We start from the raw sequence: 288358 nt of genomic DNA on the forward strand, positions 1-288358 counted from the left end.
CAATAAATTGAAAATGGACCTTTAGTATGTTGGTGGACTTAGGGTAATAGACCATTATAATAAATTGAAAATGGACATTTAGTATGTTGGTGTACTTAGGGTAATAGACCATTACAATAAATTGAAAATGGACATTTAGTATGTTGGTGGACACAATTGACCAATACAATAAATTGAAAATGGACATTTAGTATGTTGGTGGACACATGGGTAATAGACTAATACAATAAATTGGAAATGGACCTTTAGTATGTTGGTGGACTTAGGGTAATAGACCATTATAATAAATTGAAAATGGACATTTAGTATGTTGGTGTACTTAGGGTAATAGACCATTATAATAAATTGAAAATTTACATTTAGTATGTTGGTGGACACAATTGACCAATACAATACATTGAAAATGGACCTTTAGTATGTTGGAGACACATGGCTAATAGACCAATATAATAAATTGGAAATGGACCTTTAGTATGTTGATGGACTTAAAGTGAATACATCAATACAATAAATTGGAAATGGACATTTAATATGTTGGTGGACACAGGGGTAATAGACCAATACAGTAAATTGGAAATGGACATTTAGTATGTTGGTGGACTTAGGGTAATAGACCATTATAATAAATTGAAAATGGACATTTAGTATGTTGGTGGACACAGGGGTAATAGACCAATATAATACATGGGAAATGGACCTTTAGTATGTTGGTGGATTTAGGGTAATAGACCATTATACTAAATTGAAAATGGACATTTAGTATGTTGGTGGACACAATAGACCAATACAATACATTTGAAATGGACATTTAGTATGTTGGTTGACTTAGGGTAATAGACCATTATAATAAATTGAAAATGGACCTTTAGTATGTTGGTGGACACAGAGGTAATAGACCAATACAATATATAGGAAATGGACATTTAGCATGTTGGTGGATTTAGGGTAATAGACCATTATACTAAATTGAAAATGGACATTTAGTATGTTGGTGGACACAATAGACCAATACAAAAAATTGATTATGGACCTTTAGTATGTTTGTGGAATTAGGGTAATAGACCATTATAATAAATTGAAAATGGACCTTTAGTATGTTGGTGGACTAAGAGTGAATTCACCAATACAATAAATTGGAAATGGACATTTAGCATGTTGGTGGATTTAGGGTAATAGACCATTATAATAAATTGAAAATGGACATTTAGTATGTTGGTGGACACAACTGACCAATACAATAAATTGAAAATGGACCTTTAGTATGTTGGTGGACTTAGGGTAATAGACCATTATAATAAATTGAAAATGGACATTTAGTATGTTGGTGTACTTAGGGTAATAGACCATTACAATAAATTGAAAATGGACATTTAGTATGTTGGTGGACACAATTGACCAATACAATAAATTGAAAATGGACATTTAGTATGTTGGTGGACACATGGGTAATAGACTAATACAATAAATTGGAAATGGACCTTTAGTATGTTGGTGGACTTAGGGTAATAGACCATTATAATAAATTGAAAATGGACATTTAGTATGTTGGTGTACTTAGGGTAATAGACCATTATAATAAATTGAAAATTTACATTTAGTATGTTGGTGGACACAATTGACCAATACAATACATTGAAAATGGACCTTTAGTATGTTGGAGACACATGGCTAATAGACCAATATAATAAATTGGAAATGGACCTTTAGTATGTTGATGGACTTAAAGTGAATACATCAATACAATAAATTGGAAATGGACATTTAATATGTTGGTGGACACAGGGGTAATAGACCAATACAGTAAATTGGAAATGGACATTTAGTATGTTGGTGGACTTAGGGTAATAGACCATTATAATAAATTGAAAATGGACATTTAGTATGTTGGTGGACACAATAGACCAATACAATACATTGAAAATGGACCTTTAGTATGTTGGTGGTAACATGGCTAATAGACCAATATAATAAATTGGAAATGGACCTTTAGTATGTTGATGGACTTAGAATGAATACACCAATATAATATATTGGAAATGGACATGTAATCTGTTGGTGGACACAGAGGTAATAGACCAATACAATAAATTGGAAATGGACATTTAATATGTTGGTGGACACAATAGACCAATACAATACATTGAAAACGGACCTTTAGTATGTTGGTGGACACATGGGAAATGGACCTTTAGTATGTTGATGGACTTAGAGTGAATACACCAATATAATATATTGGAAATGGACATTTAGTATGTTGGTGGACACAGGGGTAATAGACAAATACAATAAATTGGAAATGGACATTTAGTATGTTGGTGGTGACAGCGTGTCAGAGTATCAACTCCTCTCTTTAGGCCGTTTCGTAATTGTCATTGATTAGATCTATCACCGTCGCATCACAAGTGAATTAAATTGCTACTGCACCCACTTGCAAGTCATACATATTTTAACATGGTGAAAGGGGACAAATAATTTGTCCTTGGACAGACCCACTGCCTCCCGGATACACACAAAGGGTCCTCAGACAACAGTGAGAAAGTGGTTCAATTTATTGGGTAAATGGACAAATAGTTGTTTTGTGGTCAGCCCCATCCCCTACTGGATACACTCCAGGGGCCTGTGGTCCCCCAGGGACAAAGTCTTGTAATATAGTGGGAAGGTGGACAAAAAGTGTGTTCTTGGTCAGACCCGCCCCCTCCCGGACACGCCCCAGCTGTCGGCCAATCAAAGGCTCGCTTCCGTGGGCTTTTCCCCAAAATAGCTGGTAAGGGGCCATTTAGTGGCTACGTGGGTCGTGGGGGCGGTCCTTGGCACCCCAAGGAGGAAGTGATGCAATATATTGGGCATTTGGCATTATAGGGTTTTCGTGGTCAGCCCCCACCTTCCCCCCCCAAAAAAGCCCACCTGTGGTTTATGTGAATGGAGAGGGAGCCCACTGCAATAAGCCTGCGGTGGGACGTGGTGGCGCCAGAACTGCACGTAAATACTTTCAGTATTTGAACGCTCGCAGCGCGGCCACCGTGGGGCGCAGCCGCTCGGGACACCTCTGGTTGTCTTCGGGGGACCCACCGGTCGATGCGGAATAGCGCTGCGCATCTGCAAATATCATCTAGGGGGTGTCGCGCAGCGTCCACGAACCAGCGTCCACGGAGCTACCGAATAAGTGCTCCAAGGACCTCCCGGCCTTACTACTTCCATACTGTAGCTCCTCCAAGGTTATCTCAGAATCTTTTTAAAAGAGAATTTTTTTGCACAGTCATCAGTTTAGGGAGATCTAATGGTTCCAGAAAGTTTCTAATATCTTCATCAGTAGATGAAGACGTGGAACTATAGAGATCAAGATAGAATTCTTTAAAAGCATTATTAATATCAATGGCCGAGGTAAATATTTCACCACCAGCAGATTTCACTGAGGGAATGATAGAAAAAGACTCTCTCTGCTTTATATATCTAGCCAAAAATTTTCCTTGTCTTGCCCTGAATAACCAAAACTCTGTGACAAAATAATATTATATTTATATTTCAATCGGGTCAATTCTCTGAGGCCATCAGATGACATTCTGCGCTTCAGCTCTGCCTCTGCACTTTTAATATTAACTTCCAACTCCACAAGTTCTTGTGCTTTGGATTTTTAAATGAATGAGGCATACTGTATGATTCGACCCCTAAGAACCGCCTTAAGTGCCTCCCAAGCCACGCCCACAGATGATACTGAGGACCAGTTGGTCTCCATATAAACACTGATTTCAGTCTTTAACATTTGTTGGAAATTAGGAATTTGCAAAAGGGACACATTAAGGCACCAACTATATGATTTCTTTTTCTCTATATGTGGCAACACCTTTAAACTCACCAGAGCATGATCTGAGACTAAGATATTTCCAATTGAGCAATCAACAACAGATGAAATGAGGGATTTGGATATCAAAAAAAAAAAATCTATTCTAGAATAAATCTTATGGACTGATGAAAAAAAATGTATAGTCCCCACCAGATGGGTTAAAAAGTCTCCAAATATCTGTAAGACCAAGATTTTTACACATCCTGTGAAGCGTCAGTGTTGCTCTAGGGGGTTTACACGCTTTTGCTTCACTGTGATCAAGGACTGAGTCCATCAAAAGATTAAAGTCTCCTCCCAATATTATATCATGAGGGGTGCCAGCAGCTTGCAGCATCCCTTCAAGATCTATAAAAAAGCCCTGATCATCAGCGTTAGGTGCGTAAATATTAGCCAAAATCAACCTTTGCTCTTGAATTTCAGCTAACACAATAATGACTCTTCCTAATTTATCTTTAATCTGTTTGAGACATTTGAATTGTAGATGTTTATTTACCAATATAATGACTCCCTTGCTCTTACTTGAGCCAGCACTAAAGAAAGCATGTCCACCCCATATCTTCCCAAATTTTTCAGCTTCCTGTGGAGAAAGATGTGTTTCTTGAAGAAACATTATATCATATTTCTTACGTTTAAGAAAAGTAATAACCTTCCTTCTTTTTATGGGGTGCCCCAACCCATTTACATTCCATGCGGAGAGAGATAGTACACTCATATTAACAACTGACATATTGATATGATAAAAAAAAAAAAAACTGTGTGTCAAAAACAAAATTATACAGACCACAATCCCCATTAGTGAAACAATCAACCCCTGAACATCCCCCCGAACAAAACAAACAGAAAAAAGAAAAACGTGCGCATTAACCCTGCGCACGAAAGCGCCAACCGGCGACAATCCCTCTAAACTCAAAAGGTCCATGAACGCCCACGAGAGCCTACGACAACTTTGCCATCGGATTGCTCAGTTTTGCCTCACAAACCTGTGAGGCAAAACCACACAACAGAAAACACTTTGTGAAATAAACCCAGTCAATAGGTAGAATGAACACAAAGAATGTACAGATTCATTCACAGAGCTGTCTCAAAGGTGTGATCTTCCACAAAATAAAATCCAGCTGATATAAAATCGTTCAGATTTCTCGGACAGACAGACGAATGATCCGTGAGCCGGCTGTTATGAGTTCAATGGATGATGTAATCATTCCAATGTCCTGTAAAAAATACTCAACAAAACAAACTACAGCCAGCAGGAGGAATAAGCACGAAGAACTAACAGATTAATCCACAGCTGTTCCAAAGGAGTGTTATTCAATAGAACAAGCTCCAGCCGCTAGGCGGAACCAATACAAAAAGAAACAAAACCGGCATCCCGGTTCCCCGGATGGTCGAGTCAATTCACTCGGAGGCCGCATAAAAGTATATACCATGACTTACACCATCCATCAGCTTTATAAAAGACATCCTTTGTGTGAGCATGTAGATATTTTGCAGTCATCCATAGAGTCCACACTCAATTTGTCCGGGAACTTCAATGCAAAAGTAATCTTTCGTCAATACAAAAGTTTCTTTAAGGAAAAGTGTTATTCACAAAACAAGCTCCAGCCGCAGTGCAGAGCCAATGCAAAAAAACTAAAATGTCGCCCAGCTTCCTCAAGAGTAAGTACAGCAAGTCAGGCCCACTCACATGAGAAACATCCAGTGGTTTACTCAGACATTGATTCTATAAAATACATTGCCAGATTTGGACATGTGAATACTTTGTGACCGACCTTCGTTTCTATTCTCAGTTTGGCAGGAAACATTAGAGCAAACGAGATTTTTCTGATGTAAGAGTTTCTTACATTCCTTGAACCGATCGCGTTTCTCTCTTGTCGAGTTCGCAAGTCCGGGAACAAGTCGAGTCCGGGAACAAGAAAATATTATGGTTCTTCCAAGAAAGCTTCCCTTTGCTCCTCGCCTGGCGCAACACAAGATCTTTATCAGATGATCTCAGAAATCTGGCCAGAATCGATCTGGACCTATCTCCCTCAGCAGATCTGTGAGCTGGAACTCTGTGAGCTCGCTCGATTTCCAGCTTATGGCCTGTTATGTCGAGCAGACTCGGGAAAAGCTCGTCTAGGAATTTCACCATATCTCTGCCCTCCTCATGCTCAGGAATTCCAACAATTCGAACGTTATTCCTGCGGTTTCTATTGTCAAGATCTTCAAGCTTTTCAAGGAGATGTTCCAAATCAACTTTGGTCACAGGCGGATTAGCGGTTAATTCCCTCTTCGAAGATTCCAGAAAATCGATTTGTCTCTCAACATCAGTCACTCTTGTAGCTAACTCAGAGAATTTTATTTCCATCGCCGTAATCGATCGACGTATTACAGCGAGATCCTCCAAGTCAGCAAGAATCTTCGTTAACATCACCGACATGTTGGACAACTGACGTTGGATTCCTTCTCCCGCCACGCCACCCAAATCGAGTCCCCGGTCTGTAGGTCTGTCGGGGCTTTCATCCTGAACACGTACGTGTCTTTTAATGTCTCCAGAGTCCGAGGATTTTGACTTCTTTGCCATGCTTTGCAACAAAGGGCAAATGTGTAACTGGGTGTGTCAAATTTTACCAGATTATAACATGAGAATAATTGAAAATTCAGCAAAGTACGCAGAGCTCGTCGCTCATACGTCTGCTCCTTGCATGGCATCACGTGACCCCCCCCAGTAATGAAAATACTTTTTGAATGTAAATGTATTCTAAGTACCAGTGATTTAAATTGTAACTGTAGTGGAATACAGTTACTTATATTTTGTATTTTAAAATATGTATTCCCGTTACATGTATTCCATTACTCCCCAACCCTATATATATATATATATATATATATATATATATATATATATATATATATATATATATATATTCTTGTTGCATTCTAATCTGTCTTGGATACATCCTGGTTACGTTGTGTCGATGTAGTGACACTAGGGGTCACTCTTGGGAGCCTCAAACTCCTCTGATTTTGAAAAAAGGCCAATGGGAATTGGCGAGTGGAATTTGCATGCCACTCCCCCGGACATACGAGTATAAAAGGAGCTGGCTCGCAACCACTCATTCAGGTTTTGTGCTGAGGAGCTGAGACAAAGTCCCGGCCATTTCAGCGGGTAGTTCAGTATTGTGGCAAGAGGGACACAACGTCTCATTCCCTCCATCAGGGATGGAGGTTACGAAAGTAACCAGGATGTTCCCTGTCTGTCACTCACTTGATGTTGTGTCAATGTAGTGACACTAGGGGTCCCTATACAAAACGGTACAATAAGCTGAACTGTGTTACGTGGACTTCTTGTGCAAGATGGGCAGATCACTGTGTGCCTCGTAGCCAGTGCACCAGTCCTTTTGGGGACAAGTCAACTGCCTAAAAAATAGGGACAGGCTAGCCCAGCTGTGGCCTCTTTTCCTCTCTTTTCTCCCCCCAAAAAGTGGAATTTGTTTACTGACTGGGGGCCATAAGTGTCTATGTTGGGGGGGTGTCACTCCCAAGGGGAAGACACCGCAGAAGGGGGGGGGGGGGTATTTTGATTGGAAATACGTCACATGGTCTTACCGAGTCTTGTCAGAAGTATGTCATGTGGAGAAGTCCCATGGTAGGTCCTACCCGAGAGGGGAGGAGCTCTACAAACACGGTGACTGGGGGCAGAGGAACCTCTGCCCAAGGAAGACGCAGGGAAAAAATTTAGTGTAAGATATATCACATGGGTTCACCTATGGGGAACCAGCGCATGTGGAGCACCTACCCAAGTACAGGGCTTAGTTAGCACATGTACTGGGCCAGCAGCAAGTTTCTCCGCAAACTTGTCTGCCACAAGGCTGAGGAGGAAATCATCCAGGGATCACAACTCTGTGAACATGACTGGGAGTCAAAGCGCACGTCTTCACCTCAGGGGAGGGGAAAGGCGCTATGCGCAAGCGGTACATCCAGACAGCTGTCCCGGACCTTACCTGCTCGTACCTGACAATACATGGGACGAGACTGGCTCAACCTGGAGATTGTAGAACCTTGCAAAGGTGTTGGGTGTTGCCCAGCCTGCTGCTCTGCAGATGTCTCCTAAAGAGGCACCATAGGTCAGGGCATCAATGACCCAGTGGGCGATCCTCTGTTTGGAGATAGCGCTCCCTTTCCGCTGACCGCCAAAGCAGACAAAGAGCTGCTCGGAGCTTCTAAAGCTCTGCATGTGATCCAAATAGATGCGTAACACCGGACACAGCAATGCCAAGGCTGGGTCTGCCTCCTCCTGGGGCAGCGCTTGCAGGTTCACCACCTGATCCCTAAACGGGGTCGTAGGAACCTTGTGTACATAGCCCGGTCAGGGTCTCAGGATCATGTGAGAGTAGCCCGGACCGAACTCCAGGCACGTCACCTTCAGCTGACAGAGAACACCTGAAGGTCCCCTACCCTCTTGATGGAAGTGAGCACAGTCAGGAAGGCAGTCTTCAAAGAGAGTGCCTTTAGCTCAACTGACTCCAGGGCCTCAAAGGGAGATCCCCGTAAACCCCGAAGGACTACCAAGAGGTCCCACGAGGGGATGAGGCGTGGTCTGGGGGGATTCAACCTCCTAGCACCTCTCAGGAACCTGATGATCAAGTCGTGCTTCCCAAAATACCAAAATGGCAGCTACATACACCTTCAAGGTGGAGGGGAACAGCCGCTCCTCCAGCATCTCCTGCAGGAAGGAAAGCACCGATCCGACTGCGCATCTCTGGGGGTCTTCGCATCGGGAAGAACACCACTTAGTGAACAGACGCCACTTCAAGGCATACAGATGCCTCGTAGAGGGAGCCCTAGCCTGAGTGATCGTGTCTACCATCGCGGGTGGTAGGCCACTTAGGTCTTCTAAGTGGACCTAATCCGAGGGCCAGACATGGAGATTCCAGAGGTCTGATCGTGGGTGCCAGACGGTGCCCTGTCCCTGAGAAAGAAGGTCCTTCCTCAGGGGAATTCGCCGGGGGGGCTGTCGTGAGGAGCGTGAGGCCCGAGAACCACGTCTGGGTGGCCCAGTAGGGTGCTACTAGGACAACCTGCTCCTCATCCTCCCTGATCTCCCTCTGTGCAAGTAGGCTCACTGGGGGAAATGCATATTTGCATAGTCCTGGGGGCCAGCTGTGTGCTAGCGCATCTATACCAAGGGGTGCCTCGGTCAGGGTGTACCATAGCGGGCAGTGGAATAGCCGGTGGCTGCATGCCCATTGCATACAGCGCCCCAGCCCATCTTGGAAGCATCCATTGTAACCACATAACCTGCTCTAAGGGAACCCTTGCCCGTAGAAATGCTAGGTCATCCAAGGGTTGAAAAAGCGGTGACAGATCGGCAACAGAAAATGTCAGTGTGACCGCTGTTTTCAAGATACTGTCAACTTGAACTCCTTCAGACAGTTCAGCACCGACTGTATGCGCTCGTTCATGAGGCGCACCGTCATTGAGACTGAGTCCAACTCCAAACCGAGAAAAGAGATGCTCTGAACCGGGGAGAGCTTGCTCTTTTCCCAGTTGACTTGAAGCCCCAGCCGGCTGAGGTGCATGAGCACCAGGTCCCTATTTGCACACAACACATCCCGAGAGTGAGCTAGGATAACCAGTCTTCGAGATAGTTGAGGATGCGGATGCCCACTTCCCTTAGCGGGGCAAGGGCTGCCTCTGCAACCTTCGTGAAGACACAAGGGGACAAGGACAGGCCGAAGGGGAGGACCTTGTACTGTTACGCCCGGCCCTCAAAAGCAAACTGCAGGAAGGGTCTGTGTCAAAGTAAAACCAAGACGTGGAAGTACGTGTCCTTCACGTCTATCGCCGCGAACCAATCTTGATGCCGGACGCTCGCTAGAATGCGTTTTTGTGTCAGCATCTTGAACGGGAGTTTGTGCAAATCCCTGTTCAGTACTCGCAGGTCCAAGATTGGCCGCAACCCACCGCCTTTCTTCGGTACAAAGTAGGGGCTGTAAAACCCTTTCTTCATCTCGGCCGGAGGGACAGGCTCTATCGCACCCTTCCGCAGAAGGGTAGCGATCTCTGCACGCAGGGTAGCAGCGTTCTCGCCCTTCACCGAAGCGGATGCTGTTGAACCTGGGCAGGCACCTGGCGAACTGAATCACATAGCCGAGTCGGACGGTCCTGATCAACCACTGCGACGGATTGTGGAGCGCAAGCCACGCCCCCAAGCTCCAAGCGAGGGGGACCAAGGGGACAATCGCGTCGGACGTACCAGCGGGTGGGGCCTCGCGACAGGGCGGAGCCTGAGGTGCCATGTCGAGGGGGCAAGAGCCCTGACTTCGTGGCCTTGCTGAGTCTGGGAACATCGAAGCACTTACCCGGCTCCGGATACCCACCATAGGGCTGGTCAGGGAGGGGGGAGGAGGAAAGTCGTCCCCGCAGTCCGTCAGAACCGGCCTGGTGTGGCCGTGTTTGTGCCACAGCTAGGCACGCAGGGGCGGGGGGGGCCGCCCCTGGAGCACCATTCCTGCCATAAAGGAATGGTGGCTGATGGTCGTGATAACGACGGCCGTGAGCACCGGATATGTGACCCAGGAAATGAGGAAAACGCTCCTTTTCTGAACGTGTAGGTGTCGCAGCCCTTCGGGCATGTGGTGAATCAAAGAAAAGGCAAAGGATTCTCCTCCTGGCCCTCCACCGGGGGATGGAGTGGTCTGATTACCATTTCTAGGCCTGCAGCATGTCTCCACGTGCCTGGGTCACCCGTCTCAGGGGCGCTTCGAAGCCTTCCTAGGGTTTTTGGCAGCCGGCCGTGAGACGGGTGGCGTCTGCTTCCTGCGGGTGGCTCAACGCCGGAGCCGGGCCACAGGGGCGGGCTGCAGCGGAGCCGGTGTTGTTGCGGCAGGAGGACGCCCTTGGCGACGAGTAGACGAGGTGTGAGGTTTTGAACCGCGCCGATGTAGGATGTGCTGAATAGCCTCCGTCTGCTGTTTCACCATCAAGAACTGCTGGGTGAAGTCCTCTGTGTCGGCAAACAGGCTGACCTGGGAGATGGGGGCATCAAGGAACCATACCTTGTCAGGGTCAGAACTACCCTCGTGCAGTTCTCTTAGCGCCTTGGCATGGTGCTCTTGCAGGAGAGCCATGGTGTGCAGGGCAGAGGTGGCCTGTCCAGCGGCACCACAGGCCTTAGTCGCCAGAGACGACATAACCCTACAGGCGCTGGACGGGGGTCTCAGGCGGCCCCACCAGATGGCGGCATTTTGCGGGCACAGGTGCACCGCAACCGCCTTATCCACCTGAGGAATCCCCGAGTACCCCCTGGCAGCCCCACCATCGAGGGTAGTGAGAGCGGAGGAGCTCAGAGACCAGGTCCGGGCAGTGAAAAGGTGCCCGCCACGACCTTGTGAGCACCTCATGCACCTCCGGGAAGAAAAGGACCGGGGCACGGCCGTGAGCGCCGCTCTGGGCCCAGGAACCAATCGTCAGGCTGCGAGGGTTCAGGGGGGATGGAGGGTTCCACTCTAGCCCGACACACGCAGCCGCCCAGGCAAGCATGGCTGCCAGCTGCACATCAGGCTGCAACTGGGCGACCGCACCCGAAGGTGGGAGCCCAGTCGAGTACTCAGCTTCAGACTGGACAGCCCGCTCGCCGATGCTGCAATCGAGAGCTCATCCACTTCGCAAGTGCCGAAACGAGATCACGAACTCGCCCTGAGACGAGCCGGCGGTCTCATCCCAGTGGGGCAAACCAGCGTACTGCGGAATGGGAGGTCCGTGGGGAGTTACCCGGAGGTCCCCAAATCGCCCCCAGTGCTAACCGACGTGGCCTCAAACCCGTAGGTAGAAGGACCGAGGAAGGGAGCCACTGGGGTGGTCTTTCCCTCTAACAAAGGAAAAACCACGACCACAACATTGCCATGGTCACGCTTTCGCAGTAAGAAAATGACCCGTCCACGAACGCTGTCTTCACCTGGGCAGCGCCCAAGCACGTAAGACCGTGATCGTGGCCATCGGAAGTGGAGAGGTAATGACCGCAACCGGGAAATACACACAAACAGAGAGGCATCTTTAAAAAGACGCTCTCCGTTAATGCCACTCTTTTAGAAGGGATAATATGCTCTTTCAGTAAGAAGAATATACTCTTTTAGCTGCTGAAGTGCCCAGGGGCGTTCTCTGCACTTCACCACTGCTAGAGGGGGAGAAGCCGCTGTAATGCACCATAAATCCGACAGCTTTTCGAGGTGAATGGATTGGCAGAGTAATTCATCTCGCTGAACACAACCGCTCGGCTCCAAAGAGAAAATCTGAATTAGTGGTTGCGAGCCAGCTCCTTTTATACCCGTATGTCCGGGGGAGTGGCATGCAAATTCCACTTGCCAATTCCCATTGGTTTTTTTTCAAATTCAGAGGTGTTTGGGGCTCCCAAGAGTGACCCCTAGTGTCACTACATCGACACAACGTCGAGTGAGTGACAGATAGGGAACTATTATTCTGATGCAATCGAAACTTTGTAATGCAGCACTTTTCTTACTACTGTCCTTAAGATAAATCGCTTATGATGTATTATTCCTCTTTTTTAAGTTGCTTTTTTTTCACATAAAAGTGTCTGCCAAATGAATAAATGTAAATTTAGTTGTTTAAAATCTACTGATTTCATAGCACAGTAATGTAAATTTGTTAAATGTGTAACCATCTCTCTATTATAACTTTATTGCTAAAGAAATGATTAATTCAACTTTTATTGAAATTGTTATATTGCATATTTATGCATATTATTTTCATGATCAATTAAGTATATTTCATCCCCATCATTATTGAATCCTCGTTTTATGTTTTTATTTAACAGTTTTAATCTATTATCACACAGTACGTAAACAAAATTAAATTAACACCTGTAAAATAGCAGCTAAATGTGCACTTACACGGTAAGATTCTCGATCGTGTTGAAAAACAGAATGACCCCTGCATGCCCTCCCTGGGCAAGGTGCACAAAAAGGTGAGAGTCGTGCAGCCACATTCCTAAAAAGTACAAATAGTTGTAAACAATTGTTAGCTTATTTTGTCCAAAGTGACATCCCAGCTAGCCAAACTACGTGATGTTTCGTAACTATAACGTAATATGATGACCAATCTTTCATCGTGGCCATATAACTGGTTACGTTGTAACAACTGGAAAAGTGAAATTCCTGGATTTGTCGCCACAACATAACTTTGTGATTGTGCCAGTTCGTCATCGCAGCGTTGTGGGAATGTTGTAGATCAATAGGTCAATTTGGTAACCAATTTGGTAACTTATGATGATTATTTTATGGGCGGACATGCAGTACTCTAACCTCATTTCTTTCCTCATTTCCTCAGCACTAATTTAAAGGCTATTTTTAGAACTTTGCATGTGAATGACGAATACAGACTAAAAATGTATTTACTTTATTTATTTTGACAGAGAACTAAGTAAAATATGCAACAAATATAAAAGAAAAAAACAACTGGCCACAGAACTGCAACAAAATTACTAGCCTAAATGATATTTGAGCTCACAATTGATATTAACTTGCAAACAGTACTTATACAAGCTTGGCACATAATGCCTTGAGATACATTTGTGCATTTAATTCAAAGCAATTTTATAGATGTATAACAATGGTAAATGACTTAATTACAATATAATCTTTTTATAAGATCTGCATAAACCATTTCAATAAATAATTATATTAAATTATAACAGAAAAAATAATAATAACAATAATAATTATAATTATAATTTTATATATATATATATATAAGGCACAGATCTGGGGATGCTTACAAAAAACATTCTGCTGCACTGAAGGTTCCCAAGAGCCTTCATAATTCTTAAATGGAAGAACTTTGGAACAATCAGGACTCTTCCTAGAGCTGGCCGCCCAGCCAAACTGAGCAATCGGGGGAGAAGGGCATCAGTAAGAGAGGTGACCAAGAACCCGATGGTCACTCTGGTTGAGCTCCTGAGATCATGTGTGGAGATGGGAGAAACTTGCAGAAGGACAACCATCACTGCAACACAACAATGATCTAGGCTTTATGGCAGAGTGGCCAGACGGAAGCTTCTCCTCCTACCAAGACACATGAAAGCCCGCTTGGACTCTCAGACTGTGAGAAACAAGATTCTCTGTTCTGATGAAATGAAGATTGAACTGTTTGGCCTCAATTCCAAGCATCATGTCTGGAAAACCAGACACCGCTCATCACCTGCACAATACAATCCTAACGATGTAGCATCAACTCTGTGAATGTCCTTGAGTGGCCCAGCTAGAGCCTGGACTTGAACCCAATCGATCATCTCTGGAGAGACCTAAAAATGGCTGCCCACCAATGGTACCCATCAAACCTTACAGAGCTTGAGAGGATCTGCAGAAAATGGCAGAAAATCCCCAAATCCAGGTATGCAAAGCTTGTCGCATCATATCCAAAAAAGATGCTGTAAACACTGCCAAAGGTGCTTCAACCAAGTACTGAGTTAGGGGTCTGAAAACTTTCTGAATGCACTGTATGTATGTGTGTGTGTGTGTTTATATATATATATATATATATAAAACATTTATTATATTTTATATACATTTATATTAACAAATAGCATCAAACGTATTTACATACACCCACTGAACATCATGTCAGTCTGAGATTACAGAAGAAGACAGAAGCAATTGAGACAGCCTAAATAGATAGAAGAACTGTGGCGAATTCTCCAAGAAGCTTTGAACATCCTATCTGCCAACAACCAAGAAAAACTGTGTCCATGTGTACCTAGGAGAATTGGTGCTGTTTTAAAGGCAAAGGTGGTCACACCGAATATTGATTTAGCTTTATGTTTACTGGATGTTGTGTGACATTAAGTGATAAACGAAAACTATTTATGTCATTATTTTTGAAGACATCCTCATTATGCAACATTTTTCACAAGTGCCTAAAACTTTTGCACAGTACTGAATATAATGCTAAAAAAAGGTTTTATCTGTCATTCCAAAGCTCAAGGAAACATTACACGTTATTTCAGTACATTTGTTTTATAAAAGTAGTTTATATGTTGTGAAGTAACAAGTGTCTCACCTCAGAGAAATGAACTCTCCTCAGATGCAGTAAAAAGCGCCTCATAAATATGCGTTGTCCTGTTTATCTGCTGTCAGACGAGATTATGTCAGGCTATATGTAAATAATCTAATGTTATTTTCATAACTTAAGACAGTTATATATTCTATTGTGAAATAAAAGTAACGCCTCAGAAAAACAAACTCTTCCACCAACTCTCTCCACGTCCACTGAGTACACACTGTTCTGAGTTCAGCTGGAGACGCATGCGATTGTATTGTGTATTTCCCATCCATCGCTATGTTAAAAGATCATTCTTTATGCATATTATGTTAAATATATTTTAACATTGTGTTGTCTTTATCCAGAGGACCTGCACGTTGCAAAGTTGTTGTGGTTTCATTGTGTAATTGTGTAAATATGGAGGCCCTTGATTAATGCACATTTTGTGGATGTCTCCCTCTAACCATAGGTGAATTACGGATTGGGCCAATGGGGCCAGTGCCCAGGGGCCCTTGACTACCAGGGGCCCGGGGGGCCCTGGGTTGCAAGGTCTCGCATCCCATCAACTTTGAAAACAAATGTTTATATACGCTTAAATATGTGGCCCCCAGAGCTTATATAAGGCTCCCTCGTACAGACTCGTAGCTCATTTTTACATTCTGTCAATGTAACATAGTCTAGGGAATTTTTGTACACTTTGAAAAGGCTTAAATGATGCCTTTGCAGGGCTTTACGATGGAATAACAATAATGGTAGCCAAGCTGTAGGGTCATTCCAAACAGAATGTCCCAAAAAATGACCAAATGACCACTATTTTTGAGCCCCACACCTTTCAGCTCTTTGAAGCTCTCTCAATGTAGGATAAAGTCTTTGAAGAAAACAGTGTGTAGGGATGATCACTTCTGAATAGAATGCACCCCATCATTCAGATGAGTTGAAAAGATAGCTGTTTCTCACCCACAACTATTATACCACTTATCTCTTCTTATATGACTTCTGAAGATATGAATTTAACCACTGGAGTCTTATGGATTACTTTTATGTTTCCTTTATGTGATTTTTGGAGCTTCATAGTTCTGATCACCATTCACTTGCATTGTATTGACCTACAGAGCTGAGATATTTTTCTAAAAATCTTTGTATTCTGCTGAAGAAAGTCATTCACATCTTGGATGGCATGAGGATGTGTAAATAATAAGGTAATTTTCATTTTTGGGTGAACTATCCCTTTAAGTGTTAAGTGTTTGAACCCTAACCCTAAAAGAAAATTGGCACTGGGGCCCTTGCTAGTCATAATACGCCCCTGCCTCTTAACAGATATAATTAAAATAATAAGCGTAATAATTTTTTTTTGCACTTGAATTTAACATCTCAGGCTCTCAGAAATTTAATGTGCAAATAATTAATCATATGAGACTGTAAAGCAAACGGATACAAAAGCAAATGATGCATGAAATACTAAGTAGCAAGTAAATATTTTGTTCCCTATCTGTCACTCACTCAACGTTGTGTCCATGTAGTGACACTAGGGGTCACTCTTGGGAGCCCGAAACACCTCTGGTCTTTGATAAAAGGCCAATGAAAATTAGCGAGTGGTATTTGCATGCCACTCCCCCGGAGCTTCTTTGCAGCTTCTCCCTCCTCTGCACTGGTGCACTGCAGAGAACGCCCCTGGGCGCTTCGGCAGAAAAAAGAGAGTATATTTTCTGAAAGAGTATATTTCTCTAAAAGAGCGGCACACACAGAACGTCTTTTTAAAGACGCGTCTTTTTAAAGATGCCTTTCCGATTGTGTGTTATTCCTGGTTGTGGTCGTTACCTCTCAACTTCAGACGGTCATGATCGCTGTCTTTTGTGTCTGGGCGCGACCCACACGGAGGCAGCGTTCGTGGATGGTTCATGTTCTCACTGCGAGAACATGACCATGGCAATGTTGCGGTCGCGGCTTGCTTTCATAAGAAAGCAAGCCACCCCAGAGGCTCCTCGCCTCGGTCCTTCTACCTATGGGTTTGAGTCCAGCGCGGCTAGCACTGGGGGCGATTTGGGGACTCCAATGGGATCGCCTCTGCCGGGTGTCCCCCCGCAGACCTCCTATTCCCCAGCATGCTCGTCTACCCTGATCGGGCTTCCGGATGAGTCCGCCGGCTCATCTCACGGCGAGTTCGACCTCTTGTTCGGAGCCTGCGAAGCTGATGAGCTCTCGAGTGCAACATCGGAGAGCGGGCATGTCCAGTCGGACGCAGAAGCCTCAGCTGGGCTCCCCCCTTCAGGGTTGATTGCCCAGTCACAGGCTGATGCAGAGATGATGGACATGCTTTCCTGGGCGGCCACGAGCGTCGGGCTAGAATGGAACCCTCCGCTCTCACCTGAACCCTCGCAGCTCGATGATTGGTTCCTCGGCTTGCAGCGCCACTCAAAGCAGCCACGCCCTGCTCCAGTGCCTTTCTTCCCGGAAGTGCACGAGGAGCTGACATAATCGTGGGAGGCATCTTTTACTGCCCGGTCCCAATTCCTCAGTTCCCCCACCCTCACTAACCTCGATGGCGGGGCGGCCAGGGGCTATATGATGATTCACCCAGTGGATAAGGTGCTCGTGGTGCACCAATGCCCGTAGAGCGCCGCCACCTGGTGCGGACGCCCAAAGATCCCATCCAAGCCCTGTAGATTCATGTCGTCCCTGACGGCCAGAACCTACAGTGCTGCTGGACAAGCTACCTCTGCCCTCCATGCCATGGTGCTAAAAGAACTGCACGAGGATAGTTCCTCCCCAGATCTGATGCAGGAACGGCGCTCGGCGACCGACTCGCTCTCCGAACGACGAAGATCACGGCGCAGTCTCTCGGGTGGACGATGTCCACATTAGTGGTCCAGGAGCGCCACCTTTGGCTCAACCTGGTTGAGATGGGTGAGGCCGACAAAACACGGTTCCTTGCTGCCCCCATCTCCCAGGCTGGCCTATTCGGAAAACTTTGCCCAGCAGTTCTCGACGGTGAAGCAGCAGACAGAAGCTATCCAGCATATCCTGCCCCGGCGCAGCTCAAGACCTCGCACCCCATCTGCTCGTTGCTGCAGGAAGCAGAGACCACCCGTCTCATGGTCGGACGTTAAGAACCCACGAAGGTCGTCAAAGCGCCCCTGAGACGGGCGACCCAGGGTCGACGAAACCCACTGCATTGGAGCTGGTAGTAAGACCACTCCATCCGCCGGTGGAGGGCCAGATGGAGTATCTTTTGTTGCCTTTTTATTTGATTTCGCATGTCCAAGTGGCTGCGGTACCCAACAGTTCAGCAAAAGAGCGGTTTCCTCCTTCCCTGGGTCACATACCCAGTGTGCACGGTTGTCATCACGACCACCATCCACGGGTTTTTCCTTGCAGGATTGGTGCGCCAGCGGTGGTCTCCCCGCCCCTGCGTGCCCAGCTGTGGCACACATCCACCCCCAATGTGACAATCTCCACAGGTTGCGAGGACAGGCCTCTTCCTCCCTCATCCCAGGCTGTTCCGGGGGTGGTCACAAGGAGCCAGGTAAGTGCTTCGATGTCCCTAGACTCAGCATGGCCACGACATGCAAGGCCCCACCTGTTGGTACATCCAATGACGTTGTCCCTTTGGTCCCCCTTGTGCGGAACTTGGAAGCGTGGCTTGTGCTTTCCAATCCATCGCGATGGCTGGTCCGGACCGTCCGACTCGGCTACACGATTCAGTTCACCAGGTGTCCGCCCAGGCTCAGCGGTATCCACTTCACCTTGGTATAGGATGAAAATGCTGCTACCTTGCACGCGGAGATCGCTACCCTCCTACGGAAGGGTGCTATAGAACCTGTCCCTCCGGCCGAGATGAAGAAGGGGTTTTACAGCACCTACTTCATCATACCGAAAAAAGGCAGTGGGTTGCGGCTAATCTTGGACCTGCGAGTACGGAACCGGGCTTTATACAGACTCCCGTTCAAGATGCTGACGCAAAAACGCATTCTGGCGAGCATCCGGCATCAAGATTGGTTCGCGGCGGTAGACCTGAATGACGCGTACTTTCACGTCTCAATTCTACTTCGACACAGACCCTTTCTGCAGTTTGCATTCGAGGGTCAGGCGTATCAGTACAAGGTCCTCCCTTTTGGCCTGTCCTTGTCCCCTTGCGTCTTCACGAAAGTCGCAGAGGCAGCCCTTGCCCGTTAAGGGAAGTGGGCATTCGCATTCTCAACTATCTCGATGATTGGTTAATCCTAGCTCACTCTCAGGACATGTTGTGCGCACACAGGGACTTAGTGCTCTCGCACCTCAGCCGACTAGGGCTTCGGGTCAACTGGGAAAAGAGCAAGCTCCTCCCGGTTCAGAGCATCTCTTTTCTCGGTTTGTAGTTGGACTCAGTCTCTTTGACAGCGCGCCTCACGAACGTGCGTGCACAGTCTGTGCTGGCCTGTTTGAAGGCGTTCAAACAGAAAACAGCGGTTCCACTGAACTCTTTCAGAGGCTCCTGGGGCATATGGCATCCTCAGTGGTGGCCACCCTGCTCGGGTTGATGCATATGAGACCGCTTCAGCACTGGCTTCAGACTCAAGTCCCGAGATGGGCATGGCGCCATGGGACACACTGCGTGGTCATCACGCCGGTCTGTCACCATCTTTTCAGACCTTGGACTGACCTCTCGTTTCTACGGGCAGGTGTTCCCCTATAGCAGGTCTCCAGGCGCATCGTGGTCATGACAGATGCCTCCAAAACGGGCTGGGGAGCTGTTTGCAATGGGCACGCAGCCGCCGGCTTATGGACGGGCCTGCGACTGCATTGGCACATCAACTGCCTCGAGTTGTTGGCAATATTGCTCGCCCTGCGGAGGTTCCGGCCTTTTATCCAGGGCAAGCACATGTTAGTTCGGACAGACAACACAGCTAGGGTAGCATATGTCAACCACCAAGGCAGTCTGTGCTCTCGTTGTATGTCATAAATTGCCCGCCATCTCCTCCTCTGGAGTCAGCAGCACTTCAAGTCGCTGCAAGCCACTCACATCCCGGGCGACCTCAACACTACAGTGGACGCACTGTCATGGCAGGTTACCCTCAGGGGAGAGTGGAGACTCCACCCTCAGGTGGTCTAGCTGATTGGAGTCGATTCGGACAGGCACGACGAATCCTCCCACTGCCCGCTCTGGTACGCCCTGACTGAAGCACCCCTAGGCATAGATGCGCTGGCACACAGCTGGCCTCCTGGCCTATGCAAATATGCGTTTCCCCCAGTGAGCCTACTTGCACAGACTCTGTGCAAGGTCAGGGAGGACGAGGAGCAGGTCATCCTGGCAGCACCCCAATGGCCCACCCAGACGTGGTTCTCGGACCTCACGCTCCTCGCAACAGACCAGACCTCTGGAATCTCCATGTCTGGCCCCTGGATGGGACGTGGAAGACCTAAGCGGTCTACCACCCGCAGTGGAAGACACAATCACTCAGGCTAGGGCCCCCTCTACGTGGCGTCTGTATGCCTTTAAGTGGTGTCTGTTCGTTAAGTGGTGTTCTTCCCAACGGGAAGACCCCAGAGATGCGCAGTCAGATAGGTGCTTTCCTTCCTGCAGGAGAGGTTGGAAGGGCGGCTGTCCCCTTCCACCTTGAAGGTTTACGTTGCTGCTATAGCAGCACACCTCAACACAGTGGACGGTAAGTTCTTAGGGAAGCACGACCTGATCATCAGGTTCCTGAGAGGCACCAGGAGTCTGAACCCCTCCAGACCGCACCTCGTTCCCTCATGGGACCTCTCTATAGTTCTTCAGGATCTACAGAGAGCCCCCTTTGAGCCTTTACAGTCAGCTGAGCTTAAGGCGCTCTCCTTGAAGACTGCCCTCCTGACTGCGCTCACTTCCATCAAGACGGAAGGAGACCTGCAAGCGTTCTCTGTCAGCGAAACGTGCCTGGAGTTCGGTCCGGGCTACTCTCACGTGATCTTGAGACCCCGACCGTGCTATGTGCCCAAGGTTCCCACGACCCCTTTTAGGGACCAAGTGGTGAACCTGCAAGTGCTGCCCCAGGAGGAGGCAGACCCAGCCCTGTCGTTGCTGTGTCCGGTGCACGCTTTACCCATCTATTTGGATCGCACACAGAGCTTTAGGATCTCTGAGCAGCTCTTTGTCTGCTTTGGTGCACAGCGGAAAGGAAGCGCTGTCTCCAAGCAGAGGATCGCCCACTGGCTCATTGACGCCATATCTATGGCATATCATGCCCAGAACGTACCGCCCCCGGTAGGGCTACGAGCCCATTCTACCAGGGGTGTTGCGGCCTCCTGGGCCCTGGCCAGGGGTGCCTCTCTAACAGACATTTGCAGAGCAGCGGGCTGGGCAACACCCAACACCTTTGCAAGGTTCTACAACCTCCGGGTGGAACCGGTTTCGTCCCAGGTAGTGGCACGCAATACAAGCGGATAAGCCCGGGATAGCCGGCCAGGTGTATTGCTTGCACGTAGCGCCTTTCACCTCCTCTGAGCTGAAGACATGTGCCATTAATTCCCAGTAGTGTTCACAAACTATATTCCCTGGTTGATTTCCTCCGAGCCCTGTGGCAGCCGAGTTTTCGGAGAGACTCGCTGCCAGCCCAGTACATGTGCTAACTAAGAGCCCTGTTCTGGGGTAGGTGCTCCGCATGTGGTGGTTCCCTGTAAGGTAACCCCATGCGATGTATATCTTCCGCTAATTCGTTTCCCTGTTGGCAAACTGCGTCTTCCTTGGGCAGAGCCCCCTCTGCCACAGTCTTCATGTTTGTAGTAACTCCTCCCCCGTTGGGTAGGATCTACCATGAGACTCTCCACATGGTCAGCAAGGTGTGGTCTCCGCAGTGTCCTCCCCTTGGGAGGGACACCCCCCGACTAGACCTGGCGGCCCAGTCGGATAATCCCCCTTCTTTTTTAGGGAGTGGAAAAAAGAAGGGGAAAAGAGGCCACGACTGGGTTAGCCTGCCTCTATCTTATGGGTAGTCGACTTGTCCCCAAAGGGCCGTTCAACACTCATAACTATGTTGGGGGAGGTTACGTGTCGGCCTGGTGCACTGGCTACGAGGCACAGAGTGGTCTGTCTGTCACACACCGCCAGTTCACGTAACACAGTTCAGCCAGTTGCAGCCTTTCGTATAGGGACCCCTAGTGTAACTACATCGACACAACGTCGAGTGAGTGACAGATAGGGAAAGTCCTGGTTACTTGCGTAACCTCCGTTCCCTGATGGAGGGAACGAGACATTGTGTCCCTCCTGCCACAACGCTGAACTACCCGCTGAAATGGCCGGACCTTATATTGGCTCCTCAGCATAAAACCTGAATGAGTGGTTGCATACCAGCCCCTTTTATACCCATATGTCCGGGGGAGTGGCATGCAAATACCACTCGCCAATTTTCATTGGCTTTTTATCAAAGACCAGAGGTGTTTGGGGCTCCCAAGAGTGACCCCTAGTGTCACTACATCTCGTTCCCTCCATCAGGGAATGGAGGTTACGCAAGTAACCAGGATGTTTTATATTGACACATTTAGTAAGATTGAATACCTATCCTCTTAGTCTTCCAAATACAGGTATACAAAACTTGAATGAACTCAATTATGAAACTGCTAAACAAAAAATCTTTGATAGAAATCAAATTTTCCTGTGTTATGAAAGACATTTGCTGGTTATCGGCTCACATTTGGAGAATGTAAGAAGAAGAATAGGTGAAGTGGTAATGAAATTACAGGCCCATGACATCACAGTTACATTGCCAATATTACGAATACATTGTGTAACTGGACCATTCTGGGTGAGCTTAGGACATAAAGAAGACATTGTAAATTGGTAATTTAATGGTAATGAAATTACGAGCCTATGACGTTGCAGTTTCGTTATCAGTAAGTCATGAAATTATCTAAATATTACGAATATATTAGTAACTGGATCATTCTGGGTTAGCTTGGGACATAAGGAGGATGTAACAATGACTTTGCAAATTGGTCATATAATGGTAATTAAATTACAGGCCTGTGACTTTGCAGTTACATTGCCAATTAGTAAGTCATAAAATTACCAAAAAGGTTGAATAAGTTACTTAACTGGTACGTCGTGTGTTAGCAGGGATACCAGTACATGTATAACTGATGAGCAATTAATCAGTATGGACACACGCTGTATATGTCTGTTGATGGAGCATCGATCAGACATATTTATAGCAGATTCCAAACAGTTACACCTGGGGTCCGTTCTTCATACCTCGCTTATTACATCCGAGATCAAATGACACATCCAAGATGACATCTTCGTGCTAATCATGATCTGGCTAATTAGGTTCTTCGAACACACCTGTTGTTTATGATTAGTATCGCTGGATTGAGTTGTCTGGGATAATTGCGTGTTCATGTGTTGGTTTAAAAGGGGATATGTATCGATAGTAGAAACCTTGATCAGCAACGCTGCTATTGACTGCTCACCATGGCCAAAGAGCGTGCCCAGTTTTTCTCCGCAACAGAGCAAGTGCTATTGCTTGAAGGTTATGCGTAATTTGAAGGTTTAATTAAAACGCCAGGGAACACCTCAAAGTCTGCAAAAGCCAGGAGAGAGGACTGGCAAAAAGTAGCAGACAAATTAAATGCGTAAGTGGTGACCATGTTAGATGTTTTTATCACTTATTACAGTATATATTTTTGTATTTTAATAATTTAATAATTACTTTGTTTATCATCTTTAATGTCAGAGCCACCATGGGACCCACTAGAACATGGGAACAAGCAAAAGTGAAATACAAGAATATTCTACAAAATGGTAATCTTTACTACTTATACTTTTCTTAGTCTCTTTTAAAAAGGCACTGTTAAATGATGTGTTTGTCTGTTTATAACAGCAACCAAAAAAAAAAAAAACAGGTGGTGGTCCTGCACCCCCACGTTATACCCCGGCAGAAGAGCAGGCCCTTGGGTTGAATGTGAACCGACCCATTGTGGAGGGCATCCCTGGGGGCAGCACTTCCTTAGACCCACATCCAGGGACCAGTAGCAGAAACACCTTCATTACTGGTAAATGAGCTTTCAATTTTCTTAGTACACTGTAAAATAATTTGTTGCTGCATTAAATTAAGTATAATCCAAATGGCTGTTACAGTCATTTCAACTATGTTAAATCTTGATTAGTGATGAATTGCTTTAACTTAAAGTGAACTATTAACTCTAACTTATTTAGAGTTAATGTAAAAATATGTTGCCATGAGTTATTGATCAAATTTTTTTACAGTGGTTCATTGTAATGACATTGTGTTTACCCCTTTTGTGCAGTTTTACATAATACACCACCACTTTTACCTGTTCCCAAGCAAGTGCTGGCTGAAGCATGTGCAGTAAGTGGACTTTTTACATCAAAAGTGAAGCACAACACTTTGTAATGCCCATTTGTTTCTATTGCACAGGACAGTGAAGAAACCCTCTCAGATGACTGTCCTTTGGAGGAAGTACCTGTAAGTGCATAAATAACTTGACTTAATTTATATATACTCCTGTACCTATTATTTCTGACTGCAATATGAGTTACAGGAGTCCACATCCACAGAAAGGCCCACAGAAGAGTCTGCACAGAGAAGTGATACAGAGGTGGGAGATGTTGTACTTTTCCTTTTTATTTTTGTTGCATGAGGCATGTATTGTTCATTGTTTTGTCCACAAATGGCACAGGGTGACATCCGTTCCCTATATAAATGGAGTCTTCAACACAAAATAAAGAATTTTTCCCTGAAAAAACAAAAATTAAGGGGAGAAATAGAACTTAACCACTTAAAGAAGAAGAAACTGGCATTAGAGATAGAGTTGCTTCAAAAGGAACTTCAGAGTAAGTGCTAATACACCATTTCACACAGAGTACTATTGTTGACCTTACATAACAATATGTCTTATTGCAGGCAAAAGATGACTGATTACTGATTACTTTTCTTTACAAAGAATAATTGAAATAAAACTCTCAAGGGACTGAGTATATTTGTCTTGTCTTTTATTAAACTTATCAAAAATGGTGTTCCACAATTCTGTCTCATGCAGCTCTGCCACTAGGTTGGTCCAAGTGCACTGGCTGGAGGTGATCATCAGGCTCACCTCCACCACAGGGGTCCTCTCCTTTCTGATGGTGGCAATGTTGTGTAATACGGCACATGCAACAATGTCGCAGGCCCTGTCAGGTGCAACTTTTCAGACACTGAAACGGCCATTGAACGGCCCTTTGGGGACATCTTCCCTTTAGTTGCCCAAATGTCATTTCAATGCATGTCCTTGTCCTGGCTAGAGCTGCATTGTAACGGGGTTTGTGGTCCGGGGTTTGGGTCAGGGAATGGCGTCATAAAATATTGCCTGCAGGCATAGCCCCTGTCTCCAAACAGGATCCTGTCATAATCACCTGTATAATGGAAAAATGCAGTTCTGTTAGGCCCAGCATAAGTGTATGTAATACAGTGACCTTGACATCTATATTTTCCCTTACCATGTTCAAATAATGTGCATAAATGTAACTCTCACATTTGTGATATGGCGCACAGAGTCACACACCATCTAAGAGATTTTAGTCAGTCAACTGTATATTTTTGTAACATTCCTTTTTTTATTTGATATATTACTAATCTGGAATATTAAGAATCCTAATAGTAACTTACCTGCACATTTACACTGTGAACCCCCTTTCGGTTCACAAAATCCCCTTCATTGGGGCCTGGTGGGGCCTTGATGGGGATGTGTGTGCAGTCTATGGCACCAGTCACACTAGGGAAGCCTGCGGGACACAAGTCATACTTATCGGCATGGTCATGATTGCATGATCTTCATTAACAATTTTGAATGAACCTGCAATGGCAAAAAAAAATCTGTTTTACAACCTGGGGCATTAAGTAGCTTGGAAATACCACAAAAACCCCTAAAAACTGCTTGAGTGCCAGGTAAACTTTGCGAATGGCACGACAGACAGCACTTTTCACCAATTTCTCCGCATCTCCAATAGTGTAAAGGTAAGTGCAACTCAAAAAGAATCTCAGGGCAATGCACACAATTTGTGCTGTGGTTAAAGCCTGACTCCGTGTCGAACATTTAATATGTGGTTCCAAAAAATTAATGATGTAAATGACACCCTCACGAGAAAACCGATATCTCTCAAAAAGTATAGGATCGCGCTGCGCTAAAGGATCCTGTCTATCCCGCAATATGCGATTAATTTGAAAAGCTCTGCAAATTATCCTTGCACCTTCCACAACAGGTTGCTGTTGTAAAAACGGACATAACATGGATGTTACAGACTTCCCATATCACCTCAGCTTATAAAGCCGCAATCTAATCTTGTTTACATGAAATAAGCCTGCTCCCGATCAGGTTTAAGCTTACGGACCTGTTGCTATTACAGCAAGTCCAGGATGAGCGTCGAAGAACCTAACAATCCAAGATCATGACAAATCGTCAATAATCAAATCCAGCTAACTGAGTTAGCGACGTATGAAGAACGGACCCCTGAGCAGATTTTTCCGAACCCAAGCTTCGTTGATGAGGCAGCATTTTACAGTAAACACAGGTCATATGCTAGTCAAAACTAACATTTGCATACTCGTTTTGTACGACATTTAGATTTCACTCAAAATATTACAAACTGGTTGATTTCAGTCTGAGTATAGATCTGTAAGTAAGAATAAATGACTTACTCAGAAATTATATCCTCTGCTGGATCAAGTCGCTCTTCAAAATGCAACTGTTCATCATCAGAGTTGCACTCTTCTGAGGAAAATGTGAATTCTTCCTCACTTTCCAGGATCATCTGGAGAGCTTCCTCACGTGAGTAATGGTGCCATCTTCCAAAAGCAATGGGAAATCAGTTAATCTGATGAAGCTTGATGCCACTTTTATAGCATTAATGGGGGCATTTACCATATTTGTAAGGCTCATCCCAGGTCATTATCATATGAATAGCGTGCTCTGCTAATGGGTGTGCCTAGAACAGCACTAATGAGATGAGACAGAAAACTGTACCTCTCGTTAGTTTCAAACGCATCACATAATTTGAAAATATTTGTTATGGATTTGAATTGGTTCATTTTAAAGTAGACATTTCAAGGTTTCTATAGACATATTTACATGTCTGTGCGGCAATTATACGCTGAGTTTCATTTAAGTTTTGTGTCGTGCTCCAGACAAAAGTTAACAGAGATGGAGACAGCAGAAAGTGCATCCTTTTTGTTTTCTGTATTTTACAAAAGCACAGCGTTTTGTTTTTATTGTGAGTGGACACAAATAAAAGCAGATCCTTTACAGTTTTGAATGATGTCTTCCTCTTATCTGTATGACCATAAATGACTGAATATTTTATGTCATTGCCGTTGTTATAAGAAAAAAACAGTGACCGCTCCTATGCCTCCATCAGCTACAGAGGGATAAAGGTATAGTTCACCCAAAAATGAAAATTCTCTCATCATTTACTCAGCCTCATGCCATTACAGATGTGTTTGACTTTCTTTCTTGTAGCTCTAAAATTCACTTAAAGGAAACACAAAAGTAATCTATATGATCTGTTAGCATTTTGTTAGCTTTTAACTTGTTGGCAAAGCTTTTTGGGCAATCTCTTTAGAGATGGGATGCTTCTCAACATAGATTATGTTGCGTGCCATTTGTGCATTCTTGAAAATTGTGCCCAATTTCTTTGCACTTCCCACATACACTTTCTTGGCATTCTTCAGCTAATTGCCCAATTTTCCCACACTTTCTACAAAGTTTCGGCATCCCTTAGTAATGGATGTAGCCTCTGTTTTCTCCCAACACTATCATTGATGGCAGATGTTTCAGGCCCTTTTGGGAAAAACTGGAGGATTTGGACAATTGTAGCTGGCGAAATAATGTCCGAATTGTTAGAATTCCTGAGCATGAAAAAGGCAGAGATATGGTGAAATTCCTAGACAACTCTTCCCAAGTCTGCTTGACATAACAGGCCACAAGCTGGAAATCAAGCAAGCTCACAGAGTCCCAGCTTGGAGATCGGCTGAGGGAGACCGGCCCCGATCAATTCTGGCCAAATTTCTGAGATCATCCGATAAAGATGTCATGTTGCGTGAGGCGAGGAGCAAAGGAAAGCTTTCTTGGAAGAGTCACAGCATTTTCTTGTTCCCAGATTTTGCGAATTCGACAAGAGAGAAACGTGATCAATTCAAGGATTGCAAGAAACTCTTACATCAATGGAAGATCGCTTTTGCTCTGATGTTTCCGGACAAATTGAGAATAGATACTAAGGATGGCCGCACAATATTTACATGCCCACAACAAGCATTGTCTTTCATAGAGCCAATGAGGTGAGTAAACCATTTGGTGACTTTCATATGGCCCCCAAGTGAGCTGTCTCGCTGTACATACACTTGACTGTCTGAGGAAGCTGGGCACCATTTTTGTTTCTTTTTGTGTTGGTTCCACCTAGCAGCTGGAGTTTGTTCTGTGTAGTAACACTCCTTCAAGAAACTTTTGCATCAATGAAGGGTCACTTTTACACTGAAGTTCCCAGCCAAATTGAGAATAGATACAAAGGATGGTGGCAAAATATTTACATGCTCACAACAAGCGATGTCTTTCAAAAAATCTATGGACTGAGGAAGTCATGGTGTGTTTTTCATGTGGCCCCCAAGTGAACTTGACTCACTCAATATACTCTTTACTGTCTGAGGAAGCTGGGTGCCTTTTTTGTTTCTTTTTGTGCTGGTTCCGCCTAGCAGCTGGAGTTTGTTTTGTGGAATAACACTCCTTCGATACAGTTTTGAGAATGAATCTACACGTTCTTTGTGTTTATTCTGCCTATTGGTTGGAGTTTGTTTTATATTATTTTCTGTTAAATAATTCTGTCTAACAAAATTTGTATAGAAGCACCGGACATGAGCAATCCAAAGGCAAAGTTGTTGCGGGGACTCTCGTAGGCGTACATGGACTGTTTGAGTTTAGAGGGATGGACGCCGGTTGGCATTGTCGTAGGTGGGGTTAATGCGCACACTTTTCTTTTTTCTGTTTGTTTGGTTCTGGGGGACGTTTGGGGTTTGATTGTTGCACTAATGTTGGAATGTGGTCTTTATAATTTTACTGTTGACACACAACCTATTTTTTCTAATATGTCAATGTCAAATGTTAATATGAGTGGACTGTCTCTCTCCACGTGGAATGTGAATGGGTTTGGACACTCCATAAAAAGAAGGAAGGTTATTTCTTTTCTTAAACATAAGAAATATGATATAGTGTTTCTTCAAGAAACACATCTTTCCCCGCAGGAAGCTGAACATTTTTAGAAGATTTGGGGTGGACATGTTTTCTTTAGTGTTAGCTCAAGTAAGAGTATGGGAGTCATTACATTGATAAATAAGCATCTACAATTCAAATGTCTCAAACAAATTAAAGATAAATTAGGAAGAGTCATTATATCAGGAACACTAGCAGATTTGAGTAAAGATTTAGATTACATTTATTTGATGAATATAAAACAGGAATGTAATGTCTCTCTTTGGCGTAAGCTCCGTCTTGCGGTCCGAAGTTGTTGTACTGGGAACCATCAGATTCTGCCGGAGATAGGAGGCAGGGGCGAGGAACCTACCCCCGTGCAGGATGGGACACAACTGGTGGTGGTGGACGTTGCCGTGTTAGCACACTGAAACAGCAATGTGATAGATTGTGAGCAGACTTATAAAGCAATGGCTTACATGTGATTGGCTAGGAGTTACCTAGCTAATGGTGCAATGATGTGAAGCTGCTAGTCTTTCCACTAGAACTATGCTGCACTTACATTTCTATCAGGAAGACTCGCAGATTTGAGTAAAGTTCTAGATTACATTCATTTGATGAACATAAAACAGGAATGTAATGTCTCTCTTTGGCATAAGCCCTGTCTGGTGGTCCGAAGTTGTTTTACTCGGAACCATCAGATCCTGCCAGAGATAGAATGCAGGGGTGAGGAGCCTACCCCAAAAGAGAGAGATAAAATACTACCCCCAAAAGAGAAGATTCAGTCAGGTTACGAACCAGGTCTTGTGTTTGGCGTTCAATCTATAGAAAAGAAAAGGAGATGTGAAGATATAGAATTGACACTTGCATGAAATATTCCGTATCCCTGGCATGGTTGTGCAATACCTTTGCAGTAGGAAAAGCCGTGCTTGCGTTTACTGATGGCTTTTATGATAGAGGGTATGATAGATATTTTTGTTGGGGATTTTTTTTGTCCTCGAGTGTAATTTGTCCTTGAGTGTAATTTTTTGTCCTTGTCCTTGAGTACAGTTTTGGGCCCTCCATCAAGGAGCCCCATTGTTGTGCAGACTCTTTGCAAAAGATGAACAACGTGGTATGAGGCTCTATGTTAGGCTAGCATTGTTGTGCAGTATCTTTGTTGAAATATAAACAACATTTGATTATGAACCCTCCGACGAGGGCAGCGTTGTTTGGAATATCTTTGCCGAAAGATGAACAGCATACCGTAAAGCCATACAATAATGGCGACATTGCGTGCAACACCCTTCATTGAAAGAAAACAACATTTGACTATGAACCCTCTGACGAGGGTGGGCGTTGTTTGGAGTATCTTTGCCGAAAGAAGAACAACGTAGCGTAAAGCCATACGATAATGGTGACATTGCGTGCAATACCTTTCGTTGAAAGTTATCCCGTGTAGGTTATAAGCCTTCCGTCGAGGGCGAGCTAGGCTTGAGCAGTACCTATGCAAAGGAAAACCATGCTGGGATTGTGGAAGCCTTAGTGAGTGGATGTGGTTATGTGGTGTCCTTGCAGGACAATAGATGGCTTGAATTTGATAAGCATGGGAAAGATGTGGATGGGCAGTGAGGCCCCCGACCACCACCAGATAGGTATGAAAACTTATGGCTGAGGAGGCTTGAGCATGTGTAATGATTGAGGGTTGAGTCAAGTATATTTCTGGAGGATGAGGAAGACCAGCACCCGAGCATCTCATTGTGGTCTCTGGTAGTCCTTGATGAGCAGCCGTAGTGGTTGCACCAATTCTAAAAGAGTGCCTCGAGACTAGGGGAGGGGTTGCATTATTTGAGGGATCAGATGCGAATTGTGAACTAGTATTCCGAATATGCAGGGGGTATTGGGCAGGAAGAGCTGGAGGTTATAGATAATGTTATGCTACAACTGCATCCCATGTGGTCTGTTTTGGAGCATTAGAGAAAAGAGGTGAAAAGAGCGTGGGCTGGGCGAGTCCTTTCTGCATGAGTTTTAGCAGAACCTAAGGGGAGGTGTGAGGGGTTTAGACCAGCAGAAGGTTCAAAAGGTGGGCATGAGATTATGCTGGCGATGAGAATGCTGGCGAATGGAGATGTCGATGGAACTCCTGAACGAGATAGAGAGTAGCGATTGAATTGAAAACCTGGGAATGTGCTCGCCTGAGAGAATGGGTTACAGTTGGTGCTCTGCAGAGCATGTGAGCAAAGCGGAGCAGTGTGACACTCCGCTCAATAACCCGCTCCATGCATGTGTGCTCCGCTCAGCCATTCACGGCCCAAGCTCACGCTCACCATTAAAAAAGCGTTCGCTCAAATCCCACTCCGACATTAAATTTCTCTGTAGTATACTTGGTTCCAAGCACGTACACAGGGGGTAGCTACAGCGGCCCAAGCAACTGCCCCTTTGCCCACATGGGCTGAGGTGCCCCTCTGGGTGAAATATAGACTATATGCTGACAATTATTAAATAATCAAATGATTAGTAATGTATACATCTGAAATTATGTGATTGTACTGTTGTGTTTTTGTATATAAAATCTTGTTGTTTATTTTGGACTGGTTTACAACTGCTGTAAGATAACTGGGTCTACCAGACCTTCATTATCATTTGTAATCAGTCAAATATTTCTCGTTAACACATATGTCATCAACATCTTCAAATAATACCTTAAAAAATTTCAGTTCTAAATTACCATTATTTACTTTGAACAAGTCATCAAACATGATTCTACAAGTGATAAAACATATGTGCATTGGCGTGGAAACTCGCATACGTGCAAATTTGCGCTTTTCAGTTTAAACTGGACCCGAGTGATACAACTGACCCAGAAAACCACAATCTTTTCAACTTTAAAGTTTGTTCGAGTCATTTATGGCAATAATGAAAACATGGACTGGTACCAGGAAAAATATTGCAGGTAAAAGTGAAATTCATAATTGTTCTTCAGTTGTCTCCACGGAATGATTATAGATTTGATACATTAATATGTTTCTGATTTAATGCTATCAGGCTTTGGGTCTGTAAATTAAAATGAGCAATTTCTCATCCTAATTTTGTGTTCAGTTTTAAAGGGTGTATTAACTTATCCAGAAAAGAGCAGTGAATGTTTTTCTCTTTTTCAGTGTTGTTGCTTTATTAATATTCCCTACAATTTTATATGTACGAATCATATGCAATCTAAAGGACTGTGGTTATTTATATAATAATTATTATATTAGTAGATAGCATGTGCCTCTTTGTTTTTTCTTGATATTTTTAAAGCATTATAAAGTGAATCTGGACTTTATATGCGTCAAAAGATCATGCGTTGTGCATGCGCTCTTTATATGTACAGCAGGTTTTAACCATGGACTTAACAAATAAAAAATATTTGTCCTGCATAAAGTGAGATTTTGTCCAATATATATATTCTTCGTTTAAAAAACGTTTTTTTTTTCTAATGTACAATCATTTATAGGTTTTTTCCTCTGCGCATGAATGCAGCAAGCGATGTATTAAGGTGTGGATTTGGCTTTGGGAAACTGACCAGCAGTTATGTGCCACTTTTCCCCAAGCAGAAATCGAAAGCAACAGGCGGTCGATTAGGCTAAGTGAGATAATTCCGCTATAAAATTCTCTATGCGAGAGCGGAAATCTTTACCAATCAAATGCTCAACTGTACAATTAGAGGCAAGAAAAGCAGAATGCTCTGCCTGCAAATTAGGACACTGATCTGCAAGATCATACATGTTTATTGGTTTTGATGCAGGGATTTTTTGTGTGTGTTCGCCAGGATTCAAGGAAAAATGCTTTGCCAGTATACAGTATTATTAATCTTACATATTCAATTGAGGGGGCTCTAACGTTCGCAACCCTGCAGAACCGGGCCTGTATCTAGCTGACAGCTGCACTGACATGATGGCAAAACAACAAGATACCTTACTTATCTATTAATTTATTATCGAATAGTAGTGTAGTCTGCTAGCTCACCTTTTGCTGTGCTACCATGTTCATGTAGCACATCCTTGTGCTCTCTGGCAATGTGACATGTACGACTCCAAAAGGAATATTTGCTAATTCTCACAGTCTCTCCTCTGTCCACACTCCCTTTCGATTTCCTCATTCTTAGCTTTGATTTATACTTTGCATTTATTTAGGTTATAAGGTTTGCAACTTCACTAAAACAATGTTAGAGCTCCATAACATCAGGCATATAGCATATTTTGCAGATTCCCAAACCAGCAAATCACGTAGCGCATTCTGGATTGAGCGAGCGGCACTGAGCGGCCTGAGCGAGCAGAGCGGAATCTTCAAAAAGGCGCTCTCCGCTCAGGTGAAATTATCAATGCTCTGCTCCACTCACATGCTCTGCTCAGGACCTTTGTAGGGCGTGCATGCATGAAAAGGGAGGTTTCAGGGTTTCTGAGGTCTGATCAGTGGCGGTCATCAATAGATACATTGTCAGAGTGTTATCGACGAAATGGTAGCGTGAGGCGAGAGATTGAGCGGCCTTGATGAATGGTGTGCATATGAAATGAGTTTGCCCAAGGGGGTGGGAGATTGAATGTGAAACTGGAGCTTGGGAAGGAGGAAATATGAACTAATGATAGAGAGGTGGGGAAGCTTGCATCTGTGGGAAATAGAGCATAATGGCAAAAAAAATTGAGGATGTAGAAGTTTTTATTTTTATTTTTTATTAGTCCGTAAAACCAGCAGACCATGCATGGTCCATGACATGCAGCTCCAGTGGACTGAATTTAGGGATGTGTTTCAAGAACTCCAATCCAGCACTGTGATGTCCAGAGGAACGAATCCTACTGCCTGCTGCTAGATGAGAGCTGCCCTGAATGCAACATATTTTTTTATTATTTAAAAATATATATACACACATTGAATAGAGCGAAACGAAAACATTGATAACTTTAAAATCAATAAAGCATTTGGCAACATAGTTGAAGAAATAACATAAAAGCATTAGGAGGGAGCTATGACTTACCAGCAGGAACAGAAATTAACAGTAGCAAGATGAAAATAATGAGCACTGGTTCAGCACAGGTTTTATCCAATGATTGCCAAACCTAACTTACCTGCTACTAAATGTAACATCCTCAACCACAGCACATTAAAAGTGAACAGCATCATACTGAAATGTGTTGATACTTAAATTAAAAATGTAGTTAGGCTGACATGACTGTTAAACTCATAATGAGCTTTGAAATTTGAAACATTGATAAAGCCCCAATGCTTTGAAAATCCCCATAGATTGAAACATGGTCCAAACAAAGAGTTTTATGAAGACACATATGATTCAAATTTCTGCACTTTAATGATGCCTGAACGAGTAATAAAATGTAAATATGCCATGAAATAGGAATCAACCCTGGTATGATCTGATCATATAAGGCGCAGAATGCATTACACTGGTAATGAAATTATCTGATGAAAAAGGGAATGCAGTGTGGGGCCTACCACTAGATGTCAGAGGCACACCACAGCAGTGGTGCTTCCGATGAGAACATTGAAGTAGACTTATAGAGTAAGAAAACCCTGCATTTTCCAAAGCGGCATTAATTAGTGATGGGAAGATCGGATAATTTTACTGACTTGGATCTTTGAGTCTCGTTCAGCAAAATGAACAAATCTTTATTCAAGTCATTTCATTCATTTGAGCAGAATTAAATTAAAATTTTAAATTTTCAGTAGCCAAATCCCCCCAACACGTCTACTTATGCAAACTTTGATTATAGTCCCAATAAGGAAAAAATGATAATGCAGCCAAGGACAAATTATGAGAAGCAGAAATGATCAGTTCACCTTTGGAATCCTCCCGTCGGAATCGTTCGCTCCCCCGTCAAACAACTCTGACTGATGACTCGAGAGGTGAACTAATAATTTCTGCTTCCTGTGTGTGTGCATAGCATATACGGCTGCCATGTTACAAAAGAATGAACGACCCGGTCAAGAAGACTCGAGAGGTGAACTAATCATTTCTGTTTCCTGTACAGCGCCTAAGCAGTTTTCACATAACAAACAAACAGAGGTTGCACAATGCGCATGCGTGGCCAACACAAAATGAACGAATCACTCTCTGAGACTACTGGTTCTTCTGAGTCACATAAAATATTCGTTCAAAATGAAATGGAGTTAATTAACAGAGGTTCGGGAGGAGCATGTTAATTTTAATCCGACAAATCACAGCCCATGAGCAGGAGTATATAAGCTACTGCTTACCTGCTTCCTGTGACAACTCTCCTGACATGAGAGTCTTTCCGGCATTCGGCCCCACCCATTTCCCATGAATAGACCCAGGCAGACAGATCATCGGATACAACTTCCCTGCAAAGCATTCGGCTCCACCAGAACAGGCCTTCCATCCAAACAGTCTCGTTATTCAACAGAAGCTGCCACAGCAGCTCTTTGTTTTTTAGCAGTATTGACGGCTACCACGTTTAGTGTTTTATATATTATTACTTATTTTATTATTATTTTTTTTTTTACCCTGTCTGTCTTTCTATGCTCCATTCGACGAAGCAGTTAATAGTGCGAAGTTGCTGCCGCAAACTGGCTGCTCCTGCACTTTCAAAATGTGAAACAGCTCTCTGCGACTGCTCATGTGTTCTATTATCTAAACTTTCCACCCGGAAAGCAGTACAAACTGCCTCCGCAAACAGGCGTCCTTCCGGCTTCATGCCATTAGAATTCAATTTTATTTGAAAGCGAAAGAAACAAAGATTAACTATTCAATCCAACCACCATTTCAACCCCCCAGCATTTTTAATCAGGTTCTGCTGCACAGGTGATGCCCATCAGCCTCATTACCACGCCACAGCTTGTTTAGAGGGCGTGCTCTATCTAGCGATTGTTCGTCATCTTCTAACATGAATATCACGATTGTTTCTCCCTCCAAAGTGCCCTTCGGAGCGTGATTTATTTCATTCTGAACACAGGGGCATCATGCAACACAGAACTCCCTTCAATCGACCGATAATCTAATGACAATTCTTTTCAAACCAACGCAGACATCTTAATGCAACTTTGCTGCCGCGCAGCACTCGATCTGACCATTCCACAGCCACTGCAGTTATACACAGCCTCTATCCGAACAGACACGAGCCGAATTCGGCTCCACAAGAAGCGGATCATGTGCCGCATTCCAACTCATTCATAATCATTCTGCAACGTGTCTCGCTTCCTCTCAGCATTATTGACATATATTGACGTATATTGTACAGCAGGGGGCACTCATACTCCTAATGAGCGAATGACCACAAGTGTATCCTTCAGTAATGATTGCAAGTCCATTTCTCCTGCATATCTGCATGCAGTACAGAGCCAAAGCTCTTATTTCTCTGATTTTTTATGCTGTTTTTTTTCACATTGTTTACTAAGATGTACTGTATTTCCCAGCACATATCTCCTGCATTTCTGTATGCAGTGCAGAGCTGCAACTCAATGCATTCCTAGATAATTCACACCTATTGCTATGCGATGCATTTCCTATGCAAGAAGTATATTGTACTACAGGTGACAGTTATACTCCTGAAGAGCAAATGGCCTAAAGTGAATCCTTCAATGATGATTGCAAGTCCATGCATATCTGTATGCAGTACAGAGCCAAAGCTCTTATTTCTCAGACCATTTAATGCTATTTTTTAACATTACATCTTCATAAACACTGTATTCCCTAGCACATGTTTTCTAAAGTTTCACCTAAATATGATTATTTTGTCTTTTCTACAGCAACACCTGAAATTGCGCCCTCCGCAGGGTCTCACCAATATTACTTCCAGCAGGTCTCTGCGAGAGCCCATTTAAATTCCTGTCACTGGATTGTACACAGGTTTACCTCTTACTTCCTCTATCTGTCTTTCCAAGACTTCACCATTACTTACCGAGGAGCCAAAGATGGCAACCATTTTAGTTAAGAAAGCACAGCTGCGGTGCTTCTGCCTTCGGCTCAAAAAACACACATCCCTAAGCAGCAGAAATGTGCTGTCAACTGTGGCGTCTTTTGGGTCGTGCAACAAACCCCCACGACACCACAAAGCAGCGCAAACCTGCTCTACAGGTGCCGCAGCTGCGGTGTCCTTCGAACATGTGACAAATTCCCACCACACCGCAAAGCAGTGCAAATGTGCTGTACAGGTGCCGCAACTGTGGTGTCAGATAATGTGCTGCAGCACCCGCCCATGCTCGATACTGCCGAAGCATTGCCCACATACTCTCAATTATGCCACAGCATCACCCCTTTTGCATTTTGATACTTCCGCAGCAGTGCCCTGCCATGACAAACGTAATAAAGTTGTATTCTTAACTAAACTTTCACTTCCCTCAAAGCTGCATATAAACGTAACTGAAACGTTTTCCATAACTAACCTTCTGCTTCCCTTACAGATGTATATAAAGGTACATATTCCTAACTAATATTTGCTCCCCCTACAGGTAAGTACAAACTAACCTTTGCTTCCCTTACATACATAATTAAGTCTTTTGTGCCCTACTTAATACCGCAGCAACAGTGCCCTGCCATGACAAATGTAATAAAGTTGTATTCTTAACTAAACTTTTGCTTTCCTCAAAACTGCATATGAACATAATTGACACATTTACCATAACTAAACTTTTGCTTCTCTTACAGATGTATATAAAGGTAATAAATTTATGTATTCCTAACTAACCATTTGCTCCACTACAGGTAAGTACAAACTAACCTTTGCTTCCATTACAGGTGTTAATAAATCTAATGAAGTCTTTTGTGCCCTACTCGATACCACAGCAACAGTGCCCCACCCATACCAATTGTGTGTACACAGTTGTTAATATTTTCTCCACAGGCACCTTCAATGTCTAAGTTCCATACTTTCATAGAAGTGCATCTACAGCAATGGAAACACAGCATTTTTCCCTATCTATGGGTAGTCTATTGAGTGAGGCTACCCCTGCAAACAAGCCCTGTTCTCATTTTCCCCGTTCGATTGCTTGCTGGGCTTACCCATTCGAATGCTGTGAGCGCTCTCTCTCTATGGAACAGTCTCCCATTTGAATCGCAGTGTGAGCCCTCCCTTTCGAACGCAACACGACCACCTAGTGCTCACTTTCCCTGTTCGACTGCTTTCTGGGCTTACCCTTTCGAATGCCATGAGTGCTCTCTCTTTATAGAGCAGTCTCCCGTCCGAATCACAATGTGTGCCCTCCCTTTCGAACACAGCGCGAGCCTTCTCCCCGTTTGACTGCTTGCTGGGCTTACCTGTTTGAATGCCGTGAGCGCTCTCTCTTTAAAGAGCAGTCTCCCATTTGAATTGCAGTGTGAGCCCTCCCTTTCGAATGCAGCATGAGCCAACTCTCAATTTCACCTTCCCTTTTCACATATCGTGAGCCCACCCACTTCTACGACGAGTGGTGGTCTCTCGTTCAAATCACAGCGTAGCCCTCTCGACCAGCAATTGTACAAGAACGGACCTTCAAACAAATGCTTAAAGCACTCCCTCTGTAAAAATTGTTTTGGGGGAAAAACAATTCAGAAGCATCCGCCAAGCCAATTTGCCAAATAGAATTGTTGCTGGCTTGCTGTCCTAAATACTTCCTGCCATAGTCATGGTACAGTTCTTTCATCTTAACGCCTTTTTGGGGGTAATCAGGACTCAAGTCGAGTCTCTAGCTCCGAGCCCTCCAGCATACGGACAGCAAGCCAAATTCGTTTACTGCTTCAACACAAGATTACATTAACATACGAACTACTGAAATAATCGTTCATGAACGACCCATCACTAGCATTAATGCGCCCTTGAAGGAGCTCGGGAAGGGAACACCGCTTGAAATGTAGCACCGAACAAAAGAAGTATTTCACGAAGGACCCTTTCACAAGACTTTAGAGAAGGCTACATTTAAACTGTGATGCCATGCTCCCTTCAGATTGCCCACATCATTAGCTCTGCCTTTCGTAGTGAGTAGGGTATGGGGATGATACCTTGTATTGAAATTCGCCCGCTATGTGATTTAGAGTGAAGAGCAACCAACAAAACAGGGATATCTTACTGAATGGAGTGATGAGACCCGCTTAATGAGCACTGTACATCATGTCATGCCTGAATAATTATCTTAATTCGCCGATGGAGAACACTCGGCATGCAACACGGTGAACAACTTGTGAGTGAACCTTGACCGAGTTACCCTCATGTGATCACGCTGTGAACGCGTGACTGCCTGCCGTTACTATGAGAGCAAATGCGGTGTTGACATGAAATATTGGCTTTTGATTTTGATATTGATGCAGATGTGTTATGATGAACAGACAGCATAGGCAACAGAAGGCCTAGACCCATAACTATAATCTGAATGCATTGATGGACATGATTGAGAACTTAGCTTATTTCTGATGAAAATCAGCTGTTGCCTGAGCCAATGATTTTGACGGACTTGGCGAGTCTGGTGAAACTCCACGCCGGGTCATGCATTCCGATTGAGGTGGATGCGGTGGCTCGATTGAGGGAGATCTCCTAAGTGAATGAGACATGGATGAAGATTCAGGTTTGCTGATTGTTTACTCCCCATGAGTTTGATGCAGGCAGAAGTTGAGATGAAGTGACGGCGTCATTGGGAAGGGAAGGCGGGCTTCCACAGATGTTCTGTGCACTGGTTTGCATATGGCCTGGAGAGATAGAAACATGTCTATTATCATTCCAAGAGGGCGCGATCCCACTGAGAATCTGGAAATTTGCAGACATGTGTTGCAGCGAGGAGCTGCTGATTCTGGATTAAGGTAAGGAGCAGTGAATAAGTCTGTGTCCATAGCTGGATGTTAGCTAGTTGGGAAGCGAATTGGACTCGACGTCAGACAGTGCTAAAGAATTATGTTGCCGTGTTAGCACACTGAAACAGCAATGTGATAGATTGTGAGCTTATAAAGCAATGGCTTACATGTGATTGGCTAGGAGTTACCTAGCTAATGGTGCAATGATGTGCAGCTGCTAGTCTTCCCGCTAGAACTACGCTGTGCTTACATTTATTGTTATAGCAGAAATTCAGGGGCAAAGGTTGATTTTGGCTAATATTTATGCACCTAACGCTGATGATCAGGGTTTTTTATAGATCTTGAAGGGATGTTGCAAGCTGCTGGCACCCCTTATGATATAATATTGGGAGGAGACTTTAATCTTTTGATGGACTCAGTCCTTGATCATAGTGAGGCAAAAGTGTGAAAGCCCCCTAGAGCAACATTGACACTTAACAGGATGTGTAAAAATGTTGGTCTTACAGAGATTTGGAGACTTTTGAACCAATCTGTTAGGGACTATACAATTTTTTTCATCAGTCCATAAGATTTATTCTAGAACAGATTTTTTTATATATATATCTAAGTCCCTCATTTCTTCTGTTGTTGATTGCTCAATTGGAAACATCTTAGTTTCAGATCATGCCCTGGTGAGTTTAGAGGTGTTGCCACATATGGAGAAAAAGGAAATCATATAGTTGGCACTTTAATGCATCCCTTTTGAAAAATCCTGATCTCCAACAAATGTTAAAGGCTGAAATCAGTGTTTATATGGAGACCAACTGGTCCTCAGTATCCTCTGCGTGCGTGGCTTGGGAGGCACTTAAGGCGGTTCTTAGGGGTCGGATCATACAGTATGCCTCATTCATCAAAAAATCCAAAGCACGAGAACGTGGAGTTGGAAGAGAATATTAAAAGTACTGAGACAGAACTGAAGCGCCGAATGTCGTCTGATAGCCTCAGAGAATTGACCCGATTGAAATATAGATAGAATACTTTTTTGTCACGGAAGGTGGAGTTTTGGTAATTTAGGGCAAGACAGTCATATTTTGAGTCAGGGGACAAATCAGGGAAGCTTGTGGCTAGATATATATAGCAGAGAGAGTCTTTTTCTACCATTCCCTCTGTGAAATCGGCTGGTGGTGAAATTTTTAATTCAGACATTGATATTAATAATGCTTTTAAAGAATTCTATCTTGATCTTTATAGTTCCACATCTTCATCTACTGATGAAGATATTAGAAACTTTGTGGAACCATTAGATCTCCCTAAACTGATGACGGGGCAAAAAAATTCTCTTGATTCTGAGATAAACTTGGAGGAATGCAAGGCAAGGCTCCGGGGCCAGATGGCTTTGCCGCTGAATTGTTTAGATCTTATGCTACAGAACTGGCTCCACTTTTGTTAGAAGTTTATACGGAATCACTAAAGAATGGAAAGCTTCCACCAACCATGACACAAGCCTGGATCAGTCTGATTCTTAAAAAGGACAAAGATCCAAGCGAGTGTAAGAGTTACCGTCCAATTTCCCTGATCCAGCTAGACGTTAAAATTTTGTCAAATTTTGGATAACCGATTATGTAAAGTTATGACATCTCTTATACATGCAGATCAGGTGGGGTTCATTCGGGGCTGCAGCTCTTCTGATAACATTAGGCGTTTCATCAGTACCATGTGGTCAGTAGTGAATGACCAGACTCCGGTCGCGGCCATCTCACTTGACGCCGAAAAGGCGTTTGATATGGTAGAATGGGATTATCTTTTTAATATTTTGGAAATATACGGGTTAGGGAATACTTTTATCGGATGGATTAAGTTACTTTATAGACACCCTGTAGCGGCGGTACAAACAAATGGATTAATTTCAGATTATTTTACTCTGGATAGGGGCACCTGTCAGGGTTGCCCTCTTTCCCCATTATTGTTCTGCCTTGCCCTGGAACCATTAGCAGCCGCGATAAGAAGGGAAGATGATTTTCCAGGGGTGGTGGCAGGAGGTGTGGCGCATAAGCTTTTGCTTTACGCAGATGATATTTTATTATTAGTCTCTGACCCTACTAGATCTATGCCTTGCCTCCACAGAATTATTAATTCCTTTTCTAAGTTCTCAGGATACAAAGTTAATTGGTCTAAATCCGAAGCTTTGGCTCTGACAGTGTTGGGCCTCATGTATTCAGATAGAAGACAAAGGCAGGCCTAACACAGTCGTAAAGCCTAACTCAGGCCCACGTACCAAGTCATAAATCTTACTTATAAAATCCGCGCCAGATTCAAACAAAGGGAGTCCAAAACAGACTACAAATCCCATGAAGCCTTGCTCACAAAAGGATCGAACTCTCAACTGCTATTGGATGAGGCACACGACAGAACGCACCTCAACAATGACATCATCAGGAATAGAAATACCTCTGAAATGCTTCCGGGATTTGCTTCCAACAACTTTGCTTGCCGTGCATAGATGCAGCTCATCGCTGCTTTCAGGTGTAGCCTCGTGGCACAAGGAAGTAACGTCCGACTTGAAACTGTGGCCATACAATCTCCATCTCGCTGGACGAGTTGAGATTACTCTGTTCCACCGAACACTCTAACGGATCCGAAGGAGACCGCCGAGCAATCAGCATCTTCATCCGTTTGCCTGCAGAAGTGAAGAGAGAAAAGATTTATCTTTCATCTTCAATCAAGTTGACGTCGCTGATTTCTCCGCCAGCCCGCCGAGAATCAGCAGCCGTACCAGCCACCGACAGAGTGAGGAAACGGCCTCCCATCATCACACGAGCCTCGAAGAACCGAGTCGGAGTTTAAAGGACGGATGAATACATATTCTGCATCCTCATGCGATTCAAGTAAGAGGTTTATGTCTGGGCAGAGATAGAACATTATGGTGTGTTATTCTTGTGTATCAAGGTTTTTGCTTGTACAGTTTACAGACCACTGAGTCTGCTTATAGCGGCTAATACTTAAGGTTTTAATTATCATGAATGAGATTTGCTGTGTTGTAGTCCAACCACATTGGACTGTTGTGCATTTCCGCCATCGTGGGTGAGACCGGCAAACTGAGTTTATCCATTAAAGAATCAAAGACTGCGGGATGGTTTACGAGCTGTCCACCGCGTCTCTGAGTGATAAACTAACAGCTGCTTTCTCACCCACGATCGCGAAATCGGCTTTGGGGCTGTCACTTTATTCTCTCTCTCTCTCGTACTAACCACACACATGCGACCCCTCACAAACATTCTCGCACACATTTTTGGCTAGTAGATAGCTTCATGATAAAGTTCAGCTTTGTTCCTAAGCTATCGTACAAGCAGATACACGTGGTAAACTGGTAGACGCCATTGACTGGTTTCTCTCCGCCCACATTCGCGGCCATATCCTCTTGCCGGAAGTCTCGTGTAACATACTCTCCACGAGATTCACGTCCGCCATTTTGTGCACGTTCCTCCTTACACACACACACCCTCATGTGTTCTAGGATTATTTTGGTTTCCATATCTAATCATATAACTGTTTAGTTTGTAGTTGTAAGTCAGAAGACTGCATTGTATTAATTTATTAATTGATATTACTGCATAAATAAACTTTGTTATATTTCAAAGAGAAGTGTTTTGGTTTGTTTTGCATACACCTGTGTCACATGCTGACGGGATGTCAGTGCTCGGATTCAAGCCTTCATTCATTGTTTTGTTTTTTCGAAAATCGATATTCTTCGGATGTCGATTTTCCTAAGAAAACAATCTAATATTGAGACTGTTATACTATCTAGTTATTAGTCCCTGATTCCAGAGTGGTGCCCCATCAATATTAATCCTTATTAATATTCTATTGATTTTTGATAATTGATAATTATCTTTGATGATTGTTGAATTTGAAGGATCAATAAGCTTGTGTTCATTTTAATTAATGTTTCATCGATGTTAATGATTGGTGATTATCTTTGATAATTGTTGATTTAAAGCATTAAAAAAAGCTAACATTGATTCTCATCAATTTTCTATTGATTTTAATAATTAATAATTGTCTTTGATAATTATTAATTATTGCTAATAACCAAACCCGCTCCTAAATGTAGCGCACTACATTTACTGGAGCCCCATATGAGATTTTAATGAGTTAGATTCAATTAATTAATTTAAATATTAATTAATAACTAAATAAATAATTACCAATTATTTCTGATAGTAACACTGATCTAAACAACCAGTAAAGCCCTACAACAGCATACTGCCCAGTAACGGATTTCCAGCCAGGCGCCTTTCAGTGGCCAAAACAGGGTATTAAGTATTTGGGCATTTTATTCCTAGCAAATTTGTCTGATTTAGTTAGAGATAATTTTGATCCCCTAATAAAAAGTTTTTCGAGTGATGTGGGCAGGTGGGCTTCATTACATTTATCTATGACTGGGAAGGTTAATGTTAATAAAATGAATTGTATTCCAAAATTCAGCTACCTGCCACAGTCTCTCCCTGTAGATGTCCCCCTCTCTTATTTCAAGCAATTTGATAGCATAGCGAAGTCCTTCATTTGGAATTAAATTTCAATAAGTTACATAGGCCGATTGACAAAGGTGGGCTAGGCCTATCCAAGATTTTGTTTTATTATTATGCATTCGGTCTCAGACATTTGGCTCATTGGTCACTTCCACCTGAGAGAGCTCCCCCCTGGTTTGGTATTGAACAGGAAGTTCTTGCCCCTATTTCGCCATTGCAAAGCCTCTCTATCAAACTAATCTGAGCAGTAAAGTTATACCCCATTATTTCACATTTGCACTTGGTATGGACAAAAGTGTCCAGAGTTTTTAACTCAGACATTTATTTAAATGTTGCCTCGAGCATATGGCAGAACCCCAAATTATGTATTAATAAGTCCCCTTTCTGCTGGTTAGAGTGGATTGTGAGGGGGGTTAATACACTCGGTGACCTATATGAGAATGGGGTGTTGAGATCTTTTGAAAATTTGGTTCAACATTTTGGGATCCCTAGAGCTCAGTTTTATAGGTATTTACAACCGTGCCACCTATTCTGTACTATTTTTGGGAGAAGCATACACCCCCCTAAAGTGGCAGATACTCTGGGAGTGGTGATTACTACTTTTGGAAAAGGTCATGAGACATCAGTGTATTACTCCCTGCTAATTCAGAGTCTGGGGAAGGAGCTTTAACTTCTATCAAGAGATTATTGGAGAAAGATTTAAACTTGGTATTGGAGGAGGGAGTGTGGGCTAGGATTCTTAAAAACATCAAGTCTGCATCTAGAGATGCAAGGGTGTGTCTTATGCAATTCAAGATTTTGCATAGATTTTATTGGACCCCCTCTAGATTGTATAGGCTTGGTCTTAAAGACACACCCACCTGCTGGTGATGGCAATCGGAGGATGGAGACATGGCCCATGTTTTTTGGTGGTGTACTGAGATCCAGAAATTCTGGATGAAGGTTCAGAATTTTGTGTGTGACGTGATGGGCACTCGGGTTTGATTTTGCCCCAGACTTTGTGTTTTGGGCGATGGGGCGGTCATCGATGTGGGGAATAGTCATATAGTGCATTGGGTTCTGACCTGTGTGATGATCACCAGGCAGATTATTTTGAGGGGTTGGAGGTCAGTTGGTGTGCCCCCCATTTCCGGAGTAGTGCACGGAGATGAGGAAGGTGGCGGCTTTTGAAGAGGTGTCATTGGGAAGATGGTAACAGATTTGTTTGTCGGGAAATGGGGCAATTACTTGGAGTTTTTAAGGGCTCTCGTGGTGGGGCATGGAGAGAGTAGTGTAGTTTTGGTTAAGTATGTTTATTTTAAATTATATATATATATATATATATATTTGTGTTTGTTTGCTCTTTTTTCTGTATATCTACTCATGTGACCACGGGGATGTTTTTTGGGGGGCGGGGTTGGGGATTGGTTGGGGGAGGGATGGTTGTGGGGTTTAAATGTTGTTTGTAAATATATGTCTTTGCTTTTCTTTATTATTGTAAGATTTAATACAAAAAAATTAATTACAAAAATGCTTGGAGAGAAAATGGAATCCATTGCCAGCATGTACTCTAATGTGTAACAAAGTGTAAAGTGTCAGCATGGTCAACACATCCACATCTAACGCTGACTTTTTTTATTTTAGTAGTTATCCCTCCCTTTGTTAAAGTTGGATTTCAATCTCAGTCCCCAGTTACACTATTAGATGTGCATATTAAATGTATTTCACACTTAGTGTGTTTTTGTTTTTTTTTGTCGTTTGTTTTTTACTGTTAACATCATTCAAGATAGCCAAGTAATATTCATTCAGATTGTTGTGATTTTTTTTTTTTTTTTAATAAACACATTTATAGGGATTTTAATGTTTTAAATGTTTATGGTTTTACAGAAAAAAAAAAATGTCAGGTGTAAAGGTTTTCCTTCCTGAATGCATCCTGGACAGCAGTGAAGCACCACTCCTCACCTGTCAAACAACCCCTGCACTAAAACGAGTTTAAATTATGCCATTTTACGGGTGACTTTATAAGGAAGTAACCATTTGATCTGAAAATGTGAAAATGCAGAAACATACACAAGCATAAAAACTTCACAGATCTTCCTCAGTGTGTCTGGTATCAACATGCAGAGACAGATGACAAACACACACATCTGAAGCTCAGGTTAATTCATAAAAAGAATGGATAATTCTGCTTAAAATGTTGTGTTAATTTTCAGATGCATCCAGGAGAAACAGCTCACCATTTTATCATGCTTTCTTTGTCTTTTTTTTTTTTTTTTTAATTTGTTGCGCTTTAATATCATGAAGTAACACAGTAACATTTGATTATTTATTTAAACAATTTTTTTTCCTTTTTCTCCCAATTTGGAATGCCCAATTCCCAATGTGCTTTTAAGTCCTCGTGGCCATGTAGTGATTCACCTCAGTCCAGGTGGTGGAGGATGAATCCCAGTTGCCTCTGCGTCTGAGATTGTCAACCCTTCTCTTATCATGTGGCTTGTTGAGCACATTGCCACAGAGATAGAGTGCATGTGGAGGCTTCACGCCATCCACCGCGGCAACCACGCTCAACTCACCACGAGGAGGTTACCCCATGTGACTCTACCCTCCCTAGCAACCGGGCCAATTTGGTTGCTTAGGAGACCTGGCTGGAGTCACTCAGCACATCCTGGGATTCAAACTAGTGAACTAGCGAACTCCAGGGGTGGTAGCCAGCATCTCTACCACTGAGCTACCCAGGCCCCCTAACATTTGATTATTGATGCATGTCGTCATGAAACAAGAGATCCTCGCCTCTAAATTCAAACAGAAGTGGAGACGCAGGAACGCATTTATTGTCCAAGTATAAACAGCAATGTTTTCCGATTCATTTAGACCCGCTGTTTTATTTTGGCTCAGTATTTTTAAATTAGTGGGGCTTAACTTTTTTCTCAAAAACATCAGTAAGCTTGGAGAGAAAAAATAATCCATTGCCAGCACGTTCAAAATTACCTGCATTTATGTATAAATTTGTCTTAAAATCTTGTTTGATTTTCATCTAAGTTAAAATAATGGACAAACACAATCTGTTTTAACTAATAACACAAATTATTGTATTGTTCTTGTACATATTGAATACATAATTCAAACATTCACAGTGTAGTTTGGAAAAAGTATGTGAACCCCAAGGCTAATGACATCAACAATAGTGATGGGCATTCCGGCTCTTTTCAGTGAGCTGGCTCGTTCGGCTCAGCTCACCAAAAAGAGCCACCTCTTTTGGCTCCCAAACGGCTCTTTAAAAAAAAAAATGTATTGTATTTTTTCCAAGTCAAACAGTTTGCGATAGTTTGACTATGATTGGTGTTATAACAATTCTAATTAAATTATTAAATGAAAACATACTCTACCTTAACCACAATGTATTTAAAAATGCATTAGTTTGCATTTGCATTTAAATTATAACTTTTTAATGTATATAAACAAAGTGCATATAAATGCTGCACAACATAATAAGTTGGCTCCGTCCTCCCTCACGCATCTTTGGTTCATTGGTTGACATTGCGTGTCTGATTGACAGGAACAACAGGTGAGGCCGTTAGTCTGAGCAGACAGTCAGAACAAATGTGTGCGCGCTTGAGCATTTAGGCCTATATTATTTTATTTATTTATTCGTTCTTTGAATTCGTTAATTCTATTCATTTAAATATTTTGATTATTCATATCTTAATTTTTTTTTATTTTTTATATATAAATAGATTCGGCTCTTCTGATATGTGAGCCGGCTCTCCCATCACTAATCAACAAAAGCTAATTAGAGTCAGGAGTTGGCAAACCTGGCATCCAATTGATGAAACAAGATGTGTAGGTTAAAGCTACTTTGACTTATAAAAAGCACTCAAACATTTTGAATTTGATATTCACAAGAAGCATCTGCTGATGTGGACCATGCCTTGCAAAAAAGAGATCTCAGAAGACCTACAATCAAGGATTGTTGCTTTGTAACACTTTCCAGCTCCATGCAAAGTTATCTTGAAGAACTTAGATATTCATCTGTCCACAGTTAAATAAATTGTCTATAAATGGAGATGATTTAGTACAGTTGCTACTCTGCCTAGAAGTGGTTGCCCAGCCAAGATGACTTATAAAACATTTATAAAAGGTATAAAACATTTTTTTTTTACTTGACTGACAGCTAAAGACTTGAAGGAATCATAGGAACTGCTTAACATCTTTGTTCATGAGTCTACTATATGGAAAACATTAAACAGGCATGTTGTCCATATCAGGATACCACAAAGGAAGCCGCTGCTTTCCATCAAAAACATTGCTGCATGCCTGAAGTTTGCCAAAGACCAGCTTGATACTCCACATCACTACTTGGGAATATGTTTTGTGGACTGATGAAACTAAGGTTGAATTATTTAGGAAGAACATGCAGCACTACGCATGGCATAAAAAGGACACCACATACCAATAAAGACATGAAAGATTATAATTGTTTGTGTGTTGCTAACTGAAGCACATTTTGTTTTTATTGCAGAAAACCAGCTAATTCCAAAGGGTTCACATACATTTTCTTGCCACTGTAAGTGGCGCTTATCTTACTTTTCTTAACATCAGTAAGCATGGAGGGAAAATGGAATCCATTGAAGCACGTACTTCTGCATGTTGTTGTAAATGAGTCTACATTAAATGCTGATGCTATAAAGTGCTTAATCTCTGTATCTTTGCTCATCGTCCACTGATGTGTCATTGTCCGGATCTAGTTGAAACCACGTTCAGAAGCCAAAGATATCTTTCTAATCACGTTTGAATATACACTGATGAGACAAAACATTATGACCACTCACAGGTGAAGTGAATAACATTGATCATCTCCTAACAAGGCCACATGTCAAGGTCTTGGTAGTGAACAATCAGTTCTTGTAGTCAGTGTGTTGAATGCAGGAGAAATGGGCAGGAGTAAAGACCTGAGCGACATAAATAGTTATGGCCAGATGACTGGATAAGAGCATCTCTCAAATGGAAAGGCTTGTGGGGTGTTCCCAGTCAGCAGTGGTGTGTACCTAGCGACAGTGGTCCGAGGAAGGACACACCACAAACCGGCGATAGCACTGATGAGGTAAAGACTAAGGAGTAACCTAACAACAGTAATAGGGGTGGGCGATATACCGGTAGACATGATAAAACTGTAGAAATTTGTCAACCATTATACATTTTGGAGTATCCTCTCTATCGTAGTAATGCAAAATAGCCACACGAGAACTGAGTACAGCACATAACACATACGCATTACACACTCTGTCAGATAAATGGAGGAAGGCGGAGGGACTGCTCTTAATAATAATAACAAAAACAATAATAATAATAATAAAAAGCAAAAGAAGAAAATTGGTGTACTTCATCAGACTGAAATGTGGCATTTATTCTTTTTTTTTTTTTTACTTTGACTATGTTTGTCAAGTTCAAAATAAAGAGAAAATTATATAAGATGAAGAAGTTTTCATTTAGAAAGTATTTAATTCACTGACTGGATTACTCAAAATTACACATTGCGACATGGCTTAATATATAATAAAATGTTATAGATTTTTCAGAAAAATTTAACTATATTGTGATATATATATATCATTATCATGATATAAAATTACAGTGATATAAGATTTTGGTCATATCACCCACCCCTACACAGTAATAAGGTCTTACCTATGCTTATTATGGTATTGCACAGGGAAAGTAAAAGGGCTTTAAAGTCTAAACCTCTAAAGATCTATGGAACAATTATGGACAAAGTTGTCCATTATTGATTGAGTACATAAACAATCAGTGTTCAAAATAATGTCCTTACTTTACCCAATTTACTATGGTAAGCCAATATAAATTATTTGTATTTTGAGCTGTCGGGTCTGATTTGGCAAGAAATCGCTGGCTTATGACGTACATCCTTGCATCATTACATCATGCCCGTAAACATAGGAAAGAAGAACCGGCTGTCTCACGTTTTGGCTGGAGAAACTACTTTCCCATGTTAACAGTAGATGGTGGTAAAAAAAGAAGATGAAAGAAACTACGTTCAGTTCAGTTAGTCACACTCACAGGTCAGGACAGCATCGCAGCAATCTGGATGGATGTTTATTTGTTATCCGTTTGGTGAAGTTGTTTATCTGCTATAATGCTTATATGTTTTCTGGTAGGGTTGTTGAAGCTTATATTGCTTGACATGCTTGTATTAATCTAACATTACTCGTGTGTTAAACGATCGCGATGTATCTACATTTTCAGGGGAAGTTACTGTGACATGTTTAGTAATATGCATGACTTCTGAAATTGACTTATTTTAACTGTTATTTTGCATATTTAAGCATATTATTTTCATGTTTAATTAAGTATATACTGTATTTATCTCCATCATTATTGAATCCTTGTTTTATGTTTTAGTTTACGGTTGTGTGCACTGCATAGACAGACATACTATTGTAGTATTATGGTTCACTTGTATTATCAACTGAGGCTGTAAATCAAATCAAATCAAATCACTTTTATTGACACACAACCATATACACAAGTGCAACAGTGGGTGAAAGTCTTGGGTGCAGTTCCGAGCAACATAGCAGTCATGACAGTGATGAGACATACCAATTTACAATAAACATCAGATGTACAATATAATATCAAAATAATAATGTATTCCATTGAACTTGTATCAGCCATATCACAAGTATCACCTCTTAAATTGATAAGTGTAGTACAATACAAACATTATAGTAGATAAAACACTTGAAAAATCATATTAAAATACACTGGTAGTGATTGAGTCCCCTGTTCTCTTTCTAAAAGTACTTTAAAGATCCCATATTATTCTCATTTACAGGTTCATAATTTTATTTTGGGGGTCTACTAGAATAGGTTTACAAGCTTTAATGTTCAAAAGACACTGCTACATTGTACATTGCTGCAGCAACTCTTTCACCCTCTGTTGTAGCTCCTGTCTCTTTAAAGTCCCCTTTCCGAAAAGCTCAGTCTGCTCTGATTGGTCAGCTGGCCTAGTCTGTTGTGATTGGTCAATCGCTTGGAGCGTGTGTTGGAAATGTAACGCCCCTTACCATAACCAAGTTTCAGCTCCTGAGGCTTCCTGAGCAGCTGTAAACAGCACTGTAACTATGGTAACAATGGCGTCGGTTTTGCCGTACCAGGTCGAGCCCAATTCCAATAATGAAAGTTTGGAAGAACAAGCTGATGACCCGAACCACCTTCGCAAGCACGACTTGAGCAGGACGTTTCACAGTGGTACATTTTTATTTTGTAACTCTTTTACATTTCAGATATGATGTTATAAATGTGTAATTTCTCTACATCACGGGAACAACTGTATGTCTGTCAACACACTGAAGTGTATATTTTTCATTTATTTAGGTGCACATGTGGCAACTGTGCCAGAATGCCCAGTGAAGTTGAAAATGTCTGCTGCAACGAAATATGAAAGGTAGTATAATAAATTACTACATTATGTAGCGAACTACGTGGAAACACCAACGGTAGCACGCACCTAATGTTATATGTAATGGTGTAAAGCATAACTGCTTTTTAGGTAATTATGTTAAGATTTTGACTAAAGTTGCATGTGTTGGGGAATATTACCAAAGTTATCCTTATTACAATTGAGGTACTCAGACATGTTCCCTGTTAAAAACCAAATGTGTTTTGATTTGTGACTTAAGCAATTTTACTGAGCACACAGCTGAATAGTAAACCCTTACCAAAACAATAACGTTACATCGCAAGCTAGCCGAGCTTCAAAACTATTCATGATAGTAAGAACGACAAACAATCTGCATAATTCTACACAATTGTAGGTAAAAGTGGGCCCGTAGCTGATTAGCAAAACTATTTCAACACAATAACATTAGCTAGCAGGTTTGCTGAGGCCTACAGCTGTGCACTGGATGTACACCGTAGCTACAACACAATTCCGCATTTGAACTCTCATTAGCAGATAAATCCACAAATAATCAAGCATACTTACAGGTTGTGATCCTGAAGCACCAGATTTTCCCAACAAAGTGAGAACTGCCCCATATTTCAGGATAAATCATCTTAAAAATCCGGCATTGAACTCTGCATGGTTCAGGAAGCAGTCCTCGGTAAAATGAAGGGAACACAACAAAAGGTTGTGGTTGTACTGCGGAGGAATAGTGGTAAAAATTAATTTTTAAAAATGAATAATCTTTAATTTGTCTGCCTTTGGAAGTCCATACTAAGGGTTTTGCTTTCGCAGTGAAGAAAACAGCGTCTTCCCGACATGGCGACAACACTAACCCAACTCATCCTGGCCTCGGCTATTACTACTTTTGTTTGAGGGTCGGCCAAAGTAGCCCTTAGGCAGGCATTATGCAAATGTGTTACATAGTCACATAGCTATGTCTTGGAAGTAATGGCTGGACTGCAAACCAGGCTTTTCAGGCAGTTCAGGAGCAGGTTTTTCAGTGGGAGAGAGTAAATCCCTTTGGTGTGGACTTTGTGCTTTGTAACTTTGCAGACCTTTTACATGCACAAACAGCTATATTACACACTAAAGGAAAGGTAAAATCCCAAAAAGCATAACAGGGCCTCTTTAAAGGAGCAATATGTAACATTGATATCAAGCATTTAAAATGGGTACTGCAGTCCAAATTAAAAATATTGGAGAGAGTTGTCTCCCCCGCCCCCTCCTCCCCAGACTCGAAGCTCACACGGGTTGCCAGGTTGAGGACACGCAACAGGAATGAGCAAACTGACAATGGCAAGCGTTACACTGTAAGTTGATCAGCTAATGTATACGTTTGCAATGTTTTTATTGTTTGCAAATTATCCCCCGGCACGGGTGCCCAAAGCCCCCATCCAAGGCCTGTAGGTTTACGTTGTCTCTGACGGCCAAGGCCTATGGTGCCGCTGGACAAGCCGCCTCCACCCTGAACACCATGGCTCTCCTGCAAATCCACCAAGGTGCTAAAGAAACTGCACGAGGGTAGTTCCGCTCCAGGGATTGATGCAGGAACTGCGCTCGGTGACCGACCTTGCTCTCTGAGCGACGGAGGTCACGGCACAGTCTCTCGGGTGGATGATGGCCACACTAGTGGTCCAGGTGCACCACCTTTGGCTCAACCTGGTCGAGATGGGTGAGGCCAACAAGACACAATTCCTTGTTGCCCCCATTTCCCAGGCGGGCCTATTCGGCGACACCGTCGAGGACTTTGCCCAGCAGTTCTCGATGGTAGAGCAGTAGATGGATGCTAGCCGGCGTATCCTGCCCTGGCGTGGCTCAAGATCCCGCACCCCGTCTACTCATCGCCAAGGGCGTCCCCCTGCGGTGACTGCACCGGCTCCGCCGCAGCCCACCCCTTCGGCCCGACCCCGGCGTGGAGCCCACCACAGGAAGCAGACGCCACCCGTCTCGCGGCCGCCCAGAACCCATGAAAGGCTTCAAAGCGCCCTTGAGATGGGCAACCCAGGGACAACGAAACCCACTGCTCTGGAGCTGGTAAGCAGATCTCCATCTTTTTGTTACCTTTTGCATTTAATTGCGCTGCATGCCCAAGTGGCTGCAGTACTCAAGAGCTCAGCAAGAGCGGTTTCCTTGTTCCCTGGGTCATGTATCTGGTGTGCACTGCCGTCATCACGACCACCGTCCACCACTCTATTTGGCAGGTTTGGCGCTCCAGCGGCGGTCTCCCGCCCCTGAGCGCCCAGCTGTGGCACAAATCCGCCCCGATGTGACAGTCTCCACGGGTCACGAGGACAGACCTCTTCCTCCCCCGTCCCAGGCTGTTCCGGGGGTGGTCACAAGGAGCCAGGTAAGTGCTTCGATGTCCTTAGACTCAGCACGGCCACGATATGGTGTGGCACCTCGAGCTCCGCCCCGCCGCGAGGCCCCACCTGCCGGTACGTCCGATGACGTTGTCCCTTTGGTCCCCCTTGCGCGGAATTTGGACGCATGGCTTGCGCTTTCCAATCCGTTGCGAGGGCTGGTCCAGACGGTGACCACTTCATCTTGGTGAAAGACGAAAACGCTGCTACCTTGCGCGGAGATCGCTACCCTCATACGGAAGGGCGCGATAGAACCTGTCCCTCCAGCCGAGATGAAGGAGTTTTTCAGCCCCTACTTCATCGTACCAAAAACAGGCGGTGGGTTGAAGCCAATCTTGGACCTGTGAGTTCTGAACTAGGCTTTACACAGACTCCCGTTCAAGATGCTGACGCAAAAATGCATTCTGGCGAGCGTCCGGCATCAAGATTGGTTCGCGGCGGTAGACCTGAAGGATCTCGATCCTTCCTCGACACAGACCCTTCCTGCGGTTTGCGTCCGAGAGTCAGGCGTATCAGTACAAAGTCCTCCCTTTCGGCCTGTCCCTGTCTCCTCGTGTCTTTACGAAGGTCACAGAGGCTGCCTTTGCCCCATTAAGGGAGGTGGGCATTCGCGTTCTCAACTATCTCGACGACTGGCTAATCCTAGCTCATTCTCGAGACATGTTGTGCGCACACAGGGACCCGGTGCTCTCACACCTCAGCCGACTAGGGCTTCGGGTCAACTAGGAAAAGAGCAAGCTCCTCCCGGTTCAGAGCATCTCTTTTCTCGGTTTGGAGTTGGACTCAGTCTCCTTGACGGCGCACCTTACGAACAAGCATGCCCAGTCTGTGCTGGCCTGTTTGAAGGCGTTCAAACAGAAAACAGCGGTTCCACTGAAACTTTTTCAGAGGCTGCTGGGGCATATGGCATCCTCGGCGGTGGCCACCCCGCTCGGGTTGATGCATATGAGGCCGCTTCAGCACTGGCTTCAGACTCGAGTCCCGAGACGGGCATGGCACCACGGGACACGTCGTGTGGTCATCACGCCAGTCTGTCACCGTCTTTTCAGCCCTTGGACCGACCACTCGTTTCTACGGGCAGGTGTTCCTCTAGAACTGGTCCCCAGGCGCATCGTGGTCATGACAGGCGCCTCCAAAATGGGCTGGGGTGCTGTTTGCAATGGGCACGCAGCTGCCGGCCTTTGGACGGGTCCGCGACTGCATTGGCACATCAACTGCCTCGAGTTGTTGGCAATTCTGCTCGCCCTGCGGAGGTTTTGGCCATTGATCCAGGGCAAGCACGTGTTAGTTCAGACAGACAACATGACAACGGTAGCATATGTCAACCGCCAAGGTGGTTTGCGCTCTTGTTGTATGTCACAACTCGCCCGCCGTCTCCTCCTGGAGTCAGCAGCACTTCAAGTCGCTGCAAGCCACTCACATCCCGGGCAACCTCAACACTACAGCTGACACGCTGCCACGACAGGTTACCCTCAGGGGAGAGTGGAGACTCCACCCTCAGGTGGTCCAGCTGATTTGGAGTCGATTCGACAGGCACAGGTGCACCTGTTCGCCTCCCATGAATCCTCCCCACTGCCCACTCTGGTACGCCCTGACTGAGGCCCCCCTCGGCATAGACACGCTAGCACACAGCTGGCCCCCTGGCATGTGCAAATATGCGTTTCCCCCAGTGAGCCTGCTTGCACAGACCCTGTGGAAGGTCAGGGAGGATGAGGAGCAGGTTGTCCTGGTAGCACCCTACTGGCCCGCCCAGACGTGGTGCTCGGACCTCACGCTCCTCGCGACAGCTCCCCCCTGGTGAATTCCCCTGAGGAAGGACCTTCTTTCTCAGGGACGGGGCACCATTTGGCACCCACGCCCAGACCTCTGGAATCTCCATGTCTGGCCCCTGGACGGGATGCAGAAGATCTAAATGGTCTACCATCTGCGGTGGTGGACATGATCACTCAGGCTAGGGCCCCCTCTATGAGGCGCCTGTAGGCCTTTAAGTGGTGTCTGTTCGCTAATTGGTGTTCTTCCTGTCGGGAAGACCCCCAGAGATGCGCAGTCAGATCAGTGCTTTCCTTCCTGCAGGAGAGGTTGGAAGGGAGGCTGTCCCCTTCCACCTTGAAGGTGTACATTGCCCCCATAGCAGCACACCATGACGCAGTCGACGGTAAGTCCTTAGGGAAGCACGACCTGATCATCAGGTTCCTAAGAGGTGCCAGGAGGCTGAATCCCTCCAGACCGCACCTCGTTCCCTCATCGGACCTCTGTAGTTCTTCAGGGTCTAGTTCTTCAGAGCCTTTGCAGTCAGCCGAGCTTAAGGCACTCTCCCTGAAGCCTGCCCTCCTGACTGCACTCACTTACATCAAGAGGGTAGGTGACCTGCAAGCATTCTCTGTCAGCGGAACGTGCCTGGAGTTCGGTCCAGGTTACTCTCACATGATCCTGAGACCCTGACCGGGCTATGTGCCCAAGGTTCCCACCACCCCTTTAGGGACCAGGTGGTGAAACTGCAAGCTCTGCCCCAGGAGGAGGCAGACCCAGCCCTGTCATCACTGTGTCCGGTGCACACTTTACACATCTATTTGGATCGCACGCAGAGCTTTAGAATCTCTGAGCAGCTCTTTGTCTGCTTTGGTGCACAGTGGAAAGGAAGCACTGTCTCCAAGCAGAGGATCGCCCACTGGCTTATTGATGCCATAACTATGGCATATGTTACCTAGGACATGCCGCCCCCGGTAGGGCTACCAGCCCATTCTACCAGGGGTGTAGCGGCTCACTGGGCCCTGGCCAGGGGTGCCTCTCTAACAGACATTTGCAGAGCAGCAGGCTGAGCAACACCCAACACCTGTGCAAAGTTCTACAACCTCCAGGTGGAACCGGTTTCATCCCAGGTAGTGGCACGCAACACAAGCGGATAAGCCCGGGATAGCTGGCCGAGTGTATCACTTGCACATAGCGCCTTCCACCTCCCTTGGAGCTGAAGACGTGCGCCATTAATTCCCAGTAGTGTTCACAAACTTTGTTCCCTGGTTGACTTCCTCCGAGCCCTGTGGCAGCCGAGTTTTCGGAGAGACTCGCTGCTGGCTCAGTACATGCGCTAACTAAGAGCCATGTTCTGGGGTAGGTGCTCCGCATGTGGCGGTTCCCTGTAAGGCTAACCCCATGCGATATATATCTTCTGCTAGTTCGTTTCCCTGCTGGCAAACTGCATCTTCCTTGGGCAGAACCCCTCTGCCCCAGTCTCCATGTTTGTAGTAACTCCTCCCCCTTTGGGCAGGATCTACCTTGAAGGCTCTCCACATGGTTGGAAAGACCATGTGATGTATTCTTCCACTTAAATACCCCCCTCCCTCTTTGGGCGAGTTGTGATCTCCATGGTGTCTTCCCCTTGGGAGGGACACCCCCCGACTACACCTGGCGGCCCAGTTGGATAATCCCTCTTCTTTTTTAGGGAGTGGAAAAAGAAAAGGGGAACAGAGGCCACGACAGGGTTAAGCCTGTCTCTATCTTTGGGTAGTCGACTTGTCCCCCAAAAGGGCCGTTCGACACTCATAACTATGTTGTGGAGGTTAAGTGTTGACCTGGTGCGCTGGCTATGAGGCACACAGCAGTCTTCCCACCACACACCGCCAGTTCACATAACACAGTTCAGCCTTGTGGCATTTCGTATAGGGACCCCTAGTGTCACTACATCAACACCAACGTCGAGTGAGTGACAGATAGGGAACGTCGTGGTTACTGGTGTAATCTCCTTTCCCTGATGGAGGGAACGAGACGTTGTGTCCCTCCTGCCACAATGCTGAACTACCCGCTGAAATGGCCGGACCTTATATCGGCTCCTCAGCATAAAACCTGAATGAGTGGTTGCATACCAGCTCCTTTTATACCCGTATGTCCGGGGGAGTGGCATGCAAATACCACTTGCCAATTTTCATTGGCCTTTTATCAAAGACCAGAGGTGTCTCGGGCTCCCAAGAGTGACCCCTAGTGTCACTACATCGACACCAACGTCTCGTTCCCTCCATCAGGGAATGGAGGTTACACCAGTAACCACGATGTTTTAAATGTTTAACCATATAATATCAAAATTAAAATAGCACATTATGACTCCAGCTCTGAATATCTCCCAGTCATGATCACACACATGCGATGTCCAGGTAAACTTAAATCATGAGATTCATCTGCCAGAAGAGCAGTGCCAAAGCACAGCCCTTGTAATGTGTTTAACCGCAAATTGCTTTCAATTTTAAGTTTCAACCACTAATGTTGCTAGAGCACAAAGATATGTAGTGCAGCTTTAAGAGCCTAATGAAAGGAAAACAATATCTGCTATGGAGTAGGAAAAAACATTTTCACAAGCACAGTCCCAACTCAGTAAAGTGGTCTACTTATGGGTACAGTAAGAAAATGTAACACAATGTCTAATAGATATAATGTGTTATTTAAATTTAGATTGACAGAGATTTATTTTTTACTTTAAGGTGATATATTTACCTTACATTTTAAGATACATCATGATGGCGCCGCGGATGGCCACCTCGGTGTGGAGCGCTTCTATTGTTTTGTTATTTTTATTTGTTTGTCCTGTGTTTAGTAATCTTTTTTCAGTCAGTTTTACCAGAGACGAACTGCTGAACATTCGACAGCATACACCAGTCAATCTTTTCCTGGATTTTGAATATTCTGACATTTTGTTTGACATTTTAGTCAGAGGCGCGGCTGTGTTGTCTAAACGTGCTATGAGACGCAGGTGAGGGAGACAAGCAGGCGCGCTGTTCAAACTCCGTCGGCGGGGCATTCGAACAACGCTGCCGAGCATTCATCTAGCGAATCTCCACTCTCTCCCTACAAAAACGGATGAACTACATCTCCTCATCCGCACAAACAAGGACTTTTCAAACTCTGCTGCCTTGTGCTTCACAGAAACCTGGCTGAGTGAAGCCATTCCGGACAGCGCATTACATCTGCCGGGCTTTCAGCTGTTCAGAGCGAATCGCATTGCGGAGTTAACGGGGAAGACGTGAGTTGATGGAACATGCTTTTATATCAATGAAAGTTGGTGTACAGATGTAACAACGTTAAAGAAAATATGCTGTCCTAATTTGGAAGCACTCTTTATTAACTGTAAGCCTTTCTACTCCCCACGGGAGTTTTCCTCGTTTATTCTGGTGAGTGTGTATATCGCGCCAAACGCGTGTTTGAATGCCGCGCTGCCACAGCTGGCTGATCAAATCACAGACACGGAACAACAATACCCGGACTCAGTTATTATTATTCTTGGGGATTTTAACAAAGCAAACCTCACATGTGAACTGCCCAAATACAAACACCACATTACATGCCCAACCAGAGACAGGAATATACTGGATCATTGCTACACAACAATAAAGGATGCATATCGCTCTCTTCCTAGAGCAGCTTTGGAACTATCTGATCACTGTCTGGTTCATCTTCTTCCAACCTACAGACAGAAATTAAAATCTGCTAAGCCTGTATTAAGGACTGTAAAGAGATGGACCAACAAAGCAGAGCTGGAACTACAAGCCTGCTTTGACTGCACTGATTGAGTGTTTTTGAGGCTGCAGACACCAATCTGGATGAGCTCACAGATATTGTTACATCATATATCAGTTTTTGTGAGGATATGTGCATTCCTACTAGGACTTATTTAACATTTAACAATGACAAACCATGGTTTACAGCAGAACTCAGGCAGCTTCGTCAGGCCAAAGAGGATGCTTACAGAGTTGGGATAAAGTCTTTTACAATCAGGCCAGGAACACACTGAATAAGGGAATCAGAGTGGCTAAAAGAAGATACTCTGGGAAGCTGAAAAACAAGTTTTCAGCTAACGACCCTGCATCAGTGTGGAGTGGCATGAAACAACTTACGAATTACAGGACTCCTGCCCCCAACCCTGTGGTGGATCAACAACTGGCTGATGACCTGAATGTGTTCTACTGTAGATTTGAAAGGCCCAATCTCTCACCCCACACCCACTCTGACCTTCACTTCACACAAACACCAACACCTCCTGCAACCCCCCTCCTTCCCCCTCCTGCTACTCAACCTGCACTTAAGATCTGTGAAGATGATGTGAGCCGCGTCTTTCGACAACAAAGGATAAGGAAAGCACAGGGCCTAGATGGCGTGTCACCTGCATGTCTTAGATCCTGTGCTAACCAGCTGGCCCCCATCTTCACACAGATCTTCAATAGATAATTGGAGCAGTGTGAAGTCCCATGCTGCTTCAAACATTACACTATCATCCCCATCCCAAAGAAACCAAAAATCACAGGACTTAATGACTACAGACCTGTCGCCCTGACGTCTGTGGTCATGAAATCATTTGAGAGACTGGTGTTGGCCCACCTGAAGAACATCACTGGACCCTTTCTAGATCCCCTTCTATTTGCTTATCGAGCAAACAGTTCTGTGGATGATGCAGTCAACGTGGGATTGCATCATATCCTGCAACATCTGGACAGCCCAGGGACATATGTCCCAGGTTATTCACTGCTAGATTTAGCATTGGTTGTCCAGTGTTTGTAAAACTATTGTGGTTTTTAGTGTCTATAAACAGTGCTTCACTTGTTTTAGAGTATTATTTATTGCTAAAGTGCAGCATAATTTATTTGCGGTGTACCCTTAGTTTCGGTTGACCACATAACTAACTTCGTTGTGCTAAGTAGCATTAAGGCATGTCCTACTTTTTTCATTGAACGGCTCATTATCATCGTGTATATATTTGACTTGAATGCTGACGCAGAAGCGGTAGCCTTCATGTAAAGCCCTCCTCGTGTGAAGACCTACTTGGGTAAAGACCAGCGAGTCTACCTGCGCGAATCCACCGAGCAAGGACACCGACAAGGTGCCACTCACCATAGCACTTAAGTATCTTGTTATTGTGTCTCTTTTCTTATTTTCCTTCTATATACTAACAGGTCTACTTCACGAATAACACATGCCTTCAAGCACATCCCTGTTATCTGTTACAGACCGTTTACACAATATCGATGCAAGACCAAACGCAACCCACACAACCTACGGCCACTTTGCACTTCAGCACCTGCTCCGCTCTCTTTCTCAGTGGGACTCTGGAACTGCCAGTCAGCTGTGAACAAAGCTGACTTCATTCCAGCCTTTGCCACGCAGTCCACCCTCAGCATCCTGGCACTGACAGAAACATGGATACGTCCAGAGGATACAGCAACACCTGCTGCTCTCTCCAACAACTTCTCCTTCTCTCACATCCCTCGACACACCGGTAGGGGTGGGGGAACAGGTTTGCCCATTCATAACAACTGGACTTTTTCACCACACTCTTCACTATGTAACAATACTAGTTTTGAATTCCATGCTATTACTACAATGCAACCCACAAAAATACATGTTGTTGTCATCTATCTCTCTCCAGGTCAGCTGACAAACTTTCTTGAGGAGTTGGATGTCCTGCTGTCCTCCTTGCCGGAGGATGGTAGGCCACTTGTGGTTCTTGGTGATTTCAACATACACCAAGACAAGCCCCAGGCCACTGAACTGAATACTCTCCTGGCCTCATTTGACTTGGAAAAACTACACACCACAGCAACTCACAGATCGGGCAACCAGCTGGACCTCATTTTTACACATAACTTTTACACGTAACTCAAATATTCTTGTTACTCCTTTACATGTCTCTGATCACTGCTTTGTTCAATTCTACATGACCCTCCCATTTACATTAAAACAGTCTCCACCTTTGGCTTCCTTTCACCGTAACCTCCATTCTCTTTCACCCTCACACCTTTCCACTGCTGTCTCTACCTCTCTTCCCACACTAAATGTATTTACCACGCTTAATGTAAACACTGCCACAAACACACTAAGCTCTACTTTAACAACCTGTCTAGACAACATCTGTCCTATCTCCTCTAGGCCAGCACGTGCTACACCACCCAGCCCCTGGCTGTCTGACATCCTTCGTGAACATCGGACTGACCTCAGGGCAGCTGAGAGGAGATGGTGGAAATCTAAAGATCCAGCAGATCTAGGTAAATATCAGTCTCTGCATGCAACTTTTTCAGATAATGTTAAATCTGCAAAAACCTCCTATTACCAGAACAAGATCAACAGCACCACAGACACTCGCAGCTTGTTTAGAACATTCAACACACTTCTCTGCCCTCCCCCTCCACCACCAGACATATCACTGACAGCAGATGTCTTCACCACATTTTTTACTAATAAGGTTATAACCATCAGCAATACATTCTCAGCACCAAACCCTCAGGCACATGGCTTCTCTTACCACTGCAACGCTGATGACACGCAACTCTACTTGTCTTTCCAGCCCAACGACACCACAGTGACAGCTCGACTTTCTGCCTGCCTGGCAGACATCTCGGCCTGGATGAAGGAGCACCACCTGCAACTCAACCCAGCCAAGACTTGTCTTGTCCTTGTCTTTCCAGCCAACCCTGCTGTTGAACACAAAATCACCGTGCAGCTGGGTGCAACTACAGTAATGCCTTCCATATCAGTCAGAAATTTAGGGGTAACCATCGACAACAGATTAAATTTGCAGAAGCACGTCTGGTCTTTAATGAACCAAAGAGAGCACATGTTACACCACTCTTTGTCTCTCTCCACTGGCTGCCGGTTGATGCAAGTATCAGAGTCAAGGCTCTGATGCTGGCACACAGATCAGTCACTGGATCTGCTCCAGAATACCTAAAATCATTTATGCAGAGCTACGCGCCCACTAGAAGCCTGCGGTTAGCTAAGGAATGTCGCCTTGTTGTACCAACATAAAGAGGCACCAAAACACTTTCCCGGACTTTCAGCTTCATCATACCACGTTGGTGGAATGAACTTCCCAACTCCATCCGTGAAGCTGACTCACTCTCTGTCTTCAAAAAACGACTAAAAACACATCTTTTCCATGAGCACTTAACCAGTCATTAAAAAAAAAATTCCTGTTGCACTTTATTCTGTTTTGAATACTACTATTCTGATGCTAGTGAAACTTTGTGATACAGCACTTTTCATACCAATGTCTCCTTAAGATAATTCGCTTATGTTTTCCTCTTTTGTAAGTCGCTTTGGATAAAAGCGTCTGCCAAATGAATAAATGTAAATGTAAATATGCAAGGCGGCTTTCAACACCATCATCCCAGCTATACTCCAGAATAAATTACACCAACTCTCTGTTCCCATGTCTATCTGTCAGTGGATTACCAGCTTTCTGACGGACAGGCAGCAGCTTGTGAGACAGGGGAAACTCACTTCCAGCATCTGTACAATCAGCACTAGTGCCCCCAGGGATGTGTGCTCTCCCCACTACTCTTCTCCCTCTACAACAATGACTGCATCGCCAAGGACCCCTCTGTCAAGCTCCTGAAGTTTGCAGATGACACCACTGTCATCGGCCTCATCCGAAATGAAGATGAGTCTGCATACAGAAGGGAGGTTAAACAGCTGGCTGTCCTTGAGCTGAACACACTCAAAACGGTGGAGATGATTGTGAACTTTAGGAGGAACACCCCAACAATGACCCCCCTCACCATTCTATACAGCACTGTGGCAGCAGTGGAGTCATTCAGGTTCCTGGGCACTACCATCTCACAGGACCTGAAGTGGGAGACCCACATTGACTCCATTGTGAAAAAGGGCCAGCAGAGGTTGTACTTCCTTCACCAGCTGAGGAAATTCAACCTGCCACAGGCACTGCTGACACAGTTCTATTCAGCAGTCATTTAGTCTGTCCTCTGCACTTCAATAACTCTCTGGTTTGGTTCAGCTACAAAATCAGACATCAGAAGACTACAAAGGACAGTTCGGACTGCTGAGAGGATTATTGGTTGCCCCCTGCCCCCCTTCAAGAACTATACACTTCCAGAGTGAGGAAAAAGGCTGGAAAAATCACTCTGGACTCCACTCACCCTGCCCATTACCTTTTTGAACTGTTGCCTTCTGGCCGACGCTTCAGAGCTCTGAGCACCAGAACCGTCAGGCACAGGAACAGTTTTTTCCCTCAGGCTATCCATCTCATGAACAGTTAAATTGCCCCATTGAGCAATAACTATGTGCAATAAACAGTTTAGTCTTTCTTATATTTATCCAACACATCTAACCTCTTCTGCCATTTCATTCCTCTGAAAAAAAAAACATTTGCACTGTACATAACAGATTTGTATTTACACTGTACATAACAGATTGTATTAGATTTGCACTACCCATGTGTATGTATGTATGTGTATAATTATTTTTTATTTTTTATTATTATCTATGTCTTGCTGCTGTTTTTGTATTGTTTTTGTATTGTTGTACACTGGAAGCTCCTGTCACCAAGACAAATTCCTTGTATGTGTAAGCATACTTGGCAATAAAGCTCATTCTTATTCTGATTCTGATATATGAAATCAAAGTAAATGGAAAATTTACAGTACAGTGAAGAAGTTACGCTTGTTCTTAGACATCAGTAGTTACTACAGATAGTTCATTGGGTGTTTTTCTAGAATTGCCGGCCCCCTTCATGATTTAGTGAACTTGTGTATCATGCACTTTGGCACCACAAAGAGGGAGTTTATTGCTTTGTGGTCATCAGGATGCCAATCAGCATTTGAGCTGCTGAATGAGAAACTTACCTGCTCCTGTGTTATGGTATGCAGATTTCACTCTTCCTTTCAGAATCAGAATCATTGGACTCAAGATGGCGCCGAGTATGGCTGCTGCGTTGTGAGCTCCAACACAACATTGTAGTTTTTTGTTTACAATTCTTATGTTTTTTGTCTTGGATGTTGTCTACCTTATTGCCTACGACAGACAAACACTTTTGGACATTGGTTCTGCAATTACACACCATAAACCAGACTTCAAATTCCTCAATGCCGACCCGCTGTTTACAAACAGGCCAGCGGAGCCCTATGTCTGGGCAGCCCGGCCGCAGAAACGCAAAAGGAAAAGGGGAAACAGAGCCGGCATTCTCAGAGTAAGACATCGCGCAAATCGACCCCCGCTACCCAGTATTCTACTGGCAAATGTTCAGTCTCTGGACAACAATCTCTGCGAGCTGAGAGTGCGGATCTCTTTCCAATGAGAGACGAGGGACTGCTGCATTATCTGCCTTATGGAAACTTGGATGTCTGCGGAGATTCCAGACTCAGCCATTGAACCCGCGGGGTTCTCCGTGCACCGAGCGGACAGAGCGAAAGACCACTCAGGTAAAAGCAGAGGTGGTGGTGTATGTTTTATGATCAACAAATCCTGGTGTGATCAGAGGAACGTACATTCTATCAAGTCTTTCTGCTCTCCTGATCTGGAATCTCTCCTGATTCTGTGTCGACCATTCTGGCTACCGAGGGAATTCACAGCGGTCATTATCACTGCTGTGTACATCCCGCCACAAGCCGACACAGACCGGGCACTCAAGGAACTGTACAGGATTATAAGCAAGCAGGAAACCGTGCACCCTGAGGCCGCGTTCATTGTGACCGGGGACTTTAACAAAGCCAATCTCAAATCAGTCGCACCAAAATACCACCAACACATTAGTTTTAACACACGAGGGGACCGGGTTTTGGACCACTGCTACTCTCCCTTCCAGAATGGCTACAAATCCCTCCCCCACCCACCATTTGGCAAATCGGACCACTCCTCCGTTCTGCTTCTGCCCGCTTACAGGCAGAAACTGAAAGCACCCACCCTCAGAACGATCTAGTGCTGGTCGGACCAATCAGACTCTATGCTACAAGACTGTTTTGATCACGCGGACTGGGAGATGTACCGGTCCGCCTCTGATGACAACATCGAGCTTTACGCTGATAGCATAACGTGTTTCATCAGAAAGTGCATAGAGGATGTTGTTCCGACCAAAACAATACGGATCTACCCGAACCAGAAACCTTGGATTAATAGCGATGTTAGTGTGGCACTTGATGCACAGACCTCCGCTTTTAATTCCGGGAACGCAGAGGTGCATAAACAAGCTTAAACAAGCATAAACAAGATTGAAGGACAGTTCAACACCACCAACTCTAGAAGCATGTGGCAGGGAATTAATATCATCACGGACTTTAAAGGGAATAAAAACTCCGCCGTGAACACCGCTGCCTCTCTCCCGGATGAGCTAAATACTTTTTATGCTTGTTTCAAGGGAAATAACACCGCCCTCATGGAGAGAGCTCTCGTGGCCGAAGCTACAGAGATTAGTTCACTCTCCGTCTCTGTAGTGGATGTAACCCGATCTTTCCGAAGGGTGAATATCCGTGAAGCCGCGGGTCCAGACGGCATTCCGGGCCACGTCATCAGAGCGTGTGCGAACCAACTGGCTGGTGTTTTTACGGACATTTTCAACCTTTCCCTCTCTTTGTCTGTAGTCCCCACATGCTTTAAAACGTCCACCATTGTGCCTGTTCCAAAGCAATCCAAAATCACTTGCTTAAATGACTAGCGTCCTGTTGCTCTGACCCCCATCATCAGCAAATGCTTTGAGAGACTGATCAGAGATTACATCTGCTCTGTGCTGCCTTCATCACTAGACCCATTGCAGTTTGCTTACCGCAACAACCACTCAAATGATGATGCCATTGCATCTGTAATACACACTGCTCTCTCCCACCTGGAAAAAAAGAACACTTATGTGAGAATGCTGTTTGTAAGCTACAGCTCAGCATTCAACACAATAGTGCCCTCCAAGCTTGATGTGAAACTCCGGACTCTGGGCTTAAACAGCTCACTGTGCAGCTGGATCCTGGATTTCCTGTCAAGCAGACACACTGAGGCCGTTGTGAAGAAGGCTCATTAGCGCCTCTTCTGAGACGGCTGAGGAAGTTTGGAATGAACCGCCACATCCTCACACGGTTCTACACCAGCACTGTAGAGAGCATCCTGACTGGCTGCATCTCCGCCTGGTACGGCAATAGCACCACCCACAACCGCAAAGCCCTGCAAAGGGTGGTGCGAACTGCCAGACACATCGTCGTAGGTGAGCTTCCCTCCCTCCAGGACATATATACCAGGCGGTGTGTGAAAAAAGCTCGGAGGATCATCAGAGACTCCAGCCACCCAAGCCATGGGCTGTTCCCACTGCTACCATCAGGCAGGTGGTATCGCAGCATCAGGACTCGCACCAGTCAACTTCATGACAGCTTTATCCCCCAAGCAATCAGACTTTTGAACTCTTGATCTTTCACGATCAAAATACATCAGCACTGCACTTTATTAATCTTATTATCTCACACCGGACTGTCATAAATTATATTCTTTCTTAACAACACACTGGCAACTTACTATCAACCGACAGCCTGAATGTCAATACAGTACAATACAACCTACTGTACATTTTATATATACTATATATACTATTTTTTTATTGTATAATGTGTATTCTATATTGTGTGTATTGTATACTGTACAGTGTATGTTATTATTTGTATACTGTGTTGTGTGTAATTATGTGTATATTAGATTTTAAATTGTGTTGTGTTAATCTGATGTTTATTGTAAATTGGTATATGTCTCATCACTGTCACGACTACTATGTTGCTCGGAACTGCACCCAATAATTTCACACACTATTGCACTTATGTATATGTTTGTGTGACAATAAAAGTGATTTGATTTGATTTGAGAATTAGCTTTATTGCCAAGTATGCTTTCACATACAAGGAATTTTTCTTGGTGACAGGAGCTTCAGTGCACAACAATACAAAACAGTAACAAGACATAGATAATAATAAAAAATTGAATAAAAAAATAAATAAAAAAATTGAATAGAAAATAAAGTATATATAGAATATCATCTGGTCAGAAGACCTAAGAGACCTTGAAGGCTTATGTATGTGCAGGAGTTCTGACAAATAAGAGGGTGCTAACCCATTCAGAGATTTAAAAACAAATATAAGAATCTTAAAATCGATTCTGTATCGGACTGGCAGCCAACACAAAGGAGCTAAAATAGGGGAAATATGCTCTTGCTTATGAGTGCCCATCAGAAGCCTAGCAGTGGCATTCTAGACTGGTGTTAGCCAATCATCATTATCTCGGCTGCAATTAATGTATAAAGAGTTAAGGTAATCTAGCCTTACTGAGACAAAGGCATGAATCACCTTCTCAAAATCACTAAAAGAAAGAAAAGGCTTCACCTTTGCCAATAATCGTAAATGAAAAAACTCAATTTGAAAACTGAGTTAATCTGTTTGTAAGATTTCAGAGAGTTGTCAAACAGAACACCTAGATTTTTCACCACCGGTTTACAAAAAGGGGCCAGTTTACCTAGTTTCAAAAAGTCAGGGACATCAGATCCCCCAAACCAAACAATCTCTGTTTTACTTTCATTTAGATTTAAAAAATTTACAGACATCCAGGCTTTAATGTCATTTAAACAATTCAAAAGTGAATCTAGAACACTCTTATCAGCTTTTCTCAGGGGCATATAGATTTGCGTGTCATTTGCAAAGCAGTGAAAGGAAATACCATGCTTATTAAAAATAGACCCTAAGTGCAGCATCTATAGTGAAAACAAGATAGGGCCAAGGATGGACCCTTGCGGAACCCCGCTAGTAAGAGTGGCTGAAGAAGAAAAAACCTGACCAATATTGACCGAAAAACTTCTATTTGCCAAAAAAACTTGAACCATTTAAGAGCAGTACCCTGAATACCCACCACCTCCTCAAGGCAGGAGATAAGGATCCCATGATCTATATAGTATCAAATGCTGCACTAAGGTCTAAAAGCATAAGGATCACAGAGTGTCCTAAATCAATTAATGAAAAGATGTCATTAAGTACTTTTAACAAAGCTGATTCTGTACTATGGTGAGCTTTAAATCCCGACTGGAAAGCCTGAAATGGCAGTTTCTTGGACCAAAATGCTGTTTTTAAGGTCCTAGAGAAAGTCTCTCTTAACCACTATTAATTATAGCCAGGATACTAGGCCCAATAATGTCAAAAACCTCATTGAAAAGCCTAGATGGTATCACATCATAAGGACAATTAGTAAGCTTTATTGGGCCAGAAAAAGGATAGAAACCTGTTCAAATTGATTAAAAACAGCAGGACATATAAAAGGCCCCGATGGGTCATAAGTAAAATGCACAATATGTGATCTAATATCAACACTCTTATTTACAAAAAAATTAAGAAAATTTTCACAGGTATCAAAAGACACATCAGTGCATGAAATATTAGTCGGATTGATCACAGAGTTAATAGTAATAAATAAAACTCGAGGCTTGTGACAGTTTTTGTTAATCAAATCAGAAAAATATTGTTTCCTAGCCTCTTTCACTGAATCCTGATAAATAGACAATGACTCTCTTCAAATGTCATATGACACCAGGGCAGGGTTGCACCAGTTGTGCGTAAGTTCTCACGGAAGTTTGGGACATAAAGTTCACACAAAGTTACAAACTTAACTAGTAGCCCTAAGTCAGTGCTTAATTTGGTTGCACCACCTGTTCTTAAGGCAAGACTTAACTAGTAGGTCATAAGCTCTCCGTAAAGTAATGCGTAGTCGCATAATATGACGTTTACCCATATTTATCCAATAAGCAGCCTTCAGATTTGTACACAGAAGTGTTAAAAAGCCATCAGCTTCAATTTTATCTTGCTATGGTTGATGTTCAAACCTTGTTTGCTCACGTAACTGTCAGCAGTAATAAATTATATCCCCATTAAAATACGATACATAATAAAAGAAGATTTAATAAATAGTATCTTTGCCCTGTGTAAATAACAATATTTATTTTAGATACAGTTCCTATATAAGGGGTGATAAATAAATACTAATACAACAGGCTGGAAAAATAGTCATTTATTCATTTTAATATCTTATATATTTCGTATATGTTGAAACTTGACACCGGGCAACGCATCCTGAAAACGGCACCGTTTGATCGGTTTCACGATGAAGAGCCACATAAAAGTAAGTTTTTTTCTCTCTCGTAAATGTAAATGAGTGTAAATGCCAACATCATCATATATGTCGAAAGATTGATGCCTGTCGGCCAAAACATGAGCTCATTGATGTCATTAAATGAGTCTGCTTTTTTATTCCATCCATTACTTTTGGTCGGAGTCTGCTGTAAATATTTAGTTTATACATAGGGTTACGTCCTACCTAAGTTTAATGGTGCAACGCTCAAATATTTAGTAGTGCGTAGATTGTGACTTAATGCCCATTTACGCCACAACTAGGCTAAGTTGTAACGTACGTATGGCTGCCGTGGCAGAAAAAAGGTTGGGAAACACTTATCTAAATGACTGCTGCCTACATTAACGAATGTTACAGAATAACTTCCAGCGGAAGTTCATCCCATATCCACCTTATTCCTGGAGGTCTTAATGGGGAAATGGATAAGTAAATGTCTTATTCACTATGCACTGTATGTACAATTGGTTTGATTCAGTATTTTTGGAGTAAATGCGATTACACACAGTAGTCCAGCAACCATGGAACCCTTCTTCCTAATATATTAACAAGTTCTTCATGTGCAAATAAATTACTAAAATTTGATGACAAAACAGAAATCAGAAGAAACTGCTATCTACCATTTAAAATATATTGTTTTGTTTTTTTTAGATTCTTTTTTAAAAGTTGTGTGTGAAACACATAATAAGAATTTATAAAATAAATTTTTAGCAATTTTATTTTTATGTTATTTACTATATTAAATTGTGCGATATATCGGCATTGTATCGGCCACCCTGCTCTCTGGATATCGGCATCGACCATTAAAAAACCCATATCGGTCAACCACTAGTAAATACACTTTGAATGAGCTTGAATTGGTTTTCCCCTCTTTATTTATGTGGCCTTGCCAATGGATTTTTGATAAGTGTCACAACCACAAAATCAACAAGGTTACTGTCACAGTTACAATATATAGTGAAATCATGGTTTCTATATGGAAAATACAGTATTACTGTTGTAAAACCATGGTTTATTGTATCAAAACCATAATTTATGTTAAGAAAACAATGGTGACAGCAGTCATGGTTATTACATGTTTCTACAGTAACTTGTATAAAAAAAAAAAAAAAAAAAAAAAAAAAAGGATATTACTTTTTCTCTAATTAATAATTAAAAGTAATTAAAAGTAACCAGGAAATTCTGTGATGTTTTGTATTTGACTATGTTTGCCATGAATTGAGAATGGCCAATCAATAATATGAAGAAACTTTGAAGAGATCAGGCATACTATAACACACATACAGTGCATAGACTGTAGCCTATTAAAAGCACTTAAATAGTAAACACACATGTTGCTAAAAGTGTGTCATCCGGAAAACATCACATTCTATTTTCAAAATCATATTTGTTTACAAACAGCTGATAAACATCTCTAAAAGATCAGATTCACAAACATTTACAAACTCAAAAACATCTGATGAATTTCATTCTAACATTCAACAGTGACTGTTTTTGAGATATATTACACATGAGCATATACTCTGCAAAGCTTTTGGAGTGACAATTGCATTTTTAGTGTGTATGTGGGCAGCTTTCATCTGGACAATCACATGTAAATGCATATGGATGGTTTTGAAAAATATACTGACTAAATATAAAGATCGTTAAAAAAAAAAAAAGAAAAAAAATTATGTAATTTTTCATTAGTATAAGTCCTATTTGGACAGGACTAGTTGTCCCTGAGGATGTCAGGAAAAACGTGTTTCACAGACGAACTTTGTGATTTCAATCATCAGAATTGAACATATCTGTGTTTTTCTCACATAGCCAAAAGACAGTATGTTATTTGCGGTTATGAGGTTAACTCAGGGTACCTCTAAGAAATCTAATCCCGTATGCATAGGAATGTCTGTGATTGCAGCATATTATTTTTAAAAAAAATGCAAAAATACATTTTCTCTTTTTTAAGTCTAACGTTATAAGCATTATTCGACATGATGTGTATTTTTCATCTTGTATTTTCCACGGACTAAATCTAAACCTAAAATATCTTCAATTTTTTTTTAAATGCATTTGGTTCATGATATTAACACTGTCATCTGAATTTTTCAGGAATTGGGTAGTAGAATGGAGTTGTCACTCGAACTTAGTGTATACAGAACAGAATAAATACTCAGAAAAAGATTGACACTGTATTTGCTTCAGTCTAATAGGTGTCTCGGCAACTAAGGTGTGATGTCAAGGTAGTAATTTTACCTGTATGGCAAAATAACATGAACAAGATGTTGTTAGCGCATCAACATTCTTCAGCAGGTTAATGTTTTGTAAATGTGTCAGAGTCTCACATTTGTTGTCTGTGTAGTGTGACTGCATGCTCCAAACACATTCTGGTGCCTCAACAACAAAAATTACTATGCTATCTTTCACAAATAATGAAGAAAATAAATGTGCATAAAAGTGTTAGTGTGGTACGACCCTCTGATGAATGAAGAATGACAGTCTGTCAGAAACACTTAGAAAAGTGTCTTAAATGTGTCTATGAAGTGTTCACTTTGGCCTCTGGTTAGATATTATTGCCAGACAAGTGAGTGAAGATCCCTGTTTATTACACTGTTGATATGTGTGCTGAAGAAACACATTGCTACCTACTGTACAACAATACAACAACCCATCAACACTGCCTGTGTGTTTACAAAGCTGAAACTTTGAACATAGAGAGAGAGAGAAAGAGAGAGAGGCAGAAGATAGATAGATAGATACATAGACAGATAGACAGATTCAAAGCTTCAGTCTGAAGTGCATCTATCTATCTGTGTTGTCATTCAGAGCATTAATCATAACAGTCTTGATTTATTCTAGAGGTTTCCATTTGAAGAACTGTGCATCCTCTTATATGAGTTCATCAAAGTCCTCTTGTCAGTAGTTTATTTCTCTGCACTGAACAGCAGTGATAAATGTCTCGTCAGATCCCTGAATGAATGATGATCACGAACTGCACAAGCCCAGTTTACTTCCAACACGTCCACCCAACACCCAGTAATGGCTAGCCAGATCTCCTGGATTGACTCATGGGAATTATTTTATTGGTTTGTAGTAGAATTTGCTCAGCTAACTGTTGTTATCCACTGTCATGTATTTGAGTGCGGCGAAACCGTAGCGGCGAGACATGTTCTGCTGAAACTCTTCCTTCAGAGTCTTCAGACAAGCACGATACTGTTTGTTTGAGCGAAACTTGGTGATGTCAAAGCTGGGCGCATGAGGCATATGGATCATATAGGCATTGGGCAAAACCACAAACTCATATTCCTGTAAACACACAACAACAAACAAAACATTACACATGCTGAAACATCCTTAATTAACTCTCTGTGTATTTTCTGATTACAAAGTTGTTAGTTACTGTAATCTAATTACTTTAGTCAAAAGTAGTAATGCATTGCATTTTAAATTCTTCCAATCAGATTACAGTTATTGTATTTCAATTAAGTGAATTTCTTTAAAGTACATTATTTAGAAATGTGTACCCCAAATAATGTTATTTATGTAGAATGTATGTAAACATACATTTTGTTCGTATGTATGTCAGTTTGCATCACTGCATAAGCTGAAAGGCATAATATAGATATTATTTTGAATTAGCTAAAAATGTGTTTTAGAAAGTAATAAAAGTAATTACTAATTTGATTTAAGTAATCAGTAAAGTATTCTGATTACATTTCAGAGAAGTAAATAGTTATCTGTAATGGATTACTTTTTGAGTAACTTACTCAACACTGCTCTTAAAACAAGGCCATCATTAAAATGTACTAAAAAAAATCATATATATTAGGGCTGTCAGTTGATAATTTTTAAAATCATGATTAATTGCTATTTTTTGTAGTTAATAGCAATTAATCACAGATTTTGAAAATGCAGACATTTGACACCATATATACTTATTTTCCAGTAAAAATGCATTTATTTCCATCTTAAAAAGAAAAGAAAACAATATGTAACAATACAGTGCTTTATATTGTGGAAGGCTTTGTTTGGGAAATGTTTAATGTTACTTGAATAGGTGATATTTCTGTCTTTATTAAAATTTTCTAATTGGGAGGTTGACTTATTGAAAGAATTAGTCCCCATTAGTTGAGTATTCATTTATATTTTAATTCATTTCATATTTCTATATTCATAATTTTACATTTAAAATATTTATCTCATAAAATGATGTATGCATTTGAAATACAAATAATTGCCACTTCAGATGCCGCTTCTGTGCCACCTTTGCTGTCTAAAGATAGCTTTAGTCCCCATAGGTTTAGTATTCATTGCAATGGGCATTAAATCTCTTAAACTCTCATCTTCCACAATATTAATCTGCCGGTAGACTATGACTATCCACTTTGTTACAGCAGTCATGAAGCCGCATTCATGGTTCACGTCAGAGTGTCAACACCAGAATAGAACGCCGCATTTAACTCTGAGTGATAGTTAAGACTTGGCGTGCTTCAATGTTAATTAAAATGCGCTGAAAATACTTGATTTCTATCACAAGTCCTATCTGGGCTTGTTTTGTACATCAAATAATAGCACTAAGAGGTCGCATTATTTTATCACTGACAGGGAAGCGCTGTTGGAGTGTGTGTCAGAGTTATGACTCCATGCGGACACAATTCAAAGGTTCCGCCCTCCCAACAAGTGTTTATGCTGGTTTATAATGTATTAATGGTAAATGTGTTAATAAAGCGTTAAACTTTTTATTAACGTGTTAATTCCGACAGCTCTAATATAAGCAATATCACAAAAGCAAGAGTGCGAAATGGTCCTACATCAGCATAGCATGATTGCGAGTGTGATATTGCTTATATACAACAGTTCAATGAAGAAGTACATTTTTAAAAAAAATAGGAAAAACGTAAAAACGTGAGTACGTACTGTGAGTACGGTCACAAAAAGCGCATTTGTGCATGGAACTACTTTCTTACGCAACGGATCAGAATCTGTCGTTGCTGGTTCAAACCAAATGATGCGTCCAAGCCTCTCAAAAACATCACTTTAGAACTACTGGTATCACAGCTTGAGCTGTTTCTAACATATTATTGTGGAAACAAGGATGTGTGTGTGTGTGTGTGTGTGTGTGTGTGTGTGTGTGTGTGTGATCAGCATTCGGACACTTCACTGTGTGTATCACTACGCTTGTGTTCATGCCGTTCTAAACTAAAGTGAAAGAGCAGTGCAGATGTGTTAAGAGATACTGTTTGCCTTTTTTTAGATGTATTTTTTTGACATTATATATGTTATCCAGCAGGTGGTGGCAAAAGATCATTTTTATGTGTAATATGAGCCAGTTAGGTGACGTGAAGTGAATCCGGGTCAGCCAGGTTTACATACAGCACTCCGTGATCGCTTGTATTACTACACTACTAAAGCTAGGAAATAGCTTTAAACAGCTTTAAACAAACAACTTCAGCATTACGGCTCATCACAGCTGAGAGACACAACAGACTGGTTAATTACACAAGCTGAAGGTGCTTACCTCATATCAGACTTTCCACATTGGAGTGGACACACTGTTTAAAATGGCGGAGGACACTGCGGTTTCTATAGTGAAAGACTCTTGCGCACCAGCAACCGTGAAATAGGGAGAAATACCCCCACTTGGTCGGCTACTTTTCCACTGAGAAAGCTGATCTTCAGAAAGCTGACAGCATCACACATGCTCCGTCTCTCTCTCTCTCTCTCACACACACACACATCCATCCATCCATCCTTGTTTATCCAATAACTTTTTAGAAACAGCACAAGCCATGATACTATTTCTGAATTGAAATTTTTGAATTACTAACGGAGGCTGGGACGCATCATTTGGTTTTTTAAACAGCAACGGCAGATTCTGATCCGCCACGTAATAAAGTAGTTCCATGCACAAATGCGTCTTTATAACTGTACTCAGATTTTACTGATTTTTTAAAAATTTATATAAGGAATATCACACTCGCAATCGTGCGATATGTCCCTAAATCAGCACTGCTGTGATTACCTACAGCACTCGGCCTGCGGCCTCGTGTCTGTGGCCGAATCACAGCAGTGCTGATGTGCCTCAACAACAAACTCTTGCTCGTGTGATATTGCTTAAATATACATACAGTATACAGTGTGTGTGTATATATATATATATATATATATATATATATATATATATATACACTATATTGCCAAAAGTATTTGCTCATCTGCCTTTAGACGCATATGAACTTAAGTGACATCCCATTCTTAATCCATAGGGTTTAATATGACGTCGGCCCACCCTTTGCAGCTATAACAGCTTCAACTCTTCTGGGAAGGCTTTCCACAAGGTTTAGGAGTGTGTTTATGGGAATTTTTGACCATTCTTCCAGAAGCGCATTTGTGAGGTCAGACACTGATGTTGGACGAGAAGGCCTGGCTCGCAGTCTTCGCTCTAATTCATCCCAAAGGTGCTCTATCAGGTTGAGGTCAGGACTCTGTGCAGGCCAGTCAAGTTCTTCCACACCAAACTCGCTCATCCATGTCTTTATGGACCTTGCTTTGTGCACTGGTGCACAGTCATGTTGGAACAGGAAGGGGCCATCCCCAAACTGTTCCCACAAAGTTGGGAGCATGGAATTGTCCAAAATCTCTTGGTATGCTGAAGCATTCAGAGTTCCTTTCACTGGAACTAAGGGGCCAAGCCCAGCTCCTGAAAAACAACCCCACACCATAATCCCCCTCCACCAAACTTCACAGTTGGCACAATGCAGTCAGACAAGTACCGTTCTCCTGGCAACCACCAAACCCAGACTCGTCCATCAGATTGCCAGATGGAGAAGCGTGATTCGTCACTCCAGAGAACACGTCTCCACTGCTCTAGAGTCCAGTGGCGGCATGCTTTACACCACTGCATCCGACGCTTTGCATTGCACTTGGTGATGTATGGCTTGGATGCAGCTGCTCGGCCATGGAAACCCATTCCATGAAGCTCTCTACGCACTGTTCTTGAGCTAATCTGAAGGCCACATGAACTTTGGAGGTCTGTAGCGATTGACTCTGCAGAAAGTAGGCGACCTCTGCGCACTATGCGCCTCAGCATCCGCTGACCCCACTCTGTCATTTTACGTGGCCTACCACTTCGTGGCTGAGTTGCTGTCATTCCCAATCACTGACAGTTGACTGTGGAATATTTAGTAGCGAGGAAATTTCACGACTGGACTTGTTGAACAGGTGGCATCCTATCACAGTACCACGCTGGAATTCACTGAGCTCCTGAGAGCGGCCCATTCTTTCACAAATGTTTGTAGAAGCAGTCTGCATGCCTAGGTGCTTCATTTTATACACCTGTGGCCATGGAAGTGATTGGAACACCTGAATTCAATTATTTGGATGGGTGAGCGGATACTTTTGGCAATATAGTGTATATATATATATACATACACACACACACACACACACACACACACACCGATCAGCCACAACATTAAAACCACCTGCCTAATATTGTGTAGGTCCCCCTCGTTGCCGCCAAAACAGCACCAACCCGCATCTCAGAATAGCATTAGCATTCTGAGATGCTATTCTTCTCACCACAATTGTACAGAGTGGTTATCTGAGTTACCGTCGACTTTGTCAGTTCGAACCAGTCTGGAAATTCTCTGTTGACCTCTCTCATCAACAAGGCGTTTCCATCTACAGAACTGCCGCTCAATGGATGTTATTTGTTTTTGGCACCATTCTGAGTAAATTCTAGAGACTGTTGTGTGTGAAAATCCCAGGAGATCAGCAGTTACAGAAATACTCAAACCAGCCCATCTAGCACCAACAAACATGCCACGGTCCAAATCACTGAGATCACATTTTTTCCCCCATTCTGATGGTTGATGTGAACATTAACTAAAGCTCCTGACCCGTATCTACATGATTTTATGCACTGCTGCCACACGATTGGCTGATTAGATAATCGCATGAATAAGTAGATGTACCTATGACAAATAATAAGATTGGCTAAAGCGTTACGGTGATATACCCTCATGTCCATTTTGGCGTGCTCTTCGTCGAATTCATTGAAGCGGCATTCGAAAATGGTATGGTTTATCAAAATTTTGTGAATAACTTTTTGTCGTGATTGCCTCTAGATGATGCAGGCTCATTTTCGTGCAAATTGGACAAACGGCCTAGGACGAGTCGTCTTGAGCCAAGGAATCAAAGGAAAAAATAATTTTGTTTCTAGGACTCACGGTTAAAAAGTTATTAATGTAAACGTGACTGCAAATTTGGGCAGTTAGAGGCTTTTAGGTAGAGACGCCAAATTTGCTGTGGTACCACATCAGACTGTCCTCTATCTGTGTGCCAAATTTCATAACTTTCCCGCAAGCGGTTCTATGGGCTGCCATAGACTAAAGAGCGGAATAATAATAATAATAATAACAATAATAATATATAGCTGCAAGCAGCGATACCGGGGTCAAGACAGTTATCGGCACCATGAGCAGTGAAAGAAGCTTTGTGACATGTTTTTGGTTAGAGTCCGATGAACAATGAGTTAGAAAACGTAAACTTTCAATCATAAAAAACCCATTTATTTTAAAAATAACTAAAAATAGCTACTTCTTAGAATTTTTGTCCAGCATGTGGCGCTGTTCTGAAACTGCTCAGGTAGTATCTGGGCATGATGGTTATCATGCAGGAAAGCGTTCAAGAGTTATAAGCCAAAATACCCATTTTTCTATCTCCTGACCAGTAGGGGGCAGTGAGCCAAAACGCTACAGGTAACCTCAGGGCCTAATGGTGATGACACGTACCAAGTTTCGTCCCAATCCCTCAAAGCGTTGCAGAGATACAGCCTCAAGTCCTAACTTTGAGTCCCTTCAGAGCATGGTGCCAAAGACACATACCAAGTTTCGTAACGATACGCCAAGTCGTTCGTACAATACGGCATTTTATGTCTAAATTCAAAATGGCAGACCCCTATTGTTTTTGTTAGTTTTCTTCTTCTTCTTCCGCTCAAGTCTATGGCAGCCCATAGAACCGCTTACGGGAAAGTTATGAAATTTGGCACACACACAGAGGACAGTCTGATGTGTTACCACAGCAAATTTGCCATCTCTACCTCAAACCCTCTAGCGCCACCAACTGCCCAAATTTGCACTCACATTTATGTTAATAACTTTTAAACCGTGAGTCCTAGAAATGAAATTATTTTTTCCTCTGATTCCTTGGCTCAAGACAATTTGATTGCACCCTATTCATGATAGCAATTCGTCATTTTCCGTCATGAAAATGTTTCCGCCATTTTGAAATTTCTGAAAAACCTACATTTTCGAACTCGTCCTAGGCCGTTTGTCCGATTTGCACGCAAATTGGCCTGCATCATCTAGAGGCACTCACGATAAAACCATACCGTTTTCGAATGGCGCTTCAACGAATTCAATGAAAAACATGCAAAATTGAACTTGAGGCTGTATCTCCGCAATACTTTGAGGGATTGGGATGAAACTTGGTACGTGTCATCACCATTAGGCCCTGAGATTACCTGCAGCGTTTTGGCGAAAAGCTCCCTACTGGTCAGGAGATAGATATTTTTTTTATTTTGGCTTATAACTCTTGAATGCTTTCCTGCATGATAACCATCGTGCCCAGATACTACCTGAGCAGTTTCAGAACAGCGCCACATACTGGACAAAAATTCCAAGAACTAGCTATTTTTTGTTAATTTTAAAATAAATCTGTTTTTTTATGATTGAAAGTTTACTTTTTCTAACTCCTCATATACTGTTCATCGGACTCAAAACATGTCACAAAGCTTCTTTTGCTGCTCATGGTGCCGATAATTGGCTTGACCCTGGTATCGCTACTTGCAGCTATATTGTAAACTTGGACCCTAAACATACAATGTGTAATAGATATATGCCACCATTCCAGTTTGACTACAACTTCATGTAATTTAATCCATTGCCATGACAGCACTATTAAAGCTATCAAGCATCCCTTCAAAATTTCCCATCAGCAGTGTCTAAACAATTTAAGCAATTTGGGTAAATGTAAGATAACTTTTTCAAAGTCTGTTGTAAGTGCCACACTTCCTGCTGCCAGTTGGTGGCACTATGACCGTGAACCACAATAGCCATGTCCATGTGATTAGCCCCCCCCCCCCCCAAAAAAAAAACTCAATTTTGATCTAAATCACACAATACATGCAGAACATATGAGACATTTCCTGTTTGCCTATTTTTGCCATTAATTTAGTGAATCGCCATGGCAACACCATTTGATATTTAAAAATATGTTCGCAATTTAGCATCTTCGATATCTTGGCATAATGTTGTCTAAATGTGGTGACAGTCTCATGAATCACCATTCAGGGAATCAATCAATCTATCTATCTATCTATCTATCTATCTATCTCAATTTTTAATTGTAATTTTAAATTTTTTGCTAACTGAATAATTTAAAATGTTTGCTATAATTGAATATAATTATTTATTGAAAAAACTATGTAGATCTAAAGATTATATTGCAATGAAATATTTTACCATTTTTATTTATCCATAAACTGGCTTTTTAAGATTAACATTTTTATTTGAGTCATAGAAATGACAAAGAAAAACAAAACATATATACAATGAATCAACATTTAACTCCCACTACTACCCCCTCCCCAATCAACAACCACACCTGACCCCCTACGAACATCCTCGTGGTCTCACATAAGTACAAACACACAGAAAAATTATAATAAAATAAAATAAAAAATATATAATAATCATACACATCTCAAACTATGCCACTCTCTCCACAGTCCCTCCATGAGAGTCCCCCAAAAATGTCAAATAACTGCCCCATTTCCCATCAAATGAATCCCAGATCCCCAGTCTTCTACACGACACCTCCTCGAAAGCTGCCACCCTGCCCATCTCCTTGCACCACTCTCGAAACGATGGGGCTCCAGCTGACTTCCATCCTCTAAGGATAACCTGTCTGCCCACCATAACACCGGCCAGGATCCAATTCTTCATGTACTTATCTCCTACATCAATGACCGCCGCCCCGTCACCCAAAATACAGAGCCTGGGGCAATAGGAGATTCGATTACCCAATACGTCGGCCATAAAATTCTGGACCCTCAACCAGAACTCCTGTATCTTAAGACACCCCCAAAAAACATGGGTGGTGTCTCCATCTTCTAAATGGCATCGCCAGCAGGTGGGTGTGTCCTTAAGACCAAGCCTATACAATTTAGAAGGGGTCCAATAAAATCTATGTAGAATCTTAAATTGCATAAGGCGCACCCTTGCATCTCTAGATGCAGACTTGAAATTTTTTAAGAATCCTAGCCCACACTCCCTCCTCCAAAAACAAATTTAAATCTTCCTCCCATAATCTTTTGAGGGAATTTAAAGCTCTGTCCCCCAGACTCTGAATTAACAGGGAGTAATACACTGATGCCTCATGACCTTTTCCAAAAGCAGTAATCACCACTCCCAGAGTATCTGCTGCTCTAGGGGGGTGCATGCCACTCCCAAAAACAGTGCAGATTAAGTGGCGCAGCTGTAAATACTTATAAAATTGAGATCTAGGACTCCCAAAAGTTTGAACCAAATTTTCAAAAGGTCTCAATACTCCACTCTCATATATGTCACTGAGTGTATTAACCCCCCTCACAATCCAATCTGACCAACAGAAAGGGGACTTATTAATGCATAGTTTAGGGTTCTGCCATATGCTCGAGGCTACGTTTAAATAAATATAGGAATTAAACACTCTGGACACTTTTGTCCATATCGAGTGTAAATGCAAAATAACGGGGTGTGACTTTACTTATCCGATTAATTTGATCGAAAGGCTATGCAGAGGCGAGATAGGGGCAAGAGCTTCCTTTTCAATACAAAACCAGGGAGGGGCTCTCTCAGGTGGAAGCGACCAATGAGCCAAATGTCTGAGACCGAATGCATAATAATAAAACAAAATCTTGTGTAGGCCTAACCCACCTTTGTCAATTGGCCTATGTAACTTATTGAAGTTTAATCTGGCATGCTTACCATTCCAAATGAAGGACTTCGCTATGCTATCAAATTGCTTGAAATAAGAGAGGGGGACATCTATAGGGAGAGATTGTAACAGGTAGTTGAATTTTGGAATACAATTCATTTTAATTACATTAACCTTCCCAATCATCGATAAGTGTAATGAAACCCACCTGTCCACATAATTCGAAAACCTTTTTATTAAGGGATCAAAATTAACTCTGACTAAATCAGACAAATTTGCTGGGAATAAAATTCCCAAATACTTAATGCCCCGTTTGGGCCACTGGAAGGCTGGAAGGCTGTTACTGGACAGTACGCTCTCAAAGCCAAAGCTTTGGATTTAGACCAACTGACTTTGTATCCTGAGAACTTGGAAAAGGAATTAATAATTCTGTGGAGGCAAGGCATAAATGTAGTGGAATAATAAAATATCATCTGCGTAAAGCAGAAGCTTATGCGCCACACCTCCCGCAATCACCCCTGGAAAATCATCCTCCTTTCTTATCACGGCCGCTAATGGTTCCAGGGCAAGACAGAACAATAATGGGGAAAAAGGACAACCCTGCTGAGTGCCCCTATTCAGAGTAAAATAATCTGAAATTAATCCATTTGTTTGTATCGCTGCTACCGGGTGTATATTAAGTAACTTAATCCAACCAATAAATGTACTCCCGAACCCATACATCTCCAAAATCTTAAAAAGATAATCCCATTCTACCATATCAAAAGCTTTTTCGCCGTCAAGTGAGATGGCAGAGACCGGAGACTGATCATTCGCTACTGACCACATGATATTGATGAGACGTCTAATGTTATCAGAAGAGCTGCGGCCCCGAATAAACCCCACCTGATCTATATGTGTAAGAGATGTCATAACTTTACTTAATCGGTTGGCCAAAATTTTTTACAACATTTTTACATCTAGTTGGATCAGGGAGATTGGATGGTAACTTTTACACTCGCTTGGATCTTTGTCCTTTTTAAGAATCAGACTGATCCGGGCTTGTGTCATGGTTGGGGGAAGCTTTCCATTCTTTAATGATTCAGTATAAACTTCTAACAAAAGTGGAGCCAGTTCTGTAGCATAGGATCTAAAAAATTCTGCTGCAAAACCATCTGGCCCCGGAGCCTTGCCAGTAGGTAGGGACTTAATTACCTCGTCAAGCTCCTCCAAGGTTATCTCAGAATCAAGAGCGTTTTTTTGCTCAGTCTTCAGTTTAGGAAGACCTAATTGTTCCACAAAGTTTCTAATGTCTTCATCAGTAGACGAAGACGTGGAACTATAAAGATCAAGATAGAATTCTTTAAAGGCATTATTAATCTCAATGGCTGAGGTAAAAATTTCACCACCAGCAGATTTCACTGAGGGAATGGTTAAAAAAAGACTCTCTCTGCTTTATATATCTAGACAAAAGCTTTCCTGCTTTGTCCCCCGACTCAAAGTATGACTGTCTTGCCCTGAATAACCAAAACTCCACTTTCTGCGACAAAATAGTATTATATCTATATTTCAATCGGGTCAATTCTCTGAGGCCATCAGATGACATACGGCGCTTTAGCTCTGCCTCTGCACTTTTAAAATTTCCTTCCTACTCCACGAGTTCTCGTGCTTTGGATTTTTTGGTGAATGAGGCATACTGTATGATCTGACCTCTAAGAACCGCTTTAAGTGCCTCCCAAGCCATGCTCACAGAGGATACCGAGGACCAGTTGGTCTCCATATAAACACTGATTTCAGTCTTTAACATTTGCTGGAAATCAGGATTTTGCAAAAGGGATACATTAAGGCGCCAGCTATATGATTTCTTTTTCTCCGTATGTGGCAACACCTCTAAACTCACCAGGGCATGATCTGAGACAAAAATATTTCCAATTGAGCAATCAACAACAGATGAAATGAGGGATTTGGATATAAAAAAAAATCTATTCTAGAATAAGTCTTATGGACTGATGAAAAAAATGTATAGTCTCTACCAGATGGGTTAAAAAGTCTCCAAATATCTGTGAGACCGAGATTTTTACACATCCTGTGAAGCGTCAATGTTGCTCTAGGGGGCTTACACACTTTTGCTTCACTATGATCAAGGACTGAGTCCATCAAAAGATTAAAGTCTCCTCCCAAAATTATATCATGAGGGGTGCCAGCGGCTTGCAACATCCCTTCAAGATCTATAAAAAAGCCCTGATCATCAGCGTTAGGTGCGTAAATATTAGCCAAAATCAGACTTTGCCCCTGAATTTCTGCTAAAACAATAATGACTCATCCTACTGTATCATTAAACTGTTTGAGAAATTTGAATTGTAAATGTTTATTTACCAATATAATGACTCCCTTGCTCTTACTTGAGCCAACACTAAAGAAAACATGTCCACCCTGTATCTTCCCAAATGTTTCAGCTTCCTGCGGGGAAAGATGTGTTTCTTGAAGAAACACTATATCATATTTCTTACGTTTAAGAAAATAAATAATCTTCCTTCTTTTTATGGGGTACCCCAACCCATTCACATTCCATGTGGAGAGAGATAGTACTCTCATATTAACATTTGACATTCTGATATAATAGAAAAAGTAAATTGTGTGCCAAAAACAAAATTATGAAGACCACATTTCAACATCAATGCAACAATAAAACCCTGAACTTCCCCCTGAACAAAACAAAAATAAAAAATAAAAATGTGCGCATTAATCCCACGCACGAAAGCGCCAACTGCCGTCAATCCCTTTAAACTCAAAGAGTCCATGTACGCCTACGAGAGCCCCCACGACAACTTTGCCATCGAATTGCTCAATTCTGCCTCACAAATTTGTAAGGCAAAATTACACAACATCAAATATTTTGTAAAACAAACCCCAGCCAATAGGCAGAATAAACACAAAGAATGTGTAGACTCATTCACAGAACTGTCTCAAAGGTGTGTTCCTTCACAAACAAATTCCAGCCGATATAAAGCTGTTCAGTTTCCTCGGTCAGACAAACGAATCTTCAGTGAGCCAGCTGATGAGTGCAGCAGATGACATAATAATTCCAATGTCCCACGAAAATACTCCACAAATCATACTCGAGCCAACAGGAGGCATAAGCACAAGGAACTGACAGATTCATCCATAACTGTCCCCAAGTAATGTTATTTAACAAAACAAGCTCCAACCGCTAGGCGGAACCAGCACAAAGGAAACGAAACACGAATCCTGGTTCCTCGGATGGTCAAGAGTCAATTCATTCGGAGGCCGTATAAAAGTATATCCCATGATTTACACAGTGCAAACTTTATAAAAGACATCCTTTGTGTGGGCATGTAGATATTTTGCAGTCATCCATTCATTGTAAAAGTGATCTTCCATCAATGCAAAAGTTTCTTTAAGGAAAAGTGTTAATCCACAAAACAAAATAAACTCCTGCAGCTCGGCGGAGCCAACGCAAAAGGAAACAAAAATGGTGCCCAGCTTCCTTCGAGAGCCAGAGTATGTACAGTGAGTCAATCCACTCACAAGAGAAACACCCAATGGTTACTCACCCATTGTTTCAATAAAAGACATTGCCTGATTGGGACATGTAAATACTTTGCTGCCGTCCTTGGTGTTTATTCTCAGTCTGGCCGGAAACTTCAGAGCAAAAGTGATCTTCCGCTGATGTAAGAGTTTCTTGCGTTACTTAAACCGATCGCGTTTCTCTCTTGTCGAGTTCGCAAAGTCCGGGAACAAGAAAATATTGTAATTTTTCCAAGAAAGCTTTCCTTTGCTCCTCGCCTGGTGCAACACGAGATCTTTATTGGATGATTTCAAAAATTTGCCCAGAATCGATCGGGGCCTTCCTCCCTCAGCAGATCTGTGAGCTGGGACTCTGTGAACTTGGGAAAAGCTAGTCTAGGAATTTCACCATATCTCTGCCCTCCTCATGCTCAGGAATTCCAACAATTTGAATGTTATTCCTGAGGCTTCTATTCTCAAGATCTTCAAGCTTTTCAAGAACACGTTCCAAATCAACTTTGGTCGCAGGCGGATTAGCGGCTAATTCCCTCTCTGATAACTCCAAATAATCGATTCGTTTTTCAACATCTGTCACTCTTGTGACTAGCTCAGATAATTTTTTCCCATCGCCTTAATCGATCGACATATTACAGCGAGATCCTCCAAGTCCGCAAGTACCTTCTTCAACATCACCGATATGTTGGACAGTTGTCGATGGATTCCTTCTCCCGCCGCGCAATCCAAATCGAGTCCCCGGTCCACAGGCTTGTCTGGGCTTTCATCTTGAACCCATAAGGGTCTTTTAATGTCTCCAGAGCCCGAGGATTTTGACTTCTTTGCCATGTTTACCTCAAACAGTAAATGTGTAACTGGGTGTATCGAATTTCACCGGATTATATCATGAAAATAATACAAAAAAATTAGCAAAGTGTGCAGAGCTGTCTCTCACATGTTTGCCCTTCGCATGGCGTCACCCGACTCCCCATAAACCGGCTTTAAATTAAATTAACAAATGTAATTCATGGCATTAGGTGTTAAGGTAGTCTAAGTAGATTTTAATATGAGCACAGAAGTCATTTAGGCTTGTAATTTCATTGCAATTCTGTTGTTGCATTTTTTTCTCTGTGCACTGTCAAAATAAATGAAGTACATTAAATTTGAGTCTGCATTCGTTATTCATACGCACACAACTGTTTAAATAGCCTCTAATTTATGTCCTCATTTGCCCTACTTTAATTTAGTTTAGAATACCGCATGTTCACACAGACCACACCCACAAGAACAAATAAATCAATCTGACTGGCTGATGAATCTGACAATCTGACTTTAGATGCCTATTCACGTGCACTGTTGAGGGATTCTGAAGGCATGACGGGGTGGAGCTCAAACTCACGCGCTGCTTCAGCTAACAAGCATGGCTTCAGGCAAGCGATTTGTTAAACAGTTGTCACACTTTGCTTGTAAGCATCAAGGAATAAATTCTGATTGGATAAATTTTTTTTTTTTGCTATTCATATGTAGTGGAAAGCAACTGAAAATACATTTGACATTTGGTCAAAAAACCAAATACATAGGCAAAAAACCAAAGTCATATTTCTAACCCAGTGCTGAGTGGCAATTACAAGAAATGTCCAATAGAGGGCATCCAAGCTCCATTGTTGAATGATTCCCAACACAAGACTTCTCAGTCAAGAATGGGTGGGGACTGAGTTCATGAGTTTGAGATCTTTTCCAGTCGAATCCCATAGAAAAATGCAAACAAATGTGTCCCCACTCAATATATACATCCACTGAGGTGCGGATGCAATCTTTGTTAATTAAACCATATAGTTTTATATGGATGGATTAGAACCTTGAACCTCTTATGCAATGGGCAAATTAATTACTACTAGACCACTCAGTTGGACTCTTTTTACCAGCGCTGATTTATGTACTTCTCCACTGACATACAATATTTCATGACCGACAATAGCACACATAGAGATGAAGTTATCAAATTTATTATGTTATTATGGGAATCCCATCCCTTTCCTTTATGTTTGACTGTGGCAAAACAAATGCTTGAAAAGTCTGAAGCAGTCGCAACATTTCCAAATATACAGCAGCTGTTTGTATAATCTACATATTAACGGCACACGAGGGTGGGTTATTTTTTAACAATAGGTAGTACTGTCTCCAAACAGTTCAGGTATCCTCAGGACATGATGTTGATAATGTATAACAATTTTCTTTTAAATTCAACAATGCATTCAAAAGATAAATACAGTTTTTTAACTAAACATACACTGATCAACCACAACATTAAAACCACCTGCCTAATATCATGTAGGTCTCCACAAGACCTCTGAAGGTGTCTTGTGGTATCTGGCACCAAGACGTTAGCAGCAGATCCTTTAAGTCCTATAAGTTGCAAGGTGGGGTCTCCATGGATCAGACTTGTTGGTCCAGCACATCCCATAGATGCTCAATCGGATTGAGATCTGGGGGATTTGGAGGCCAAGTCAACACCTTGAACTTTGTTCAGGGATGGTTTGAGGAACCTGACAACATTTTTGCAGTGTGGCAGGGCACATTATCCTGCTAAAAGAGCCCACTGCCATCAGGGAACACAATTGCCATGAAGGGGTGTACGTGGTCTGCTACAATCATTAGGTAGGTGGTATGTGTCAAAGTAACACCCACATGAATGCCAGGACCCAAGGTTTCCCAGCAGAAGATTGCCCAGAGCATCACACTGCCTCCGTCGGCCTGCCTTCCTCCCATAGTGCATCCCGCTGCCATCTCTTCCCCAGGTAAGCGACGCACATGCACCTGGTCATCCTCACGTAATTCATCAAACCAGGCCACCTTCTTCATTGCTCCATTGTCCAGTTCTGATGCTCATATACCCACTGTAGGTGCTTTTGGCGGTGGACAGCGGTCAGCATGGGCACTCTGACTGGTTTGTGGCTATGCAGCCTCATACGCAGCAAGCTGAAATGCACTGTGTTTTCTGACACCTTTCTATCATGGCCAGCATTAACTTTTTCAGCAATTTGTGCTACAGTAGCTATTCTGTGGGATCGGATCAGACGGGCTAGACTTCGCTCCCCACACGCATCAGTGAGACGTGGGCGCCCGTGACCCTGGCGCTGGTTCACTGGTTGTCCTTCCTTGGACCACATTTGGTAGGTACTAACACCCCACAAGACCTGCCGTTTTGGAGATGCTCTGACCCAGTCGTCTAGCCATCACAATTTGGCTTTTCCAAAAATCCGACTTTTTAAAAGTCGCTCAGATTCCAACACATGAAATTCAAGAACTGACTGTTCACTTGCTGCCTAATATATCCCACCCTTTGACAGGTGCCATTGTAACGAGATAATAAATGTTCACTTCACCTGTCAGTGGTTTTAATGTTGTGGCTGATCAGTGTATATATCAGGGAAAAAAAAGAACAATAAAAAGAACAAAAATGTCTGCAAGCAGAAATTATCAGGGATAAGCCCTGAAACCATTCAGTAAGCAAAATACAAAAACCTCCAGTACAACAAAAATCTATCCAAATGACATACTAAAGTGGAGATTTGAACCCAGGAACTTTTGAACTACAGTCTGGTGAATTAACACACTGTGCCACTCACTTGATATGCTTAATGAGTGGCTAAGAGACAAGCTGTGTTTTGAGTCAGCACACAAGTGTGGGTTATCTTTTTAACTATAGTGCTGTCTCCAAACTATTTAAGACATGATGACATTATCTTCAGGACATGATGATGATGATGTATACAGATCTTTTATAAAATTCAATATGCTGGAGAGACAGAATGGCTGATATGGGGAAAATCCACATGATCCACAGAATCCATAGACACCAATCTCATGATTTTAGGACATATGGTTTGAAAGTTATAGGCAAAAATAGCAATTTTTCATTTTCTTTTGACCCATAGGTGTTGCTGTCTCAAAACTGTGCATGTATCCTCAGATCATGGCCCTGATGAAGCATACCAAGTTTAATTTCAATATGACAAACTGTCCTGAGATACAGTCTCAAATCCGTTTTCATGGCAACTTCGTTAACTCTGTGTTTGCGTAACGTTTCAACAAAGTTAAAAATCCAAATTCTGTATAATTAATTCTGTGTGGCTCAGTCTGGAGATTATTCTGAGCCATTGTTTAGGCAAATCAGACAAAATTTTAAGGAAGAGTAGCACAAAATGATAAACAACATAATTAAAGATGGCGGCCACAGTAATGGGTGGAGTTTTAATATTAGGGGTCCATTTGAATCATCTGGAGGAGAGTAATCAGATGCAAAAAAAAATATTCTTTTGTGCGTATATTTTTAACCGTATGTTGTAGAAATAACAGTGACTTTTTGATTTGATGGCGCTAAATTTAGTATGGGGGCTATTCAAGACCACCCCTATCAGTATGCCAAATTTCATTATTTTCCTATATACAGTTCATAGGGCTGTCATAGACTCTCAGCCTGAATAATAATAATAATACTAACAGATAAAATAGGTGCTATTGCACCTTTGCTGCTTGCCCCTAATAATAATACTAATGGATACAATAGGTGCCTATGCACCTTTGGTGCTTGGCCCCTAATAATAAATATAGCTGCAAACAGCAATTATGTGGGCAAGCACCAGCATGGCAACCACTGCACAACACTAAGCACACATGACACTCACACCAAAGTAACACCAACATGCATCTTGCCTCAGAGCAGGATTGAACCAAGAACTTCCCATTTGACATTTCATGGCTCTAACCACTGCTCCACTCAGCTGCTGGCCTAATAGCTTAGTATGGTCCTTTTGGTGGCTAAAAAGTTTTTTTTTTTTTTAAAGACAAGCACTGCAGTCACCTTTATAAATGTCATGTTCATGTGACTTTTCATCAAAGATCAAAATAAAATTTGATTTGAGGAAAAGCCCAGCAACTGTTCATTAAGCACAATACAAAGACCTCCAGTACATTATAACATCAACTCTAATACTGATCCAAGTGGGATTCAAACCCATGTCCCTTGAAACTATAAACCAGTGCTTTAAGACACTGAGCCACTCAGGTGATGTGCCCACTCAGTGGCAAAGAGACTTCCTGTGGTTAGAATCAGCACACAAGTGTAGGCTATCTTTTGTACTATAGGTGGCGCTATCTCCAAAATGCTTAACCCTCATGCACTATTCGGTCATTTTTTACCAAAATCAATTTTGTTTCTTCAATAAAATAGGTCTCCTTTATCTGACTGTATGAAACTTGGTGACTTTTCATCCATTTGATATCTGAACACACACAGACTGAGTGGTAGAAAAAAAATTACACTTTAACTGGTCCCTGTCAAAAGTGTCCACCATAGGAAATGAGTGGGAAACACTAAAAGTCACAGATATATTTCATTATTTATTATATAAAATCTATAAAACAGCCACAATGCAGAAAAAACACACACAGACATGAAGGGGTGAGACTACCAAACATCAAGAGTGCAAAACACAAACACACACAAAACTGAACTGGTCAGACTATAAAACAGTTTTTTTTTTTTTTTTTTTTTTTACATTTTCCACAATGCAGAACACACACACACACCAAAATGAATTGGTGAGACTATAACACATCTACAATGCTGAACACACACACATACACACACACGTTGGTGCGGCTATCCTTATGAGGACTCTCCATAGAAAGAATTATTTTTATACTGTACAAACTATAGATTCTATCTCCTAACCCTACCCCTAAACCAAACCCTCACAAAAAACTTTCTGCATTTTTACATTTTCAATAAAACATCGTTTAGTATGTTTTTTTTAAGTGATTTGAATTATAGGGACACTAGAAATGTCCTCATAAACCACATTTATAGCATAATACCCTTGTAATTACCAGTTTGTAACCTAAAAAAATGTCCTCGTAAACCACCCAAACCCACCCACACATGCACACATGTTGGTATTTGTGGTTTACGAGGACACTCCATAGCCATAATGTATACTGTATAAATTATATATTCTATCCCCTAACCCTACCCCTAAACCTAACCCTCACAGTAAACGTTCTGCAATTTTACATTTAGGTTATTACTTGTTATTCTACTCATTTCAGGTATTCAAAAACTGACAAAAATAACCTCAAACAAATCAAACAAAATGCTAAACTTTTACAAAAGTAGTCTTTGAAAATGTTTAAATATATATCTAAATGTAGAACTTGTGACAAAATCTAGAAATCATCTTCTCTTCAACCAGGGATGAATAAGTAGCTCTCTGCAGCCATCTAGTGTTTATACTGGTAATTTCATCTTTTTTTTTTTCTTTTTTTTTTTTTTTTAAATGGACCGCACAGTTCCCTATCTGTCACTCACTCGACGTTGGTGTCGATGTAGTGACACTAGGGGTCACTCTTGGGAGCCCGAGACACCTCTGGTCTTTGATAAAAGGCCAATGAAAATTGGCGAGTGGTATTTGCATGCCACTCCCCCGAACATACGGGTATAAAAGGAGCTGGTATGCAACCACTCATTCAGATTTTCTCTTCGGAGCCGAACGGTCGATGCTCATTGAGCTGAATACTACTGTTCATTCACCTGCTGGATCTGACGGCGCATTTCAGCGGCTTCTCCCTCCTCTGCACTGGTGCACTGCAGAGAACGCCCCTGGGCGCTTCGGCAGAAAAACTAGAGAGTATATTTTCTGAAAGAGCATTTTTCCCCTCTAAAAGAGTATATATTTCTCTAAAAGAGCGCACACACGGAACGTCTTTTTAAAGACGCGTCTTTTTAAAGATGCTTTTCCGATTGTGTGTTATTCCTGGTTGTGCTCGTTATCTCTCGCCTTCTAACGGTCACGATCACTGTCTTTCGTGTCTGGGCACTGCTCACGCGGAGACAGCGTTCGTGGATGGTCACATTCTCATTGCGAGAATGTGTCCATGGCAACGTTGCGGTCGCGGCTCGCCTTCGTAAGGAAGCGAGCCACCCCAGAGGCTCCCGCCTCGGTCCTTTTACCCACGGGTTTGAGGCCAGCGCGGCTAGCACTGGGGTCGATTTGGGGACCCCAATGGGACCGCCTCCGCCGGGTATCCCCCCGCGGAACTCCCATTCCCCAGCACGCTCGTCTGCCCCGATCGGGCTTCCGGGTGAGTCCGCCGGCTCGTCTCACGGCGAGTTCGACCTCTTATTCGGAGCCCGCGAAAGTGATGAGCTCTCGAGCGCAGCATCGGAGAGCGGGCTCGTCCAGTCGGAAGCCTCGGCTGGGCTCCTCCCTTCAGGGTCGATCGCCCAGTCACAGGCTGACGCGGAGATGACGACATGCTTTCCCGGACAGCCGCGAGCGTCGGTTAGAGTGGATTTCACCGCTCTTCCCTGAACCCTCGCGGCTCTGTGATTGGTTCCTGGGCTCGCGGCGCCGCTCAAAGCCACGCCCCGCCCCGTTCCTTTCTTCCCGGAAGTGCATGAAGAGCTGACAAGATCGCGGGAGGCACCTTTTACTGCCCGGTCCCGATCTTTTCAGCTTCCCCGCTCTCACTACCCTCGATGGTGGGGCGGCCAAGGGTTATTCGGCAATCCCCCGGTGGATAAAGGTGCTCGCGGTGCACCTATGCCCGCAGAGCGCCGCCACCTGGCGTGGGTGCCCAAAGCCCCCGTCCAAGGCCTGTAGGTTTACGTCGTCTCTGACGGCCAAAGCCTACGGCGCTGCTGGACAAGCCGCCTCCACCCTGCACGCCATGGCTCTCCTGCAAGTCTGCCAAGGCGCTAAAGGAACTGCACGAGGGTAGTTCCGCCCCGGGATTGATGCAGGAACTGCGCTCGACGACCGACCTCGCTCTCCGAGAGACGGAGGTCACGGCACGGTCTCCCGGGCGGACGATGGCCACACTAGTGGTCCAGGAGCGCCACCTTTGGCTCAACCTGGTCGAGATGGGTGAGGCCGACAGGACACGATTCCTTGCTGCCCCCATTTTCCAGGCGGGCCTATTCGGCGACACTGTCGAGGACTTTGCCCAGCAGTTCTCGATGGTAGAGCAGTAGATGGATGCTAGCCAGCTTGTCCTGCCCCGGCGTGGCTCAAGATCCCCCCATCTACTCATCGCCGAGGGCGTCCCCCTGCGGTGACTGCACCGGCTCCGCCGCAGCCCGCCCCTCCGGCCCGGCCCCGGCGTGGAGCCCACCGCAGGAAGCCGACGCCACCCATCTCACAGCCGGCACCGAAGAACCCACGGAGGTCTTTGAAGCGCCCCTGAGATGGGCGACCCAGGGACAACGAAACCCGCTGCTCTGGAGCTGGTAAGCAGATCTTCTTTTTGTTACCTTTTGCATTTAATTGCGCTGCATGCCCAAGTGGCTGCAGTACTCAAGAGCTCCGCAAGAGTGGTTTCCTTGTTCCCTGGGTCACATATTCGGTGTGTACGGCTGGCATCACGACCACCGTCCACCACTCCATTTGGCAGGTTGGCGCTCCAGCGGCGGTCTCCCGCCCTGAGCGCCCAGCTGTGGCACAAATCCGCCCCCGATGTGACAGTCTCCACGGGTCATGAGGACAGGCCTCTTCCTCCCCCGTCCCAGGCTGTTCCGGGGGTGGTCACAAGGAGCCAGGTAAGTGCTTCGATGTCCTCGGACTCAGCACGGCCACGATGGGGTGTGGCACCTCAAGCTCCGCCCCGCCGCGAGGCCCCACCCGCCGGTACATCAGATGACGTTGTCCCTTTGGTCCCCCTTGCGCGGAACTCGGGTGCATGGCTTGCGCTTTCCAGTCCGTCGCGAGGGCTGGTCCGGACCGTCCGACTCGGCTGCACGATTCACTTCGCTGGGCATCCGCCCAGGTCCAGCGGTGTCCACTTCACCTTGGTGAAAGATGGAAACGCTGCTACCTTGCGCGGAGATCGCTACCCACCTACGGAAGGACGCGATAGAACCTGTCCCTCCAGCCGAGATGAAGAGGGGGTTTTACAGCCCCTACTTCATTGTACCGAAAAAAGGCGGTGGGTTGCGGCCAATCTTGGACCTGCAAGTACTGAACCGGGCCTTACACAGACTCCCGTTCAAGATGCTGACGCAAAGACGCATTCTAGCGAGCGTCCGGCATCAAGATTGGTTCGCGGCGGTAGACCCGAAGGATGCGTACTTTCACGTCTCGATCCTTCCTCGACACAGACCCTTCCTGCGGTTTGCGTTCGAGGGTCAGGCGTATCGGTACAAGTCCTCCCTTTCGGCCTGTCCCTGTCTCCTCGCGTCTTTACGAAGATCGCAGAGGCTGCCCTTGCCCCGTTAAGGGAGGTGGGCATTCGCATTCTCAACTATCTCGACGACTGGCTAATCCTAGCTCACTCTCGAGACGGGTTATGCGCACACAGGGACCTGGTGCTCTCACACCTCAGCCGACTAGGGCTTCGGGTCAGCTGGGAAAAGAGCAAGCTCCTCCCGGTTCAGAGCATCTCTTTTCTCGGTTTGGAGTTGGACTCAGTCTCCTTGACGGCGCACCTTATGAACGAGCGCGCCCAGTCGGTGCTGGCCTGTTTGAAGGCGTTCAAACAGAAAACAGCGGTTCCACTGAAACATTTTCAGAGGCTCCTGGGGCATATGGCGTCCTCGGCGGTGGCCACCCCGCTCGGGTTGATGCATATGAGGCCGCTTCAGCACTGGCTCCAGACTTGAGTCCCGAGACGGGCATGGCGCCACGGGACACACCGCGTGGCCATTACGTCGGTCTGTCACCGTCTTTTCAGCCCTTGGACCGACCTCTCGTTTCCACGAGCAGGTGTTCCGCTAGAACTGGTCTCCAGGCACGTCGTGGTCACGACAGACGCCTCCAAAATGGGCTGGGGCGCTGTTGGCAACGGGCACGCAGCTGCCGGCCTCTAGACGGGTCCGCAGCTGCGTTGGCACATCAACTGCCTCGAGTTACTGGCAATTCTGCTCGCCCTGCGGAGGTTCCGGCCGTTGATCCAGGGCAAGCACGTGCTAGTTCGGACAGACAGCACGGCAGCGGTAGCATATGTCAACCGCCAAGGCGGTCTGCGCTCCCGCTGTATGTCATAACTCGCCCGCCGTCTCCTCCAACGGAGTTAGCAGCACCAAGTCGCTGCAAGCCACTCACATCCCGGGCAACCTCAACACTTCGGCGGACGCGCCGTAACAACAGGTTACCCTCAAGGGAGAGTGGAGACTCCACCTTCAGGTGGTCCAGCTGATTTGGAGTCGATTCAGTCAGGCACAGGTGCACCTGTTCGCCTCCCAAGAATCCTCCCACTGCCCGCTCTGGTACGCCCTCACCGAGGCCTTCCTCGGCATAGACGCGCTGGCACAGCTGGTCCCCTGGCATTCGCAAATATGCGTTTTCCCCAGTGAGCCTGCTCGCACAGACCCTGTGCAAGGTCAGGGAGGACGAGGAGAAGGTCGTCCTGGTAAGCACCCTACTGGCCCGCCCAGACGTGGTGCTCGGACCTCACGCTCCTCGTGACAGCTCCCCCGGGCAAATTCCCCTGAGAAAGGCCCTTCTTTCTCAGGGAAGGGGCACCATCCGGCACCCGCGCCCAGACCTCTGGAATCTCCATGTCTGGCCCCTGGACGGGACGCGGAAGACCTAAGCCGTCTCCCACCTGCGGTGGTAGACACATTCACTCAGGCTAGGGCTCCCTCTACGAGGCGCCTGTATGCCTTTAAGTGGTGTCTGTTCGCTAAGTGGTGTTCCTCCCATCAGGAAGACCCCCAGAGGTGCGCAGTCAGATCAGTGCTTTCCTTCCTGCAAGAGAGGTTGGAAAGGAGGCTGTCCCCTTCCACCTTGAAGGTGTACGTTGCTGCCATAGCAGCACACCATGACGCAGTCGACGGTGAGTCCTTAGGGAAGCATGATCTGATCATCAGGTTCCTAAGAGGCGCCAGGAGGCTGAATCCCTCCAGGCCACGCCTTGTTCCCTCATCGGACCTCTGTAGTTTTTCAGGGTCTACAGAGAGCCCCCTTTGAGTTTTGCAGTCAGCCGGGCTTAAGGCACTCTCCTTGAAGACTGCCCTCCTGACTGCGCTCACTTCCATCAAGAGGGTAGGTGACCTGCAAGCGTTCTCTGTCAGCGAAACGTGCCTGGAGTTCGGTCCGGGCTATTCTCACGTGATCCTGAGACCCCCGACCGGGCAATGTGCCCAAGGTTCCCACCACTCCTTTTAGAGACCAGGTGGTGAACCTGCAAGCGCTGCCCCAGGAGGAGGCAGACCCAGCCCTGGCGTTGCTGTGTCCGGTGCGCACTTTGCGCATCTATTTGGATCGCACGCAGAGCTTTAGACTCTCCGGGCAGCTCTTTGTCTGCTTCGGTGCACAGCGGAAAGGAAGCGCTGTGTCCAAGCAGAGGATCGCCCACTGGCTCATTGACGCCATAACTATGGCATGTCTCGCCCAAAACATGCCGCCCCCGGTAGGGCTACGAGCCCATTCTACTCGTGGTGTAGCGGCTTCTTGGGCCCTGGCCAGAGGTGCCTCTCTAACAGACATTGCAGAGCAGCGGGCTGGGCAACACCCAACACCTTTGCAAGGTTCTACAACCTCCGGGTGGAACCGGTTTCGTCCCAGGTAGTGGCACGCAACACAAGCGGATAAGCCCGGGATAGCCGGCCGGGTGTATCGCTTGCACATAGCGCCTTCCACCTCCTTTTGAGCTGAAGACGTGCGCTGTTAATTCCCAGTAGTGTTCACAAAGGTTGTTCCCTGGTTGACTTCCTCCGAGCCCTGTGGCAGTCGAGTTTTCGGAGAGACTCGCTGCCGGCCCAGTACACGCGCTAACTAAGAGCCCGGTTCTGGGGTAGGTGCTCCGCATGTGGCGGTTCCCTGTAAGGCTAACCCCATGCGATCTATATCTTCCGCTAGTTCGTTTCCCTACTGGCAAACTGCGTCTTCCTTGGGCAGAGCCCCTCAGTCTCCATGTTGTAGTAACTCCTCCCCCATTGGGTAGGATCTACCTTGAAGGCTCTCCACATGGTTGGAAAGACCATGTGATGTATTCTTCCACTTAAATATCCCCCCTCTCTTGGGGCGAGGTGTGGTCTCCGCGGTGTCCTCCCCTTGGGAGGGACACCCCCCGACTAGACCTGGCGGCCCAGTCGGATAATCCCCCTTCTTTTTAGGGAGTGGAAAAAGAGAAGGGGAAAGAGGCCATGACTGGGTTAAGCCTGTTTCTATCTCTGGGTAGTCGACTTGTCCCCAAAAAGGGCCGTTCGACACTCATAACTGTGTTGGGGGAGGTTACGTGTCGACCTGGTGTGCTGGCTATGAGGCACACAGCAAGTCTGCCCACCACACACCGCCAGTTCACGTAACACAGTTCAGCCTTGTGGCGTTTTGTATAGGGACCCCTAGTGTCACTACATCGACACCAACGTCGAGTGAGTGACAGATAGGGAACGTCATGGTTACTGGTGTAACCTCCGTTCCCTGATGGAGGGAACGAGACGTTGGTCCCTCCTGCCACAACGCTGAACTACCCGCTGAAATGGCCGGACCTTATATCGGCTCCTCAGCGTAAAACCTGAATGAGTGGTTGCATACCAGCTCCTTTTATACCCGTATGTTCGGGGGAGTGGCATGCAAATACCACTCGCCAATTTTCATTGGCCTTTTATCAAAGACCAGAGGTGTCTCGGGCTCCCAAGAGTGACCCCTAGTGTCACTACATCGACACCAACGTCTCGTTCCCTCCATCAGGGAACGGAGGTTACACCAGTAACCATGACGTTTGATTCTTGGGACTTTGACTTTTCTTAAAGTAAATTTTTAAGCTCAAGATCATATAGGTAAATAAATTAGTAAATAAAATAAAAAAGGTCTAAATACCCCCCCAAAAAACACCCAAAATGCACAACTTTAGTGCTTTTACATTATTTAATTTAGGATTGTTACATTATCTTCGTAACAATTAAAAGAATTACATGTTTATTTTTTCCAGTTGACCAGGAACAACTGGAACGTAATTTAATGAACAGTGCATAAGTGTTATGTATCATCAGGACACGATATTGATGATGCATACCTATTTTCTTTGAAATTTGACAATCCTTTCAATAGACATATTACTTCAATATATATCAGAAGTTCAATGTTAAGATGATGAAGAAGAAAAAGTCTGCCTGCAAGAAGAAATTATCTGTGATAATCTCTGCAACTATTCAGTAAGCACAATACAAAGAACTCCAGTACAATATAACATCAACTCTAATACTGGTCCAAGTGGGAAGTGAACCCACGACACTACAAACCAGTGCTTTAACACACTGAGCAACTCAGTTGACATTCCCAGTGAGTGGCAAAGAGACTTCCTGAGGTTATAATCAGCACAAAAGTGTAGGTTATATTTTAAACTATAGGTGGCACTGTCTCCAAACTGCTTTAGTAGTATCATGACATGATGTTGATGAGGCATACCAATATTCTTTGAAATCCGACAATGTATTAAAAGATATATAATTTTTTAATAAATTTAAATATGGTGGAGAGGCAATATGGCCGATATGGGAAAAACTGATTTTGTTGAAATCTTCATGACCCAAGGAATCCACAGATACAAACCCCATGATTTTAGGACATAGGGTTAAAAAGTTATGAGCAAAAACAGACATTTTTTTCTATTTCCTGGTCCCATAGGTGTCGCTGCAACCAAACTTTGCATGTACCCTCAGATCATAGTCCTCATAAAGCACACACATTTCGTTTTGATACGACAAATCATTGCCAAGATATAGCCTCATATTCGGTTTTACATGGAACTTTTTGATGCCGTAACTTTTAATGAAAGGCAAAATCTAAAATCTGTCATATTCAATCTGCGGCTCAGACTGGAGATTATTTTGAGACCTTGCTTGGCAGAATTGGGTACTGTTGGAAGGAATAGTATTGAAAAAATGATAAACATTATAATCCAACTGTAATGGGCGGAGTTTTAATATTCAAGAGGAGAATAAATAGATGCAAAAATAATTATGTTTCTAGACCAAATGGTTCAAAAGATATGCACAAAAAAGTTTTTGACATTTAATTTTTAACATGGTGGTGGCGCTATAGAGTATGTCCTAGAGACCCCAAATTTGGTATGGGGGCTATTCATGACCACCCGTATCAGTGTGCTAAATGTAATAATTTTCCTATATACGGTTCATAGGGCTGCCACAGACTCCCAGCCAGAATAATAATAATAATACTAACGGATACAATAGGTTCCACTGCACCTTTGGTGCTTGGCCCCTAATAATACTAACGGATATAATAGGGGCTACAGCACCTTCTGTGCTTGTCCCCTAATAACAACAATAAGAATACCTGCAAGCACAAATGATTTGGGACACGCCTTGCATTTATTCAGTAAGCACAATACAAAAAACTCTAGCAAAAAATATAAAATCAAGTGTAATACTGGTCTAGGTGGGATTTGAACCCACAACCTTTGGAATTATAGTCCAGTGCTGAACACAATGTGTCCAAAGAGTCGTCATGGTTACTTGTGTAACCTCTGTTCCCTGATGGAGGGAATGAGAAGTTGTATCGATGTAGTGACACTAGGGGTCACTCTTGGGAGCCTGAGACACCTCTGGTCTTTGACAAAAGGCCAATGAAAATTGGCGAGTGGTATTTGCATGCCACTCCCCCGGACATACATGTATAAAAGGAGCTGGTATGCAACCACTCATTCAGGTTTTATGCTGAGGAGCCGATATAAGGTCCGGCCATTTCAGCGGGTAGTTCAGCGCTGTGGCAGGGAGGGACACAACGTCTCGTTCCCTCCATCAGGGAACGGAGGTTACACAAGTAACCATGACGTTCCCTATCTGTCACTCACTCAACGTTGTGTCAATGTAGTGACATTAGGGGTCCCTATACGAAACGCCACAACTGGCTGAACTGTGTTACGTGAACTGGCGGTGTGTGGTGGGCAGACTACTGTGTGCCTCATAGCCAGCACACCAGGTCGACACGTAACATCCCCCAACATAGTTATGAGTGTCGAACGGCCCTTTGGGGACAAGTCGACTACCCAAAAGATAGAGACAGGCTAACCCAGTCGTGGCCTCTTTTTCCCCTTGTAGAATGGGCTCGTAGCCCTACCGGGGGCGGCATGTCCTGGGCGTGATATGCCAGTGGGCGATCCTCTGCGTGGAGACAGTGCTTCCTTTCCGCTGTGCACCAAAGCAGACAAAGAGCTGCTCAGAGATTCTAAAGCTCTGCGTGCGATCCAAATAGATACGTAAAGTGCGCACCAAACACAGCAACAACAGGGCTGGGTCTGCCTCTTCCTGGGGCAGCACTTGCAGGTTCACCACCTGGTCCCTAAAAGGGATCGTGGGAACCTTGGGCACATAGCCCGGTCAGGGTCTCAGGATCACGTGAGAGTAGCCAGGACCGAACTCCAGGCACGTTTCGCTGACAGAGAACGCTTGCAGGTCTCCTACCCTCTTGATGTAAGTGAGCACAGTCAGGAGGGCAGTCTTCAGGGAGAGTGCCTTAAGCTCAGCTGACTGCAAAGGCTCAAAGGGGGCTCTCTGTAGACCCTGAAGAACTACAGAGAGGTCCGATGAGGGAACGAAGTGTGGTCTGTGGGGATTCAGCCTCCTGGCGCCTCTCAGGAACCTGATGATCAGGTCGTGCTTCCCTAAGGACTTACCGTCGACTGTGTCGTGGTGTGCTGCTATGGCAGCAACGTACACCTTCAAGGTGGAAGGGGACAGCCTCCCTTCCAACTTCTCTTGCAGGAAGGAAAGCACTGATCCAACTGCTCATCTCTGGGGGTCTTCCTGTTGGGAAGAACACCACTTAGTGAACAGACAGCACTTAAAGGCATACAGGCACCTCGTAGAGGGGGCCCTAGCCAGAGTGATCATGTCTACCACCGCAGGCCAGACATGGAGATTCCAGAGGTCTGGTCGTGGGTGCCAGATGGTGCCCCGTCCCTGAGAAAGAAGGTCCTTCCTCAGGGGAATTTGCCAGGGGGGAGCTGTCGCGAGGAGCGTGAGGTCCGAGAACCATGTCTGGGTGGGCCAGTAGGGTGCTGCTAGGACGACCTGCTCCTCATCCTCCCTGACCTTGCACAGAGTCTGTGCAAGTAGGCTCACTGGGGGAGTCTGGAGCCAGTGCTGAAGCGGCCTCATATGCATCAACCCAAGCGGGGTGGCCACCGCCGAGGATGCCATATGCCCCAGGAGCCTCTGAAAAAGTTTCAGTGTTTTCTGTTTGAACGCCTTCAAACAGGCCAGCACCGACTGGGCATGCTCGTTTGTAAGGCGCGCCGTCAGGGAGACTGAGTCCAACTCCAAACCGAGAAAAGAGATACTCTGAACCGGGAGGAGCTTGCTCTTTTCCCAGTTGACCCGAAGCCCTAGTCGGCTGAGGTGCGAGAGCACAAGGTCCCTGTGTGCGCATAACACGTCTCGAGAGTGAGCTAAGATTAGCTAGTCGTCGAGAATGCGAATGCCCACCTCCCTTAACGGGGCAAGGGCAGCCTCTGCGATCTTCGTAAAGACGCGAGGAGACAGGGACAGGCCGAAAGGGAGGACTTTGTACTGATACGCCCGACCCTCGAACGCGAACCGCAGGAAGGGTCTGTGTCGAGGAAGGATCAAAAGCCCGGTTCAGTACTCGCAGGTCCAAGATTGGCCACAACCCACCGCCTTTCTTTGATACGATGAAGTAGGGGCTGTAAAACCCTTTCTTCATCTCGGGTGGAGGGACAGGTTCTATCGCGCCCTTCCGTAGGAGGGTAGCGATTTCTGCGCGCAGGGTAACAGCATTTTCGCCCTTGACGAAGGTGAAGTGAATACCGCTGAACCTGGGCGGGCGCCTGGCGAACTGAATCGCGTAGCAGAGTCGGACGGTCCGGATCAACCACCGCGATGGATTGGGAAGCGCAAGCCATGCGTCCAAATTCCGTGCGAGGGGGACCAAGGGGACAACGTCGTCGGACGTACCGGCAGGTGGGGCCTCGCGGCGGGGCGGAGCGCGAGGTGCCACAGCACGTCGTGGCTGTGCTGAGTCTAAGGACATCGAAGCACTTACCTAGCTCCTTGTGACCACCCCCGGAACAGCCTGGGACAGGGGAAGAAGAGGCCTGTCCTCGCGACCCGTGGAGGCTGTCACATCGGGGGTGGATTTGTGCCACAGCTGGGCGCTCAGGGAAGGAAAGGGCACCGCTGGAGCGCCAATCCTGCAAGATAAAGCCCGTGGACGGTAGTCGTGGTGACGACCGTACACACCAGGTATGTGACCCAGGGAGGAAGGAAGCCGCTCTTTTGTTGAACTGTTGGGTACTGCAGCCACTTGGGCGTGCGGCAAAATCAAACAAAAAGGCAACAAAAGATTTTCCACCCGGCCCTCCACCGGGGGATGGAGTGGTCTTTCTACCAGCTCCAGGTGAGTGGGTTCCCTCGTCCCTGGGTTGCCCGTCTCAGGGGCGCTTCGCAGACCTCCGTGGGTTCTTCGGTGCCGGCTGTGAGACGGGTGGCGTCGGCTTCCTGCGGTGGGCTCCACGCCGGGGCCGGGCCGGAGGGGCGGGCTGCGGCGGAGCCGGTGCAGTCACCGCAGGGGGATGCCCTTGGCGAAAATTTTAAGTCACTGAAATAAGGCCATATAACACATACTAAACATTTGTTCACAAGACTTTTGAGAACTGGATCTTGTAGCCTAGAGTTTTTGCTACAAAATGATGTGAAAACCATCCTGATCACTCATTCATACAAAACAATATAGTCATTTAACTTTTGTAAGACACTTTTAGTGTTAGAAAGGCCATATGCGAGGCGTGAATAATCATGAATATTGATGTGATTCACACCTGAGGAGACAAAGACCCCTTCCCTGGGAACACAATATATAAAAAAATTTTCAGGATTCTCTGATGAATAGAAAGTTCAAAATAACAGCATTTATCTTAAATAGAAAGCTTTTGTAACATTATAAATGTCTTTACTGTCAGTTTTGATCAATATAATGCATCCTTGCTGAATAAAAGTATTAATTTCTTTCCAAAAAAACAAAAACAAAACAAAATTACTTACTGACCCAAACTTTTGAACAGTAGTGTATAATGTTACAAAAGCTTTCTATTTCACATAAATGCTGTTATTTTGAACTTTCTATTCATCAAAGAATCCTGAAAAAAAAATGTACACAACTGTTTTCAACAATTATTATAATAATAAATGTTTCTTGAGCAGCAAATCAGCATATTAGAATGATTTCTGAAGGATCATGTGACACTGAAGACTGGAGTAATGATTCTGAAAATTCAGCTTTACATCACAGGAATAATATATATATATATATAAATTTTAAGGCATTGTTGGGGGCGTTTACCATTTGCGTTGATCGCCTCAGCACATTACCGTATGAATAGCGCACTCTGCTGGTGGGTGTGATCACTTTAGGGATAATTAGCTGAGCCAGGAGAAACTGTACATCGCTTTGTTTCATACAGATTACATTGCAGGAGAATATTTGTTTTAAATTTGAATTATTTTATTTAAAAGTAGATATTTTCAGCATTCTTTAGACATATGTTTCATGTTTGTCTGATAAGTATTCGCTGCGTTTCAGTTCATTTTTGTGACGTGTTTCAGAAAGATGCTGCGGAGACGGCTGAAAGCGCACCCTGTTTATTTTCTTTATTTTACAAAAGCACAAGGTTTTGTTGTTATTGTGAGTGTACACAAATAAAAGTAGACCCTTTATAGTTTCTAATGATGTCTTACACTTATCTGTATGCCCAAAAATGACAGAGTATTTTAAGTTGTTTCTGCTGTTATGAGGAAAAAATCCAGCAGGACGCGCCGGCACCTGAGGGTTAATCTTAAAGTTCATACAAATTATTTTTGCGCAAACATTGGCCCCTAACACTTACTTGGTTTACACATTTTTAAACCATGACTTGTACTACACATAAATAACTAATATTGGCATTATATTCATGATGTTAGTCAGAGGGGAACTGGCCCCCACAGTGAGTCTGGTTTCTCCCAAGGTTATTTTTCTACATTAACCAACATCTTATAGAGTTTTGTGTTCCTTGCCAAATTTGCATTTAGCTTGCTCACTGGGGGTCTAAACACAAATATTATTTATTTATTTATTTATTAAAGGCACAATTTATTACCGCACAATGATGACTCTAAGATATTATGGATATTACAGTTTCATTTTCTGTTAAAGCGTAATTTTTAGTAAAGCTGCTTTGAAACGTTGTGTGTTGTGAAAAGCGCTATACAAATAAAATGACGACTATTATGGTGTTCTTTCTGGAGCTCGACAGTTGTGGTCATTATGAACTGTTGTTGTATGGCAAGAGCAGCATGAAATTGTTAAAAATTCTACCTTTGTGTTCCACGAAACACAATAACAGTATACATGGTTGGAAGTAAATAATGACAGAATTTTCTTTTTTGGATGAACTCTCTATTTAAGCTTTTAATTAAAATGCAAATAGTGTTAATGAATGTAAGTCCTCAGTAAATAAAAGCATATTATGGTTGTGCTACCTGTGCGTCCAGCTCCATGATGTGAGCGACTTTATTCCATCCAAACCCCACAAAGCGGCGGTCGTACTCTGGACTCTTCCGTCTCACCATCACATACGGCTCAAAGTCAGCCTCCCACTGCACTCGATACGGTGTTGTCGCTGTCCTCCATTTAGCAAAGTCTGTTGGGGCGTGACCTTTTGTCCAGACGTGGTATCTGTAAACAAACATATGAATATTAACAGCCTTTAAGTCATTGTAAAATTGTCAAGAGTTTGCAAACTCGCATCCGACTGGAGTCAAGTGAACATGAAACCAGCCAGGTAATATAAAGCTAAGGTTTCCTGAAGTCCAATTAAACTAGTAGGGCAACCCACTTACTAGTCAATGTTGAAAATATGTAGTTTTACCAATCCCTAGTATGGGATTACTGAATAGGAGTTTTTTAAAATAATTTGGTTGCAGACTGATTCACTATCATTCACACCAATTTCTGATTGGTCGGTTTGACCGATTCATTGAAAAGAACTGACTCACAATAATTATTCTCTCAAATCAAGCATCACTATGAACTGCGAGCAAGCTTTACTCAACAAGAGCAATATCTATCTGATGGATATTCTTGAGCAGAGCAAAACTAGAAAAAATTGCATCCATTTTAGAAATTTCAATAACTTTTAAGATTTTACAAATTTTCATCTTACAACACAATTTAAAACCCTTTAAAACACAATAAATAAATAAATAAAAATACTTGATGTTTTCAGGTTTACCATGACAGTAGCTTTTATTTGGATGATGTTATATTTAGAGTCTTTGTTTATCTTCATCTCTAACACATGTTGACAATGACATGCAGAAGATGATTTGATGATGTCTATGATTTGGTTTGATATATGGTTTATTAGATGTTTGTACAACTACTTTGATTAATGATGATTAATGAACAGAGTGCTAGCAGATGAACTCTTTCACAGACATCTTAATACGTGGTCATAGCTCTAGTAGATAACATTAGTACTGAAAAAACACTAAACATCACGAGACAACTTCATGAGAGGATGTGGTACCATCATCTAAAAATCTAATTTTAAAACATTTGCAAATATATGCTGTTATTTTACCTGAATGTGAACAGTGAACCCATGTCGAGTTGTGACAGTAGTTCTGCTTTAGATTTGGGGAAGGACAGCCGATAGCGCAGTGTTTCAAATGCCGGCACCACAAGAGCCTTTTTACTGTTTGCCATATCAAGCTGCACAACTGATTTCCTGAGACACAACCAACAAGGATTACATGTAGAATATATATAATGTATATATAAACAGACGCCCACACATTACATATTATTGTACATACACAGTACATAATATTTATTTTAAATTCACTCAAAAATAACTTCATTTGATAGGATCCTGTTTGATAGGACTTAAATGTACTTTCAATGATAGAACATTCATAATCTTAACTAAAGCCTGATGAGTGTGAATCCAGTTGTTGAAACAAAAATATTATAAACACTTATTTGTGTTTCTAAACATTATTTTCTTTTGGCAAAATCTACACAAGTGTCCATTTAGGTGTCAATTCAAGTGTATTCTTTGTTCATGGGTCACTTTCAGGAGACACACTTTCTTGTGTGCCCAAGACTTACCGCTGTTTGAACTATGCTACTAAATACAGCGTGTTGTTAATTATATCAGTAGTAAGTAAATGTACATTTATCAGTAAATGTAATGCTCATGGCGTGAGATGCATGGAAAAGCCAAGCATGTCTGTCTAGTGCATGTTTACATAGAAAAATAATAAAAAATAATAAAAAAGTGCAGATGGGCACAATATTGTGTCCTGTGTAAATTGCCTTTTCTGCAGCTTTTCAATAAATGCACTTTTTGCACCAGGGAGGAAGTTTTGAGATTTGAAACTTACAGATGTTTTTATAGTACAATAAAATCATATATGTCAAAAGATCAAGTAAAATTTGATTCATCGTGCCATGACCCTGTTAAAAGGAAGTTTTAAAAAGATAATCTACAAACATTTTCTAACTATAGGTTTTGTGAATTAGATACTTACCTGAGGTACTCATAGAGTCCATACATGGGCAGGAAGTCAATATCTGACAGAAACATGAAGGGCGTGTTGACCTGTCCCATTGCAACATTACGCAGCAGGTTAACAGGGTAGAACTGCCCTTCTTTATAGACAATGTGATATCCCACATTACTCCTGCTCATCAGAACCTCAGAGCCCTGAGCATAACGCAGGAACTGCTGCGCTTCAGCATCTGACAGATAGAGGACCAGACTGATAGGCCCCTCCCAGTGCTTACAAATAGCCTCTAACATCTGCAGCCTACAACAAACAAACATGACCATTAACATCATATAAACGTGATATATACGATATGATAAAACATGCAATATCATATTTTTGTCTTTAGTCAGTGTTGCTGCCATTGTTTTTTAAAAAAATCAAATTTAAAACTTTTTAAGACCTGAAACAATAAAATGAATACCGTACTATTCAATGCTACTGTGAAAATGTTTTGTGGCCCGATGAAACTAATGTTTAATAGTTTGGGAAGAACACGCAGCACTACGTATGATGTGAAAAGGGCACTGCATACCAACATGAAAACATCATCCCAACGGTGAAGTACGGTAGAGGAAGCATCATGATTTGGAGCTGCTTTGGTGCTTTGGGGCCTGGACCGATTGTCATCATTGAGGGAAAAAATTAATTCCTATGTTTACCAAGATATCCTACAGGATAATGTCAGGGTGGCTGTGCGCCAGCTGAAGCTCAGTAGAAGCTGGCCGATGCAGCAGGACAATGACACTAAACATTGAAGTAAATCCACTACAGAATGGCTTAAAAAAAAAGAAAGTCCACCTTTTAAAATGGCACAGTCAGAGCCCAGACCTTAACCCAATAGATATGCTGTGGCATGACCTCAAGAGAGCTGTTCACACCAGACATCCTAAGAATATGGCTAAAGCAGTTCTGTAAGGAAGAATGGTTCAAAATTCCTTCTGAACGTTGTGCGGGTCTAATCCGCAGCTACCGGAAATGCTTAGTTGAGGCTATTACTGCCAAAGGAGTATCGACCAGTTATTAAATCCAAGGATTCACTTACTTTTTCCACAGCACTGTGAATGTTTAATGGGATATGTTCAATAACAATTTTTTTTTATTTATTCATTTTTTTATATATATTTTTAATTACACTGTAAGGCTGGCACCGGGGTGTCTACACCCCAAAAGGCTCTGTGAGAGCCAACGTCATAAAACTCTCACACAGAAGAGCATCTCCACCTGAGACAACACACCCTACTTTTTAAGGACCATAAAATGCAAATCTCAAATCTGCCCTCTCTCTCTCACCTCAGGTCACTTTAAGGACACCAAAAACTAAGTTATGACTTATCCTGTTGTGTAATGTAAAAGGTTTTCTGATCATACATGTTTGGTATCATTCAAGAGGTCTCAGTGCAACTGGTACAATGGTCTCATTCCCTTTCAGCAAAGTCAAATCACAAGTAAGATATAAGAACTTAGTAAAATACTGTATTCTATCCGGGGCATGACCCTCCCAAGTCTCTCACAGGGACCAGATGCTGTATGCAGATTAGGTGTATTCTTTGTTAACATCAACAACCTACTCAATCAAAGGTCGATTTACAACTCCCTAAATTGTAAACCAAATCCTAAATAACATCAAACATACACATCTGAAACAACAATAGAATCGTTTGGTACTTAAGGAAGGATGGCAGAGGAGCTCAGGGAGTCTGTATTCAGATCTCCCATCATGTCGCTGTATGTAGTTTCTATTTGCCAAGTATGTTTCTCTGACTTATATTTTATTTTTAGAAATGTTTGTTTATTCTGATCACATGTGTGTAGAGCCGAGGAGGGCGGGGTCGGGCTGGAATGACGCACGCCCAGTCCCCAATCAGCCTGATGGGGCGTGCGAGGGATAAAGGCGGCCGGGTACGACAGTTCGAGAGAGAGAGAATTACAGGCAGCTGTACTGTGTGTGTTTATGGTTGTGTGTTTTTGTTTAAGTTTATTATTAAACTATTATTTATATTCTCAAGCCAGTTCTCGCCTCCTCCTTTCCACCGAACCCCCTTACAATGTGAAATTGGGATTGATTGAATTCTTGCAACAATGTTTTATATCCTACATGGCAAATAAATTGTTATTATTTTATTTATTCTGAATTTCTCTGGAATCATTGTGAGAAACCACCCAGGACAACCAGGTAGGAGAAACCACCTGGGACAACCTGGTAGGATTTGAATTCATTAGACCAGGGTAGACCATACTGGAGCTTTAATATAGGAGAAACCACCCAGGCCAACCGGGTAGGAGAAAGCCATATAAAGACTCTCAGTCACTGCTCACCGCCCGTCTTAGCAAGTTGTATGTACGTGACTAAGCGGCAATATTGTCTGGTTATGAGACAAGTCAAACCAGACGATATTAGTTAACCCTACAACCGCTGACAAAGAACAGAACTGGCTATCTTTTCGGGAGGTTTATGTAATTTAATAACGGCCGGCGTAAGATTCCAAAGCTCGAAAGGACAATGAATAGAAGAGGATTTAGAGTAATCAATAACTTAAAAAGATCAAATTAAAAGAATTTGAGCTGTAATCTAAATTAGAGGTCAACTTAAATTGGAGTCAGATTACTATAAAATTGGAGTCAGATAAAATTAATAACAGAATCAATTTGTAAAGTGTAAATTAACAATAATTGCTTTACTTCAGCGCTCTGAAAAGACAGAACAACGCAGAGACCTTCAAAGGGCCATTTATTGAAGTTTCACTCCGAACCGATAAGTGTGTGGCCTTTTTACACACATATATCTTGTCTATAAAAGTTACAACATTGCTAAACTTACATACATTTTTCAGTGTTGTGCCTCATGTTTTGTCAATAATTGTACTTTGTCTTTTTATATTAAATATGTTTACTACACGCAGTTTGCTTATTTACATTTTTTTATGTTTAAGTTGCAAATTTTCATATTTAAGTTAAGGAAACTAAAAAAAAAGTTTTCTACTAGCACATTTCAAGTCACCTAAAATAATATAGTTTAATTATTAAGTTAACATGGCTTAAAAAAATAAGTTAATACAAAACATATTCATGATTTCAAAAACAGTAATTAAGTTGGCAAAACTTAAAAAAGAGTTGTAGTTAATTAAAATAAACATTAGTAACTGCAAATTTTAATTTATGTTTTCTGAGAAAACAATTTATGCATACTTGAGACTTAAATTTTGGAACTTGTAAAAGTAAAGGCAATCCGTTGCCTCAAATTTAAGTTAGTAGAACTTATACAGGTTTACAGTGTTTTTAAACCCTCCAAAAATGGGCCCCATTTACTTCCATTGTAAGTGCCTCACTTAAAGAAAAGGAAGGATGAGTCAAAATAGTTTTGTGGTAATCAACACTGACACATGCTTTCGACTGAGCTTAACTTGTATTGAACCTTTATTCCCTTAAGCTTTGAATGTGGTATGTACAACAGACTTCAGAACTTTTTTCCAATAAATGGATAACATAACTGATTCAAGTTAAATGAAAACCATTCATTAATATTAAACGAACACACCATTCATTCAAGTTAAACGAACACCATTCATTTAAGGTAAACGAACACCATTCATTCAAGTAAAACAAACACCATTCATTCAAGTAAAACAAACACCATTCATTCATGTTAAACTAACACCATTCAAGTTAAACAAACACCATTCATTCAAGTTAAACGAACACCATTCATTTAAGGTAAACGAACACCATTCATTCAAGTAAAACAAACACCATTCATTCAAGTAAAACAAACACCATTCATTCATGTTAAACTAACACCATTCAAGTTAAACAAACACCATTCATTCAAGTTAAATGAACACCATTCAAGTTAAAGGAACACCATTCATTCAAGTTAAAGGAACACCATTCAAGTTAAATGAACACCATCCATTCAAGTTAAAGGAACACCATTCAAGTTAAATGAACACCATTCATTCAAGTTAAACGAACATCATCCATTCAAGTTAAATGAACACCATTCAAGTTAAATGAACACCATTCAAGTTAAATGAACACCATTCATTCAAGTTAAACTAACACCATTCATTCAAGTTAAACAAACACCATTCATTCATGTTAAACTAACAACATTTATTCAAGTTAAACGAACACCATTCATTCATGTTAAACTAACACCATTCAAGTTAAACAAACACCATTCATTCAAGTTAAATGTACACCAAAAGTTAGTTTTACATGGTCCGTTTTTATTGGGTTTAAATTGATTTAAGAGAACTTGTTTCAATCACGTGGAACCACTGTCCATGACTGAATCATGTTCAGCCAAAGTGCATGAGTATGACCGTTATGAATGTGTCATATATTGTATCTATCCAGTCATCTAATGTGGGTGGTTCAGGCCATTTCTGTGTGATAATGTTTTTGCTGGCAGCTAAAAGAATCAAAATAAAAATTTTCTGACTTTCGCAACTTTTCCAACAGGTATATTCTGTCACATGTAAAAGGCATATCCACCCCAAAAATAGCTACTAAGTTCTTATGAATCTCTTCCAATAGGGAATAATGACAGGACAACCCCAAAAAATGTAATGGTGATTGGCTTCCTTAGCCCCACAAAATCTCCAGCATCCTTTGCCCTTCCCCTGGTAGTGCTTTTGTGAAGGTGTAATGAAAAACCTAATCATATTCTTCCAGCAAAACTCTCCATGTTGATGAACCAGTAGATTTCCATTTTAGTTGGCAAATTCTTCACCACTCCACCCCTGTTATAATAAAATATAATTCCCTCTCCCATTTATCTTTAACATATAAAGTGCTATCATTTCTGGTCTGGAGAAAGGTGGTATATATTTTTGAAATCACCTTGTTGAAATCACCCTTTTCCCATTTTCTTCACAATATTCTGAACAAAGTAATGCCGAACGTGGAGATATCTAAAGAAATTGTTTCGTTCCAAACCGTATTCTTCCTTTAGGTCTTCAAAATTTTGGAAAATCCCTTCCTTCATAAAGATACTCTGATTTAACAGGCCTTTTCTTACCTAAATACGAAATCTCATCTGTTATGTTTGGAGCAAAGTCTGTATGGAATGCACACCACCTTAGAATTTTGGATACATCTTCTACACCACATATTTTCACAGTCTCTTGCCAGACATCAAGTGAGACTTTAATCAATGGATTTGTTCTGTCAATTGTCTTATTCTATTATTTTTCTCCCCTTTTCTCCCCAATTTGGAATGCCCAATTCCCAATGCACTCTAAGTCCTCGTGGTGGTGTTGTGACTCACCTCAATCCGGGTGGAGGAGGACAAATCTCAGTTGCCTCCACATCTGAGACTGTCAATCTGTGCATCTTATCACGTGGCTTGTTGAGCATATTACCACGGAGACATAGTGCATATGGAGGCTTCACGCTATTCCCCACGGCATCCACGCACAACATATCACGCGCCCCACCGAGAGCGAGAACCACATTATAGCGACCACGAGGAGGTTACCCCATATGACTCTACCCTCCCTAGCAACCAGTCCAATCTGAGTGGAGTCACTCAGCACACCCTGGATTCGAGCTTGCGACTCCAGGGGTGGTAGTCAGCGTCTTTACTCGCTGAGCTATCCAGGCCCCCCAATTGTCTTATTCATTAATTTCTTGTCAGCTATTAAAGCTGCTAATGGAACCCCTCCTGACATCGTCTTTTCAATATCTAATCACCTGGAAGAATAACTTGGACAACACCAACAAACTAAAGGCCTCAGCTGCGGTGCGTAGCAATATTCTCTTTCGTAATAGAGGGTAGATCTAACGAGACCAAAAATGCATCAATCAGTAGATCGTCGCTGATACTAGGTTGGGAGTAGAGATCTTTATTAAAAAAAATTAAAATATGCTGGATCAGCTCTATATTACATTCAATACTACCTGTTTGAGGATTCCTCAATTTATAAATCAACCTATCTGCTTGTTGTTTCCTTAATCTATAAGGCAGCAATTTTAGGGATTTCCCACCCGCTTCATAATATCTTTGTCATAAGTATAGGAGCCTATTGTGTATTTATTTGGTATTGTTATGACCCAGTTATTGTGGTTTTGGTTGTTTCTTCTTTTGTCGTTTGTAGGTCTGATTGGTGATTGGGGCGTAATTTGAGCACACCTGAATCTCTTCACGGCACCTTATTTAAGCAACGTGCAGTTGTGAAGTGACGCCGCCACTAAGCTGTTGCTTAGGCAGTTTGCCAGACCCGTGCTCCAGTTTTTGAGAACATTTGTTTTGGAGTCATTACTGACTAACATAATTGGTTACGGATATTTTTGATTATGTGGTTTCACTTATCTTTGTTGTAATAATTTCTTTTTGAGTTAATTTTGCCATGTCGTCTCCCTTTAATGTCACATCTTTGAGCCAGGAGTGACAGGTATATAATTCATTTATCTCCTTTGTTATGTTTTTAATCTCTTGATTCACTTTTGTGCTCAATGTGTTTACGTGATCTCTTTGTAGTATCTTTCATTTTTTCTCTAGGTCTTGCAGTCTCTGTCTCCGAATCTTCTTTAAACTCAGTATTATTGCTATAATTTTACCCCTTATCACCACCTTAAGAGCATCCCAAACTACATATGGTGCTACCTCACCATTGTCATTCAACTTCAAATATGTTTCAAGTTTAATTTTTAAATTTGATTTAATTTGGGGATTATTTAAAATATCCAAATTCAACCTCCACACCGTAGACCTGAGTTTTCTACTGAGACATAAAGACATATATATAGGACTGTGGTCTGAAAGGTCAGTTACTCCCATTTCACACATTTTAACACATTTCACACTCTATTAAAAAATTGTAAATTCTGGAGTACACTGCATGAGGATATGAGTAATGAGTAAAATATTGGCCCAATGGGTATAATTCCATCCACACATCTATGATTCCAAATTCTTTCATCAGAGCGTTCACCTTCTTTATTATTGGTTTTAGATCTTGTTTTCCACCCGAACAGTCCAATCTTGGGTTTAAACGTACATTAAAGTCCCCTCCACAAATTACAATCCCCTGCGCCTTCAACACCATCAGGTCAAAGATCTGCCTATAAAATTTCCATACACATTCAGCAAGTTCACCACAGAACTCTCAATTCTACCTATTATCATGACATATCTTCCTTCCTTATCCTTAAATTCAGTTATACGTTCACAGTTCACTGTTTTTGACAAGAGTATAGCTACTCCCTTCTTATGACCTGATTTATTGGATGAAAAACATATTTTTAAAGCCCATCCTGCTCAACTTTTCATGTTCAGAATTACTAAGATGAGTCTCCTGTAAAAAAACTATTTCAGCTCTATCCTTTTTTAGCGTAGACAACATTTTTCCCCGTTTGATTGGACTGAGTACCCCACTGACATTAAAATAAACTATATTCATACTTTGCATTTGCTTTATGTTGGTAAATAGCATAAAAGTAAACCATTGTACATGTGAGCAGCATCCACTTTAAAAAAAACAACAACTGACAAACATATAAAACAAAACAATCTTAAGAATGAAAACAAGCTGAACTCCCAAAATAGCGGTGTGTCCCATGACCATCAAAGAGCCTGCTCGAAGTGGCTCCAAGGGAAAACCCTCCTGTTGTAAACCAAGGAAGGGGCCCTTGAGGATAGCAATATCAAAAGAAACTATGTAAATTGTCTCCAATTATTTCCCGATTCTCCAGAAAGTTTCAAAAAGCCAACTAGATGCATCAAGCTTCTCTTTTTCTTTATTTGTTACCCCCCTACCAAAATTGTTAAAGTACCCATTCATCCACCTGGACCCTCCAGAGAATTAGTACTGTAAAGGATCTTTAATTTTTCTTTCTTGACCCTGTTCAAATACTTCCATGTGAATACTAATCAGAAGGTGACTCTAGTGATGTCGGAGTTCTTCTAAAGGTTAGTAGCTTCTCTTTATAGGTTGGTTTGCTCCTCTAATGCGACTCATTTCCTATGGTCATCTTGCCGCTTTGCTGCCAGAAAAATCACTGTATCTGCTCCATCAGAGTGTCTGAGGGACTTACGCTCTGAACAGGGAATCCTCTCTTTGATATATATCTTGCGCTGCATCCCCAACGGTGTTGTAGACTTTTACTCCTTCCTCGTACATTACCTTTAAACGAGAGGGGAACAAAGTCTTGAACATAATCTCTCTGTCTTTCGTTAAATCCTCAGAGCCTCCACATATTTCCTTCGCCTCTGGATGATGAGCGGAGCGTAGTCATTATGCAGGTTAATTTGATTCCCGCGCCAATGGAAACCTTTCTTCTGCCAGGCTTTCTGAAGTACCAATTCTTTGGTCGTGAAGCAGAGAAACGTAATCACAGTCGAATGACCGGCTGGTGGTTGTGACCTAAGTGTGTGCTCTCTCTATCTGAAAATTCACATCACGAAGATCAAGGTTCTCCCGAAGAACGTTCTCCACAAATGAAATCATCGAGTTAAAATCCTTCTCAGCGCCTTCGGACATTCTTGCACCCTCTAAATTGGTGATTTTGGCTTCCATCACAGCTTGCACCTTTAGCATCTCTGTAAGTACTTCCTCTGTGTTCTGAATTCTCTCCTCAGCTGACATAATACGGCTTTCTGCCTCCACTAATCTAGAATTTGTTTTAGCAATCTCTGCCTTAATATCTTCAAGCTGCCTTTTATTGTCTCTTTGGAAGTCCCACAGTTCCTGAAGGATATGCCCGAGCTGCACAGTCTTCTCTGCCCGTGATACTGTGTCGCCGTCTTGTCCACATGTCTGTGAGCTACCATGGCTCAGCCCGGCTTCTTCATCTTGTATTTCTGAGGTTTGCATGTTTTTCTTCGCTCTGCACCTAGTAGCCATTGTCGCCCCCACTCAGAGTCGTTCTTAATTTACATCATCTATCAATATTTCAATTTTAGGGGGTCTTCAAAAAAGAAACTAATCGGGAACAACTTGATTAAGCTGCCATCTTACCGATGTCCAAACCGGAAGTCCATTGTCGCGCCCATTCAGAGTCGTTCTTAATTTACATCAACTATCAATATTTCAATTTTAGGGGGTCTTCAGAAAAGAAACTAATCGGGAACAACTTGTTTAAGCTGCCATCTTGCCAATGTCCAAACCGGAAGTCCCAAAGACATGAAAGATTATAATGTTTGTATGTTGTTAGCTGATGAAGATAACTATTTTGTGACCAATTAATGCAGAAAACCAGCTAATTCCAAAGGGTTCACATACTTTTTCTTGACACTGAGTGTATACAATGATCAGCCACAACATTAAAACCACCTGCCTAATATTGTGTAGGCCCCCCTCGTGCCGCCAAAACAGCGCCAACCCACATCTCTGAATAGCATTTGAGATGCTATTCTTCTCACCACAATTGTACAGAGCGGTTATCTGAGTTACCATAGACTTTATCAGTACAAACCAGTCTGGCCATTCTCTGCTGACTGCTCTCATCAACAAGGCGTTTCCATCAGCAGAACTGCCGCTCACTGGATGTTTTTTTTTTTTTTTTTTTTTTGGCACCATTCTGAGTAAATTCTAGAAACTGTTGTGTGTGAAAATCCCAGGAGATCAGCAGTTACAGAAATACTCAAACCAGCCCGTGTGAGAAGAATGCGGGTTGGTGCTGTTTTGGCGGCACGAGGGGGACCTACACAATATTAGGCAGGTGGTTTTAATGTTGTGGCTGATCAGTGTATATAGGGTTCCTGTAGCTCAACTGGTACAGCATTGTGCTAGCAATGCCAGGGTCATGGGTTTCCAGGGAACACATAAACTGATAAAAAACGTATACCTTGAATGCACTGAGTCGCTTTGGATAAAAGTGTCTGCAAAATGCAAAAATGTAAATAAATACATCATATTAAAATGGTTTTTTGTACCAGTTTATCAAAACATACAAATTAGAGGTTGATTGATAATGGATTTTGCTGATTCGATAATAAGGTGTTGAGAGAAAGGCAATAACAGATTAATCTGACTTACAAATTCCAATGCCCAGTTTCTACCATGTGTGATCTGTGCAAATGACAATAAAATGACTTCAAACTTATGACTATAGTTTTTAAAATCTATATTCAATGTGTTAATAAAAATCTTAGTTTTAATAAAAATCTTCCTCTCTCTGGCAGGTCCCAATTTAATTAAATTCCAGAAGCAGATTATTGAGCAACCAAAATGCCAATAAAAATAAATAAAATAAAACTTGGTGCAAAACACAGGACTTTTAACAATAAACCAGCCCAAAATACACTGGGGACTCTTATTTTGAAATGTCTCTGTGTCTAGCTGCTCACTCAAACAGATAAGAGAAATAAAATATGCACTCTTACGTTTATCTACAAGGTATTACAATATAGACACTTTAATTTAAACATTGTCATAATTCATCAACAGTAGATCATCAGAGATCGCTTGTCATAAATGTTTGGTATTCATTGATTGCGAAATGCTCTGAAGCCGCTAGAAACACTGAATCTCGATTTCCACACGTGCTTTTCACTTTGAAGCCTGCAGCAAATGCAGATGATACTTTTATTAAATTAAATCATAAAGTTTAATAATCACATTAGGGCCATTTCGTGATTCTGGTCTTTACATCCTCTAATTTAAGACCTCTTTAAAGGGTCATGAAATGCTAAACTACATTTTCTGAGATGTTACCAGATACAGTATGTATGTTACACATGATAGAAGACAATGTAATCATCCATTATTGTAATTTTAAGTGGTTAATTTAGGGATTTTTTCGTGCTATTTTTGTCTTCCAGGATTAAAATCGAAATCAAAATTTTACATCACACTCTAGTGCATCGTCATGTCATCAGCGTTTCATAATTATTAATGTGACTGTGTGGCCTTATCCTATGAGAAAGCGCTGCATCATGATTATTCATTTAACCACTTGACCAGCACTTTAAACTCTCAAACCAGGAAAATGCTGCCTCCTGAGGCTGTATAAGGAGGTGTGAAGGGAACAAGGCACATCCGAATCCAATGTTTGTGTCACATCCTGTCTACTGAGATACCTTTATCTGATCGATTTTTGAAGACAGCATAAATGTATCTTTCCCTGCCTATTATATCCAACAATCCTGTGCGTGCAGATCCACTGTGGTTGAGCTGAAGAAATAAAATGGTGGCTGAAGAAACAGTTTGAGTATAAACAAAGATTTTTTCCAATTTATTCCATTTCTAGCAAGAAAGTAGATATTAAATATACGGTTGGTTATCGCCAAAACTCTCTTGATTTTGTTCTAGATTAATGGTCTGCTTTGGTTCAGTTGGACTGAATGAATGCTGATATTCTAGCAATGATTTGACAAAATGCTGCCTCGGAAACCAGTTTCCAGAGATACCTTCGTACGTAAACGCTGTCTATTAAGTCATTGACTAATAGGTCAGCAAGGAAGCAAGGTAGCTACCTTTGGATTCGGACGCAGCCAAGCACTTCAGTTGAGACAGTTGACAGCGGGACGTGCCACGTGAGTGTTCATGACTGCATAGCCTCCCCACGATGTTGACAGAGGGACAGGACAGGCTTTCAAACAATGGAAAAACCTTTCAAATGTTCATGCAACACACATTTATAAACATGAGTGTCTCGAGATATGCAGTGAGGTGGACTGGTGCTCGTTTGAGACGCGGTTTACATTGATTGTCCCACACACAAAAGCTATCGATCTATCCATCCTCAATGTGAGTGTGTTAACTGATCTAAGCACTTATATTTGTGAATCAATGTCTTGGAATAAGTCTCAAAATTATCAAGTATTAAAAACATTCACATATTACAATAGATTTACTGTACACGGCTTGGCATTTATTTGCGCATTAAATTACAGATATAAAATGACCAGTGTGATTCTGTGTAATGTATTGTGAGAGCTTAAAAAACAGTGTATAATTTATTTGTGCATTTTGTTATGAGCAATTGTAAGAATCATTGATGCTGTTAACTGCTTTAGTGAAATAAAGCTGAGTGACTAATTCAGACAGTTGTTGTGTTCACTCCCCTGGCTAGCGTTTTTTGAAAATGTGGTGAAAACTCAACTGTGCTGAAATGGGGTGTTGTGATCCTTTAAATAATAATTAAGGACTTTTTTATATCATCATGACATACTCTTTTTTTTTTATTATTATTATTATTTTTTTTTAATCATTTTATTATCTTCCCCGAGGTCCAGGTAACATTTTTTTTTTGCACCAAAATAGTCATAAGTTAGTACACTATAATCATTTTCCACCCTGTCTCTGGCCCTCTGTCTGAAACGCTCAGTTTTGGCATAAGCGCCTCCTTAAAACTTCAACGTAAATGCCCACTGTTATGATTGGTTAACGTCATGCAGTCCCTCAAATACAGCCATATTTGAAACACAATTGGAAGAAAATGAACCAGTAAAAAAATAAATTTCAGGGTTTACACATAACGCACATCCAACACATTGCATCCGAATATATTAAAGTGTTCACTCAAGCACATCAGCACCATTAACTATCAAACAGTCATGCCATTTGAAATATTCATGATGCAATCAGGTCCAAGTGTTTTTAACTGCCCCATCCTTCAATAACAGTTCCTTTGCCAAGCTTGAATCATATTATGAGTGGTTCAAAAGTAATCTACGCTGATATGAGCCCAAAAAACATACAATCCACGCTGATATAAGCCGAAAATACATGACAACGGTCAAAGACGTCTGTCTAGTACAGGGGTATTCAATTAAAGTTTCAAGAGGTCCAGTCTCTACATATCCTTCCCAGCAAAGGTCCGGAAAATAATAATTTGCATGGTGTCAGTAGTCAGAATGGCTTTCAAATGTTTGTTTTTTTTTTTGTTTGTTTGTTTTAATAGAGGGAGAGAGGCAACATGCACAAAGCAGGAATGAAGCGTGTTCGGTGCTTGAGAAAAAGATGATATAGCGCCGATCGCCCCGAGAGCTTGTGATGTGTATAGCTCCGCTATTTTGACGCACTGCTCACTTAAACTGTAGAAACGTTAAGATAGGACAAAAATTGTACAGAGCAGTTATCTGAGTTACTATAGACTTGGTACCATAGACTTTGAACTGTCATTTCAAACCAGTCTGGCCATTCTCTGTTGACCTCTCTCATCAACAAGGCATTTCCGTCCACATCACAAGACAACCAAAGATGGTTTGATAATGATTTGTTTATAAGTAATCATTGCACTGGAGAATTGCATTCCTGACAAGGTGGAGAGGATGCTAACATTAAAGCTAACATTAGCTGTTCGAACGGTTTGAACAATGTTACAGTCAACGATGGAAACTGCTTACCTTTCCTCTTAATACGATGTTTTGAATAATAAAGGTTTACGGGTTGAGGTGCTTCCAATATGTTCCAGTCAGATTATAAACATGAGCGTTCTGAAGAGGTTTTACTTCTAAGTTAATTTATAAGTTAATTTTCAGTAGTTAATAAATCATTAATGAATATGCTGCCTGAGTTTTTGCTTTTGCTCGGCTGTTCGCTTGCTTCAGAAGACCAAGCAAATCTTGTTCTTTGTGGCAAATTACACTGCGTGAATGCACACGCTCAGGAAAAGTTTTATAGTTTTATGTTTTATAGTTGTTTTTTTAACTATAAAGTTTCCCAAACTTTTCTCCATTCTGACAAAATTAACTTTTGTCCAAGCTTCCTAATTTTATGACATAGTTATGAACAAAAACAAACGCAAGAGCATGGTAAAATATATACAGGTGCATCTCAATAAATTAGAATGTCGTGGAAAAGTTCATTTATTTCAGTAATTCAACTCAAATTGTGAAACTCGTGTATTAAATAAATTCAATGCACACAGACTGAAGTAGTTTAAGTCTTTTGTTCTTTTAATTGTGATGATTTTGGCTCACATTTAACAAAAACCCACCAATTCAAACCCACCAATTCAAATCTCAAAAAATTAGAATATGGTGACATGCCAATCAGCTAATCAACTCAAAACACCTGCAAAGGTTTCCTGAGCCTTCAAAATGGTCTCTCAGTTTGGTTCACTAGGCTACACAATCATGGGGAAGACTGCTGATCTGACAGTTGTCCAGAAGACAATCATTGACACCCTTCACAAGGAGGGTAAGCCACAAACATTCATTGCCAAATAAGCTGGCTGTTCACAGAGTGCTGTATCCAAGCATGTTAACAGAAAGTTGAGTGGAAGGAAAACGCGTGGAAGAAAAAGATGCGCAACCAACCGAGAGAACCGCAGCCTTATGAGGATTGTCAAGCAAAATCGATTCAAGAATTTGGGTGAACTTCACAAGGAATGGACTGAGGCTGGGGTCAAGGCATCAAGAGCCACCACACACAGACGTGTCAAGGAATTTGGCTACAGTTGTCGTATTCCTCTTGTTAAGCCACTCCTGAACCACAGACAACGTCAGAGGCGTCTTACCTGGGCTAAGGAGAAGAAGAACTGGACTGTTGCCCAGTGTTCCAAAGTCCTCTTTTCAGATGAGAGCAAATTTCGTATTTCATTTGGAAATCAAGGTCCTAGAGTCTGGAGGAAGGGTGAAGATGCTCATAGCCCAAGTTGCTTGAAGTCCAGTGTTAAGTTTCCACAGTCTGTGATGATTTGGGGTGCAATGTCATCTGCTGGTGTTGGTCCATTGTGTTTTTTGAAAACCAAAGTCACTGCACCCGTTTACCAAGAAATTTTGGAGCACTTCATGCTTCCTTCTGCTGACCAGCTTTTTAAAGATGCTGATTTCATTTTCCAGCAGGATTTGGCACTTGCCCACACTGCCAAAAGCACCAAAAGTTGGTTAAATGACCATGGTGTTGGTGTGCTTGACTGGCCAGCAAACTCATCAGACCTGAACCCCATAGAGAATCTATGGGGTATTGTCAAGAGGAAAATGAGAAACAAGAGACCAAAAAATGCAGATGAGCTGAAGGCCACTGTCAAAGAAACCTGGGCTTCCATACCACCTCAGCAGTGCCACAAACTGATCACCTCCATGCCACGCTGAATTGAGGCAGTAATTAAAGCAAAAGGAGCCCCTACCAAGTATTGAGTACATATACAGTAAATGAACATACTTTCCAGAAGGCCAACAATTCACTAAAAATGTTTTTTTATTGGTCTTATGATGTATTCTAATTTTTTGAGATAGTGAATTGGTGGGTTTTTGTTAAATGTGAGCCAAAATCATCACAATTAAAAGAACCAAAGACTTAAACTACTTCAGTCTGTGTGCACTGAATTTATTTAATACACGAGTTTCACAATTTGAGTTGAATTACTGAAATAAATGAACTTTTCCACGACATTCTAATTTATTGAGATGCACCTGTACATCTAAAATATTAATTTGATATTCATGAGAGGGCAAAATGTTATATAATACTGTGTTCATGTGAGGGCACACATAATATATACATTGCCATTCTAAAATTACCTTTAAGAGGAGAAGACTTGAGATAATTTTATTTCTATCCCTTTCTTTACATCATTCATATATTTAATATGACAATAATATAAAATAATAAATATTGTGAGTAGTGATGAATCATACAGTTGCTATTTGTATTTGTAAGGCAGTGTTTTATGTTACTGTTGAACAACAAACACATTTGACCTGTAATATTTAAATTAATATTTTCATTCATTTCAGATGGCAAAGGCCATGAAGAAGGTAGCATAACTTTCCCACCTTATCGATATTGGCAAAACCCAATATTGGTCGATCTCTAATGGAAGGGATATTGAATACCTTTTAACTTACATTATTAACAAGTATTCAGTACTATAATGTACCTATAAAAAATAAAAAAAAGATATATATATATATATGTTTATGCATTCTATTTTTTTCTCCATTGCTTCAAAAATAATTCTCACTATTATACAGCAACAAGCATATTTCATGAATCCATATCCTTTTTTGTGATGTGGAGACTCAGAACTTGGAGAATCTTTTGCTTTCTCTCGTGGAGCAAGACACATAACTTGGTGATCTTTTACAGCCTCCAACCTTGCTGGCTGGAGACTCAGAACGTAGTGTGATGTATTCTGTTTGTGACTCTCTTGACTGGAGACACAGAACCTGCTGTATCTGTTGCTCTCTCTTGTGGAGCGAGACTCAGAACCTGCTGTATCTGTTGCTCTCTCGTGGAGAGAGACTCAGAACAAGGGTGTGGGTGTTGAAAGATACTTTTATAGCTTTTTCATGAGAAGATTGCAAATTTAGTGCTTCCCTGTTTCCGTGTTCTGATTGGCTGTTAAGATCAGCCGTGGTACACACCATGTGGCCTAACCTTCTTTCTCTGTGTGGAACTCCTTTGCATAGTCTAAAGAGTGTGTCTTTAAAGTTTTTCCTATGCATTGTTCACTTCCCAAAATTATTGGCTCTATGCTGAACTCAGAGTACAAACATGATTTTGAAATGTTGAACTATCACCAATGCATTGTTTTTTTATACATTAAAAGCTCAGTTTGTGTGAACTGTTTGTCACAAACAGTTGTTACTTAACAAATACCATTCTCTGAATGGTTATGGAGTAGATGTGATGTAGTTTTGTTTCCATTTGAGAAAAGGTGAAGATGTGAAGATTTGTACTTTCTTCTGGATCATCTCTTTGTTTCAATTGCTCCAGCCAAATGGCCAGTCCAATCAACAGAACCAGTTTGATAATCCTGAAATGCCCTGTAGTTGTTCACACCTAGGTCTGGGATAGGGAGACTGGGTGAACAACAGGGGATCTGATGATGGGGGTCAACACCTCTGCAAGGAAAAGGCCTCTTCTCTACAGGGCCCTTTGTCTCCCAAAATGTGCCTGAAAATTGTCTTATGACAAAGGGCATTCGCATATGTAAGACCTGATCACATCAAGGTGAAGTTGAATCCCCATTACTGGATAAAAAGGCTTTGGAATGCCTTTGTTTGCTTGCTCTGTATTACAGCTCCACAGCCAGTTCATGAATGCTATTGGCTCACACTTAAGTCAGTCTTTACAAGCAGGACAAAGCAACAAAAACAAAATTTGCATGTCTACAAATGTACAAAGATACTTTAAAAATAGAGTTTAAACAACATAAATGTTTTCGCCACAAATGACAAAAAAAGGTCTTATTTTTCCTATACAGTATTTTGTAAAATGCTGGTCTTCACTTTTACCAAGACACTGAAAAAGTTAAAGAAAAGCATAAAAATCTTACACAGCACACCAAAGCACAATATTTCCATTTGTAATTCATGTTATTTTAACTGTACGTTTGAGTCATTTTTACACATTCATAAATTGGGGAATTATGTTCAGAGGTTAAATGGACTACTTGCACTGAGCCTCATTACGTACTTCCGCTTTGAAATAGTTCGGCCCGCTAGTTTCCGGTTAAATGTGTTTACATGCACCGTAGTTGCCTAGTTGCAGAAACGCCACTTAAAATTAGTGTTCGAAAGAGGATTTTAAAGTATGGATCTTTTCAGAGATAGGAGATGAAATATTTTGAACATTACCATGTACAGCTTCTTCAAAATTCAGTGGAAGAACAGTTTTCAGAGCTTTTTATTCAGCCCTGTCTGAATAAAGCAATGGCTGGTATATATTCCATTCCAAGCGCATTTCACTGTTTATCCACATACGGAGGTCTGCAGAAGACATTTAACCAAAAATCAGCTCGAAACGCAAATGACAAAAGGTGGAAGGACACAAAGGGAGTCAGCACCAGCAGTACCCTTTGAATTAAACAACTATACCTCAGTCACTGCAATGTTCCATGTGTGAGGGAGGAGAAAGACGCGATGAATGCATGCATCACCCTGTTTTTATTATTTATGCACCTTTTCTAACCAACTTCTAAAAGTACTCACTTCTGGTAGAGTGAACACTGGCATGTTTGTCTGCCGCTGCTCTCTGGGTTCTTTTCAATGTTTTTAGATGGTTTTGTTTTAGTGGCCTTTTGTATGAGCGACCTCAGGAAATCGAGTTTTATACTTCTCTTTTATGGACAATCTTATGGACTAGTGACTTTTTAAATTGTTTGAAATCTACGCTACACCTCACATCTGACTGGATTACTTCAAGGAAATTAACACGCTGCACTCACCGATGGTCTTCGCCAGGACTGCTGCATGCAGTCTTAAACAGGCTGCTTGATTACCTGTCCATCGTCGATGTCCAGTGGGGCTGGAGCGTGTGGACTTTGAATTCGTGTCGTGTTGGTGGATTCATTGAGGATGTTTTGCCTTCTGTTGCCCATCTTGGCCTACTGGAGTTGTGCTGTTTGCCCTCGCCAGTTTCAGCGAAGAGCCCCCTGCTTGTTTGTAAGTCCATGCAATCATCTTCTGATATGGTTTTATACTACTTATCTCTGGATTTACGCCGTTTGAATTCCTCGGACCACCTGTCAGATGGAGTTTATAACTATTGCGCTACACTTGGAATTGCACGTCACCCCCGGTATGTCCATCGAGGGTCACGCTGACATCCCTGCAGATTGCCGACTGATTCCCCTGACAACCACCACATACCGGCCATAAGGTCTTCACACCGTCACCCTCTGACTGGTGAAAGTGATATGAAGCGGGGTGTCAATTTTGATAATCTCAGCTTGCTGTAACACACATCTTTTATTTCACCGCCAAACACAGATGTTGCCACTATTAAGATGGCCCTCATTAATGCACAGTCAATATTGAACAAGTCTTTTATTCTGAATGAATTTTTATTATCACGATCATTGGACTTTTTATTCATCATTGAGACCTGGCTGAATCGTGGCGAACAAATGGCCCTGGGGGATCTAACACCACCAGGCTGTGACTTTTTAAATTCCCCACAGACTTCTGGACGAGGAGGTGGCATTGCCACTGTTTTTAAAAACTCTTTTAAATGAAGAACACTACCTATGGACATGTATTCCAGTTTTGAGGTCCAACTATTAAAGACTGACATCTTGGGTCCTGCTTTCTGTGCACTTGTGTACAGACCTCCCAGATTTAATAAGGACTTCATCCAACAATTTTCTGACTTTCTCTCTGGACTGGTGTCTCGTGGTGATAGACTCCTGATTCTTGGGGATTATAATATTCATGTATGCTGTCCATCAAAACCTCTGGTAAATAAATTTATCTCCCTCACTGAGTCTTTAAATTTTGTACGACGTCACTGGTCCTACTCACAATATGGGTCATACATTAGATCTTGTGTTATCGTACGTTCTTTCTGTGTCCAACTTAGAGGTCTTAGATATTGGCATTTCTGACCATTCAATAATGTTTGAGTTTGTCTCTACTGGTCCTCTCCCTACTTTTTCTCAGCCCTTACGTCACTCCCGGTCCATTCACTCATCTACTGCCAATCTGTTTTCAGAATTTTATCTAACGCATTTCACAGATGATGTCTTAGCTGGACTTGACACTGAATCATTGGTTGAAGCTTTTAATAAATCTTGTACTTTTACACTTAATAATGTCGCTCCGCTCAAGCCAAGGAGAATTAAGGGTGTTTCACAGCCTTGGTTAAATGACGTCACCCGCGCTCTCAGACAAGAGTGCAGAAAAGCTTACGATATTTTAAAGGAATGTTTAACTAAATATCAGAGAGCTGTAAAGGAAGCTAAAGCTAAATTTTTCACTACATTAATCTCTGATAACGCAAATCGACCAAAAGTTTTGTTCAAAACAACTGATTCTGTTTTAAACCCAACTAAAAATGCTTTTCTGGACATCACACGAGAACTGTGAAACATTTTTAAACTTCTTTACTCACAAAATTAAGCAGGTTAAAGGTGCGCTTGTACCTTCACAATTTGATCAACCACTAATTCCTTTCCCGTCCAGCTCCCTGACTCACTTTGAACCAGCTTCATCAACACAGTTAGCAGATGTAGTCTCTAAGATGAAGTGTTCCAGTTACAAGCTGGATATTCTTTCTCCATGCCTTCTTAAAAAAGTTTTCATGACTATCAGTTCCAGTGTGACAGCCATAATTAACAGCTCATTAGCAAGTGGAGTTGTTCCAAGAAGTTTTAAACATGCAATACATCCTTTGTTAAAAAAAAAAAACTTTTTTTGGATCCGGCAATACACAACAATTACAGACCAATCTCCAAACTGCGTTTTATTTCCAAGATTTTGGAGAGAGTTGGTTATTCGCAGCTCTACTCCTATCTAAATACATTTAACATTTTAGATACTTGCACAGCACTGAATCTGCATTGTTGAAGATCACTAATGATATTTTACTCTCCATGGATTCAGGTTCACCTGTCGTCTTAGTTTTATTAGATCTCAGTGCCGTGTTCGACATTATCGACCACAATATTCTCCTCAATCGTCTAGAATGTATTGTTGGTATCCAGGGGATGACCCTCCAGTGGTTTTCCTCCTATCTAAAAGACAGTACCTTCTCTGTGAATTTAGGTCATTTTTCTTCTACTTCGACTCAATTATAGTGTGGTGTCCCTCAAAGGTCGATCTTAGGACCCTTGTTATTTTCACTGTATATGCTTCCTCTGAGCTCTATTTTTCAGAAGTACAGCATATTTTATCACTGTTATGCTGACAATTCCCAATTTTATTTCCCAGTCAGTGTAGACAAGAATTGTTCATCTGAGAATAAGTAAGAGCTGCTAAAGATAATGAGTTATAAGGTTTTAAATAGATTAAATATATGTAGTAGTTAAATATATTTTAGCACAGATATTTATTTAATTTGATAATACAACTGCTTCATTCTGTGCTGAGTTATTTTTAAAGCATGGTCAGAATAAGATAACAGCTAATGTATTTATAAATATATACATCTGGGACCAAAGAAAAGTAATTATTACAATCGTTGTATGGTGGAATTAAATCTCAACTGGTATGAAATATCATCAATGAATAAAACTGGTTAATGAGACAGCCAGACTGCTGCAGGTTATACATGTTTGATGTATTGTTCAGGAGTTTATTGTAAGTTTAGCTACATTTGGAAAGGAAAAACTATATTTAGAGGCAAATTTCAGCTAATTATTGTCACGGTCCTGTCACTCTGTCAGTCTGGGTTTTTGTCTGACAGGACCGTATCGTCCCATGTCTGTCTTGCGTTTCATTGTCTATCTTTGTGTGGGTGCACGGTTCCGGTTGAATTCCATGCGTGCGCTCTTCGGTCAGTCTTGCTTCATGTCTGGAGCATGGTGTCTGGATCCTGACCCTTCTGTCTGGTTCGGTTTTGGTTTTGTTGTCGGGATCTGGACACTCATGTTCCATGTCTTATCCTGTATTGGCGTGAGTGCATTGCACTTGTCATCTTGGTGGCATTAATTTATGTGGTCAATAATTTATGTCTGTCTCTCCTGACCATGGATGTGTGTTGCACTTGCTTTGCACTGCTCGCCGGGTCGCGAGCTGTCTTCACGTTGTGCTGAGGTTCGGTCACTTCGGTCTGAAGTTTCGGGTTTGTGTGGCCAAACTCTCGCACAGGTGTCCTGTCTTGTTTTTGTCACCTGCTGTGTGCATCATGTGGTGTTTGCCTTGTGATGTATGCTCAGGTTTTGTTTAGTGTGAGAATGCATGGCATCACTTTGTTTGCCATTGCTATGCATTCTCTCGTCTCGTCTTGTTTGTCAGTTGGCATGGGAGTACATTGCCTTATTGTTTTAGCAATGTGCGCTCATGACATTCGGGTGATTTGTTGTCTTGTGAGAGCACATTGCTTTGTTTTGTTTCTGTATCGCCACGTGTGTCTCTCTCTGCCTTACGTCATACCCCACCTCCTTGTTTGCTTATTATTAGTTCATTTGCCTCACCTGTCCCTTGTTAACCTGTTTGATTTATCTCCATATTTTAGTCTCCTTGTGTTTGCTGTCCAGTGCCAGTTCATCTCGTTTCCAGTCTTGAATGTATTTCAGTCTGTCCTGTTCGTTGGTCTTGTTAATCGGTCTTGTTTCCAGTCTTGGGTTTTCAGTCTTCCCTGTCAGTCCTGTTTTCCCCACCTAGTTCCTACCCAGTCAGGTCAGTCCTGTTCCCCGCTGCCTTCTGCCCCAGCCCTGGATTACCTTTTTCCCCCTTGTGGGAGTTTTGGTTTATGTTTTGCCCTAGTTGTTAGTAAATAAATTCCCTTTATTTTTCAACTCTGCGTTTGGGTCCTGCCTCTGACATTTTCTGACAATTATAAAATTGAGACGTCATGTTAGCGCCAAAAATATAATTTATTGATTTAATCAACTGACAGCCCTAAAAAAAGAAATAATCTGCCTTCCCATGAATAAATCTGTAGGCGTGCTGAACATTGTAACCGGAAACACCTGAGCCGCACTACTTGGAAGCAGTTGTGCAATTAGTCAATTGGGATTTTTTGAGGAGGGGGAAACCTAACACCAACTTTGAACCCATTGCTGCTTTTTTTCTAAGTGTCAGCTAATGATAACCAGACAAGTATCATTATGTTGCTAGTGCAAGCACTAAAAATAGAACAAGACGTTGGACGTTTTTGGAATAGCATACTACCATATTACTTTATTTCTGCCACACATAGATATGACAAAAGCAGTAAGAGTAGTATGGGTATGCCATTTGGAACTCATCTGTTCTGTGCAGCACTTTTCATGTGGAGTTCAAAGTGGTGCTTAACACTGGATAGTCACATCCTGTCAGTTGATTAATACTGTGGAGGATAAGTTTAAGAGTTTTAATTTTCATCGCAACAAATACTCAACCTCTCACATAGACTTTGGGAAACATTTAGTGCTACTTTATGCATTTTAAGAGGAAAAGATGTATTTACAAGGAAAACATTTTAGCATTTTTATAATCTGTGATTAACTATAAAAAAAATCATGTGATTAATTGCGATTAAATATTTTAATCAACTGACAGCACTCATTTACAATGATATTAATTGTTTTAATACAGTAGTGTTTTCACAAGCATATTACTGCAGATGTGTTCACTGTGGTATCGAAAGTTGGGCATTGTTCATTTAATGCTAAGTGAGAAGTAAATAAATCACTCTTGTATACTGTGCAGTGTGAACAGGACACTGCAGTAGAAAAGTGTACATCATTGATTTGTTTAAAAGAATAGTTCACCCAAAAATTAACATTCTGTCATCATTTTGACACTCCAAAAAGCACATAAAGGGTGCATTAAAGTATGACTCCAGTGGTTAAATCCGTATCTTCAGAATTGATATGATCATTTTGGGTGAGAAACAGATCAATATTTAAGTCAATTTTCCCTACCCAGTAGGAGGCGCATGGATAAAGAATGTGAATCACCAGAAACACAAGAAGAAGAATGCAGGTGTGTGTCCAGGATTTTATACATGGGGTGGCAGAGGGGCAATAAGGGATGGCAACACACCACTAAGTATATTTCTATACTGTATATATTGCTTTATTGCAATTGCATTGTCAGGATTAACAACATTAATGAGTTAGGGCAGCAGCAGACCAAGCTGTATAAAATTCAGCTCCTCCTGTGTGTTGAAGAGCCCTTGAGCAGGAACCTGCTCCTGATGGGACTCTGCTATTGAGGTTAATTTGAGGCAGTGAGCATAAACTGCTCTCAGTTCAGTTCAAAGACACCAAATAAATAATCAAATTACAATTTTTCATATGTAGAATATCTGATTTGTGAATTGGTCTAAAAGAAATTACATGATGATATTACAGTATGATCCTTATACTACCTCCATACTAAAGCATTAGATTCATTGAGCCTATAAGAAATCACATTCAAGGATTAAAGCTTTCAGATGCGATTTAAAATCTTTTTGAGTCAAACTGAATTAATCAATGAGAAAGCTTCAAACACTATTCAATCACTAATTTATAGGCATAAAATCTGTGTTAAGTGACGACTTCATGCAGCCTATACCAGCCAGAGTGACTACTGCCTGCAGCACAGGACTGCAAACTACAGATTTGAGGACACTTCACTGACCACTACCTGCATCACTCAGTCAATTTAGGTAATATTTTGAATAAATGAATATTATTCAATGAGCACATAACTAATAAATAGAAAATATTTACAATAATTGTAATGCCAGAGGTTTAGAACGACATGAGAGTGAGTAAATTACACAGAATTTTCATGTTTAGGTGAAGTACCCCTTTAAATTTACTCACTGATCTAACCTAAATGAAGAATTATAACAACACTGTTGTTAACAATGGGCATATCATAAGGTCCCACTGGACATATCCCTGATGCTGCCTTCTGCCTCTCTACTTTGCTCTTCCTCTTCTTCTGTGTCACTTTCTCCTTCCAGTATCTCCTCTCCATCCTCTTTCTGTCCCTCCATGCATTCCTCTCTTTGCTGAAGTCAACCTTTTGTAAAGTTACCTCTGCTCTCCGCTCCTGCTCTCCTTCTTCCTCTCTATCCTGCTTTGATTTTTTTTTTTAACAAAATAGCTGTCTGTCTCTCTTCCTCTTCATTTTGGCCTTATTTTGTCACACAGCATAGGTAACAGCAACATACAAAAGCACATTAATGACAACAAAAGGTACCCTATTAAAAACAAGATTTGTAATAATTCACACAGCAAAATCCCCAGTGTTAAATGTACACTCCTGGTGTTTATATGGTTCTCACTCGCTGGTGTTAAAAACTAACACTGAAGCAGTGTTGAATCTACATCAGACCTCTGAGTGATGATTGATCATTAGTGATGAACCTGATGTTAACAAGCAGAGTCTACTGAAGGAAAGAGAAACAACAAGAACAGGAAAACAAGAGAACAAACCAGCAGACACCACAACAATTAAATCTGTCTTACAGCCACACAACATTAGATGTACATCAACTGCAAATAAAATATGCTCTTGGACAACAAATGAAATGTCTCAACATCTCACGGGAGAAAGCTTGAAAATGCTCAAAATACAACATTGCCATGTTCTATTATTATAAGTAACTTTGGGATTTTTTTCATGTGTGTAAAAGATTAGGAGTTAATAAAGCTTTAGCTTCATTTAGTGTCGCTGATTTTGTGTTATTTATTCTATTTTTTTATTATGGTGATTAGTGTTACCTTTGGTTAGGCACTTGAACCTTATTCTGTATTATCAAGTTCTCTTTTAACCAGTGCAATAAGATTTCATTAAAAACAAGTGTAATTGTACTGTGATGAGAAAGAATACAATTAGATGAAAGCAGGTTTGTCTTATTTTGAAAAGGGTCAGTTAGAAGTGTGATGCAATGATTCCATTAGATGGATGATCACTGTAAATAAATTAAAGCTACATTATTCATACCAACAGCAATAAATATGAAAGAGTTACTGCAATATATAAAAAACATCCTCACTCAACATATTGAAAGATTGTTGTCTAATAACATTTTATTTGCAGTTGATGTACATCTAATGTTGTGTGACTGTAAAACAGATTTAATTGTTGTGGTGTCTGCTGGTTTGTTCTCTTGTTTTCCTGTTCTTGTTGTTTCTCTTTCCTTCAGTAGACTCTGCTTGTTAACATCAGGTTCATCACTAATGATCAATCATCACTCAGAGGTCTGATGTAGATTCAACACTGCTTCAGTGTTAGTTTTTAACACCAGCGAGTGAGAACCATATAAACACCAGGAGTGTACATTTAACACTGGGGATTTTGCTGTGCATCTATCCTAATTGCACAGCATTTTTATTGCCTCAAGTAGCAGCAAGTTAGCATAAATATTGAAGTGTATTGAAATGTCATTTACAGTGTAAATGAGAATTTCCTGTAAAATAACCACACAGGTAATTAATTTAGATTAGCATTAATTAGCTAGACACAAGATTGACTATTACCGGATTCTGTGCAGCAAGATGAGGAATGATATTTTGTTACTGTGATGGCTGGTCTGCCATTTTTGCATGTTAAACTGAGGGATGCCGAAACCAGTTTTAGAGTGGGAGAAGGGGTGAAGATAAGCGTATACAACGAACACTGCTGCCCCAATGAATATTATATTCATATGCCATATTTTATTGATATGCCATCTTAATGTTTGTTTGGATATTTTTACATTACCTTTTAAAATTCATTAGTAATTAAACCGGAGACCAAGTTTTTCAGCTGATCTAGGAGATGTCGAAACTTAATTGTCAACAATTTAACATCAAGATATGATTAGAAATAAAAATGTAAAAATAAAAAAATAATAAAAATGTGGGCATTTCTCAACATAGATGCAAGTTCTGTCTCCTGAAATCTTAGTGATATAAATGACTATTTATTTGTTAACTTTACACCTGCCAGCCAGAATACGCAACTCAAATGAAAAGTTTGCTTTGGTACAGTATGTTAGATGTGTGATTTACCTACCGTCTCTGTTTACATTCTCATCTCCTCTCTGGACAAGCGCATTCTGGGCTGTCCGTCCGTCAGACTGCTCATCTACCGATCTGCATTTACACTTACTGCAGGGGGCAGAAATGCACCTTTATCTGATTGAAATAACATATACTACAACTAACATGGTTAGATTATGTTACAACTAACATAAAAATAGCATGTACTACAACTATTGAGAATTATAGTCCATATCAGAAATGTGCTTTTAAAGTGAGCACATCGAAATAAGCTTACACATCAATACATACTGTAGCGCCATTGGGTACCCAGCACGCATTGCGACGGGTTAAGGACTGACTAAGTTTGGACTGAACAACTCTGCCATTCTGCAAAATTGCAACGGGTTTAGGAGAGTGTTTATAGTTGATTGTACTATCAGAATTTGCCATATTTAAATGTTCTTGTTTGTGCCTAACCATTATGTAACTTTGTAGTCATCAGATACAGTTGTGCGCAAAAGTTTGCGTACCCTTGGAGAATTGATAATATATGTACCATTTTTAAAGAAAACATGAGTAAGCAGGCAAAACACATTTCTTTTATTTCTTATGGGATTCATATTCAGCTGTAGGTTATAACAGAATGGCACAATCATAAAACAAAACATGGCAACAATGAAAAAAATGAAATGACCCCTGTTCAAAAGTCTGCATACCCTTAGTTCTTAATACTGTGTATTGCCCCCTTTAGCATCAATGACAGTGTGCAGTCTTTTGTAATAGTTGTCTATGAGGCCCCAAATTCTTGCAGGTGGTATAGCTGCCCATTCGTCTTGGCAAAATGCCTCCAGGTCATGCAAAGTCTTTGGTCATCTTGCATGAACTGCACGTTTGAGATCTCCCCAGAGTGGCTTGATGATATTAAGGTCAGGAGACTGTGATGGCCACTCCAGAACCTTCACCTTTTTCTGCTGTAACCACTGGAGGGTCAACTTGGCCTTGTGCTTAGGGTCATTGTCGTGCTGGAAAATCCAAGAACGTCCCATGCGCAGCTTTCGTGCAGAAGAATGCAAATTGTCTGCCAGTATTTTCTGATAACATGCTACATTCATCTTGCCATCAATTTTCACATGACTCCCTGTGCCTTTAGAGCTCACACACCCCCAAAACATCAGTGAGCCACCACCATGCTTCACAGTGGGGATAGTATTCTTTTCACTATAGGCCTTGTTGACCCCTCTCCAAACAATGCGCTTATGGTTGTGACCATAAAGCTCTATTTTGGTCTCGTCACTCCAAATTACAGTGTGCCAGAAGCTGCGAGGCATGTCAAGGTGTTGTCGGGCATTTTTGTTCAAGTATCGTCGTATTGTACTCCTGGAAACAACCACACCGTCTTTTTCCAGAGCAGCCTCTATTTCTCCTGAGGTTACCTGTGGGTTTTTCTTTGTATCCCGAACAATTCTTCTGGCAGTTGTGGCTGAAATCTTTCTTGGTCTACCTGACCTTGGCTTGGTATCAAGAGATCCCTGAATTTTCCACTTCTTAATAAGTGATTGAACAGTAATGACTGGCATTTTCAAGGCTTTGGATATCTTTTTATTTCCTTTTCCATCTTTATAAAGTTCCATTACCTTGTTACACATCTTTTGACAGTTATTTTCTGCTCCCCATGGCTCAGTATCTAGCCTGCTCAGTGCATCCACGTGAGAGCTAACAAACTCATTGACTATTTATACACAGACACTAATTGCAATTTAAAAAGCCACAGCTGTGGGAAAATAACCTTTAATTGCCATTTAAACCTGTGTGTGTCACCTTGTGTGTCTGTAACAAGGCCAAACATTCAAGGGTATATAAACTTGTGATCAGGGCCATTTGGGTGATTTCTGTTACCATTATAATTTAAAAAGGAGCCAAACAACTATGTGATGATAAATGGCTTTATATGATCACTATCCTTAAATAAAATATATTTTTTTGCATGATCAGTCATATTTTCCAAATCAATGCCAAAATTTCACAATTTCTGCCAGGGTATGCAAACTTTTGAGCACAACTGTACTAGGCCTGAAGGTTTGCCATGGTCAGTAGGGATGGGCGATACCACTTATTTTGTTTTCGATCCGATACAAAGTAGTTTTAGGCCAGTATCGCCGATACTGAAACCAATACCGATACCTCTATTAAATTGAATTTTTATGAATCCTTTGGATAAAGTGAGTAACAAACTATTACTTACATTTTGTATATATTTATAGGCATAAACAAAAAATTAATAGGCTGCTTTGTTTACCCTTTAAAAATTAGTATAAGCAACATATAAAACCTCAAAATTAACCACAGATATTATTATATGGTAACTATTACTAAAACCAAGTTACCATATGGATACTACAGTAATGCTGTAGTAAAACCAAGATTAATTGTACCAAAACCTTGGTTACTGCCAAAATGAAAAAACAAAACATGGTTACTACAGTCGTGGTTAATATAATATTACTACAGTAAATCCATGGTAAGTTTTCATAAGGGTATCATTTATTAACGAGGATTACAGATCATTATCATTGTTTAACAACAGGAAAATTTAAATAAACCTGTAAAAATTGTCAAACAAGCCCATTATAATACATGTCACGTCTAGGTTTGTCATTACTTCAGGAAAGCACTGCTCCCTATTTGAACGAGCACTATGACTGAAAGGGTGAGCACTGTCTGTGACTGCTAGTGTATTTTAGCATTTCTGCATGTCAAGATGAGTGGAAGAAAACACAGTTCTGGTGCCATACAACTATTCGCTTATATAATCATTTTTTTCCACTTCGAAGTTTATGAGATGCATTAATATTCATGTAATCTAAATAATAAGATCACTAGTTAAAAAACCTTCAGAATCTATATTTTTATATGAGGATCGATATTCTTGATACCACATCAGTATCAGAAGTATCGATACTTTAGTATCGATCCGCCCATCCCTAATGGTCAGGAATGTACGGATCTGTGTCAGTCTCTACCAGTAACAGTAACCTAGTTTCCATCCACTATTCGCGCTGTTTTGTTGTCGAGAAAGTGAAAATTCAAATGGCCTTTTATGGATAAATATGGTTTGCATGATGACGTCATGCTTAAAATTAATTTTAGATGACAATCAGGTTCAGTTGGTCGTTAAACGTTACTGGACAAATATGCGGGACATAATGCAGTTGTGATGGAAATGCTTTAGATTAGATGATTGTTCATAATAGCCTATTGAATATCAGGAATGTATCATATATGTAATCTCTGATATTACACCGCATCAATTTTTCTTTAATAGCTGTGCACACAGCATATACACATCAATGGATGGTCCTTATACTAAGACTGAAAGTTTCCCCCATTACTTGGTGCAGGTTGCCAGCTTGAACAGGGCCATGACGATCCGCTTTCGGGTCAGAACCGGTGGCAACCTGCGATAGGAGCAACATCAGGACCGATATTACAGTCCTATCAGAAGGGCAACTGTTCCCTTTTGATAGTAATTCCTCCTCTTCTGATTGCATTTATTAGTGAAATTAAAATGACAGTAAGCTGGCTAATTTCAATGAATTGTCTCAATACTCTCGCCATTTTACCAAAACTTCAGGGGGGAAAAATTAGGGACATCTGGGAGGCAAAAGGTGCACAATTAGCGATATACACACATTTCTGTATGGAAACAGCATAAGGGCAGATTTATTTTGCGATAAACCAAAACCTATGCGACAAAGTGTTTTTTAAGCATAACGTCATCACGCAAACCATTTTTATCGATAAAAGGCCATTTGAATGGAAACAGGCAGAAGACGGCAAATTCTGAGAATTTTGTTTATGCGTTTTCACATTGTCGGTAACAAAACAGTGCAAAAAGTGGATGGAAACTAGGTTAGTGTCTTGTTTGGGTAACAGCAATAAAGGAGATTTTAATGAACCCTAAATACTGTGAAACATAGCAATACATCAGTATACAAATGGTTGAAGTTGGGGTGGCAAGTAGGGTGGCAAAGCTTCTAATTAGGGTGGCAACTGCCACCCTTGTGGCCACACCCCTGGAAGAATGTGAAAGTTGAAGTGGAAATTGACTGAACAGGGAGGAGAATTTATAGTTAAAAAGGACTGAAATAAAAATAGTGATCTGTTTCTTAACCACACCTATCATATTGCCTCTGAAGACACTGATTAAACCACTGGAGTCTTATGGATTACTTTTATATGAACCTATGTGATATTAGGAGCTTCACAATGTTGACACCCATTCACTTGCATTGTATGGACCAAAAGAGCTGAGATATTCTTCTAAAAATCTTCATTTGAGTTCTACTAAAGAAAGAAAGTCATACACATTCGGGATGGCATAAGGGTGAGTAAATTATGAGAGAATTTTCATTTTTGGGTGAACAATTTTTTTTAAGCACCTCCATGAATTGGCTTAGCACCCCCTAAAATGTCGTAGTCCTACAAGTGTCAATTAATAACACACATACACTTCTCAAACTCTTAATAAATCAGACTCAATCATTCTAAAACAAATACTTAGTTAGAAAATAATCATCCACTTGACCTACGTACTTATTGACCTCATTTCATATGTACGTACGTACAAAAAATAATAAAAAATTATGTTGCATTGCTCAGTTAAACCAGGCATGCAAAATTGACATGTTTCTCACCAAACATTAGAAGGTACTTATGTCAGTACAGAAGTGACAGAATGCAATGTTAGTGTCAGCACAGAAGCAACTTATAATAGAACTACTCCTAAAAGCAGTGATACAGAGTGCAAATTTAAGGAACAGCCTTCAACCTTTTCAATTAGCTTTCAATTAGCTGCCAGGACTGGCAGAAATCAGTCAAACTCCGGAGGGAGGCCCATTGATGCATCATGGGGTGCATCATCAGTGCTATATTGATGAATTCATCGCTAAATCTCCACTTCCACTTTCAGATGTGAAAGTAAAACTAAACAGGCACCACATGTGACTTTCAGATGTAAAAGTGAAAGTGGAGATTTAGAGTAAAAAAGGACTTAAATTTTGATCTGTTTCTCACCCACACCTACAGTTGAAGTGAGAAGTTTACATATACCTTAGCCAAATACATTTAAACTCAGTTTTTCACAATTCCTGACATTTAATCGTAGAAAACTTTCCCTGCCTTAGGTCAGTTGGGATCACTACTTTATTTTAAGCATGTGAAATGTCAGAATAACAGTAGAGAGAATTATTTATTTCAGCTTTTATTTCTTTCATCACATTCCCAGTGGGTCAGACATTTACATACACTTTGTTTGTATTTGGTAGCATTGCTGTTAAATTGTTTAACTTGGGTCAAACGTTTTGGGTAGCCTTCCACAACCTTCTCACAATAAGTTGCTGGAATTTTGCCCCATTCCTCCAGACAGAACTGGTGTAACTGAGTCAGGTTTGTAGGCATTCTTGTTCGCACACGCTTTTTCAGTTCTGCCCACAAATTTTCTATCAAACTGAGGTCAGGGCTTTGTGATGGCCACTCCAATACCTTGACTTTGCTGTCCTTAAGCCATTTTGCCACAACTTTGGAGGTATCCTTGGGGTTATTGTCCATTTGGAAGACCCATATGCGACCAAGCTTTAACTTCCTGGCTGATGTCTTCAGATGTTGCTTCAAAATATCCACATCATTTTCCTTCTTCATGATGCCATCTATTTTGTGAAGTGCACCAGTTCCTCCTGCAGCAAAGCACCCCCACAACCTGATGCTGCCACCCCCATGCTTCATGGTTGGGATGGTGTTCTTCAGCTTGCAAGCCTCACCCTTTTTCATCCAAACATAACGATGGCCATTATGGCCAAAAAGTTCCATTTTGTTTCATCAGACCAGAGGAAATTTCTCCAAAAAGTAAGATCTTTGAACCCATGTGCACTTGCAAACTGTAGTCTGGCTTTATTATGGCAGTTTTGGAGCATTGGCTTCTTACTTGCTGAGCAGCCTTTCAGGTTATGTTGATATAGGACTTGCTTTACTGTGGATATAGATACATGTCTACCTGCTTCACAAAGTCCTTTGCTGTTGTTCTGGGATTGATTTGCACTTTTCGCACCAAACTACATTCATCTCTAGGATTCCTGAGTGGTATGATGGCTGCGTGGTCCCATGGTGTTTATACTTACTATTGTTTGTACAGATGAACGTGGTACCTTCAGGCATTTGGAAATTGCTCCCAAGAATGAACCAGACTTGTGGAGGTCCACCATTTTTTTTTCTGAGGTCTTGGCTGATTTCTTTTGATTTTCCCATGATGTCAAGCAAAGAGGCACTGAGTTTGAAGGTAGGCCTTAAAACACATCCACAGGTACACCTCCAATTCAGTACACCTCCTATCAGAAGCTAATCGGATAATTGTCTAAAGGCTTGACATCATTTTCTGGAATTTTCCAAGCTGCTTAAAGGAACAGTTAACTTAGTGTATGTAAACTTTTGACCCACTAGAATTGTGATATAGTCGATTAAATAAGTGAAACAATCTGTTTGTTAACAACTGTTGGAAAAATTACTCATGTCATGCACAAAGTAGATGTCCTAAATGACTTGCCAAAACTATAGTTTGCTAATATTAAATCTGTGGAGTGGTTAAAAAATGAGTTTGAATTACTTCAACCTAAGTGTGTGTAAACTTCTGACTTCAACTGTACAGTATTGTATTGCTTCTAAAGATATGTATTTCACCACTGGAGTCATATGGATTACTTTTATGTTTCCTTTATATGATTTTTTGAGTTACAAAGGCCTGAGCACAATTCACTTGCATTGCAAGGACCAGCAGAGCTGAGATATTCTTCTGAAAATCTTTGTTTGTGTTCTGCTGAAGAAAGTAAGCCATACACATCTGGGATGGCATGAGGGTGAGTAAATGATGAAAGAATTTTCCTTTTTGGATGAACTATCCCTTTAATAAACCGGAACACCTGTGCGAGTCTGTGAGATGCATTCATCTCTTAAAGTGACATTACCATTTTAGCGATTGTAATAAAAATGAATGTAAACCCAATGTTATTTCTTGTAAATTGTAGACATTATTTCAAACATTGATAGCTCATATCATTATGACATATACAATTTCATGATGTAATATTAATTGATAATGTAGAATTGTTATTTTTATTTTTTTCAAATTAAATGTGATTATAACAATGATGACAAACAAATTATTAAAAAAATACATTATACACTTTCACATACTTTTTCAGGACAGGTTCTGTTCAGTTCTATTGCTTGTTCTTCATCTGATCAGCCTGAATATAGCCCACTATTTTTGAAGGCTCATTTGTTTGTAATATTTGTGTGTGTGTGTGTGTGTGTGTGTGAGCACGAGTTCCGCAATGAGGATGTGGTATAGTACCACCCCTTTATTTCTCTGTGTGTGTGTGTTCTGCATTGTGGCGGATTTATTGATTTTATTAGACAAAAAAAAAAAAAAAAAAAAAACTCTGTTTTATCGTCTCATCATTTCCAGTGTGGGGTAAAATTTGACCCCAAACACCATGAAAGGTACTTTTTTTTTCTCACACCACCACACCAACAGATTCCAGCCCAGTTTTTTTTTGTGTGTGTATAGATAGGTAATGTCAGCACTGAAATGAAGGAAACCATGTTTTTTTAAAGAAGCAAAGTTCAAAAGGGGTAATTTTTGACCCCAATACCAAACAAGGGTTAATGCAGTCGTTCGCTGTCTGCAGGTTCACTGAATTCACAAGAGCAAATGTAGCCATGAAATACTTTGCATAATTTCATAGTTTTTTTATTGTTTATTGTATAAAAATAAAAATCCATGATTAAAGTACTGTAAAACCTTAGACAAGTTTGAATAAATGAACAAGGCAATCCTTAGTAGTTGTAATTTTTCAAAATTGAATAAGCCTTATACAGTTTTTATTAAACTAAACTGCTGCAGATAAATAACTATTGCCAAACAACAACTAAGACTTGACCTGGCTTGTGACCAAAGACTTGAGACTTGACTTAGACTTGGCCTTGAAAGACTTGAGACTTGACTTGGACTCCACCTCAAAGATTTGAGACTTGACTTGGAATCTACCTCAGGGACTTGTGCACATGGTACACAACCACTAGCAGTTACAGTGCTATATTGTAAGTCAATGAGGAAATCTCAGTTCATTTTTTAAGCCATCCATCCACATTAGGCTACAAACCAAAGTTTGCAGGACAAAGACAGACCGTGTCTAAGGAATTAATGGAAATAGATACAACGTTTATTTTAATGGCACAAACCAGCACAAATCAAGCATAAACTAACGGTACTGGTTTGGAGCGATTTGGACGACATGGGGCGGACTGACGTCACTGCCCTGAATTGAAGTTGTAAGTTCTAAGGAGGGAGAATTTAAACAAGAATAATTTTAATGGCACACACCGAGCACAAACGAACGGCACCGGTTCGGAGTGATTTGGATGACATGGGGTGGAGAGTGACGTCACCGCTCCCAAAAAGTTTCTTGCTTTAAAGGAAGGGAAATAGTTACAGTGTTTCTTTTAACGGCACAAAATGAGCACAAATGAAGGGCACCGGTTTGGAGCGATTTGGACCACATGGGGTTGAAAGAGACGTCACACACCCAAATAAATAATGTGTAATATCTCAAACACCAAACCAGCACAAACTTAGTTTTTGCGGCACAAATCAGCACAAACGAATAGTATAGTTTTGGTAATGATTTAATTATATGGGGTGCCAGCTTCAAGGAGGTAATTTAACCAATATATGTATTGGTTATAATTAATGCATTATCGATTTTTTTTTTTGTAACTTTCTGAAACTTCACAAATTTTGAAATTTAAATAAATTTCCAGTAAGTACACACTCGACATGACAGCACATCCTAGCACAGAAACTGATTGTGTGGAGCAGTGCACACTTAATATGCATTACACACAAAGCATGTGCCGGGGATAATAAACATGGGAGCAGATTTAGTGTATGGAGAATGGTGACTTCCGCAAGCAGTGAGCCAGGTATGGCAGAGATACGGGTAAGCTGCCGTATCTCTTCGCATCACCTGAAAATGCTCACTCACTAGTTTTGAGATTTTAAACTTTGGCAAATTTGTTTTATATCTGTACATATAGTGTCTAATAATGAATTGGCAATGTACATTTAAGTTTATCTTGCCATTAAAGCTTGATATACGTAAACTGGATCTGCTAAATTTAATCTATTATTAAAAAATCCCAGGAATGGTAATAGGAATGTACCAGGGTGGTCAACAAATTGCCTAGTCGTCTATCAACTGACTAGTTGATTAGTGGGGTCAACAACTAACATTAATATTTTTAGTGGTGGTGTTTTTTTTTTTTTTCAGAGACGCAATTCCCTAATAAATTGAGAGACGCATCTTCTTAGAGAGCATTTTTTGCATGATAGTAGCATGCTTGCACCAACCCTCTGCAAGAAGTTTCATCTCTTTAATGCTTTGTACAGTCTCTTTATGCACTGTTGTTACAGGAACACTCTGCATCAACATCAACCGCATCAACCGCAATCACTTCCTTAATTTAAGTCTAAACCAAACACTCTTGTCCTTAGTCAGGCATACTACTAATTTGTTTCTCAAACCCTTAGTTATGCTCATTATTCAGGTCTGCCAGAATTGGAATAAATGCTCATAATTTATAATTCCATTCCATAATAAAGTGTATGATCTCTACGCTAATATTATTTCATTTGCTTCCTTGTCTATAGCTCAGGATCCTCATCACGAGGTTCCCAGAACCTGCCAGGTCGAGCTTCGGGTCCAGCCTTGTGTTCCCCTCCCAACACAGATTCCTGTACCAACCAGAAAGGCTGGTGACCACTGCCTGACTTTGTATCTTGAAAAAGTAGGAAAATTAACTACTGCCGACTACCAGCTAGACAGCAACCGACACTTCACTGACCACTGCCTGCATCAGTTCTGTCTCTTAAGATGGAGTTTACAGAAAATTAATTACCGTCATCTACCAGCCAGACAACAAGGAACACTTCAGTGGCCGCATCATATTTGTTTGAATTATACTTAATTTTAATGTAATTATTATCATTACAGTTTAAATACCATCTTACTGTCATATGGAAAAAATAGATCACTTTATTTATTCAGTGAATACATGACTTGTATTATACTATATACAGTATAATAATATTGGCAAATGTCTATTTATTGTAAAGCCAGAGGACATTGGGGTCCCCCAGCTGAATACGTTTATTTCTTAGAGATGTCCCAATACTGGTATCGGAATCGAGTCCGATACCACGCTTATGTATTTGTTCTCGTACTTGTTAAAATGCTCCATCTGATGTAAGAATGTCATTACGCAAACATTCAATGCACAAATTAAAACACGCTATGTGCTTCTGTGATTATTAAACTACAAAGGCTGTGATTTAATAATATACATAAATATATTAGTGCTGTCATTCAATTAACATTTTTAAATTGCAGATTTTGAAAGTGCTGAAATTTGACACTATATATACTTCTTTCCTGTCAAAAGGCACTTATTTCCATCTTAACAAAGAAAACAAGTTAACTCAAGTCATTTTTATTTGTTTAGCACTTTTCACAACACACATCATTTCAAAGCAGCTTTACAGAAAATTATGCTTTAACAGAACAAGGTGTAATATAGTAATGTCTTCGAGTCATAATAGTGAGGTTTAATAAAAAAATTTAAAAAACGATTGTAAATTGCGCCTTAAAATAAATAATAGAAAATAATTATTTCTATTTAGACCCCCAGTGAGCAAGCTTAAGGTGACTGTGGCAAGGAACACAAAACTCCATACGATGTTGGTTAATGGAGAAAAATAACCTTGGGGGAATCTAGGCTCACTGTGGGGGCCAGTTCTCCTCTGGCTAAACAGCATGAATATAATGCCAATATTAGTTATTTATGTGTAGTACGAGTCAAGATTTAAAATTAGTAAACTAAGTAAGTGTTAGGGGCCAATGTTTAAACAAAAATATTTTGAAATAACTGTAAGATTAATGTTTAAATTAAATTAATTTGCATTCTTATTTAACTGCAGAAGTGCAAACAGATGCACTGTCCTTTGTTATTTGGCTGATGAAGGCTGCAATTAATTTATTATCTACTGTATGTTTTCCATTTTAAGAGTGTAGTCCATCCTTTGACCAAGGTGATGCAGGCAGAGGTCAGTAAGGACCGCACTGCAGTTCATCCGTAAGCTTGTGGCAGATTAATTTCCGGTGGAGTCAATCTTAAATCTAAGTTTCAGGCAGTGCCCATGTCTGACGGTTGGTGCTGGCATCAGTTCATCGTCTGTAAAGTCCATCGTAGTAGACTGAAGATATATCTGGCTGGCACAAGCTGCAGTTAGTCGGCATCACTCAGCAACACGTAGCAGTGGGAGTCGGACATCAGGCAGGACCGGAGTCGGACATCAGGCAGGACCAGAGTCGGACAAGAGGCAGGACCAGAGTCGGACATCAGGCAGGACCAGAGCTGGATCTTGGCAGGATCTGGTAACCTCAGGATATGTATTCCGAGGTTAAGACAGGGAAACAAATAGAATAATATTAGCATAGATGCCATTCACTTTAAAACAGGATTATGGAATATGAAAAGTGTTTCCGGTTCCAGCAGACCTAACTAATGCAGCATAACTATGAGTTGATAGATAAATTAGGTGTATGCCTGGCTGAAAAGATGAGTATTTAGTCTAGACTTAAACTGAGAGAGTGTGCCTCAGTCCCGAACCATCTTTGTAAGACTATTCCGTAGTTTAAGAGTCAAATAGGAAAAACCTCCTTTTGTGGATTTTGATATTCTAGGTATTACTAACAGGCCAGAATTTAGCGATTTTAATGAACGTGATGGAATAAAGCATGATAGAAGGTCACTGTGGAGCTAGACCATTCAAAGCTTTGTAAGTTGTTAAAAGTATTTTAAAATGAATACAAAATTTAACAGGTAGCCAATGTAGCGATGCTAAGATTGGGCTGATATGTTCATTTTTCTTGGTAGTACTCAGCACTCTAGCTGCTGCATTTTGATCTAACTGAAGTTTATTTATGGAACCTGCAGGACATCCTCCCAGTAATCCATTACAATAATCTAGCCTTGAGGTCATGAATGCATGAATTCGTTTTTCAGCATTAGAAACAGAAAGCATGTGTCGTAACTTAGCAATATTTCTGAGATGGAAGAATGCTGTTCTACAAACAATGGAAATGTGGTTTTCAAAGGACTGATTACAATATACAACACAGATCAAATACAACACCTAAGTTCTTTGCTGTAGAAGATGACGTGACAGTACATCCATCGAGAGACAAATTACAGTTTAGCGTCTTATTTTTAGAAGTTTTTGATCCAATAATTAGTGCCTCTGTTTGTCTGAATTGAGTAGAAGGAAATTTCTAGCCATCCAATCTTTGATATCATTGATAACACTCTGCTAACTTGGAGAATTGTGAAATTTTGTCGGGTTTTGAGGAAATATAAAGTATCGTCGGCATAACAGTTAAAACTAATATATGCTTAACCTGGGAGATATTATCAGGAACTGTGAAATAAGGAGAAAAGGAGAGGCCCTAAAACTGATCCCTGTGGCACTCCATACTTAACTTTAGGGGTGACACTATCAAGAGTGCTAGAGAAGACTGTATCTATATTTTCAAGTTCTTCAAAAAAAAAATTGGTTTACTTTGTATCTGACACAAATCTAGAAGGTTATTAGTGAAGCTATCTTTTGTGGTCGAAAGAATAGTTCTACCCAATCAATAACGCAGCATAGATTGAGTGACCTTTGCTAAATGCAGCGTACAAGAGACGAGGAAATGATCTGAGATGTCATCGTTCTGTGGCAGAATTGATATATTATCAACATCAATTCTATATTAGAATTAAATCAAGCATATGATTATGGCGATGTGTTCATCCTGTCACATTTTGTCTGACCCCAACAGAGTTGAGAATATCGATAAATGCTAATCCCAGTGTATAATTATTATTATTTTTTGTATCTATGTAAATGTTGAAGTCGCCAAAGATTAAAGCTCTATCCACAGTAACTACTAGATCTGACAGAAAATCAGCAAATTCTCTAAGGACATCATGGCCCTGGTGGTCTATATACTGTAGCAAGAACAAAAGATGTCATTATTTATATCTGACGATGTCACATAAAGCATTATCAGTTCAAAATAATTGAACTTATATCCTGACCTCTTAGTTACACCAAAAACATCACTGTCAACACCCCCTCCTCAACCACTGTTTAGAACAATAACCTTGGGTAGTAGACTCATTTAAACTATTATATTCATCCGGTTTAAAACAGGTTTCAGTCAAACAGAGCAAATCTAAATTATGATCTGTAATAATTTCATTTACAATTAGTGCTTTGGATGAAAGCGATCTAATGTTTATAGCCCTACATTTATATGATGTTTATCTTAAAAAAAATTTTTTTCCTAGTTTGATTTCAAAAACGTTTTTTCTAAATGACTTTATGATGAGGTTTTTGTGTTTGGTAGTTCAGGGAAAAGACACAGTCTCTATATGATATCTATGTGATACAGTCTCTATGTGTTGTGGTTTATGTGACCTGTGTGACATCTCAAGGCAGCTAGCAGACATTCAGATTAGCCAGTTTGTCTGCTTCCTGACATGGGCCCCAGTTAGTCAATCAATATTACTATTAAGACAATGAGCCAGATTACTAGAGAGGAGAACAGCACCTTCCCAGAAGGGATGGAGTCTGTCTCTCTTTAGCAGGTCAGGTCTACCCCAAAAACTTGTCCAATTGTCTATAAATCCTATGCTATTTTGCAGACACCACTCAGACATCCAGCCATTCAGAAACACTAATATACCATAAACCTCGTCACCATGACGAGCAGGGAGGGGACCAGAGCATATTACCGTGTCTGTCATAGTTTTTGAAAGTTGCCACACCTCTTCAAAATTATCTTTAGTGATCTCCGATGTCTGGCTTCGCCAGTCGTTTGTGCCGACATGAATAACAATCTTAGAAAATCTACGTTTGGCATTAGCCAGCACTTGTAAATTTGATTTGATGTCAGATGCTCTGGCTCCCGAAATGCATTATACTATGGTGGATGGAGTCTCTATTTCCATGTTCCTTACAATAAAAACACCTATAATCAGGCCTGACTAATTCCTTACATTTATCACATGTAAATCCCTCACTGCTGATGGATGAAGCTATCATAAACATGTGGCATGCAGTGCAAGTAGCAATATCGTGTGTTGATGCCATGTCTTACCACATTTGTTTGTTGTTGTGGTGCTTCTTGGGCAGCGTGGGTTTGATATCGATGTGAATCCCTCTTGATTAGCGGTGCTTTGAGATTGATGCAATAATCCGTGTAATACAGAGGAGAAAAGCAGTTCAACCCTTTCCAGCTGGAGCGTTCACATTTGGGAACAATTATTCCCATGGTTCCTGTCTCAATATCTTCGCCGTCCAATCACCGATTTTATTTCTAAAAACTGCCAGATACTCATGACAGCATAAGCTAAAAGCACATATGATTGGTTAAGGGGTTACTGGGCGAGAATAATAAATGTATCGTCATCCGCATCATCCTCCATTTGCCTGAGCGGAGCCAGAGAGGATATTCCGGGAGATTACCTCCAGTGTTGGACTTACAGCTTCAAATTTAAAACTGAGGCGATCTTTCGAGGTAAGACAAGTTATTTAACATGTGTTGTCAATATTGTATATTGAAAGTCAAAACGTTTTAGTTATGAAGCATTTATTTGTAGGAGTAACGCTAGTTATTTCTGGAAAAAATTACATGACCGTTGGCGTTCATCGGACAGGCAGCTAGCCTCTATTTTTAAGCAAATTTCTGTGAAACTTGCAAAATAAACATTAGCTAGCAATACTATGCACGTTTTTAGCTAAATATCAATAACTTTTTTGGCCAGTTTTGTTGCTTGTGAAAAATCCACCTGAAGTAATGTGAGGCAGAGAGCAGACGTTGTTCAGACCTGCCTGGAAACTGGCCTGCTAGTTAGATAAGTTATCTAGCTTGTTGATTTTCCCATGTAATAACAAAAATGGTAAATATCTTTCTATAATTTAGCAGATAGCCTTACCAATCCATCACACAGACATGATTTTAGATTGTGTGTAGCTTTCTGTTCACAAGGAAAATGTGAGGACTGTCTGCAGTTGGACATTCTGGTTAGTCTGCAAGCCTTTGGTGACTATTCAGTGTATGGATTTGTGAAGAACACACTGCTAGCTACCAATTGTGTACTTTTTTCTGTTGTAGAGATGGAGAGACTATGGCTCCCTGCTTTTGAGGGCATGAGCACACAGGAGGAAGATCTGCTGGACCAGGAACTACTGCAGGAAGACCCAGACCACCAGGAGATGGAGGATGAGATGGAACCTGATCCCCAGCCAAGACCATCAGCTGGTTATGTATGAATGTGTATGTATTGTTTGTTTCCATTTCTCATATGACTGATACGCACAGTAACACTAACACTGTTACTCTTATAATTTTGAGTACAGCTAGCCATTCTCGCACAGGTCCCAAGTCAGCTAGAAAGCGTAAACGCTTCCCTGACTCTGTTTCTTATCCCTCGTACTATGACATCGATTCACAGGCACCAAAACCTCTTCCATTTAAGCCTAGCTGTCCATTCGGTATTGACTTAGGTAGCGTGCGTCAGGCTGTGTGGTCAACCTCCAATATGATGTTGTGAGAAATTGACTTTTTCATGCTGTTTTTTACTCAGGCTGTAGTTGCTGAAATATGCAGCTTTACAAACCGTCAGGGGTGGGAGCTCATCCTAAACTTTATGTTTATGTCATGTGACCGCTACAAGGCTCTTTTAGCAGCTCTACATGTTGTAGACCCTACCACAGAGGATAATCAGGATCGCCTTAGGAAGTTGCATTATCTTATGGACCACCTCAAACAAAAATACCAGCAGCTCTTTCAGCCTAACCAAAACCTCGCAATAGATGAACGTATGGTCAAGTCTAAAGCTCGGTCAGGATTTAAACAATACATGAAGGGCAAGCCTACTCGGTGGGGTTTTAAATTTTGGATAATTGCAACATTAGACTCGGGGTATACTCTCGACTTTAATGTTTACACAGGTAGTCATGATGGGTGTGTCACTGACTTGGCCACCAAAGTAGTTGAATCGTTACTGCAGCCATTCAAAGACCAGGGCCACAGTGTTTGGTTTGACAACTTTTACACGTCCACAGCTCTTATGGTTGTTAGAAATGGGAACTAATGCCTGTGGGACATGCAAGGTGAATTGTAAACTGTTTCCTGCAGAATTTAAAGACATTAAAAGATGGGAACGCAAGACAGCTCGTGGGGATATGAGGTGGTGTAGGATTGAGGGGAATATACTTGTAATTCAGTGGAAGGACACACGTGCAGTTACATGCCTCTCCAATTTCCACAATGCGAATGGCTCAACCGAAATTACTAGGTTTGTAAAAAATTATGGTGACTGGACAAAAGATGTAGCCCTCCAGCCTACTGTCATCAGCGATTATAACAAAAACATGGGCAGTGTTGATAGGTCAGACCAAATGTTAAAAACTTACGGCATCCTACAAAAAACTCAAAAGTGGTGGAAGACTCTTTTTTTTCCACTTCATAGACATTGCCGTCGTCAATAGTTTTATATTGTTTAAGGAATGGCAACACATTCATGCGGCACCAGAGGATGAGTGTAGACCGGTGAACTTAACCCAGATAGATTTCAGAGAAAACCTGGCTCGTCAGCTGGGAGGTATCGATATTCACGCAAGTTTCCCTTTGCATACACTTTGCATACAAGCAAAGTAGCTTGTTGCACACCGGAATGTAATGGCAAAAGACTTTGCTTGGTTCGTGACAGGAACTGTTTTCAGACTTGGCAATTAGCTGAGTGTGACCAGTTTCACGAAGAGGCCTAGGTTGGGCTGTGTTTACTGGTGTTGTTGTCCTCCCCCTCCCGTCTTTTCTCCCTCTCTTCTCTCCACAGGTATTGCAGTTGTTGAATATTTATGAATTTATATATATTCTGTTCCTGCGCTCTTTATTAAAAATGTATTTACTGTAGATAGTTCGAAAGTTTGATTTTGTATGTTTTGCTGTGTAATTCGTGTGTAATTCTAATGTTCAAATTAAATAAAGTGTGTGTTTTATTGAACACACAAAATGTATATTTCAGTGTTTGTGTCCTTCAATTTCAGATGCAATCTCAATTTATTATTACAGGTGCTCAAAAGGAGTATTTGAGGAGTGGTCATGTGAACTGCATCTTAACATTCTAAATGTTTGTTTTATTCCGTTAATAGAATGGTCATAACTTTTAAACAATAGATTATATTTCTAATTTGTCTGCTATTCTACATTGCCCACAAAATTATGTATATTTCATACACTCTAAGTTTCCCTCTAGCTTGTAATTAAAATGGTTGAAAATGCAGTTGTCTGATGAAGTATGTGTGAAATCTGATTGATAAAGGATGATTAGCCTTAAATAATCATACATATACTTATATCATTTTGAAAGCCCTAGTTCTTCTCTTCAATATGGTATATACAGTTCAGGTGTGTGATGTTATATGAATATGAATGTAATATGAAAATTGATATGAATATCATATTCTGGAATTTTGGGCTCAGGCTTAAAGGCAATAAAAATAGAAAGCGGATGCATGCGGAAAAATGCACGCAGCTGAATCGCGATAAGAGAATAATGCAGAATGATGCACGCTGAAAAATAGCAGAGATTAAAGATTAAATGCTGAAAACAGAAAGATAAGCAATGCTAAAAAAGGCTAGCAGGATACAAACACTCGACTCGAGCTAGGCAATATTATAAACAATATTTAACAATATAATGCTAATTTAACATTTTCCAAACAAAGCTTCGACAGTACAAAGATAGAATTGCACTTAAATAGCAACAATTCAAGTAACATTATACATTTCCCAAAGTCTAAGTGGAAGTTTGACTAATTGAAAGAACTAGTCCCTACATAGGTTGCATATTCATTGCAATGCACATTAAATCTCTTAAACTCAAATCCTCCACAACATTAATGTGCCAGTAGACTGTGGCTATCCACTTTGTAACAGCAATCGTGAAGCTGCGTTCATGATTTGCGTCAGGGCGGCAACACCAGCGGCACTTCGAAATCCATATGAAGAGCATTTGCAAACAAAAATGTCTCATTCTGCATTTTGGATATAGTTAAGATTTGACATGCTTCAGTGGTAATTAAAATACGCCTTACACTGGTGGAAAAATACTTGATTTCTATCACAAGTCCCATCTGGGCTTGTTTTGTACATCAAATAGCATTACGAGCTCCTTTTTTGACGCTGATAACGTAATGTGTTTCATCAGAAAGTGCATAGAGGATGTTGTACCGACCAAAACAATACGGATCTACCCTAACCAGAAACCATGGGTTAATAGCAATGTTCGCGCGGCACTTAATGCGCAGACCTCCGCTTTTAATTCTGGGAACGCGGAGGAGCATAAACAAGCCAGTTATGCCCTCCGCAAAACTATCAGAGCAGCCAAACGCTAGTACAGGGACAATATTAAAGGACAGTTCAACACCACCGACTCTAGAAGCATGTGGCAGGGAATTAATATCATCACGGACTTCAAAGGGAATAAAAACTCCGCCGTGAACACCGCTGCCTCTCTCCCGGATGAGCTAAATATTTTTATGCTCGTTTCGAGGGAAATAACACCCCCCTCGTGGAGAGAGCTCTCGCTGCCGAAGCTACAGAGGTTAGTTCACTCTCCGTCTCTGTAGCGGATGTAACCAGATCCTTCCGATGGGTGAATATCCGTAAAGCCGCGGGCCCAGACGGCATTCCGGGCTGCGTCATCAGAGTGTGCGCGAACCTACTGACTGGTGCTTTTACGGACATTTTCAACCTTTCCCTCTCTTTGTCTGTAGTCCCCACATGCTTTAAAACGTCCACCATTGTGCCTGTACTAAAGCAGTCCAAAATCACTTGCTTAAATAACTGGCGTCCAGTTGCTATGACCCCCATCATCAGCAAATGCTTTGAGAGACTAATCAGAGATTATATCTGCTCTGTGCTGCCTGCCTCACTGGACTCACTGCAGTTTGCATACTGCAACAATCGCTCCACTGATGATGCCATTGCATCTACACTACACACTGCTCTCTCCCACCTGGAAAAAAGGAACACATATGTGAGAATGCTGTTTGTAGACTACAGCTCAGCATTCAACACCATAGTGCCCTCCAAGCTTGATGAGAAACTCTGGGCTCTGGGCTTAAACAGCTCACTGTGCAGCTGGATCCTGGACTTCCTGTCAAGCAGACGCCAGATGGTTAGAATGGACAGCAATATCTCCTCATCACTGACCCTCAACACTGGAGCCCCGCAGGGCTGTGTTCTCAGTATTCCTGTATTCACTGTACACACATGACTGTGTGGCAACACATAGCTCCAATGCCATCATTAAGTTTGCTGATGATACAACGGTGGTAAGTCTGATCACTGACAATGATGAAACAGCCTACAGAGAGGAGTTGCACACTCTGACACGCTGGTGTCAGGAGCACAACCTCTCCCTCAATGTCAGCAAGACCAAGGAACTTGTGGTGGACTTCAGGAGAAAAGACAGAGAACACAGCCCCATCATCATCAATGGAGCACCGGTGGAGAGAGTCAGCAGCTTCAAGTTCCTGGGTGTCCACATCACTGAGGAGCTCACATGGTCCATCCACACTGAGGACATTGTGAAGAAGGCTCACCAGCGCCTCTTCTTCCTGAGACGGCTGAGGAAGTTTGGAATGAACCACCACATCCTCACAGTTCTACACCAGCACTGCATCACTGCATCACTGCCAGGTATGGCAACAGCACTGCCCTCAACCGCAAAGCCCTGCAAAGGGTGGTGCAAACTGCCAGACACATCATCGGAGGTGAGCTTCCCTCCCTCCAGGACAAATATACCAGGTGGTGTGTGAAAAAAGCTCGGAGGATCATCAGAGACTCCAGCCACCCGAGCCATGGGCTGCTCTCACTGCTACCATCAGGCAGGCGGTATCGCAGCATCAGGACCCGCACCAGCCGACTCCATGACAGCTTCTTCCCCCAAGCAATCAGACTTTTGAACTCTTGATCTCTCACGATCAAAATACATCAGCACTGCACTTTATTCATCTTACATTGGACTGTCATAATTATATTCTTTCTTAACAACACACTGGCAACTGACTATCAACTGACAGCCTGAATGTCAATACATCACAATGCAACCAACTGTATATTTTATATATACTATTTTTATTGTATACTGTGTATTCTATATTGTGTGTATGTGTATTCTATATTGTGTGTATTGTATACTGTGCATTGTATATTATTATTTGTATATTGTGTTGTGTGTAATTATGTGTATATTAGATATGTAAATTGTGTTGTGTAAATCTGATGTTTATTGTAAATTGGTATATGTCTCATCACTGTCATGACTGCTATGTTGCTCGGAACTGCACCCAAGACTTTCACCCACTGTTGCACTTGTGTATATGGTTGAGTGACAATAAAGGGATTTTATTTTATGCTAAACTTGTAGGCTCCCCTTGGTAGAAGTGCTCTGGTGTGTGTGTGTTGTGAAGTGTGCGTCAGTGTAATGACTCCGGGCAGACACATTACAAAGGTTCCGCTCTTCAAACTAGTGTTTATGCTGGCGTATCACGATTAAGAAAAATTAATGCGTTAAACTTTTTTAATTAATCGCATGCATTAACGTGTTAATTCTGACAGCTCTAAAATATATAGTTTGCATGTGCTGCTCACAAAGTGTGGAGCTGGTGTTGTTACTCATACCTTTTAGATCTCCTTGGCTCATACACAGAAATCACATCATGAGTATTGCGTGCCTTGTTTGTAGCAGAAGGCAGCGAGCAAAGCGGTAATTCACTTTGTAGTGTGAAGCGCATACAGACTGCATATTTAATGAACTGAATAGCAGCCTTTTGCAGTTTAATAATCACATTTGGTCACGAAGTGACCTGCATTTCCGGAAATGAGAAGCTACCGTCAAAAACACATAGAATCGGAAAGGGCTTCAAAATAAAAGCTTCCGCCAAAATAAAAGCTCAATTTAAATGGAAAAAAGTACGACAGAAATATATCACAACTGTATAGTTATGTGATATTCACTGTAATACTACTACTACTACTACTAATAATAATAGTAATAATAAATCAATAGTAATTGTATTATCTTTAAGCAATGTCACATCTGTGATGCTTTGCAGCACTTTATTTGACAAAAATAACTCAAATTTTGTATTTTGGATTGTGCTGTGAGGTTCTGTATAAAAGCACTTATTTGAAAAAAAAGAATACAATATATAGACAATTAATTGCCCTATATTCATTTGATTACATTTTTAATGAATTCATTCATTTAAACACCACTTTGATGATAAAATTGAAATGAATTGTTGATATGGAATTCAGAAAAAAATAAAACAAAAACAGGTATTGGTATCAGTGAGTACCGAAAAGGAACTATCGGTACTCGTTCTCAAAAAAATGGTATCCAGACATACCTAATTTTTCACTCCACTGACTAACATCTCATGGAGTTTTTTTTCTTGCCACAGTCACCTTAGGCTTGCTCACTAGAGGCTTTTGCACCTTTAAGACTTTAAGTCATGATTTCTATAAAGCTGTTCACTGAGGGCAGTAAGACATTAATGACCTTCTGTAACAAAGTTCAATGGAAAGGAGGAGGTAAGAACCGGCTTGACAATATAAATAATAGTTTAATAATAAACTTAAACAAAAAGACACCAACATAAACACATGTAGGGCAGCTGCCCGAAACACTCTCTCGAACTGCCGCCTCCGGCCACCTTTATCCCTCTCGAGGGCTTGATTAGCCTGATTAGGGGCCGGGTGTGCAGCATCATGACCTGGCCCCGCCCTCCTCCCTGCCACAAACTGCTTTGAAACTATGTATATTGTGAAAAGTGTTACACAAATAAAGATTACTTGACTTGATCTCCCATTTAGCATGGCATATGAAAACTTTGAAAATAAATAAATAAAGGCATCATTGGCGGTAAAACAGATAAATATGAATGGAGATTTACATGGAGACATTAAAATACTGCATCATCCAATAAATCATTTTAAATCTTCATTTCTTTCTCAATTTCTAATTCCTTAGTTCATCTTGCTGATTAAAGCAGTCTGTATTCTTAGAATATGTGCCAGTGATGTGCTTTTTGCAATGTCTGTGTCTTTGATCAAATGCAACAGCTAAGAATGTACATGTGTTTATGTTTTCTCACCTGTCCATGGAGAGCTGCGCCACCAGTGTCACGTCAGTGTTATCTGCGGTTGGTTCATACTCATAGTGCAGGAAATATACGTGTGTGCGGTGCACTGTGAAACGCTCCCGCCGAAACTCATAACATGGGTCATCTTCATCTAACTCAGACAGGGTCTTCTGGAGCTGCAGGAATATTAGACATGCATCCATGATACCTCAGGTTATTCTATTATGTTGTATAAATAAAGCACTGCTGGTAAATAAATCACTTCATACATGTATAGAGCATGGTCTGGTTCTGGAAGTAAAAATTCCATTAATTTTTTCCATAGACTAATTGATTTTCAACAATAACTTATAAACCTTTAAAGACAAACCTACCTTGAACTCTGAGGTTGTTCATCAATGGTATATGCTTCAGTTAAAGCCATCTGTCTGTGTTATTTTAACTTCATTGTTTAAAAATTGTATTTGATAGCAGAATTCATGGCAAACAACTACATTACCCATGGTCCAGCAGAAAAAGCTTCGCCAATCAGAGAACTGCAACCAACCAAGCCCACGAAACTAACCTCAGAGCGACCACCAACTCCCATGATGCAGTGTGAAAGATGTAATCGAGTCGGTGTCTCTCCACCCTTAAACTATTTATATTTGTACATATCAGAATATTTTTCAATAAACATAAAATATATTGATTCTATACTTAAAATCAACTACCTAAAATCAATAGTTTTATATATTCCCATAGTTTTTTATTCAATGACATAATTTGTAATGCTTCAAGGGATTGTAGTCCATGCCCTCATGAGAGACGTTAAGTACACAGTCTTGTACCTTTGTCTTTTTGTCTGATTTTCAAATACGTTTTTGCCTCAAAACAAAGTTGGTGATGTTGTAATTTACCTCGGAACTGGTTGGTTTGGCTCACGGCTTACAACTCTTTTATGAAGAATTTTATGAAATGTTTCTATGGGAAACACTTCTGGAACCCAGGCAGCTGAAAAAGTGGGTGGGCACTCTTGCGCTCTATTCAAGCTTCCATTCCTTCAAAGCACTGGCGTGCACAGAAGGGAGGCAGCAGATGCCCCTTTCGTTCACAGATCTAAAGATGCACTTCTGGGTAATCCAGAAAAAGGGGAGACATTTTAATAATACAAATAAAATAATTAGATAAAACACAATAAAAATCTCTACATAATCTCAAAATAACAGTAATAATTCGTCATTATGAGATTTCTTTGTAAATCGTGGAAACATTAAAGAAAATTTGGCAGATGTGCCTTTAACAGTGAGCATTACAGCAGAACGGGGGCAGCTTCCAATCGCAAGTGATCCTCCCTATGCCCTACTCACTCCGAACTACCAAGCCCTTGAAGGGGCTACTCTGAAGGGAACATGGCATTACTGTATAAATGTTCCATTTGCTAACAATCTTGTAGAAGGGCCCTTCGAGAAAATATTAATTTACTCATTTTTGTTTGGAACGAGCTTTCGAGTTGTGTCCCCTTCCTGCAGCAGTGTCCTTCAAGGGAGCATAAATACAGGTTGGGATACGCCCCTGAACATTAAAGTGGCGTGGCCTCAGGCAAGTAACAGGTCAGATAAAAAGTCCACTCTATGTATTGTATTGTAGGTTCATCAAAAGAATAACACTTGGTTGCAACTGCTATTCCGTCATTGCACACTTGCAGCGTAGACAGCTTTATTCATTATAATGGAAGAGGTTGCGACACTTTCAGCATACATAGAAATTCAATACGTCTTTCACAGAATACTGTCATAAACCAAAGGAGCTGTCTGATTTTGCCCAAGCCAGTTTGTTTTTTGTTGAAACTAATAAGCCATTAAACTAATCACTTTCAAAAAATTACCATAGTATTACCATTTTTTGGACATGTAGGCTACTATTGCAACCATTCAGAACCATGCACTATAAAACAATTAGTGTGAGTTTACAGTAAATTCCTGGCTACTAATTGCATGACTTTCACATTATATCTTACAGTAGTATTTCTACAATTTATTAAAATTAAAAGACAACTGTATACTGTAACTTCACAGTGAACAGGACCAAGAATTTACTAAAATGTAGCAGTGCTGTGTTGTGGATTCGCAATGACCATCTGTATTTTTTTTATATACAGTGTTTGTTAATGGTCACCATCATTGAGTTTTGTATGCTGAGTGTTGATATCTTGCATTCCTGATTGACAACTCATGATAAAAAGTAAATGAGCGATAAAACCGACCATATTATAGTCAAGCTTTGCAAACATTCCTTCCTCATAGTTCATTTAAAATGATGCTATTTGTTTACTTTGAAAATGCATCATATAGCGTAGACCAGTGGTTCTCAACTGGTTTTGCGTCGGGACCCAGATTTTACATTGGAAATCAAGTGACGACCCACCACAGTAAAAACGTTACTTGTATTTAATGTACCCTGGGTTGCATTTCCTTTTATCTTGCATAGTTTTGTTCTTAGTTTTCAAGTATAAGGCCATGCATCAAGTGACATTGTTTTTATTGTGAAACATTTTAAACTTTAACTACAACTGCCACTGTTGACATAAATAAGAGGTCTAATAGATTCTAACGATAGATGAATTCATATGAAACTATAACATGTTGTCAAAATGTAACAATGACTTTTACTCATGTAAAATCATGAAACAATTTTGTAGGTGAAGGTGATGATGTGTAATGAAAAAATTAGCGCATAGCACAGGGTTGCTCTTTTCCTCAGTGATGTTTGGCATGTTGGGTCTGCCTACTGTTTGAGAGGTTTGACTTGACTTCCTCCGTAACACTTTAAACTAGAAAAGTCTCGCTAGAAAACATCAGTTTTGAGGTCTGCACGCCACAGTGTCAAGGGAGGCCCGGTTGTTGCGTGTGCACCAGAGATCAGAGCAGATCATTAGCCCGAGCTGGTTCCCTTACACTCACTAGTGATGGGAAGATCGTATCATTTTACTGACTTGAATCTTTGAGTCTCGTTCAGCAAAATGAACGAATCTTTATTCAAGTCATTTTGTTCATTTCCTTTGTTTGAGCAGAATTAAATTAAAATGTTACATTTTCAATAGCCAAATCCCCCCCAACACATCTACTTACGCAAACTTTGATTATAGTCCCAATAAGTACAGATTGATAATGCAGCCAAGGACAAATTATGAGAAACAGAAATGATTAGTTCACCTCTGGAATCTTCTTGTCAGAGTCGTTCATTCTTTTGTCACGTGACAGCCATACGTGACAAAAGAACGAACGACTCGGACCAGAGGTGAACTAATCATTTCTGTTTCCTGTACAGCGCCTATGCGGTTTTCACGTAACAAACGAACGGAGGCTGCACAATGCACATGCATGGCCAACACAAAATGAACGAATCACTCTCTGAGACTACTCGTTCTTCTGAGTCATATAAAAGATTAATTCAAAATGAACGAATCATTCATGAATGACCCATCACTAACACTAACTATGTTTCCATCCAAGGATTTTTTGCGAAAAACATTTTAGCGCATCAAAATAAAGCTGATGGAAATGCATATTATAGCTAAAATTTCACAAATGTCGACATAATATTTTTCCGTTTAACTCTAGCACATAAACTCTATGTCGATACTTCAAATATCGCGAAAAACTGGTTTGGAAACACTTTTTGTTGAGAAAATTGCCATTAACGCAAAAATATAGTGTCACATGACAGAATTTGCCCCAATCTTTAGCCTGTGTTAATCATGACGACAGTATACATCCATGAAAGCCAATTTATTGTACATGATTATGGATTGATCTTAATGGCATATAGATCCGATCTGCAAACATGACACTTCCAGGAGTGCCAACAAAAATATCTCGTATCATGCACATCGACATGTGCATGGAGAACAAATGAATGGCCACTGTTTGCGATTAATTTAATCGCGGTAGTCATCCGTTTATTTATTAAAGTTGCTTTTTCACACCATTCAAAATAATAGACGTAGTCACGGAATTAGCCCACAATACAAAAAAACACAAAAAACACAAAGATGTTTTAAATTAAAGATAAACACACAATACTAGAAGAAAAGCATCAGTGTACTTTTTTGGAACACTAACATATAGCCCAATTCTAATAATTTAATTTACTTTTGGAAAAATGCCAGCAGAATTCCCTGTATTAAATGAAATTAATTACCAAACGAAAAAAGCATTAAATTAAAAAAATAAATTACCAAACGAAAAAATAATATTGTTAGGCCTATTTAATTGCCTTTTCTTTACACAAACTTAAATTAGCCTTACCTGTTCTGTAGATGAAAAAAAGTCGGCTGAATGACATTCTCAGAATGTTCTACACTTTTTTCAAGACTATAAACTGTCAGAACTATTTGTCCAATGAGCTCAATTCCAGAAAACCAGCTTTTGAACATTTTAAAACGTTTAAATATTTAAAATCGAACCCTCTTTACCTCGGATCGCATTTGCTGAGCTTCTTCAGAAAATATAAATTGCATTATGATGTTCAAATTAATTTTAGATGACAATCAGGTTCAGTTGGTCGTTAAAAGTTGCTGGACAAATATGCGGGACATAATGCAGTTGTGATGGCAATGCTTTAGATTAGATGATTGTTCATAATAGCCTATTGAATATCAGGAATGTATCATATATGTAAACTCTGATATTACACCGCATCAATTTTTCTTTAATAGTTGTGCACACAGCATATACACATCAATGGATGGTCCTTATACTAAGACTGAAAGTTTCCCCCACTACTTGGTGCAGGTTGCCAGCTTGAACAGGGCCATGACGATCCGCTTTCGGGTCAGAACCGGTGGCAACCTGCGATAGGAGCAACATCAGGACCGATATTACAGTCCTATCAGAAGGGCAACTGTTCCCTCCTCTTCTGATTGCATTTATTAGTGAAATTAAAATGACAATAAGCTGGCTAATTTCAACGAATTGTCTCAATACTCTCCCCATTTTACCAAAACTTCAGAGGAAAAAAAATTAGGGACATTTGGGAGTCGAATTAGCGATAAACACATATTTCTGTATGGAAACGGCTTGAGGGCAGATTTCTTTTGCTATAAACCAAAACTTGTGCGACAAATTGTGTTTTTTTTAGGCATGACATCATCACGCACACCATTTTGATCGATAAATGGCCATGTGAATGGAAACAGGCAGAAGACGGCAAATTTCGCGAAAATTTTTTTACGCATTTTCACTTGGTCGATAACAAAATAGCGCGAAAAGTGGATGGAAACTAGGCTACTCATGCGAAAGCTTTAATCGCACAGCGAAAATATCACAGTGCAGACGAGAAGCCTTTAGCCTAATATGCCTCGGTAGTCCTAAATGGGCTATCACTTGGGCAGCCGCCAAAAATTCTTCAGTGGTAGAACCATGCCGTTGTTCTTTCCCTGCTGTCCGCGACCCACTTTTGGGTCACAACCCACCAGTTGAGAAACACTGGTGTAGAATGTACATCACGGTCTGGCATAAAGTCAACCACTAAATTGACTAATTTTCTAACGTCACAGTACAATAAATTATGTTCTTAACCACAATTGCACCAACTGCGAGAAAATGTATTCAAAATAAATAAGATAAGGTCCCATCCAAAGCGAACACAACACCATAATGGTGACTTAAAATTAAACACCATTTTCCCATAACGCAGTGCGATATTCTAATTTCTTTTTTCACAGTACTTTGTTGTGTTGTGACAGAAAATTACATAGCCTGCATTGATTTTACAGTATAATACTGAAAACAGTATTTTATTGTAAGAAATTACAAGTTAAATCTTGTAAAATACTGGCAATTTTGATAAGAAAGAGAAAGCACTATAAGTGTCAGTTCTCTAAAGAGGATGATAATAATAATAATAATAATATTACATATATATATATATATATATATATATATATATATATATATATATGTGTGTGTGTATATCATTGCCTTTTTTTCCTTTTGCCCCTGTCCCTGCTGAGGTCTGTGCACTCCACTGGTTCAAAGTTTAAAATCCAAAAATCAGGAGGTGTAGATGTATCTGCTGTTTCCTTCCAAAATTACTGCATATAGTTACTGCTGGAGCTTCTAAAAAAACTACTTATCAACTGAAAAGGGGTTGATTTTTGAATAAAATGTTTTTATTATTGAATGTAAGACATTGCAGAACGAGAATATACACTGATGAGCCAAAACACTATGACAGGTGACTTGAATAACGCTGATCATCTCCTAACAAGGCCACATGTCAAGGTCTGGGTAGATTAGATGGTAAGCAAACAATCAGTTCTCGTAGTCAACGTGTTGAATGCAGGAGAAATGGGCAGGAGTAAAGTGTGACTTTGACAAGGGCCAAATTGTTATGGTGACAGGGTACTGGACGCCTCATCAATGCGTGAGGGCAACGAATGCTATCCCGTCTGGTACAAACCGGCAGAAGGGCTACTGTGGCAGAAAATGTTAATGATGTTACGGGAGGAATGTGTCACAACACACAGTGCATTGCACCCTTCTGTGTATGGGACTGCATAGCCGCAGACCAGTCAGAGTGCCCATGATGACCCCTGACCACTGTCGAAAGTGCCTACAATGGGCATATGAGCAGCACCACAATGCACTGTGGGAAGATGACAAGCTGGTGGAGGGATTGTGATGCTCTGGGCAATGTTCAGCTGGGAAACCCTGTGTACTGCTATTCATGTGGACGTCAATTTGACATGTGCCACCTACCTAAACATCGTTGCAGACCAGGTACACCCCTTCATGGCAATGGTATTCCCTGATGGCAGTGTTCAAGGTGTTGCCCTGGCCTCCAAATTCCCCAGATCTCAATCCAAATGAGTATCTGTGGAATGTGCTGGACCAACAAGTCCGATCCACGGTGGCTCCACTCTGCAAATTATAGGACTTAAAGAGTACCTATTATGGTTTTTCATGTAGTGTGTTATATAGCTGTCTGTGAATGTAAAAATGTCTGCAATGTTTCAAAAATCAAAGTGCACAAAATATGGAGTTACTGACACCCAAAAGAAAGAACCGATTCTGAACACCTGAAACGAGTCATTAGTAATTCCAGACTTTCTTCCTGTACTAACCCATGTAATTTGGTAACAAAAAACCCGCCTCTGGTCTGTTTACATGTACAGCCAGTGCACGCTGTTAGCCTGTTACCTGTTAGCCTCTGCTAACCGGCTAACTCACGTTATTGTCAAAATACATATAAACTTACCACTGAGAAACGTCCTGTTCTCGTCACGATGGTGGTTCGGGTTTATCTTCCGATGCATCATTGTCGGACTCGTGCTACAATTGGTAAGGTACAACAGACATTTTTTCAGAAGAAGCTGAAACTCGGATATGGTAGTGGGCGTTTCCTTTCCGACACGCGCTGTAAGCGGTAGGCCAATCACAACAGACTGGGACATCTGACCAATCAGAGCAGAGTAGGCTCTCTGAAAAGAGGAGTTTAGAATGAATCCTTTAGAATGGATCATTGAAGGAGTCGTTTTTGACACTGGGAAAAAAAGGTAATGCTGCAATTTAAATTATGAGCAAATTAAAGTGTTTTTTTTACCTTGGATGCATGTAAATCTATTGTATGAGACCTTTAAAACAAAATTAGGTATGTTTAAAAACCATAATAGGTGCACTTTAAAGGATCAGCTGCTAATGTCTTGGTGCCAGATACCACAGGACACCTTCGGGGGTCTTGTAGAGTCCAAGCCTCAGTGGGTCGGCATTGTTTTGGCAGCACGCGGAGGACCAACAGCATATTAGGCAGGTGGTCATAATGTTTTGGCTCATCAGTGTATATGCTTTTGGTCATATTGCCCAACCCTAACGTCAACAATAAAATAGTGCTGTGTCAACAAAAACATTTTGTTCTGGCAAATGTTGGGTAGTCATGAGACTCATCAGCTGTGATGTGAATAACACTGCCTGGGGTGAAACTCACATTCTCCGAGTTGTGGTCTGTTTCACTGGGACAGCCAAAAAGTTCTCTCCTCAACAGATTCCCATCATACTCCAGGAAGGTCAGGTAGAGGTTCCTGAAGAACTCCACATGCTTGTTCTTCACGTGAAGCTTCTTAGGAGAGTTCCAGTGAATCACCTGCACAAGATTTCAAAAATGTGCATACTGATATGAATTAAATGTTGATGATGAATGTTTGAAATCATCAACAGTGAGCAGTGACTGCCCACTCATGATTGGTCTCGCTGCACTCTCAAACTACTTGTATCTTTTTATATATATCTTAATATTTTACAATAAACTTGTTTTATACTTATAATCTTATATACTGCTTGATTACACATTACTGATTCGATTACCTGTATGTCATTCGCAATGCTTCATGGGATGATTAGTTCAATATAAGTACACAAAGTCTTACATCTTTTTCTTTTCCTTAGATTTTCTTTTCTTTCTTTTTTTTTTTATTTAAATCAAAGTTTATGTTGTTATTCATCTCAGACCTGGTGGGTTTGGTTCATGGTTTAGAACTCTTATTAAAGAATGTTTTGAAATTCCTTTGGAGAAAATGAATGGGAAAAATATGTGGGAATCCAAAGGCCACAGAAAACTATAGTGTGCAGTCCAGGCAGCTAATAAAAATACATATTTTTTTTAAATTACGAATATGCCATTAATTGCCATCTCAAAGAGAACTGTTTGTTAAATTCAGCTTTAACACATATAGAAGTTAACTTTTCATTTGCAGCTTGTCTATATTAAGCACACATGCAAATAATGTGTCAAGTCTATGCAGCTGTACAGTACGTGTGAATGAACTGCTGCTAATTCATTCATAGAAGCATTAGATCCACGTGTGTCAGCTCGACTGAGGTCACCTTGAGATCGGACACATCTTTGTAGCATTTCTCAGAGCGGGTGTGATCTGACAACTGAACGTTCCAGAAACACGGCAGCTGGTGCACCAGGAATGGGTTCTGTTTGATCACAGCATTGAAGATGTCCTGAAAACACAGTACTATTTTACACCACAGATAGACATGTAGTCACAGTAAAAAAAGGTACAGAATATTTATTATAATTCAGAAGTTTTGATTTAGTTTTTGTTTTATTTTTAATTAGTCTTTTCAAAGTAGTTTTTTCTTAGTTTTCACCCTATGAATGTTAAGTTTTAGGGTACATTTACATGACAACGATGTACTAAAAATGGAAAAGCATTTTTGAAAAGTTTCGCGTACAGAAAACAACGTTGTCAAAATGATCCCTGTTCACACAGATCCGCGAAAACGACTAAAAGCGCTGTATTATGCATGCCAGGCCAGTAGTTGGCGATGTCACTTTGTAAAGAAACACTACGCGCCTGCGCACATAAGAATTCTTCCACAGAGCGGTGAATACAAACAATGAAGATGGCGATCACTGGTCGTAGTAGTGATGCAGTAAATCTACACTTTACTGGAGCAGCATCATTAAATCAAAATCTTGAGCAGCACAAACACAGTCCTGTAGTCCGCCATTGTAGTTTTGAATGTCTCGCGCACATGCCTATAGACTGAACTCTCAAGATGATTCAATAAACTCTGCTCATTTTTACCATCACTTCGTCTCCTGCCTTCTTCCGTATTCCCCCTGCTGACTCTTGGGCTGGTAGGAGAGTAAGTTAACATAAGCTGTTGATGTTGACTGGTTTTGGATATCAGACAGAACTCTGATATATGGATATCTTCTGATGGAGAGAGAGGTCTTGTGTACACTGGATCTAACATGCATTTTCACTGCCTCATGTTTTCATATTCTAAGCATATCATTGAATACTGTACATGGCATCACATCTCTGTCTATAGGCTATATACATAAACGGTGGGTGAATGAATTGCAGGGTAAAGGTACATCAAATAAAATTAAGTAAAGTTTGCGTTTTCTGGCTCCAAAACGCCATTGTCGTGTAAACGAACAGCCAAAACACATAAAAGGTTCTCCGTTTTTAGTTGAAAACGTTGTCGTGTAAACGGCCCCTTAGTATTATTTTATCAGTGCTTTACCATTTCAGTTTAGTTTTTCTTTTTAGTATATTTAGTTTCTATTTCTATTTTATTTTTAATTTGTTGATTAAATTTCAGTTTAGCTTACTTAGTTGTGACTCTATTACTGTTCATTTTTGCTTTTTTAAGCTTTATAATTTCAGTTTATTTTTGTTTTGTTTTTAAGTATTTTGTTTTAGGGCTGCCACAGTTTGATTTCACATTTTCAGATTATGTTAGTTTTCATTGTTTATTTATTTACAAAATGCAAGTTACTTGATATGAACTTCTTTATAGAACACTTGTATAAAAGTAATATCACACTCACAATCATGCTGTTGTTGTGAATATAGGTTATAGGTACAGTAGAAGGTTTATTGGTTACCTGATCAGCGAGTGATGTTGACAGCATACTCATGAGTTCTCTCTCTGCTGTCAGTCTCCACATCTGCTCCCACTTCAGCTTTCTCAAACGATCCAACAACAGCAGAATCACACCTACAACACACACATACCAACCTGGTCATTCACGAATCCAGTCTTACACGACTTGCAATCAGAACCCTGCGACTCACAGTTCTGTTTTTTGTTGTGCTGGTGCGAACACTACAGGACTGTAGTGTTTCAACTACATGACCTAAACAAATCTAATTCCTGTCCACAAATGCCAACATAATTCTCAAGCCTATCCAAGAGAATTTTGTGATCTATGGTGTCAAAGGCAGCACTAAGATCTAATAGCACTAGAAGAGAAATGCAGCCGCGATCAGATAATAAGAGCAAGTCATTTGTAACTCTGATAAGTGCAGTCTCTGTACTATGATGGGTCCTAAATCCTAACTGAAATTCTTCATGTATACGTTTTTTTTTTTTTTTTTAAATGAACTGTTGGGAGGACACTACCTTTTCTAGTATTTTCGACATAAATGGAAGATTTGAGATCGGTCTATAATTAGCCAACTCTCCAGGATCAAGCTGTAGTTTCTTGATAAGCAGTTTAATAACTGCTATCTTAAATTTTGTTGGGACATGTCCTAAGGATAATGAGGATTTAATATTACTAAGATGAGGTTCTGAGATGACAGGGAATATTTTTTTTACTTTAAAAAAAACTTTTAATAGCTTGGTCGGTATTGAATCTAACATAAATGTTGTTGCTGTCCTATGACAGCAAAGGATTGAAGTTGCTCGTGGGGAATAATATGAGACATTGTCTTCAGAGGTGCTATTGCAGATGGTTGCATAATTCCAATTTTGTTTCTGATAATTTCAATTTTATCAGTAAAGAAATTCATAAAGCCTTTACTACTGTGCTACGATGAAATATTTGGTTCAGTCGAACCTTTATTCCTTATTAATTTATCCACAGTACTGAATAAACACCTAGGATTATTGTGGTTATTTTCTATGAGTTTACTAAAATATGCAGACATGGCAGCATTTAGAGCCTTTCTATAGCTAGAGACACTATCATTCCATGCACCACAAAAGACCTCTAATTTTGTACTCTTCCACTTGTGCTCCATTTTTCGAGCTGCTCTCTTGAGAACATGAGTGTGACCATTGTACCACGGTACAGGGCTTTTCTCTTTAATTTTCTTTCATCTAAGGGGGTCGACACTATCAAGAGCGCTAGAGAAGACTGTATCTATATTTTCTGTGATTACATCAAGTTCTTCTAAATTTTTTGGTTTACTGAGTATTTGAGACAAATCTGGAAGGTTATTAGCAAAGCTATTTTTAGTGGCTGAAAGAATAATCCTACCCGATCGATAACACGGTGTAGATTGATTGACCTTTGCTAAGCGCAGCATACAAGAGATGAGGTAATGATCTGAGATGTCATCGCTCTGTGGCAGAATTGCTATATTATCAACATCAATTCCATATGACAGTGTAGGGCTTTACTGGTTGTTTAGATCAGTGTTACTATCAGAAATAATTAATAATTATTTATTTAGTTATTCATTAATATTTAAATTAATTAATTGAATCTAACTCATTAAAACCTCATATGGGGCTCCAGTAAATCTAGTGTGCTACGTTTAGGAGCGGGTTTGGTTTGTAGCAATAATTAATAATTATCAAAGATAATTGTTAATTATTAAAATCAACAGAACATTGATGACAATCGATGTTAGCTTTTTTAGTCCTTTAAATCAAAAATTATCAAAGATAATCATTAATTGTTAACATCGATGAAACATTAATTAAAATTAAAACTAGCTTATTGATCATTCAAATTCAACAATCATCAAAGATAATTATCAATTATTAAAAATCAATAGAATATTAATAAGGATTAACATTGACAGGGCACCACCCTGGAATCAGGGACTAATAACCAGATAGTATAACAGTCTCAATATTAGATTGTTTTCTTAGGAAAATCGACATCCGAAGAATATCGATTTTCGCGAAAAAAACAATGAATGAAGGTTTGAATCCGAGCACTGACATCCCGTCAGCATGACACAGGTGTGTGCAAAACAAACCAAAACACTTCTCTTTGTAATATAACAGTTTATTTATGCAGTAATATCAATTAATAATTAATACAATGTAGTCAATAAACTTCCGACTTACAACTACAAACTAAACAGTGATATGATCAGATATGGAAATAAAAATAATCCTATAACACATAAGGTGTGTGTGTGACAGTGTGTGTGTGTGTAAGGAGGGACGTGCACAAAATGGCAGACGTGACTCTCGTGGAGAGTATGTCACGCGAGACTTCCGGCCAGGGAATATAACCGCGAATGGGGCGGAGAGAAACCAGTCAATGGCGTCTACCAGTTACCACGTGTATTCGCTTGTACGATAGCTTAGGGACAAAGCTGGGCTTTAGTATTAAGCTATCTACGAGCCAAAAATGTGTGCCAGAATGTTTGTGAGGGGTCGCGTGCGTGCGTGTGTGTGGTTAGTACGAGAGAGAGAGAGAAGTGACGGCCCTAAAGCCGATTTCGCGATCGTGGGAGAGAAAGCAGCTGTTAGTTCATCGCTCGTAAACAGTCCCACGTACTTTGACTCTTTAATGGATGAACTCAGTTTACCTGTCTCACCCGCGATGGCGAAATTGCACAACAGTCCAATTTGGTTGGACCACAATACAGCAAAACAAATTTGTGATAATTAATACCCTGAGTATAAATAATGAGCGGACATGGCGGTCCATAAACTGTACAAGCAAAAACCTTGAAACACAAGAATAACACACTATAATATTCTATCTCTGCCCAGACGTAAACCTCTTACTTGAATCGCATGAGGACACAGGTAGAATGTGTTTTCCTCCATCCTTTAACTCTGACCCGGTTCCTTGAGGCTCGGGTGATGACGGGAGGCCGTTTCCTCGTTCTGTCGGCGGGCGGTACGGTTGTTGATTCTCGGCGGGCTGGCGGAGAACTCAGAAATGTCGACTTGATTGAAGATGGAAGAGAAATCTTTAATCTCTTCACTTCTGTAGGCAAACGGATGAAGATGCAGATTGCTCGGTGGTCTCCTTTGGATCCTTTAGAGTGTTCGGTTGAACACAGAGTAATCTCAACCCGTCCAGCGAGATGGAGATTGTATGGCCACAGTTTCAAGTCGGACGTTACTTCCTTGTGCCACGAGGTTGCACCTGAGAGCAGCGATGAGCTGCGTCTATACCCGGTGAACAAAGTTGCTGGAAGCAAATCCCGGAAGCATTTCAGAGGTATTTCAACTCCTGATGATGTCATGTTTGAGGGACGTTCTGTTGTGTGCCTCATCCAATAGGAGTTGAGAGTTTGATCCTTTAGTGAGCAAGGCTTCATGGGATTTGTAGTCTATTTTGGACTCCCTTTGTTTGATTTTGGTGCGATTTTTATCAGTATAATTTACGACTTGGAATGTGGGGGCTTGAGTTAGGTTTTTACGACTGTGTTAGGCCTGCATTTGTCTTCTATCTGAATACATGAGGCCCAACAACAGAATTAAATCTAGCATCTGATTATGGCGATGAGTTGATCCTGTCACATTTTGTCTGACCCCAACGGAGTTGAGAATATCGATAAATGCTAATCCAGTGTATCATTTTCTTTATCTATGTGAATATTGACGTCAGCAATGATTAAAGCTCTATCCACAGTGCCTACTAGATCTGACAGAAAATCAGCAAATTCTCTAAAGAAATCAGAATATTGCCCTGGTGGTCTATATACTGTAGCAAGAACAAAAGACGACAGAGATTTTTTATTTATATCTTACGACGTCACATTAAGCATTATCAGTTCAAAAGAATTAAACTTATATCCTGACCTCTGAGTGTGTTACTCACAAAAACATCACTGTAAATTGTAGCCACACCCCCTCCTCGACCTTTCAGGCGAGGCTCATATTTATAACAATAACCTTGGGGAGTAGACTCATTTAAACTAATATATTCATCTGGTTTAAGCTAGGTTTCAGTCAATCAGAGTGAATCTAAACTATGATCTGTAATAATTTCATTTACAATTAGTGCTTTCAATGAAAGCGATCTAATGTTTAGTAGCCCTACCTTTATATGATGTTTATTTTGCTATTTTCAAGTTTGATATCAATCAAATTTCTTCTAAATGACTTAGTGAGGGTTTTGTGTTTGGTAGTTCGGGGAACAGAAAGTCTCTATATGATATCTAGGTGATACAGTCTCTATGTGTTGTAGTTTATGTGACCTGTGTGATGTATCAAGGCAGCTAGCAGACGTTCGGATAAGCCAGTTTGTCTGCTTCCTGACCTGGGTCCCAGTTAGTCAAACAATATTACTATTAAGACTATGAGCCAAATTACTAGAGAGGAGAGCGGCAACTTTCCTGGAGGGATAGAGTCCGTCTCTCTTTACCAGGTCAGGTATACCCCAAAAACGTGTCCAATTGTCTATAAATCCTATGCTATTCTGCGGACACCACTCAGACATCCAGCCATTCAGTAACAATCTTAGAAAATCTAAGTTTAGCATTAGCCAGCACTTGAAAATTTGATTTGATGTCAGATACTCTGGCACCTGAAATGCATTATACTATGGTGGCTGGAGTCTCTATTTCAACATTCCTAACAATAGAATCACCTATAACCAGGCTTCTCAATGGGTGCATCACTGAGTGGGTAGAATCTATTGGAAATCTTAACAGGAACGGAATAGTTGTATCACTTTGCCCTACAAGTATGCTGACGAGATGTCACACAAACGTCCTGCTGCAGGGGCTCTACAGCTGGAACCAAAGTGTGTGTAGCTCGCTGTACAACCCGCATCTGAAACAATATATACACGCTTCTCTTTCTCACTGACCTCTACTAGCGTTCAGATGCGTGTTTCTAACACATTAATTTTCTCCATCAGCCTGACTAATTCCTTACATTTATCACATGTAAATCCTTCACTGCTGATGGATGAAGCTATCATAAACATGTGGCATGCAGTGCAAGTAGCAATAACGTGTGCTGATGCCATGACTTACTGCAGTTGTTTTTTATTGTTGTGCTTCTTGATCAGCAGTGCTTTGAGATCGATGCAATAATCCGTGTAAATGGGTGGTCACACTACTCTTTGCACTCCATTAACTCCCATTCAAATGCATCCGAATGCAGCAGAGTGGAAACGAAGGCTCATCTAAAGAAAGTTCGTACTACGCTGCGTACCAAAGTTCAAGCTTGGTGAACTCTGAACCGTGAATTTGTATGACAAGAGGACACGCAACTAATAGGAGACTGAAACTTCACACGCTGACCTCTTGGCTCAATTCAAATGATACTTATTTCAAAGCTGCGAGATTTATTGTTGCAGGAAAGCGAATAGACAAAACATTAAACATTTTCTAATATATTATTATTTGTTTTTTGTGATCTATTATTTACTTACACCAGAAGTCCTCCCACATGACATCATATCCTGGTCCACTGCGTTATGAAAAATGTTTGCATGCTCAATGCCTAGTGTGACCGCCCCTTAACACAGAGGAGAAAACGGGTGTGCGCGGTAAAATGCACGCAGTTTAATCATGATAAAAATAGAAAGCAGAGAATAGAAAATAGAATATAAAAAATCTTCTGATTGTACACTTATTTCCCTTTAAATCTGCACGTAACGTAGTGTTGTCCCATTTCAAAAGGATCGACCAAAGTGCATCCTAAAATTAAGATAACGAAATTCATTCACAAATTCACACAGTTTGTTCTTAATAACATGTCAAAACATAAAAGAATGGCTCTTGACCATTTTCATGCTTAGTGGCACCATTTTCAAAGAACAAAATTAATAAAAACAGCAGATAATAATAAAAACAGTGAGTAGGGAGATGTTGCTGAGAATTTATTAAAATCTTTTATTATTTTTGTCTCCTGCTACCCAATACCATGCTCTCCTTTTTCAATAAGCATGAAAGAACGCCTTGCACCCATTTTTATGCGTATTTGCTCTAATTTGCTTAGGAAAATAATTATAAAAACAGATAAAAATAATAAAGACAGCAGGTAGGGATTTGCGAATGATGTTTTATTTTATTTTCTAATTATTATTTGTCTCCTGCTAGCCAAACCTTGCTCTCCTCTTTTAATAAACATGAAAGAACGGCTCACACACATTTAAGAAAAACAGCAGAAAATAATAAAGACAGCAGGTAGGGAGATGTTGGTGAAGTTTTATTTTATGATATCATTATTTTTTGTCTTCTGCTTCCTAATACCTTGCCCTTCTCTTGCGCTCTCTCTATATTTCATTAGCTGTGGCTCATTCTCCGTGGTCTAGACATCCGACATCTAGACGTCTAGATATCAAGTTGTTTTGAAAACTGTCGTAGCGGCTGGGAATAGTCTCGGCCTGTCGCAGGAGTGTGCACACAACAAGACCATTCGTCATGAGATCCGAGACTTCACATCTCAGACCAGTCGCTGACTCAAAACATCAAAGGAGATGAGCTTGAGTCATGAAGTGTACACTAGGCTCACCCTCCTCACATACCCCAGCAAGCTCTCTGACATACCAGTGTTAAAGCCGCGGCCCAGTGCTGGCCATGGCCGATGGTTCTTCCACAGGTTCCCCAGATACCAATCGCTCTGATTCTCCACCAAACCAAGAACCTGCTGACCTGAAACACACATGAACAATGGCTATGTTTGTAAAGTAATACCAGAGTACTACTTCCTAAATACTGTGCAGTATACATTGTACTGTATACTGCACACTATTTTTTTTTTTTATTGCATGTGAAATATTATGCAGTATGCCATGATAACCTTTATACGGTAGCATGCTGCATTGTTTATGATATGACATCATTACACAGCAATCAAGTATCATCTTGGAGAGAAAAAACAATCAGTTGAAGCACACTGCATTGTTGAAAACACAATGGAAATATTCGTATTGCTTCAGTCCTGTTCATAATCAACACCCATGGACTTCTGTGTTCATGTTTATAAAAGCGTACATATCTAGTAAATATCATAATAGCTTCATCACTGCTACTGGTTTTAAATGTTTATTCTGAAAATAATGTGTTTAAAGAACTTAAAAATTTGACAACAGGTGTGCTCCTCTAATTAAGAGAGTTGTCCCAAATGAACAGATACTATCTTACTCCATCTGGTGACAAAATACGTACAGTACATAGGTTTATAAACATTACAAAAGATTATAGACAGTACAAGAAAAAAAAAAAAAAAAAGAGAAGATCCATGCTGTCAAATATAAAGTAAAAACTGTACATCAGAAAAACATTCCATACACTATTTTCTGGTTTCCAAAAGGTGTTCCTTTACTTAAAACGTCTATCAGTGTCATCTCCCCATACCAAACACACTCACTTGTTCAGTTACAAAGTAAAAATAAAGTGTTGTGCAACAGGGTAACTTTATCGGCATGGTGTTGTTGAGCCTCATGTATTCAGATAGAAGACAAAGGCAGGCCTAACAGTCATAAAAACATAACTCAAGCCCCCACCTTCTAAGTTGTAAATTATACTGATAAAAATTGTGCCAAAATCAAACAAAGGGAGTTCAAAACAGACTTCAAATCCAGGAAGCCTTGCTCACTAAAGGATCGAGCTCTCAACTCCTATTGGATGAGGCACACAACAGAACGTCCCTCAAACATGACTTCATCAGAACTTCAAATAATTCTGAAATGCTAAAAGATTTTGCTTCCAGCGACTTCGTTCACCGAATAAAGATGTAGTTTTTGCTGCTCTCCGGTGCAACCTCGTGGCACAAGGGAGTAATGTCCGACTTGAAACTGTAGCCATACAATCTCCATCTCGCTGGACGAGTTGAGATTACTCTGTGTTCAACCAAACACTCTAACGGATCCGAAGGAGACCGCCGAGCAATTCGCATCTTCATCCGTTGGCCTACAGAAGTGAAGAGATTAAAGATTTCTCTTCCATCTTCAATCAAGTCGACATTTCTGAGTTCTCCGCCAGCCCGCCGAGAATCAACAGCCGTACCGCCCGCCGACAATCAACAGCCGTACCGCCCGCCGACAATCAACAGCCGTACCGCCCGCCAACAGAGCGAGGAAACGGCCTCCCGTCATCACCCGAGCCTCAAGGAACCGGGTCAAAGTTAAAGGACGGAGGAAAACACATTCTACCTGTGTCCTCATGCGATTCAAGTAAGAGGTTTACGTCTGGGCAGAGATAGAATATTATAGTGTGTTATTCTTGTGTTTCAAGGTTTTTGCTTGTACAGTTTACGGACCGCCATGTCCGCTCATTATTAATACTCAGGGTATTAATTATCACAAATTGGTTTTGCTGTATTGTGGTCCAACCAAATTGGATTGTGCAATTTCACCATCGCGGGTGAGACAGCAACTGAGTTCATCCATTAGAGTGAAATAACGAAGGACTTTTACGAGCCCCGCTCGTAAAACCGCGTCTCTGAGTGATGAACACAGCTGCTTTCTCTTCAGCTATCGCAAAATCAGCTTTCGGGCTGTCACTTAATCATCTCTCTCTCTCTCTCTCTCTCACTAACCACACTGACACACACACACACACACTGTCACACACACACCTTATGTGTTATAGGATTATTTTTATTTCCATATCTAATCATATCATTGTTTAGTTTGTAGTTGTAAGTCGGAAGTTTATTGACTGCATTGTATTAATTATTAATTGATATTACTGCATAAATAAACTTTGTTTATATTACAAAGAGAAGTGTTTTGGTCTGTTTTGCACACACCTGTGTCATGCTGACGGGATGTCAGTGCTCGGATTCAAACCTTCATTCACTGTTTTTTTCCCGAAAATCGATATTCTTCGGATGTCGATTTTCCTAAGAAAACAATCTAATATTGAGACTGTTTTAATATTCGGTTATTAGTCCCTGATTCCAGGGTGGTGCCCCGTCAATGTTAATCCTTATTAATATTCTATAGATTTTTGATAATTGATAATTATCTTTGATGATTGTTGAATTTGAATGATCAATAAGCTAGTATTAATTGTAATTAATGTTTCATCGATGTTAACAATTAAAGATTATCTTTGATAATTGTTTTTTTAAAGGATTAAAAAAAAGCTAACATTGATTCTCATCAATGTTCTATTGATTTTAATAATTATCTTTGATAATTATTAATTATTGCTAATAACCAAACTTGCTCCTAAACGTAGCGCACTACATTTACTGGAGCCCCATATGAGGTTTTAATGAGTTAGATTCAATTAATTAATTTAAATATTAATTAATAACTACAGAAATAATTATTAATTTCTGATAGTAACACTGATCTAAACAACCAGTAAAGCCCTACAGTGTATAGCGCTGCAGTGCTAGCATATTTGAATTCTTAGCTCCCTGGATGTTTCCCCTATAAGTAATCCACAGGGACAGGGAATAGCATAGATGGCATTGCATGAATTACAGATGATTGTACTTCATATAGGGTAAAAGCGGACTAAAAGCACACCTAAAGGAAAATTAACTTTTTCTGGTCACAATATATATCAAGATCGAAAAAAAAATATTTTTTTATAAAATATTGATGGAGCAACATAATATGTGTGAAAAGAAATAATAACGGATGGTTGTTTTGATTAAAATTTTGTTTAAAAAAAAAAGGTGGTGAGGGTAAAAGGCCCACACACTTGGGGTAAAAGTGTGTGTGTGGGGGGGGGTTAAAGTGATATCATGTATATATATGGGCAATAGTTATAGTGCAAAATTTGAGTAACAAATTAAGATAAACTTACTCAAAATAACTGCATCAGATAAGGGTGCACAATTTCCTGTTAATTTCAAACACATTTGGCATTTTATAACATCTCAAGTATTTTAAACAATTAAACAAATTAATCTCTATTGTGACTGGATCAGTCAATATGAGCCAACTTTAAACATTTTTAAGAAAAAAATCTATTCACCCCACTCAAGAAAAACAATGTTCAGGGGGGCTTTTTAACCCAAATACCATCCTTTCAATTATTGGACAGCTATTACAATTTTTTTTTTGATTTAATGACCTTGAACAAAACTGAAAATTATAAATAATTATTTTGTCTCAAAATAAATGTGATAATTTTAGGGATTTTCATTAGCTACATACATTTGCAACATTTAAAATAAATATAAAAAATTAGATCAAATTGCCTCAGAATCAACCTTTAGACACCACACGCAAAGATCTCATGGACCAGGAAAATTTTGTAATGTATAGAGACAAACGTGTTTAGGAAAGTGCTGTGGTAGTGTGTTGCTGATTAGTGTTTTGGAAGAAAATAAAATCAAAGGAGCCTTTTGCTCCATTGTACCCTATGTATATTTTTGTATCTGCCCTAACCAAAATCTTCTTAAGACTCTTGGCCTTTCGAAATGATGTAGTTGAAGGCGCCTGAAATGTTTCAGTCAAAGATGGATCAGGGGCCTTATGTACACTGATGAGCCAAAACACTATGACCACTCACAGGTGAAGCGAATAACGATGATCATCTCCTAACAAAGCCACATGTCAAGGTCTGGGTAGATTAGATGGTAAGCGAACAATCAGTTCTCGTAGTCAACGTTTTGAATGCAGGAGAAATGGGCAGGAGTAAAGACCTGAGCGACTTTGACAAGGGCCAAATTGTTATGACCAGATGACTGGTTAAGAGCATCTCTGAAATGGCAAAGCTTTTGGGGTGCTCCTTGTCAGCAGTGGTGAGTACCTACTGACAGTCATCAGAGGAGGGACAAACCACAAACAGGGTGTTGGGCACCCAAGGCTCATCGATGCGTGAAGGCAACGAAGGCTAACCCATCTGGTTTGAAGCGACAGAAGGTCTACTGTGGCACAAGTCACAGAAAATTTTAACGATGGTTACGGGAGGAATGTGTCATAACACAGAGTGCATCGCACCCTGCTGCATATGGGGCTGTGTAGCTGCAGACCGGTCTGAGTGCCCATGATCAAATCAAATCACTTTATTGTCACACAGCCATATACACAAGTGCAATGGTGTGTGAAATTCTTGGGTGCAGTTCCGATCAACATAGCAGTTGTGACAGTTGATGAACCCTGTCCACTGACGAAAGCACCTATAATTAGGCACACGAGCATCTGAACTGGACCATGGAGCAGTGGAAGAAGGTCACCTGGTCCGATGAGTCCTGTTTTCTTTTACATCACGTGGACAGCACGTGTGCACTTGGGGAAGCACCAGGATGCACTGTTGGAAGTCGAAAAGCCGGTGAAGGGAGTGTGATGCTTTGGGCAATGTCCTGCTGGGAAACTTTGGGTCCAACCATTCAAGTGGACATCAATTTGACACGTGCCACTGTGACACCACATCAGGGTTTGTGTGTGGAAATAAGGAGACGGGGAGCAGTGACACGCTTCAGGTCAGATTTTTATTCTCTTTTTCCTTTGGTGTACAGCGTTTGCACTTTTTGGTGGCTTTTCACTCAGTCAATAATTCACTCTCAAAATAAACAAAAACTTCTTCACAATACTAAATGGATCAAACACTCAATATAAACAGATGTCAATGCTGCACACTCATTCTCTCTCTCCTCTCTGGCATGTTTTGGCTGCTTTTGAGGTCTCTCCCCACTATCACTGTAACAAGAAACAGCTGTTAGAAATCACGTCAACCAGTTTGACGAGCCACACCACTCCCTCTCTCCCGCAAATAGACACACGACCACGCCCCATCACCACAGCCACCTACCTAAACATCATTGCAAAACAGGGGCCGTATATATAAAGTCGCTTAGAGTAACATTTTAGTCTTAAGTGTCAAAATTCTAAGAATTACGTAATTTTACTCTTATTCCTAGACCTAAGAATAACTGTAAAGTTTCATAAGTGTTAAGACTCCTAAATTGTTTAAGAGTGCTGCAGAGGTATCGTAACCTAGTAAGGAGTAGCACAATGATTGTGTTCCGTGGAGACAACATACTCTACAACAAAGAAAGAATGTGTTAGACTTATGATAGCAGAATTTTGGAAAATGTGTTTTGTAGCTGAGCAAAATGAAATCCATCAATATAATTATTTAATTGCAGCACATTTTTGTGCATACATTGTAATACATTGAAAATCATTGTTGTGAAATAACCATGATGGGCTACATGCCTAAACTGTCAGAGCACTGCAACTACAAATTAATAAAATCTAAATATCACTTAAATTAATTTTTTTTTTGTAGCCTTTAATTTTCACATGGTTTGAGGACAACATTTGGCAAGATGTGGAATATGATTTCTATTTGATTAATATTTAATTTTATAATAATCCTTGATATGATTCTCATTTGATTAAAGAATTAATCAACAGAAAATAACCTAGTATCCAAATATTGTTATATAATGTGTTAAATCATGAATGAATGAATGGTGTCATACCAGCTGTCTTTATTTTTTTTTCCACCTGTATTCCGGCAACTCCTGTGATTGATATACAGGTGCATCTCAATAAATTAGAATGTCGTGGAAAAGTTCATTTATTTCAGTAATTCAACTCAAATTGTGAAACTCGTGTATTAAATAAATTCAGTGCACACAGACTGAAGTAGTTCAAGTCTTTGGTTCTTTTAATTGTGATGATTTTGGCTCACATTTAACAAAAACCCACCAATTCACTATCTCAAAAAATTAGAATACATCATAAGACCAATAAAAAAAACATTTTTAGTGAATTGTTGGCCTTCTGGAAAGTATGTTCATTTACTGTATATGTACTCAATACTTGGTAGGGGCTCCTTTTGCTTTAATTACTGCCTCAATTCGGCGTGGCATGGAGGTTTGTGGTTTGTGGCACTGCTGAGGTGGTATGGAAGCCCAGGTTTTTTTGACAGTGGCCTTCAGTTCATCTGCATTTTTTGGTCTCTTGTTTCTTATTTTCCTCTTGACAATACCCCATAGATTCTCTATGGGGTTCAGGTCTGGTGAGTTTGCTGGCCAGTCAAGCACACCAACACCATGGTCATTTAACCAACTTTTGGTGCTTTTGGCAGTGTGGGCAGGTGCCAAATCCTGCTGGAAAATGAAATCAGCATCTTTAAAAAGCTGGTCAGCAGAAGGAAGCATGAAGTGCTCCAAAATTTCTTGGTAAACGGGTGCAGTGACTTTGGTTTTCAAAAAACACAATGGACCAACACCAGCACATGACATTGCACCCCAAATCATCACAGACTGTGGAAACTTAACACTGGACTTCAAGCAACTTGGGCTATGAGCTTCTCCACCCTTCCTCCAGACTCTAGGACCTTGGTTTCCAAATGAAATACAAAACTTGCTCTCATCTGAAAAGAGGACTTTGGACCACTGAGCAACAGTCCAGTTCTTCTCCTTAGCCCAGGTAAGACACCTCTGACGTTGTCTGTGGTTCAGGAGTGGCTTAACAAGAGGAATACGACAACTGTAGCTAAATTCCTTGACATGTCTGTGTGTGGTGGCTCTTGATGCCTTGACCCCAGCCTCAGTCCATTCCTTGTGAAGTTCACCCAAATTCTTGAATCGATTTTGCTTGACAATCCTCATAAGGCTGCGGTTCTCTCGGTTGGTTGTGCATCTTTTTCTTCCACACTTTTTCCTTCCACTCAACTTTCTGTTAACATACTTGGATACAGCACTCTGTGAACAGCCAGCTTCTTTGGCAATGAATGTTTGTGGCTTACCCTCCTTGTGAAGGGTGTCAGTGACTGTCTTCTGGACAACTGTCAGATCAGCAGTCTTCCCCATGATTGTGTAGCCTAGTGAACCAAACTGAGAGACCATTTTGAAGGCTCAGGAAACCTTTGCAGGTGTTTTGAGTTGATTAGCTGATTGGCATGTCACCATATTCTAATTTTTTGAGATAGTGAATTGGTGGGTTTTTGTTAAATGTGAGCCAAAATCATCACAATTAAAAGAACCAAAGACTTGAACTACTTCAGTCTGTGTGCACTGAATTTATTTTATACACGAGTTTCACAATTTGAGTTGAATTACTGAAATAAATGAACTTTTCCACGACATTCTAATTTATTGAGATGCACCTGTATTTAGACGTCAAATGATTGGACGAAAGCTGTCTATACGTCACCAGCTTGACAACGCCTTCTGATTGGATGGTTAACAATTCTAACTTCTGACACTTTGTTGTTCCGACAGTAGAAAAACTATTTGTGTTCTTCTTTTTATTAAAAGTAAATGGCTGAATAAATGTACTGGGAAAAAAAAATAGTTATATGTGACATATCACTTTGTCCTGAACAATAATGAGTGATATGAATACGTTTTTTTTTTTTTTTTTTTTTTTTTTTTTGACAAACCAATTTTGGTTTCCCACATTTATGGTTTCACTTCATGCCAAATATAAGAATATAAAATATCAAGGTAACCACCACTTCCCATGAGAGAATATGTATTTTTTTGTAATGAACTATTTCAGACTTTTCTGAGAATGCTGTGGAAAAGAAATACATTATTGCGTAGAGATAGAATGTGAAGAAATTCAGTTTTAGACAGAAAGAAGACCGTATGGAAATTATTTTTATTTTTATACTGAAAAAAAAAAAAAAAAAAATTATAAAAGTGAAATTAAACAGTTGTTCATTTCCATAGGGGAGTAAGTCTAAATCTGAAGCCAGGCAGCAGTAATGTAGATATATTTTTTGTCGAAGTCCTCACTGCAATACTGCTAATACAGTGAATTGATGGTAAGCACACAGCCACACTTAGAACTGAAAACATTTCAAGGTAATTTTATTCAATTTGAAGCAGAACTTGAATTGATTGAAATAATATATGGAGACAGATGCATTATTATAATTTTAAGACAGCAAGGTTGGAAAACAACATTTTTAATTTACAATTGACAGTGTATTTCTCACATTTCTGTTAGCTAAGAAATATAAAAACTTCAGTTATTTCTTACCATATTCCTAGAAACAGAGAAACATTTTAGTCCTTTTTCTATCATAAATCTACATGTTCACTTTAGTAAAAAAAAAAAATATATATATATATATATATATATATATATATATATATATATATATATATATATATACTTTATTTAAATATTGATCTGTTTCTCACTCACATCTATCATATTACTTCTGAAGATATAGATTTAACCACTGGAGTCTTGTGGATTACTTTTAAGCTGCCTTTATGTACTTTTTGGACCTTCTGAGTTTTAGTCACCATACACTTGCATTTTATGGACCTACAGAGCTGAAATATTCTTCTAAAACTCTTCAGTTGTGTTCTGCAGAAGAAAGAGTCACACACACATGTGGGATGGAATGAGGATGAGGAAATGATGAGAGAGTTTTCATTTTGGGTGAACCGTCCCTTTGTTCTAATTGTTAATTTGAATATATTATTATTTTTAATAAACGTAATTTACATGACTTTTAATGTCTTGATATTAAGTTTGCTACACAAACACACATCTTGATAATTTAATTTAAGTTTCAACACTCTAGCTATAGTTAAACTTTCTAAATCAGGGGTCTTCAACCATTTTCAGGCCAAGGACCCCTTGGTGGGTAGAGAGATGGAGCCGGGGGACCCCCATTACATATTGTATAAAATTGAGTGTTGCGTTTTATGCCTATAAAAACATGGATGGTAGGCTACCATATTATTGTATGTATACTTCATGATGTTTACATTGTAAAGCCATTGAAATAATCATTAAATGTTGCCCTGCTGATAAGACCAGCTAAAACCAGCATAACCTTTTTTAAGGTGATAAAGTGTGCTATCTTGTCCACAACAGTTCCCCACAACTGGTGAACACTGGACGCCTCTCTAATTCTTTAAGCACTATTCGGTGGCAAACTCGGCGGAGGAGTGACGCCGCCAGGCCCAGTACTCGTGGTATGCCCCTTTTTAGGTGAGCCTGTGTACTTGGGCTCAGGGCTTCATACGTAGTGATTCCCCCCTCGGTAATCCCGTATGATGCGTTTCCACTGTTCGGTTTCCCCTCAGGTGAACCCTGTGTTTCCTCTCGTCAGAGCTCTGCTCTGTCTCGGCCATTGTTGCTGTGTACCCTCTCCGTAGATAGGGTCCTCCCCAGTGGCATCATTCCATATGTGAACTTCCCTGTCAGTAAGTCCATGTGAGGTATTCTCCACATGTTAACCTCCCTTCGATAGGATGTGGTCTCCGTAGTGTTCTCCCTCCTGGAGAGGGAAGAGCACTTCCCCAGTGCTATTATAGCAGGTGCTCGGCGGGAAATTGCTTAATACAAAAATCACAAAAGGCCACCGCCTGTAGCCTCCTCGGGTAAGTGCCTCCTCCCACCATTATCGGGACCAGGGTGACGCCTTACCTAACTCGCTGGAAGGTCACGATGTGGTCGAGCGCTCGCAGCGAGGCACACAGCAGCCTGCCTGTGTCCGCTCCTCCGTATCTCGTGACACGTTTCAGCGCCTGCGGCATTTCGTATAGGAACCCCTAGTGTTACTACATCGACACAATGTTGAGTGAGTGACAGACAGGGAACGTCATGGTTACTGATGTAACCTCTGTTCCCTGATGGAGGGAACGAGACTTTGTGTCCCTCCTGCCGCGGCGCTGAACCGACCGCTGGCATGGCCGGGACTCTCTCTCTTCTCCTCAGCACAACTCTGAATGAGTGGTGCACGCCGTCTCTTTTTATACCCGTATGCCCGGGGGGAAAGTGGCATGCAAATTCCACTCGCCAATTTTCATAGGCCTTTTCTAAACAAAGCAAAGGTGATTGGGGCTCTCAAGAGTGAACCCCTAGTGTCACTACATCAACACAACGTCTCGTTCCTTCCATCAGGGAACAGAAGTTACATCAGTAACGAAGAAGTTTTTTCACTATTCCTCCTACAACTCTTGTCCAATTTTCACCAAAATTGTCTCAAATGATCTTCAGACTAAAGTTATCAATGGATATTTTATTTGTGCAAGCATTACTGAATTTCACCAAATTTGGCGAAGTTGACAAAAAACAGGAAGTCAGGCTGTATCTCTACAATGCTTTGTCTTACCGAAAACGAAACTCGGAATGTATCATTCCAACCGGGATCTAAGCATCCTTGCTGAGCTTCATGACAGCACCACCTATTGGTCAAGAAATCCCCAAAATGGATATTTATGCTTAGAACTTTTGAACTTTTCAAGTCGAGCAAGTCGAATTTTAACAGATTTTTTTTTTTTAACCTCAACATTTTGTCACACCGAAACAAAACTTGGTATTTCATCAATTTCATGAACCGAGGATATCTGAACATTATGGTGACAGTGCAGCATAATGATCAAAATAAGTAATACAATTGGTCTTTGAGCACATGAGAACACAACCTTATGAGAACTAGGGATGTGCGCTAATTTGCACTAATTTGCCTGTCGTTTAAACGGAAGTTTTGTAACCAGTCGACTAGTCTAAAGAGAAACCAACCGTCAGAAAACAGTAAAAAATGTATTCCAAATCCGATGCTAAATTTAACCGAAAAGGGGCATTTATCTACAACGTGCTCGCCTTGAATTAAGATCATTGTACATTAAATATAGAACATGACACGCATTCACTGAATCAACGTTAGCAAATATTTAACAGACATATTTATTAAAACAATTGAATGAATAGTGCAGGATCAATGGAACAACCATTAAAAGCCTGTTCTAAACGGAAATCACCAAGTAAAAGTTACTTAACATATTAAAACAGTCAGGACATTGTTGAAAATGAATTAAGCAGGCTAAGCCAAATCTATGAGAGAAAAAAAATGTGCTGAAAAGTTGCGCGTATTCCACGACGTGCAGTCGCACTTTAACCATTGATCTAATATGACAGCTGTTCGGTAAATAACGTCAACCAATAACAGTTGGTAACAACAAAAAAAGTAGCTATAGGATAGAAAAAATATGCCTGTGATGTAGCCTGCAATAAACCTAATGTATTCTAAACATGACGTGCACACAGAATAAAAGATAGTGTAATGTGTTAAGCAGTCGGCACCTTGCTGAAAATAACCTTCTTAATCAGCAGATTAAAAAAATGGCATACCTAAAACAATTATTTTCTAGGCTACTTACAAACGTTTGGAAAGCCGATTCCCGCACCACCGAAGTGATTTCATTACTACTTTGCTGAGTTTGCTTGTCTAGGGAGAGGACAGTTTCTTGTGCGCTCCGCGAGTGAGAGAGGAAAGAAGCATCTGCTCCAGATATCCTCTTTTTTAAATAATATTTGTATTATTAATTCTATTTAAAATATGTAACATTAATATGACAGTAATTTAAGTGCAGCCTCTGTAAAAATATAAAGCCAAACGTAAATGTGTAAAAATTATTATCAGTTTAATGGGGGAAATATTAACCGACTAGCAGCATCAGAACAGTTTAGTCGACTAGTCTCGCACATCCCTAATGAGAACACAACCGCATATGGGACGCAGAAGCAATGCATACTGTAGGCTATATAACAAACACCAACTAATCAAAGAATATGCCTTAAAAATTAATTTGATAATACAACTGCTTCATTCTGTTCTGAGGAAACATACAAAAATATCAAAATATCATTGTTTTGGCTAACAGATACAGTAATGTTGTAGTTCCGGTCCTGGATGCTGATTGGTCAACAGCCGTGTTTTATTCATGATAAAGCACAGCTCTGACCTCTTCACGGAACTTCTATTTATATCTCTCCGCAGCATCCACAGCTGACAGTTATTCTTGTTGCCTAGCAACGTTCTGTTTACGGTTTACCACCAGGGACTATATTTTCTGGGGGAAGGATGGCTTTTTAATGATTTTACTTACAAAATATAACATTTTAATGAGCATTTGTTTTATTATTATTTTTATAATGTGGTGACCATTTTATAAAAGCAATAAGGCACTCGAGGCTGTGCCATATTGTAAACATAGTATTAGCTAAATGGGTTGCAGGTACTCTGCTTTGCATCGTGCCTAACAACGCCTTTCAGCCATGACTATATATAGCACGGCCTCTCACGCCTTATTGCTTAATAATCACATATATCAATAATTACTGAGAAAGTCCCCAAATAAAGATCATTTAGTATATAATAATTAAAATAATTACAAACATAATGTATACAAATATGATAATTCAATTACATAACATTTTTATGGGAATACACAAGTAATGCATTGATTAGAGAACACAAAAAGGGGCTTTAGAAGTCTATTTATTGTTTGTTTTATATCCATATCATTCATCATAAGCATATTATAAAGTTATAAAGTTGTATAGGACAGAAAAGAGTAAAAACACACACACGTTCATACACCGGAAGCTGCGATGTTACATCGCCCCATTATAATATTAATCAACAAAGCTGTAAACAACTTATTTAAATGCATGTGATAGTTTTGTCTTGTCTAATGTTAACCATTTAAAATTCGCACTGAACTTCAAACTTAGTGGATATGATGTCCCTCCGTTTACTATGGTTACTAAGGCTATCCACCTTTTTCCTGAACGCGGAAGTGTTCCACAATTCGTCTGTTTTCAATTTACGGTCTTCATTGTTTTCACTCGCATCTGCGTATATTCTTAGTGGATAATGTAATATTTAAGGTATTACATTTGTAAAAACTATCAAAAAACATGCCGATACTTCAGAGTCGAGATGACCGTTTTTATTTGACAGTGCCTCACCTGACATTATACAAGCTGACATGAAGTGATGGTCCAAGGTTAGTTACTGTTGTTATGTTATGACAGCCAACCACAGCACAAGTTGAGCCTGAAATAGATTTTTACTCCAAGAAATCTTAAATGGTTGTTGTTCTCCCTCTGGATTGCTCATTTTAGTAGTTTTTGCATTGCGTCTCGAGACCAGAAACAGAAAACAGGCCATTAGAATCATCATGGTGCCACCCAGTGGTTGCTCAGAAAACTGTGGATATGACCGACTTCTCAACTGCCCAATCGCAGACCACTTGTAAGTAGCTCTTAGTACCCAATCCGAACGCAGGAGGTGGGACCTACCAGAATACAGGTGGGGAAAAATTATGCTACCAGCCTGGGACATATTACTCTTGCAGGCTCACTATTGACTGATTCAGTGTTTAAGGGCGGCCTTAGGTTGACATCATTGCAGTCCTTATTTCACAACACTTAAGTGTCACCTCAGTCAGCACTTAAGAATCAGTCTTAGACTACTGAAAGTAGCTTTTATCCTCTTTATAAAAAGCTCCTACTCTTACACAAGTCCTACGGCCCCTGATTTTAAAATATGCCAATGTTCATGTATGATATTATGGATTCCTAAACTTTAAGGGGTATATGTGGTTATGAATTGGACAGGATGTCTAGATGGAGAAAATCTCGAGATGCCAAGTAACCTTTCCCTTAAGATTCCACTGACAATTTTCTTCAGCTTTGTCTAGTCAACTGTTAGTGTAGCCCTTCTTCCTAAACTTGTTCCAAATTTCATTTTTCTGACCTTACAAGACAGGGTTCGTATGGTCATGGAAATCCTGGAAAAGTCATGTAATTAAAAATTCCTGGAAAAACCTGGAAAAACAAGTTAACACTGAATGTTTTGGAAAAGTCATGGAATTTTGTGATAAAATGTGCTAAGACACAAATAAGCTCTACTCAGAGCCCATACAGAGTGGTACGCAAAATGCATTGCTGCATAAACAGTAGTTTTTGAATAGGCGTAGCATCATGCGGTGGCGCATTTTGCACTTCATTAACGCTAGATAAGTTCACTCATGAAGTTCATATGGATAGTGTATAAGTAAAGGAACTAGTAAATTTCCTATTTACATTATTGTTTGAATATATTGAGGCCTTGTATGTAACAACTCACCTTGTTAATTAAGCTTATGGTGATGGTTGCTTGTGAGTCTGAGCAGTGTTAACTGTCCACTTCTTGGTGAGCAATAATTAAAAGTCTCCGTATCACCTACACTGTCCTGTTTTATAGGAAAACATGATAGAAGATGTGCACTGATTGTCATTGATCTCAATTGATCTTTCCCTAGGCCGCATCTGTCAAGTGTCGCGTCCGTTACGTAGCAACAGCCGATGTAAGGGCTCTCCCGCAAAATGTGTATGTTTCAGGTCTATTTCTCTCAATTTGTTTTCCATACTAATGTGTAATTATTAACCTTGACAACTGTATGGGAAAAAATGCAAATATACATGTGTGTATATATATATATATACATGTGTGTGTGTATATATATATATATATACACGTGTGTGTGTATATATATATATATATATATATATATATATATATATATATATATACACACTGGCGGCCAAAAGTTTGGAATAATGTACAGATTTTGCTGTTTCAGAAGGTAATTGGCACTTGAATTCACCAAAGTGGCATTCAACTGATCACAATGTATAGTCAGAACATTACTGATGTAAAAAACAGCACCATCACTATTTGAAAAAAGTCATTTTTGATCAAATCTAGACAGCAGCCATCACTCCAACACCTTATCCTTGAGTAATCATGATAAATTGATCATTTGGTACTAGAAAATCATTTGCCATTATATCAAACACTGCTGAAAGCTATTTGGTTCATTAAATGAAGCTTAACATTGTCTTTGTGTTTGTTTGAGTTGCCACAGTATCAAAAATGAAAATTTGTTGATAATTTACTCACGCTTAGGCCATCCAAGATGTATCTGAGTTTCTTTCTTCATCAAAACAGAATTTAAGACTTTAAGGATTTCATTTCAGGCCTCCTCCTTTAAACAATGCAAGTGAATGTACTAAATTTTTTGACGGTCCAAAATGCATATTTAGAGTGCATCAAACTAATCCACACGACTCCAGTCGACAAATAAAGGTCTTGTGAATGCAAATGATTGATTATTTTTAGAAACAAAACAATACTTATATACTTTTTAACTACAAATGTTCACTTCTGTACATCTCTGTGATGCGCGCTCATGAGAGGGATGACGTAAGCTCATTGGTAACGTCATGCGTCACGAGTCAGGAAGCGCGTCATTGTTTACAAGAGAAACTTGTGCCGTTCACAAACCAAAACAGTCCAAAACAATTTAAAAACAATATAAAAAAAATAAAAATGTAAACAATGACATGCTTCCTGACACCTCCACGTGACGTGTGACCTTACCAACGAGCTTACGTCATCCCTCTCATGAGCGCGCATCACAGATGTATGGAAGCGAACATTTGTAGTTAAAAAGTATATAAGTATTGTTTTGTTTCTAAAAATAATCAACCGTTTGGGTTCAGAAGACCTTTATTTGTCGACTGGAGTCGTGTGGATTAGTTTGATGCACCCTAAATATGCATTTTGGACCGTCAAAAAAATGGAGGACATTCACTTGCGTTGTTTAGAGGAGGAGGCCTGAAATGAAATCCTAAAAGTCTTAAGTTCGGTTTTGATGAAGAAAGAAACTCAGATACATCTTGGATGGCCAGAGGGTGAGTAAATTATCAACAAATTTTCATTTTTTTGGTGAACTATTCCCTTAAGGTCAGTATTAGGTCTAAAATGGCAAAAAAAGAAACAGCTTTCTCTAGAAACTCAGTCAATCATTGTTTTGAGGAATTAGGGCTATACAATGCTTGACATTGCAAAGGTGTACACTACAGTCTTCAAAGACGAAGGACAACTGGCTCGAACAAGGACGGAAAGAGATGTGGAAGGCCAGATGTACAACTAAACTAGAGGATAAGTACATCAGAGTCTCTAGTTTGAGAAATAGACGCCTCACATGTCCTCAGCTGACAGCTTCATTGAATTCTACCCGCTCAACACCAGTTTCATGTACAACAGTAAAGAGAAGACTCAGAGGTGCAGGACTTATGGGAAGAATTGCAAAGAAAAAGCCACTTTTGAAACAGAAAAACAAAAAGAAAAGGTTAGAGTGGGCAAAGAAACACAGATATTGGACAACAGATAATTGGAAAAGAGTGTTATGGATCTTAACCCCATTGAGCTTTTGTGGGATCATCTAGACTGTAAGGTGCGTGAGAAGTGCCCGACAAGACAGCCACATCTACGGCAAAGGCTACAGGAAGTGTGGGGTGAAATGTCACCTGAGTGTCTGGACAAACGGACAGCTAGAATGCCAAGGATCTGCAAAGCTGACATTGCTGCACGTGGAGGATGTTTTGATGAGAACTATTTGAAGCAGTTTAAGAAGTTCTGAACATTTCTTTTCAAGTTGTAATAGTAATTTTTCACGTTATTAATGTTCTGACTATACTTTGTGATCAGTTGAATGCCACTTTGGTGAATAAAAGTACCAGTTTCTTTCCATAAGAGCAAAATCTGTACATTATTACAAACCTTTGGCTGGATATACAGTTGTGCTCAAAAGTTTGCATACCCTGGCAGAAACTGTGAAATTTTGGCATTGATTTTGAAAATATGACTGATCATGCAAAAAACTGTCTTTTATTTAAGGATAGTGATCATATGAAGCCATTTATTATCACATAGTTGTTTGGCTCCTTTTTAAATCATAATGACAACAGAAATCACCCAAATGGCCCTGATCAAAAGTTTACATACCCTTGAATGTTTGGCCTTGTTACAGACACACAAGGTGACACACACAGGTTTAAATTGAAATTAAAGGTTAAATTCCCACACCTGTGGCTTTTTAAATTGCAGTTAGTGTCTGTGTATAAATAGTCAATGAGTTTGTTAGCTCTCACGTGGATGCACTGAGCAGGCTAGATACTGAGCCATGGGGAGCAGAAAAGAACTGTCAAAAGACCTGCGTAACAAGGTAATGGAACTTTATAAAGATGGAAAAGGATATAAAAAGATATCCAAAGCCTTGAAAATGCCAGTCAGTACTGTTCAATCACTTATTAAGAAGTGGAAAATTCGAGGATCTCTTGATACCAAGCCAAGGTCAGGTAGACCAAGAAAGATTTCAGCCACAACTGCCAGAAGAATTGTTCGGGATACAAAGAAAAACCCACAGGTAACCTCAGGAGAAATACAGGCTGCTCTGGAAAAAGTCAGTGTGGTTGTTTCAAGGAGCATTAGTTAATGCAGTATAAACTAACATGAACAAACAATGAACAATTGTATTTTTATAAATTAACATTAACTAAGATGAATAAATGCTGTAAAAATATACAGTTCATTGTTAGTTTATTATACCTAATGCATTCATGCATTAACCAATTTTAACAAAAGGAACCTTATTGTAAAATGTTACCAAAAATATTGTTTTTGTTTATTCATGATGGATTTACTAATGTTAACAAGTAGGCTACAACCTTATTGTAAAGTGTTAGCCTGCATGTGACAACACTTGATCAGAAATACTCAAGCTCAAAATACCATAAAAGTCAAAAAAAAAAAAAATTATTTGTCAGATTCACAACACAGCATACTGCAGCACTTAGTGACATGAATCAAATGTGCTATAAATGTTCCATTGTCGATACATTCAGCCGTAACTACACAAATATCTCATCAGCATTTACTGTCTCAGCAGCATGGACCCAAAACACATGGGTCTTGTGTCAAACGGCCCACTCCAGAGAACAACTAATCACTTATTTGCCAAAGTTTCTGAAGTTCATGGAATGAAATATATTCCAAAGTTTTGTTTGAGGTCACATATGAAGGAGAACTGTGGTTGGTTCTTTTCACATGTCAATCAGATGGCCGCTCGCCAGTTCTTTTTGAGGAAAACACAGAGAAATCAGACATGAGAGATTATTTAAATCTGATAATCCAACAATTACTGAAAAATAATCCTATTTAGTTTTTGTTTGTTTTGAAATGCATATTTATAGTTTTAGTTTTTTTTTTAACTCCCATTTTTATTTGTATTTTTGTTGACAAAAAAAATATGCTTAAATGATGCTTAAATACTCTGCAGTGCTGAAGTCTCAGTGCTGTTTGTTGACATGCAAATTTAAAAGAAAAACAAACAGACTTGTTCCCATCGTGAATGACTTTGTGTTCAATGTAAATACCCTTTCAAAACATAAAAGATGGTCATATGGCGCCATTTACTGGCGCAAAGGTGTAATATGCAGAAATTGTCAATGAACATACAGTATCAATGAACAAATCTGAACGAATCTTTTTGGTGAATGGATTCAAAAGACTTGTCACTGAGATGAATCAAAATCACCACCACTACTGTGCTGGAGTAACTTGAGCCATTCTCTCCTTATCAGTACACCCACGATGATGACGCATGTTGTGGGGCTTGTAAATGCAAATGAGTAATGTCTCGTGACGTCACGAACACCCAGATTTTTTTTTCTTATATGTCTAAATATCAAGGAAAATTTGATTCTCCATTTCATAACCCTTTTAAATTGCAGTGTAATAAGAGGGATGGTGTCAGATGGAATACATTCAGACGGTCATTATCACAAAATAAACACAGACAGGTTGATCAGGACTCCAATGTGCATTGGAGGTTCAGTGGTTGAATTTGCAACTTACAACCAGAGCTTGCAAGCTTTACCAACAATAAAAAAATAAAATAAATAAATGAAAATGCACACAATATATATATTTATTGTGTTGCCATGGACCATGTTCATTATTTTGAAATATTTCACAGATCACCTGAAAGTATTCCAGAGAGCCATATAATAAAGTAGGTTATACAGTCACATGCATACAGAAAATGTGTGCACTAAACTCAGTATGTATACTGCAAACTGAATTCATTTAAAGTTTAGCAAACTTCAGCACTCCACCCAACAGAAATAAAATCAAGAAAACCAGCATCAAATCGACACATTGATCCAAGAGATGGTTTAAATTCAAGAGAATTTGAAAGCAGACATTTCCGCCTGCAGTACCTTTAAACTTGTGGAAGACAACCCATAGCTCAGCAATGTCTGTGGCGAAGGTGATGTCAGTATCGAGGACGATGACCTTCTGAAGGTCAGAGGGCAGTGTTTTGGTCAGCACAAGCTTCATCAGACCATAGATGCCAGAGTAATGCTTGTTAGGAATCCATGACACCTCAGACTGTCAAACACAGGGAGCAAAAAGACAATTCAGCTGATCTAAAAACTGAAAAATTTGCTTTTAACAACACAGAATAAAGGCAATAAATGTATAATCATAAACAGTCGTGTAGTCGGGCCATATGCACATATATGCGGTATGCTTCCTTTTTTTCCCAGGGCAGTTTGCGTATAATGACTTCTAAGGATCAATATTTGCGTACACCCTTGGTATACCCACGTGTTTTGCTACTTCAGAAGTCCATAATCTACTGTTTTGTTAGCTTCCCTTTAATTGTATCCAGGGCTTGACATTAACACCCGCCAACCTGCAAAATGCGGGTAAAAATTGGTAGTGCCAGGTAACTCTACTAGCCACTTTGGCTCAGAGGTGGGAGCAAGTCACACATGTGCAAGTATCAAGAAAGTCTCAAGTCCTGACCTTCAAGCCCTGAGACAAGTCTCAAGTCAGCAATGCATACAGTCAAGCAAGTCAAGTCAGTGGTTCACCTCAATCAAGTCAAGTCGAGTCCTGCTAAGAGTCAAGTCAAGTCGAGTCAAGTCATAGTACAAAACAGAACAGGGAGAGCGATTTCTCCACAAAATACTTGCTGGTTTCAGGTTTCAAACAGGGCTCGTACAGGCACCACTGAATAAAAATGCAGGACTTTAAGTACTTTTTCCAGCATTAATTTTTCATTTCCAAGGACTTCATAAAAGTGAGAACTTAAAGCTTTCATACAATTCAAAGTCTCTCATTTGTATTACGAGTGACATGAATGGTATTTACTAATCGGACACTCGTAATTACAGTAACTGTGTGAACAGACCATTAACAAATGTGTTAAAGAAGTAACTGGCCAGGAAAAGTAACACACTATATTTATAGTATGTGAAAGTGTATATATATATATACAGGTGCATCTCAATAAATTAGAATGTCGTGGAAAAGTTCATTTATTTCAGTAATTCAACTCAAATTGTGAAACTCGTGTATTAAATCAATTCAATGCACACAGACTGAAGTAGTTTAAGTCTTTGGTTCTTTTAATTGTGATGATTTTGGCTCACATTTAACAAAAACCCACCAATTCACTATCTCAAAAAATTAGAATACATCATAAGACCAATAAAAAAATTTTTTTTAGTGAATTGTTGGCCTTCTGGAAAGTATGTTCATTTACTGTATATGTACTCAATACTTGGTAGGGGCTCCTTTTGCTTTAATTACTGCCTCAATTTGGCGTGGCATGGAGGTGATCAGTTTGTGGCACTGCTGAGGTGGTATGGAAGCCCAGGTTTCTTTGACAGTGGCCTTCAGCACATCTGCATTTTTTGGTCTCTTGTTTCTCATTTTCCTCTTGACAATACCCCATAGATTCTCTATGGGGTTCAGGTCTGGTGAGTTTGCTGGCCAGTCAAGCACACCAACACCATGGTCATTTAACCAACTTTTGGTGCTTTTGGCAGTGTGGGCAGGTGCCAAATCCTGCTGGAAAATGAAATCAGCATCTTTAAAAAGCTGGTCAACAGAAGGAAGCATGAAGTGCTCCAAAATTTCTTGGTAAACGGGTGCAGTGACTTTGGTTTTCAAAGAACACAATTGACCAACACCAGCAGATGACATTGCACCCCAAATCATCACAGACTGTGGAAACTTAACACTGGACTTCAAGCAACTTGGGCTATGAGCTTCTCCACCCTTCCTCCAGACTCTAGGACCTTGGTTTCCAAATGAAATACAAAACTTGCTCTCATCTGAAAAGAGGACTTTGGACCACTGGGCAACAGTCCAGTTCTTCTTCTCCTTAGCCCAGGTAAGACACCTCTGATGTTGTCTGTGGTTCAGGAGTGGCTTAACAAGAGGAATACGACAACTGTAGCTAAATTCCTTGACATGTCTGTGTGTGGTGGCTCTTGATGCCTTGACCTCAGCCTCAGTCCATTCCTTGTGAAGTTCACCCAAATTCTTGAATCGATTTTGCTTGACAATCCTCATAAGGCTGCGGTTCTCTTGGTTGGTTGTGCATCTTTTTCTTCCACACTTTTTCCTTCCACTCAACTTTCTGTTAACATGCTTGGATACAGCACTCTGTGAACAGCCAGCTTCTTTGGCAATGAATGTTTGTGGCTTACCCTCCTTGTGAAGGGTGTCAGTGATTGTCTTCTGGACAACTGTCAGATCAGCAGTCTTCCCCATGATTGTGTAGCCTAGTGAACCAAACTGAGAGACCATTTTGAAGGCTCAGGAAACCTTTGCAGGTGTTTTGAGTTGATTAGCTGATTGGCATGTCACCATATTCTAATGTTTTGAGATAGTGAATTGGTGGGTTTTTGTTAAATGTGAGCCAAAATCATCACAATTAAAAGAACCAAAGACTTAAACTACTTCAGTCTGTGTGCACTGAATTTATATAATACACGAGTTTCACAATTTGAGTTGAATTACTGAAATAAATGAACTTTTCCACGACATTCTAATTTATTGAGATGCACCTGTATATATACACACACACACACACATACACAGTGCATCCGGAAAGTATTCACAGCGCTTCACTTTTTCCACATTTTGTTACATTTTGTATAAATTCCACAAACAATACCCCATAATGACAACATGAAAGAAGTTTGTTTGAAATCTTTGCAAATGTATTAAAAAAAAAAAAATGAAAAAAAAAAAACCCCCCAAAAAAAAATCACATGAGGTCCAGAGCGCTCTGGAGCAGGTTTTCATCAAGGATGTCTCTGTACATTGCTGCATTCATCTTTCCCTTGATCCTGACCAGTCTCCCAGTTCCTGCCGCTGAAAAACATCCCCACAGCATGATGCTGCCACCACCATGCTTCACTGTAGGGATGGTATTGGCCAGGTGATGAGCGGTGCCTGGTTTCCTCCAGACATGATGCTTGCCATTCAGGCCAAAGAGTTCAATCTTTGTTTCTCATGGTCTGAGAGTCCTTCAGGTGCCTTTTGGCAAACTCCAGGCAGGCTGTCATGTGCCTTTTACTGAGGAGTGGCTTCCGTCTGGCCACTCTACCATACAGGCCTGATTGGTGGAGTGCTGCAGAGATGGTTGTTCTTCTGGAAGGTTCTCCTCTCTCCACAGAGAAACGCTGGAGCTCTGTCAGAGTGACCATCGGGTTCTTGGTCACCTCCCTGACTAAGGCCCTTCTCCCCCGATCTCTCAGTTTGGCCGGGCGGCCAGCTCTAGGAAGAGTCCTGCTGGTTCCAAACTTCTGCCATTTACGGATGATGGAGGCCACTGTGCTCATTGGGATCTTCAATGCTGCAGAAATGTTTCTGTAAGCTTCCCCAGATCTGTGCCTCGATACAATCCTGTCTCGGAGGTCTACAGACAATTCCTTGGACTTCATGGCTTGGTTTGTGCTCTGACATGCACTGTTAACTGTGGGACCTTATATAGACAGGTGTGTGCCTTTCCAAATCATGTCCAATCAACTGAATTTACCACAGGTGGACTCCAATCAAGTTGTAGAAACATTTCAAGGATGATCAGTGGAAACAGGATGCACCTGAGCTCAATTTCGAGTGTCATGGCAAAGGCTGTGAATACTTATGTTCATTTTTATTTTTAATAAATTTGCAAAGATTTCAAACAAACCTCTTTCATGTTGTCATTATGGGGTATTGTTTGTAGAATTTTGAGGAAAATAATGAATTTAATCCATTTTGGAATAAGGCTGTAACATAACAAAATGTGGAAAAAGTGAAGCGCTGTGAATACTTTCCGGATGCACTGTATATTTATATATTTATATATATTTTTCAACTTTATTTATATATTATTTATTTATATATTCAAACTTTTGAGCACAACTGTGTATATATATATATATATACACACATACACAGTTGTGCTCAAAAGTTTGCATACCCTTGGAGAATTGGTAATATATGTACCATTTTTAAAGAAACATGAGTGAGCAGGCAAAACACATTTCTTTTATTTCTTATGGGATTCATATTCAACTGTTGGATATAACAGAATGGCACAATCATAAAACAAAACATGGAAACAAAGAAAAAAAATGAAATGACCCCTGTTCAAAAGTCTGCATACCCTTAGTTCTTAATACTGTATATTGCCCCCTTTAGCATCAATGACAGCGGGCAGTCTTTTGTAATAGTTGTCTATGAGGCCCCAAATTCTTGCAGGTGATATAGCTGCCTATTTGTCTTGGCAAAATGCCTCCAGGTCATGTAAAGTCTTTGGTCGTCTTGCATGAACCACATGTTTGAGATCTCCCCAGAGTGGCTCGATGATATTAAGGTCAGGCGACTGTGATGGCCACTCCAGAACCTTCACCTTTTTCTGCTATAACCACTGGAGGGTCAACTTGGCCTTGTGCTTAGGGTCATTGTCATGCTGGAAAGTCCAAGAGCATCCCATGCGCAGCTTTCATGCAGAAGAATGCAAATTGTCTGCCAGTATTTTCTGATAACATGTTGCATTCATCCTGCCATCAATTTTCACAAGATTCCCCGTGCCTTTAGAGCTCACACACCCCCAAAACATCAGTGAGCCACCAACATGCTTCACAGTGGGGATGGTATTCTTTTCACTATAGGCCTTGTTGACCCCTCTCCAAACATAGCACTTATGGTTGTGACTATAAAGCTCTATTTTGGTCTCGTCACTCCAAATTACAGTGTGCCAGAAGCTGTGAGGCGTGTCAAGGTATTGTCGGGCATATTGTAACCGGGCTTTTTTGTGGCATTGGCACAGTAAAGGCTTCTTTCTGGCAACTCGACCATGCAGCTCATTTTTGTTCAAGTATCATCATATTGTGCTCCTTGAAACAACCACACTATCTTTTTCCAGAGCAGCCTGTATTTCTCCTGAGGTTACCTGTGGGTTTTTCTTTGTATCCCGAACAATTCTTCTGGCAGTTGTGGCTGAAATCTTTCTTGGTCTACCTGACCTTGGCTTGGTATCAAGAGATCCTCGAATTTTCCACTTCTTAATAAGTGATTAAACAGTACTGGTTGGAACTTTCAAGCCTTTGGATATCTTTTTATATCCTTTTCCATCTTTATAAAGTTCCATTACCTTGTTACGCAGGTCTTTTGACAGTTCTTTTCTGCTCCCCATGGCTCAGTATCTAGCCTGCTCAGTGCATCCACGTGAGAGCTAACAAACTCATTGACTATAAATACACAGACACTAACTGCAATTTAAAAAGCCACAGGTGTGGGAAATTAACCTTTAATTGCCATTTAAACCTGTGTGTGTCACCTTGTGTGTCTGTAACAAGGCCAAACATTCAAGAGTATGTAAACTTTTGATCAGGGCCATTTGGGTGATTTCTGTTATCATTATGATTTAAAAAGGAGCCAAACAACTATGTGATAATAAATGGCTTCATATGATCACTATCCTTAAATAAAAGACAAAATTTCACAATTTCTGCCAGAGTATGCAAACTTTTGAGCACAACTCTATATAGTTTATCACTACTATGATCACATTTTAGCTCTTTAAAATGTTGAAAATCTTCATTGATCACTTAATATGATGTAATGAAATTGCATGAATTATAATAATATGAGCTGTAAATGTTTTCCATAATTTGTACAAATAACCTCTAAAATTCTACTGTCTCTTTAAGAACGACGGAACACGTCACATCACACTCGAATAGAAGAGAGGAGTTTATGCTGTGTTCCAAACAACATGGACCTCAGGATTTTCCAACCTCTGACTTGAAAATAATGACTGGAACGCCGCTTGAAGTCAGATGCTGAGTTCGGAATGTCATACTACCCTTACTACTTCTGCTATGTCTGTCTATGGCAGAAATAGTAAGAGTAGTATGGCAGTATGACATTCCAAACTTGGCCAGATGCTCGGAGTAGATCAATGAACCCCGACTTCATCGAGTAGCGTCATTTGACGTCATTTCCAAGATAGCGCGACCTCCGAGCATAAACCGGAGCTGGGTTTTGCGAAGCATAAAAACAAACTTTCAAGTATTTTCACTGAAGGAAATGTCTTTATATGCAATATACAATAAATGTACAAAAGGATGTTTAGAGGATTTTTTTTGTGTATATCAATCAATGCCTACGTTTTCACCTGTTGGCTACTAGATAACCAGCTAGCTAGCATCTGGAAGATGGTGTATGTTTATGCATTTGGCGTGTGTTATTGTGACGTGTGATTGATTGGAACGATTGGAACGCACTGAGGTCGGAAGTGGGAAATTTCAACTCGGATATTCCCACCTCTGACTTCGTCTGGAACGCAGCATTATAACACATCCATGCAATAAGTGATTGCAATTCATGTTTCTTTTTACTTTTTGATCAATAACTGAGTGTAAAGAATATTAAGAGACATTATTTAAAGAAAATGGAGTGCGTGGATATCATCTTTTGAAACACACGGAATGAGTGAAACCAAACTTTTAATCTCATAATAGAGATCATCCAGTATTACAATATAAGAGACAGAATGGATAAACATAACTCACAACATTAACCATAAACGATGGATGTTGTTCACTGAAGCCTGCTAGAGACAAATCAAAGGGAGTTTACATCACTGAACGGGTATGTGCATCTTAACGGTTTAATTTGCTAAATATTGAAAGTAATACACATCTAATGTATTGTTTGTCATGATTAAATAAGAATTGTATGGTAATAACATGCAGTGAATGTAAACAATACTCGTGAGGCTGTCGGCAGCCTTTGCATGAGAAGGGGTTTTTAACCATAACGAACAGGTTAGCTTACATTCATTTTCATGTGTTTTTACATACATTACATACATTCTATGGCAGACCTCTTTTTATGGATAAGGTTCATTTTGAAGTTTTCGTACTAAAAATAAAAGATCTTTGGGGCTGTTTTGTTATCCTCCGTCATTTGGCGCACTCTTTCAGTTCTGCTCAGCAAACACAGAACATTCCCCTAACATTAGCATTTGGTTCCCGATTGGTTATTTTTTGGGGAACCAATTTCTAATATTCTAAGAATGTTCTCTTTTGGTTCTATTTCTTGTAACCAAAAACTAACGGTCCCAGAACATTGCAGGGAGTTTTTTTGTGTGGCAACCTAATAAAAACCTACAAAGAACATTCCCTAATGGTTATTGTTAGGTTTTATTTTTCTAACCATAAATAAACTTCCCAGAACATTGAACATTGTTTTTTTTGTGTCAACCTAACGGGAATTTATACAGGACTTCTCTGATGGATATTTTTTGACTTTAATTAGCATTTGCATTTTTTATTATCTTTTAAAATTATTTGATTTTTTTATATAAATGTTTCAGTGAGGTTTATACAACAATGACTGAAATTGGTGCAAGTGATTTAGATCACAGTGTATGAGGATTTGAACGCATTATAATAAAGTGAAAATTAAAGATAATGTGCTCGCTCAGTTTAAAAATTAACGGCCATGACGGTGGACACTCACTGACTGACATTAGTTTAACGATTTCCTCAATAAAGAATTATTTCTAGATGTGAGATTAAATATATATGTTACTGATTTGATAAAGATTTGACTCATATAATTGAAAAGAACGTGATGTAGAAGTGTAACCGAGAGGGTTTTTTTTTAATTTTTTATGATTAACAACAAATGGAGAAGCAGATGTATTTATTCCATTTTTTATATCTGTCAATACATTTCTGATTTTAAAAACCCTCGACTGTGTTGAAGTCATTGGTTAATTGAAATAATTTACTTCAATATCTGCATATTAATGTACGGTGATGAGGTAGCTGAGGAAATGCAAAAATCAAGGCTCAGTTTTCAGTATGGTGCAATGTTAGATAAAAATAAATACATGTTTTAGAAAATCTTACACATGAAATGGTAGAATTACATCTTACATATTAATTTAATCCACATGTTCAGGGTGTTTCCCTGCCTTAATTCGCCCAAGGTAGCTGAGATTGGCTCCAGCACCCAAGACCCTAAAAAGTGGGTATAAAAAAAGTGGATGGATGGATATTAATTTATCCATCACTCCATATTATTTGTGATGTGTTTCACTTATTTTAATAACTAATTAATTAAACAATGGATCAGAATAAGAAATGGATTGTAGATGTATTAACGTACAGCAGGGTTGCAGAAAGGATATCAGTATAAATGGGTTAGGAGAACGTTAGAATGTCCGTTCTGAAAACCAAAAATTGTTCACTGGGTGTGTGTGTAATGGAAGCGTGCAGACACTGATGACTCGTTCCGTGGTTTACATTTTTTGTACCAATTCAATGTTGTTGCAATAATATCTTTTAAATATTATTTTATTACAATTCATGAAAGCACATAACAGGAAAAAAGTTTTTGCCGAGTCATCCACTTCAAGTCCAAGTCGAGTTTCGAGTCATTGGTCCTCAAATCAAAGTCAAGTCATAAGTCCTGAAATTTGCAACTAGTCGAGTCCCCCAACCTCTGCTTTGGCCAGTGACGTTTTGAGAGTTTTCTAGCATTGAAAATACTGTGAATGGCGGGTGACTCAGGCCGCTGCCGATTTAAATGTAATTGTATTCATCTCGTGTTCAGTGCTATAGCCCTCTTCTATCTTGCATTTGTGCGGAATGAATGAGGCTTGGTTTCACGTGACCACAGCAGTGCACATAACAGCGTGTTCCAGAGATAGAGCCATCACTGTGAGACAGAGCGAAACTTGCCTGAGTCAGTCGGGCTTCACTCGGTATCATGACGGATACCACAACACTTATGTGACTCATTTGAATTCTACAGAATTCTAAAGGTGACTTAAATAATTTGGAGTATGTTCCACTGAACTCAGCTTAAATATAATTCTCGGTCAAATAAAATGTCCAAACAAATGCATGCAGTTACCTTTACAACTTTTTGTGTGGTGGGGGTTTTGGCTAGTGAAAATACTGAGTGGCTAGTGACATTGGAACATTACTAGCCACAGTGGCCGGTGAGCCAAAAAGTTAATGTAAAGTTCCCCATGCTGTTTTGTGAAACTGGCGATTGTTCCCCACCACTGTGATTTCAAAATACCAGTAAATGCATCTATTAATGACATAGCATTACATGTTTTTGTTTTTTTTTTACTCCCATATACTTTTTTGGTTAAAATCAAAGTTTATCCTGTTATGATCAATCTCCGAGCTGGTTGGCTTGATTCAAGGTTTGAACTCTTTATTGAAGAATTTTTTTAAATCCCTATGGAGAAATTTAATGGGAAAAACATTACTGGAAGCAAGGCCACTGAAAAAGTGATTGCTCACTGTTGCACTCTATTGTAGTGAGCACAGCAGCAGGTACACAAACCTTTAGCTCATCAGCGTCGTAGAAGTTGATGTGAACTGCCGGCACCATCCAGGTATGAAAGAGATCGGACAGGATCTTCCGAGCAATAGAGTCCGTGATGAAATGGAAGTGAAGTGGGTTTCGTCTGACACACAGAGGGAGAAGACAGTGTTATTGTCACCACTGACTACAACATACGTGTGAAACCAGATAAAGATAGTAAAACATTCTGGCTTTCATTCCTCAGTGGAACACAAAATTGAATTTTTGAAGGATAACTTGGATGCTCTTTTCTATATAATGAAAAAGAATAGGGACTGGAGCTGTCAAGCTTTAAAATATATATATATGTATGTATACATATATATATATATATATATATATATAGACCGATCAACCACAACATTAAAACCACCTGCCTAATATTGTGTAGGTCCCCCTCGTGCTGCCAAAACAGCGCCAGCCCGCACCACAATTGTACAGAGCGGTTATCTGAGTTACCGTAGACTTTGTCAGTTCTAACCAGTCTGGCCATCTCTGTTGACCTCTCTCATCAACAAGGCATTTCTGTCCACAGAACTGCCGCTCACTGGATGTTTTTAGTTTTTGGCACCATTCACAGTAAATTCTAGAGACTGTTGTGTATGAAAATCCCAGGAGATCAGCAGTTACAGAAATACTCAAACCAGCCCGTCTGGAACCAACAATCATGCCATGCTCCAAATCACTGAGATCACATTTTTTCCCCATTCTGATAGTTGATGTGAACATTAACTGAAGCTCCTGACCCGCATCTGCATGATTTTATGCACTGCACTGCTGCCACATAATTGGCTGATTAGATAATCACATGGATGATTGTTGGTGCCAGACGGGCTGGTTTGAGTATTTCTGTAACTGCTGATCTGTTGGTCTCTTTAAAGTTTTATATCCTGATGTGTCTGATTGCTGTTTTACAGATTGTGCACATATAAATAAATGGATGAGACTAAAACAGCCAGGAGGCAGAACACACACAAACACACACACAGAGAAATAAAGGTGTGCGGACTGTATCCCAAGAGACATTAAAACTAAGGATGGGCATGAGTACTCGAGTACTCGGGCACTCGGACATGGCAGTAGTGATTGACCATGAAAACGATGATCGATGGTGATCACGCATGATGTGTACTTTTCACTTAATTCGAAATTCAGCGACTATTACCCGACAACTAAACACAAACGTGTCAAAGAGAGAGCTTATTTTTAATTTTGAGAATGATTATTTTGTGATTTTGAGGGGTAGATTGATTGTCAGAGACATCTCATAGCAACCAAACTGATATTCAACATTGCAATGCTATCGTTTCGATAATAAAAAGAGTGTAATTAACTGTGTTTTGAACACCTATCTCTGCAAAACGTTTGCTAAACACGTTTTATTGTCATTTCATGTAAGAACTTTGACTCGTTAATGGATATTATTTAATAAAAGTGAATGTTTGTCACTGAGTGTAGACCTCCCTGCCCTGGGTGCCGAAATGTTTGCGTGACGTAACACACACCTGCATTTTGACAAAATGGGAGTTGAAGATTTCCACAGGAGTTTCCAAGTTAGAATTCCAACATAGTGTCATTCAGTTGCACTTTCCCCAGTTGAAAGGTGGAAATTCAGACTCTCCGAGCTGAATGGAACGCTTCATGAATCATCACAGCAACAACAATACGTAGCATTGAGGCATTCCCCACAGGACACTTGGGGAGACACACACCCCAGGTGTGTTGCAGTGGACTCAACATGCTGAAGCAGCGCATACAGCAGGCGAGTGTTTCAAACAGCTAGACAGAGTGCAGCTAATTTGAATGCATCGTCTTCAAAACTGAACTTCAACTTAACTCGCATATTAATAACACGATGGTTATGCGGTCTCCTGTTAAGCCAACCGCAACTTGAAAATAGACGGTTCAGACGGTTGCTAAAAAAAACGGTGCACACTTACTAAGATTACTACGGTAACCTGAAGGAAGAACAGACAGACGCGTGTTGTGCACATTCTTTCATTGATTTGGGCAGCGAATCTTCACATAATGACAAAATACGTTGCATTATATTTTTATTATGCAATCTTTTGTACATTTTGTCACAAATTATTTTACAACAGCCTATAAAAATGAATAGACGATACACTGGAACAACAAGACGCAATTCAGCAGCCAAAGACATTTGTCAGACATGTTATTATATATGCAGTTAAGTGTATGTCATTGCCCCTTGAGTACTCGGGTAGACAAAATTACTAAAATGCCCATCCCTGATTGAAACCAGCATGGTGTGCAAAAAAAATCCATCTGCAATGTACATGCCATACAGACACTGCAACATTCTTTACTGTTCTTACTGTTTTTTTATTGTTTACTGTTTGTTTTTTTATGCATTTATTTGTTGTTCATTATTGCTGTTCACCGCACTGACTTGAAAATGTTTGTAAAATAATTTTTTACTACAGAGAGTTCGAAATTGCAAAATGTTTTCTCTGATTTGTCTGTTTTATACTCTAATTGAATTTTCACAATTTCGCCGTTCATTTCTGTTAACTGCAAAAACTGATTCTTCAAATCAGTTTTAACATGCTAAACTTTGACAAATTCTTGAAAAAAGAGAAAAATCCAAGGCACTCACGTAGTATGAATTAAAAAGCCTTTATTTAACCGGGCTACAACATCTGAAATGGCCAACACGCTTCGGCTAAGAAAGCCTTCATCAGGGTACAATTCCCCATTACAAAGAGGCACAATATACAGGTACATATACAGTAAATGAACATACTTTCCAGAAGGCCAACAATTCACTAAAAATGTTTTTTTTATTGGTCTTATGATGTATTCTAATTTGTTGAGATAGTGAATTGGTGGGTTTTTGTTAAATGTGAGCCAAAATCATCACAATTAAAAGAACCAAAGACTTAAACTACTTCAGTCTGTGTGCATTGAATTGATTTAATACACGAGTTTCACAATTTGAGTTGAATTACTGAAATAAATGAACTTTTCCACGACATTCTAATTTATTGAGATGCACCTGTATAATCTTGGCCATCAGTGAAAACACCAACATCTGAGCAGCAAGTGGGAGTGGCTCACAGACTAGCTGTAAGGTTGCCAAATATTCATGTTGGTAAAAAAATAACCAACAAATAGTACACACTTCAAACAACAGCAACAACAACATATTTACATACAGTTGAAGTCAGAAGTTTACATACACTTAGGTTGAAGTCATTAAAACTCATTTTTTAACCCCTCCACAGACATATTAGCAAACTATAGTTTTGGCAAGTTGTTTAGGACATCTACTTTGTGCATGACATGAGTAATTTTTCCAACAATTGTTAACAAACAGATTGTTTCACTTTTAATTGACTATATCACAATTCCAGTGCACAGCAAAATCCCCAGTGTTAAATGTACACTCCTGGTGTTTATATGGTTCTCACTCGCTGGTGTTAAAAACTAACACTGAAGCAGTGTTGAATCTACATCAGACCTCTGAGTGATGATTGATCATTAGTGATGAACCTGATGTTAACAAGCAGAGTCTACTGAAGGAAAGAGAAACAACAAGAACAGGAAAACAAGAGAACAAACCAGCAGACACCACAACAATTAAATCTGTTTTACAGTCACACAACATTAGATGTACATCAACTGCAAATAAAATGTTATTAGACAACAATCTTTCAATATGTTGAGTGAGGATGTTTTTTATATATTGCAGTAACTCTTTCATATTTATTGCTGTTGGTATGAATAATGTAGCTTTAATTTATTTACAGTGATCATCCATCTAATGGAATCATTGCATCACACTTCTAACTGACCCTTTTCAAAATAAGACAAACCTGCTTTCATCTAATTGTATTCTTTCTCATCACAGTACAATTACACTTGTTTTTAATGAAATCTTATTGCACTGGTTAAAAGAGAACTTGATAATACAGAATAAGGTTCAAGTGCCTAACCAAAGGTAACACTAATCACCATAATAAAAAAATAGAATAAATAACACAAAATCAGCGACACTAAATGAAGCTAAAGCTTTATTAACTCCTAATCTTTTACACACATGAAAAAAATCCCAAAGTTACTTATAATAATAGAACATGGCAATGTTGTATTTTGAGCATTTTCAAGCTTTCTCCCGTGAGATGTTGAGACATTTCATTTGTTGTCCAAGAGCATATTTTATTTGCAGTTGATGTACATCTAATGTTGTGTGACTGTAAGACAGATTTAATTGTTGTGGTGTCTGCTGGTTTGTTCTCTTGTTTTCCTGTTCTTGTTGTTTCTCTTTCCTTCAGTAGACTCTGCTTGTTAACATCAGGTTCATCACTAATGATCAATCATCACTCAGAGGTCTGATGTAGATTCAACACTGCTTCAGTGTTAGTTTTTAACACCAGCGAGTGAGAACCATATAAACACCAGGAGTGTACATTTAACACTGGGGATTTTGCTGCGTGGGTCAGAAGTTTACATACACTAAGTTAACTGTGCATTAACTTGGAAAACTCCAGAAAATGATGTCAACCTTTAGACAATTAACCAATTAGCTTCTGATAGGAGGTGTACTGAATTGGAGGTGTACTTGTGGATGTATTTTAAGGTCTACCTTCAAACTCAGTGCCTCTTTGCTTGACATCATGGGAAAATCAAAAGAAATCAACTAAGACCTCAGAAACAAATTGTGGACCTCCAGAAGTCTGATTCATCATTGGGAGCAATTTCCAAATGCCTGAAGGTACCACGTTCATCTGTACAAACAATAGTACACAAGTATAAACACCATGGGCCATGCAGCCATCATACTGCTCAGGATTCACATTCTGTCTCCTAGAGATGAACGTAGTTTGGTGTGAAAAATGCAAATCAATCCCAGAACAACAACAAAGGACCTTGTGAAGATGCTGGAGGAAATAGGTAGACAAGTATCTATATCCACAGTAAAACGAGTCCTATATCGACATAACCTGAAAGGCTGCTCAGCATGGAAGAAGCCACTGCTCCAAAACCACCATAAAAAAGCCAGACTACAGTTTGCAAGTACACAGGGGGACAAATATCTTACTTTTAGGAGAAATGTCCTCTGGGCTAATGAAACAAAAATTGAAATGTTTGGAGGAAAAAGGGTGAGGCTTGCAAGCCGAAGAACACCATCCCAATCGTGAAGCGTGGGGGTGGCAGCATCATGTTGTGGGGGTGCTTTGCTGCAGGAGGGACTGGTGTACTTCACAAAATAGATGGCATCATGAGGAAGGAAAATTATGTCCACCCCATATCTTCCCAAATTTTTCAGCTTCCTGAGGGGAAAGATGCATTTCTTGAAGAAACACTATATCATCAGGGTGCCCCAACCCATTCACATTCCACATGGAGAGAGACAATCCACTCATATTAACATTTGACATTTTGACATATTAGAAAACATAGATTGTGTGTCAAAATGAAAATTATAAAGACCACATTCCCCATTAGTGCAACAATCAAACCCCGAACTTCCCCCCCGAACCAAACAAACAGAAAAAGAAAAACGTGAGCATTAACCCCGCACACAACAGTGCCAACCAGCGTCCACCCTTCTAAACTCAAACAGTCCATGTACGCCTACGAGAGTCCCCGCAACAAATTTGCCATCGGATTGCTCAAGTCCGGTGCTTCTGTACAAATTTTGTGAGACAGAATTACTTAACAGAAAATAGTCTATAAATCAAACTCCAGCCAATAGGCAGAATAAACACAAAGAACATGTAGATTCATTCACAGACTGTCTCAAAGGTGTGTTCCTCCACAAAACAAATTCCAGCCACTAGTGGAACCAGCACACAAAAAATAAATAAATAAAAAAGCAGTTCAGTTTCCTCGGACAGTCAAATGAATGTTCAGTGAGCCGGCTGTTTCATGAGTGCAGGAGATTACCAAATCATTCCAATGTCCTGCAAAAAATACTCCACAAAACAAACTCCATCCAATAGGAGGCATAAACACAAAAAACGAGCAGATTCATCCACAACTGTCCCGAAGGAGTGTTACTACACAAAACAAACTCCAGCCACTAGGTGGAACCAGCACAAAAAGAAACAAAAAAGGCACCCAGCTTCCTCCGACAGTCAAGTGTATGTTCAGCGAGACAGCTCACTTGGAGGCACGTGAGAAACATACCATGACTTCCTCAGTCCATTGATTTTATGAAAGACATCGCTTGTTGTAGGCACGTAAATATTTTGCGGCCATCCTTAGTATCTATTCTCAATTTGGCCGGGAACTTCAGTGTAAAGCGACCCTTCGTCGATGCAAAAGTTTCTTGAAGGAGTGTTATTCCACAAAACATACTCCAGCCACTAGGTGGAACCAACAAAAAAAGAAACAAAAATGGCGCCCAGCTTCCTCAGACAATCAAGAGTATATACAGTGAGACAGCCCACTTGAGGGCCATATGAAAAGTCACCAAATGGCTTACTCATCCATTTGTCTCTAAGAATTGTCTTTCATGTTGTGGGCATATTACAGCAACAAGTTTTGTCAGCATCACAGACATGCTCGCCAGTTGGCATTGGATTTCTCCCGCCGCACCGTCCAAAATGAGTCCCTGGTCTGCGGGCCCGTCCGAGGCACCAGCTTGAGCATGTAAGTGTCTTTTTATATCTCCAGAGCCCGAGGATTTTGAATTCTTTGACATGTTGACTTCAAAGAACAGATATGTAGCAGGGTGTATCGAATCTCACTGGTTTATGACACAAAAATCATTAAAAACAAGCAAAGTGCGCAGAGCTTGTCGTTTACACGTCCGACCCTCGCATGGCGTCACATGACTCATCGTAGTTAACTCATGTTAACAAAAACAACCTTATTGTAAAGTGTTACAAAGTTGTGTAATAATTTAGAAATATTATCCAGTACTGTTTCAGCGTAAATGTTATTGTTGTAATGCCAACTGAAGGAAGAACAAGTGTCTTTGAAAAGTATAACAATTATTATTATTATTATTATTATTATATTTCAAACAAGTCTAATTTAAAATAATAATTTTCGATTTTCAGCCCAGTGTGTCCAGAATTTGTGGTATCAGCAAAAGAAAAAGTACTTTGTTAAATCACTAGTTTTTAGCAGAGCCTACATGTATTGTGTTGAGAGAGAGAGAGATTGTAACTGCAATTTATACCAGTTTAAAATTTTTGCTGATCTGGGAACAGTATTAAGATCATTAAGAGGAGGTCAACAGAAAGACCAAGCTATTGTGTGCATGCGTGTGTGCGACTGCCGCAGACTCTAAATTTACCTGTGAAACAGGACTGACTTGACCAAAGTGACCACATCTCTGCTTGCATTGTAGCCCGCACACACAATAGCAATATGAATTGTCTATGATTAGAAACACAACACACAAAGACATTTTTATAAAATACAATTGTATTTTAACTGTAGGGTTGAGACACAAATGAAATGGAACTAGATTTTTTTCTGAAGATGTGAGTGGTGCTTCACCACCATAATACCAGGGAGTTGTTGTGAGTTGTTTTTAGCATGTTGCCAGGGTGTTTTTAGTGGCTTTTAGCACATTGCAATGAGATTGCTTGGGTGTCCTGTGTGGCAGCTAGGACTTTGCTAGTTGGTAGCTAGAGTGTTCTGGGTGGTTGCTTAGCGCTTAAGTCAAAAGAACCCACCCTCAAGTCTCTATGATATTCTGGGCCCGTATTCACAAAGATTTTTATCTTACCACTAGGAGTTCTCCAAATAGCTCCTAGCTAGGAGTTTTTGCTTAAAAACTATTTACAAAAACCACTAACAGCAAGTTTTACTAAGCAAATCTTATGATAAGAGTAAGGCAGAGTTGACCTCGTTGCTATGGATGACATCAGGTTTTATGAGCGCGCTCTTTTAAATCGGCCACAGTGATTGGCAGACAGGGAACCGCTATTTGTCAGCGAAGACAGACAACGATATATACAGTATATATGACATTTCTTTATCCCGTGTTGATACAATGAAACGAGTGTGCATCCTGTCTAAAGAATCTGGGTAGCCCTGCGATGGCCGTGAATGCCACCTTTTCCTCTGCAGCGAGTGCGCATCCACAGGAAAAAATAAGCTATGAATTGTCGGATGATATGCAGTCTGGAGAGGGCATTTCTAGTTTGATAGATGATTCTGCTGACAGATGACAGAAATTCCAAATTCATCCATGCTACACAGTTTTATTTTGATGTGGCCATGGAGCGCAGAGTTGTCAAAACCTTTATCTCTGATGTAATTGGGTTATTTCAGTTTGTGGGAGAAGTTACTACATCTAGAACTAGGTTAACAATAATAAAAACACCTTCGCGATTCAGGCAATACCTTTTTAAAAGGTCAATGTCAACATTATAATATTTATTATATTATAATATTATATTATTAAAACAAATCGACTCCACTTGTGATTCAGGCAATACCTTTTAAACGGTCAGTGTCATAAATAATAATATTCTAATACATCGTTTTTAATGTGGATTGACAGCAGCACACATGCTTCAGATCATTAGGTCACTCTTAAGGATTTAGAAGTCCTCAGGATGACTTCCAAGCTGTAGTGGGTTTAGAAGCTACTTTTAGCGTTAAACTGCTTCATGAATTACTATTAGATTACAATTTTACAAGTCCTAAAATTTAGTCTAATTTGTTGCTCCTAAATTCCCATATAAGGAGCTACTTTAGCCTTAAGATTTTTGGGTGAATACAGGCCCTGTTCTTTACATATCATTTGGGACAATGTTATCTTTTCACCTGTTTTATCTTCCACCAGGAGAAAATTGCTTAGAAAAAAATTAAAGTACACCCTAAACAAGCCATGTGACTTATGAAAATTGATATCCATTTAGTTGTAACTGTGAATCACTTCAATGTAATGTTATGTATCATACTTACCTCACATTTGTTCACCACAGGCTGAGGCACACAGTCTGAGCTGTTCCCCACAGCAACTCTTTTTTTAGCCTCACTATCACCTGTGCCCTCTTCTGTGGAATGGGTGTGTAACTGTTTGCCTTGGCGACCAATGCCATGATGGCTGCTATGGGTTGGGACCCTGGACAGTGGGCTAAGCTCTCTCTGCATGGCATGGTGACGCTCCTCTACGTCTCGCAGTCGCAACTCCAACGCCTGATGCTCACCGGGCACCCCGATCAGCGAAGATGACTGCAGTTGCAACGGTGACAGAGGCAGCGGTTTAACTGAGGAGGAAACACAGAGTTATCCACTGCATGTTTAATGTTCACCAGCCCACACTGCACTGTACTAAAGCTTCAGTTTATATTCAGATTGACAACTTATGTAATTCAAAAGCTTAATTATTCAGTGTTTCTAGGATTCTAAACAAATCTTTTTAGCTGTGCATTTATTGACTAAATACTGTGCTGCACTTAATGATTGCTCTGCATCATTTTATTTCTGTTTTCTATTCCCTTTTTAATCATTTTATTACTTTATATTCTTATTTCTTGTTCTTAATTGGTTTTAAAATGTATTTTTAAGTATGGTTGACTGAAATAATTCTCATTTGCTGGATCAATTTGCACCAATTGATTTGGTGACTGCAAGGCTCAAAGATATAGAGGTGAGTTTACATCTTCTGTTCTTTTAATTTCTCTGTTGACTGATTGCTGGTGAGTCTCATGAGATATATCCCTACACCAGTTCTTTCAATTTCAGCTGCAGACGAAGTTAGAACTAGTTGGTCTTGGCAATAATGTCCTAATCTGTGGACTGATTGGGTGTGACCAGTCCAATAAATTTGATGCTTTTTGGGATAAGAAAGTATAGAATCTTTTTTAAATCGAGCAGAACTTTGTCCAACTAGTCAGATCCTAGATATGGGAGTAGCAGCCATAGTTTTGTGTGTGCACCTCTTTATAGCTTACTGATCCACAATAGTTTTATATTTCGTGATCGGTAATAGTTTGAACCAGGTTCTTTTTAGGGTATATTTCCATTAAAGAGACACCACAACCAAATAACAAAGAACCTTGCAGATGTAAATGTAAGTGTTGAATTCGATCCATAAAAGCAAATGAGATCAAAATAATTGTCATATTGTCTTTAATTTTCTTGTTATCTTTTATTTTCTTATCATTTCGATGTAAAGCACTTTGAATTATCATTGTGTATGAAATGTGCTTTATAAATAAACATGCCTTGCTCAAAATATTTCAGTGGATTAATGTAGTTTGAGTTACTGTATCAAGCTTGTATTAAAGTGCCTTAGCACCCCCTCTATAATTCAGTTAAACAATAATTTCAATTTCAATAAGTTACATAGGCCGACTGACAAAGGTGGGTTAGGCCTACCCAAGATTTAGTTTTATTATTACGCATTCGGTCTCAGACTTTTGGCTCATTGGTCACTTCCACCTGAGAGAGCCCCTCCCTGGTTTTGTATTGAACAGGAAGTTCTTGCCCCATTTCGCCACTGCAAAGTCTTTTGATCAAACTAATCGGAGAAGTTAAGTTACACCCCATTGTCTCGTATTTGCACTCGGTATGGACAAAAGTGTCCAGAGTGTTTAATTTGGACATTTATTTAAATGTTGCCTCGAGCATCAACAAGTCCCCTTTTTGCTAGTCAGAGTGGACTGTGAGGGGGGTTACTACACTCGGTGACCTATATGAGAGTGGAGTGTTGAGATCCTTTGAAAATTTGGTTCAACTTTTTGGGATTCCCAGATCTCAGTTCTATAAGTATTTACAGCTTCACCACCTGCTCTGTACTATTTTTGGGAGTGGTTTACACCCTCTTAAAGTGGCAAATCCTATGGGAGAGGTGATTACTGCTTTTGGAAAAGGTCATGAGGCATCAGTGCATTACTCCCTGCTAATTCAGAGTCTGAGGGACAGAGCTTCAACTTCTCTCAAGAGATTATGGGAGAAAGATTTAAACTTGGTATTGAAGGAGGGAGTGTGGGCTAGGATTCTAAATACATCAAGTCTGCACCTAGAGATGCAAGGGTTCGCCTTATGCAATTCAAGATTTTACATCATTTCTATTGGACCCCCTCTAGACTGTATAGGCTTGGTGTTAAAGACACACTCACCTGCTGGCGATGCCAATCAGAAGATGGAGATACAACCCATGTCTTTTGGGGATGTGCTAAGATCCAAGAATTTTGGTTGAGGATTCAGAGTTTTATGAGTGAGGTATTGGGCTCTCAAATTTTATTTTGCCCCAGACTCTGTATTTTAGGTGATGGGGTGGTCATTAAAATGGAGAATAAGCACATGAAAAACTGGGTCCTAACTAGTATTATGATTGCCAGACAGATAATTTTAAGAGGTTGGAAGTCGGCTGGGGCGCCCCCATTTCAGGAGTGGTGTTCGGAGATGGGCAGAGTGGCAGCTTTTGAGGAGGGGGCATCCAGAAGACTGGGGAGTTTAGACCTGTTTGTGGAGAAATGGGGCAAGTATCTGTCTTTTTTGGAGGGCTCTCAGGGAGGGACAGTGGAGAGAGAGGTGTAGTGGATGTGTGTGTTTATTATATATACAGTGGTGTGAAAAAGTGTTTACCCCCTTCCTGATTTCTTATTTTTTTGCATATTTGTCACACTTAAATTTTTCAGATCATCAAACAAGTTTAAATATTAGTCAAAGATAACACAAGTAAACACAAAATGCAGTTTTTTAATGAAGGTTGTTATTATTAAGGGAAAACAAAATCCAAACCTACATGGCACTGTGTGAAAAAGTGTTTGCCCCACCTGTTAAAACATAACTTAACTGTGGTTTATCACACCTGAGTTCAATTTCTCTAGCCACACCCAGGCCTGATTACTGCCACACCTGTTCTCAATCAAGAAATCACTTAAATAGGACCTGCCTGACAAAGTGAAGTAGACCAAAAGATCTTCAAAAGCTAGACATCATGCCGAGATCCAAAGAAATTCAGGAACAAATGAGAAAGTAATTGAGATCGATCAGTCTGGAAAAGGTTATAAAGCCATTTCTAAAGCTTTGGGACTCTAGAGAACCACAGTGAGAGCCATTATCCACAAATGGCAAAAACATGGAACAGTGGTGAACCTTCCCAGGAGTGGCCGGCCGACCAAAATTACCCCAAGAGCGCAGCGACGACTCATCCAAGATGTCACAAAAGACCCCACAACAACATCCAAAGAACTGCAGGCCTCACTTGCCTCAGTTAAGGTCAGTGTTCATGACTCCACCATAAGAAAGAGACTGGGCAAAAATGGCCTGCATGGCAGAGTTCCAAGACAAAAACCACTGCTGAGCAAAAAGAACATTAAGGCTCATCTCATTTTTGCCAGAAAACATCTTGATGATCCCCAAGACTTTTGGGAAAATACTCTGTGGACTGACGAGACAAAAGTTGAACTTTTTGGCAGGTGTGTATCCCATTACATCTGGCGTAAAAGTACACCGCATTTCAGAAAAAGAACATCATACCAACAGTAAAATATGGTGGTAGTAGTGTGATGGTCTGGGGCTGTTTTGCTGCTTCAGGACCTGGAAGACTTGCTGTGATAAATGGAACCATGAATTCTGCTGTCTACCAAAAAATCCTGAAGGAGAATGTCCGGCCATCTGTTCGTGACCTCAAGCTGAAGCGAACTTGGGTTCTGCAGCAGGACAATGATCCAAAACACACCAGGAAGTCCACCTCTGAATGGCTGAAGAAAAACAAAATGAAGACTTTGGAGTGGCCTAGTCAAAGTCCTGAATTGAATCCTATTGAGATGATGTGGCATGACCTTAAAAAGGCAGTTCATGCTCGAAAACCCTCCAATGTGGTTGAATTACAACAATTCTGCAAAGATGAGTGGGCCAAAATTCTTCCACAGCGCTGTAAAAGACTCATTGCAAGTTATCGCAAACGCTTGATTGCAGTTGTTGCTGCTAAGGGTGGCCCAACCAGTCATTAGGTTTAGGGGGCAATCCCTTCATAATAACAACCTGCATTTAAAAACTGCATTTTGTGTTTACTTGTGTTATCTTTGACTAATATTTAAACTTGTTTGATGATCTGAAACATTTAAGTGTGACAAACATGCAAAAAATTAAGAAATCAGGAAGGGGCAAACAGTTTTTCACACCACTGTATATAATATTTGTTTTTTTTTGCTTTTTTTGTTTATTTGTTTGTTTGTGTGTCTATGGTTGTGTGACTACTGGGGTGTTGTTGGGGGTCAGGCTGGGGTAGGGGGTGCAATTGTGAGGGTTAAATGTTTAATCTGTTTGTGTATTTTGTTTTTCATTGTTTAATAGTTGAATCAATAAAAAATGTTTATCACAAAAAACACAATTTCAAATCGTAATATGCCCTGTAAAATTAAATCTTTAAGCATGTTACAAAATGGTATTTTTAAATATGTTTTTAGTATTTTTAAATAAACCTATAATTTGAAAATGGAAGTAATGTATGAAGATCAAGATCCATGTATCTATGAAGATCCATGAAGAACCAAGCAGATCCAACAAGAATTGATTGCTATGAATTATATTTATTCTATATTTTAATAACTTATAACCACTGCATCAAAAGCAGCTTGTGATGGCATAAAGATGCTGAATCAAATGACTTTGGATGTTTCTATATAGGGGTCATAACTATGGGTTGCACGACTACTGATTTTTAACAGTTGACTAGTCGAGTCAAATTCTGCTAGTCGTGATCCCCCACTTTTAGATGGTTACAGACAGCCCCTTTCATGCTCTCTAGGATGAACTGAAGATGTCTGAACCGGGATCTACTGTAGCATGCGGGTGACAATAGGGATGCGGGTGGCAATAACTGTCACCAAATCATGATCTTAAAGGAGCAAACAGCGACCAGGTCAGATGTCCCAAGTTGCAAAGTTGTGCTAATCATGTGAGAATCACTAGCTAGCACAAGTGGATGCCTTTATACTGTAAATGATTATGCATAGCACTAGTATTTCTGCTATATAAGAGGGTCAAATTGCATATATTGCATTATACAGATGCTGTTTTAGAAATCACATGGTAACAGATTAGTCAACTTCAGGCTGACAGGTGTCAGCTACTGTATTTATAGTTGACTACTCTATGCAACTCCTAGTCAAAATATACCTTTTTCCTCCATTATTTTTCAAAAACTATTTTTTGTGCACATCTGACATGAAATAACAACAAAGTCAGAGAGACACACTGTTGCTCCCAAATGTATCTAACTGTTTACTTAAACCCAGACAGCATATGCTGCACCTTTAACCCTATATAACGTTCATCGGTGGGGGCTGCCTCATTTTGTGACTGGTTATCAAAATCAACACTGACATGATCAGGAGCATTGTTAAACTTCAGCCACTCTTTCCTAACGTTGAGCTTGGATGGTCTGACCCTGCTAAAAAGACCAGCTTAACCAGCAAATAAAAAAAAAATAAAAAAAGAATGCGGCTTAATGTGGCCATGTAAACACATAAGTGGCGTTCTGATGGGTGTTTGAAGAGTGCGCATGTGCATGAACAGACCGTATAACAAACGTCATAGGATGGAGCCCAACAAAAAGTCAACACAGCAGAAAGAATTCAACATTTCTCGGAGTACAGTAGGAAAAGCTCATACACTATAGTATAAACTATACCAATTTATACACACCAATGTAAAATATTGATGGTCCCTCATGTTCGCACTCATTCATTGTGGGAATCCTGGAGTTTTACTTAAGAGGGAAACCCCACTATTGCAGCGCAATTCTGCTGCAGGTTGCGATGGAAAGTTAAGAAAATAAACAGAGCAACAACTCTGGAATATCTGGAAATAAAGCAAAGCAACAGAGAATAAAATAGCAAATCTTCCTCGGAAGTGTAGCTGGGAAATTATGTTGCTTTGGAGAAAGCTGCTTACTGACCAAGCAGCATGTATATGGGAGTAAAGAGTATGCCGCTTATACAGTGCATGTAGACAATAATGCTGCTCTCTTGAAATAACCAGCTTTCTGGGGTTCATATAAATGTAGTCAGTTGGTGGAGTCCACCTACCTATGGATTTGTGTGAACATCTTGCAGCTAGAAATGTTTCAGAATCCACAAATGTGTGCTGCGATCCACAAATGTAACAGATTTGTGGATCAAATTCAATTTATTTGTGAAGCAACTTTTTAAATCTCTTTCCATTTGTATGTTAATAAGAAACAATTCTAGCCCAATAGACATGGCACAGGTATTAAATACAGCACGTTGATGTGGTTCAGGTGGCAGATAATACACACAAAAGTTACCAAGGTTTTTCACTTATTCAAGAATGAACAAAGTGACGTTGATGAGTTTTCAGGTTAGTGTATGAAACTGGTGTAACTGCTTAAACTGAACAATAAGAAATAGCTACGTTAATTATGTCATTTCTCTATCTGTAGAATTAAATGGGCTTCATTCAAGCTGTCAAACCACAAAATACATACTTGTTACTGAAAACACATTGTGTAGGATATGTGAAAGAAATATATACACAAATTATCATCCAGGGATGGAGTATAATCTATGTCCTTTGATAATGATTTGGGTCCAATTTAATGGAAAACTATGGGAGTTGCTCTCTGTAGCGCAACTGAAATTTGAGCAGACTCAGGAGTCATATCCGGTGGCGGTGTGCGTACATTAATAGAAAACAATTGTTTTGAATTTTAGAATGCGTCATGTCGTCCACCAGACGCGTCCGTCGTGTGACCCCCTTTATTCTGCTTTTTCGTGGTAGTTAAGACTTGACCCGCTTCTGTGGCAATTACATTGTGCCTTACAAGTCCCATTTGGGCTTGTTTTGTACATACAAATAGCTTTTAGAGCCAGGTTTAGAGGTCCTTTCCCATTGCTGCTGTGTGTGTTGTGGTGTGCGCGTCAGTGTAATGACTCTGGGCGGACATATCACAAAGGTTCTGCCCTAGTCCCACCAGTGGTTTTGCTAGTTTATGCCTTATTAGCGATAAATGCGTTAATGGCGATTAAGAAAAATGTACACGTTAAACTAATTAATCGCATGCGTTAACGTGTTAATTTTGACAGCTCTAATAAATTTCTATTTCAGTTCCATTTGATGTTTACACAGTTTTCAGGCAAATCTCATACAGAAATCTGATATCACAATATATCTAAAACATACTGTATTTCTATATTTATGCATGTTTTTTACTGATATATACAGACAAATACTCTTTCAACACATTTCAAAATACTACAAAAAATGGTTCATATATGTAACATTTATTTTCCCAAATCAACGTGGAATTTGAATATGTATGATCAAATATATGCAGTTAGCACCACAGATGTCATGATGACACGAAGGTGCGCCTATAAATGTACAGAAATGCTCACTAAAGTCGGCTCACTCACAGACGATTTCTTGTTCTATTTCAAGTAATTTCAAGTTAATTTTGATTCTGACATGACCAGAAGTGTTGTTATCCGTGTCTGTAAATCTTTTACTCTGTAATTAGTCCACCCGCTTCCACCAGTTTGTTCTGTTCATGGTGTTCTGTGGATCTGCTGAAAGCATGACAGGTGGACTGGGTATTATCGCATTGACGAATGACTGACAGAATATTGACCAATCAAATTAAAGTAGAGACATTAACTTTTGTCACGACTTTGCCTATATTGCACACTTTAGGAGCTCAATGAGATCACAATGAGTTGAAGGGAGGCAAGAGAGATGATGCCTCACTCTGAAACTTTATACGCTGGTGTCACTGTTGGACAATGTTATTTTAGAAATGTGACTGCTATACACATTATTTACACTCGCATTTCGCAATATTTTATTTGTTTAATGTAGTCGATAATTTTTCACATCCAAATTTTTTGGGGAGGCACTGCCTCCATTGCCTCCTCAGAGGAAATGCCACTGGTTTCCTGTGGAGTTGTGCTTACTGCCCCCTGCTGAGTGAGACTCAACATGTAATGTTATATTTTTTTTTTTAAACAAATGAATATGAATATGAAATTTATATGAATGTGTAAATTCGCAAATGCTTAGAATTGCCACTAACTCAACCTCCAGTGGCTGCAATGTCATGCTTTGAGGGCTGAGCAAATGCTCAGTAGCAGTGTGTGAGAGATTTTGTTTATGCTGCAATTTAAAAAAAAAACAATCAGCCATAAATCACAGATTTTGGACGAAAATCATCCATTCACGATTGGTGGCCAATCGATCAGTGTATCCCAAATATTATTCAATATACCATATATTCCCGTAATTGTTTATTTAGTTACTACGCATTCCATTAGTCAAAACACTATTTCTGTGCTTTATATTGAGATTATAAGAATAATGTCGTAATACGGTATGGTATGTGGAAGTCTCTGCCATGTCGTCTCTGAGGTACGCTTGATGAGTAACTTTCTCTTTTATGACCATATTTGGATTATAAAAGCATAAAAGCAGCCTCTCCCATTCTGGATGCATGTAATGCATGCCATATGAGAGTTTAAGAGTGCTTCAGTGCTTCAGATCATATATTTTATTGGAAAATAGACATGATGACTATTCTTTCTAAAGATATGTGTACGAGTGAACAAGCGAGAATCCATTTAAATTTCTCTAAATGTGCACACTTTTGGACTAAATGTTCTACTGAATGTTGTTCACTGAAACAACCCAACGGGAGCTTACAACATTGAATAGGCATGTGCATCTTTATTACGGGTTGGTGTGATTCACCAGTCAAAATCAAGAATTTCAGAGAGCTGTGTAATATGACTGAAATAACTGTAGTGTCATCTTACCTGTGAAGTTTGCGGATGACAAATAGAGCCAGGTGAGTGCCGGGATGAAGACCAGGGCAAGGGAGGCAGCCAGGAACTTCCTGCGCCCGCGACACATTCCTAGCATCCTCTGCAGCCAGAGGGCGTCTGGTCAGAGAGTGGGCATCAGCTGGGTGACTGGGGGGTGCATGGCACTGTCTTGTAAAAATACAACAAATGTGTGAGAGATGGCATAGATACATCAACTACAAAACAAAAAAAACACATCTACAAGAAGAGCATACTGAGGAAACATCATTGCTCTTTAGTGGTCATAATGAAATTGATATATTATTGTAAAAGAGCTTTCTAAAATATTGTACATTACACATGTCAAGATTTACTTGTTATTGTCATTGTTCTTGTAAAGACATTCTGTGCAACAACCAAATGTATGTGTAGAACCAAACACATTTCATGCAATGGCCCTATTTACACATGGTATAAAGATGTGTTTTGGGCGATCCGATTACAAATGGACAGGTGAGACACATCACCATTTTCACCTGGTCATAATATGCGTCTTTTCTGACTACTTGTATTCGGATTTTCACTACGTCAGAGTGTTACTGCATTAGTCACTTCAACTTTAATTCATTCATCACTCATGCAATCAGTTGTGTGTATTGTTAGGAAAACTAACTGCATCACACACACAGCGAGTGTTTGTGAGCAATGGTGGACAAAGTACACTAATCCTGTACTTGAGTAAAAGTGCAGATACCATCATTGGGCTGCACGATTTGGACAAAAATTTATATTGTGATTATTCTGACAATTATTGTTATTGTGAATTTAACTGCAATATGATTAACAAAAAAAAAAAAATTAAAATAGAAGCTGTGTGATTCCTTTATACAAAATAACAAAATAAGGTAATATTTTGCCCATACTCTACTGCCAATGAAAATACCTACTCTTTAAGGGTTCACACCTGAGTCCTCATAAAAATAACCTAACTCAGACAATGTGCTAAACGCAATGTGCCATAGTTGCCTAGTTCCCGAAACTAAGTGTTTGAAAGAAGATTTTTAAGTATGAATATTTTCAGAGACAGGAGAAGAAATATTCTGATGGATCAAAATTCAGTGGAAGAACAGTTTTCAAAGCTTTAATTCAGCCCAAGCTGAACACTCCAAAAGCATTTTACTGTTTCTCCACAAGCGGAGGTCTGTAGCAGACATATTACCAAAGCTTGAACCACAAATGACAGAAGGTTGAAGGAGACAAGTAAAGGTACCAGTGCTCTTTGAATGAAACTACATGCTTTAAACACTGCTATACTCAATGTGCGAAAGAGGAGGGAGAGAGAACTGAGGAACACATGCATCACCCTGTTTTTCATAAAATTTATGTTTTAATCTCTATTTTGTGTCACTGGGCCCTCTTTTAAGCACGCAAGCGTTAAGCGCAGCACAATGTCAATGGGCATGGCCACAAAGTGTTGGTATTTTCGTGCAAGTGTGCGCTAAGGCTAGGCGCAAGTGGGTTTGGCAAAATCGCAGCGCAAGGTGCTAATCAGGTCAATGTAGGTTCTTCTCCGGCACCGTCTCCGTCCTATTATACAGTCCATTCTCAGTCAAGCACCAGTGATATAAACAAAGACATAACTTTCATAAGAAGTTGGTAGTGTAGATGGTCTGTATGTATGCAATGCACCTTTAATGTATGATTCTCTCATTCAACTGTAAACACTTATGTGGAACTGTTGCTACTCTTAAAGAGACAGTACCATTTTAGCGTTTGTTATACATTTAAATGTAAACTCAATGTAAACACTTGTAAATCATTGAAATTATGCATATAATCAAACATGTTACAAAATGTAATAATGTAGTAAGTGTAATAAATCTGTAAAAATTAGTGCTGAATTGTTTTGTCACACACAGATTCTGAAAGTGCTGAAATTTGACACTATATATACACTTTTCCTGTCAAAATGCATTTATTTCCATCTTAGCAAAGAAAACAAAACAAAAATTTAACAATATAATGCTTTATTATAATGCCTTCCACAGTGTTAAAATAGAAATGCACTAAAACAGCACCAATTCAAGTAACATTAAACATTTCACAAAGTCTGAGGCTGACTAATTAAAAACTAGTCCCCACATTTTCATTGCAATGGGCATTAAATCTCTTAAACTCAAATCCTCCACAATATCAATCTGCTGGTAGACTGTGGCTATCTGCTTTACTACAGCAAACGTGAAGCCGCATTCATGATTCGCATCAGGGCATCATCGCCAGCACCGTTTTGTCTGAGTGCTTGCAGACAAAAAACGTCTCATTCTGTGTTTTGGTGATATTTAAAGGAATAGTTCGCCCAAAAATGAAAATTTGCTGATAATTTACTCACCCCTCAGGCCATCCAAGATGTATCTGAGTTTCTTTCTTCATCAAAACAGAATTTAAGATTTTTAGGATTTCATTTCAGGCCTCCTCCTTTAAACAATGCAAGTGAATGTACATATTTAGGTGCATCAAAATAATCCACACGACTCCAGTCGACAAATAAAGTTCTTCTGAACCCAAACGATTGTTTATTTTTAGAAACAAAACAATACTTATATACTTTTTAACTACAAATGTTCGCTGTTCGAGAGGAATGACATAAGCTCGTTGGTAAGGTCACGCGTCACGTGGAGGAGGCAGGAAGCGCATCATTGTTTACAAGAGAATCTTGCACAGACTAAGCGCCATTCACAAACCAAAACAGTCCAAAACAATTTCAAACACGATGTCGGAGGATTTTGATTTTAGAAGACAAGAGGGGATGGAGTTTTTCGCCCAACCCTACCTATTTGAGCCCGAATACACCGAAGAGGAACTGAGGGAGATGGAGGAGGCTGCAGCAGCGGCGCAATCACAAGTCTCAGGGAGGCAGAGATCTATGAAGACATGGTGGTGCACATGTAGTAAATGCCAAACAATGCCAACAGAGGCAGAGAGCCTGTGCTGCCATGATTGGACCATAGCAATTCCACCGCTGGAAACAATTAGCAAGGCAGCCAGTGAGAACACTCCTAGTCCTAGCTGTATTACCGAACATAATGGTTTTCCACCATTGCTGCTCCTCTTGTAAACAATAACGCTTCCTGCCTCCTCCTCCACGTGACGCATGACCTTACCAACAAGCTTACGTCATCCCTCTCATAAGCATGCGTCACAGAGATGTACGGAAGCGAACATTTATAAAAATTATCAATCGTTTGGGTTCAGAAGAACTTTATTTGTTGACTGGAGTCGTGTGGATTAATTTGATGCACCCTAAATATACATTTTGGACAGTCAAAAAATGGAGGCCTGAAATGAAATCCTAAAAGTCTTAAATTCTGTTTTGATGAAGAAAGAAACTCAACAAATTATCAACAAATTTTCATTTTTAGGTGAACTAATCCTTTAAGACTTGACGTGCTTCTGTGGTAATTAAAATGCACCTTACATTACATACATACTTGATTTTTATAACAAGTCTCATCTGGGCTTGTTTTGTAAATCAAATAACATTAGGAGGTCCTTTTTCCCATTTTAATACAGAAGTACTGTTGAGTGTGTGTGGAGATTCTTTTATTTCCTGAGATATCCTCCGTGGCTCTATCATATGACTAGCGTGTTTTGACAGTACCGCCCATAGAATGTCTATGGGACTGCCGCGTTAGGCTATTTTATGCTAAGCTTGTAGGTTCCCCTTGGTAGAAGGGCTCTGGTGTGTGTGCGTTGTGAAGTGTACATCAATGTGTAATGATTCCGGGCAGACACACAGTGGTATAAAGTAATGAAGTACAAATACTTTTGTTACTGTACGTAAGTAGCTTTTTCATTAAATTTGTTGCAACTTTGCTAAATTTTTTTAGCCAGACAAATACTTTTTACTCTGATACAGACCCTCTCGTTACTCATTAACTGGATTAAAAAAAGTTGTGTTTCATAATTTGTGAAAATGGAAGCACTTGAAGCTAGTGAGAAAAGCCGATCAAGATGGATGATGTGTGGGAGCAGAAGTATTTTTCCCCAAGAGTTGATGGTGTGAAACTACAGCACCCCTTTACTACGTGAATATGCTTGTAAGGTTTTTTTGCGGTCACTCTAAATGCTAGTTTTTTCCAACACCCGTGGAGGTAAATTGGACCTGGCAAAACACATTTGGTCTGTACTCACTTACGTCAACAAAGTCTGAACTTGGAGGACCGCAAGGGCTTAGGGTGCCATTTGGGACAAGGCCCTCTGGTGCATAAGGTCAATAAACACTCAGCGCATACATGCATGCAGTCAGTGACAGACCAGAAATGTGCCCTGAACTACACCAGAGACTAAACTTTGAACACAATTCAAAATGCACAGACAAGATGTAATTTACTCTAGCTGTGTACAAACCTGGTGGTCTAAATGTATTCATCAATGTATATACACATTTAAGCCACAGAATACAAGGAACACAGAAACAATGGAGGACTCTTCTAATATGCTGTGGAACACCAGTAGGTGTTTTATACCCAGTTTTCCATTCATCTCATCATTCGTGAATAAAGCAAAATCATGGTGTCGCATGCTTTTGGTTCTTTCTACAGTACCGGTAGCACAGAGTATTGCCATTTGGTAACCGTGCGGTGTTTGTCAGCTGCTTTGAAACTCTCACATGCGTGTGTTTGTCTGTGTGTGCTGTAAAGAGCGCTCATTTCGACACAACCATCCATGTTTTCCCGGGCTATACAAAATAATTTTATACATAATAAAAATATTGATATTATTCTTCATTTTTATGAACTATAGCTTATTTTCTGAATAAAATGCCCAATACTTATCCACCTGCAACCCAGCTTTACTTACTGTATACTGAACTATTTATTTGTAATGTATTTATTTGAATAGGGACAGCACAAGAACATAATTTCAGCACAAAAAAACAAAGCATTTGAAAATCAAAGAGAAAATATTAATTATAAAACTTAATATTTATTGTATCCAATATCACCTTTATGAGACTCAATTATATGGCTTTAAAAATAACTAAATGAATGGGTCACATTTTATAAGATGAACAGATCTGAATTTATAGAACTTTTACTTTTTCATATTTAAGTAAAAGTAAAAAGCACCTGGTTTTAAAAATACATAAGTATTTTAATGGATGACTTTTACTTTAGTAATACATTTGTGTGGTATCTGTATTTTTCTTAAGTATGGAAATTGTGTACTTTTTCCACCACTGCAGACATATTACAAATGTTCCGTCCTTCCAACAAGTGTATGCTGGTTTATGTTGTATTGACGGTAAATGTGTTAACATCGATTAAAAAAAATAACACGTTAAACATTTTAAATTAATCACATGAGTTAACGTGTTAATTCTGCCAGCTCTAGTAAATATATAAATATTTAAAGGGGCAGTCATACATTGACATTTTTAAATTCAACAACACTGTAAATATTGAAGAATTAAACAAAAAGGCTCTTGCAGCATCTATAATACTTTTCATATAGTAGCATTAGCTTAAATGTTATGTGGAATTCTATTTTCATTATTGGGTTCTGTAGGGCTTTACTGGTTGTTTAGATCAGTGTTACTATCAGAAATAGTTAATAATTATTTATTTAGTTATTAATTAATATTTAAATTAATTAATTGGATCTAACTCATTAAAACCTCATATGGGACTCCAGTAAATGTAGTGTGCTACGTTTAGGAGCAAGTTTGGTTATTAGCAATAATTAATAATTATCAAAGACAATTATTAATTATTAAAATCAATAGAACATTGATGAGAATCAATGTTAGCTTTTTTTTTTTTAATCCTTTAAATCAACAATTATCAGAGATAATCGTTAACTGTTAACATCGATGAAACGTTCATTAAAATTAACACTAGCTTAATGATTATTCAAATTCAACAATCATCAAAGATAATTATCAATTATCAAAAATCAATAGAATATTAATAAGGATTCACATTGACGGGGCACCACCCTGGAATCAGGGACTAATAACCAAATAGTAAAACAGTCTCAATATTAGATTATTTTCTTAGGAAAATCGACATCCGAAGAATATCGATTTTCGGGAAAAAAAACAATGAATGAAGGTTTGAATCCGAGCACTGACATCCCGTCAGCATGACACACGTGTGTGCAAAACAAACCAAAACACTTCTCTTTGTAAAATAACAGTTTATTTATGCAGTAATATCAATTAATAATTAATACAATGTGTCAATAAACTTCCGATTTACAACTACAAACTAAACAGTGATATGATTAGATATGGAAATAAAAATAATCCTATAACACATAAGGTGTGCGTGTATGTGTGTGTGTGGTTAGTACGAGAGAGAGAGAGAGAGAGAGAGAGAGAATAAAGTGACGGCCCTAAAGCCGATTTCGCGACAGTGGGAGAGAAAGCAGCTGTTAGTTTATCACTCAGAGATGCGGTGTACGGCTCGTAAAAACCCTGCGTTATTTGACTCTTTAATGGATGAACTCAGTTGCTGTCTCACCTGCGATGGCGAAAATGCACAACAATCCAATTTGGTTGGACCACAATACAGCAAAACAAATTTGTGATAATTAATACCCTGAGTATTAATAATGAGCGGACATGGCGTTCCGTAAACTCTACAAGCAAAAACCTTGAAACACAAGAATAACACACTATAATATTCTATCTCTGCCCAGACGTAAACCTCTTACTTGAATCGCATGAGGACACAGGTAGAATGTGTTTTCCTCCGTCCTTTAACTCTGACCCGGTTCCTTGAGGCTCGGGTGATGACAGGAGGCCGTTTCCTCGCTCTGTCGGCGGGAAATGGCGGAGAACGGCTGTTGATTCTCGGCGGGCTGGCGGAGAACTCAGAAATGTCGACTTGATTGAAGATGGAAGAGAAATCTTTAATCTCTTCACTTCTGTAGGCAAACGGATGAAGATGCAGATTGCTCGGCGGTCTCCTTTGGATCCGTTAGAGTGTTCGGTTGAACACAGAGTAATCTCAACTCGTCCGGCGAGATGGAGATTGTATGGCCACAGTTTCAAGTCGGACGTTACTTCCTTGTGCCACGAGGTTGCACCTGAGAGCAGCGATAAACTACGTCTATGCTCGGTGAACAAAGTTGCTGGAAACAAATCCCGGAAGTATTTCAGAGGTATTTCAACTCCTGATGATGTCATGGTTTGAGGGACGTTCTGTTGTGTGCCTCATCCAATAGGAGTTGAGAGTTTGATCCTTTAGTGAGCAAGGCTTCATGGGATTTGTAGTCTTTTTTGGACTCCCTTTGTTTGATTTTGGCGCGATTTTTATTGGTATAATTTACGACTTGGAATGTGGGGGCTTGAGTTAGGTTTTTACGACTGTGTTAGGCCTGCCATTGTCTTCTATCTGAATACATGAGGCCCAATAGTTCCAACCATGTGAATATTTTTGTTAAAAATGTGTATGAAATTTCAAATGGTGACAACAGCTTGTCTTATTATTATAAATGCAATTTCCGTACATATAAATTGATAGAATGTAAAATTTTTACATTTTTTAAAAGCTACAATGTGATTAAAATGATGAAAACTAAATATACACTGGCAGCCAAAAGTTTGGAATAATGTACAGGTTTTGCTGTTTCGGAAGGAAATTAATAGTTTAATTCACCGAAGTGGCATTCAACTGATCACATTACTAAAGTAAAAAGTCATTTTTGATCAAATCTAGACAGGCCCCATTTCAAGCAGCCATCACCCCAACACCTTATCCTTGAGTAATCATGCTAAATTGCTAATTTATTACTAGAAAATCACTTGCCATTATATCAAACACAGCTGAAAGCTATTTGGTTCGTTAAATGAAACTTAACATTGTCTTTGTGTTTGTTTTTGAGTTGCCACAGTATACAATAGGCTGACATGTCTTAAGGTCAATATTAGGTCAAAAATGGCAAAAAAGAAACAGCTTTCTCTAGAAACTCATCAGTCAATCATTGTTTTGAGGAATGAAGGCTATACAATGCTTGAAATTGCCAAAAAACTGAAGATTTCATACATTTCATACATAAGAGTGGGCAAAGAAACAGACATTGGACAACAGATAATTGGAAAAGAGTGTTATGGATCTTAACCCCATTGAGCTTTTGTGGGATCATCTAGACTGTAAGGTGCGCGAGAAGTGCCCGACAAGACAGCCACATCTATGGCAAGTGCTACAGGAAGTGTGGGGTGAAATGTCACCTGAGTATCTGGACAAACTGACAGCTAGAATAACAAAGATCTGCAAAGCTGTTATTGCTGCACATGGAGGATTTTTTGATGAGAACTCTCTGAAGTAGTTTAAGAAGTTCTGAAGAAAAAAAAAATTCAAATTGTAATTTTTCACATTATTAATGTCCTGACTATTCATTGTGGCCACCAGTGTAAAATTAAATGACAAATATTATATATATAAAAAAATACACAGTTGAAGTCAGAAGTTTACATACACTTAGGCTGAAGTCATTAAATAGGCCCTATTATGCTTTTTGGGATTTTACCTTTCCTTTAGTGTGTAATATAGCTGTTTGTGCATGTAAAAGGTCTGCAAAGTTACAAAGCACAAAGTCCACGCAAAAGGAAGTTATTCCCTCCTACAGATAACACTGCTAAAGAACTACAAGAAAAGGCTGGATTGTAGTCCAGCCATTTCTTCAGTAAAGTATCTACATCACTATGTAACACATTTGCATGATGCCTGCCTAAGGGCTACTTTGGCCCGCCCTCAAACAAACGTAGTTATATCCGAGGCCAGGATGAGTTGGGTTAGTGTTGTCACCATGTCGAGAAGTTGCTGTTTTCTTCACTGCAAAAGCAAAACCTCTTTGTTTGGACTTCCAAAAGGCAGACGAATTGAAGAATCAGTGGTTTAAATTTATTTTAATTATTTAGCAGTACAAACACAACCAATGCCGGATTTTCAAGACGGTTACTCCCGAAAGATGGTGCAGTTCCCACTTCGTAGGGACAATCTGGCGGTAATGCTCGGAGCCTTCTCCTCCTCCTCCTCCTCCTCCGGATGGCCAGGAGCACTGCTGAGTGAATGGTCTCCGTGGCCAAGGACGCTGGCTCTGGAACGGTCGAGGCTTCAGCTCATGGACCGTGGCTGGCGTGGGCGCTGGCAGTGGCATGGGGTTCCCGCCATACCCCACAGTGTAAGGGGAGAACATGAGCCTCAAAGCATAACTAATAAATTCTACTAAAGAGAGTTCACACTTGCCTCTAGGCAGGCAGGACTTAACTGGCTCACCGAGTCCAAAACGGTAGATGTTCTTGAAACAAATATCTCCCCAATTAAAATCCTGGGTGAGACTGCAGGAACACTCAGGGTGTGTTGCACCAATAAGAATTAAATTAAGCACAGTTTAGAGCTAATCCAGGGTTTGTTGATCCAAGTTTTTTTTTTTTTAATTTGAGTTGTGTTGCACCACTTAATTTTAAATACGGTTTAACAAATCAGATATTAAACTTTTAACCCGTGATTAAAATGGTCACCTGCGATACATTTTGTCCGCCATGATGGATTCTGAATTTCACAGCTGTAGATCGTTAGTACACAGGGCCGATCAAGGAGGTTAAGCAAATGTTGCAGCAGTGTGTACAGTGTCACAAGCTTTAAAATATGGCATAATCTTAATTTAAGAAAAAAGGATGGCTTGACTGCCTCCCCTCGTCAACGGCACTATTGTGGCCAGAAATGAACAGCCCAGGCTGCCGACTGAAATGAGTATAAGAGAGGAGGGGAGCAATAAAGATCACCTGTCGCTTGTAACCGTTCTCATTAAATGCCAAAATTACCCTTTATTACTCTCGCTTCTCCTCATGAGACCCGTCCCTGTCCAGTGTCTCTGCATGTAAAGGATGGGGAAGCGGGTAATCGAGACGGGCCACCGCACTCGCACACCAAATTTGAAAGCACATATTGCGGCCAAAAGCCCAACATTTCGGACCATAATAAACATAAATATGATAAACGTCTCTCAGAGGACTGACTGCACATCCACTGTTCGTTTACCTAGTCATTAATGTTTAATTGTAGGTCCGTTTTTTTATTTAATCCACCGAAGCTGCAAATTTAAAGTTAATCCCTAACTGAGATTTAAATAAGAGTTTAAAGTATTGGAGAAACAGGATTGAAGAATTCAGATTTACTGTAAAATTTATCAGATAAACCTTGAGTTAATCTAAATTTAAGATGAACCCTTGTTGGTGCAACCCACCCTCAGTATACTGCTCAATGGTTAAGTCTCCCTGTTTGAGAGACAGTAGTTGCAAAGCTGCTAGATCCATAGCGATGGTCAGTTGTTCTGTATTGACGTGCAGACGGATGAGTCAAGAGTACAGGATCTAAACGCAGCAGTTTTAATAAAGAATTCCAAAAAAAAAAACACTGGAAACACGAAACAAAAGAAACCGAAATCCACACACTACAGCCTGAAAGGAAAACAACTGGCAATGAATACTGGGGAACACAGGAACTAAATATACAGAGAACTAATGATGAAAAGAGGGACACCTGACACTAATGCACACAAGCACCAATGAACAAAGACAATGAAAAAGAACTACAAAACCCATAAACCAACTAAAGACAGGGAAACAATGTGGTGACCTCTGGTGGTCGTCAGGATAATCACTACACTAACCAAGGATAGCATGTGTTAATTTTTGGAGTTCTCTCCATAAATGCAATATTGCCCGGTCCAATGATCCAAACTCAACTCAATTAAACTGCTTCTCTGCAAACGATACCAGACAATGGGATAATTGCATAAGACGCCATGTTTGATTTTTGGTTTAGTGAGTCCAGAGACCACTGAAAATTGCATTTTGGATGAGGTGTTTACAGAAAAGGGATTTAAAATGTATTGCGGCATCTCAAGGTAGACACATGAGGCCGATCTCACAATCAGCGTTTATTTAAGGCTGTTTTCGGCCACAGCCACACCGTGCACTCTTTAACTGTTTGGAAAACCACACTTGAAAAAGAGGCAAAACCCTTTTTCCCACAGTCTCACCCTTACGGGGCATCCCCACACACACTGTACAGGAAACATTCAGGAACAGCTCTCAATGCAAAACATTACAAGCCAGTCAAATGCATAACACAACAAATTTCTCTCAACAGGTTGAATATAAAGTATGCAGTTAAATCTATGACTATGAAGGTAAAAAACAATAACGAAACACCTTGTTGATGAGAGAGGTCAACAGAGAATGGCTAGACTGGTTCGAACAGTCTGGTAACTCAGATAACCGCTCTGTACAATTGTAGTGAGAAGAATATCATCATGCTATTCTGAGATGCGGGTTGGTGCTGTTTTGGTGGCTCAAGGGGGACCTACACAATATTAGGCAGGTGGTTTTATTGTTGTGGCTGATCGGTGTATATTGCCTTATCATGTTAATGTATACATGGAAAAATGAACATTAATCAAGATTCATTAATGCTGTAAAAGTATAGTTAGATGTTATTTCACATTAGCTATTGCATTAACTAATGTTCACGTATTGAACCTTATTGTAAAATGTTATTCACAGTTTTAACACTGTTTACTTCATACCGTTGGTCAGCTCCTCACTGCTGGCAGAGGCACGCAACAATGTAAAGAGGATGTTATCTCTAATCTCTTACTTTACTTGTAAACACGCTCATACTGGTTTCTGCCAAGTCTCTAACCAGTCTCAATTGGATGTCTCTTCTCACAGCAACAATAAAGACCACTTCCACCACAATCACACCATGTGATCTCACTCAGTTTCAATGAATGCTTATACGACCAGAAGAAAGCATGCATACACTTGTGTGGCAAAAGCTCACAGGCGCCAACTTGTGCACCTAGTCAATAGCGAGAAGGACAATGAGGATATTTAAAGGCATAGTTCAACCAAAAATGAAAATTCTCTCATCATTTACTCACCCTCATGCCATCCCAGATGTGTATGAATTTCTTTCTTCAGCAGAACACAAACTTCAGAAGAAATTCTACACTCTGTTTGTCCATACAATGCAAGTGAAAGGTGATCAGACCTTTGTAGCTCCAAAAACATCACATAAAGTATACAGAAATAATCCATAAGACTCCAGTGGTTAAATCTATATCTTCAGAAGCGATATAATAGGTGTGGGTGAGAAATAGATCAAAATTGAAGTACTTTTTTACTCTATGTGATTTTTGGAGCTACAAAGGTCTGATCACCATTCACTTACATTGTAAGGACCAATAAACCTAAAACCAATGATATTTTTCTAAAAATCTCCATCTGTGTTCTGCAGAAGAAAGAAAGTCATACACATCTGTGTATATATCTAATTTGCATTTTTGGGTGAAGTATCTCTGTAAAGGAATATTCCAGGTTCAATACAAGTTAAGCTCAATTGACAGCATTTGTGGCGTATTGTTGATTACCACAAAAATAAATTTTGACTTCTCCCTCCTTTTTTTTTTTTTTTTTTTTTAAAGCAAAAATTTGTTTTAGAGTGAGGCACTTACAATAGAAGTGAATGGGTCAAATTTTTGGAGGGTTTAAAAGGCAGAAATGTGAAATATATAATTTTATAAAAGCACTTGCATTCATTTTTCTTTAAAACCTGTGTAACTTGTTTTTAGTTTTTTAGGGTTTACGGCATTACGTCGTCATGGCAACGAAGTTGTCAGAAAAGAAAAGGTTAGTAAGGCTATGTTCTGACTGCAGGCAAATTGGATTTGTTCTCAAATCAGATATCTTTTCAGGCAGACTGTCCGCACTATTAATTGCAAGTGATCAAATCAGATTTGCGCATTCAGTCATAACCAACCTATCTGCATGGGTTGCTTTGGCAATGACGTAGGCGTACCCACGTGACGATGCTTTCAAAACAGATTCGGGAAAATGGAGGTGCATCATCTCGCTCTCCAAATAAGCGCCATAAGTTCGCGGTGCAGAACTCCTCCATCGCACAAGAAAAACTCAGCGACGGAGGAGACTGGTAAATATTGTGATGTTCCGTGCTGCAGTCACCAATTTTTGACGTCATCGTTGTTTGTGGCATTAAGAGTGACGCAAAAGACCATTTGAAATCCGATTTGAGCAGCCAGACTGAGCTCTGTCCGGACTGAGACGCATCTGAAAAAAATCTGATTTCAATCGCATCTGAAACCACCTCACGATGTGGTTTGAATCAGATTCGGAAAAATCTGATTTCATGTTGTTTTTTCTGTCCAGACTATCAAAAACTCATCTGCATACAATCTGGATATGCAAAAAATCGGATTTTTAGTGGCAGATTTCTTGCTGAACAAGGCCTAAGTGATTTTATCGCACTAAAATCATGTTAACACACATATTAGCCGCGTTTCCACTGTCGGGCCAAATGAGGGTGGGCTAGTGCGTGCCAAGGCCACATGCAATTTCACTATCACTTCTGGGGCTTCATCGTACCTCCTGGGGGCATTCTCAGGGCCAATGGCCCGCCAATTACACTTGGGACAAAGAAGGCCAACTGGGGATTGAGGCGGGGTCAATGTCAAAGATAGGGTTTCGCCAAACTTGCCAGGTTATTTATCCAGCGCACAACGGTACAGGTTCAGGAAAAATCTAAAAACTGCGGGCACTGTACAAATCCGTTAAAACGCACAACAGACAAAGTGGTCCCAAAAAAAGAGCTTTCCATGGTTCAATATCATGGATGATGTGCTGGTACATCTGTTAGTGAAAAGACCACTCGGGACACCATGGCAGTTACAGTCGATGAATTGTCAAAGCTAAATTATCTTGCTAGCTAGCTATTGTTTACAAAGATATAAACTCGATATTTTAGATAACATGATACCTCAGCTTGAGCTTTCCTCTTGCTTGTGAAATGGGTGGGCTGTGTGACATTGGCACCAGGGTGGCGTATAAAGGGCAGGTTTTAGGGCAAAGCTGCGAGGCTATTGGCCCGAGAGTGGGAACGAAGATCGATTTCAGTTTTGCGGCCGAGGTCCGTAGCTATTGGCCCCATCTGGCCAGTTGATAGCCCTGGCTCACACTGCCTGATAGTGGAAAAGCAGCTATTGTTTATGTCTTGTGGCTATACTTTAAAACAAGTATTTTAACGTTTACAGATTGACCCCATTCACTTCCATTGTAAGTGTCTCACTGTAACCCAGATTCTTGCTCATGTTAAAGAAAATGAGAGATGAATTGAAATACATTTTTGTAGCAATCAATATTATGCTGCAAATGCTGTCGATTGAGCTTAAAGGAATATTCTGGGTTCAATAGAAGTTACGAAGAAAAAAATCAGTGTACCTACCAGTTGAAACCGGGACATAATTACATAAATCTCCACTTACACTTTAAAAATGTAAAAGAAAGTAGAGATTTATAATAAAAAATAAAAATAAAAATAACTTAAATATTGATCTGTTTCTCACCCACACCTATAATATCCCATCTGAAAATATTGAATAAACCAATTATGAGTCATATGGATTACTTTTATGCTGCCTTTATGTGATTTTTGGAGCTCATAAGGTCTGGTCACCATTCATTTCCATTGTAAGGACCAACAGAGCTGATATATTCTTCTCAAAGTATTTGTTTGTGCTTGTGAAAGAAAGTCATACACATCTGTGATGGCATGAGGGTGAGTAAATGATAAGATCATTTTGGGTGAACTCTCTCTTTAAAACTAGCACCAAAGACGGTTTTATTCATGAAAGCACATTAGTGTTTCACACACACACACACACACACACACTTTGGTACTTTGATTAGGCCTAGTTATGAAGGCCTTTATATTCACTAAAGAGAACAATAAATTACCGTGGCAACTACAGTTACCATATATACAAGCCTAATTACCACAGTTTATATAATGTCAGTAAAATACAGGAAATGATCAAACAATGAATACTATGAGTAAATAAGAGATATGTCTTTAAAAAGGAGGCTCCTCCGGTAACTTGGTATTGTGCAGTTTTTTCTGCATTACAACAAATAATGAAACAAAATGACAGAAAGCTTGTGAAACATTTCACACTGTGTGAAGATGTATTGCTTTATTATGATTTCATAGTAGCAATTGCGGTAACTAAGGTGATGTGCCGGAAACTATGGTTACCATGGTGAACTGTTACATGTTACACTGCATGCTGTCTCACCTGTGGTGTTGAAATTACTGAATGAACTGGACTCAAACAAGACGATTCCTTCTTTGTCAGTAAATCCGCAGTAGCTACATGACAAACAGCCGATGAAATGGTAAACTAGTGGAAGACGTGTATGAGTCACTCTTCTGGCACACACAAGAAATAACGCATTTACTGTCAATCCTCTTCAGTAATACAGTCAGAACAAGTGTGAGCAGATATCGCAGGTATTTTCAAGTATCTCAGGACGATCGTGTCTTGCGTTTGTGTTGATTTCACATCCTACGAACAGCGCGTGAAAATGCCGCATGCTTGATTCTACACATCGGTTCTGTTGAAAAACGATCTGCTGTAAATATCGCCTTCTCCTTTGTTAGATGCGCATTAAAACGTCACAGACCACCAAACGCGCCGTTTGTTCGATCGCTTTTGTTATGTCTATGCGTATAATCGACACTTCGGCCTTTAAACTGCACAACCCTCCCTGTGTCTTTCCCAGCTCCTCCACTCCTCTTCTCCAATCACAGCCCAAATCCACATCCACTATCCTGTCTATGCAATAGTGTTTTCACAAAGACCTGGACTGGATTCTGCTGAGTTTGCCTTGAGGCTCCTATAGGTGCGAAATATAATAAGGACATTTTGCTTACTGCTTACTGCACAGTATTGCAGTTTACTGTATAAAATTTAGATTTAAGATCATACACCTGATAGTTAACTTGGTATCTCTGTAGACTACTCTTCTGTAATGTATACTGTATTGTATTGTACTGAACTGAACTGTATGTACAGTTACATTATTACAAAAATGAAATAGTTTAAAACTGACAGACTTTGAGGTAATTTTGAATATTTTTAATAGTTTTAATATTTTGTTTATATATTAGTTAAATTAAAAGTGAAAAAGCTTAGGTCGGTACAACAGTTTTCAGTTATTAATGAAACATCACTGTGTATGCTTTTATAATACACTTAGAAGATATACATTAGAATAACAGAAAGAGAGTTGACAGAATTTACAGGATAATAAAGCAAGCAATTACCAATCACAAAATGGTTTACAAATATTTGTTAAAGATACTTTAATAAATAATCAAAAAAATTTAATTAAAAAAAAAACTTTTTAGATTAAAGATCATTTAAGACTTTCAGAGTAAGACGTAGCAAGTTATTTATTTAAGGGTATTAATTATTTTTAAAGTGCCCTTGTTTTCTGTCGTTCTGCCCCTGCAGAGGTCCGTGTGCACCACTGTGCGGCAGTATATCACACATTTATTCTCCTGTTCTAGACTGTTTACAAATATCTGGATTGTAGACCTTCAGTATGAACGACTATCAGTGTGACACACTGACATATTGCAACATACAGTAGGCCTATTAATATTTAGTATATATGTCGCTACATTTTGGCAAATGTTTTAGTTCATCCGGGTATTTCTATGCATGCAGAAAAAATGGTATGTTTAGTATGGTAGTATGCCATTGATTGTATGCCTCAAAAAAGAAGGGACGTGTTTACTCCCATTTATGAAACATCTAGCGGAGAGAGAAGATGGTAATATGCTGCACACAATAAACTTCATGATCAACTATCTATCTATGTTTTACGTCAACTGCAGAGATAGACCAGACCAAAGCAAAGGTGCTCTACAAAATAACTATCAATTTGAATATAATTTTTTTAATTTGAAGAAGAACTGTGATATTGTTATGTGTATTTTTCTCCAGAGGAATGGATTTAGATCAAGGTGTTGTGGAGCCAGTGTCGTATGCTAAGCCGTCCTGGTTACTTTCTTAACCTCCGTTCCCTGATGGAGGGAACGAGACGTTGTGTCGATGTAGTGACACTAGGGGTCACTCTTGGGACCAACACGTGCTTGCCCTGGATCAATGGCCGAAACCTCCGCAGGGCGACCAGTACTGCCAACAACTCTAGGCAGTTGATGTGCTAACGCAGCCGCGGGCCAGTCCAGGACCCGTCTGAACGCCTTCAGACACTTCAGCACCGACTGTGCGTGCTCCTTCGTGAGGCGCACTGTCATCGAGACTGAGTCCAACTCCAGACCGAGAAAAGAGATGCTCTGAACTGGGGAGAGCATGCTCTTTTCCCAGTTGACCCAAAGCCCCAGTCGGCTGAGGTGCCGGAGCACGAGGTCCCTGTGTGCGCACAGCAACTCTCGAGAGTGAGCTAGGATTAGCCAGTCGTCGAGATAGTTGAGGATGCGGACACCCATTTCCCTTAGCAGGGTAAGGGCAGCCTCTGCGACCTTTGTGAAGAAGCGAGGGGACAAGGACAAGCTGAAGGGGAGGACCTTGTACTGGTACGCCTTGCCTACGAAGGCAAACCGCAGGAAGAGTCTGTGTCGAGGTAAGACCGAGACGTGAAAGTACGCGTCCTTCAGGTCTACCGCCGCGAAACAATCTTGATGCCGGACGCTCGATAGAATGCGTTTTTGCGTCAGCATCTTGAACGGGAGTCTGTGCAAAGCCCGGTTCAGTACTCTCAGGTCCAGGATTGGTCGCAACCCACCGCCTTTCTTCAGTACGATGAAGTAAGGGCTGTAGAACCCTTTCTTCATCTCAGCTGGAGGGACAGGCTCTATCGCGCCTTCTCGCCCTTCACCGAGGTGAAGCGGACGCCGCTGAACCTGGTCGGGTGCCTGGCGAACTGAATAGCGTAGCCGAGTCAGACGGTCTGGGTCAGCCATCACGATGGGTTGGAAAGCACGAGCCATGCGCCCAAACTCCGGGCAAGGGGGACCAAGGGAATGATCATGACGGATGTACCAGCGGTTGGGGCCTCGCGGCGGGGCGGAGCTCGAGGTGCCACGTCGAGTGGACTCCAGCCCCGGGTCCATGCTGAGTCCAGGGACATCGAAGCACTTACCTGGCTCCTGCCACCCACCATAAGATTGGTGGAGGTGTGGGGAGGAGGAATCTCGTCCCCATAGTCCACTGGAACCAATCCCGTGTGGGCGTGTTTGTGCCACAGCTGGGCGCACAGGGGTGGGATATGTGACCCAGGAGACGAGGGAACCATTCTTTTGTCAGGCTTTTGTGTGCTGCAGCCTCCTGGGCATGCGGCGACAAAAGATTCTCCTCCCAGCCCTCCACCGGGGGATGGAGTGGTCTGTCGACCAGCCCCAGAGAAATGGGTCTCCTCGCCCCTGGGTCGCCCGTCTCGGGGGCGCATCGAAGCCTTCCTCAGGTTCTTAGCAGCCGGCCTCGAGACGGGTGGCGTCTGCTTCCTGCAGAGGGCTCCACACTGGAGCCGGGCCATGGGGGCAGGCTGCGGCAGAGCCGGTGTTGTTGCTGCAGGAGGACGCCTTTGGCAACGAGCAGACAGGGTGCGGGGTCTTAAGCCGCGCCGGGGCAGGATATGTTGTAAAACCTCCGTCTGCTGCTTCACTGCCAGAGAACTGCTAGGAAAAGTCCTCAACGGCGTCGCCAAACAGGCCAACCTGGAAAATGGGGGCGTCAAGGAACTGTGCCTTGTCCGCTTCTCCCATCTCGACCAAGTTGAGCCAAAGGTGGCGCTCCTGGACCACCAGGGTGGACATCGCCTGTCCGAGAGACTGCGCCGTGACCTTCGTCGCCCCGGAGAGCGAGGTCGGTCACCGAGCGCAGTTCCTGCATCAATCCCGGGTCAGAAATACACTCGTGCAGTTCTTTTAGCACCTTAGCTTGGTGTACTTGCAGGAAAGCAATGGCGTGCAGGGTGGAGGCAGCTTGTCCAGCGGCACCGTAGGCTCTAGCCGTCAGGGATGACATAAACCTACAGGCCCTGGATGGGAGTCTCGGGCACCCACGCCAGTTGGCGCTGGCCGACCATTCCCGAAGGAGGAAGCCGATAACTCATTGTCTTCCTGAGCTCCGAACGAGAAGTTGAACTCGCGCTGAGACGAGCCGCCGGTCTTGTGCGAGAGTCCGATCGGGGCAAGCGAGCGTGCTGGGGAATGGGAGGTCTGTGGGGGGATACCCGGCGGAGGTGGTCCCATTGATGTCCCCAAATCGCCCCCAGTGCTAACCGACGGGGCCTCAAACCTGTAGGTAGATGGACTGGTGCAGGGAGCCGCTGGGGTAGCTTTCTTACGAAAGCAAGCCGCGACCGCAACGTTGCCATGGTCATGTTCTCGCACTGAGGACATGACTCATCCACGAATGATGTCTCCACATGGGCAGTGCCCAGACACATAAGACAGCGATCGTGGCCGTCAGAAGCAGAGAGATAATGACCGCAACCAGGAATAACACCCAAACGGAAAGGCATCTTTAAAAAGACGCGTCTTTAAAAAGACGTTCCGTGTGTGCCGCTCTTTCAGAAAGAAAATATACTCTTTTAGAATATACTCTTTTAAATGTTCTGCCAAAGCGCCCAGGGGCGTTCTCTGCAAACCACAGATGCAGAGGGGGAGAAGCCACTGAAATGCGCCGTAAGATCCAGCAGAGAGAGGTAAATGAACTCGGTGGATGAATTCAGCTCAATGAATAGAACCGCTCGGCTCCGAAGAGAAAATCTGAATGAGTGGTTGCATACCAGCGCCTTTTATACCCGTATGTCCAGGGGAGTGGCATGCAAATTCCACTCGCCAATTCTCATTGGCCTTTTTTCAAAAAAGCAGTGGTGTTTGGGGCTCCCAAGAGTGACCCCTAGTGTCACTACATCGACACAACGTCGAGTGAGTGACAGATAGGGAACTTTGGTTTTTGGCTTGTCTTTGGACCACCAGTATTCCCCATTTAGAGATGCACTGCAAAATCCACAGAATTACCAGGAGCCAGTCTGCAGTCAACCGTACATTGGATGCTTTTCATACCTGGGTTATCACAGGCACTTCAGTGTGCACGAGAATTCCTTTGAACCTGCATTCATCCACAAACGCAACGAACGAGAGAGACAGAGAGTTCGATGTGTCAATGAGGGATACGCCAGACTCCGTGAACATTTGCCACAAGAATTTGAGGATAAACGGCTCAGCAAGGTAGAGACTCTGTGAGCGGCCATAAGCTACATTAAACACCTGCAGAGCCATCTGGAGGTCAGTCAACCTAAAGGAATTGACAACATTGATCTGGACAACTAAGTTTACTTGCCACTGGATTTTCATTGCTCTTTAGTAAATTTACTTGTGACTGTGGCTCAACTTTGTGTTACCAATGCCACTGTCACTGGTTTGAATCTCAGGGAATGTCACTGCATAAATGCATTTTCTGGAAAGCAAGACAAATGTACTACGTAAGCATCCTTAGAACAAGATTCTTGGAAAGGAAAATTTCATAAGATATTTTGTCTTGTTTTTAGATAAATCTAACTAAATTTTGTGAGATTTATGCTTAAAAAAAGAAAGAAAAACTATTTGCATGTTTTGGCAATCGGGTAAGTTTTATTATTACCAATTTCCAATTAGTTTTTTTCTTGATTGATATTTTCTTGTTAATTAAATGTATAGATTGAATGCACTGTAAGTCGCTAAAAGCATCTACCAAATGCATAATTGTAAATTCTCTTTTACCATTAGCATTAGCTAATGTTAACAAATGGAAACTTCTAGTAAAGTGTTGCCAAAAAGCCAATAGAGTGGCTTTAGAATCCAATATTTTGTTATTTCCATATTATTGAACATAAGCCAGTCATTGGCCTACAGTTCACAGCAATCCATTTTGCAATTGAATTCGTCAATCTGTCCGAAATAGATTTATTATAAGGGATTTTCTAAGGATGCGTCAGTGTACACCTGTGTCAGATGGACGCTTTTGGAGCGTCTCATAATGTGTGTCAGTGTGTCATAAACATATCGTTTTTAGGTCACTGTGTCAAGTTTAACATAGTTTAAACCTAGAAAAACACGTCTTGAGATCCCTGCGTTTGGAATTGCGCTCCATCAAGCTGTGTTTAAACCCAAGAACGTGTTCTCATACTGTGCAGTCTGCTGTCCGTAAGTGTGGTTTGTTCTCTCTAATAGCTGTGCGCTGCCTATTTAGCTGGAGTTTCGCACACTGCCCCCTGGAGAAAACAGGTGGTACTACAAGCTTGAATAACGGTCCGGGGACACGATTTATTACGTTAATTTAAGTAATTTTTTATATAATTAATCACACTGAATTAACATGTTAAATCGACAGCCCTAAAAAAAACATTATAAAATTATTAAGAACATGTTTAAAACTATGATGATCTAAACCAAATGTACCTACAAACCATTTCAGTATTCATTACTTAAGTATTTACCTACAGTCCTGAACTCATACGAGGAACAGAAGACCCGAGGAGACTTTTTCCCTGTTGCATTCGCATTGCCAAAAGTTACCACCGTAGTGACGTAAACTAGTTTAAATTTGTCTTCTGACATGGTTGGAACAAAATATTCAATAGCAACAACAACGAAATCAACAACATCGATGGAGGACACCGGGATCGGAGTTACACTTTTGTTAGGGCTGTTTTACACTAGCTTTGGCTGCATCCGAAAACGTAGGTGGCTGCCTAATCAATTAATGGTTTAAACGACAGCATTTTTGGATGAATTGAACTCTGAAGAAAACTAGTCTCTGAACAGTTTACAAAGCACCTTATTTCATCGTACCTCAGCCCCCGAATGCATCATTTTCCCGTTTTCAGATGAAGTCTTTGTATTCAGGTTACAGTTTAAATGCGAGAGCTGTGCATGCTGCAGCCGGAGTGAGAGATGAGACGAGCGGTCAGACTACCACACAGCACGTGCTGAATTTAGTGGACAACATGTTGAAAGCACTATAAAACTATTTATCAACACATCCCAGGAAAAATTTGATGTAGTAATACAGAAATCACTTTATTTTCTGTATAGTCACACAGTACAAAAGTACAGATGCAATGAAAACTCAGAGCATGTCTCCTGATGAAGTTACACACACACACACACACACACACACACACACACACACACACACACACACACACACACATGAAACGGGTGATCCTCTTTGTATACTTTGTTGGTTTTATGTTTGTTCTGTTAAAGGAATTATAAAATTAGCGCAATCCTCTGAGTAGCATGCTAGCTAGTTGTTTAAAATGGCGGCTGTAGACTCCTTTCTCAATGCTTTGTGTCATAGGTTTTTGACCAGTCACAGCCTACAGCACCTCCCACAGTCCGCCACAGTAACTATACGCCCCCTAAGTATCTACTTCAGAGTAGGAGCTAAAAATCCCCCCAAAACGGCTCAGAGGTGCGAATGCGACGAAAAGTACTAGTCCAGGGGGGAAAGTACCTAAAACGGGCTTTAGTACTGCCAGTGGGAAAGGGCCTATAGTCTGAATAAAGGTTGAAGGAAGAAACCATTTCCACATTTTACTCTGCCGCCCTCTACAGACTGATCTGATAATGGCCTGCGATTGCAAAAGGTGAATGCAGATTTTGAATGCAATAGGAGTGTTAAGAAAATCAGCAAAATTACATTTTTAATTTTAAATTAAGTGAATTACGTTTTTTTTTTTTTTTTAATTATTTTTTTAGATATAATTAAATAAATAATCAAATTACCAGTCCCAATATATGGCTTTTTTACAGTACACATTACTGAAATCCATGCACATTATTTTTGTTTAGGCCTATAAGAAATATCTTTAATATCTTCTTTAATGTCTCAAAATAAAACAATAAACTACTTGATAATATTACTGTAGGTCACGTCACGGTAGCTACATCTCCACAAAACGGCAAAGAACTAGTGTGTTTAATGTTACCTGATGCACTGCTCTTAAAGAGACAGTAACTATATTAGCAGTGTCCATAACATTTATGCCGTTTCAAGAGAAACTACATACATTAAAAATTATACTTAAATTATATATATATATATATATATATATATATATATATATATATATATATATATATATATATATATATATATAAATTTTTAATACATGCTATTTGGAATCTTCTGTGTTTTGCAGTATTAATATTTAATAACAATTAATCAATTATTTAATTATTTAACTATTCAATTCCTGAATTAATTATAATTATTTTTATCAGGGATAGAGAATAATAATAATAAAACAGGAACAAATAACTATAAAAATAGAAAAGTAGTAAAGAAAAGTAAAGATAGTAAAATGTTAGTAAAGAACCGCCAAGTAACGGTAATAAAAATAATAATAACAATATACACTATACAATATAAAATACAATAAACATTTGGCACAACATTAATGAACGTTAAAAAATCTTTCATGCATGCACGTTCGTGGGATGGGGCGTTAATTTGCACTCTTTGATATGGTTTTCCTTCATTTACAAATTGCACCTTATGGGAAATACAGGAAAAATATTTTATATTTTAATATAGGCCTCTGTATAATGAACTAAAACAATGACCAACGAGAACCAAATTTCTTTCACTTCACTTGTCACAAACACAATCTAGTCTACTGCTAAAAGAACAACACTGTTGAAAGATTTTTACTTTAAGCCTTTTCCTTCCTACTGCATAAGTCCACAAGGAAAATGCTTAATGTGGCTTAAGGTTTCTCTTTGGAGAAACCTTTTCTACTTGGTTGTTGTTTTGAGTAGTATTAAACCACGTTAAGTATGTCCATTGAACATCATAATAATTGAGCGCAATGAAATGCACATATTTATGTATCAATAAAATCATAATGTGCATGTCAAACATATACAAATACTAGATAGAGTCATTAGTGTTTCTATCGGCATGTGCACAGTATACACAATAAAAATGTATTTGGCTTGTCCATGTTTAACATGCTTTGTCGCTGCCTGCTGCATTATGGTTCTGAGAGAGATTCACAGATCCCCAACCAAGCATAAGCCGAGTGTCGACTTCGGCACGAGAACAGCACTATAAGCCTAAAAAGGGGTAAATGACTGAGCGAAACATCCGACACTTTCACACATTTATACTCATAGTCAGTGATATAAAGTCAACAATATAGTTTATTGCCAATTCTGATCGATATCACTTGCTGTGGCTTTTGCTGAGACTGGCTATTAGATGGTCCCATTTGAGAAATGAACTCATTGACTAAACCATTAGTGATTGGTATTTGCTCAAAAAATAAAACACTATTGCCCTATACTGATCATGTCTCTCCTGTACCACCTAATGTCACACAGCGTAAAATCACAGGATATATTTCCTTTTGATGTACATTCTTAAACGCCGCATCTGTACATGTTAGATGTGTTTTATGTAATGGAATAAAGAGGAGTAAACATACATTATGATATATATGCTTCTCTGACATGACCATCATCATTCTGTGGTTCTGAATTTTAATCATATTGGAAGTAGTAACTCGCTTATTTTTTTCATTGGATACTTTCGTACTCTTACTCATGTGATTATTAACCTTATTACTTTTACTTCTACTTGAGTAGTTATCTTTTTTAAAGTATTAGTACTTGAGTAAAGGTGTCGGCTACTCAACCCACCTCTGTCTGTGCCTTGGTTCATTACTCGTACAGACAATGCATGGTGTATTATAAATGTTATAGGTAAAGCCACATTATTGCAAACGCTCTTTGTCTTTTGAAGTTAGTATTCCTAGCAGGACACCACAGACTCATTGTAACCTGTTCTTTCTCTCCCATTTCAATTGTCTCCCACACACTGGGGTGCTTGTATGGTGAGTGTGTGCACACAAGCACACAAACCTGGTTTTACTGCTGGATCTGAACCTGGGTCTCCTATGCTGTTGATGCATCATACTTCTGGTCACGCCACAGGGGAAGGTAAACAAACTGGAGCCGATGCAAAAATATCTGTTAGGAGATGGTGCTTGTTAGTCGGCATAATGTGGCCGATGGGTACCAGAACTCTTGGAAACAACATACCGACCTCCCGTGTGATCATGTTGTTTACATGATTTGATTTGAGTCACAAATTTAAGGACTTGTGACTTGCTTTTTAAATGAAGAAAATAACTTGACTTGAGACTTGAGGACCAATGACTCGAGACTCAACTTGGATTTGAAGTGGATGACTTGGCAATGACTTGCATTTTTTTTTCATGTTATTTGCTTTTATAACTAGTAATAAATTACTATTTAAAAATGTTATTGCATTAATAATAAACTGATAGTAAGAAACTGATTTATTTGCAGTGTAGCAGAGCCAGGGGTCTGAAATCAGCATATGTTGACTTCAAAACTTGCTGTGTTCTAGTATGTGCCATTTAGGGTTGCCAAAATTAAGTTATACACCACGGGATACCTGTCATCCCGTATTTTAGCGGCAAGATGTGGAAGTGAGAGCCAGGTGGGAAAGTCGGAAACTGAGCTGTTTGAGGGAAGATTCGTATGCTCTTCTTTGGGACAAATCCGTGGCCATTTTAAAACTTCAACCTTGTCGATACAAGTTCTGTAACTGTGGTGAAATTTAAATAGTTAATTCAATTAAATGAAATAAATTGAATTCAAAAATTCAGCCGCCAGATATATCAAATATCAACCACTTAACCCAGGATAGCTAAAAAAAAAAAAAAAAAAAAAAAAAGATCACAGCGATGGAAGAGACCTGTTTTAAATGCTGGTTAAATTATTGCCAAACAAAAGAATCTCCACAAGACAAAGAAATGATAAAGACCATTAAGGGCACAAGTGTTGGTAACTCAAATACCTTCAAACATTTATTTTGACAACAGCAAACAAAACCAAACAATTAAATAAGCATGCAAATAAATCAAACACAATTACAATGAGTGTAGGGTGTGTGTGTGTGTGTGTGTGTGCAGGTTTAAGTGGTTTACAAGGACTTTTTTTTAGGTTATAAACTGGTAATTACAAGGGTATTATGCTATAAATGTGTTTTATGAGGACATTTCTAGTGTCCCTATAATTCAAATCACTTAAAAAACATACTAAACGATGTTTTATTGAAAATGTAAAAATACAGAAAGTTTTTTGTGAGGGTTAGGTTTAGGGGTAGGGTTAGGGTATAGAATCTATAGTTTGTACAGTATAAAAATCACTATGTCTATGGAGAGTCCTCATAATGATAGCTGCACCAACATGCAGAGGACAAGTCCAACAGAAGGAAGTTATGTTGAATGGAAGACAACATTTTAATTTGCTCTCTCTATATATACACACTGATCAGCCACAACATTAAAACCTAATATTGTGTAGGTCCCCCCTCGTGCCACCAAAACAGCTCCAACCAACATCTCAGTATAACATTCTGAGATGCTATTCTTCTCACCACAATTGTACAGAGCGGTTATCTGAGTTACCGTAGACTTTGTCAGTTTGAACCAGTCTGGCCATCTCTGTTGACCTCTCTCATCAACAAGTCATTTCTGTCCACAGAACTGCCACTCACTGGATGTTTCTTGTTTTTGACACCATTCTGAGTAAATTCTAGAGACTGTTGTGTGTGAAAATCCCAGGAGATCAGCAGTTACAGAAATACTCAAACCAGATCATCTGGCACCAACAATCATCCATGCGATTATCTAATCAGCCAATCGTGTGGCAGCAGTGCAGTGCATAAAATCATGCAGATACAGGTCAGGAGCTTCAGTTAATGTTCACATCAACCATCAGAATGGGGAAAAATGTGATCTTAGTGATTTGGACCGTGGCATGATTCCACAGAGCTGACTGGCGAGATAAGGTTTTATGTGTTTCAAAATGAGTTTCACAATGTCCAATTCAGTGAGGTTAGGATTCCATCTTGTGCAGAGAGCTCTGTATGAATATGCAAAATCCCTGATGGATTCATTTCCTTCCTGTTTTTTAGTTCAGACACGTTCAGCAAGCTCACCCTCAAAGTCTTCATTTAGAAATGCTGACAAAAAAGAAGTCTCAAATTCTCCCCAAGATGTAACTTTGGAGTGTGTTATCTCCCACTAGTCTCGAGCAGTGCCATGAAGAACTGTTCTAAAGATAGCAAGAATGTCGCTGTCTGATAAGGGATGTAGAGCAAGGAAATCTTGACACTTGTATAAATAGAGTAATGGGTCAGAGTCATCTCCTGGCCTCCCGTACATAGCAAATTTTAGTTTGATGTTATCAGTTTTGGGAACTGGAGTAAGACCAGAAGCAGTAGGCATTACTGTTGAAGTGACTTGTGAAAAGGGTGATGCTGGAAGAGTCAATTTTGTGTAACCTGTAGCTCTCCTTGAAACTCAGTTTGCATTTGCTCAACCATAAAGCCAAGTTCAGACACAAGAGAAACTTTCACTTTGTCCACTTCCTCCGATATTGCTGTTTTAATGGTTTTCATTATGATATTCATTTCATGGTCATGCTTCTCCTTATTAGATGAAACAACTGTATGGAGGTTGCAGAAACTTTGTTCTGTTTGTTCGGTGAGTTTGTTTAATTTTGATTCCAAATGAAATCTGCTACGTTGTACTTGTTTAGCCAGTTAATTGAAAACCTTGTCCTGTTTCTGTTGCAGGTTGTCTAGATTGTCATGGGCCTGATCAGTAAGCTGACCCAATTCCCTTCCAGGGGTAGGGAGCACAAAAGGGAGCTCACATTGAACAGAATCAGTAGAAGCACCCTCGTGTGTAGAGAGAACCCCAGGAGGATACTTTTGGTTTTCCAAAACAGGGATTACAGATGCAGGAGATACAATGTCCATTTCCAGAGATTGTATTTTTTTTAAATGTTCAAGTCTCTGTTTGGGCGCCACTCTGTAGCGGTGGTCACCTTAAATAATAGTTCAGTTCGGGCACCAGACAGTTTAAATGAACTGTCACATAAACTCTGCTCAGCAATAAAACAAAAGAAATGATGTTCAAAATATTTCAAAAATAAGAATAATTATTTCAGTTAGTTTTGAGCACACAAATGACAACAAAAACTCTTTTGGGGCACTTCGCGCTTGTGGCACTCAAAAGAGACAAATATGCAAAAGTTCAAACAACAGCATGGTTGCACACTTGCAACAATTGTTCAACAAACAATAAAAGGAAACAATCGAAAAAAAAAAAAAACTCTTCAAAAGGGAAAGTAGTTCGGGTTTTGATGTATGTTGTAAAATGTTGTATGTTGCATATTTGTCTCTTTTGAGTGCCATGAGTGCCCCAAAATACCTTTTGTTGTCATTTGTGTACTCAAAACAAACTGTAAAAATAATTCTTATTTTTGATATATTTGAGTGTCATTTCATTTGTTTTATTGCTGAGCGGGGTTGTTTTTTCTGAGTTTATGTGACAGTTCATTTAAACTGTCTGGTGCCCAAACTGAACTATTATTTAAGGTGACCGCCGCTACAGAAACCACAAAATATTTCAAAGTCAAACCTGACCATCTGTAAAAGCAGCACATTTTAGGATCTTTCTGTAGATATTGATGTAGACTGTAGAAGTTTTGTTGCAATTTTGCACTGTTGTTCAACCTTAAACCAGCAAGCGTTTTGTGGAGAAATAAAAACATATTTTGTATACTTAAACCATTTTCATATATTATTGTAGTTCTCAGATATGTATGTATAATTGAGAAACTTCACAAGATAAAAATAAATAACTAATTAATAACCTCTCTCCTTGATTATGTTTTGTACTGTACTGTGGCTTGGGACTTGAAGGTAAGGACTTGAGACTTGCACATGTGTGATTTTCTCCCACCTTTGGTGGTTTACAAGGTAAAAGTATTATATGTTGTGGTGTGGTCTCTAATTCACCCCAGATGTGCTCTAGTGTACTGGGTCATCACACAAACATTCTTCATTATATATCACATTTACCATGTCTTCCCATACGTACTTCCCAAAGATGATCAAACATCCAAAGTGCCTCAAAGCACGCAAACCCATCTGAATAATATGCTCTGGAATGTATTTGTTACAGTACTTTGGAAAAGGAAGGAAGTATAAACCACATCAAGACACAAAAATGCCCCTTTATCTCTTCTTAGCCTTCACGCTTTAGCTAAACTACAGGAACAAGGTATGCATGCCCTTTTCTTGAAAACTCTAAACCACCAAAATGGACTGGGAATCAGTGTGAGAGAGAAGACCAGCAGAGGGGAAAACCAATGAATCGTGGAAGAATGAAAGAATGCTCTGTCAAGGAGTAATGACAGTGTCAACAAAAGACCTTCCGTGTGAAAAAGAGCCGGTAATTAACTCAGATGCTGGTACCCTGATTGTAATAGTTCAATGGCAAGCAGTGGGCAAGGAGGAACTTAACTCACAAGTACAATAATAGCATAACACTTTCTATCAATATCTTAATCACTGAAATGCCTCCAAGCTGGAAAAACATATATTCAGGTAATAGCATACATTTATTTCAAAGATGTTTAAGGTGTATGAGCTGCTAAAATAGGTGCCAGATCCAGATTCAGCCAGTTTAACCCAGGTAAATCAACCAACATTTTCGCACAACAGCAGCAATTGGTGTGCAGAATATGTATCTTCCATGTTTGGTTTAATTTAGTTAGATGTTTAAAGTATTATTGAAAAAATTATTATTTCAGTTTACCACAGTTGATTTCACTCTTATACTTTTTTTGCAAAGACATCCTAAACCATCTCAAAATTCTAAACAAAAGTTCATTTTACACCATGTGTTCACATAGAATGCAGTAGAATAAAAAAAAAAAACTATAACAATACCTCTGATCCAAAACATTGTGAGCTCATTCTTTTAGCCAATTTTTACAGCATCACATTTAAGCAGGGCCGACTCTAGAGTTTTGGGGGCCCTATGCAGTTTTTTTTTTTTTTTAAATGGGGCCCCCCTATGTACCTACTGGTACACCTAACCAAACACACCCAGCATTAACAACTAAGCATGCTTAAAGGGTAGTTCATCTAAAACTGAAAATTCTCTCATCATTTACTCACCCTCATGCCATCCCGGAAGTGCATGACTTTCTTTCTTCTGCTGAACACAAAGATTTTTAGAAGAACATTTCAGCTCTGTAGGCCCTTACAATGAAAGTGAATGGTGGCCAGAACTTTCAAGCTCTAAACATCACAATAAAGGCAGCGTGAAAATAATCCATATGACTCATGTCGTTAAATTTATATCTTCAGAAGCAATATGATAAGTGTGGGTGAGAAACAGATCAATATATAAGTCCTTTTTGTACTATAAAATCTCCACTTTCACTTTCACATTCTGAAAGTGAAAGTGGAGATTTATAGTAAAAAGCGTTTAAATATTGATCTGTTTCTCACCCAAAGAAATTGTATCACTTAAGAAGACATATATTAAGCCACTGTAGTCATATGGATTACTTTTATGCATTCATGTGATTTCTGGAGCTTCAAAGGTCTGGTCACCATTCACTACATTGAAAGGACCAACAGAGCTGAGATATTCTTCTAAAAAATTAATTTGTGTTCAGCAAAAGAAAGAAAGTCAAACACATCAAGGCAGGGTCGTGTCCAGATAAGGGCCATAGGGTGGCCCTGACACTTAGGACAATTGAGGGACTTGTATACGAATATTACACAAGGTGCAAACATTAATTGCTGCTCAAGAAGACAACACACTACTATATGCATACTATCCTTCATGTAAATATCTGTAAAGTAGATTCTGAAGAGCAGTACTAAATAAAAAAAAAATCTTATCTCTTATATTTGTATAAATTATGAAAGGGGTGTGAACATTTATGAGACAAAAAGGAATGCAAACTTATCTTCTCAACTATATATACTGTTTATTAAACCTTTGATTAATTATCAGCTGTCTTCCTTTTCTTCGGCTTTCTATCGTGTTTCTGAACAGCAATCTAAATCGAGCAATTCTGTGATTTGGCGACTAAAAACAGCCTTTTGGCTCCTTATTGTTTCCGTTTAGGAGCAAAAGGCTCCTAAGTAATTTTTTTAGTCTAGAGCCCTGTACTATGTTATTTGCTTGTTTTAGCTCTTACGGTGTGTTGTGGAGTCAAAATATGTGAAAACATATATTGTTTTATTCAACCGGGCTGTAACATACAGTAGGCCTATTAATATTTAGTATATATGTCACTACATTTTGGCAAATGTATTAGTTAATCTGGGTATTTCTATGCATGCAGAAAAACACACAGCATGCAGTACATACTGCAAAAATGCTATGTTCAGTATGATAGTATGCCCCCCATTTTGCCATTTTAGTCCAAATATGTTTGGAAAGTCATTTTCATCCCAGAATATTATGAAAATACTGTACATTATTTAGTACATTATTTATGGTGGAAATGTTCATGATTTTCAGAAAATATACAAAAGTGGCAGAATTCTCCTGTGATGCATTTATGTCTGTTGGACATCATTAGTAGCCAAATTAAATAAAATATTGAGAGTCTAAAACAGGGCCAAATGTGCCCATATTTGAAGAAACACACAGTTATACTTAGTATATCTTCCAAATTTTGTGCATATTCATAGGAATTTGTTAACTTCAGAAATAAATATATATCTGCAGGTAATTGTGTAATTACACCATTGATATTTAAACATGATTCAACAGGATAACATAAGTACCATATCAACATACACTACAGAGGGCATTCCTCCCGCTCAGAAATATCAGAGATACTATCTTATAAGGAAGAGAAACATCCTCCTATTGGCTTACTGGTGTCAAACTACATAATTTCATTGACCTGCCCTCAAAAGAGAAGGGACGTGTTTACTCCCAGTAATGAAACAACTAGTGGAGGGAGAAGATGGTAATATGCTGCACACAATACATTTCCTGATCAACTATCTATCCATGTTTTACGTCAACTGCAGAGATAGACCAGACCAAAGCAAAGGTGCTCTACAAAGTAAGGCGATAACTATCAATTTGAATATTATTTTTTTTAATTTGAAGAAGAACTGTGATATTGTTATGTGTATTTTTCTCCAGAGAAATGGATTTAGATCATGGTGTTGTGGAGCCACTGTCGTATGCTAAACCTTTGGTTTTTGGCTTGTCTTTGGACCACCAGTATTCCCCATTTAGAGATGCACTGCAAAATCCACAGAATTACCAGGAGCCAGTCTGCAGTCAACCGTACATTGGATGCTTTTCATACCTGGGTTATCACAGGCACTTCAGTGTGCACGAGAATTCCTTTGAACCTGCATTCATCCACAAACGCAACGAACGAGAGAGACAGAGAGTTCGATGTGTCAATGAGGGATACGCCAGACTCCGTGAACATTTGCCACAAGAATTTGAGGATAAACGGCTCAGCAAGGTAGAGACTCTGCGAGCGGCCATAAGCTACATTAAACACCTGCAGAGCCATCTGGAGGTCAGTCAACCTAAAGGAATTGACAACATTGATCTGGACAACTAAGTTTACTTGCCACTGGATTTTCATTGCTCTTTAGTAAATTTACTTGTGACTGTGGCTCAACTTTGTGTTACCAATGCCACTGTCACTGGTTTGATTCTCAGGGAATGTCACTGCATAAATGCATTTTCTGGAAAGCAAGACAAATGTACTACGTAAGCATCCTTAGAACAAGATTCTTGGAAAGGAAAATTTCATAAGATATTTTGTCTTGTTTTTAGATAAATCTAACTAAATTTTGTGAGATTTATGCTTAAAAAAAGAAAGAAAAACTATTTGCAAATGGGGTAAGAAAGAAAACATGTTTTGGCAATCGGGTAAGTTTTATTATTATCAATTTCCAATTAGTTTTTTCTGGTTTTATTTTATTTTTTATTTTTTTATTAAATTTATAAATTGAATACACTGTAAGTCGCTAAAAGCATCTACCAAATGCATAATTGCAAATTCTCTTTTACCAGCAAAAGGACTGTAATCAGAAATGGGCAATTAAGCCCTCAAAATCGAATTGTTCACTGGTTGATGCATTGAAAACTGGCTTTTCTGTGTATGTGCATGGTTTCTACAACAGTGGCACAACTCCTTTGCAGAGCACATCAGCGGATCAATGGACTTCTTACTGTGTCCCATGTGTCTCGCCACTCCACGTTAAGGAGTCAATTTGATGGCTTTGAAATCCAGGTCAAGACTCTCAAGTGAGATTCAATCCTTCCAGTGTTGGGTCTTACTCCTCAAATCATGTTCCTTATAACAACACATGTACAAAAGGCATATTATCTCTTTCTACAGACTCAGACACGACTCCTGCTTTCCACACTGGTCACATACAAAGGACTAACAGACCTGCACCTACCACCACCAGGTGCACCACAATGAGAAGCCATTTTATTTGCTCTCTCTCTATATATAAACCGATCAGCCACAAAAATAAAACCACCTGCCTAATATTGTGTAGGTCCCCCTCGTGCCACCAAAACAGCGCCAACCCGCATGTCAGAATAGCATTCTGAGATGCTATTCTTCCCATCACAATTGTACAGAGCGGTTATCTGAGTTACCATAGACTTTATCAGTTCGAAACAGTCTGGCCATTCTCTGTGGACCTCTCTCATCAACAAGGCATTTCCGTCCACAGAACTGCCGCTCACTGGATGTTTTTTTTTGTGTTTGGCACCATTTTGAGTAAATTCTAGAGACTGTTGTGTGTGAAAATCCCAGGAGATCAGTAGTTCCAGAAATACTCAAACCATGAGTATATATATATATATATAACCATATATAAACCATATAAATACAGTTGTGCTCAGAAGTTTGCATACCCTTGGAGAATTGGTAATATATGTACTATTTTTAAAGAAAACATGAGTGAGCAGGCAAAACACATTTCTTTTATTTCTTATGGGATTCATATTCAACTGTTGGATATAACAGAATGGCACAATCATAAAACAAAACATGGAAACAAAGAAAAAAAATGAAATGACCCCTGTTCAAAAGTCTGCATACCCTTAGTTCTTAATACTGTGCATTGCCCCCTTTAGCATCAATGACAGCGTGCAGTCTTTTGTAATAGTTGTCTATGAGGCCCCAAATTCTTGCAGGTGGTATAGCTGCCCATTCGTCTTGGCAAAATGCCTCCAGGTCATGCAAAGTCTTTGGTCGTCTTGCATGAACCACACGTTTGAGATCTCCCCAGAGTGGCTCGATTATATTAAGGTCAGGAGACTGTGATGGCCACTCCAGAACATTCACCTTTTTCTGCTGTAACCACTGGAGAGTCAACTTGGCCTTGTGCTTAGGGTCATTGTCGTGCTGGAATGTCCAAGAGCGTCCCATGTGCAGCTTTCATGCAGAAGAATGCAAATTGTCTGCCAGTATTTTCTGATAACATGCTGCTTTCATCTTGCCATACATTTTCACAAGATTCCCCGTGCCTTTAGAGCTCACACACCCCCAAAACATCAGTGAGCCACCACCATGCTTCACAGTGGGGATGGTATTCTTTTCACTATAGGCCTTGTTGACCCCTCTCCAAACATAGCGCTTATGGTTGTGACCATAAAGCTCTATTTTGGTCTCGTCACTCCAAATTACAGTATGCCAGAAGCTGTGAGGCATGTCAAGGTGTTGTCAGGCATATTGTAACCAGGCTTTTTTGTGGCATTGGCGCAGTAAAGGCTTCTTTCTGGCAACTCGACCATGCAGCTCATTTTTGTTCAAGTATCATCATATTGTGCTCCTTGAAACAACCACACCGTCTTTTTCCAGAGCAGCATGTATTTCTCCTGAGGTTATCTGTGGGTTTTTCTTTGTATCCCGAACAATTCTTCTGGCAGTTGTGGCTGGAATCTTTCTTGGTCTACCTGATCTTGGCTTGGTATCAAGAGATCCCCGAATTTTCCACTTCTTAATAAGTGACTGAACAGTACTGACTGGCATTTTCAAGGCTTTGGATATCTTTTTATATCCTTTTCCATCTTTATAAAGTTCCATTACCTTGTTACGCAGGTCTTTTGACAGTTATTTTCTGCTCCCCATGGCTCAGTATCTTGCCTGCTCAGTGCATCCACGTGAGAGCTAACAAACTCATTGACTATTTATACACAGACACTAATTGCAATTTAAAAAGCCACAGGTGTGGGAAATTAACCTTTAATTGCCATTTAAACCTGTGTGTGTCACCTTGTGTGTCTGTAACAAGGCCAAACATTCAAGGGTATGTAAACGTTTGATCATTTGGGTGATTTGGGTGATTTCTGTTGTCATTATGATTTAAAAAGGAGCCAAACAACTATGTGATAATAAATGGCTTCATATGATCACTATCCTTAAATAAAAGACAGTTTTTTTGCACTATCAGTCATATTTTCAAAATCAATGCCAAAATTTCACAATTTCTGCCAGGGTATGCAAACTTTTGAGCACAACTGTATATAGTTTATCACTACTATGATCACATTTTAGTTCTTTAAAATTTTTAAATTCTTCATTGATCACTTAATATGATGTAATGAAATTGCATGAATTATAATAATATGAGCTGTAAATGTTTTCCATAATTTGTACAAATAACCTCTAAAATTGTACTGTCTCTTTAAGAATGACGGAACACGTCACATCACACTCCAATAGAGGAGAAGACTTTATGCTGTGTAAAGATAAAAGAAAAAAAAATACAGTTTTTTTGCATGATCAGTCATATTTTTGTGTGTGTATATATATATATATATATATATATATATATACAGGGTTGGGAGAGTTACTTTTGAAATGTATTCCACTACAGATTACAGAATACATGCTGTAAAATGTCATTTGTAACATATTCCGTTAGATTACTCAAGGTCAGTGACGTATTCTAAATACGTTGGATTACTTCTTCAGCACTGGTAGATTTTTTCACTTGTTTTGACTATAAAAACTCTGCCAGTACAGTAAGATACATTCTCTGAATAACCTAAATATCTTATGCAGTGTTGTTTCTAAAACAAGATAAATCTAATTAATCTTGTTTTAAGGATTTTTAGACATTTTTACAGGAAAACAATACAAAAATTATTATCAAGAATATGATTTTTGCCCTAATATCAAAGGTCTTACTAGAAAAAAAGAAATTATGATCCAACGTGAATTTTCTTGATAAAAATTATGATCGTGTCTGGTAACGTGCATGTAAAATGGCTAGAAATAGCATTTAAAGCTGACAATTTACACAAGGTTTATTTCTATTTCTTCTGCTCCAAACTTACTTCAAACTTACTTCTCTGTCTGCTCGTATGAATGTAACACATCATAAGAAAGTGTTTCACTGCTGTTCAAATGCACTTTGGATCGCATCATTTATATGTATACATTTTTCCATCTGAAAGGACTAAATATTAATCAGAATCAGAATCAGAATCAGCTTTACTGCCAAGTATGCTTACACATACAAGGAATTTGTCTTGGTGACAGGAGCTTCCAGTGTACAACAATACAAAAACAGCAGCAAGATATAGATAATAATAAAAAAATAATAATAATTATACACATACGTACATACATACAGACACACACATACATACACACATACACATACAAATCCGTTATCTGTTATGTACAGTGCAAATTCAATCTGTTATGTACAGTGCAAATGTTTATTTTTTTTTTTAGAGGAATGAAATGGCAGAAGAGGTTAGATGTGTTGGATAAATATAAGAAAGACTAAACTGTGTATTGCACATAGTTATTGCTCAATGGGCAATTTAACTGTTCATGAGATGGATAGCCTGATGGAAAAAACTGTTCCTGTGCCTGACGGTTCTGGTGCTCAGAGGGCAACACTTCAAAAAGGTAATGGGCAGGGTGAGTGGGGTCCAGAGTGATTTTTCCAGCCTTTTTTCTCACTCTGGAAGTGTATAGTTCTTGAAGGGGGGGGGGGTAGTCTTGTAGTCTTCTGATGTCTGATTACGTAGCTGAACCAAACCAGACAGTTATTGAAGTGCAGAGGACAGACTCAATAACTGCTGAGTAGAACTGTATCAGCAGCGCCTGTGGCAGATTGAACTTCCTCAACTGGCGAAGAAAGTACAACCTCTGCTGGGCCTTTTTCACAATGGAGTCAATGTGTGTCTCCCACTTCAGGTCCTGTGAGATGGTAGTGCCCAGGAACCTGAATGTCTCCACTGCTGCCACAGTGCTGCTTAGAATGGTGAGGGGGGTCATTGTTGGGGTGTTCCTCCTAAAGTCCACAATCATCTCCACCGTTTTGAGCGTGTTCAGCTCAAGGTTGTTTTGACTGCACCAGACAGCCAGCTGTTCAATCTCCCAGGCCCCCTCACATCAGCACTTCTTGCAGAAACACAAGTTTCCACACCACACTTATCTCAGGCAAACACACACAGAGAATGTCATGAAAAGGTCAATGCATCGAATGACAGCAAAGTAATAAGAAAACATTTATCAATATATTGATTATAGATGTCACATGTGCCTTTTACTGTGTTGTAACTTGCATCAAGACAAGTTTTTTAAGTCAATGAGTGAGTATTTCAGTACAGTAATTTACACTGAGTCATAAAAGACTTTATGGTAAAAGATTGTGTTGATAAATATGTTTATAGTGCTTTCAACATGTTGTCCACTAAATTCAGTGCGGGCTGCGTCGTAGTCTGACCGCTCGTTTCATCTCTCACTCCAGCAGCAGCACGGAGCTCCGCATACACAGCTCTTGCGAGTTTAAACTGTAACATGAAGACAACGAGTGCGTCGGAAAACGGGAAAATGCTGCCTTCAGGGGACTGTATAAGGATGTAGGATGAAATAAGCTGCTTTTTAAACTGTTCAGAGACCAGTTTCCTTTAGAGTCCATTCATCCAAAAATGCTGTTGTTTAAACCATTAATTGATTAGGCAGCTACCAACATTTTCATATGCAGCCAAAGTTTGTGTAAAACAGCCCTAACAAAAGTATAACTCCGATCCAGGCATCCTCCGTCAGTGTTATTGATTTTGGTCAATATTTTTTATTTTTATTTATTGTTTTTTATTATTACGAACATAGAAACAGTACAGGGGATGTGTTGTTGATATTTAATCGCATGTTCCAACCTTGTCAGAAGAAAAATGGTCGATCTTAGATTACGTTACTACGGTGGTAACTTTGGTAATGCGAATGCAACGGGTAAAGTCTCCTTGGGTGTCCCGTTCCTTGTACGAGTTCTCATCTCGAAAGTTACTAAAAGAAAAATACAGGACTGTTGGTGGGAAAGGGCCTAAAGGACATGGTGGTTTAAAAAAAGGTTCCCAAGCTACAACCAGTGTATATTAAGGGTGTAGGTGTGGACAGAGTGGAGGAGTATAAGTATCTTGAGACAACTTTTTACAATAAGTTAAAGATTGAGCAGAACACTGAGGCTATTTTATTTTATTTATTTTTTTATCCCCTTTTCTCCCAATTTGGAATGCCCAATTCTTACTACTTAGTAGGTCCACGTGGTGGCGCGGTTACTCACCTCAGTGAGCTATGTGAGAGATAGCATGTGTCGTGAAGGAAGGTGAAACCCGCTCACTGACAGCTCACTCATGACACAAAAGCATTGACGACAACTTTTATTTTGCGCATGCCAAGAGCACGCTTCAAATTGCATAATCATTGAAGGGAAACCCACAAAACTGACAAGATGCGCTACTGTGCGCAACTGAAAAATGCAATCCTCACTAGACTATTTTCAACTAATCCTCATGTAACAATTTTATTAATTTTTTCCTGGGTGGTAAATGTTATTTCCTAATTGCTTATGCCTCGAAAGTATAGAAAATGGCTATTATTCCCCACAAACTTTGCAAACAGATGCATTTCACTATGTCTGCGGCCAATTTATCAAGACAAGAGCGAAAAAGTACTCAATGGAAGCATCTGCTAAGATGTGTGAGACCTACAAGGCATATTTCGGCATGCCTGTCAGGGATTAAGACAAACCCTGGGCACCTCATTTCACCTGCAAGCACTGCAAAAAAACTCTGGAAGGTAAGATGGACAATTGTTGCTTGGAATTTTATGTTATAAGATTTGTTAATTTTTAAAATTGTAAAAGTTTTTAATTTTAAAATGTTTTACAATTTTCAATGTTATTTCATATATGAAAAATGTTGCGAGAATCGCTTACACATTACATATCTAACATATCCTACAATATCAGTCGGACAAATAAAAAAACATGGCCGCCAGCAGCCAATCAAATTTCAGCAGCTAATAACAGCAAATCTGAATGGCCAACTGTTACAAAACTTGAGATATTTGTAGACAGTGTCAGAATGAGGCTGTGTACCAAGTTTTATGAAACTCGGCCATAAGGTGGCGCTATAACAAGGACATTTACATTTTCGCCAATAACTCTGCAACCGTGTTGAATAATCTCAAAATTCTTTTTTCCTCTAATTCCTTGCACCAAGACCTACATAATGTTTATCTTCGTTTTCTTGCATTTTATAAAATGTTTCCGCTATTCTAATTTTCTAAAAAAAGCAACTTTTTCTAACTCCTCCTAGGCCGTATATATCTGATTCTCATAGTCTACTGTGAACCCTCCTGACAAAATGTTATCAAAGGAATTTTGATTCGTCGAAGCGTTGCGAAGATATAAGCCAACGATTTGGTCAGGCGTCGTCCATTTTGTCCGTATTGACCAATATCTACCAAACGAAAAGGCCAAATGTTCATGTGTGAGGTTCTGAAATGTGACCGTATAGTGCTGCTCGTCACTATAACTTCATTATATTTCTGCATAACTTGTCCTAAACATTTGTAATTTACCTTGCTGGAAATATTTATACAGATTTAACCTAATTAATTACATAATTACGCATTGTTTTGCAATAATTTTGAGTAGAATGATCTATTATTATACACAATCACTGCAATCACTGCTTCGTTCATCAGGTGTGCATTTTTAATATTTAGTTTTCACAAATTGCTCTGTGGATAGAGATGAAAGCTTCCAGGATCAATGAAGACAGTGTGTGTTGGTGTGTGTCTATTATAAACCCTCCTGATAAAAATTGATCAAAGGAATTTTGATTCGTCGAAGTGTTGCGAATATATAAGCCAATGAATTGGTCAGGCGTCATCCATTTTGTACGTATTGACCAATATCTACCAAACGAAAAGGACAAATGTTACAAAAACTTCATACACACATACAACAGTTTTACATTGCTCACAAACTCTGCATTAACAATAACTTGTCTGCACATTTTAAGTCTGACTTTATCCTGTTTCAGGATCATTGAACACAAGACATCAGAATCATATTTAACACCAGTTTGCAAATTCAGCAACTTACAAAGTACATATACATATACAAATACATACCTTTTTTGCATACTTTGAAAGTTTTTAAAAGGCTTGAAACCCGACAATTGCTGCTTGCAGCTATATTTGTAAATACATTTGAATGAGATGTTTTTTTAAAGTGAGATATAGATATTAAAATGTCTGTATGTTACAAAACTTGTCATACTGAACTAGACATCCATATAAGCCACACATTTTGTAGCATCTCTTTACAAGTTTTTCTGTCATCGTTTGGACTCTGATCTACTTCGAGTCCTTCTCCCTCATTGCAGTACTTTCTCCCATATTTTACTTATTCATATTATTGTTGTTAATGACTACTATTTCTCAACAGTCCTTCATTCTGCAAGTTTTATGAAGTTAAACGTACGGATAGAGGCAGAGGACGTCAAATTTACCACCTCAACCTCCTTAAATTATGGAGAGAGGCAGTCCCTGTGTCCATGGCAATGGTAGTTCCGGAAAGGGTGGAGCTCGGGTCAGAGGTGAAGTTCAAAGTCGATTCATTCACCCCAGTCCCTTGTAGAGACCTCCTCTCACCTTCCCAGCTCATGGAGGTGGCCAGATTGCAAAAAGAGTTTGCGGACATGTTCTCTCCTCTTCCCGGTCGGACTAACCTCATACAGTACCATATCACTAGAGTGAAATCTGTACTCTGTGGCAGGCCGCTCCTACATGCTCCTAACTTCTCTCTCCCCTTCATTTTACAGACAGATGCATCAGAGAGGGGGTTGGGGGTCGTGCTCTCGCAGGAGGTGGAGGGCGTGGAGCACCCCGTGCTGTACATTAGTTGTAAGCTCTCTTTGAGAGAGACTAAGTACAGCACGATCGAAAAAGAGTGTCTTGCCATCAAGTGGGGGGTCCAAACCCTCCGCTATTACCTGCTGGGGTGGCCTTTCATCCTCCACTCGGATCACGCCCCGCTTCTGTGGCTCCATCACATGAAGGATACCAACGCGCGGATCACTCGTTGGTACCTGGCACTTCAGCCTTTCAAATTCAAGGTGGTCTACAGGCCGGGCCCGCAGATGGTTGTGGCGGGTTCACTGCAACTCTAATAGACCGGCCCAAACCTCACACCCACACCAGAGGCAGCAGCTTCCCCTACCTGAGAAGAAGAGTGGGAAGAGCTGGGAGAGAGAGAGATGGGTTATTGGCATGTTAGGAGACCCCAGAGGTCAGGGAACTGGTCTCGGGGGAATGTTCCCCTGTTTCCGGGTGAACGGGACAGGGTGGAAGGAAGGAAGGGAGGGGGGGAGAGGGAGGGACCACAGAGAGAAAGAGTTCGGGGCGCGCCGGCTCCCGGATACGCTGCTAGATGGTCTTCTGCAAGCTGCACTGCTTCATCCAGCGACGCTGGTCGGTGGCACTGGACCCACTCTGCTGTCCCCTTCGGCAGTCAGGAGACAAACTGCTCCAACATCACGAGATTGATGACATCACTGATGTCTGTGTTTTCCTCAGCCAGCACCCACTGCCGGCAGGCATCACGGAGTTGTTGAACAAAGGCAACCGGCGACTGACTTTGCTCAGCGTCAGGGATCGGAACTGCTGGCTGTGCTCTTCTGGACTGCAGACGACCTGCTGCAGGATGGCTTTCTTTAATATGGGGTATTCCAGGAGGTTGGCGACCAGAAGTTGTTGGGCCGCGAGCTGGGCCTTCCAGCAGTGGTAGGAGATGGACTGCCCATTGCGCCGCTGCCATTTCAGAGCTTTGGCTGTTTGTTCAAAGGGCTCCAGAAATGCCTCTGGATCATCTTGCATCCCCATCTTAGCAAGCATTACATGGGGGGTCACGGTGGTCGCCCCTCCTGGGGTATCAAGCTCTGCAACACCCATCGTTCCTCCTCTTGGCCTCGAAGGAGCGTCTCAAAACGCTGTTGTTTTTCCACCCTTAGACCCATGAGGGCCTGGTGTTGGGCCTGGTGGATGCTGGCGAGGGAATGGAAGACTTCCTCCAGCGGCGATGACAACTCCATAGCAGCGTATCCTTCCTCCTTCCTGGGTTTCGGCACCAGTGTAACAATGGTTCATTGTTGGGCAAATAAAGGAGGAAGCGGGAGCCGGTTTTGACGATCCATGTGAGTCAGTTTTTAATTGATCAACAAACAGAAAATGCTTTTCAGCTTACACATAAAGCGTTGCTTCTCAGCATATACAAATAAAGACTCACTTTTCAGCATACATAAACACTAATGCATGTCCACATTAATGGACATGCAGTCTCTCATATGCCCCTCTCCCTCTCTCTGTGCACCGGGCCGTTTTTATCTCCCTCGTCTCTCACTGCAAACACAGAAACAGTAATTACCAGCAAATTAATCTCAGGTGAACCTCCTTACCATTTCCTCTCTCCCCAGATGGGCGCTCCACCACATCCACGCCTCCACAATATAGGGCTTTACTGGTTGTTTAGATCAGTGTTACTATCAGAAATAATTAATAAATATTTCTTTAGTTATTAATTAATATTATTGCTGGTTATTAGCAATAATTAATAATTATCAAAGATAATTATTAATTATTAAAATAAATAGAACATTGATGAGAATCAATGTTAGCTTTTTTAAATCCTTTAAATCAACAATTATCAAAGATAATCGTTAATTGTTAACATCGATGAAACATTAATTAAAATTAACACTAGCTTATTGATCATTCAAATTCAACCATCAAAGATAATTATCAATTATCAAAAATCAATAGAATATTAATAGGGATTAACATTGACGGGGCACCACCCTGAAATCAGGGACTAATAACCAAATAGTAAAACAGTCTCAATATTAGATTGTTTTCTTAGGAAAATCGACATCCGAAGAATATCGAATTTCCGGAAAAAAAAAAACAATGAATGAAGGTTTGAATCCGAGCACTGACATCCCGTCAGCACGACACAGGCGTATGCAAAACAAACCAAAACACTTCTCTTTGTAATATAAACAAAAGTTTATTTATGCAGTAATATCAATTAATAATTAATACAATGCAGTCAATAAACTTCCGACTTACAACTACAAACTAAACAATGATATGATTAGATATGGAAATAAAAATAATTCTATAACACATAAGGTGTGTGTGTGGGGGGGGTGGGGGGGTGTGGATAGTAAGAGAGAGAGAGAATTAATTAAGTGACAGCCCTAAAGCCGATTTCGCGATAGTGGGAGAGAAAGCAGCTGTCAGTTTATCACTCAGAGACGCGGTGGACGGCTCATAAAAGTCCTGCGTTATTTGACTCTTTAATGGATGAACTCAGTTGCTGTCTCACCCGCGATGGTGAAATTGCACAACAATCCAATTTGGTTGGACCACAATACAGCAAAACAAATTTGTGATAATTAATACCCTGAGTATTAATAATGAGCGGACATGGCGGTCCGTAAACTGTACAAGCAAAAACCTTGAAACACAAGAATAACACACTATAATATTCTATCTCTGCCCAGACGTAAACCTCTTACTTGAATCGCATGAGGACACAGGTAGAATGTGTTTTCCTCCATCCTTTAACTCTGACCCGGTTCCTTGAGGCTCGGGTGATGACGGGAGGCTGTTTCCTCGCTCTGTCGGCGGGCGGTACGGCTGTTGATTCTCGGCGGGCTGGCGGAAAACTCAGAAATGTCGACTTGATTGAAGATGGAAGAGAAATCTTTAATCTCTTCACTTCTGTAGTCAAACGGATGAAGATGCGAATTGCTCGGCGGTCTCCTTCGGATCCGTTAGAGTGTTCAGTTACACCATACTAAGTGAGACTGTACCAGTGAGCATGGTGCTCCCATGTGAATGCGAGGACATGATATTCCTTGATAAGATTGTGACTGTGTGCTGTGCCTTGACTTATATAGGAGGAACACCCTGTAACACTTCTCAATGAAAGAAGGAGGCGAGAAGCAGATTTCCTGTTTCAGGTAGGCATTTTATTCTCCTCGCTGCAGCAGATACACTCTTTCAGGGTTTTTACTCAATAATTCACTCTCATAAATAAACAAACTTCTTCACAATAATAAACTCTCAACTTTGCAATAATAAACTCTTGGCTTCACAATATGATCTCTGGTACCCAGGCTCTCTCTCCCCTCTACTTGCGGTGTGGCTCTTTTTATGCCGCTCTCCCCGTGCTCACTGAAATTAGAGACAGGTGTTAGACATAATTTTTTAGTAATTAGGCACGAACCTTCTATAATAGCCAGCCAGCCCCAGGAACTGTCTCACCCCCTTTTTGGTCTTGGGCCTCGGGCAGGTAGCAATCGCCGCTGTCTTGTCAATTTGGGGATGCACCTGCCCGTGGCCCAAGTGGAACCCCAGATACCGTACCTCCACCCACCCAATCATGCTGTGAGTCCCGCTCGGCGCAGCGATCTCAGAACCGCCCTCAGATATTGCATGTGCCGCTGCCAATCATTGCTGTAAATGATGATGTCATCTAAATAGGCAGCGGCGTAAGCTGAATGCGGTCTGAGGATTCGGTCCATGAGACGCTGAAACGTAGCCGGGGCTCCAAACAAACTGAACGGAAGTGTCACAAATTGGTGTAATCCAAACGGTGTGGAGAAGGCAGTTTTTTCACGGGAAATTGGTGTCAAGGGGATCTGCCAATAACCCTTCGTCAAATCCAATGTCGAATAAAATCGAGCAGTGCCCAACCGATCCAGCAACTTATCAACGCGAGGCATTGGATACACATCAAATTTAGACACTGTGTTGACTTTCCTATAATCCACACAGAACCGTACAGACCCGTCGCTCTTAGGCACTAGAACAACTGGGCTGGACCAATCGCTGTGGGATTCTTTTATTACCCCCATATTGAGCATTGCATCCAATTCTTCCCAAACGATTTTCTTCTTGTGTTCGGGTAATTGGTAGGGGCGGCTAGGTACCACGACCCCTGGCTCAGTCTTGATGTGGTGGTGAATGAGATTTGTACACCCCGGTAGAGGGGAGAATACATCCGCAAACTCCTGTTGCAACCTAGCAACCTCCGCGAGTTGACTCAGTGAGAGGTGGTCTCCGCAAGTGACCGGGGTGAACTGTTTATGTTTTGAACTCATCTCCGGTCCAAGCTCCGCCTTCTCGGGGACTACCGTAGCCAACGTCACAGGGACCGCCTCCCTCCACAATTTCAGGAGATTGAGGTGGTATATTTGATGTGCGCCCCCTCTATCGGTTCGTTTAACCTCATAATTGAGATCTCCCACTCGTCGTGTGACCTCAAAGGGTCCTTGCCACTTGGCGAGTAATTTAGAGCTCGATGTGGGAAGCAATAAAAGCACTTTATCTCTTGGTGCAAATTCCCTTAGCTGAGTTCCCCTGTCATACAGTCGGCGCTGTCGTTCTTGAGCTTGGAGCAAATTCTCCTGTGTTAGCTGCCCCAAAGTGTGGAGATTTGCTCTAAGATCAAGAACGTATTGAATTTCATTTTTACTGTTTGAAGGTCCCTCCTCCCAGGCCTATCGCAATACATCAAGCACACCACGTGGGCGTCGCCCATACAGCAGCTCGAATGGGGAGAAGCCAGTGGAGGCTTGTGGGACCTCTCGTACTGCAAATAACAGGGGGTCGAGCCATTTATCCCAATTTCTAGCATCGTCGTGCACGAACTTACGAATCATGTTTTTGAGGGTTTTATTAAATCTTTCCACCAGGCCATCCGTTTGAGGATGGTATACGCTGGTGCGAATCGATTTAATACTCAACAACCCGTACAGCTCACGTAGTGTCCATGACATAAACGTTGTGCCCTGATCGTTGAGGATTTCTTTCGGAATCCCCACCCGGGAGATTATTTTGAAGAGTGCCTCCGCAGCACTGCGTGCTGAGATGTTGCGAAGAGGCACTGCTTCTGGATATTGCGTTGCATAGTCCATTAGGACCAATACAAAGCGATGTCCACGTGCTGACCGTTCTAATGGCCCGACGAGGTCCATTCCAATTCTCTCAAAGGGGACCTCGATCAACGGAAGAGGGCGCAATGGCGCTTTTGGGGTGGCCGGTGGGTTAACCAGCTGGCATTCGCGGTATGCTGCACACCACCTGCGGACATCGCCGCCAATGCCCGGCCAATAGAAATGGACTATTAGACGGTTCAGTGTTTTCCTTTCTCCTAAGTGACCCGCCATGGGATTATAATGAGCCGCCTGGAATACCATTTCCTGACGGCTCCGTGGAATCAAAAGTTGGGTTGTATCCTCTTTAGTCTGAGCATCCTGTGTCACTTCTATACAGCCGCCGATTTATAATCGCAAAATAGGGGTATGAAAGGGCGATGTCCGGCTGGAGTCATTGACCATCGATGACTCTCACTTGGTCGAAGGCGTGTTTGAGGGTTTCGTCTCGCGACTGCTCCAAAGGGAAATCCCCCTCAGGGAATCCCCTGAGAAGGGGAGGGGCTGCAGCCTCTCCCCCTCTCTCATCATTATGACATGGAGCTGTCGAGGACGGCCACCGGCTCCGCCTCCCCTGCAAGGGTATCGCACATTGCACATCTCCCTAACTTCATACAGGACCCATCCGCACAAATTCCCTTTAATAAAACTCTAAAATCAGGCCAATCAGTCCCCAAAATCAGCGGATGGGTGAGGCGGGAACTAACCGTGGCCTCCACTCTATGCTTTTTCCCCGGAATTTAATCGTCAGGGTCACCACCGGATACTTATGAATATCCCCGTGCACACATTTCACCCTCACCGTTTTACTTGTGCCCAACGCCTCGGGTTGAACCAAGCATTGGTGGATAGTGGTTTGATTACACCCGGTGTCCACCAACGCTTGGTGAGTACCCCCCTTGACACTTACCAGTATTCGGTACGCTCCGGCCCAGTCGGGGGCAGCCTGTGGGAGGTCAGAGACCCGCACCACCGTCCCCAGCTCCATCAGAGGGCACTGATCCCAGAAGTGGTCCGGGTCCCTGCACCTCCAGCAGGCTGGCCCAGGCGCTACGCCCGCACTTGCATCGGCGGGCACCCCCCCTGAGGGGGAGAGCAGCGGGGCATCGGGATAGGGGAAGGTGTCGCCTCCCACACCCGGGGAACTGGTCTCAGTGGCTGAAGTCCTCCTCGTCTGCGTGGGGCAGGAACGGGACCTGGAGAGAGAACAGAACGAGAGGAGAGAGGGGAGGGGAATGAGACAGGGGGAAGAGAGAGAGAGTGGGAGGGCTCTTCCGCCCTCGGGATCGCCGCCATGTGGTCCTCCGCTAGCCGGACGGCTTCCTCCAGCGACGCCGGGCGGTGGCACTGGACCCACTCCGCCGTCCCCTTTGGCAGTTGATGTATTAATTGCTCCAGTACCACCTGGTCGATGATCCCATCGACACTAGCAACCATCTTCGGCAGGCGTCGCGGAGCCATTGGGCGAAGGCAAACGGGCGGTCGGAGCTCTCCAGCTTCAGGCTCCGGAAGAGTTGACGACTTTCTTCCAGATTCCGACCAACCCGTTGCAAGATGGCTTAAGCCAGGAGGCTCGTCGCTGGCAGTTGTTGAGCCGCAAGCTGGGCTTCCCCGGACAGTAGCGGGATGAGTCGGGACACCCACTGGCCGAGCGGCTAGCCCCAGATCTCGGCGGTGCGTTCAAACAGAGCCAGGAACACCTCTGGGTCGTACGCCACCACATCTTCTGTAACGCAGGTGGGGGTAACGCCGTGTGGGTGTCCGGGGTCGCGGCTGGGGATGCCTCCTGGCTGAGGAGGCTCCAGATCGCCTGTCGGCCCTCTGCTTGAGCGCGCATGAGCTCCACAAACCGGCGGTCTTGATCTTGCCGGAGCTCAAGCAGGGATTGCTGGTGGCTCCGATGTAAGCCAGCGAGGGCTTGGAGGATCTCAGCCAACTGGGAGGACTCTACGGGGTGACTTCCGTCCATCTTCAAACCTTTTCCTGGGTTTCGGCACCAGTGTAACACTTCTCAATGAAAGAAGGAGGCGAGAAACAGATTTCCTGGTTCAGGAAGGCGTTTTATTCTCCTCACTGCAGCAGATACACTCTTTCAGGGTTTTTACTCCGTTCAATAATTCACTCTCATAAATAAACAAACTTCTTCACAATAATAAACTCTCAACTTTGCAATAATAAACTCTTGGCTTCACAATATGATCTCTGGTACTCAGGCTCTCTCTCCCCTTTACTTGCGGTGTGGCTCTTTTTATGCCGCTCTCCCCGTGCTCACTGAAATTAGAGACATGTGTTAGACATAATTTAGCTCAGGTGTAAGCACCCTTACCGCTTTCTTTCTCTCCGGAGAGATGCTTGACCACGCCCCCGCTGCCACACACCCCAATACTGACCCCCCTCACCATTCTAAACAGCACTGTGGCAGCAGTGGAGTCATTCAGGTTCCCCCCCCCCTTAAAGAACTATACACTTCCAGATTGAGGAAAAAGGCTGGAAAAATCACTCTGGACCCCACTCTGGACCCTGCCCATTACTTTTTTGAACAGTTGCCTTCTGGCCGATGCTTCAGAGCTCTGAGGACCAGAACCGTTAGGCACAGGAACAGTTTTTCAAATCAAATCAAATCAAATCACTGATTTATTGTCACACAACCATATACACAAGTGCAATAGTGTGTGAAATTCTTAGGTGCAGTTCCGAGCAACATAGTAGTCGTGACAGTGATGGGACATATACCAATTTACAACAAACATCAGATTTACAACACAGTTTAATATCTAATATACACATAATTACACATAACACAATATACAAATAATAACATACAATGTACAGTATACAATACACACAATATAGAATACACATTATACAATAAAAAAGTATATATAGTATATATAAAATGTACAGTAGGTTGTATTGTACTGTATTGACATTCAGGCTGTCGGTTGAGAGTAAGTTGCCAGTGTGTTGTTAAGAGAGAATATAATATAATAATAATATAATTTATGACAGTCCAGTGTGAGATATAAGAGTAAGAGTAATAAAGTGCAGTGCTGATGTATTTTGATCATGGGAGATCAAGAGTTCAAAAGTCTGATTGCTTGGGGGAAGAAGCTATCATTAAGTCAGCTGGTGCGGGTCTTTATGCTGCGATACCGCCTGCCTGATGGTAGCAGTGAGAACAGCCCATGGCCCGGGTGGCTGGAGTCTCTGATGATTTGTGTTGCCACACAGTCATGTGTGTTCAGGGAATACAGGAGTGGGCTGAGAACACAGCCCTGTGGGGCTCCAGTGTTGAGGGTCAGTGATGAGGAGGTGTTGCTGTCCATTCTAACCACCTGGTGTCTGCTTGACAGGAAGTCCAGGATCCAGCTGCACAGCGAGCTGTTTAAGCCCAGAGCCCGGAGTTTCTCATCAAGCTTGGAGGGCACTATGGTGTTGAATGCTGAGCTGTAGTCTACAAACAACATTCTCACATAAGTGTTCTTTTTTTCCAGGTGGGAGAGAGCAGTGTGTATTGTAGATGCAATGGCATCATCAGTGGAACGGTGATGCCAACTGCAATGGGTCTAGTGATGGAGGCAGCACAGAGCAGATGTAATCTCTGATTAATCTCTCAAAGCATTTGCTGATGATGGGGATCAGAGCAACAGGACCCCAGTCATTTAAGCAAGTGATTTTGGATTGCTTTGGAACAGGCACAATGGTGGACATTTTAAAGCATATGGGGACTACAGACAAAGAGAGGGAAAGGTTGAAAATGTCCGTAAAAACACCAGCCAGTTGGTTCGCGCACGCTCTGATGACGCGGCCCGGAATTCCATCTGGACCTGCGGCTTTGCGGATAATCACCCATCGGAAGGATCGGGTTACATCCGCTACAGAGACGGAGAGTGAACTAACCACTGTAGCTTCGGCCGCGAGAGCTCTCTCCGCGAGGGCGGTGTTATTTCCCTCGAAACGAGCATAAAAAGTATTTAGCTCATCCGGGAGAGAGGCAGCGGTTTTCACGGCAGAGTTTTTATTCCCTTTAAAGTCCGTGATGATATGAATTCCCTGCCACATGCTTCTAGAGTTGGTGGTGTTGAACTGTCCTTCAATCTTGTTCCTGTACTGATGGTTTGCTGTTCTGATAGTTTTTCGGAGGGCATAACTGGCTTGTTTATGAGGTCAGTGCATCAAGTGCTGCGCGAACATCGCTATTAATCCAAGGTTTCTGGTTCGGGTAGATCAGTATTGTTCTGGTCGGAACGATGTCCTCTACGCACTTATGAAACATGTTACGCTATCAGCGTAAAGCTCGATGTCATCATCAGAGGCAGACTGGAACATCTCCCAGTCCGTGTGATCAAAACAGTCTTGTAGCATAGAGTCTGATTGGTCCAACCAGCACTGGACCGTTCTGAGGGTGGGTGCTTCCTGTTTCAGTTTCTGCCTGTAAGCAGGCAGAAGCAGAATGGAAGAGTGGTCCGATTTGCCAAATGGTGGGCGGGGGAGGGATTTGTAGCCGTTCCGGAAGGGAGAGAAGCAATGGTCCAAAACCCTGTCCCCTCGTGTGTTGAAACTGATGTGTTGGTGGTATTTTGGTGCGACTGATTTGAAACAGGCTTTATTAAAGTCCCCGGTCACAATGAATGCAGCCTCAGGGTGCGCGGTTTCCTGCTTGCTTATAATCCCATACAGTTCCTTGAGTGCTCGGTTTGTGTCGGCTTGTGGCGGGATGTACACAGCAGTGATAATGACCGCTGTGAATTCCCTCGGTAGCCAGAATGGTCGACACAGAAGCATGAGAAATTCCAGATCAGGAGAGCAGAAAGACTTGATAGAATGTATGTTCCTCTGATCACACCAGGATTTGTTGATCATAAAACATACACCACCACCTCTGCTTTTACCTGAGAGGTCTTTCGCTCTGTGCACCGAGCGGACAGAGCGAAAGACCTCCAGATTCAGTGGCTGAATTCAGTGGCTGAATCTTGAATCTCAGCAGACATCCAAGTTTCCGTTAGGCAGATAATGCAGCAGTCCCTTGTCTCTCGTTGGAAAGAGATCCGCGCTTTCAGCTCGCAGAGCTTGTTATCCAGAGACTGAACATTTGCCAGTAGAATACTGGGTAGCGGGGGTGGATTTGCGCGACGTCTTACTCTGATGAGAACGGCAGCTCTGTTTCCCCTTTTCCTTTTGCATTTTCGCAGCCGGGCTGCCCAGACAAAGGGCTCCGCTGGCGTGTTTGTAAACAGCGGGTCGGCATTGAGGAATTTGAAGTCCAGTTTACGGGGTGTAATTGCAGAACCAATGTCCAAAAGTGTTTGTCTGTCATAGACAATAAGGCAGACAACATCCAAGACAAAAAACATAAAAATTGTAAACAAAACACTACAATGTTGTGTCAGAGCTCGCAACGCAGCAGCCATACTCTGCGCTATCTTGAGTCCAACAGACTCAAACAGACTTGTTTTTTCCCTCAGGCTATCCATCTCATGAACAGTTAAATTGCCCCATTGAGTAATAACTATGTGCAATACACAGTTTAGTCTTTTTTATATTTATCCAACACATCCAACCTCTTCTGCCATTTAATTCCTCTAAAAACAAAAAAAACCAACAAAAAAAAAAACATTTGCACTGTACATAACAGATAACAGATTTGTATTAGATTGCACTACGTATGTGTGTATGTATGTATGTGTCTGTGTGTGTATGTACGTATGTATATAACTATTTTTTATTTTTTATAATTATCTATGTCTTGCTGCTGTTTTACGTGTTACCATAATAAATTATGGAAAAGTATTTCAATTCTGAATCTATTTATTTATGTAACATAATATGCTGAAGTAAATATGTGTACAGTTCACAGTAACATTGTAGTGCAATAAGGTAAAAGAAGTAAAGTAGCAGTGCAACCTTCAAGTACTGACAATTGAGATAAAAAAGGCATTAAATAAGTAATCAAGTAAAATACAAAAGGAAAAATGAAAACCTATTGCACTGAAAAGTTCACAGTATCAATGTAGTGCAAATACAACAGGTAAAAAAGTAAAGTGGCAGTGAAACCTTCAAGTACTGACAACATGTAAATTAAAATAAAAAATCAATCACCCGACCATTCTTTTTGTTCATACTGATCGAGTCCGTTAATTTCCTTTATTTTCTTGAAGTAGCGCTCCTTTGCTTCCTTGTTCAGCTTCTCTCGGTAAGGAATCTTGCACTTGATCTTCGCTCAGTCCATTCATGTTTTATATCTGTTGATTTGTGTTTGTTGTCGCTGTGTGCTCCTACAGTCTATATGGATGTATCCTAAAACATGGTGACCACTACCCAGAATGCAATGCGCCATGACGTAGTTGGCCATTCTCTATAAGCAGTAAACAATCCTGTGTGCTTCTTTTCCAAAGTGTATTGAATCACAGTCAATTCACAGTTTGAAAAAACAAAACAAACATACACACATTACATTAAAATAAGTATGAATGTGTACATATATTCCATTAGCTGTCACTGCTCAATCCAGAATACAAACGCTTCCACATTCACTGTAAACCCAAATGCTCAAAGTAATTAACTGTATTCAGTACTGTAAAATTAAATCATTACAATTAGCTCAAATAAATTGACAATGATGAGTATTAAGATATTTTTTTTTTTTTTTTACCAAAATTACACCTTTCAAGTCACCTGAATTATTTTGTGTTTTCAGTTTAAGGAACTTTTCTCTTTAAATTTACATCAACTTAAAATCTTAAAATCTGACATCATCAAGCTACACGCAAACTGACCACACTGAATTTTCTTCTGAAGATGGTGGATCGGTCTCGCTTTACTCAATGCTGTAAGTTTAATCTTTACAAATCAGAGGACCCTAAAGTTAATGTTTTCATGCATATCATCTCATAGTCGATAGTTAAGTGTGATGTTTGTGTAGGACCACGACTAGAATTTATTTAGATGCGTTGCAGCGTCGAAAACGTGAGCTTGCTAGACCGTTCCATTGGTTGCTAACTAATGTTTAGGTGTAAAGCTAGATAGATTTAGTGTAATTGGCAAACATCAACTTATAATACGAACCGACTGCTGTTGTATATACATCAACTTTTTCATTTTTGCAAATGGCAAACTTTTGGTGCGAGGAAGACTTTGAATGGATTCTATGTCCAGAGCTGCTGCAGATATTCATTTTAGAGCACGTGGTTGCACAAACATACTGAAAACTGGACTTGGGGCTGCAGTATTTATTTATTCAGTGTTTATTTTCATAGTTTTTGTCCTAAACACGTGACGAGCAACAGGGATTCTATTTTTAAAATGGTTTATTTCAGCGATGTCGCCACTGAAATTTCTCAAAAGCAATATTTCATATTCAAAAATAATATCATTCATATCAAGGGTGTGCCTTTATAATAGCCATAACAAAACGAGAAGGGTGGAATGAAAGGTTACCTCACAATTTAAAAATGAAAGGAACAAGAAAATACAAACTATGTGTACAATGACAGGGACAGTCTCAGGTACTGATTATGTGATTTGCACAATATTGAAATTTCAAATATTATTTTGCACAACGTTTGTGTCAATGTTTGTATACTTTGGGCTTTAGTCTTACATTCTGCTTGCCTGTAACTATTTAAAACACAAACTGTAACAGTGTAAATACTTTTTTTTTTTTTTTTCAGATTTCAAATAAGATGGATTGGAAATGCAAGGTGTGCACAAAGATCTACCGTTCCCGAGTCCACCTCCTGAAACATTACAGAGTGGAACATGGCCACTGCTCTAGAGTAAATCCACTGCCATGTACATATCCTGATTGCACCTGCAAGTTTCAGACATTCAGTGCACTCAAAACTCACTTGTGTAGAAACCATGTAACAGAAAGTAGCCATATTACATGTCCAAGTTGGACACACATTTCTTTTAAATGTATTCTGTGTACATTTCAACAATCCATTTCTGAAGATGCAATTTTTAGTCACCTCAGGGTCCATCTTAAGAGTCATGAGACTGTTGTTTGCCCATATAAGAATTGCAATTACAGCACCAATGCGTATTTGTCATTCAACTCACACAAGAGTAGGGTACACCATGCTGGTTGTCTGTCAGATCTCCAAGAGGGTGTTGTCTGTCCTGAAAGTCAACCACTCTCCTCTGCTTCTGATGCATGTGATATTTCAGACGAACTTGCAGGTGATAACAGAGATATACAGGACAGTGATGATGAATATGATAATGATGCACTGAGAAATCAGCTAAAGCATAATGTTGCCTCTTTATTTCTGAAGATGCAGGCTATTCTTCACGTATCTAACACAGCTACAAAAGAATTAGTTGACCACCTCAACCAAATATACTCATTAACACAGCCGTTGATCAGGGAACAGTTAGTGATGTTTTGCAGAGATATGGCCACACTGCCAATACAGTTACATTGGATGAATTGGTCAGTGCTGTCATGGGTTGTAATGTTCTGTTCACTGCAACATCTGAAGGTGCAGAGTTGTCTTCATTCAAATGCAGAAAGACATTCATTGAGCACAACTATCCACTTGTAATGTCACTGCAGTATGACTTGGCGCAATCTGGACATTGCAGTATGTATGTTCCAGTTCTACAAATGATTCAGTCTTTGTTTCGAAATTCTGACATTCTCACCAAGATTACTGAAGGCAGTTCCGAGGTTAGGTGTTGTATGTCACACACCGATGGAACTTACTACCGTGAAAATGAGTTATTGTCTGCTGAAGAACTAAGACTATCACTGCAGCAATATATTGATGATTTGAAATCATTTAGGTACATCTCACAAAATTCATAAGTTATGTGCAGTGTATTGGACCCTAGCCAATCTACCCCCTAAACATCGATCAGCATTAGATTACATTCAGTTAGCTGTGCTTTGTAAAGTAACAGACATCCAGAAATATGGTTACCCTGCAGTACTTGCTCCACTGTTACATGATATCCAAGCTTTTGAACAGGAGGGTGTCTTTATTGACTCAATCGGTCAGAACATGAAAGGCACAGTGTTTTGTGTTTCTGCTGACAATTTGGCTGCTCATGGATTAGCAGACTTTGTGGAGTCTTTCAAAGCAGGGAATATTTGCAGATTTTGTATGGCCACTACTGAGGAATTGCAAGTGAATGTAGTGAGTGAAGGGACATTTGTCCAGAGAACCAAAGTTGAGCGTGACATTCATGTTGAAAGTGTAGTGCAAAATGACTCTGTTGACAGCCACTATAGAGTAAAGGGAGACTGTGTTCTGCGCGAGTCACTAACACATTTCCATCCCATTACTGGTTTCCCACCAGATCTTTTGGAGGGTATAGTGCCAACCGAATTGTGTTTTTGCTCAAACACTTTACCCTAGAATGGCTGAATCAAAAGCTAATGTCATTCCCATATCAGTTCACAGATAAAGTTGACAGACCTAAGCCCTTACCCAAAACATTAATGTCTAAAGTCACCATAGGAGGCAATGGGCATGAAAATACCACTTTGCTGAGGTTGCTCCCTTTACTTGTAGGGAATGCAGTGCCAGAGACAAGTGGTCCATGGGCAGTGCTAATGGAGCTGAAGGATTTAGTTGAATTGGCATTGTGGCCAGTGTTCACAGAGGAAACGTTAGACTATCTGCGATGCAAAACTGATGACCACAGGCAAGCAAGGAAAGAAGTCTTTTCTGAGTGTAGACTACGACCTAAGCACCATCATGTCGAACACTACCCTGACCTCATAAAGTGCTTTGGTCCATTGGTGCACCTATGGACCATGCGGTTTGAGGGGAAGCATCGCTTCTTTAAAAGGGTAGTGCATGATACTCAGAACTTTAAAAACATTCTGAAGACTATGGCAGTAAGACATCAATGCATGATTACTTACCATCTCAGTTCATACTCATTTTTCAAACCTAAAATACAAACTAGTAGTGTTAACTCAGTTTCTGTGTCAACCCTACCAGAAGTTGCCCAGACTTGGATAAAAAAACAGACAATGAGTGATTCAATGTTCAACACTTTCAAGGTCACCATTGATGGTACAGATTATGCCAATGGCATGTTTGTATCAGTAGGAGAAAGTGGGGGATTGCACATATCTATTTAGTAAAAAAATGTAGTCCTCTGTAGTGACTATGACACTTGGAATGTAGAACATCTTCATTGCTTTGAACTGTGCCCCCTGTATTAGGACCTAGTTTCACTTTCCACTAACACTCACAACTAAGTGATACAGCACATTGTGTGCCTACAGAATTGAAGACTGCTTATTGCTGAGTATGAAAATGTTCTTACCAGTTACACCAAGTGGAGACCACTAAAAGGTGAGTTAAATATGTATTTATGACTTTTATAGCCTGTGAGAATAAACGGTTCAGATTTTTAATTTTTTTATTGTGTTACTGCATTGATGAGTTATTGTTAGTAATGTTGCCTCGTTTTTCCAGAGCACACCGGCCAGCACAATGTCTTGTGTAATGATACTACGTGTTGTTGAAGCTGAGTGCGCAAGGAAACTTAAACTTAGTGCCCGACCAGCCTCTGTTAATGCACTGATTCAAATTCTGAAAGACCAGCTTGAACTGGACATTGACTTCAGTTTGCAATACAAAGACCCAGATTTTGATAATCAGCTAACTTCCTTGGATGACTGCCTCAAAAGGCAGTTGTTCATATCTTGCTGGTGCAATCAGATGGCTCCACCACATCTACTGACATTCTGTCAGATGTGTCATCCCCTGAACGTCTTAGCAGATGGCCACGTAGTGATTTTCCAGTTCCACAGTTTTCTTACAATGTTGAGCTGAGGCTCAGACAGGGAAATGCTGACTTTGAGAAGACCAGAGACCAAATGCATGCCATTTTAGAGAAACTTGTCTCAACCATTTATGATTTCAAAGCATACCCAGATGACAAAGAGATTGAAAAGGTAGCAAAGGCCCTTGTTACAAAACACCTCTGTTTAAAAGAGCAAGAGTCTGACACCAGTTGGAATGGATGGAAGACCAGCATAAAGTTCAAAATGGGTAATTTGAGTAACAAAATGAGGAAAGCTGGATGTCTGGAAGTATCAATCAATGCTGGAAAAAAAAAAGCAGAGGCCATCCTGAGGGCGAACCATCACATTCAAACATTAAGAGACCGAGGCGTTCTGAGGTTAATTATTTGCCTAGCTTTCCTCAAGGGGAGGATCAGGAATCCTTTGAATCAATGAGACAGGAAATTACCCTAGAAGTAGAGAAGATGGAAAAAAATGCTAATCTCATCCACAAGAAAATGGAGACCACATTTGCTCTATGAAGGCAGATCATAGTGAACACCAGCCCATCAGTGAGAGAGTTTCTGTATCTCTGGCCTGCACTGCGCATAACATCTAAGGTAATAAAATAAATTATTTCTATCAGTTATAATGTATCACTTGCATAATATAATTTTTTTTAATAACATTTTTTAAATCAGTCCAGGAACACACTGAATAAGGGAATCAGAGTGGCTAAAAGAAGATACTCTGAGAAGCTGAAAAACAAGTTTTCAGCTAACGACCCTGCATCAGTGTGGAGTGGCATGAAACAACTTATGAATTACAGGACTCCTGCCCCCAACCCTGTAGGGAACCAACAACTGGCTGATGACCTGAATGTGTTCTACTGTAGATTTGAAAGGCCCAATTTCACACCCCACACCCACTCTGACCTTCACTTCACACAAACACCAACACCTCCTGCAACCCCCCTCCTGGTTTCTGGGCACAACCATCTCACAGGACCTGAAATGGGAGACACACATTGACTCCATTGTGAAAAAGGCCCAGCAGAGTTTGTTCTTCCTTCACCAGCTGAGGAAATTCAACCTGCCACAGGCGCTGCTGATACAGTTTTACTCAGCAGTCATTGAGTCTGTCCTCTGCACTTCAATAACTGTCTGGTTTGGTTCAGCTACGAAATCAGACATCAGAAGACTACAAAGAACAGTTCAGACTGCTGAGAGGAGTATTGGTTGCCCCCTGCCCCCCTTCAAGAACTATACACTTCCAGAGTGAGGAAAAAGGCTGGAAAAATCACTCTGGACCCCACTCACCCTGCCAATTACCTTTTTGAACTGTTGCCTTCTGGCCGACGCTACAGAGTACTGAGCACCAGAACCATCAGGCACAGGAACAGTTTTTCCCCTCAGGCTATCCATCTCATGGACAGTTAAATTGCCCCATTGAGCAATAACTATGTGCAATACACAGTTTAGTCTTTCTTATATTTATCAAACACATCCAACCTCTTCTGCCATTTCATTCCTCTGAAAAAAATAAAATAAAAATGTGCACTGTACATAACAGATTTGTATTTACACTGTACATAACAGATTGTATTAGATTTGCACTACCCATGTAATTATAATAATTTAATAATAATAATTAATAATAAATTTTTTTAATAATAATTTTAATAATGTTCTTTATTCATCACACATTTGAAATTCTTCTTTTTCACATATCCCAGCTAGGCTGGGGTCAGAGTGCAGGGTCAGCCATGATATGGCACCCCTGGAGCAGATAGAGTCAAGGGCCTTGCTCAAGGGCCCAACAGTGGCATCTTGGCAGTGCTGGGGCTTGAACCCCCAACCTTCTGATCAGTAACCCAGAGCCTTAACTGCTGAGCTACCACTGCCCCTACACATGTGTATGTGTGTATGTATGTATGTGTGTGTCTGTACGTATGTGTATAATTATTTTTTTATTTTTTATTATTATCTATGTCTTGCTGCTGTTTTTGTATTGTTTTTGTATTGTTGTACACTGGAAGCTCCTGTCACCAAGACAAATTCCTTGTATGTGTAAGCATACTTGGCAATAAAGTTCATTCTGATTCTGATTCTGATTCTGATATCATGTGATTTGTGTTAGTTTTACAAAATTCTCCTTTGTCTGATAAAGTTGTTTGCAGAGAACCAGTGTTTCACAAATAAGAACTTGCCCCACAATTTCTGTGCACAACTGGACCACCACCTGCTTCCTTTAATGACAATTTTCTGGCAAAAAGCATCTAAGATTGGCAAGGCAGCAGATGCCCTGGCAAATGTTTTGAAACTCCATGACGAGCAGGTATTTAGTGCGGCAAAAGGCAGTCATAATTGGCATAACGTTACATATGTACGTTGTGAAGTACCTTTTGTCATTATCTCAGTTTTCTTTGGCATATTGTTTGCAGGAACTACATGATGTCAACTCACGGCGTACTAATGCTATTCGGGCTCTTCCAATCTTGTTGCATGATGAAGACTTGGGATTCTTCAGGACCTCCCTGGTAAGTCTTCATAGATATTTTTTTTGTTTGTTTGTTTTTGTTTTTTACAATGAGGAATGTTCCACTGTTAAAGATTTGACCCTTGCTGCTGTTAATCTGATACACAAAATATTCAACATTTTATAATGCACAAGATGGTTTAAGGTTGACCTTCATTCATTGACAATAGAGTTTGATGTTTAGCCAAATGTTTTACGGCCATGTCTTTTTTTCCCTCTTCCAAGATTGTAGGTGTGCATGTACTATTACATGTGATCGAAATAATTTACCTACTTATTACCACAAATTACAATAATATTGTTCTAATGTTCTGTCATTCTTCCTGATTTCTTGTCTCTTTCAGCTTGATGATTCGGAAGTACACCTTGAGGATGATCCAATGGCCCTACTTACCATTGTCCATGACAACACTACTGCTCCGATATATTGTGACCCAGTGAATGTCTCAGTTGTCCTTGAGAATGAATTGGTCACCACCCACAGCCACCTTCCAGATGCCTTTCTTGTCTTTTTTGGTTTCATGTATCCATTTCACATAAGTTATCCTAAAGGTCTTGCAAAACCTTTGAGTTTGTCCAGAAAGTTTTGCTTGGGTTGGAAGATGGGAAACTGTCTCCTAGCCTGCAAACCTTAAAGAATGAGTTGATGTATAAATGATGTATTTTGCACAAATGTCTGTTCTTGATATCACACATAACTCAGCAAAGACATGGAGAGTGTTTTAGTTTTTTTAGCAAACCAAAGATTTTTGATGAAATTTGTAGTTTTATTTACCAACTAGGAGGCCTGTTTATTGTATCTCGAGAGCAGTATGTTGAGGGTGTCTAGTAGCTTCTTAATCTATGCTACCAATATTGCAGTGGAAGTGTAGATGCAGAGACTGTTGGACATTTTTGTCATGCAGCTGTTAGGGTGTTTAAACGGAGTTGGTAAGTGAAACTACAAATCTCTCCAAACATCTTGGGTTTACTATAAAAAATGATGTTGGCTGTTGGGCATTCCTTGTTTAAAAACATATTAACCCAACATTACATTTCTATTAGTTTCCAGAATGTATTGCTCAATGTAAATCTTTGTTTCTTTTGACACTTTGTGTCCTTTTAAAGGGTTACTCTGCTGATTTGCACAGATGTCTGTTATTTAAATAAATCAAACAGAACTCAGTAAAGACATGGACTTTGTTTTTTGCAAATTAAAGATTTTAAGAAATGTGTCATTTTATTTACCAAGGAGGCCTGTTTATTGTAACTGTCCAAAAATCTGTGTTGTGATATAAAAATGATGTTGGCTGTTGGGCATTCCTCATTCAAAAATAAATGTACAAAATTGTATTTCATGTGTTGTGTGTGATTAAAAGCACTGAGGTATTTTGATATATTTTTGACATTTCTTTAGTCAGATTTAACTTGGGTAAATAAAGGTAAGAAAATAACTAAATTGAGTTGAAACCACTTAAAAAAGGTTAATTTACTAAAACTTTTAAGTGCCATCGAAATGTATGAGTTAGCTTACTCAATATTTCAAGTCAAGAGCAATTAACATGCACGAGTACAACAAAATCAAAATCTGATGGTTCTACTTTCTTAAACTTGGGATTTCTTAACTTAAAAAATTTGATGTAACTGGTTACCTCAAATGTTTTGAGTTTTGCCAACTTATTCAGGTTTACAGTGTTTCCAACACAGTCAAAAGCTCCATATACACAAAGAATGTGCAATTAAGGTCAACAGAATTATTGGTTCTCCCAAGAAATTACTTCAGTATTGATGAGTTTTTTATCAATAAATCCAAATCAATGTGCAAACATTCTATTAATCCAAATGAACGTCATCAAATGAAAATAATACAGATTAACCCTTCTATCATTAATTTACAGGTTACAGGCAGATTACAAAGTTAACTAATATTTAGTTCAATATTTATCACAGACCAGTTTATACAACATAACTAATTACCACCCAGCTAACACACGACGTACGTTATGTAATTTTTTCATACTTTTTGGTAATTTCATGATTTACTGGCAACGTAACTACAACATCGCAGGCCTATAATTTCATTACCATTAAATTACCAACTCACAACGTCATCATTACGGGCTCCTAATGTTGCAAGATAACCAAGAACGTTCCAGTTACGTACTATATTTGTAATATTTTGGTAATTTAATGACTTATTGGCAACGTGACTGCAATGTCCCAGGCCCGTAATTTCACCACCTTTCACATAAAACTCAAGACAAATTGCATTTGTCAAAGTTTTTGTTGTTGCTGTAGCAGTTGCATAACACCAAGTTTTGTACATCTGTACGTTTGGAAGACTAAGAGGACAGTTAAATTTGACAAAAAGGGGTAATATGAAATAACATGTTAATAGTAATGCATTTCATGCATCCTTTGTTTTGTATCAAATGTATTACAGTCTCAGATGATTAATTATTTGGACATTCAATTTTTGAATCCTCTGCTACAGAATACAAACCACAATTTGGGAGCCTGACATGTCAAATTCCTATGTTATGTGGAGGTCCTATGGATAAAGACAACACACACACATATATTAAACTTTATGGAGGCACTTTATTTAGACCAGGATACACAATTTCTATATCAAACAGGCTTCTTAAAGGTTGCAATATATTTAACACTTGATGTGATCCACATAATAGTTTGCTACAGTTGTGTAATACTTTGTAGTAACTTGTAAAAAGCTCAACTCACAAAAATGGCCTACTTAACCCCCTATTATCTGGCCTAAATTTAGGCAATGTATATAATCTTCACATGTAAGAGTGCCCACTAACATATTTGTGCATTCCCCCACACATTAATGGTTAAAGAATATAAAGATTTGACTCATATTTGGAAGACGCAGGGACCATCACACTAACAAATAGTAAATAAATAACAACTAAGACAAAACAAGTGTACAACTATCAAAATCCTTAGAGGTATTATATCCATAGTTGATTCACAAATATAAATAATTCTATTTTTGGTTTCATACACTTTAAATGGGACAATAATTGAACTAATGGGTAAATGGGTATTTGCACATCACCTTTGAGTGAAGTTCATGCTATGTATGCAAAAAGGTTAAATAAATAGTTCACCCTAAACTGAAAATTGCAGTTTACTTAACCTCATTTCGTACAGAACCCATATTCATTTTTTTCTTCCATAAAACACAAAATGAGATGTTAGTCAGAGCTTCCAAGATTATATTTACCTTACTATGAGAGTGGGTAGTGCTTTATACTACCAAGCAAAAAAAAAAAAAAAAAAACACACCATAAAAGTATAAGGTAGTCATACAACTTGGATGGTAAACGCCAGTTCTCCTGAAGCCACTGGTTAATGACAGAAACAGATCAAAATGTAATTGTTGTTCTCTGAATATTATCCCCTCTCCCAAAATGACTAAAAGCTACAGCAGTGGAAGAGATTATTAGATAATAATGACTTGGCTTTGGTCCATTTCTTACACAATGCAATCATGTGGCTTGGAATATAAAGCACAACACATGTATGCTAAAACAGAACCCCAGAGATTGTCTGAATTCTGCAATGTAATTTGCAATGAATTAATGCGATGATGGAACAACACGTGGGTGAGTAAATGACAATTTTCATTTTTGGTAATCTATCCCTTGAAGTGGTCCAACCATGTGATGGAGCATTTAGTACCAGTATCTCCCAGCACAGTGGGGAAAAACACAAACTAAATCAGTATAATAGGCTACAAGGTCAACAATTGTAATGTCAGCATTGGTGCATGTATGGAAATGACACACAAAGAAATCTGGAAGTCATTATAGAGGTCAGACGACAACAATGCCAACGACACAGCAGCGAAACATCTCCTGTAAAAAGAAGATAGGACACAAAGTAAGTATGTTTTGCTTGACTGGCCAACAGTTAATCATTAATTATCCCGCTATGATGTACATGAAAAACAGATTTGAGTTCAAATTCTATTTGCTTATTTGTAGATGCAAAATGATACAAGAGAGCAAGAGCACAAAAGTAGTAAAGATTACAGTACCCCAATGAGAAATATTTGACAGGTGAATGCTATGATTCCACTGAGCCATGTGAAGACAAAACTCCATGCTGTGTAAATCAAAACTGGTGAATATTATGATTATAAAAATAACATATTACATTTTAGAAAGCCATAATGAGGCACTGCTCAATCCTGCATTCACACTGCAAGGCTTACAGAACAGGGCCTGGTTACGAGAAACACCTTAAGTTAAGAAAACCCTTAGTGACAATACACACAATTATAACTAAGGGTTTTCTTAACTTAAACTTTTGGCCATATTCATTTTTTTGGCCCACTTGTTTACTTAAAACTAGAGCTGTCAAATGATTAAAATAATTAATTGCATGTTTTTTGTAGTTCATTTCATTTAAAAAAAAAAAAAAATCTGAACTGCAGGAGCCTGATGTTTCGAGACTTCGTCCGTTACTAATGGCATCCTCTGACTTAGAGAGAATACAATTCTGCTTTTTCCAACTATTATATTTGTTGTTTTGGTCAGAAAACGTATACAATTTGTTCAATTAGTTCCATAATAACATTCTCTGTATATATTATCTACTTTTTTCTGTACATAGTTACCGAGTTGATTCAGTAATCAAGGTGAGTATACCGTTACTGTATACGAAATCACCCTCCATACACTCATTTACTACTCCCTACATTTATCCACTAATATAGACCACTTGAATGAGTGAATGAAAACGAGCACGTGAATTCGGACACTGAGTGGACCGGAAGGCCTGTGTGTCATCCATACCTGCCCACATAGAAAATAGACTGTAAACTATTGGGTAGTTAGTGTTTGCTATGGACACCATCTTCTGGCAAGACGTGGAAATTCATTCAGCGTGACTCTAGCAGCTGAGTCTGGTCTGGTTGTACACTCATTATTTCGGTGCATTATGGGATTGGTCACTGACTATAGATTGTTTATCTATCCAGGTCATTAAAAAATATATTAAAGATGTGAGGTAATAAACCAACAATCATTCACCTAATGTCGATTAACGTTGACCCTCCTCCCCTCACAAATCGTAAATATACTTTAATATACACTTAAATAAATAAATAAACTGACACTTACCTGCTTCGGTCTCATCAGCAGTCAAAACACCAAGCGCTTGCACAACATCTGCAACCTGTAAGAACGACACAAGACTGTACAATCTAGAGTTCTCATTTATTTTACTACTACTGTCAAAAGCATATGCGTGTTTCTGTTTCGTAGCTGCGTTTGGTCCATTCCAAGGAGTTCTTGCACATTCAGGCTCAAAGGTAGAAGTCTCAAGTTACAATATAAGGTACATTTAAAATGCATTATCATCTGCCGTACCTACCATAATTGTGTGTTGTATGTGTTTTAACCAAATGCTTTAATGTTTTGATAAAGATTGTATGATAATGATTAGTAGTAGGACTGTTTAAAATGACAGTTTAATAATGTCACTCGGATGTACAGTTGAAGTTCGAATTTTACATACACCTTAGCCAAATACATTTCAACTCAGTTTTTCACAATTCCTGACATTTAATCGTAGAAAGCATTCCCTGTCTTAGGTCAGTTAGGATCACTACTTTATTTTAAGAATGTGAAACGTCAGAATAATAGTAGAGAGAATGACTTCTTTCAGCTTTTATTTCTTTCATCACATTCCCAGTGGATCAGAAGTTTACATACACTTTGTTTGTATTTGGTAGAATTGCCTTTAAATTGTTTAACTTGGGTCAAACATTTTGGGCAGCCTTCCACAAGCTTCTCACAATAAGTTGCTGGAATTTTGGCCCATTCCTCCAGACAGAACTGGTGTAAATGAGTCAGGTTTGTAGGCCTCCTTGCTCACACACGCTTTTTCAGTTCTGCCCACAAATTTTCTATCAAACTGAGGTCAGGGCTTTGTGATGGCCACTCCAATACCTTGACTTTGTTGTCCTTAAGCCATTTTACCACAACTTTGGAGGTATGCTTGGGGTCATTGTCCATTTGGAAGACCCATTTGTGACCTAGCTTTAACTTTCTGGCAGATGTCTTGAGATGTTGCTTCAATATTTCCACATAATTTTCCTTCCTCATGATGTCATCTATTTTGTGAAGTGCACCAGTCCCTCCTGCAGCAAAGCACCCCCACAACATGATGCAATCACCCCCATGCTTCACGGTTGGTATTCTTTGGCTTGCAAGCCTCCCCCTTTTTCCTCCAAACATAATGATGGTCATTATTCAATTCAATTCAATTTTATTTATATAGCACAATTTAAAAACAACAACAGTTGACCAATGTGGTGTACAACGTTTTCGCAAGAACTTTTTAAATACAATAAAACCCACAATAAAACAATAATATATACTCAAAAGACATAAAATAAAAACAACAGAAAACATCACAAGTTGTAGGCTAGAGAGAAAAGATAAGTTTTTAACTTAGATTTAAAAATATGTAGTGTTGGAGCAGTTCTGATAGAAGTCGGTAAGCTGTTCCAAAGTTTAGGTGCGGTTATGGCGAACGCTCGATCACCCCTAGATTTTAGCTTCGACTTCGGAACAGTTAATAAACTCTGGTTGGCAGACCTAAGAGCTCTTCCTGGACGGTGTTCACACAAAAGGTCGGAGAGGTAGGCAGGGGCTTGGCTATTTAAGGATTTAAATACAAGCAAGAGCACTTTAAAATCAATTCTAGAACGGACAGGAAGCCAATGTAAAGACACTAATACAGGAGTAATGTGCTCACGTTTACGGACACCCGTTAAAAGTCTCGCAGCTGCATTTTGAACCATCTGTAATCTAGATATGGAAGAATTGTTTATTCCCAAATATAGGGAATTACAATAGTCCAGTCTAGAGGTGATAAAAGCATGTATCGCTGTTTCGAAGTGCTTGATGGACAGAAAGGACTTCACTTTAGCAAGTACTCTTAGTTGATAAAAACTGAGTTACAACTGAGTTAATTTGCTTGTCAAATTTAGGGGCACTATCAAAAAAGACCCCCAAATTTTTCACACAAGTTTTAACCGAAGACGATAAGACACCAAAATTTAAATGAGAAATTTTAGGGGCTTCTGAAGAGCCAAACACAATGATCTCAATTTTACTTTCATTTAAATTTAAGAAACTTAAAGACATCCAGGCCTTAACATCAGACAGACAGGCAACGAGAGAGTCTAGGCCATTTTTATGCTTTGGGGCAGATACATTTGTGTATCATCCACATAGCAGTGATAATTCAAGCCATGTTTCTTTTTTTTTTTTTTTTATTTAAATTGTTTTACAATGAAATGTAAACATTTATATATCAACATTTAAACCCCACAACCCCCTCTACCCTGTGGTCAATATACATACATACATACATATACAAACATAAATGCATATACATATATATACACATACATACATAGATACACACACACAATAATCATACAAACTATAATACACTACTCTCTCCACACCCCACCCGAGAATCCTCCAAAAACTCCAAATACCTGCCCCATTTCCAAACAAACTTATCCAAGCCACCCCGTCTTCTAGATGACACCTCCTCATAAGCTGCCACCCTCCCCACCTCCGTGCACCACTCCGGATATGGGGGCGCACCAGGTGACCTCCAACCCCTCAAAATAACCTGCCTGGTGATCATCACACATGTCAGAACCCAGTTCCTTATATGGCCATCCCCCACATCGATGACCGCCCCATCACCCAGAACACAAAGTCTGGGGCAAAATGAAACCTGAGTGCCCAGCACGTCGCACACAAAATTCTGAACCTTCGACCAGAATTTCTGGATCTCGACACACCACCAAAAAACATGGGCCTTGTCTCCATCCTGCGATTGGCATCTCCAGCAGGTGGGTGTGTCTTTAAGACCAAACCTATACAGTCTAGAGGGGGTCCAATAAAATCTATGCAAAATGTTGAATTGTATAAGATGCACCCTTGCAATACTAAATGCAGACTTAATGTTTTTAAGAATCTTAGCCCACACTCCTTCCTCCAATGCCAAGTTGAAATCTTTCTCCCATACTCTCTTGAGAGAAGTTAAGGCTCCGTCCCCCATACTCCGAATTAACAGGGAGTAGTACACTGATGCCTCATGACCTTTTCCAAAAGCCGCAATCACCTCTCCCAAAGCATCTGCCTCCTTAGGGGGATGTGTGCTACTCCCAAAAATAGTGCAAAGCAGGTGGCGCAGTTGTAAATACCTATAAAACTGAGGTCTGGGGATCCCAAAACGTTGGACCAAGTTTTCAAACGATCTCAACACACGACTTCCATATAGGTCACCGAGTGTAGCAACCCCCCTCACAATCCACTCCGGCCAGCAGAAAGGAGACTTGCCAATACACAGTCTTGGGTTCTGCCATATGCTCAAGGCAGCATTTAAATAAGTGTCCACTTTAAACAATCTGGACACTTTAGTCCATACCGAGTGTATATGCGAAATAACGGGGTGTAACTTAACATTTCCGATTAGTTTGATAGAGATGCTTTGTAATGGCGAAATAGGGGCAAGAACTGCCTGTTCAATAACAAACCAGGGAGGGGCTCTCTCAGGTGGAAGTGACCAATGAGCCAAATGTCTGAGACTGAACGCATAGTAATAAAACAAAATCTTGGGTAGGCCTAGCCCACCTTTGTCTATCGGCCTATGTAACTTATTAAAATGCAATCTGGGATGTTTACCATTCCAAATAAAGGACTTCACTATGCTATCAAATTCTTTGAAATAAGAGAGGGGGACATCTACAGGGAGAGATTGTAGCAGGTAGTTACATTTTGGAATACAATTCATTTTAATAACATTAACCTTCCCAATCATCGATAAATGTAATGAAGCCCACCTGCTGACATCGCTCGAAAACCTTTTTATTAAAGGGTCAAAATTAACACTAACTAAATCAGACAAATTTGCTGGGAATAAAATCCTCAAATACTTAATGCCCTGTCTGGGCCACTGGAAGGCGCCCGGCTGAAAAGCCGTTACTGGGCAGTACGCTGTCAAAGACAAAGCTTGGGATTTAGCCCAATTGATTTTGTATCCTGAGAACTTGGAAAAGGAATTAATAATTCTGTGGAGGCAAGGCAAAGATCTAGTAGGTTCAGAGACAAATAATAAAATATCATCTGCGAAAAGCAGAAGCTTATGCAGCACACCTCCCACCACCACTCCTGGAAAATCATCCTCCTTTCTTATCGCAGCTGCTAATGGTTCCAGGGCAAGACAGAACAATAATGGGGAAAGAGGGCAACCCTGCCGAGTGCCCCTATTCAAAGTAAAATAATCTGAGATTAATCCATTTGTTTGTACCGCTGCTACAGGGTGTCTATAAAGTAACTTAATCCAACCAATAAATGTACTCCCGAACTCGTACATTTCCAAAATCTTAAAAAGATAATCCTATTCTACCATATCAAATGCCTTTTTGGCATCAAGTGAGATGGCAGCGATTGGAGATTGAGCATTCGCTACTGACCACATGATATTGATGAGACGCCTGATGTTATCAGAACAGCTACGGCCCCGAATAAACCCCACCTGATCTATATGTATAAGTGATGTCATAACTTTACTTAATCGATTAGCAAATATTTTTGACAATATTTTTACATCTAGTTGGATCAGGGAAATTGGACGGTAACTTTTACACTCGTTTGGATCTTTGTCCGTTTTAAGAATCAGACTGATCCGGGCTTGTGTCATGGTTGGAGGAAGTTTTCCGTTCTTTATTAATTCAGTATAAACTTCTAACAAAAGTGGAGCCAGTTCTGTAGCATATGATCTAAAAAATTCTGCGGCAAAACCATCTGGCCCCGGAGCCTTGCTAGTAGGTAGGGACTTAA

General features: G+C 40.6%; 2 protein-coding genes and 1 long non-coding RNA gene across 4 annotated transcripts; 1 reads left to right on the forward strand and 2 right to left on the reverse strand.

Moving 5' to 3' along the window:
* Positions 1 to 24580: 24580 nt before the first annotated feature.
* LOC127435357 (uncharacterized) lies at positions 24581 to 32496 on the reverse strand. The gene is made up of 4 exons (XR_007896186.1): positions 29305 to 32496; positions 26524 to 26670; positions 25495 to 25610; positions 24581 to 25241 (listed from the first exon to the last, which is right to left on the reverse strand). It is a non-coding gene; the product is annotated as an uncharacterized LOC127435357 (long non-coding RNA).
* A 38375-nt stretch (positions 32497 to 70871) lies between these two features.
* Positions 70872 to 234728, reverse strand: large1 (LARGE xylosyl- and glucuronyltransferase 1). Of its 2 annotated transcripts, none has more exons than XM_051688702.1 (15): positions 234238 to 234728; positions 219088 to 219260; positions 210266 to 210570; positions 208641 to 208723; positions 201347 to 201470; positions 191899 to 192070; positions 172655 to 172759; positions 166054 to 166166; positions 164526 to 164651; positions 163630 to 163785; positions 155674 to 155837; positions 107037 to 107315; positions 106085 to 106231; positions 104982 to 105177; positions 70872 to 73303 (listed from the first exon to the last, which is right to left on the reverse strand). In XM_051688702.1, exons 2-15 carry the CDS (start codon positions 219191 to 219193, stop codon positions 73106 to 73108), a joined length of 2274 nt encoding a protein of 757 aa, XP_051544662.1. In that variant the 5' UTR covers positions 219194 to 219260; positions 234238 to 234728; the 3' UTR covers positions 70872 to 73105. The 2 variants fall into 2 exon arrangements, with proteins under 2 accessions (XP_051544662.1, XP_051544661.1); XM_051688701.1 differs by having other exon boundaries at positions 219088 to 219264.
* Positions 234729 to 250934: 16206 nt separating this feature from the next.
* Positions 250935 to 251606, forward strand: LOC127435353 (achaete-scute homolog 5). Its single transcript, XM_051688785.1, has 2 exons — positions 250935 to 250952; positions 251036 to 251606. The coding sequence occupies exon 2, from the start codon at positions 251040 to 251042 to the stop codon at positions 251469 to 251471; it is 432 nt and encodes a 143-aa protein (XP_051544745.1). The 5' UTR covers positions 250935 to 250952; positions 251036 to 251039; the 3' UTR covers positions 251472 to 251606.
* The last annotated feature ends 36752 nt before the right edge of the window (positions 251607 to 288358 follow it).

Source organism: Myxocyprinus asiaticus, chromosome 45 (assembly GCF_019703515.2).
Source record: "Myxocyprinus asiaticus isolate MX2 ecotype Aquarium Trade chromosome 45, UBuf_Myxa_2, whole genome shotgun sequence".
Taxonomy (NCBI): Eukaryota; Metazoa; Chordata; class Actinopteri; order Cypriniformes; family Catostomidae; genus Myxocyprinus; species Myxocyprinus asiaticus.

Coding starts and splice junctions, on each gene's coding strand:
- large1 (XM_051688702.1), bottom strand. CDS start 219,193: ATGCTAGGAATGTGTCGCGGGCGCAGGAAGTTCCTGGCTGCCTCCCTT. Junction 166,167..172,654: donor GGGCCGCGGCTTTAACACTG/GTATGTCAGAGA, acceptor TGTGTGTTGTAG/GTGTGATTCTGCTGTTGTTG. Junction 164,652..166,053: donor CAACATCACTCGCTGATCAG/GTAACCAATAAA, acceptor CTGTGTTTTCAG/GACATCTTCAATGCTGTGAT.
- LOC127435353 (XM_051688785.1), top strand. CDS start 251,040: ATGGATTTAGATCATGGTGTTGTGGAGCCACTGTCGTATGCTAAACCT.